This window comes from Loxodonta africana, chromosome 8 (assembly GCF_030014295.1).
Source record: "Loxodonta africana isolate mLoxAfr1 chromosome 8, mLoxAfr1.hap2, whole genome shotgun sequence".
Classification (NCBI taxonomy): domain Eukaryota; kingdom Metazoa; phylum Chordata; class Mammalia; order Proboscidea; family Elephantidae; genus Loxodonta; species Loxodonta africana.
In genome coordinates, this window is record NC_087349.1 from 18,100,073 (window position 1) to 18,388,430 (window position 288,358).

Genomic DNA, 288,358 nt, shown 5'->3' on the forward strand with positions numbered 1-288,358 from the left:
TAGTCACCCCTCCCCTCTGGGTCTGCTCCCCTCAACATCGCTGAGGAGAAAACCCTGCAGGGGGCCCCAGGATCTGCATCCCCCAAACAGCTTTTGCAAAAGGAGTCGGGGGCAGAGGGGAACCGGCTTCTTTGTACCTTCACTGGGGAAACTCAGTTTATGGAATTCTCTAACTCCCACCCCCTCCCGAAGTCTGCAAATGTCTTCTTCATTACAGCTTCTATTCACTGAATCTTCATCTGTCCCCAGCTCCAGGCTAAATGCTCATTTCCTGCATTATTTAAACCTCACAGCAGCCCTGGATGGTAGGTGCTGTCCTCCTTATTTTACAGATGAAAAGAACTGAGCCAGGGAAAGTAACTTGCCCAGGGGTCTTACAGCTAATAGAGGGCACAACTGGGTTGTGAGCCCAAAGCCCTTCATCTTTATTGTTGCTTTCTCTGGCTTTATTATGTTGCAGAGAAAACTTGAGAGCTGCTTCAAGTCAAAACAGAGAGGTTTATTAAGGGTTTAAAACAAGCGCAATTGGGGAACTTCCTAGTCCATTGAAAATGGAACCAGGTGGGCCAATCGGTTTCATTATACAAGTATTCTTAAAAAAAAAAATTATTCTTACGGGGGTAAAAAGAGGAACCAAACGATAGGGAGGATAACTACAGGAAAATTAATGAATATTATGCTAATCATACTCTAATTGGTTACTAATTATTAATAGTTGTAGTTAGTGATTACAGATAGTTTCACAGGATACTTAGGTCATGGTCACAAGATGCTTACATGTATTTTCTTTGTCCATGCTGCAAAAAATACCTTGTTGGCAACAGCATACAGACAATACACTTTCTGAGTATGTGTATTTTGAGAGGTGCAAATGGTCACCTGGTTAAGACCCCTTGGGGCATATGGTTTCACATCTTGATTTTGACCACTGAGAAAAAACATGTTTTTTCTCAAAAACATATCTGTTAGTCTAGAATCCAGATTAAAATTAGATAGCATGGTCAGCATATTATGCCTCTCTCTCACTGACTGCACTGAGAGCTGTCTTTTCCTGAGACAATTCCCTCCTTTTGATCAAAGATTTTACAGAGCATCTTTTGATCACTGATGAATTGAGTAGTCCCTCTCACACGGACATGCTTGCTACTACTGTTTACTCTAGTGGCTGTTTGGATTATCAAGCATTTCAGACCTTGGAGGCCACACTGCAATTGCGACTGGGCACCAATGAGTGTTTTCCTTTTACCTTAACATAGTGGAGTTTTCCTCTTCAGGCCAGGCTGACCTCAAGTCACCCACAAAGGAGTAACTCGTCTTCTGCAACGTTGTCCCCAGCTCCTCCATCCTTTAGAGGGAGACACTCTAGTGGACCTCAAAAGGGGGAGGGAAAGAGGTGACGGTGTCTGGTACAATGGGTCAGAGGCACAAAGGGCTGACTTATTCTCTCAGTCCCTCAGGTGGGATTTCATCAAGGTCATCACTGACGTGGATGGTTTCTAGACACATTATCTTTTTCATGAGCATTACGTTAGTTCTCAAGGTCAAAACACAAGTGGTTAATTTCACGCAACATTTAACAGTGCCAGTTATGATGACAATGACCGTGAAAATCACAATTCCGGCAAACAAAACTGTCTTTAAAAGTGGCGTTTATAAAAAGAGGTATGGGTTCACAAGGGAAAAACCAAAATGTCACAACAGGGGATTATGTGCTAAAATTGCAGTTTGATAACAAAAAGGAAAGCCTAAGAATTTTAATACCTCGTACCCGAAATACTCAGTTTGTCTAGAAATCTTAAGCAATAGGTATAACAGTCATCATGGAATATACGACAAGTAAGGTGGCTGACCTGCTTGATTAACAAGCAAATGCACTAGGCAGCATTAACTCCTATTATTTACACAAGGAAAACATTCTATCAAAACATAGGATAAACTGAAGTTTATTATTATAATAATAATTATACTATAATAATAATATAATTATTATTATTAAGTTTTCAAATATTTGAATGGTAATAAAAACTATATGAGTAAACAAGGTGAAGTCCTTACCCAATTAAAACCAATATAACAAATAAAAAAAAAAAGGAAGGCAAAGAAATTAATATAAGTAAACTTAATCTATGAATTCAATTTAAAAATCATTTTAGTTTACTCAGTTCCATGTAGCTAATTTTGGTTCCATGTTATTCTGGATCAGCAGTAATTGAAAAATTTTGTCAGTTTTTACATAAGAGTTCTAAAAATCTTGATTCAGTCCAATGGCATCTGTGTTAAAAATACTATAGTGGCACAGTGGTTAAGAGCTCAGATGCTAACCAAAAGGTTGGCAGTTCGAATCCACCAGCTGCACCTTGGAAACCTTATGGGGCAGCTCTACTCTGTCCTATATTGGCACTATGAGTTGAAAATTCGATGGCAATGGGTTCTGTTGAGTCTGATGTAGACCATTCTTGTCATGTTTTCATTGAGTCAGCAAGGTAAAATTTATCTGTGAATGACAGACTTAAAAATGGCTATGATTAGATTATAACAATAATTTTCAAAAGTGAAAAGACCTGATAGATAGTAATTACAAAAATAATGTAAAGCTAAACAAAGTCAAATAAAAACTTTAGACAAAAAAAAATATATATTTTTAAGATATAATGATTAACTTCATTTCTAAAGAACTTCTGATATAACTTATAATAGTTTTTGAGACACAGTACTATATAGTCAGAATATGTTAAGAACATATTGATTATTAAGTTTTCAAATATTTGAATGGTAATAAAAACTTTATGAGTTAACAAGGTGAAGTCCTTACCCAAAACCATTGGCTTTGATGATACTAGAGTCAAAAGAAACAAAGTTGCAACTAAGTTAGCAATTGAAATAATAAAATTATGACATGATATTATGTGTTTGTAGTCTAGTATCAGGCATATACTACTAACACACAAATTTTAACTTAAAGAAAATTTGGCACTTTTCTTAATTTGACATGTTTTATATAATTCATAACATCTTAAATAAATCCTTTGGGCTTTTTACAAAGTTTTTAAAATTGTCAGAAGTTTATCACAGATTACTGAGAAACAATACTTAAGTTATTTAAAGTAGAAATTCCAAAGGTAAAAACCTTAGTCCCCTCAAAACTATGAGAATTTATTTCAACTTAGGAACCTTAATTTAATGAAGTTGAACTCTTCTCTCTGAGGCAGGTTGCATAAGGAATAATATGAACTTTTTAACTTAGTAACTAAGGAAAATTCTGTTATCATAATCATGAGAAATGTAATTTTTTGTTTCGTATGCTATTTGATATTCAAAGCTCTAGAAAATTTTATGAATTAACTTATTAAGCCTTTAGTTGCAATAACTAAGAACTTTAGCCATTCTAAATAAATTTATTTAAAAAATTTCTCCTTGCCATTTATTGTTAGAAAAGTAAGTTAAATATTTTATTATTTTTTTAAATTAACAAAACGAATTTATTTTCATCATTTTCTGAAAACACTGAAATCTTTTAATTTTATAAGCACTTATCATCAAAATAACCAGAAACATTATAACTTAAATTTAACAGTATTTAACTAGAGGTACTACAGCTGTTAACCAAAAGGTCAGCAGTTCAAATCCACCAGGCGCTCCTTGGAAACCCTATGGGGCAGCTCTACTCTGTCCTATAGGGTCGCTATGAGTAGGAATTGACTTGATGGCAATGGGTGGGTCACTAGAGGCAGAAAACTATTGCCTTCTCTTTTGCATGTTTTATAGAATCTGGTAAAGAAGGGTTTTGCAAAGAGGTAGTTTTGGGATAACTTAAAGGCCTGGTTGCACTAAGCAAACAAACAATTTATCTTTTTTAGTGTACTTTTAAATAGACTATTCTGTAGCTACTGTGGGCCCAACTCATGGCTTTTAAGACAAGATAAAACTTAGAAAAAAGACCAAAAATATGTAAATTGATACTAATATTTGTTGAGAAACAAGAGGTACATTAAAAATTTCATGAACTTCTTCAAGACAAATCTGGAAAACAAAAAACTTTAGACATTTATTGGTAGGCAGATATTTACCAATAAGTAACTAGGTTGGCTGAGTTTTGGAGGTGGAAAAAAAAAGAACAAAGGTCTGCAAAAAACTTCCTATTCTTAAATTTTACAATTTTTTTTTCTTAATTGTTATTTAACTGGGGCTTTGTTTGCTTATGAGCATTTGGCAGATTTAATAAAATTTCTCTTAAACTGTGGATGGCAATTTAATTTAGATCACTTATTCTCTCCTTTTTTTCATGGTTTTTTTTTTTTCATGGTGGGCCCAAGAACTTGGGCCACCCATGGAACTATTTTGAGACACCATGAGTGTCTGGAGGGTAGAAAGAGTTGTTTCTCATTAAGGACTGTCCTTTTTGTAGTTTGTATGTTATTAAAGGAAAGATCTCCATTAATTTCTCAGAGGCTGGTTATGCTGATGAGTACTGGCCTCCTGTGGGTGGCAGAGAGTTGAATTTGTTTCTGTTTTCTCTTTTTAACTTAAAACATTTTCCTCTAAGGTGACCTGGCTTTTACAATAAAAACAAACAATAGATTTGTGACCTAAAAGATTTTTGGGTTGTATTTGAAGTTGTTGCAGTTGTAAAGCTACAAGCTTATCTGGTTGTATTTGTGAGACTTTTTGTTTAAATTGTTCCTTTTGTTTGTTTTCAATTTATAACAATCCTTTTTCCAATACCCAGTTCCTTGTAATAGTTGTAAGCACTGGGAAGGAAAAAATTAGGTGGCAACTCATTTTCTCAAAGCGATTACTAAAATTTTAAATTATTCCTAAACACACTCAATCGGCAGCATTTACCAACTAAGTATATTCAAAAACAATCTAGAACAATAACCTTAATGATCTTAGCCTTAAAGTTTTGAAAATTTGGGTTTTAGTAATCCAGCTTTGAAGGCTTAGTAGTTTAGAACCAAGTTACAGAGAACTATCTCTGAAGGGGTAAAAAAGAGGAATTATTGCCAGAGGGCAGAAAGAAGGATAACCTCTGAGGAGCAAAAAGAGGACCTGTTACTGCTAAGGAAGACTAGTGTAGTTGCAGAGTCCTAACAAGTTTAAGCAAATATTATCTTAATTTTTTTTTCAAGTTCTAAAGTACTAGTTAAAACTATTGAAGGCTTGAGCTTGTTAAAGTTTAGAATTTTCAGACTCAGCAATACTAGCAGGGACAGCCAATAACCAACCGCTAACTAACTAACCAAACCAACCAACCAATTAACATCTTATTAATCAATTAACAAATCAATTAATCAATAATGAATAGTCTAGTGGCTTATGGGGCCTGAGATTCCACAAACTCAAAAGCTCTCAGGATGAACAATACTTGATTGTTGCTACTAATGAAGATAAGATTTATACAAGTAATATTTAGGGGTGTATCTGCAGACAAAACAAAACGAATACCAATTTTCAAAGAATACAAACGCAAAAATGCAAAATTCGATCTGAGAGGTTACTCACCCATTTGCTGTTTTTGTGGGTGTTCTTGTAGGTTCTCGAAGATGTTAAAGCTTGCTCTTAGAGACTGAAAAGGTGCATGAAAAAAATCTTAGTGTACTTAGAGAAACGAAAATAATCTCTTAGCAAGTGACATTAAAAGGACTAGAAGAACTCAGTGTTACCGAGTTTGGATAGAAGAGATTAGTAAAGATCCGTAATAGCCTTCAGGAATGTTCCTCCACAGTTAGAATAACTCTTGGGAATCTTTCCAGTTTTCCTTTTTTTTCCTAAAAAAGCAGAAGTTAAGGTCTCTGGTAGCTTCTGGCCTGAAAAGAAAAATTGTGTACACTTTAAAAAGCAGACGTTAAAAGAAAATTCAGTCTTTAACTCTGAAGAATTCAGGTGTTAGCTCCAAAAACTCAGATTTTGGTTTTAAATTGTACCTATATATTCAATCCAGTTCAAGTTACTTAAAAGATTCTGAAGCCTAATTTAAGTTGACATATTATAAAATAATAAAAACTTTACAAGAACAAATTAGAATCTTCGTTCAAGCTATTAGAAGCTTAGGCATACTAAGCAGTTTCTTTAAGACTTAATAAGGCTGCCTTATGAGGAAAAAAAAAAAAAAAAGAACAACTCCTAGTCACGACTTTTGAGACAAGACACACAAAAACTTAAACACAAACTAAGACAAACAATAACATAAATTTACTCTTCTGTAAGTTTCATTCAAATAACATACAACATATGGAGTATTCTTTTTGAACTGAATTTATTTTGCCAACTAGAGGCCTGGTCTCTTATTTTCAATATATTAGTCTCTTTAACTGGAAAGTACTCAAAAACAGTCAAAACATTTGAGGAAACAAACGGGAAACAAAAATGGCACACCAGCATTTAAAAGAAATCTTAGGTTTCTCTTAATTTCGTGCCAGTGGATACTAGAGTTGATCTAAAAAATTAAATTACAGCAAGAAACTATTCAAACTGATTTTAATTTAGAGGCTCTTAGATCCTAATTCACTGCACAGAAAACGCTAGATTCCCCTTAAGGAGTGCAGAGCAGTGGCTAATGGTATTCTCTGTGCTCAGTAAGACTGCTCAACTCGTGTGAAAGCCACTTAATTTTTACTCCAGAGTCTTTTCACCAAAAATGTACCTGAAGAAACCTTAGTGGGCGTTTAGAGAAGAACATAGCGAGTTCACAAAGCCCAAACCAAGCTGCAATTAGCCACAAAGTGAAAACACTTAACAAACTTGTCAAAACGCTCAAGAGCAAGCCTAAAGTAAAAAAAAGACTGTTAACTAACCTCAGAGGACTTCAAACATAAACAGGGCAGAGGTCCTTGGTCCAACAGGTTTTACCTCGAGACATCTTCTAAGAGCTGGAAAGTGGATCAAGCATGCAAAGGGCTTGTATGGGCACTGATGTTCCACAGTTCCCTCCTGGAGCCATTTAGCAGGCAAAAATTGCCTTCAGATCCCACTTCTGACACCAAAATGTTGTAGAGAAAAACTTGAACACTGTTTCAAGTTACAACAGAGAGGTTTATTAAGGGTTTAAAACAATCACAATTGGAAAACTACATAACTTATTTAAAATGGAGCCAGGTAGTCTGGGGCAGTTTTGTTATACAAGTATTCTTATGGGGTAAAAAAGGGAGGCTAATTACAGGAAAATCAATGAATATTGCAATAATCACACTCTGATTATTAATCACTGTAGTGAGTGATTACAGATAGTTTCACAGGCTGCTTAGATCATGGCCACAAGATGCTTACATGTATTTTGTCTATCTTGCAAAAATATCTTGTTGGCAACAGTGCCCAGCCAGCAGTCTTCCTGAGTAAGTACATTTCAGGGGGTGCGGAGGATCACTTGGTCAAGACCCCTCAGGGCACATGGTGTCACATCCTGGTTTTGACCACTGAGGAAAAACATGTTTTTCTTAAAAAACACAGCCTTTAGTCTACAATCCAGATTAAAATTAGATAGCATGGTCAGCATATTTTGCCTCTCTCTCACTGACTGCACTGAAAGTTTTCTTTTCCTGGAACAATTATACAAGAATAAGAATAATACCGATTAGGTATCAAGCACTTACTATAAACCAGGCACTGTGCAAAGGATTTCTCCAAACTACTCTCAGATGTAGGTCCTCCAGAGCGTGACTGCCTAGGATCTAATCCTGGTCCCGCCACTTACTAGCTATGCGATCTTCAGCAAGTTTCTTAACTTCTTTGTGATTCCATTTCCCCCGTTACAAAATGAGGCTAAAAACACGGCTTTGGTGAACAGTAAATAAATTAACATATGTAAAGAATTTAGAAGACAAATAATAAGAATCTCTCACATTTTTATTTACCAGCACCTCCAATTCTCAGGTGAGGAACCTAGGCTTGGAGAGGTTCACCTACTAGCTCAGAGTGTCCAGGGCCCCCCGCGTTGCGCAGACCTTCGCGGGACCGGCCGCTGCAGGTTAGTGGCACCTGCAGGTAGGAGCCATCTTTCTCAGGCTTTGCAGCAGGACTCGCTGCGCCCAGGAGGCCTCGAATGGTCATCAGTGAACACCCGAGGCTGGGGGTCCGCCTGGCTCCGGCTTTGCGCGTGCGGTAGCGGAGACCCTGCCGGGCCCCACAGAAGCACTTGGCGACACCTGTGCCGGGTAAGCTGCTGTGGCGGGGGGTGTCCCGCGGTCGGTCCTCCTCTCCCCCTCCAGCCCCTTTCCCAGTTCCGCGCTCCCCGCACCCCCGCCCGCCGCCCCGGGGCGGAGTTTCCTCGGCTCATTGTTCGCGTCCGCCGCCCGCCCCTCCTGGTCCAGCGCCGCCGGCTGCGCGCGCCCGGGGCGGGGCGGGGCGGGAGCGCGGCCGGGCGGGAGTCGTCGCCGGGGCTCAGCCCGCAGACACCGCCCGGGACGCCGCCGTCGCCGCCGCCGCTCCACGCGCCCCGCGCTGCCGCCGGCTTGCCGCAGCCTGCAGGAGGGGTTGGAACTCGACTCTAGCCGGGTCCCCGGTCGCTGCGAGCCCCCGGCTGCGCCGACCCTCCGCTGCCAGCAGCCACCTGCTCCGGTCGCGCCGAGGACATGATGCGCTCGGCGCTGGCGCTCGCGGCGCTGCTACTGCTGCTGCTGCCGCCGGCGGCGTGCTCCGCGGAGAGTAAGTAACCGCCGGGCCAGGGAGCCCGCCCGCTTCGTGGTGGCCGCGCGCCGGGCCCTGCCCTTGCGCCCTGCACGCCCCTGCATACGAGGGAGTCGCGGGATCCCGTGGGATCGAGTCCCTATCGGCTTCGGTGTAGAGTGGGCGCCGGATTCGCCGGGAGAGCCGAGAGGCTGGCGCGGAAGGGGTTTGCAGGGAAAGAGGGGCTGGAGACGCCGCGAGGACCCCAGAGTCTGGGCAGTTTTTTCTCCGTGTCGCAGGAGATGGGCCCCCAGTATTTAAAAGGACGGTGTGTGTAGTCGTTGATTCCAGGCAAAGCCGCAGGCTGAAAGCGTGTGAGGAAGTTCTTCAGCTGCAGCCCACGCGGGCAGCGTGCTTACCCGTTCGCGGAGCGGCTTTCCCGAGCACCATGAGCTGGCGCAGCCCACCCGAGCCCATGCTGGGGCAGGTGGAGTGGGAGTAGTGAACTTTCTAAAGGCCCAGAGTCACCTGGCTGAGTGTGGTCCCTACCGCCACGTTCTCAGAGAAACAGATCCCTTCTGGGTGCATGGCCAGGATGGTGAGACCCTCTTGGATCCCTGTGTACAAACAGGAACTTCTCATGAAGCAGGGACTGACTGCACCTTAGAAACCAGACCCCCATGTTCTTTCTGAAGGTGAAACATTATTCTTTCGCTTTTGGGGGACAGGCAGGGGCTGCAAACCCAACCAGAGCAGGTGTCCCAAAGCCCCTAGAAACAGGGGAGACTTTGCCCCAGAAGAGGTGCATTTCCAATCTCAAGTGCCCATGTGGGCAGCCTCAATGTCTGCAGGGAAAGAGGGGAGGTGGTGCTCCCAACTTGGGGCCAGGAGGACAACACAGCCAGAAAGGGAACCTGCTGCTGGCAGGTGCTGGAGTATTGGACTAGAATCTGGAGGAGGCAGAGGGGATGGCAGACTGCAGGGAGCCTTTGTGGGAGGGCCTGGTGCTCAGGGAGCAAGGAGGTTAGGGCATCCTGGGGTGGGTGCTCTGAGACTCCACTGGGTTGGCCTGAAGGGAATGACCACCCCGTGGGCAAAGGGTAGGTGCCCCTGGAGGAGGGTATGTGAGGAACGATGGGGGCAGCCTTGAGGATGGCAATCTGTCACTGGGGGTTTGGTCACTCTCAGTTCTCAGCCCTGCTCTGAGGAACACTGGACTTTGGTGTGGGCCTTGGGCAGGCACCCTTTTTGGGGGAGCTTATCAACACCACCCAGAAGGGAGCTGAGCTGTGTCAGGAAGGAAGGGCTGCTTCCCAGGGCTTCAAGAGGCTGATCCACCCTTTCTTCAAAGAGAGTGTAGAGACTGTAGGACAGGACCCTGCCGCCCTGCTGGAAGGCAGAGATGCTGCCGAGCCAGCCTGGTGCCCTGCTGGCGTCTAGGGGACTGTCCTCTGTGGACCCTGAGCACTGCGCAGAAACCAGGGCTCTTCCACAAAGCCCTGCCCCAGGCTAGCACAGCCCGGCCAGGGGCACCTTGGTAGGCGTAAACAAATGATGACAAACCCATCCCCAGTCCTAGCCAGCCGGTCCCTTGACCTTTCTGAGCCCCACGTACCCAATCCCCAAAATACTGTTATTAGAATATCAGTAACATGGGGGTGGGGGTGGGACGGGGAGGGGTGGGGAGTGCTTTGAAAAGCGGAAAGCAGCAAGCGGGTGTTGTTATTACTATCATCATCTGCATACACTGAGGCCAGAAAAGGCAGGGGTGAAACTTGGTGTTTAGTTGGCAGGGGTGGATCTTACGCCTCCCCGTAGGGACTCAGTTAAGGTCAGCTCCGTCTCTGCCCTTCTGGAGGTATGGTTGTCATTGGGGATGGCGGGATCCCCAAAACAGCTGGAATCTTGTGATTCAGTTCAAAGCACCATGTTTATTGTGCGAGTCTCTGGAACAAAGGGTTCACCCCCAGACAGGTCCCATGGGAGCGTACCTTTTAGTACAGGCAGCTTCTCCTGGCTGTAACATACAAGGCATTAAACCAAGGGAGCTGACAACACACTGGACCCCTTTCAGTGCTTGTAGCTTGTATCCACTCTCACACCTCTCAGTCTGGGCTTCCTGATCATAGGACAGAGTGAAAGAAGTAGGACTCTGGGGCTGCTGTTGTGAGATGTCGGGTTCTGTGCTTCCTTGGCGCCCCCAGGGAATGGGCTATTTAATATGATTAATCCTATAGAGTCATTTGATGGATGAGTTCTGGGCGGAGAAAGGCAGTGTGCTGTGGTGGAAAACACCCAAACCTGTGTGACAGAGGACAGGATTGCAGGCCACTTCCGTAAATGCTAAAACACCTACCTTGCAGGTTACGTTGGTTATCTCTGAAGATTAGAGACAGCACAGGTAACAGGCTTGGTGTTGTGCCTGCCTCATGATCAGAGCTCATAACTAGTACCATTGGGATGAGTCAAGCTCCTAATCATCTCATGAGTTAAGCCCCCCGCCCCAAGCATCTGCTAATGGTCCTGGGTGTCAACTGCCAGGAGTCACACGGTGTGTAGGGAGGGAGCAGGTGTGAAAGTGGTAAGATTGGGGAAGGGTCCTTGGGAAGTTTCCTCCAGCTTTTGTGGAGGAGGTGGGGTTTGCACAGAGGGATTGGGTCCCTGTGTCATGGGAGACCCTTTCCTAGGACGGCTGAGGCTGAATAGATTGCAAGGTGTTGGGATATACAGATTACGGACTGGGGGCCCATGATGGGGGTTCTTGAGATGGCTTTGGGGCAGGGGTGAACATTCAGAGCCTGGAGAGAAAGTTCTGCAGAATGGCTGGGGGGCAGGGCCTGGGGTGGGGCTCTGAGGGAGAAGTGAGCAAGATATGGGGGGTTGGGTGAAGGAGAGGGGGGCGGGGACAGGCTGGGAAGGGTGAGAAGTCTCTAGAGACAAGGCACTAGGTAGCAGTGTGGCCAGAGCCATGGGTGTGGTCCCCCAGGGGAGCTTAGCATGCCCAGAAGTGTTGGGGGGAAGGCCCAGCCATGGGAGAGGGATACAAAAGGCACGGAGGCTGCCCCTCAGCTCTGCCTCCTAAGGAATCCATGTTGATGAGGGACTCCTGCTGCGTGGGGGTTGGCTACCACTGCCCTTTGTGAGCTGAGAGGCAAAGGGATTACAATGGGGTAGATTCCCCTGGGAAGGGAGGGCTGGGGAGTTGGTGTCTGTCTATCCTTCAGTGTCTTCTCTGCTGAGAAGGCTTCCCCTGTCTCCTAGATGGAACCAAGTTACGTTTCCTGTCGGTGCCTGTCTCCCCTACCCACGGTGGCGCCTCAAGGTCAGGCCCCCATCATGTTCATCATTGTACCTTGGGGTCCAGCCCAGCCCAGCCCAGCCAGCAGTGGGCAGTTGCTCAGGAGTTTTCTTTGAACTGTTAAACCGAAGGGAGCTGGCCCAAGCCCTGACTTCTGACTTGGTAGGGGAGCCCCAGGCCAGCTCACCTCTGGGGTGGTGATGTTTGTCAAGGTGCCTTTCTCCAGCAGCCAGAACAGACAGAAGCAACTGCTGAGGGGCCTGTGGCTGCTGTGCAGATGGCTTAGGGCCTAGCTCAGGCCCTCCACTCTAAGGGAAGTGGGAGGAATCCCACCACAGCTCAGTGGACTTCTGGGAGTGAGGTGTTAGGACTTGCTGGTCCCAAGGTCCTTGGGTGGTGTAAGCAGTTCGTGTGGGCAGTTCAAACCTACCCAGTGACACTGCAGAAGAAAGCCCTGGCCATCTGGTCCCCTAAAGATTACAGACAAGAAAAACCTGTGGAGCACAGTTCTACACTGTAACACATGAGGTTGCCATGAGTCGGGGCTAGCTCAACAGCAAAGGGTTTGGTTTGTTTTTGCTTTGAACCCCAGGAAGGTGCTGCTTCTGTATGTTACAATCTTCATGGAGAAGTCACAGGGCCCCCTTCAGGTCTGCTGAGGGCAAGCTCCCGCTCAAACCGGAATGGAAACTCTTCTTAGTAATTGGAGAGAGTGTGGTGCTGTTCTCTCTCAGCCTTGCCCTGGGCCCTGAGTGCTGCCTGAGGCAAATAGAAGCTGGGCCCTGGCCTCAGCCTAAGCCTGAGCCTGCTTAGAGCAGACCTCAGACCCCAGAGGTGGGCGACTCTTTCCCCACACCCTGGGCTAATTTCCTGTGTGAGCCTACTGGGTGATAGGGGCAGGATGCCAGCTGCTGGGGGCTCCTGTCATGTCCTGTTCCCAGGAAAACTGAAGGTGGGTGGACCTCCCTTTGCTGGGTATTCTCTCCATTCTGTGGAGCTTTAGAAGATAAAATGAGGTACCCGATCTGGTACTGTGACTATTCCGGCCACATGAGCCAGGCAGCGGTGGGTATTCTCTTTAAGGAAAGCCTTCAAGAAAATTCACATAAAAGATGGCTTGCTAGGCACCTCTTCATATTTGCAGTAGTGTTTACCAGATGATTCCTTCAAGCAGGCAGCCCCTGGCTGTTTACACTTTGCCAACTGAATTGTATTTTAATTTTCACGCCACTTTTAAATAACCCAGACAGTCATAGAACACAGAATTCTAGAGCTGCAGAGCCTTCTGGAAACCATTGACTACAACCCCCCGGTTTGCAGACCAGGGAAGCAAGTTTACTTGCCCAGGTTCCTAGTGACCATCTGTGACTGCCTTGTGGAGATGTGTCTGCACGTACGTGGATGCCACCAAAGACACCAGCAAGAAGTCCAGCCCCGTCAGTCTAATGCTTTCCTGGAAACTAGAGAAACCAGACTCATTTTAAAGCAGTTTAAGGTGGTGACAAATTTACTATTCCTAAATTTCTCTCACCACCCCTTCATCTTAAGGGTAAGCTGAGGCATGGAGCCACTTTGGTACTCGGAGGTAGGCCCCTTGAGGCTCCCAGAGTACCACGTCACTGCCCTGGCCACCACGCTCTCTGTATCCGCCTTTGGCCTGTGAGCCCTATAGTGTCCATGGGATATGGCTAGTACTTGAAATAAACAAATGGTTAAGAATCGCTTGTTGGATAACTGGCTGCCCAAATGTAGTAATCAACCGCGATTTGGGGCGGCCCCTCTCCATCTCTCCGCAATCCCCAGCTCTTGTGTTGTCATGGAGTCCTAGGCCCACCTGGGCAGGACCAGTAGAGCAGCATCCTACACAGATCCCCAGCTTAGCTTGGCCTCCCAGGCCTGATCCTCCCTGCATCCCCACCCCTTCCCCAATACACACCACCACCACCTTCTCTTAGTTTGTAGCTTTATCCCCCTTGGGTCAGCACCTCTCACTTCCCTAGGGCCAGGGCACGGGGTGGCACCCTGTCCGCCAATTGTCAGGGCCGGAAGCTGCATGCCTCAGTCCAGGGGAAGAAAATACCAAGGGTGGCTGAGCAAGTCTTGCCGTGCCTCCCAGAATTGGGGTGTGGGGCCTCCCGAGCCAGGCCCCTGGACATGCGGGCTGGCCAGTGCCTATAGCTGTCCGGTCTAAAGCTTCAGTGGCTACCTGAGCCAGGTGGGTGGAGTGGCACTGGGGAGGTGAGGCCTGTAATTCTCAAACCTGTCAGCTACATTCATAAAGCCACAGCCCCGTGTACCTTCAGCTCATGGAATTCTGTGCGAGGGACGTGGCCCTCTGTCCCTATTTGGCCTGTTCCTGTTCACCTGCTCAGAACAGGATAATTGTAACCATAGAACTCTCAGACTGGGGTTGCTGCTATCTCATAGACCATTGTAGAGAGGGGAAACCGAGGTACAGATGCCAGGACTTGCTTTGGAGCCAACAACCAGCTCTTCTCCCAAATATGCACACAGCTCAGTCACTCGCTTCTTTCAGCTCTGCCCAAATACCACCTTCCCTATCTACCTCGTATAAAACACCCTCGTACCCTTAAAAAAAAGCCAGTTGCCGTTGAGTCAGTTCCGACTTGTGATGACCCCATCGTGTTGGAGTAGAACTGAGGTCTGTAGGGTTTTCAATGGCTGTGACCTATTGGAAGTAGATCACCACCGTTTTCTTCAGGGTGCCTCTGAGTGGACTTAAGCTGTCAACCTTTCAGTTAGTGGCTGAGTCCTTAACAATTTGCTCTAACCGAGGGCCACAATATGCCTTGTGCCCTCTTACTCTGCTTTATTTTCTCCATAGCACTTACCACCCGATGTATCTTCATGTCTCTGTTAGCCTGTCTGCGAATTCCGCAAGAGCGGGCATTTTGTTATTCAGTGCTGCGGCCCCAGCACCTCGTAGATGTTCAATAAATATTCACTGATTAAACGAATGAGTAAGAATGTGGCGGAGCTGGTTTAGAACCCCAAATCCTGACTGCAGGCCCTGTGCTCTCCATGCAAGGCTCTTAACCTGAACCCAGAAGAGGAGAGGCAGGTGGCAGGCAGGGTGGCCTGGGTCTTGGAGAAATAAACACATGGATATAAGAAGGAGTAGGAACCCCTAGTAGAAGGAGGATGTGGAAGGAGCTTCAGCTCCCCTTCTGTGCCTCCCTCACCCAAAGGATCCTGTAGCTGAGGGTTGTAACATCTGTTTGTTAACTTGATTTGGCTACCCATAACCACTAAAAAGAGAGAGTGCATTAAATAAGACAGAATTATATGCCTCCAATATAAAGGAAGTTTGATATAAAGGAAGCTGATGAGGTGGTTCTGCCATCATTATCATGCTGACTTGAGGTCCAAGATGGCTGCTTGGGCTCTCACCATCAGGAAAAAAGAAGGAACAAGAGGGATGCAGCTCCTCTTTTCAAGTTACTACCCAGAAATCATGCTGGACCCTTCCATTTACATTCCGTTGAACAGAACATAGTCATGTGGCCATACCTAGCTGCAAGGGAAGCAGGGAAAAGTCATTTTTATTTCAGGCACTCACATGTAACCAAAGATCAGTGGTCCACTTAGAAGGAAGAAGGGGAGGAGAACAGATAATGAAGGAATGGCTGAAATTCTCCTATGGAGCCGGACCCAGAAAACCTTGGGTGTCCCCGTAGCTGTCCTCGGTCATCTTGCCAGCAGCCCAGCTTTGCCTCCATACGCTGTAACAGCAGCTGTCCTCCATGGCTGATGCTGTGACCACCTCTGGCCAGCCCCTCGCCTTTGTTTTTGGGGACCCTGGCCTTTTGGTACTGATGATGCAAAACCCTGAAGGACAGCGACCTGCTCCCTTCACTCGGGCTTTTGGTCTGGAGCTGCCCCAGTGGCTGGGGTCCCCTGGGGACCACCCATGAGCAGGACCTCGCCAAGGCAGGTGTTCTGCTCCTCATGCTGGTCCCTACCTCAGCAGGGCGAGTCCAGGACTTAGGGAGAGACTGTCTTAGGTCCATGGCAGTCATGAGTGCAGCAGCCAGAGGCCAGAGGCTGTCAGACGTGGCCGAGGTGCCCGTGGAGCTGCTGAGGGGCATTGAGTCCGAGGTGCCTGTGGAGCTGCTGAGGGGCATTGAGTGCTGGGGGTGAGCACGTCTGGAGGGGAAAACGAAGGGTAAGCCCATGTGCTACTCACTCAGTTCAGCTCTGCCTGGCCCTGTTCTGTGTGGTAGGTCTCCACATGAGAATTTCTCTGAGAAAAAAGTCTGACAGAGAAGAAAGATTGAAGTCTCTTGGCACGTTGCCCAGACCTAGAAGTCAGAGGCTTGGATTTTAGTCTGAGCTCCAGCACTTGCTAGCCTGGTGACCTCAGTCTTGTTCCTTGGCCTCAGCTTCCCAGCTGTGAAATGGGTAGAGGGCCTTCCTCCACCAAAAGAAAGCTAAACCTGTTGCCATTGAGTCAATTCCGACTCATAGTGACTCTCTAGGACAGAGTAGAACTGCCCCATAGAGTTTCCAAGGAGCATCTGGTGGATTCCAACTGCCGACCTTTCAGTTAGCAGCCGTAGCTCTTAACCACTACACCACCAGGGTTTCCTTCCTCCACCCCAGTTTCCTCCACCAGTGAGGGTTAAATACAGTCATGTAGGTGGTGTGGCGGACACGCGTAGGCATCAGTATGTTTTGGTTTAATTTCTTTTATTGGCTTGGGCCCTAAGCCAATATGAGGTGTGAGGAGACAGGCCCTGTCACTGCCCCCTCCTAAGCTTGTAGCATCCACTGTGACCCTGCAGGGCCAAGCTTTCTCCTCCAGGCCCTTTCCCAGGCACCGGGCCCTGTTCTATGTGATCGTGCACCATAGCCAGGCTCCTCGGGGTGAGGGCACCTATTTTGGGGAGTTCATGGCAGACCATAGTTCATGGATGAGAGTGGCCAGGGCTGGGCTCAGCTAAGGGGCTCGGGGTCAGTTCTCTACCCACCTGGTTCCCACCCTGGTGCCTGTCACCCCAACCCAAGGGAGTGCTGCCTTCCACTTCTGGGTTTCAAGTCAAAACACCGGATCCTGATCCTGACAGCCCTTGAGGCTCTCCTCTGCCCATCACACCTTTAAATGGAGCCTCCCATTCACGGCTTTTTACCTGGGTAGATACTCTTGTGGCTGGCCAACAAACTCCTCTCTGGGCACCCTGCTGCTCTGCCACTATGCAGGCTGGGGATCTGTCTCCCTCTCCATATTCTCTTGCTGTGAATAGCTTCCTTTCTCCTATCGTCCAACTCTACCCCCGAAATTCCTGCTGACACCATCATGGGCCAGGCAGCAAACCATGATGCTGGCCTTCCTACAGCCATGCTTGCATTTTCCTTCTCAGGAAAGGACGAGGGGAGGCGGGGAGGACAGGTGGGGATATAATCCATCAGCTGATATAAACTAGGGAAGAGAATATTTCTTCACAGAGAGAAGTGGGAGGAAGACAGGAAGGGAAGTTAGGAAGTACTCACAGATCCGCGTTTGGCTCTCTGCATAGTAAACCCCAGTGAGGATTGCTCTGTGCCTCAGTTTACCAAAATGGTAAACCAGGGCTAGCACCATATGGGTTTTTATTATTATTCTTACAGTGCCGTAAAGCAAGCTGTGTCCCAAACTGTGTCCCAAGAGAATACTAGTAGTCCTCAGGATATTCATAGTTACGTTCTCAGTGAATGTGATAGATGAATAAAAAGTTGTTCTATGAATAAAGGGGAACCATGACCCCACGCATTTGAGAAATACTGCCTACTGTAATTCCTCTTCTTGGAAAATCAATTTATATTAGGATATTAAATGCTATGAGAGTTCCTGTAAGTAGGTTATTTGTTGTTGTTGGGTCCTGTCGAGTCTGTTCTGGCTAATCACAACCCCATGTGACAGAGTAGAACTGCCCCATAGGTTTTCTAGGTTGTAATCTTTATGGAAAGCAGGTCTTTCTTTCTCGGAGCCTGTGGGTGGGTTCAAACCGTCAACCTTGCTGTTAGCAGCTGAGCACTTAACCATTGTGCCTCCAGGGCTTTTGTTTCCTTATTACCTGTTTAACCTGCTGTTTCCCAAATGTTCTTTACCCATGGAGCCTTTTCTCCTCTGTCTAGTAGGACATCTGTTAACATCCTGTGACACTCTCCTAAGAACATTTTGGGGAAATACTGAGGGAAAGGGAAGGTGGTCAACTGTCCCAATTTTCCTGGGTCCGAGGGGCTCGCTGGACATGGGCCTTTCAGTGCCCAAACCCAGACAGCCCAGTGGAAACCCGGGCCAGGCTGGAAAAGCATCAGACATAAAAATAGCCCTAGGACTTGTCAGGGGTGTTGCCAAGCAAGACCTCCTTGAAATGAAGATGTAAGTGCAGAGGGTCTCCCTCCTCAGGGGATTTATAGGAAACCTATTGGAGGAGCAGGGTCCTTGGGTGGTGTAAACAGTTAAGTGGTTGGCTACGAACTGAAAGGTTGGCAGTTTGAATCCATCCAGAGGTGCCCTGGAAGAAAGGCCTGGCTTTCAAAAAAAATCAGGCAGTGAAAATCCCATGGAGCGCAGTTCTACTCTGACACACATGGGGTCACCAGGAGTTGGTTTGGGGAAAGGTGTGAGAAGGGACTGTTTGTACCGGAGTCTGGAGGAACGAGTCGGTGGTTGAGGCTGGGTACCCCTCACAGGTGCTTAAGGTGGCCTTGCTTCTCAGAAGTTAGAGGCCTTATTGAAAGAGTTGTGGATGTGTGTGGATGTGCCTGTTTTCAAAACAACCTGACATTTGATCTCCCCGCCCCCCCTCCGTGGTGTCTTGTTTCCTGTTTTTGCCTGTGCCCCCTGCTGCTTGAGTGCCTGCCCTCACTGACCGCCATCACGTCTCTGTTGTAACTTCAGCCTGAGTCCCTGAGAGGGAGAAGGGGCGCCTGCCAGCCTTGGTGAAACCAAGCCTGCTACCTAAGTCATCTAGTGCTGCTGTAACAGAAATACCACAAGTGGGTGGCTGTAAAGAAAAGGAACTTATTTCTCACAGCTCAAGAGGCTAGAAGTCCAAATCCAGGGTGTAGCTCCAGGGGGAGGTCCTGCCTTGTCTCTTTCAGCTTCTAGTAGCCAGCAGTTCTTGGTGTTCAGGACTTGTAGATGCATCTGTCGCGGACATCTGACTTCCCCTTCCCTTTGTGTGTGTCTCTGTGTCTGTTCTACTACAGCCATGCATCGCTTAACGTCCGTGATAGGTTCTGTGAAATAGGACGTTATATGATTTTGGGGCGTTGTGTGGACACCGTGTTATAGGCAGTCCCTGGGTTACGAATGTCCGACTTACAGACAACTCGTACTTAAGAACGGATTGCCATAAAGCCTGTTACATTAAAAACTTAAATACAATGGTTTGTAGTAACGAACACATGCACTACTTTGTGACGCTTAGGAAAACATCGTGGTTAATTGTTTTATATGCACAGAAAGGTGAAATATATACTATATACTGAAACAAACATTTGACTGACTGACGGTAAATAAGAACATTATGTACCTGTTCTGACTTACCTACAAATTTGACTTAAAGACAGACTTAGGAACGGATCTTGTTTGTAATCTGGAGACTGCATACACCTGTGGGAAGCTGTTGCGTTCACTGCACCTGGTTACATCTGCTACAGCCTGCCTTCCAGTTGGGATTTCTGAACTCTATTATAACAGTGTGGGACCACAGATGTGTATGCGGTTGGATGTTGCCCAAGCAGACGCTATGCGCTATACGGCTCATGACTGCATTTTATAATTCAGAAGAGATTAGGTTTAAGACCTCTACCGGTATGGCCTCATTAACGTAACAAAAGAGAAGCTTTTGTTTCCAAATTGGATCACATCCATAAAAAAAAACAAAAAACCAAACCCATTGTGCTTGAGTCAATTCCAACTCATAGTGACCCTATAGGACAGAGTAGAACTGCCCCATAGGGTGTCCAAGGAGCACCTGGTGGATTTGAACTGCTGACCTTTTTGGTTAGCAGCTGTAGCTCTTAACCACTATGCCACCAGGGTTTCCTCCACAGGTACCAACCAAAAAAACCAAACCCGTTGCCGTCCAGTCGATTCCAACTCAGAGTGACCCTATAGAACAGAGCAGAACTGCTCCACAGGTTTTCCAAGGAGTGCCTGGTGGATTTGAACTGCCAGCTTTTTGGTTAGCAGCCGTAGCTCTTAACCCCTATGCCACCAGGGTTTCCGTAAAGCCAGGGTACAGAGGCCAGGAATTCAACACACCTTTTTTGGGGGATGGAGCCCTGGTGGCGCAATGGTTAAGATTTGGCCACTAAACAAAAGGTGGGCAGTTCGAATCCGCCAGGCGCTCCTTGGAAACCCTATGGGGAAGTTCTACTCTGTCTTATAGGCTCGCAAGGAGTCAGAATCGACTTGACGGCAGTGGGTTTTTTGGGGGACACAATTCACTCATAACACAGGGGTGCCCGTATCTCATTCACTTTCAGGTGATAATTTTTCCCGGAAATTGGGGTGCCAAATAGTGGAGAAGTTGCCCAGGAGACTCACTTTGAGTTGAGTATGGAGCCAGAGAGCAGTGAGAAAAAGAGAACAGGTTTGCAGAAGAGAGAGAGGCCCTGTGTTCTCAGGGCTGGAGTCCGGAAACGTGGCGCCCAGAGTCTCACCTGTAAGTGAGGGGCTGGCCTGGGAGAGCTGGAGGAACCTTCCTTTGCAGTACTTCCTGATGCCCCAGAAGGCCTGCCGTACCTGTGACTTGGGCCCCAGGATTGCTGATGTAACCTGGCCACTCACATGTACAAGTGCACTTGTGGAGGGTCGCTGGCCATGTGACTGTCTCAGGCCTCTAACCTGTGGGGATAACTGAGGTGGGGAGAAGCTGTTGTTTTGCAGTTGTGACGCCACTTCCAGCTCGGATTCCTGGGTAGTGTGTAAGGGAGGGAGTGTGCACAGGCCCAGTGGTGTCCTGGGATGGGGGTGGGGGGGCACACGGGTCTTGCTGGCCAGTGCCCTCTCTCCTCTTCATCCCCCACAGGCAGGGTGGAGGGGAGGCAGCCAGGAGAGGAAGCAGGCGGCACCAGGCATGGGTGGGCAGTTGTGCCTACAGGATGGGAGAGCCTGTCCTGGGAGATGGACCACAGTGTTCTAGGTACCAAACCAGGTGCCCTGGGGTCTGGCCACCTGTTTGCTGTCCCTCCCTTACTGGGGTGGGATCGTGACGTCCAAACTTCTCCCAGTCCCTGGCATAGGGGGCTGTGAGCTCGCTCAGTCAGTTTGGCTGGCTGCTCAGGGCTCACTGTCTCCCAGGGCCCTGCCCCCAGCCTGAGGGTGGGCATCTGCTCCTCCCTGCAGCATCCTGAGGTGGCCTTCCATTACTGTCGCAGCAAAGACCGGTGTATAAGGGGAGAGCAGAGAGGCAGCTCCTGGGACCAGTATCTCTGAGAGCCGTGGAAGGACCTGGGCTGTGCTGTCCCCCGGTAGCTCCAGAGAGATGGAGTCTCTAACTCCACTGTACCCACTTTGCAGATGGGAAATCCAAGGCTGGAGCACGGTGGTGATTTACCCAGAGTTAGGTACCCGAGGCTACCCCCTTCCGCTTTAGATACACTCAGTGCTCTGGGCATGGTGTTTTTATTAGCTGCTGATGAGTCAGCCCCCGACTCATGGCAGCCCTGTGTGTCTCTGTGCCATCCACAGGGTCAGTTGCGAATCAGACCGTTGAAATCCATAGGGTTTCCATTGCCTGCTTTTTGGAAATAGATCGCCAGACCTTTCTTCCTAGTCCATCTTAGTCTGGAAGCTCTGCTGAAACCTGTTCAGCATCACACCCAAGGCTCCACTGGCAGACAGATGGTGGCTGCAGTAGAGGTGCCTTGGCCGGGAATCAATCCTGGGTCCCCCACGTGGGAGGTGAGAATTCTACCACTGAACCACCAGTGTTTCCACACTTTGGGTGTGGGAGTGGCCAACCAAACTTGGCCTAGACCTTGTCTGGTAACAGTGAAGACAGCAGAGAAAGAAGGTAGGGACAGGAGTGCATGCTGGCCTTGGGGCAAGAGAGGCCGCCTTGCCTGCCTCCAGCCCTTTTGGAGCCCCAAGTCGGCCTTGAATCATCCCTGGTGCTCTAGGCGAACCTGCCCCCATCTGGCGACCTGTGGAACATCAGGGCGAAGCACTCCACTTTGGCCCAGCTTCATCTGAGAAGCGGTGGAGCCACCTCTGTGCTCAGGCCATCTGGGGTCACTCAGGCTCCTTGGGTACTTTTAGGAGATGCCTTGGCTGCTTTTGGACACCTGGCTCCTGCCTCGGGCTGGCTCTGGGATTCCTGATTCACTTCCTGAGGTGTCGCCCATAGGAAACGCGGCTTCCTTGACTCGTTCTAACGTCTCAGATGCTGGGCGGCCACTTGGCCGTGTTTAAAAGGACTGGAGACTTTAACTTTCCCAGAGGCCTTGGCAGGGAATAGGGCACAATCCCTCAATTGTTTAGTTATATTTATTTACTAGGTTTGTTTGTTCTTTTTAAGCAAAACCCCCCATTGACCTTACTCACCCCCAGCAAGCTAAGAGCTCCCCTGTCTTCAAACACCAAAGAAACCCAGATTGGGCCACCGATGGGCAGTAGTCAGGAGGTCCTGAGTGGTGCAAATGGTTAAGTGTTAGACTACTAACCAAAATGTTGCTGGTTCAAACCTACCCGAGGTAGTGCAGAAGAAAGGCCTGGGCAGTCTATTTCCAAAAGGTCATGGCCATTGAAAAAACCCTGTGGAACACAGTTCTCCCCTGCACACATGGGATCGCTATGAGTTGGAATTGACTGGATGGCAACTAACGACAACAACGTGGGCAGTAGTCATGCCTTTTCCTCTACCTCCCCAGGCCAGGGAGCCCCAGTAGTGTAGTGGTTAAGAGCTCAGCAGCTACCTAAAGGTCAGCAGTTCAAATCCACCAGCTGCTCCTTGGAAACCCTATGGGACAGTTCTATTTTGTCCTGAAGGGTTGCTGAGTCGGAATCGACTTGACTGCAATGGGTTTGGTCTTTCGTTTGGTTCTCCAGGCCAAGGGGAGGAGGGTCTTGGGTGACTTTTTTGGCTCTATTTTCCCAGCTTTAGCGAGTGAGTGGGGTCACGGATGGGGAGCTGGACAGACTGAGCACTGGCTCCTCCCCCCTTACTTTGAGCACGGGCATGTATTTAGTCTGAGGGAAATGCGTGCTGCAGAGATGGTCCTGCGGCAAGGACTCAGGTGTTATTCCTGGAAGGGGAGAATTCGCTCCAGGACAGAAAAAAAATGCTTATAAATTTGGAAAGCACCACTTGCTGCCCTAAGCCCCAGCTTCCACCGGGCGGAAGCCGTCCTCCCTGGGAAACTCACAGGCTCCATTTCACAAGGCTTTCTCGCTGTTCCCAGAGGCGCTTTCAGGGCTGGTTGCCCACGCTATCCACGCGGGTCAGCCCTCTGGCTCCGGCCAGTGTTTGTTTTAGGCTGGAAGTGGACACTGGCTGCTGGTGGAGGCTTCCCGGCATAGTAGGAACCTGCACACATCTGGTTATTTTCATGGCTCCAAGGTGAAGGGGAGGGTGGCGGGGGAATGACAATGTGCACCCTCAGGACAACACAAGCCAGCTTGTTATTGCAGACTGCTTAGGGAAGAGCTGGGTGCCAAGTGGGCACAGGCTTTGGCTGCGGAAGAAGGTGTGTGCGCAAGTATTGAAAGTGTGGCAGGTACGCCTGGGGGAGACAGAGGGTAAGTTAGGAGGTTGTGCAAACCCCCAAAATCAAACAACTGCTGATGAGTCTGTCCTGACTCATGGCGACCCCATGCGTGTCCGAGTAGAGTTATGCTTCACAGAGTTTTCAATGGCTGATTTTTTGGAAGTGGATCAGGAGACCTTTCTTCCAAGGCACCTCTGGGTAGACTTGAACCTCTAACCTTTCGGTGAGCAGCCAAGCACGTTAACTGACTGCACAACCCAGGGACTCCAAGAGATGTGCAGGCATATTCAGAACCCGGTGATGATGGCGAGGGTTCGTTGTTGGGGCAGGGGTGGACCACTGGACACCCTGGAGAGAGACAGCCTGGATTAAAGTTCCCCTGTGTGGCCTTCCCAGCCATCACCCATGTCCCCATTCCGAGTCTCCCCTTCTGTACAGTGTACATATCAGTGCCTTCGCGGAGGCTGCTGGGAGGCTCGAGTGAGAACACACATGTCGGGCACTTAGCTCAGCGTCAGGCAAATATCACAAAGCCTCAAGAAATGCTGGCTTGTTTTTTTTTTAAAATCTTTTTATTTTTTTTAAATTGTGCTTTAGGTGAAAGTTTACAGCTCAAGTTAATTTCTCATACAAAAGTTTATACACATATTGCTATATGACACTAGTTGCAGTCCCTATAATATGACAGCACAGTCCCATTTCCGTCCAACTAAATGCTGGTTTTTAAGATTGAGAATACTGATGATAAACTGCCTTCAGAAGATAGATTTTTTTTTTATGTTTTTAAAAAATTGTACTATGGTAAAATATATATAACAGAAATGTTGCCGTTTTCACCATGTTTAAGAGTACAATTCTCTGTGTTATATTATCGTCACCATTATCTATTTCCAAAAGTTTTTCATCCCTCTCCCTCCTTCTCCTCCAGCTGCTGGTAACCACACATACACTTGACTCTATGCATTCGCCTAGCCTAAAAAAAAAAAAAGAATACCAAACCCGTTGCAACTGACTCAGACTCATAGCAACCCTATAGGACAGAGCAGAACTGCCCCATAGCGTTCCTAAGGCTGTAATCTTTAGGGAAGCAGACTGCCACATCTTTCTCCCACGGAGCAGCTAGTGGGTTTGAACCACCAACCTTTTGGTTAGCAGCCAAGTGCTTAGCCACTGTGCCACCAGGGTTCCTATTGTCCTGTTCTAGAGATTTCATGTTAAGTGGGCCCATACAGTATTTGTCCTTCCACATCTGCCTCTTTTCATGCAGCATTGTGTCATCAAGGTTCGTGCATGTGTAGAAGCCCCCGTGTCCTTACGGGTGAAGGAAGGTGTGTTTTGAATGGGTGGATATGTAGACATGTCCACCATGTGGGGAGAGAGCTCATCCCTCTGCCCAGGCCTTGGACATGGCGCAGGTGCATAGAGCACAATACCTGTGCCACTTCTCAGAGACTCTGCCCAGGCAGTGCTGTCTCCAGGCCTCAGGTATGCGGAAGGGTGTTGGCCAGGTGTCCAAGCTGGCTCCCCGCCCTGCCAGCCCTGTCCCTCAGTAAGGACACGCTCCATCTGGAGTATTGTAACATTTTCCCCAAAGCTTTACACTTTTTCAAATGTTCGTTTGGTCCTATGATAGGTATTCCTCCCGCCCTTGACAGAAAAGGACACGAAAGCCCGAAGAGGCCTCGGCTCACACAGGAACCCAGGTCCCCGATTCCCAGGCCTCCTTGTGGGGGCTGCGGATGCCTCCCACATGTGGTCATGGAAACTGACCTGAAAGTGGGTGAAGGTCTGCTATCTGCCCCCACGTGGCCTTTGTTCAGGTGCCTGTGGCCGGCGAGGTGGGCGACGTCAGCCGGGCACCCCCTCTCCTGCTGGCTGGTGGGCGGGCTGCTCCTGGGCATGATGCCCAGCAGTCAGACAGACCAGGGGATTAGGAGGCCCTGGGAAGACATGATTGTAAGGAGGTTAGTCTTTCAGCTCAGGAAGAGACTCAGCCCCTTCCCTGGCAGCCTGGCAGTCCCCAGAATACCTGGCACCCCATACAACCCCAGGGTTGCAGCCTGTGGACCCCTCCTTATCAGGAGCAGCAGAGGCAGTGGCAGGCCGAAAAGGGGGTTGGGGCATCTCCATACTGGGGGTGAGAGGAGCCAGGGCCCCAGAGATGGGGACAGGGCAGGGGTCTTCGGTGGCACAGCTGATTGAATTCCAAGCTCTCCTCTTACCTCCCTGCCCTCAGCAACCCGGCCATAATCATGAGTGATCCTAAGACTGCACGTAGAGACTTCCTGCTCAGGTGCTTAGCCCAGTTCCAGGGGTCGGGGGGATGACGGTGACCCTCTGACCCCCACCTGGAGAGGTTCTGGTGGGGTGGGGTGGGCATATGGAGGGCAGGAATAGGGGTGACCCTCTTACCCCCACCTGGAGAAGTTTCAGTGGGGTTGGGGTGGGGATATGGAGGGGAAGGAATGGGGTGACCCTATGACCCCCACCTGGAGAGGTTCCAGTGGGGTGGGGTGGGGTGGGATAGGGATATGGAGGGCAGGAATAGGGGTGACCCTCTCACCCCCACCTGGAAAGGTCCTGGTAGGGTGGGGTGGGGTGTATTGACAACTCCAGGCCTCTAATTTTCTTTGTCATTAGAAGGGATCGCAGAGGCCACTGGAGCCCACCCCGCTTGGGGCTTTGAGTAAAGGGGCCCCCAAAGCACATGTGCAGGGAGAGCAGGGGGCAGAGCAGGCCCTGGAGTTGGCCTCCTAGCTCCTCCAAGGTAATCTTTCTGCACCTCCACTCCAGCCCTTCCTGGCTCCGGGACCGAAAACCCACATTTGAGGAGCAGCTGAGCTGGCAGGCCAGGGAGTAGATTTGGGGCTAGGAGGAGTTTGGGGCAACAGAGCCGAGTCCACATGGGTACGGCCTGGAGTCTCTCAGCGGGTGGGATGTTGAGGGTGAGGTTAGAGCCCGGGAGATGAGTCTGGAGCTGCACCTCTGCCCGCTTGGCAGCCGCCCTCCCGGTTCACCCCCTCCCATGGGCTCAGCGGCAGCAGCTCCACACGCACAGCCCAGCCTGGGCACAAATGCTCCCCAAAGACACAAACTGCAGTGTCAGGGCAGCCTGTGCATAATAGTCAGCCCCAGACTGGACACCACCCAAGTGCCTGTCAGCTGGAGAACGGAAAAATCAATTGTGGCACACTCACACAGTAGCATAGTATCCTGCATGAGATGAATGGTCTACAGGAAAGCCCAGCGAGGATGGACTGCACAAGGAAAACGCTGGGGGAGAGAAGCAGGTACAGGAGAGTAAATACCGTGCGACGTCACTTGTTAAGTTCAGAAACAGCCAGAGCCAACCCGTGATGCTTTTAAGTCAGAAGAGTGGTTGGAGGAGAGTGACTGGAAGGGAGCAGAGAAAGGGTGTCCAGAATGGTCCAGGTGCTGGTGACATGGGTGCTTGCCACCCATGAAAGTTCATCAGGGTGTACACTTGTCATGTGTGCAGTTTCTGAATGTATGTAATTCTTCAGTAAAACATTTTAAAGAATAAAGTCAGGGGGAGGGCTGTTCTTTGAGGACCTCCTGACCAAATGAGCAGAAGCTGCTATGGCCGGTGGCGGACACTAGGGGTCCAAAACTCCGGGCTCTAGTTAGGCAGCTCAGGTGAGGAGGCCCAGGGAGGAGCTGTGAACCAGAAGCAGTCTGCCCAAGGAGAAGAGAGAGGGAAACCAAGTCAGGTGGATCGACGTGTCCCAGTCGGGACCCTGATGCCGCTGACATTCGTCATTGTCATGACGAACAAGATTCCAGAAGGGATTTTATAACATCAGGGGCTAGCAAACTATGATTTGGCCACGTGTTTTTGTAAATAAAGTTTTATTGGCACAGGGCCACACCCATTCATTTACTTGCTGTCTGTAGCTGTTTTGGGATTACAGCGGCACAGGTGAGCAGTTACAGCAGAGACCAAGTGGCCCTCAAAGCCTAAAATATTTACTGTCTGGCCCTTTACTGGAAAATTTGCTGACCCCTATTTATACATCACTGTGTCACCATGTCATAATTCTACAAGTGGAAGCCAAGGCCCGAGAAACGGAAGTGATTTGCCCAGGGGGCAGCTCTGGGGCAAGAACCAGCTTCCCCGACTCCCAGCTTGGCCCCTTCTCAGAGTGGAAAGGACCAGGCTCTGCCCTCAGCCTGACTGTGCCCCAAATCTCACTTAACTGCTTGCTGTGATGCTGAACAAGTTACCTCAGTGTCTTTACTTTTTTTTTTTTTTAAATTGTGCCTTAGGTGAAAGTTTACAGAGCAAATTCATTTCCCATTCCGTAGTTTGTAGATAGAGTGCCTCATGACCTTGGTTTCATTTCCCACAAGGTGTCAGCACTGTCCCCATTTTGGCCCTGGGTTCCCCATTTTCTTTTGTCCTGATTATCTACCCATTCCTGCCTTCTTATCTTATAATTAATTGTTCTTAGGAGGGCATTCCTCTTGGGTGTTGTTTACCTTCTGTGCAGTTTCTTCACTTTTAACCTGGGGGTAATAGCTCATAGCCCACGTGGTATTTGAGGGTGAAAGGACACACCAAACACAGGCTCCCGGCCAGAGTTGGTGGTGAATACACGCTAAGGCATTTCCGTGCCTTCCCTCCTGTTCCAGCGTCAAACACTTACCAGACTTTTTGTCTGCATTTCTGCCCATTGGACTGGGATGGGGAAGGAGGCGGAAGTGGCTCAGCTTTACCTCACTGAGGAGGAAACCTGGGCTGAAGAGGGACAGAGGACACACTTCAAGGGTCCTCCCCTGCCTTGGTGCCCTGGACACCAGACGCCATCCCTGGAGCCCAGGCTGCTGCCTGGAGGCCTTTAATAGCTCTCAGCAGAGGCCTTTTCCTGCTGAGATGAGGTCTGGGGTTGCTGTCAGTCAGAACGTCAGGCTGCCAGCGGCAGGAAAGCCCCACCCCACTTGTACCCTGCCCACACCGCACCCCTGAACGATTCAGGTTTGCCCCCACTGGTCATCCTTGTCTGGGCCTTCATGGTGTTGTCACCACCCCCAGACTCTGGGGAAGAGCCCCAGTGGGAAGCCTGGGTCCCCCAGTGGGAAGCCTGGCCCCCATGCCACCGCATGAGGGTAGAGGTGGGGAGGCGGAGGCACAGGCGGCATGGAGACTGGAGCAGCCTTGCCCCTCCTCTGGGGCAGCTCAGCAGGATCACACTCATCGCACTTCTATGTGAGCCCTTTTGATACGCACGCGTCATTCTGAGTCACCCACATTACTCTCCTCTCTGTTTTTGGCAGATGAGGAAACTGAAGAACACAGTGGTCACACAGCTAGTTCAGGGTGGAACTGGGATTTGAACCCAGGTGGTTGGGCTCCTAACCTCCACCCTGCACTGCATTAGTGGAGGAGGAGCAGGAGGTCAGAGTGGCCCAGGATGTGGCCAGTTAGGACTAGGTAGTCCCTGGGTGGTGCGAATGGTTAACGTGCTCATCTGCTAACCTAAGGTTGGAGGGTCAAGTCCGTGCAGAGGTGCCTCAGAAGAAAGGCCTGGCAATCTACTTCTGGAAAATCAGCCCTTGAGAACCCTGTGGAGCCCAGTTCTACTCTGACCCATGTGGGGTCACTGTGGGTCAGAGCCAGCTCCAAGGCTGCTGGGCTGGGAAAGACGAAGTGGTGTGAGCGTCCGGCCGCGCTGCTGCCCTGCAGGAAGCAACGTGCCCAGGTGAAGGCTGCCTCCCTGATGTCACTGGGCCTTCCTCCTGCAGATTGGCAGCTGCCCCTGCCCAGGGAAACAGCCAGACTGGGGCCCCACCCGGAGAGCAGTGCCAGCGGGCCAGCTGAAACAAGCTGATAAGCAGAGAACAATTCCAGATTTGAAGAATGCCCGTAATTATCTCCCGAGGGGCAGCGCTGGCCCTTCTGTGGGAGGGGATGCTGAGGGGCTAGGTGATAACCCCCCCAGGGAGGCCTGAGTGGCCACCCTTGTCTTCCTGACTTCAGGGCACTAAGTCTGAGTGGGGGTGATGAGGTCAGGCTGGAGACGCCGCCCCTCCCTAGACAGTTGGGCAGTCATCCCTGCCACTTCTGTTCTTGTGAGGAACCTGAACCTCCAAGCCCTTATGCCAGGGACGGTGGTCAGACCCATCTTTGAACGGAGCAACGCAGAGGTCATCGTTGCCATTTTCCAGATGGGGACCCGAGGCACAGAGGGGTCCCAGCTTCCCCCAGGCTCAGCACAGACCTGGGAGATGGCTGTAGCTGGTCGGCAGAGGTGAGGGAGTTGGCTCCCTGACTCCAGTCCAGGGTCCCAGCAGAGCCCTGACCTCCTTTCCCAAAGGCAGTTGTTTGCCCATGAGCCGCTTGGGGATGCCATGCACCCAGGTCAGGTTGGGGCCTTTGGGGGCTGACTTAAATCCACAGAAAATAACGATTTATAAAAGGGGGGCATAGGCCAACATGAGCAGAACAGCAGAGCAGAGCCTCCAAGGACAGACCCATGCTGAGCAGAAGGCGCCTTGCTGTACCAGAGGAGTGTCAGGGAGAAGCAGGTGTGGGGCCCACCTGGGGTGAGGGGTGTGGCCTTCAGAAAACCTGAGAAGCACAGAGTTGAGGGGAACATCATGTGGGAGGCAGCAGTCGTTCAAAGTGAGAGCAGGTGAAGAAGGGCTGAGTGTGGTGTGGAGAGAGGACCGTTGACCAGCTGGCACCGGGGCAAAGCCTGGCCGGCCAGCAGTGGACCTGGTGCCCTCAGCTACTAGTGCAGCCTCAGGCCTCTTCCTAAGCACGGGGCCTCCATCATTCCAAAGCACCATGTAAACTTCACTGGATCCAGGTCACTACCCGGGAGAGTCTGTGATGGGGAGCGGGATTGGGGCCCAAGAAGGGTGGACCTGGAGGGTTGGGAGAGGGACGCAGGCTCTCCCTGACCTCATCCATCAACTCCAGGCACGGTCCCCTGTAGAGCGCCCCTTCCTGGGAAGGAAGGGCTCGTGTGGTGATTCCACATGCTGCAAAAGTGAGTTTTCAGGCTGCCAGTCCTTGGAAAGGGCCCTGCTTGCACGCCTCTCGGGAGGCCGAGGGCAGGCCCTCTGAAGGGGCTGCAAAAGCAGACTTAGCTGGGTACACAGCTTCATGCTTAGGAACATGCCTAGGCGACCTTTGAAACCATATGCCCATTTCACAGATGTATTCCAGGAGGGCAGATAGTTTGCCCTCAGGGGTCAGAGGCACAGCCTCTCATTTCTCAGTCTGCTCTATCATGCCAATCCAGGAAGACCAGACCCCATTATCCTGCCTGGCTCCTGCTCTTTCTTTGTTCCCCTCCTTGGAGGCTTTTGGTTGGAGATAACCATGACTGGAGGTGGTGAGCTGGGGGTAACAAAGGCAGGAGAGGTGGACACTGGCGTCCAGAGGAGGAGTCCCCAAGCCCACTGCCTTCCCACCCTCCTACCACACACCCTCTTCCTGGGGTATTCTTTTGAATTTCCTTTCCCGCTATTAGTAGTCCAGAGTCAGTCCCAGGCCTGGAGATGGCCAGGAACAGGAGGAAGCAGGTACTCGGGGAAGGCTGAGAGCAGGGCTGAAGGCTAAAGTTGACCTTCTCCACTGTCCACTGCCCCAATGGAGATAAGCCCTTGGGGGCACTGGCTCTGAGCTAACTCCTTTCTGTGCAACCTTCAAAGGCCAGCTGAAGTGGCCTTTCCTCATTGCCACTATCTGCTGACCTCTGGGCCACTCCCCGTCACTCACTGAAGACTTTGACTCCTTCCTCTCCAAATCAGCCTGCACCGTCATTCTCTATGATTGCAGTTCCCACTTGGGTGAACAGTCCAGGACCTGGCCGCCCAGTTCCCTGACCTTATCCAGGCTCTACTTTATTCAGCCATTCCCATTTCACTTGAACTAGACCACCGCCACAAACAGCACCACCTCTGACATCTAAGCATTTCTTTCATTCTTTGATCACTATCTCAGTACCTTCCAGTGTGTTTGGAAGTCCACCCGTACAGTAATGCTTGAACTCAAGCCATCAAGCCTTCATTTCCTCATTGCCCATATGGCTACATTCACTTTGTTTTTGTTGTTGTGTGCCCTTGTGTCCATTCTGACTCATATTGACCCCTTATGACTGAGCAGAACTGCCCCATAGGGTTTCCTAGCCTGTAATCTTCATGGGAGCAGATTGCCGGGTCTTTTCTCCCATGGAGCGGCTGGTGGGTTTGAACTGCCGACCTTTTCGGTAAGCAGCTGAGTGCTTAACCATTGTGCCACCAGGGCTCCTTATTCTCTCTTTAGCTTTTCTGTATTTCACTATCCACCATTATAATCCCTACTTTATAAATATCCTCCAGTCCCTTCACCCTCTTTTGCCATCATGCCCAACTGGCAAACCCATTTCCCGATGAACCCTTACCTCACTTTCTCCATGCCTGTGCCCAAGCAGCTGAACATCACGGGACTGAAATCACACAGTCTAGCTCACTAGATACATTTTGAACTCTTGACCTCACGCCTCCATTTGGCATCAAATACAACTTGGAAATCGCGTTCTATTTTTCTAAGCCTAGTGGTTCTCCTACTGTGGTCCTCTGATCCGCAGCACTGGCAGCACCTGGGTACTTGTTAGAAATGCTCGTTCTTATGCTGCTTCCCAGATTTACTGGATCAGAAACTCTGGGGCTGGGCCCACCAGCCAGTGTTTTAACAAGCCCTCCGGGTGATTCTGATGTTCGCTGGTTTGGGAGACACTTTTCTAGTAGGTTCACGTTCCCATTTCCAAGATAAGCATTTCAGACTTTTTCCTCAAACCTCCCGCATAACCTCACCGCCTCTCTTTTGTCATCTGAGTCAGTATGGCTGCTTTCACTGAGAAAACTGAAGCCATCAGTGTAAGCTCTTTATCTTCCAGCCACCACAATTACAGATGTGCTTACAGCTGCATTGATCTTCTTTCCCATTTCAAAGAAGGAGGCACCTGACATTCAGTGAAGGCCAGGCCCTCTGCGGGGAGCGGGGCGGGAAGAAGAGGTATCTCTGGGTCAGCACATGTGCACCCCATTCCACATCTTTGGGACCTGATGACACTGGAGAGAGAATGGGAGTGTTCTGATCAGCGCTGGCGCCCCCTATCTTGAAAAAGAAAAACAACGCTTTCTTGACTACACCAGCTCCCTCCAGCTGCGGCCATATTTCTCTGCTCCCTTTGCCAACTGACGTAGAGTAAAACCCTGGTGGTGTAGTGGTTAAGTGCTACAGCTGCTAATCAAGAGGTTGGCAGTTCGAATCCACCAGCCACTCTTTGGAAACTTTGGATTTTCACTACACACACTTCCCTACCGCTCATTCCTTCTCCAAAACCAAAAAAATAAACCTGTTGCTGCTGAGCCTATTCCGACTCTTAGTGACCCTACAGGACAGAGTGAACTGGCCCGTGGAGTTTCCAAGGAGCACCTAGTAGATTCAAACTGCCAACCTTTTGGTTAGCAGGCATAACACTTAACCACTACGCCACCAGAGTTTCCACCAGTCAGCCCCAATCAGGCTTCTACTTTTCCCCTCAAACTGCAAGCTGAAGTTCCGGTGGCTTTCAAGTTGCCAATCTCAGCGTTCACTACAGTCAGCCATTTCTTCCTTAAAAAAAAAAAAAAAAGGCATTATCTGAAACTTGTTAGATTCTCTGTAAAATTTTAGTAATATTATATTTCTACTCCTAAAAATATATTGCTTAATTTTTCCAATTTTTGAGTTCCGTGGGTAGGGTCATTACATAAATATTCTTGTTCTCGCTTTTATTTTCAGTATTTTTGAGAGTAATTCATGGTACAGCATGTAGATGTAGCTCATTCATTTTTAAGTGCTGCATAGTATTCTAAGCCCAGAAAAAAAAAATTCTAGTATAGGACTATTCCATGATTTACCATGATCTGTGTAGCCATAGCGACTCTGTGAGTTGGAATCCACTCCATGGCAATGGATTTTTTTTCAGTTTATTTGTCCATACTACTGTTGACAAATATTTGCATGTTTTCTGTATGGGGCTAATATGAACAACACTGTTAGGAATATTCTCGTAAATAGGGAGGCCTCTCCCCAGGGTATGTGCCCACTGGTACAGTTGCCGAATTGGAAGATGTGTGCACGTTTTAACTTGGTAATACCATACTAGTTTCCGAAGTGGTGGTACTGATTGATACTACTCCAGGTGATGCAAACGATTTGTGCTCAACTGCTAACCTGAGGGTTGACGGTTTAAGCTCACGCAGTGGCCTATGGCGCCGTGGACAAAAGGCCTAATAGTCCACTTCCATAAAGATTACGGCCAAGAAAACCCTTCGGGGTTGCCGTGAGTTGAAATTGATGGCAGCGGGTTATATTCTTGCTACCACTTGTTACTGTCTGATTGAAAACTTTTTGCCGAACCGGTGGATATGAAATAATATTTATTTTATTTTGCATTTCTCTAATTACTAACATGTCCAGATGTTCATGGGCTATTTGTGCTCCTTTTTCTGGGAAATACCTTTGTCGTTTAATTCTTTTGCCTTTTTTGGTTTGGATGGTTTGTTGTTTCATTATACATAGAAGTTTTTAAAAAATATATTCAGATATTAATCTTTTGATGGTTACATGTATTGCAACTATCTTCTGATTTGTAGCTTCTTTCCCCCCCTTTTTTTTTTTTACTTTTTATTTTAAAATAATTCTAGATTTATAGGAAAGTTGCAAAGATGGTGCAGAGATTTTCTTACACTGTTCCTTCAGCTTCCCCTAACGTTAATAACATCTTACATAACCATGGTACATTGATCAAAACTAAGGAATTAACATTTTTGGAGTCGAGTTTCAGGCTGAATGGCTTCCTTCTTGTTCCTCCTTCCCTCCTTCTCTTTACCCCAGTTGCCTGACCGTCTCAAAAGAATCCTATTCCAGTTTCTCAAGTTTTTGTGGCCAAAAAAAGACTGCTTTGTTCCAGGAAATTAGAATCCCTGAGTGGTGCAAATTGTTAAGGTACTCAGCTGCTAACCACAGAGTTGGAGGTTCGATTCTACCCAATGGTGCCTCAGAAGAAAGGCCTGGTGATTTACTTCCCAAAAATCAGCCATTGAAAACTCTATGGAGCACAGTTCTGCTCTGACACAGGAGGTCACCCACGAGTCAGAATCGACTTGACTGCAACTGGTACTGGTCCCAGTAGCTTGCTTTTTTTTTTCCCCCTTTACCACCACCGGAGTAAATTAAAAAAAAAAAAAAACAAAAACATTGCTGTTGAGTTGATTCTGACATAGCGACCCCATAGGGCAGGGTAGAACTGCTCCATTGGGTTTCCAAGGCTCTAATCTTTACAGAAGCAGGCTGCCTGCCACATCTTTCTCCCGTGGAGCAGCTGGTGGGTTCGAACTGCTAACCTTTCACTGAGCAGCCAAGCATTTAACCGCTGCACCACCAGGGCTCCTTTAGGGTAAATATAAAAGGCCCTCAGTGCACCAACCTGAAGTGAGGTGGCTGTAAGCTGACCAGTTGCCTATTGTCCACAAGCAAACAGGCTTTTCTTTTTAATACTATTAACTCAGCTACAGGCTTTATTTGGATTCTAGTAGATTTCCCACTAATGGACTTTCTCTGTTCTGGAATGTGACACTGCATTTAATCATCTTGTCTGACTTGTCTCCAATCTGTGACAGTTTCTCATTCTGTCAGCTTTTCATGATCTTGACAGTTTTGAAGAGTACCAGTCGGGTCGTGTTGTAGAAGGCTCCTGACCCTGGGTTTGTCCCATGCTTTCTCACGGTTAGATGGGGTTTCTGCAATTTTGAAAGAAGACCACAGGGGTGAAGTGCCCTTCTCATCACATCATCTCATGGGACGTGATGTGACTTATCACTGCGCTTTGGGTGATGTTACCCCGATCATTTGGCTCAGGTGGCATCTACCAGGTTTCCTCCACTGGAGTAGTTACTGTTTTCCCCTTTCCGACCTGCTAGAAGCCAGTCACCGAGACCAGCCACCATTCAAGTGGGAGGGAGGGGTTATGCATCTCCTTATGGAGAGGGAAGTATCTACAATTTGGGGGGAATTCTTCTGTTAGAAGAACTTGTTCCTTCACCCCCATTTATTTATTTAATCATTTATTTATTTGAGTACGGACTCATGGATACTTCTTTTATTTTGGGGTTACAATCCATTTTGTTGCTCACATTGTTCCCGTTTTGGCCATTGGGGACCTCTTTCAGGTTTGCTCCCATGTCTTTTTGACATGCCCAAATTCTTTTTTTTTTTTTTTAAACACATCCTTATTTTTGGCATTACAAGATGTTCCAAGCTCATCTTGCATTTTTCTTATGCGAGCAATATAGAATCAGCCGTTTCTCCAAGGAGCCCTAGCTTATTTGGTATTAGACACCAAGATTTGGGTGCTGGATGTATTTGATGATACTGGCATGTCACTACGCCTGGGCCCTCTCAGTGGACAGAGCTAGGAAATAGATGTACGTATGCTAATCCTTTTATGCATACGAATCCATATTTATTTCCGTATATGCCTGTGCAAACCAAAATTATAATGAGATACCAGTATACACCCACGAAAGAAAAAGACAGACAATAACAGGTGTTGGCGAGGATGTCAAGAAGTCAGACCTGGTGGGAATGGAAAATGGCACAGCTGCTATGGAAAATAGTATGGTGGTTCCTCAAAAAGTTAAACATATGACCCAGAAATTCCAATCCTAGGTATATACTCTAAAGATATGAAAGCAGGAACACAAACATACCTGTACACCTGTGTTCATGGCATCATTATTCACAATAGCCAAGAGGTGGAAACAGCAGATGAATGAATAATAAAATATGGTATATACGTATCAGCCAAATGAAACCCACCACTGTCTTGTCAATTCCGAACCGTAGTGACCCTATAGGACACAGTAGAACTGCCCAGTAGAGTTTGCAAGGCTGTAAATCTGTATGGAAGCAGACTGCCACATCTTTCTCCTGTGGAGTGGCTGGTAGGTTCGAATTGCTGACCTTTCCATTAGCAGCCAAGCGCTTTAACCGCTACACCACCAAGGCTTGCTTTATATACATACAACGGAATGTTATTGAACAATAAAAAGGTATGAAGTACTGATACATGCTACAACATGGATGAACCTTAAAACATTATCCTAAGTAAAAGGAGCGAGCCACAGAAGACCACATATTGTATGATTTCATTTATATGAAATGTCCAGAATAGGCAAATCAATCTTTGAGAGACAGGAAGTAGGTTATTGTTAGGTGGTGTCGAGTTGGTTCCGACTCATAGCAACTCTGTGAACAACAGAACAAAACACTGCCTGGTCCTGCACCATCCTCATAATCGTTACGCTTGAGCCCACTGTTGCAGCCACTGTGTCAATCCATCTCCTTGAGGGTCTTTGTCTCTTTCCTGATGCTCTACTATACCAAGCATGACTGATCCCTCCTGATAACATGTCCAAAGTATGTGAGATGAAGTCTTGCCATCCTCACTTCTAAGGAGCATTCTGGCTGTACTTCTTCCAAGACAGATTTGTTTGTTTTTCTGGCAGTCCATGGTATATTCAACACTCTTTGCCAGCACCATAATTCAAAGGCGTCAGTTCTTTGGTCTTCCTTATTCATTGCCCAGATTTCACATGCATATGAGGCGACTGAAAATATTATGGCTTGGGTCAGGTGCACCTTAGTCCTCAAAGTAGCATTTTTGCTTTTCAGCACTTCAGTGTATGGCTTTCCTTCTGCTGTGTCTTTAGCGTGGGGATTTGTGTTAATCTAGTCGGAATACTAGAAGGTGCAAATTCCTGTAGTAACACTTTCTGTTTGTCTCCCTGCTTGGCCGTAGGTCTGCCTTTCGCAGCTCCCTGCAGCTCTATTCAACTGTTATTTTTACTTCACGCTTGTTAGTTAGCATGGTGGGGCAGGGGAGAGGTGACATTCTCCGATGTTCTGGTTGAACCTCAGCCTTCCATGGGCACTGGGAACCTGGGGCTTGAAGGTGTGGCCTTCACTGGTGCTCCTGCCCCTTCTCTGGATGGTATGCTGGCCTTAGCATGTATTCTTGTCCTCCCCCAGGGGTAGAGAGCTTTCTTGTTTTTCCTGGTCCCTTCCACAGCTGCAGCGGGTTTCGACCAGTGCCCTCAGCCTACAAGCTTTGCCTTTCTCTTGCAGTTTAAGGAGTCCCAGAGTGGTACAAATGGTTAAGCACCACTAGCTGAGAGATTGGTGGTTTGAATGCACCCAGAGGTGCCTTGTGAGACAGGCCTGGCGATCTACTTCCGAAAGATCACAGCCTTGAAAACCCTCTGGAGCACTTCTACTCTGCACACATGGAGTCACCAAGGATTGGAATCGACTCTCCAACCACCAAACGACCTGAAGTTTAACACTTGTTTCTAACAGCGACAGACGGGGGAGACAGTCTGGGCAGAGTTTGATGGTGGCTGTCATTTCCCCTCCCCGGCAGTAGACATTTTCCACCAGTGAGTGCCCAGGCCATAAGTTTCGTTGACCTCCCTCCCTCTGAAGACTGAGGACGTTGGTGGTTTGGTGGTAGAATTCTCGCCTTCCGTGCAGGATACCTGGGTTCGATTCCCATCACCCAACTGTCAGGGGAGGCTTACATGTTGCTGTGGTGCTGAACAGGTTTCAGCGGAGCTTCCGGACTAAGATGGACTAGGAAGAAAGGCCTGGTGATCTGCTTCTGAAAATCAACCAGTGAAAACCCCATGGATCACAATGACCTGATCCCCAACTGATCACGGAGATGGCACAGAATCTGGCAGCGTTTAGTTACAATGTGCATGGGGCAACTTGATAACAGTTAACAATACCACTTGAAAATTAAGGGTTTTTTTCCCCCCATGAAAGAGACGGGTCTGTCTGGAGTTTCAACAGTGACTGCTGTTTTCTCCCCCTAGCCAGCACCACAGAGGACACTCACTGGAGATTCCTCTCCAGCCAGTTCCTCCTTATGAGTGCCAGGGGGAAAGTCTGCATCAGCGTGAACCTGTCCATGTCTGCAGCTCCCAGGGCTTCCCATCCACTCACATCTGCCCACACTCAGCCTTGAGCAATAATGAAGAATTTCTAGCTTTACCTTATGGGAGTCTGTCCTGTTTCCGCCTTCAGTTGTCTGTCTCATTTTCAGGGTAGTTCTGGTGGGTTCAAGAAAAGTCATCAATTTTCAGATTCTCCAGCTTTTGTGAGGATATCCAACCAAACTCATTGCCGTCGAGTTGATTCTGGCTCATAGTGGCCCTATAGGACAGAGGAGAACTGGCCCATGGGGTTTCCAAGGCTGTCATCTTTACGGAAGCAGATCGCCACGCCCGTCTCCCGCAGAGAGGCTGGTCGATTCGAACCGCTGGCCTTTCGGTTAGCAGCCACTATAATAATGCATTTGTCCCCTCCCAGGGAACATTTGATGATTTTTGGAGACATTTTTGGTTGTCACGACTGGGGAGGGTGTGTGTGTTACTGGCATCTCGTGGGTAGAGGCCAGGTATGTTGCTTAATATCCCACGATGCACAAGACAGCCCCCTCAACACAGAACTGCCGTTGTTGTTAGTTGCAGTCGAGTTGATTTCAACTCATGGCAACCCCAAGTGTGCAGAGTAGAACTGCTCCATAGGGTGTTCAAGGCTGCGGCCTTCTGGAACACAGAATCATCCAGCCCACTGTCAGGAGTGCTGAGACACCCTGATTCCAGCTACTCCCCACTGTAAGTCGCAACCATCTCACTCCACATCCTTAAATTCCTCAGTTCCTCAAGTATGCTGATACTCTCCTCAGCAGCCTTTTATCAAAAAGACCCTATGACTCCATCAATTATGAGGTGCACTGATATTTTATAAACTACAAAGTTCATAAAACATAGAAACCATGGCACAGCACTGATTTCAACACACATCTTGGCATGTGTGTCCTTCATGCTCTTCAACAGAAGCAGCACGCAGCACTCGGCGCCCTCAAAGCCACGTGGTAGGCCCTTCCTAGGTGATGATGTGGCTGCTTCCGTACAAGATGCCATAGGATACCAGAGCCTTATCTCTTAATGCCTGAAGAATTTCAGTTGCCCTTAGCCCCAGTAAGGCCTGATAAGTAATCCTGGAAGTCCTCTTGCCTGCAGCCACTCCTGATACAAATTTTTACTTCTCAGTAGCAAAACGTACGTGTGCGCACGTGCACGCAAAGGATACAGTGGTATTGTCTAGCTTATGGAAGAGCTGGCATCACTGGACACCATGTTTAGGGATACTTATTTTTTTAATTGTGTAAAACATACATAAAATTTACCATTTTAGCCATTTTTGAGTGTATGATTCATTGGTGTTAAAGTACATCCTCAATGTCTTGTGGCCATCAGTACTGTCTATTTCCAGATCTTTTTTGTCATTCCAAACATACACTTCTATGCCCATTAAAAATAACTCGTCATTATTCCCTTCCTCCAGCCTCTGGTCACCTCTATTCTACTTTCTATGAATTTGCTTTATTTATTCTAGGTACTTTATATAAGTGGAATCGTCCAGTATTTGTCCTTTTGTGTACGGCTTCTTTCAGTTAGCATAATGTTTTCGAAGTTCACCCATGCTGTACCATGTGTCAGAACTTAGTTTCTTTTTATGGCTGCATAGTATTCCGTTGTATGCATATACCAACATGGCACCTGTTTGTCTATTAATGGACACTTGAGTTATTTCCGTCTTTTGGCTATTGTGAAGAATGCTGCTCTGAGTATTGTTGTACAAGTGTGTGTTTGAGTCCCTGCTTTCAAGTCTTCGGGGTATATACCTAAGAGTGGAATTGCTGAGTCACAGGTAATTTTATTTTTAATTTTTTGGGGAACTGCCAAACTGTTTTTCACAGCGGCTATGCCGTTTTTACATTCCAGTCAGCAGTGCTAAATTTCTCCAAATTCTTGCCAACACTTTTTATTTTCCATTCTCTGATGATTGTCTTCCTAGTGGATGTTGGAAAACCATGGTGGTGTAGTGGTTCAGTACTATGGTTGCTAACCAAAAAGTTAGCAGCTTGAATCCACCAGGTGCTCCTTAGAAACTCTATGGGGCAGTTCTACTCTGTCCTGTAGGGTTGCTATGACTCGGAATCGACTTGATAGCAATGGGTTTTTTTTTTTTTTTTTTTGGTTTAGTGGATGTGAAGTGGTATCTCATTGTGGTTTTGATTTGCATTTCCCTAATAACTATTGGCATACATGTACTTATTGACCATTTGTATTTCTTCTTTGGAGAACTGTCTATTCAAGTCCTTTTCCAGGGCTACTTTATTTTTTTTAATTTTTTGTTGTGCTTTAGGTGAAAGTTTACAGCTCAGGTTAGTTTGTCATACAGAAGTTTATGCACACATTGTTATGTGGCCCTAGTTCCTCTCCCTATAATGTGACAGCATACTCTTCCTTTCCACCCAGTATTTCCCGAGTCCATTCAACCAGCTCCTGTTCCTTTCTGCCTTCTCGTCTCGCCCCCGGACAGGAGCTGTCCATTTAGTCTCGTGTATCTCCTTGAACTATGAAGCATGCTCTTCACGAGTATCATTTTATGTCTTATAGTCCAGTCAAATCTTTGTCTGAAGAGTTGGCTTTGGGGATGATTTTAGTTCTGGGTTAACAGAGGGTCCAGGGGCCATGTCTTCTGGGGATTCTCCATTCTCAGTCAGACCGTTAAGCATGGTCTTTTTACTAGAACTTTGAGTTCTGTGCCCCACTTTTCTCCTGCTCGGTCAGGGACTTTCTGTTATGTTCCCTGTCAGGTCATTGGTGGTAGCCGGGTACCATCTAGTTCTTCCAGTCTCAGGTTGATGGAGTCTCTGGTTTATGTGGCCTTTTTTGTGTCTTGGGCTAGTATTTTCCATGTGGTTTTGGTGTTCTTCATTCTCCTTTGCTCCAGGTGGGTTGGGATCCAGCCTAAAACCAAACCTGTTGCTGTCGAGTCGATTCCGACTCATAGCAACCAACCCTATAGGACAGAGTAGAACTGCCCCATAGAGTTTCCAAGGAGCGCCTGGTAGATTCAAACTGCCAACCTTTTAGGTTAGCAGACATAGCACTTAACCACTACACCGCTAGGGATCCAGGGCTGCTTCAATATCACCCATGTCAGGCTAGAGAACTAGCTCAAAGAGACCAGTGCTGCCTACCGACGCCAAGCACTAGATGCTGCATCTCCGGCTGTGGACACTACTGTAGCATTGCTTCACTACTGCTTGGCTTTACTGATGCTGCCATCAGCGTTTCTCACATTCACTGCCTCTTGGCTCACTGGCTGGGATGGGAGTGTTTCACTCATGACAGCTTCGTCACATGCTTTTCTCCAGTTGCAAGGGAGGCTTTAAAAGCAAATAGCTGGCATTTTCAGCTTCTGCGCAGGGAGGCAAATTCTGCTGCCACCAAGTCGTACTGGGTGGGGAATTCCCCAAACATAGAAAAACGGTGTAGATTCTGATTGACTACAAAGAATGGCAAAGGTCCACTCCATCCCTCCCTTCTGCTAAAGACAGAAACCCAGGAGTGATTCCTGGATTCTCTCTTTCCCCTCACTTAAGTCCATCAGCAAGTAGTTGATTCTGTCTCCAAAATACAGCCTTGAGTCCCTCCTTAATTCATCTCTAGACAAGAACTTAATACAACCAGCCATTATCTATTATCTGGATTACTATAGTAACCTCCTGTCTTTCCACTTTCCTGTTCTTCCTTCCAGTCCACATCCCGCAAAACAGCAGGAGTGAATTTCTTTGTAAATCACCTTATACAACTTTCTTGTTTTAAAGGCTTTGGTGGCTTCTTTTTGCACTTAGAATATAATCCAAAAGCCTTATTATGGCCTATAAGGAAGGTGATCTACCTAGGATATGATTTTAAAAATTCCTTCCTTTTTCTCTAAAAAGCATCTTTTTCTACAGACTTACTGGGTACACTGAGACCCGAAGAACCCCCCCAATCTATTGCCTGGAAATAACTTTTAAACCTTGAATGGAAACTGTCCCATGAAGTCATCTTTAAACTAAACAACAGTTTAACTCAATAAATAACATTCGCCTTGAGCATTGTGCCTTTTTAAAGAATTACCTAAATCAGATCAACATGACCACAGTAATTCTAAAGCACAGATGAGAACTCTAAGGGACACAAAATCTAAGTCAATGGTGGTGAGACAATTTGGGCAGAGAGGATATGAATGGTGACACACCTGAAGTATGTAACCACTGTCAATGATTGTACATGTAAAATTGTTGAATGGTTGTATGTTTTGTTGTGTATATTTTCACACAATGGCGTACACAAAAAGTCTGGTTTGGACAATAAGTTATTGTCATTTTTCCTAGAAGGTCACCCGTTTTCTGCACCCTGATACCTCCCCCACACTCACTAAGCTCCCTTCGTATGTACCTTCTCTTTGTTCCTTTTCCTACTTTGGAGCCTTCGTTGGTCCCATCCTTTGTGCCTGGTACACTTTATTCCTTGCATCCTTCACACAGCTTTCTCCTTCCCCTCCCTCAAGTCTTAGCTTGTCATCTCCGAAATGCTTTTCTTTGCATCTCTATCTAAATAGTCTCTCTCCTCCTCTTTCCTCTATATCATTTCCTTGATAATACGCACCACAATTTGACATTTAATTGCTCTGTCCACGTGTTTAGTGTCTGTCTGCCTCCTAGAATGTAAGCTCCACAAGAGAATGTAAGCTCCATGAAGGCAGGGATTAGATCTGTCTTGCTTCCCCAGGTCCCGACTGTCACATACCTGTCACATAAAGGCTCCCTTGGTACGTGTTTTGTTGAGTTAATGCATAAAAGGCCTTCCTTCCATGACTCCTGACAAGGTTAAGTTACCATGCTGAACGCACCCAAAGCATGCTGTGCTTTTTCTTCCTTAGCGCTTCTTGCAATTAACTGTACTTAAACAATAATTAATATAATTGCAATGTATTCCCAGCTTCTCCTTCTGGACTGTAACTTCCATGAGAACTGAGACCATGCTTAGAGCAGGGCCCATATAGTTCAGTGCGCACATGTTTGCTGAGAACGGAGCCAAGCTTAGTGCGGCGCCTGTGTAGTTCAGTGCGCATGCGTGTGTTGGCTCTTCTGCCATGCCGTGTAGGAGCTGGGGAGGGGGAGGCAGAGGTGATTTTGGCGGCCTGGTTCTGTGGTAGTATATTCAAAAACGTGAGGAAGCTTCCTTGACCTTCCGTGCTTCACTCTCAGCCTCCCTCCTAGAAGTGCTTTGAGCCTTGAAAAATCTGGCCTTTGGTGAGCCAAATGGCAAGGGGTGGGAGCCAGACGTCTGAGTTCTCGGGAGGAGTGGGACAGGTGTGGAGGAAACGCTTGTAGCTAACACCCTAACCCGATTCTGTGTTGTCTTTGTGAACAGCAGAGGCGGCCAATGAAACCTCCCCTGTGCATCAAACCCCAGCCTCAGCCTCAGCCTCAGCCCCAGCCCCAGCCCCAGCCCCAGCTAATCAACAAGGGACTCTTACAACACCCAGTACTACAATGGGGTCTCCAGCCTTAGACGTGGGAAAACCGGGTGCCATGACTCCAGATCTCCAGGCAACCCCGGGTACCACGACTCCGACTACAAGCCAGGGAACCCCAGGTACCACGATTCCAACTACAGGCCAGGGAATCCCGGGTACCACGATTCCAACTACAGGCCAGGGAACCCCGGGTACCACAACTTCAGCTGCAGGCCAGGGATACCTGGGTACCACAACTCCAGATCCTGGCCAGGGACACCCGAGTACCACGACTCCAGCTCCTGGCCAGGGACACCCGAGTACCACGACTCCAGCTTCAGACCAGAACTCGGGTACCACGACTCCAGCTCCGGGCCAGGGAAACCGAGATACAGGTCCCAGTGACCAGACCACAGTGGTGACTCCACGCCCAGACAGCCCTCCTGCGGTTGACTCAGATGGCTCTACACAGTCAGGACCCATCACCCCACCTGAGAATAAAACCACAGGCAGCCAGAACGTAGCCAAAGATGCAGATCAATCTGGAGGCACAAGTAAGCAGGACGTTACCACAGCCTGTGGGACTCCTGGTGAAACAACTCAGGTGGCCTGTCAATCTCCAAGTCAAGATAGCGCCTCGAAAACCACACCTGCTGTTAATCCCCAGCCATCTGGGAGCTCTGTTACTTCGAAGCCCCGAGGGAGCACAACCGAAAAACAATCCACAAATGCCCCAGTTCCAGGCTCAGGCCCTGTGGATAGTCCCACCGTCACAGCTCCGGTGACAGCTGCCACACCAAGTAAGTCATGCCTTCTTCTTCTTTTTTTTTTCCAAGCAAGAAGGAACTTTTAAAAGCTCATATTTAATGTAATTGCTCCACTGGAAGATAGAGATTTATGCTGAGGGTTAAACAATACGAATACACTTCACCTTCATTCAGACTTTGTTTCCCATTTCAATGATGAGCAGGGGCCCCGCGCTGTGTGCTCTGATGAGGGCTCAACGGTGTTGCCCACTTTAGCACATAAACCAGCCAACAGTCTATTCGTGGTAAGACTCTGGGTGCTTGTGGTACTTGGTTGTTGTTAGGTGCTGTCGAGTCAAGCCTGACTTAGACAACCCCACGCATAACAGAACAAAGCACTGGCCGGTCCTGCACCATCCCCGTGATTGGTTGTGGGTTGGACTGTTGTGATCCACAGGGTTTTCATCAGCTGATTTTTAGAAGTAGATTGCCAGGCCTTTCTTCCTAGTCCATTTTAATCTGGCAGCTCTGCTGAAACCTGTTCAGCATCATAGCAACACACAAGCCTCCACTGACGGCTGGTGGCGGCCCGTGAGGTGCAGTGGCCGGGAACTGAACCTGGGTCTCCTGCATGGCGGGTGAGAATTCTCCCACTGAACCACCACTGCCCCCGATGATAGAACTCTAGAACAATATTTCTCTAAGAAATTTGACAGCCATCCACGATAAGATACATTTTGATTTTATCTCATGATCCAGGACACACACACCCCACACTTGGACCACACTCATAACTGAAAGAAAAGTTTCCCAGAAACAGGACTTAAACCTTCACTCTACGTGATGCACCCTGATATTTTCTATTTTATTCCATCTCCTTTTTTCAAGTGCTGATCGTAAGTCAGTGAATTATTTTTAAAACCTGCTGATGGGCCATGAGCTTCAAGAGCACGTCCCAGCTGAGATCTGTTGAATTAGCATTTTTGGGCATGAGCCTGAGAGCCTGCATTTTTTCAGGCCCTCCAGGTAATTTTGATGCATCTTGAAGTGAACAGAGGGCTGCACTAGAAGGAGTCCCTGGGGGGTCCCTGCCTCCCTGAGTGGCCCATCCGCCCATGTGTCAGATTTGACTCTTGGCCACTTCTTCCTCCACTTAAACAAAATTCCTCTGCTTTCACCTTCATTAGGGCAGCTCCAAGGGCTTGAGGGGGGCAGGTCCAGCAGTCACCCCTCTTCCCGTGTCCAGTCTTCTCTCTTCTCTCCTTTCACCCATCACAAGGCCTTCTGCCCCCAGCCAGCCCCTCCTAGGATAGGACACTTTGGAGACACTGCTATCTTATTCCAGAGGAGCGGGGGAGTGCTTGTTCTCTCCTCTTTCCATACCACCATCATGTTCAGCTGCTAACCAAAAGGTTGGAGGCTTGAGTCCACCCAGAGGCACCTCAGAAGAAAGGCCTGGAGATTTCCTTCCCCCAAAATCAGCCATTGAAAACCCCATGGGGCTCAGTTCTACTCTTACTACGTGGGGTTGCCATGAGTAGGAATGGACTCAGAGGCAACTATTACTGGCACTAGAAGAGGGTGGCAGCATCCTGCCGTACGTACCGTACCAGCTGGGCTCTGAGCTGGATTCCCATCCAAACCTGGACTCAAATCCCTGCTTTGCCACTTGTTGCCATGTGGCCTTGGGCAAATCCTGTAGCCTCTCTGAACCTCAGTCTCCTCGTCTCTAAGAAAGGAGTGTCATTGTGAGGATTAAATGAGAAAGCACATCTGCGGCCTGAGCTCAGCCAAGGGCATCGAGTAAGTGCTCAGTGGTGGTGGTCGATGTCCTCATCGTTGTCATCATCATTGTTACTTCCTTTGCCCGGTTCTCACAGTGGCTGTCCAGGCTGACCTAGCCTGTCCTATATGACAGGAACCCACATCTTCGATTCTGCGTCTCCTTCCTAATAGCCTGCTCATTGCAGCTTGTCTTGGTGGGGATAAGACTGAAGAGCAGAGAGAACAGCTAGAAGGAGAACAGACTGTCCGCTTCTCTCTAGGTGACTACTCGTCTCTTCTCACAGCCTTTTTCTTCCCAGTCTCAGATTTGTCAGCCACCATTGGAGGAGGGAAACCGGCCCCGGAGACCTCTACTTCCATGGCACCGCAGCCAGCAAGCCCCTTGCCAGGCCCCACAGGAATACCCAGCTCCAGCCCGAAGCCAACTACGACTGCCCCCCAAGGGTCCACCACCTATTCACCCACCTCAGCTCTTGGGAGTCACAAGGTAATTCCGGCAAGGGTGGGACGGACTAGTGGGCTCCAGGAAGGGCACATCTGTTCCTCCCTCCATCCAGGCCCCTTGCCAGGACCGTAGGAGCAGGGTTCCCTTCACTGCTCCCCTACCCCAGCCCCGGCTTTGCTGGCTCTGCCTTAGACCACTGGACAGCCAGGGGCCTTCCTGGCTTTGAAACTGGCCCAGCCACGCCTCTGCTGCCCTGAACGTCTTTCTTTCAGTTTCACCCTCCCGGGGGAGGGACGAGTCAAAGACAGGTCTTGCCAGGTTGAGCCCGAACCCTGACTCCAGTGGCTTCTTTCAGGTAAAGTGTGAGGCCCCCGAAAAGCCCAATGAGAAGATGCTCGTCCTGAACCTCACCAAGGCCAGCCCCTGTGTGAGTACCTCCTGAACTGGTGCCGCCTTTGCTCCCCGAAGGCAGCTCCACAGCAGGGCTGAGGAAGGTGTAGGGGAATAAGGTGTCTCTTCTAAAAAGGGGGTGAGAGGTGTGTTCACTGTCCTGCCCTTGTTTCTTCCTGGTGGGGAGGCCCCTTCCCAGCAGCTGGAGTGACAACGTGAGGTTCCGGCTCCTCCAACCAGGGTTACTCATGGGGCCACTGCAGGGCCAGAAAGAGCACCCAGGCAGTCTCCTCGCGTTCACCGTATACCTACTTCGTGGTCTGGGAGACCCTCATCCTAGTTCAGGGTGTGACTTCGGCAAATCTCCTTGCACTTGAGAGGCTTTGACTGAAAATGAGAGGCTAACAGCCTGTGGTTTTAGGTTTCCTGGCCCAGGTGTTAGCCGACAGCCTCCCAGAAGACCAAACCAAAACCAAACCCAGTGCCATCGAGTCGATTCCGACTCATAGCAACCCTATAGGACACAGTAGAACTGCCCCATAGAGTTTCCAAGGAGTACCTGGTGGACTTGAACTGCCGACCCTTTGGCTACCAGCCGTAGCACTTAACCACTACGCCACCTGGGTTTCCTCCCAGAAGACCAGGTGGAGGGAATTTCCCGCTAACCTGAGAAGTCTGGGAGAGAATGGGGCCGGGTAATTCTGAGTGGAGTTTCTGGTGGTGTGGAACAGTTAACATGCTTGGCTGCTGACAGAAAAGGCTGGCTATTGGAGTCCACCCAGAGGCACCCTAGAAAAAAGGCCTGGCAGTCTACTTCCAAAAAACCAGCCATTGACAATCCTATGGAGCACAGTTCTACTCTGACACACATGAGGTCACCATGAATCGGAATCGACTCGAAGCCAACTGTTTTTTTTTTCCCTGGAGCACAAGGGAATCATAGCCAACAGTTGTTCTTCTGCTGTGGATGGTGTGTGTGTGTGCAGGTACATTTGTATGAGAGAGGGGGCAGGGAGCGCACCAGCCTTCATTCTACCCAGGCTCAGGAGAAGAAGGGCTGTACTCTGGGGGTGCACCATGCATGGAAATAGTTGGGAGCCCTGGAGTGCAGGTCATGGATGGCTCACTGCTGCCCTCTCCTGGTCAGTGTTTATTTTTGCAGCTACCACTGGAGCTTAGGCTGCTAACCAAAGGTCCACAATTCAAAACCACCAGCCGCTCCTTGGAAACCCTATGGGGTAGTTGGACTCAACTCCTTGGCAACAGGTTTTTACTGTTGTTATTGTTAGGTGCCATTGAGTTGGTTCTGACTCTTAGCAACCCTGTATACAGCAGAAGGAAACACTGCCCAGTCCTGCACCATCCTCACAATCCCTGTGCTTGAGCCCACGTTGCAGCCACTGTGTCAGTCCATCTTGTTAAGGCCCTTCCTCTTTTTTGCTTTTACCAAGCATGATGTCCTTCTCTAGGGACTGAGAATAGACCAGAACATGGTTTCCATATGAAAGAGAACTTGGATGCTCTAATGCTACCTGGATTTGCACTTTTTTTTTCTTTTGCATGTCCATTTTGCTGGCATTTTCCAAGTAAACTTTACAGAAACATATTTAGACTAGAGTTTTAAAAGGGAGCGGTGTTCTCCTGGGGCTGGGCTTATTGGACGTACAGAAAGCATAGTTGAGATCGCCCCTGGGACCGCGGGGTGCTGCGCAGCCTTCCCTCAGGCACTCTTTTGGCTAAAACTTGGCAGGTTGTGGGCTGGTTGTGAGAAGTGTTTGCTTTCCTTTGCTAGAACAGGGAGGTGGAAAGTGCTGATCCTGGAGGAACTCCGAGGGAGGGAAAGCGTATGAGGGTGAAAGGTGTTATCCCACCACAGACAAGATAAAGAGGGTGAGGGCGGGGAGAGATCAGAGCGCTGCAGAGAAGCACGGGCCCGGGGAAAGCACCTAACTCTGGACTCTTGGCAGGCTGGGTGTGGCGCCAGTTGAGGCCAGAGAGCGGATAGGCTTAAGCAGGGTTGCAGCATACTCCTGACCTCTCGAGGAAGGCGGCCCCGTGAACCTAGGCTGCTGTCTGACCCGAGGAATCATCTGTGGTTTCCCCACAATAGGTACAGGGTCCTCTGGATGAAAAATTGATCACCATTCTGTGCAAAACAGTGAAAAGCTCCTTCAGCGCAGCTCAGGATCAGTGCCACATACGCCTGGCACCTGTTCCAGAAAGCCAGGCCGTGGTGGTCAAGGAGATCTCCATCCAGAGTGAGTTTTGGGCAAGGGGGGTCGAAGCCTGTGTGGGGTGGGAGTGGGGCAGGGTGCTCAGGGGCCACGTCAGAGGATGCCACGGCCTTGGTTGTCTAGGAATTGTCTAGCCCCCCTTTCTCCTGGCCACCTGAGCTGGTCTCTGGCTCTCCACCCCTGAGCACCTCACTTGGCCGCAGCAGTGAGGCGGCACCTCTCTCTGCTTTCCCACAGCAAACCTTCTTCCCAGCGACATTTATGAGTTGCTGAAGGACAAATGGGACGACTTAAAAGATGTAAGTGGGCCCCTACCATGTGGTGGGACAGACTGGGCCAGGAGCCCGCCCTCCCTGGGACAGCCACAGTGCCTTTGCCCCAACCTCTGAGCATACAGGAACCCTCTGCTGGGCAAACATCTAGAAGACAGGAGGGTGAGAGGGCCGCATAAGCAGAAGTGCTGGTAAAGGGTAGGGGTACAGAGGGGTGTCCCAGAACCTGTTTTCTGCCACGTGACTTTCTCCTTCCTGGCCAGGTGGGGGTCAGTGACATGCAGCTTGGGGACCAGGGGCCCCCAGAGGAGGCCGAGGACCGGTTCAGCATGCCTCTCATCATCGCCATAGTCTGCATGGCGTCCTTCCTGCTCCTTGTCGCGGCTCTCTATGGCTGCTGCCACCAGCGTCTGTCTCACAGGAGGGACCAGGTGAGCACGCCCCTTCTCAGCCAGGGGACACCTCAGGTCACCAGATGGTAGAGGAGGACAGTGAGTGGGCCGTGGACCCTTTGTGACAGGCCCACAGGCCCTCAAGGGCCCCACTTGCTAGCTGGGAAGACCATGGGCTTTGGAGTCAGACACGGTTTCCGCTTGACTCTGCCCCTTATCTGAGACTGCGAGCAAGTCATGTGACCTCTTTGAGCTTCAGGTTCCTCATCTGCTTGATGGGGACAGTGTCCACCTTGCAGAACGGTTGAGGATTAATTGATCTAAGTGGGCCCAGGCCGCCTGTCTAATCAAAATTTCCTCACTCGCCTTACAGAATGCCCATCATTACAGTTCCCCCTGATCTGTGGTTCCCAACCCTGGCTGCACATTCTGGGGAGCTTAAAAAATCCCCACACATAGCTTCCCTGCACACCAACCAAGTGGGTGTCTCTGGACCAGTGTATTTGTTAGAAGCTTCCCAGATGATTTTAGTGTGTAACCAAAGTTGTCTCTCAGATAAAAAGAAAGAAAAAGTACTGTTGCCAGGTGGCTGCTATCTGAGCGGAGATGGTCCTGGGCATCACTGTACCTGTCTCGTGCAGGCTTAGAGTGGTTCTCAGTCACCCAACCTGGGGGAGCTGTTTTCTGACAGTCCTTCCCAGTTTATCATGGCGGGCAGAGGTATGTGTTCAGAGAGAGGAAGGTTTTGGGGGAAGGAATGGAGGAAGGAAGGAAGAGCTTGGAGGACTCTGGAGGAGGACAAAGTCCATCCTCACTGACTACCCATTTGCCATCAGGGCAAAGGTGAAGTAAGCTGGGAATTTTAGGATGTGGGGCAAGTCTTTGCCTCAAACTCGCCTGAGGCAGGCCAATCACCAGCATGGCCTCCAGGAACAGCCAGCATCCACATGTGATTTCTTGCTTACAGGCGCCCACATTAGCCAATTGGGGTTCCAGGGTTGAAGGGATACGTGGATTATATTAAGGCTATCTAAGGCCAATGACGCAGGGCCCAGCCGTGTTTCGTTCTGTTATACATAGGGTTGCTATGAGTCAGAACCGACACACCACACCACCTAACAACAAGGCCAGTGTTGTTGTTAGCTGCTGTTGAGTTGGCCCCCAACTCATGGCAACCCCGTGTGTGTCAGAAGAACTGTGCTCCACAGGGCTTTCACTGGCTGATTTTTCGAAGTAGATCATCTAAGGTCAATAGTCCTCCAACATTTACCCTTTCTCCCTGGGTCCTCTTCCTTCCTCTAGCAACGGCTGACAGAGGAGCTGCAGACTGTGGAGAATGGCTACCATGACAATCCAACGTTGGAAGTGATGGAGACTTCGTCAGAGATGCAGGAGAAGAAGGTGGTCAACCTCAATGGGGAGCTGGGGGACAGCTGGATCGTCCCCCTGGACAACCTGAGCAAGGATGACCTAGATGAGGAGGAAGACACACACCTCTAATCAGGTCTGCTGGCCATGCCACAGAGCTCCTGACTGACCACCTTAAGTGCCATTTGGATTGGGGAGGAAAAGTCCTTCCCATTGAAGGAGGAAAAGACTGAGGAGGGAGGGTGGACTCTGAAGGCTCCCTCCTCCCAAACCCCACAGGGCCTTAATTTTTCCCTTTTCAAGCTGAACAAATCACATTCTCTCTAGATTCTTCTTGCAAAATAACCCACTAGTGCCTGAGCTCAGTGCTGCTGGAAGATGAGAAGGGGGATCCAGAAGGAACCATATGAGGGGCTGTAGAGATCATCTAGTAGAGTCCCTTCATTTAGATGAGATTACTGAGGCCCAAAGGGGTGAGTGACTTGCCAAGGTCACATGGCCACTTGGGGACAGCCAGCCAGGATGAAGACACAGATCCCGTCGCTCAGCCCAGTGCTGGTTTCCATCAAGCCACGCTACTGTGGCCACTTGCACCTTCCTGCCAGAGCAGCCCTGGACGGGGGTGAAACCACCAGTAGGGCATGGGGAGAGGGGGAGATAGAAGAGCAGGGCCGGAACCTGCCTCAGTGGGATCTGGTTGCTTGAAAGTAGAAGGCACGGGTCCCCAGCTGTCTAGTTTCTACCCCAACACCCGTGGAAGGCTTGTATCCCCACCAGGGACTGAAACTTGTAACTACTAAAGGCCAGACATCCTGTTGTTCACTGCTCAGCTGCTAGGGTAAAGACCAAGCTCTGGAACCCCCAAAATCCAGTGGAACAGCAGTAGCTGTAGGACATACCTTCCCTGGGGCCCCCAGCCAGCACAGATGTGTCTTAACAGATAGTCAACTCACACAGCCAGGGAGAATAGGCTTTACTTCACAGGAAACTCAGGGACTTGCAAGTTGCTGAGAGTTTTGTTCTGTTTGTTTTTTAATCCAGCCCTCCACTGCCACAGGCCAAAGCTCCAATTGTTGGGAGGCTTTCAGCTAGCTAATCTCATGGATTCCGGTTCTCCTGAGCCACGGGGCAAAGGTCCAGACATGCAGTGTGTTCCTCAGGTGCCACCTCTGCAGCCTGGGGACTGGCCGTCCACTCCCCGGGGCCGTGCACTGTCCTCTCTATTCCTAATAGGGCGGCTGCCCTTTTCCTGCAGCTTCTGGGCCTCTCGGAAACACAAAGCTATGTCTGTTCCCCAGTGAGGGGTTCTGAGGGAGCCCAGTACCTAGCGCCTGAGGCCTGGGCAGGGTGAGACTTGGGTCTCATTTTCTGACGAGGGGGAGTCCCATGTGGAATTTTGAACTCTGCCATGGTCTCTGTTGTTCCTGGGCCCAGGGGTCATCTCTGAGTTTCTGGGCATAAATTTCCTGTAAGAAACTAGGTGAAGGTGCATAACTGCTTGGGGGAATGAAAATGATCATTTCAGGACAAAAAGCCAGAACCCTGGGGTCTTAGAGGCAAATAGGCTGTCTGCTTTGGGATAGCTCATTGTTTAAAAAAGTGGGAGGATCTATGTTCTTTCCCTGGCTGCCTGAGAGATGTGAAGCTAACAAGAGCCAAAGGCATCTGCCCTGATCCCCCAGAGTGTGGAGGTTGGGCAGGACTGGCAACAATGCCACTTTGGACATCTTTTGTAGTATCTTGCTAGAAAGAGGCCTGTTCACTTCTTCCCTGCCTGGCAGGGGGTCTTTCTACCTACTGGTTTGTCATGGCCCCTCTGGGAAAGGCAGACGGGTTTACTCTGCCCTTGCTGATTTGGGGTCACATTTCACCAGCCAGGGCCATCAAGAGATAGCAAATATGCCTCTTCAGGGAGAGAGGTGATGAGGGCGGGGACTAGAAAGGACAAATGTTGCCTGGTCAAGAGGAATGACGGCTCAGGCTCTGTCCACGGGTGACCTGGAGAAGCTTGGGTTGATCCTTTTGTGCACCCACATAGTGCTACTCCAGCCTTTAGGGCATCTTCAGACCCAGTACCTTGCCGTGGCTGGCTGCTGCCGCCTGGACATCACTGTCAAAGGCCATAGTATGGTCCTTATCCCACATCCTCCCTGGGTTCTCAGTGCTGCCTGATACTCTGGATTCGGAGGCTGAGAAGGGCTAAGAGGGACACCAGGAACTCAGCATGATTTTAAACAAGGTGTGCCAAAGAGAGAGTAGAAACTCTTATTTCAGTGGCAAGCTGGTTTCCCTAAGCTGTGTAACAGGCTGGTGATGTGGACAAAACCCAGTAGGGAGCATGCTGTTGGGCGATCAGGCAGGGAAGCACAGTGCTTATGAAGGAGGTACAGAATATTCTTTGCATCATAAAACAGAATACGGGTTTAACCTAGTCTAGATGCACGATTCTCCACCCCCCCGCCCCCGTTGATGAGGAAAGCTAGCAGAAAGTTTATTTAAACCACCTCTTGAGCTTTATCCTTTTTCTCAGTATACTGGAGAGACTCTGAAAATCAAGTTCCAACGGATATATACATACATATGTGTATGTGTACATACGTATGTATATATATACACACACAATTTTTGATAAATGTAAATACAACAGCCCCATGTTACTCCACCATGCACTGCTTACAGTGAATATATTTTGAAAAAAACATTTGTTAGCTATGAGATGGATTAGCTTTTTTTTTTTTTTGGAACATGAATATAAATAAGTAGAAATGGCAAGTGTTTGATTTTTTAAAATGAATTATAACAAGACAGGCGGATGAGGAATCCGTCTTGTCGATCAGGCTTTCGTGTCTTGGATTACGGCCCTTGGCCCTCTCCAGCCAAAGCCCAGCCATGTGCCACCAGGGCTAGGGCCAACATGCGCTGGTTAGAAAGTGATGCTCTGGTCACAGGGAGCAGTCTCTGAGATCTTGACCAGCTGCTTCTACAGATACAAAAACAAGCCCGGACAGATGATGTGGCCAAAAATCACATGGCTAGTTAGTGGCAGAAACAGGATAAAAACCTGAGTCTGCAGACTGCCAGCCCAGTGCTGTGTGCCTCAGAAGAAATCCGTGAGTGAAGGACTGCTACTCATAGGCACAGGAGCCCTGGTGGAGCAATGGCCAAGTGCTTGGCTGCTAACCGAAAGGTCATCAGTTCCAACCCATCAGTGGCTCTGTGGGAGAAAGACCTGGCAGTTTGCTCCCGTAAAGATGACAGCCTTGGAAACCCTATGGGGCAGTTCGACTTTGTCTTACAGGGTCACTGAGTCAGAATCAACTCAACAGCACACAACACCTCCTAGGCACTAGAATAGCACAAAGGATGAAATTTCCTTTCCAGTCTTAACCCTGTAGCAGGGTTAGGGAGGGCATGAAGACAAAAATAGGAGCCGCACTGGTCTTCCACACTTAGTTCCTGAGTCATTTAGGTCTGAGACTTAAGTGAGCAATCCCTTCTGCCAAGGAGCTTTTACACAGGGAACCTCCGCTAGCAGGGCTAGATCAGGGGCGCCAGCAACGAAGCGGCATGGCGGTGTCACTGGCTGATTCCTCGGGTCTTCTGAGAGTCCAACACCAGGTGAAGGGGAGGGGGCTAGTATTTGAGGTGGGCCTTTTGGTTATTAACGAATGTTAAACACAGTTTGCCCGGGAGACTGGGGGAGCATGTGTCTTAGTGGACAGGAGTCTGAAGTACACTGGAATTTACTGAGAAACTTGTTTGTAAAGACTATAGTTAATTATTGCATTTTCGTACAAAAAATATATTTTGGAAAATTGTATACTGTCAATTAAAGTGCTTTTGTGTAAGCTGGTTGAAGCCCTAGTATTTTGCTCTGATTGGCTTAAGTTTCTCCCTCCTTGATGGCCTTGCAGACATCAAGCGCCAGCATCGAGCATGGGCTCAGTGACACCTGTTGAACTGTGCAGGCCCAGAGAGTGGAAGAGGACGGAAGCCGAAAGCAAAGGAAAAAGGGGGAGCCCGGGATGACCCCTAGATTCTCCAGATTACCTCAGGCCTATTGGTCATAACTCAGGACCTCCTTTTCCCCAGGACATTGTTTTATATGCTTTTCTTTCTTCTTCCTGTGTACTTCTGCCTCAAAGACAATTGTCAGTCACCCACAACCAAAGATCCCAAGGGGGCTGCTGAGCCCTGATCAGGTACGAAAACACTAGTTTAGAAACAAAACACACAAAGATACAAAAAAATACATAAGGAGGCTTTGTTCTGGCCCTGTTTCTGCACATAGATCTGTGAACCTGTCACAAGAGGCCCAGGCCTGTCCCTTATCAAGAGACCTGGTGCATTGAGGGTGACACAATACTCTTCTGTCCGCCTGCAGCTTAGTTTCCGAAACATCTTTGCGTATCTTATTTAGGAATTGTCACCACTATGTCAACAGGGAAGTTAGTTACAAAGATGAAATACTCTGAGGTTACATAGCTGTTTAAATGGTGGAGCCCTTGAAGGTGCCCTGGTGGCACAGCGGTAAAAGCACTTGGCTGCTAACTGAATGGTCAGAGGTTCGAACCCACCCAGGGGCTCCACAGGAAAAAGATACGGCAGTCTGCTCCCATAAAGATTCAAGCCTAGAAAACCACTGGGGGAAAAAAAACCCTATGGTGGTCTACTCTGTCTCACAGGGCCACTATGAGTTGGAAGCAACTCAACGGCAATGGGTTTTTGGGTTTACTAGGACTAGAATCCACATCTCTCCCCTCTTCAGTCTTACATTCTTTTCTCAATACCATGCTTAATGCTTGAGTCCCAACAACAGAAAACACCTCTAGAATGCAACTACTGTTACATGGTTTTCCTTTCATATGGGAGTTCTGGAAGGCAGTTCATATCCTGAGGGTGGGACAGAGTTGGGCTAGGAGTATTTTGAGGTTAACTTCAAAAGCGTGCCAAAGATACAGAAAGGAGTAGCAGTAGCAGGAACTCACGCACGACCCCGGCCATGCGTGAGGCACACTGTTCTGAGAAGAGAATGAGCCATAGTTTATCGCTGGCCACGAGTTAGCCCTGAGACTCCATTCTCTTCCTGAATAGGTCATTCACCCTGCTCCCTGCCTGCCAACCAAGAGACACTCGGTTGTTATTTTAAATTCGTTATGCTGCTTTGTCACTGACAACCTTCCCTATCCTCTAAGCTCCCTCCCAAACCACCTATTTCTCCTGTACCCCAAGGGAAAAAAAGGAAACAAAGAATAGGACTGGCTGCTATAATTAATACTAGTGATAAATCCCGAGATAACATTTTTTCAAAGACCTTGGCATTTTATAGATTAAAAAATCAATGGAGCCCTAGCAAAATAGGATCTTCTGCCAATACTTATATAACAGTTGGAGAAAGCGAGGCAGAGAAGTTGAAACCGTGCCCAGTGCTACACAGTGGTCACTGGTGGATCTAAAAAACGATTCCCGACTCCTGCCCCGGGGCTACCCATCCTCCAGCCCAAGTTCAGAAAGCAGCTGTACAACGTGTGTTATGCGTATCTTCACGTAGCCTATCTCCTCTCCTGGGATGTGCCAACCAGCAAAAACTACCACGCCACACTGGAATGGCCACTTAGAGCTTGTCCCTCTTCCCTATAGTAATGATGTCTCTGGAGAGAATATGGCTGGCTGCTTTTCCTGTGTGAAAGCCCAGCGGGGGCAGGGGGCTCCCCTGTGGATATCAGAGTGAAAACAGGAGCTCCAAATATCATCCTTTGCTACCCCAACTCTCCCCTCTTCCTCTTCTCCTTCCAAGACATCCAAAAGAAAAGGAAGATGTGGCAGAACGCGTGCTGTGAAAGGAAAGAAGGAGTGTATGAACCGGTGCTTAAATTTCTGCCAAGACTCACATGTAAGACAGGCTTCGGGACGGTTGTCAGTTGGCCCTTCCAGTCTCGCCTTCAGAATCTGTCTGAAGAGCGAGTGGTAAGAGTGCTGTCTTCATTAGCAGAGTAAATATTTTGTTGGCACTTGCTATGCAATTTCTGTGCGTGCCGTGGTGGTCTTTTATGAGAAGTGTATGTATACCTGGCCGTTTTCCTATGAGACGCTGGATTATATTCCTTGGGCAAATGGAAGCTCCTATGGTAGGACCTTCCAATCCCTGCTGGCCTCCACACTAGTTTGACCTGGGAGCAGCTGACTTCTCAACTGCATTTCACACAAAGCTTTGTTTATTGCTGTCTTCTCACCAGTAGACGGACAAATATATCAGGGGAAGCAGGTGGCGTGCCAGCTTGATCCTTTCGAGTTAATTCGCTAGAGGATTAACCAAGGAAGGGCCAACTCCTTACCTTATCACTGCACGTCATGCTTTCCTGTTCTGAGAACCCAAATGTCATTTATGAGCCGTGCTCAAAGCACACCCTCGAAATGAATGCTATGCGGTACGATATGTTTGATTTGCAAACTGAGAAAACATCCTCCTGATTTTGAATACAATCACGCGACAACTTACTCCAAAATACAGGATCACAAAGCTTACAAGCATAAACCAGATCAGGAGCTGACAAAGGCCAAGAGGAGACCTTGGTATTGAGGGAGGCTGATCAGCTCAGCCCTAGCAATCCAGGGCACTCTGTTTCTTTCCTCCTCACTGGGGACATGGATCCAGAATTTTTCCAACTTTGTAATACCTCCAGGTTCTCTCCTCTTTAGATCTTTTATCTATTTCACATCTATTTTTTTCTTCTCGTTTCTACCTGGTACAAGTATATCCCCTTAAAGAAAACCTGGGAAACAAAAATCCGAATTTACAGAACAGATAAAATAGGGATGTTATTAATCAATGGAAGACAGAAAAAACATTTTATGAACTACTTTACCAGTGTTCATTAAAACGGAAACCTCCCCAAGAAACTCTGAGACTCACCAGTACTTCTTTATTTCAGCATTGTCTCAAAGGAAAACGCTCAAAAGGTCCTTCTACAGTTTATCATTTTCCATCTTTGAAAGCCTGAATAAAACTCACCTTTCTGAGGGGAAAATATAATAACTGTAAAGTATGGAATATTTTAAAAGTTGACTTCAAAAGTAGTTTCAGCAAACAAGAGACATCTTGCAGTGTCCATATATAATTTTTTATTAAGAAAAAATGAACAAAATACATTCTTTCTCCATATGTACATTACATACAACATAATTCTACAATGGCAACTGTTCAGCAGATCACTCGTTTATTTATTCACAAAGTAGTATTAACACGTTACCAAACCTAGATCAGAAAATTACTTGCACTAAAGAAAAACCAAAAACCTAAAAAGTCCATACAGATTGGACGTAAGTAAGGTAAACCAGAGGGGCTGAAAGAGGGTGAGAAGACTATAGCACACACTGGCATCGCCCACTGATGACTCAGAACCACCGTGCTGTCAGGGGAGGCCTGAACATACCCAAATGCATCTCTGTTTAAGGGCGCCGGCTGTACCTCATGCCGGCTTTTCCAGAGTTCCCTAGAGATGTCCACTTCCGATTTGGGTGCTTTAGGGTACAGTCCTAACCCCGTGTTGCCACGGAAGGCTGCAGTTTTCTCCTCCACACACCAAGAAAAGGGATTTCAGCTGAAATACTATTAAGCTGCAAAATTTCTGAATCCTCCCTGGCGAGCAGAGTAATAATTTTGGGGGGCGGGGTGAGGGGGGAGAAATTTGCTTAAGCATGCTAAGGAGATCTTGTCTCAGGGACTCCTTGCCTGTATCTATGTTCATTTTGTCTGTGGCTTTTGTATTGGCCCTTGAAAAGCACTTCATCTTTTTGGGGTGTGAGTTTAATTATGGCTACATAAAGTCCATCTCAAAGGAGAAAGCTTCCCTTGGTATGAACATGCCCACACAGCTACAATAGAGCACAAAGGGCTTAAACATTCAAATGGGCCGCAGGGATGAAATTTCCAATGACACGAACAAGGCAGTTCCCTAGAGCTTAGCAGTGTATGACATCCACGGTTCAGGCTTAAAGACACAGATCAGTAGAATTATTTTCAGGCTATTTAGAAAAATGGACCCCTGGTTAAGAGATTGGCTGCTAACCAAAAGGTCCACGGTTCAAATACACCAGCTGCTCCTTGTAAACCCTATGAGGCAGTTCTACTCTGTCCTATAGGGTCGCTATAAGTCAGAATTGACTCAACGGCAGCAGGTTTATTTAGGAAAGGGCAATGCTTAAAGCAATATAAGTTAGGGTGGGGACAAGTGTTTACACCCTGGTCCTCATACATGTGGTAAAAGACAACGAGAATGGCTGTGTCGAAAAAAAAAAAAAGTGCCCTTTCTGGCTTTTACCATGTTGGGTAACGGAAAGAAGTCAGGAAAAACATAGGGAAAAGGTCTCATCGGTTAACTGATAGTCGTTTTCTGTCTTTACACTTAGTAATTTTCTTTGATAAGCATAATATTTTTATAATCACAAAATCAATAAATGTTATTTTTTAAAGTTTCCATAAAAGATAGTGAACGCTCTCCAGCTTTCCGACGCACTAGCTGCTGTAACACCAGGTTTCCAGTCCAGGAGATATTTGAAGAAAGACAGGAAGCTACCCACAGCATTAATAAGCAGACGGGAAAGACAGGTTCTATTAGCTATAGACTCAATTGTACTCATAGAATTTCCAGCTTGGGTTCTGCAGAGCCATCTCTGTTTGAAGGTTTCTTAACTTCTAGCCACTACCCAGTAAAACCCAGTAGGTAGTTCTAATTTAGAAAATAAATAAAAGAGTTGACTTAAAAAAAAAGTCCAACATCTGTCCCAAGCTGCAATATGAATATGCCATTTAGGAAAGATGGAATACTGTTTGTCACCAAAAACAAAAAGGTAGTCCTCATCTTGGCTTTCCTGTACTCTTCTCGTGAGTCAGAGCCTCAACTGTACATAAGCTTTTGGAGTGGCAGCGAGGGATTCTCTTTGAAAAAGAAAAAAAAATGTATACATCCATAAAGGAATCTGCTCATAGAAAAACGTCACATTATTTTGCAACTTCTAAGTTGAGCTGATGACTCTACATAAACAATAATTAACATTATGCTATCTAATGTATTCCTTTCAAAAGATATTTCACACACGTCAAAAATGTAAGCTGGCTTAAAGAATAACACAATCACAGCATCTCTTGGCCAGGCTAAATGTAATTCTTTGGAAAAGAAGTCCATTTTTATTTCTCTAAATGGATGTTACAATTGTGAAACAAAATAATTAACAACTGGGTAGTCATCAAAAACATTCTGCTAGGGAAAAAAAATCTCAAGAAGTAGATACTTAAAAAAAAACAAACACAAATGTGTGTGTGTGTATATATATATATCTGTATCTGCCCACAGACAACTACTCATATTTACCCTTTTGGACTTTGATATCCTATTATCAAATACGGGGTTAGGTCACTATTGCTTTAATATGTACATGTAAAAATATGGCAAGACTTTACAAAGGTAGAAATACCTTAGGGTTTCTAAAACAGGCAATTTAGAAATGTAAAGCCACGTATCTCTGTCCTGAGTTTTCCCACTGTCATTCTCACGAAGAAAGGTAACCGTAACAACTACAAGGCAATGTGCCCAAACAGTCACCTGCCAGCATCTGATGCGATGGCCCTGATGGTGTAAGATGCTCTCCTTTTTGTTGCAATTAAATCTATATACTCTGCCATCTACAGTGAAACTGGAAAGACTTATTCTAGATACCTTCTTTAATTAATTACTTTGTCGATGTGAAGGAGATCTAAAGAATAAGCCAAAATTATTCTATGCGTCTAACATCAAGCCCAGAACTCAGGTATTTCACGGCAAAGTAGAATAAACAGAGACCCTCAGGATTATGTACAATTAATTTATTTTAAAGCACAGAAACTAATTTGATGTGCATTCAATTCTGTATGGGTTATAGGTTAGACATCAAATTGACCACTTTCTTCCTATTTTAAAGGGCTAGAAAATGAATGCTAACCAAATGACATTAGCTAAACCATAACAAAGACTGTCTTGAGATTTGTTAAGCGAGGAGAGAAATCAAGTTCAAAATTGGCTACTTCAGCAACTCCTTGACCATGCACACAGGCCTGTTCAGCATACCACACACAGAGCGTTTCTCCTTCCTGCCAACTAATTTGGCATTCATTAAGCACTGAATGAAACTGAAGAGTGATGGTCTCCTCAAGCTGGCATTCATGTGGCAGACAGCTCAGATAGCCAGGCTCACTGCTGTGAATCAAGCATCCCAGATGGTAGCGAGCGTGTTGAAGGAAGAGCTTTAACTAGATGAATAAGCAAGTCTCATGGGAGCCCCCAACTGCATGTTAAAATGTTCTATTGCTGTTTTTCCCTCTGGATCTTTACCAAGGAACTGGCTGTACGTTAAGAAACTGCTCACCTAGTTTAGATCTAGAGGCCATTATCCTGGGGTTTCTGTTTTAAGATTTCTAACAGCTATTTGGAGCCCTGGTGGCACAGTTGTTAAGAGCTCAGCCACTAACCAAAAGATCGGCAATTCGAATCCACCAGCTGCTTCTTGGAAACCCTATCAGGCAGTTCTACTCTGTCCTATAGGGTCACTATGAGTCAGAATCAATGGCAACAGGTTTGGTTTTGTTTTTTTTAGCAGCTATTTGGGAGAAGGCGAGAAAGATAACTAACCAAGAAATGCTGTTTTCCAAAGACTATTCAGAGTAGCGGAATATTCTGGAAACATGAGCCCTCATTCCTTTTGAAAGCCTTCTTAACAGCAATGCATTAATAAAAATTGTGAATTTTCTTTTTCACTTAGATTTGTAGACCTTCAAGTCCATGAACAAAAAGCCCGTCTTTCCTTCTCTAACATATCCACATTCTTCTCTCTACCTCTCTTCCTGAAGGTCAATACTTCCAAGTCAAAAGAAAAGTTTAGATGGGCAAAATAGGACACTGTACCCAAATGTTTAAAAATTCATTGAGACTGCTTGGGCAGCACATAAAAAAGAAGCCAAATTATTTCATAACTATATATGATGTCTTAAAACTCCTCTACTTTCCTGCTAAACATGTTCCCCCCTTTTTGGTCAAGACTCCATAGTTGTCAGATAATAAAAAAAAAAAAAAGGCCACATAAAATTCTGTTTTCCATGAAGCTAGGCAACGTCTGAGGAAATGTTGTGTACTAGCAAATCGTATTGCCCGATAACAATTCTAATGTGGAAGATAAACTAGAACCATCCTTTGATTTTTTTGCCTTTTTAAGTTCTGAATTGGGGTCCAGTTCAAGATCTATAGCTCTGCAGTTCTACCCGACAGAAGGCATATAGCAGTATGTTTTCCCACAAAGGCATTTCTCTCTGCACCACCAGAAAATCTGATTGACTTTAACCTCTAATGACTCTTTTGGTTAAGGGGTAAAGAAGCTATTGTCAGAGGATTTTATCACAGGCTATGGTTGGGAATAAGATTTGGAATTTGAGCTAAATTCACATTCTTAAGGGAGACAGACTTTTATATGGCTGCATTTTTTTTTTTTTTTAAGGAAGAAAACAAAAAAGACTATCAACCATTTCATAGAAATCAAAGCCATTCCTAATAGTTAACTATATCAGAAATTGAAAGTCAATTGTTAGGACAAACTCCAAGTCTACTTCAGCAGAAAATCACTGCTACTTAGAGGAAGTGGCGGGGCGGGGGGGGGAGGGAGGGAGTTAAAAAAAAAAAAAGGCTAAAAAATACAATAAAAAGAAAAGACACTAGGCAAATGGAAATTCTGGTGGTATGCTGAATTCCATGACCTCTCCTATGAAACCTGTACCTTGCCAATGGTTCTATGATAGTTCTTCCTACTGCCAGGAAAAGAAAACCCAGGCTCCTTTATTAAGCTGCCACAGCCATTATTTTTACCATCCTTCGACTGGAAATGACTCAAGCATTTTTACAGTGACAATTGAATGCTATCAATTCTTTAATAACATACAACTTCTTATTTCACTATTCTGTCATCAAGAACAAGGATAACAGAGCACGATTGCCTCAGAATGAGCATGACTCTTTCACGCTGTACATTAAACAATGCCACAAGGAAAAAAAAAAGTTAAATCAGCTAAGGAAAATAACGGAAACCCAAGTCACGGTATTTGCTGGGCAAGAGGGGTTAATCGAAGTTAAAAAAAAAATATCACATGTAAATAAAATTCCTATACTCGCATTTTTTGGGGGAAAAATAAGAAGAGCATTTTGTGAGGAAACCAATACATTGCAATAATGAGTCCCCCCAAAATAAAGGATGGCATCATCATTCAGCTGAGCTGGCAGGCACCCAGTAATTATTTCAACAAACTTGGAAACATTCACTTTCAATGGACATACCTCCAGATCAGAAGTTCTGGATTAGCCAAGTCATTTCAGCACTAAGTCAAATCACAGGGAGACATAAGCCACAGGCAAACACCACAGAAGAATGTCATCTGACTTCAGATGCAATACAAAAACCTCTGAGTGAAAGACCTCCAAGTCATTGTCATATACAGACCCTCTCTGATACTCCTCTAACAACTATCAACGTTTTCTGGGGAGCCTGCACTTTCCAGATCAAGGACTATTCCAGGAACTAAAAACTAGGAGAAAATTCAGGTCAGCATTTCTGCAAAAGGTCAAGATTGTGGGTGAACATGGCTTTTTAAGAAAACAAGGGCTAGGAAAGGTATATTTTTATAGCTACATGATTTTGTCTGGAGTACGTTCTTACAGTCCCTCCCACTGAAATCACTTCAAACCTGCCAAACCCAATTCTTGACTCTCAACGCAACATTCAACCAGCTAAGGAGTTAATGCAACTTTCACTCAAGAACTAATTAAATGACCTATAATTTTCCAACAAGTTCCACTTGGTGTTAAGAATAATTATAAGTTCTTCATGTAATTACCATGAATTGAGTCTAATTCTGAGGATAAAGTCTGGAATATACTCCTTTCTAAGTGTTTTCTGATGCTTTTAAAATATCACTCCCAATCTCTGATTAAATGCCTCAAGCTAATTTTTGTTTGTAGGTTACATTTTAAATCCCTGTGTCATTAAATGAAATTTTGTTAAGCCACTGGAATGATAAAACTGTCAATCATTTCTATACAATGTACATACTTCACCCAAGAATACAGTTTTACAAGCTTAAACAAATCACCGAACTCTAAAACTGACAGATCTTTCTATGATAGACCAGTGGTTGAACTTTCTAATGTTTTCTGTAAGTTTTTACTTGCTAATCATAGACCCTTGTGGCATAGTGGTTAAGTGCTATGGCTGCTAACCAAAGGGTTGGCAGTTCAAATCCGCCAGGCGCTCCTTGGAAACTCCGTGGGGCAGATCTACTCTGTCCTATAGGGTCGCTATGAGTCGGAATCGACTCGACGGCACTGGGTTTGGTTTTTTGGTTTGGAATCAAAGACAGCTGAGTTTTAGTATAAAGGGTAACCAGGGTAAGACACTGACCTCAATACAGTTAAACCTGTCTGTCAGCTTTAGCACAAAGGTGGGCACCCAAGCATGAATTCCTCTGCTTGAATAAGAGTGATGTACTTCGAATTAATCAAACTGGCCCCATGAGGTCTCTGTCATTCTATAAAATAAAATGCAAATACATTTGAGAAGTGTCTTGCAAATTAGATTATTTCTCATGAAGTAAAACTGTTGAAAATAATACTAAAGATGTGGTTTATTTCTGGTTGAGAATAACATATGTTCCATCGGCAAAAAGAGAAATGGGAGTAAGGTTGAAGCTAGGGATAATGAAATTGAGTAAACGTATCCCACTAACTCATGCTTCCAAGTATCAGCCAGATGTTTCAATCTGGGAATCACCAGGCTAGAATAAAAGAATTGTTAAGTAGTATGCTTAAATACCAGGCTACCTAAACGATGTACTGAAATACCCCATCAGATTGCTGAAATTATCATATTCTGCTGAAATTCTTGGAGACACACATAGCTCCTCACAGACCGTAAACAAGCTCCAAATCAGAGTTCCGATCTGAAATGCTGTGAGCACTCTCAATCCTGACCATGGACGTAACGAAGCCTTAAATTTTCAACAACCGTTACCAGCAGTGCCCCGTTAACGCTTCAAGGTACAAATTCTGACTTCCCTAGTTAATAACTTCCTCAATAAGTCTATCTCACTTAAGCAACAATACACAGATCACTGTGATTCAAGCCCATTTAAACATGATAATGAAAAAAAAAAAAAAGATTTTTTTCCAGAAATGGATAAAAGTTCCACTGAAACAAATTTTAGGGAAAGATGAAATTGAAACAAGCATGTGTTTTCAAAGAAGCTAGTAGGGAGACAGGTGAAAACAAAACAAAAAGGATTGCTGAGATAAGGGGCAGAATTTCCTCCAAATAATACAGAGCCTAAGATGCTGACGAAAAATGATTAAGAAGGCGCTGTTAAAAAACAAAAAGGGGGGAAAAAAAAAACACCAACAAAAAACAATGGTATAAGGAAGCAGAACTTCATTTGGTTATATTTTTAAAGTGCTAGAATTCAAATAAGCAAATCTAGAGTGTTTACATCTAGAGATCTTACCAAGCTCTTCCCTATGAATCCTGATGTGTCCCTGTCCCCACAAAAGGAGTTGGAACAGGCTACAATATTAGCAGTATTAGCATTCTGTGCTCCTGACTGCCGCTCAGGAGAATCAGTGCACGAAACTGGTAGTGTGTGAACAGACTGTGTTCACCCAGCTGCAATGCCAACTAGCTGCTCTGCAGCGACACAATTTCATACTTAAGGAATTATACACTATACCTCTCACAAGAGTAGGTATAAATCTCATTGTTTAATAAATCACTGCTGACTGCTTTGGGATGCTTAAAAAGCCAGAGTCCAAGATTCAAGCCAAACCCTCCCCCTCCCCCAAATAAAACTCTGCAATGAAGACAGAGTGAAGAGGGATCTCGCTGTCTCATTCCTACTTGAGACTTTTTGAGAGTACAGGCCAATTTCTTCTATCTTCCTTTGGTGAGGCCTAATCTTGCTCTTCAGGAACGTACTCAATTCCATAAAGTCATTCACTCACGAGAGCTACTGAATGGTGAACATTTATCATACTGAGCATGCTTTAAACCTGGTTATCAGCTGTACACAGCACACCTTGTGAGCACATGGCAGCACCAGTCAAACACAGGTTTCCTCCTGCATTCCACAGCACCTCATGGGAAAAACTACACCTCTCCCCCCCAACAAATATAGAACAGTGGAAAAGTCCATCTGTCATACACTTTCCTTTGGTTTAATGGAAAAACATTTGCAACATTTTTTTTTCCCTTTTCTCCATTTAAAAAAAAAGGCTGGTCTGGCAAGACTTTGGACATGTTATCGGGAGGGACATCATGCTTGGTAGAGCGTCAGTGATAAAGAGGAAGACCCTCGATGAGATGGACTGACACAGTGCTGCAACAATACGCTCCAGCATAATAATGTGAGGATGGCACAGTGTTTCGTTCTGTTGTATGTAGGGTCGCTATGAGTTAGAACCAATTCGATGGCACCTAACAACAAATGGGCTGAATGAAATGCCTGTCGGCTGTACTCCATTAAACAACCACAAACTATTACTCTTAAAAACAGCAGCATAGAGAAACAGATGTAGGGAATCAACATGTATGGAAATAAATGAAAGGGCTGTTGTTGGGTGCGTGTGGTTGTTAGGTGCATGTGCCTCTATGACAGCACGAGAAATGGAAGCCCTGGTTCTGCACAACTCTACCAGAAAAAAAGAGCAATTTTCTTTCAAAATTGTTACAAAGGTATCAATGAGCATATTAATCACTACTAGATCCCTTTGGCTGGCCATTTTTAGAGTGGTTCTTAAAGGTTCACCCCTAAACTACACAAGTCTTGGTAGTTTAAGATTTCTGTGAATCAAAGCCAGATGCGAGCTATTGTAACATCTACTATAAAATATATCATCATAGAAATATTGTATCTCAATCTCAATATTTTTTAGTTCTATGACAAGGAATGCAATTTTGAGCCCTCTGTACCTCCTATAAAACAAACAAAAAACCCAAACCCACTGCCACTGAGTTGAATCCGACTCATAGCTACCCTGAAGGACAGAGTAGAACTGCCCCATAGGATTTCCAAGGCTGTAAATCTTTACAAAAGCAGGCGGCTACATCTTCCTCCTGCGGAGCAGCTGGTGGGTTCAAACTGCCAACCTTTCAGTTAGCAGCTGAGTGCCTAACCACTGCACCACCGAGGCTCCTTATACCTCCTATAGTTTAATGTAAAACAAAACTCAAGTCAAGAGAGACACATATATCACCTTAACATACATCAGCTGTCCTACGGAACTATATACCTGTTAAGAATGAGCAGCTGTGCAATGTGAGGTAACGTAAAATGGGAGGAGAGGAGGAAGAATAAAGGCCAAACAACCCAACAACAATGGCAAAATTCAAAATTCTTATAGCTATGAGTCTGTTAATAGTGCCTATTTCTCCCAATAAAAAATACAATAAAATAAATATCAGAAAAAGGAAACACTGCCTGGATATTTTTTCTTTTACACTCATTAATTCTTAAAAGTGAGAAAAAAAAATATATATTTAAATGGAAAGTATACCAATTTTACTTTATTAGCCTAATTTAGGAATGGGATGAGAAGAATGGGGTCGCAGTTAGGTGTGGAGGAGGAGGAGGAGGAGGAGGGGTAAAACTCGTGGTGGTAAAGGTTCCTTCAAAACTCTGGTGCGGTCCTCAACTGCTGCAGCCTCATCGCTGGGCCAGAGAGTTGACATCCAAAATACCGAAAGCAGACTCCTGTTTTCCATTTCTGTGTCCACTGCCTCTTCAATTACAGTGTGATGAGGTCTACCAGGTTGCCTTTGGGAGGGGTCATGCTGTCAGGAAAGAAATTTACTAAGGTGTCAAAGAGCTGAGTTCTCTGAGCATAGGTGTGATCCACATCCGAAAAGCCTAGTGAAGGAGAGACACAAAGAAACTCATCTATTGTGTTGAAAATGCAACATGTCACAGAAAAGCCAGTTGAGAAAAACAGCAATACATAATGGAAAAACCAACACCACAACCAAAGCAGGCTGTAAAATCGGACAGACACGGATTCTGACCCCAGTTCTACTATCTGGCAGTGGTGTGATCTTATGTATAAATTACTCAGCCTTTCTGGAACTGTTTCTTCAGCTGGAAATGCGTGATAATCCTGTTTATTCAAAGGGTTATTTTGCAGATTAAATACAATGACATGAGAAGCACTTAGCAGAATGACTGACACTTCAGTAACTAATAGTGCTTTCCCTTCTATTCCTTACATGCTTTTTTCTCTCTAGTCCACTGAGAAAATGTCACTGTTTTCTAACTTTAATGCTCCTGACTGATTAAAAAAAGTTCTCAAATTAAAAGAATCTTTAGAAAGAGGCCTAAAATGATCAAGACCCTGAGAGTTGGAAAGGGTCTTAAAGAACTGAGTGAAACACAGATGGATGCAGGGAACTAACACATGTCCAGTATGTAGAATGGCACCTGGCACATGGTCAATACCAACTTTTATGGGCTCACATGCTGGGCTCTATGCTAGGCACACGTTATGTGAGAAACAGCAATGAACTTTTATCAAGATGGATATTAGAAATGGATTACATTCTTGAAGATTTTCCTCCCTTTAATCTCTATTAAACATTTAATTTTCAAGTTCACTACAGTCAAAGGAATATTCTATGAGATGTCTCTTTCTTTTGGTCAGCTGGTGCACTGATCCCAGCTGCTTCAATTTTCTTATGCAAGCATGAGGTATGTAAATAAGTAAGATACGTAAACTAGTCTTTTGACTTTCCCTGTCCCAGAGATAGATAACTGAGACACGAGAGCCCTATTATTGTCATTAAAAACAGAAATAGAGCCATAAAAAGTTATATATGCCATGATGTTCAGTGAAGACTCTCAATTGCCACTCAACTTAAAATAGTTTTAAATTCAATATGTTTTTTAATCTTGCAAAGAACAGGAACAGAACAGAAAATTGTCAAGGATACCTGTTTCCTGGAAGGAAAATAAACAATGCTTCAAGAAAACCACATTCCTTTTTTAAAAAAATTTATTATTTTTTCTTTTTTTTGTGATTTAGGTGAAAGTTTACAGAGCAAATTGTTACGTGACATTGGCTGTCAGCCCTGCAATGTGTCAACACCCTCTCCTTCTCCACCCTGGGTTCCCTGTTTCTATTTCTCCAGTTTTCCTCCCTCTTACTGTCTGTCTTCTCGTCTTTCCTTTTGGGGTGGTGTGCACATCAGTCTCATATATATACATAACTGAACTATGAAGCAAGTACCTCATGTGTGTTATTGCTGGCCTTACAGACCTGTTTAATCTTTGGCTGAAGGGTGAACTTCAGGAGTGACTTCAGTTCTAAGTTAAAAGCATATCCAGGAGCCATATTCTCAGGGTTTTTCCAGTCTCTGTCAGACCAGCAAGCCTGTTTTTTTGTGTGTGTGTGTGAATTTGGATTTTGTTCTTCATTTTTCTCCTGCTCTGTCGTGGACCTTCTATTGTGATCCCTGCCAGAGTAGTTGGTAATATTAACTGGGTACCATCTAGATGTTCTGGGCTCAGTCTGGTGGAGGTTGTGGTCCATTAGTCCTTTGGACTAATCTTGCTCCTGTGTCTTTGGTTTTCATCATTCTCCTTTGCTCCTGCCAGGATGGGACCAATAGATATATCTTGGATGGCCGCTCACAGGCTTTTAAGACCAGTTGCTGCTCACCACGGTCAGATGTAGAACATTTTCTTTATAGTCTATGTTACGCCAGTTGAGCTAGATGTCCCCCGAGAACATGGTCCTTAACCCTCAGCCCGGTAGCTTGCTCCCTCAGGGCGTTTGGATGTGTCTGTGAAGCTTCTATGACTCTGCCCTATTATTATTACTATTTTCAGCTTGAGGGCAAATGTGTTTACTCCTTTGAGCTGATTTAGCAAAGCCTACTATCATATCATAGAAATGAATAGAAGAAAATACTCCAAAATATTAATAAAGTTTATCTTTAAATGGTGGGACTATAAGTATTATTTTTTCCTGTTTCATACTTGTCTGGGTTTTCTAAATTGCTGTGTTCTCAACTTTTTATTTTGGAAATTTCAAACCTACAGAAAAACTTCTAAGAATAGTACAATAAACACACCTATATCCTACACCTAGATTCATCGACTGTTAAGAATTTTGCCATAAGCATTCTCATTCCTCCCTCTCTCCTTCCCCACTCCCTTCCCTCTCTCTTGACACTGTCCGTCTGTCCATCTACCCATCTATCTATCTATCTACACACCACTCATGTTTTTGTGGAACCATTTGAGAGTAAATTGTGGACATCTTCACCCCTAAATACTTGAGCTCATTTCACCTAACAAGGATAAGAACACCTACTATTTAATTATTCAGGAAATTTAAACATTTTTTGATGTCCCAATATTCTTCTTTTATCATTTCCCCCACTGATCTAAATCCAATCTAAGATTACACACCGCAATTAGTTTTCAAGTCTCTAGTCTGGAGTCTGGAACAGTTTCTCAGCCTTTGTCTTTTATGATACTATTATGTTCGAAGAGTTCAGAACATTTGTGTAGTTGACTGTGCTCATTTTGGGTTGTCTGTTTCCTCATGATTAGATTCAGGTTATAGAGCTTTGGCAAGAACACTAAGTAAGTGACACTGTGTCCTTCTCAGTGCATCACCTCAGAAGGCATGGGGTATCAGTCTGTCCCAATATTGATGATGTGAACATTCTTTGATCCCTGGTTAAGTTGGTGTATGCCAGGTTTCTTCACTATAAAGGTGCCCTTTTCCACCTTTGTAATTAAAAAGCTATGGTAGAGAAAGGGAAACCCTGGTGGCATAGTGGTTAAGTGCTACCGCTAACCAAAGGGTCAGCAGTTCAAATCCACCAGGCGCTCTTTGGAAACTCTATGGGGCAGTTCTACTCTGTCCTACAGGGTCGCTATGAGTTGGAATCGACTCGACGGCACTGGGTTTGGTTTGGTTTGGTAGAGAAAGAGGGCTTGAGGCTGTAAATATCCTGTGTCCCCAAGAGACCTATACTCAGTGCTTTTTGCACTGACTGATCAGTCCTGCCTGAAACAACTACTGGAAAATGATAGAGACTTTCTAACTCTTCCATTCCTTCTACATGTATTGGCTGGCATTCTATTGTAAAGAGCTTTTTCTTTTCCTCCTACCATTTTATTTACTTGTTTGCGTCAATATGTACCCATGGATTCATTTTTTGTCCAATGTGTTCTTACTCATTACTGTCATTTTTCATTGTGATACTTAGACTGTCCTAGTTTGGCCAGTGAGAGCTCCTTCAGGCTGGCTGCTGTGTCTTCTGAAATGTCCCCATTAGTTTTTAAGCACTTCCTTACTTTCAGGCACAGCTCATCTTTACACAGCTCTGGAATCAGCCATTTGGCTAAGGAGTCCAAATTCCTCTCAGTGGAGAATGGCATTTAGCCCATCAGCTGTGCTCATTTCTGGTTGTGCCTAGGCCATTACACACACACATACTTTCATTGTGAATTCCAATTAAAAAAAAATAACAGAACCACAGAATTCATCCTCTCCTTACTCCATTCCATATTTCTATCTCCTTTTTCCCACTTAAAAGAACTCTGACTCCCAGCAACTTCATTATTTTTACTCATTTGATCAACATAAAACAGACACAAAACAAGTTGTGGAATTACTATACCCATACCATTACCAAGGAAAACCTCAAAATTTGTTTTTAGAACATATCCCACTAACAGTACACACTCAAAGCACTGCACTAAAAAAGGCTCAGCTCTTTTTTTTCCTTTTGTGTGATTATAAAACCAATCTGATAAACAAGTTTCTTTGTTTCTACCATCTTTAGGGTTTTTCCCTCCATTAATTTCATTTTCTAAATCTGTAAAAATTTCATGGTATATTTTAAAAGAGAAGATATTATGTAATAGTGCTACAATGAAGTAACATGATTTTCATGAGATCAAATGATTTGGAAGGGAATGAACCGCTGAGCTGCTACTGTGTGCTAGGTGCTTAATGTATGACCACATTTCATTGTCACAAAAAGTCAATGTAGTTATCATAAACTGCACTTTCAGATGAGACTACTAAGATTAGAGAAATTCAGTAATTTAATAAGCTACAGAGGGAAGAGATGCAATGTGTGCTTCAAACCCATTTATTTTTATTAACAAATATTCATGGAGTGCTTATTAAGTTGCAGGGAACATGCTAAATAAGCTCATTTAACACTCAGATGAACACCTTTTATTTTTATCCTGCATTTTGCCAATGAGGAAACGGAAACTAACACCATCATCAGATAAATGGCTAAGTCATGGTACTCCCATTTTAGGACATATTATGTATCCCTTAATAAGAATGTGATAGATCTAGTGTAATTTCATGGAAATATCTCTAAGCCACATCAAGTAAAAGAACAAACACCACATTATGTTGCAGAGTAAATGGTTTTACATTATGTAAAAAATAAAACCAGCGTACACAAAACTATACATTTTTATGAGTGTGTGTGAAAATGTATTATGCATATATATAAAACAAAAAAAACCCCAAACCCAGTGCCATCGATTCCGACTCATAGTGACCCTACAGGACAGAGCAGAACTGCCCCACAGAGTTTCCAAGGAGCGCCTGGAGGATTCGAACTGCCAACCCCTTGGTTAGTAGCTGTAGCACTTAACCACTACACCACCAAGGTTTCCATATATATATATATATATATATATGCTATGGATATGCTGGGCATGGCTGTGTGTGTGCGTGTGCGTGTGCATGCATGTGTGTCTCTGTGTTGTAAAACTCTGCCAGATATAGCAGATATGGGTGGTTACACCTTAGAAGAGGGGATAGAGACTAAAGAAGTCATTCAATGAGAATCTTAAGCTCTTTCTGTATTTGATTTTTTTTTTTTTAAAACAACACATTTAAAAAGGGGCAGAAGTCTGGGAAACTCATCCAGAGTATCCATAGAAACATGACTATTTAAACAGCAGAGCAAGGACCAAAAGGTTGGACTGATGGTAAACCTCATGCTCCTAATCATGAAGTTATCTATCTATCACTTTATTTCCACCATAAAATGAAGTGACAGATTAAATGCTCAGAGTAGTGGAACCTTGGAAAGTTCGTGGTAGTGTGTTGTCATGCTGTTAGGTGCCATCGAGTCGATTCTGACTCATAGGAACCCTATATACAACAGAACGAAACACTGCCCCGTCCTGAGCCATAAAAAAAAAAAAAAAAAACTTCCCAATTTTTCCTATGTTTGAGCCCACTGTTGCTGCCATTGTGTCAATTCACCTCCTTGAGGTTGTTCCTCTTTTTTGTTGACCCTCTACTTTACCAAGGATGATATCCTTCTCCAGGGACTGATCCCTCCTGAAAACATGTCCAAAGTATGTGAGACGAAGTCTCAGCATTCTTCTTTCTAAGGAGCACTCTTTCTGCACTTCTGCCAAGACAGATCTGTTTGTTCTTCTGGCAGTCCATGGTATATTCAATATTCTTTGCCAACATCATAACTCAAAAGCATCAATTCTTCTACAGCTTTTGCATACATACGAGGTGACTGAAAATATGATGGCCTGGGTCAGATGCACTTTAGTTCCCAAAGTGACATCTTTGCTTTTTTACATCTGAAAGAGGTCTTCTGCAGCAAATTTGCCCAATGTAATAGGTTGTTTGATTTCTTGACTGCAGGTGTTAATTGTGGATCCAAGTAAAATGAAACCCTTGACAACTTCAATCCTTTCTCCATTTATCATGATGTTGCTTATTGGTCCAGTTGTGAGGATTTTTGTTTTACGTTGAGGTGTAACCCAAACTGCAGGCTGGAGTCTCCGATCTTCAACAGTAAGTGCTTCAAGTCCTCTTCCCTTTCAGCAAGCAAGGCTGCGTCATCTGCATGTGCAGGTTGTAAATGAGTCTTCCTCCAATCCTGATGCCCCGTTCTTCTTCATGTAGTCCAGCTTCTCGGATTATTAAGGATACAACCCTGACACACACCTTTCCTGAATTTAAACCGTGCAGCATCCCCTTGTTCTGTTTGAACGATTGCCTCTTGGTCTATGTACAGCTCTGCATGAGCACAATTAAATATTTTGGGATTCCCATTCTTCGCAGTGTTACCCATAATTTGTTATGATACACACAGTTGAATGCCTGTGCATAGTCAATAAAACACAGGTAAACATCTTTCTGGTATTCTCTGCTTTCAGCCAACATCCATCTGATATCAGCAACAATATCCCTTGTTTCACATCTTCTTCTGAATCCAGCTTGAACTTCCGGCAGTTCCTTGTCATTGTACTGCTGCAACCATTTTTGAATTATCTTCAGCAAAATTTTACTTAGATGTGATATTAATGATATTGTTTGATAACTTCCAGACTCTTGGATCTCTTCCAGTCGGTTGGCCAGGTAGCTGTCTTCCAAATTTCTTGGCATAGAAGAGTGAGGTTTCCAGCACTGAATTTGTCTGTTGAAACATCTCAGTTGGTATTCCGTCAATTCCTGGACCCTCATTTTTTTGCCAATGCCTTCAGTGCAGCTGGGCCTTCTTCAATACCATCGATTCTTGATCATATGCTGCCTCCCGAAATGACTGAACATTGACCTATTCCTCTTGGTACAGTGACTCTGTGTATTCTTTTCATCTTCCTTTGATGCTTCCTGTATCATTCAATATCTTGCCCATAGATTCCTTTGATAGTGCAATTTGAGGCTTGAATTTTTTCTTCAGTTCTTTCAGCCTGAGAAATGCCAAGCATGTCCTTCCCTTTTGGTTTTCTAGCTCCAGGTCTTTGCACATTCATTATAATACTTTGTCTTTTCGAGCTGCCCTTTGAAGTCTTCTGTTCATCTCTTTTACTTCATCATTTCTTCTATTAGCTTTAGCTATTCTACATTCAAGAGCAAGTTTCAGTCTCTTCTAACATTCATTTTGATCTTTTCTTTCTTTCCTGCCTTTTTAATGACCTCTTGACTTCTTCATGTATGTTGTCCTTGATGTCATTCCACAACTTGTCTGGTCTTTGGTCATTAGTGTTCAATGTGTCAAATTTATTCTTGAGATGGTCTCTAAATTCAGGTGGGATATAGTCAAGGTCGTACTTTAGTGCTTGTGGATTTGTTTTAATTTTCTTCACTTCAACTTGAACTTGTATACGAGCAATTGCTGGTCTGTTCTGCAGTTCTCCCCTGGCTTTGTTCTAACTGATGACATTGAACTTCTCCACTGTCTCTTTCCATAGATGCAGTCAAAATTTGATTCCTGTGCACTCCATCTGGTGAGGTCCACGTGTATAGCTGCCATTTATGTTGCTGAAAAAAAAGGTATTTCTAATGAATAGGTTGTTGGTCTTAGAAAATTCTATCATGCGATTTCTTGTGCCGTTTCTATCACCAAGGCCGTATTTTCCTACCGATCCTTCTTTGCTTCCAACTTTTGCATTCCAATCACCACTAATTATCAATGCATCTTGATGAATGTTTGATTAATTTCAGACCGCAGAAGTTGGCAAAAATCTTCAATTTCTTCATTAGTGGTTGGTACGTAAATCTGAATAATAGTTGTATTAACTGGTATTCTTTGTAGGCATATGGATACTATCCTATCACTGACAGCATTGTAGTTCAGGATAAATCTTGAAATGTTCTTTTTGACAATGAATGCGATGTTGTTCCTCTTCAATTTGTCATTCTCAGCATAGTAGACCATATGATTGTCTGATTCAAAATGGCCAATACCAGTCCATTTCAGTTCACTAGGTCACTAATGCCTAGGATATTGATCTTCAAGCTTTCCAGTTCATTTCTGATTAACTTCCAATTTTCCTAGATTCAAACCTTGTACATCCACATTCTGATTATTAATGAATGTTTGCACCTGTTTCTTCTCATTGTGAGTCATGCCACGTCAGCAAACAAAGGCCCTGAAAGCTTTACTCTGCCCATGTCATTAAGGTCTACTCTACTTTGAGGAGGCAGCTCTTCCCTGGTCATATTTTGAGTGCCTTCCAACTTGAGGGGCTCATCTTCCCAGCACTATTTATCAGACAATGTCCCGCTGCTATTCATAATGTTTTCACTGGCCAATTTTTTTTAGAAGTAGATTGCCAGATCCTTCTTCATAGTCTGTTTTAGGAAGAAGATGCTGGAAGCTCTGCTGAAACCTGTCCACCATGGGTGACCCTGCTGGTATTTGAAATACCAGTGGCATAGCTTCCAGCATCACAACAATATACAAGACACCACAGTACAACAAACTGCCAGAATAGTGGTATATAATGGTAGTACAGTTCAGTTGTTTAGAGAATGAGCTCTGCAACCACACTGCTGGGGTTTAAATCCTGGTTTTGCCATTCCCTTGCACTGTACCTGGCAAGTTAGTGTAGCCTCTCTGTGCTCAGTTTCCTCATATATAAAAGGGGATGATAATAAAAACAAAGATAATGCCAGCTGTTTGTAAATCACTTTTACACTTTCTGATTCTTTAAAATATTGCATATAATATTAGCAAATACTTTATTATTTAATTCTCACCAAAGGTTAATATAACGAATCCTGGTAGTGCAACAGTTAAGCACTCAGCTGCTAACCAAAAGGTTGGTGGTTTGAACCCACCCAGTGGCTCTGCGAGAGAAAAGAGGTGCCAATCTGCTCTTGTAAAGATTAAAGCCTAGAAAACGCTATGGGGCAGTTCTACTGTCATATTGGGTTGCTATGAGTTGAAAATCGGCTCAATGGCACCTAACGACAACTATAAGAGGTTAATATAGATTGACTAATTAAGACCGGAGTCAGTCAGAGTTTGGTTGAAGACAACTTTTTTTAAAGTTTAAAAAATGAAATGATTCATCTATATAATGAAAAGTATGAGAAATAACCTACCTGATTTCAATTCTAAATGGGGTGATGGTCAAAGAATCTGACAGAAAATGGATGAGAACAATAACCAGGGGTTCTAAACAGCTGTATTAAGCCTTATGAAAAATTTTTGTTTACAAATAATGTATGTAATTTATTATTAAAATTAACACACAACCTAAATTTACTCTTCATTCAGATTCATGAATGTTGTAAAGAAGACTGCATTTCTGAAGGAGGGAGGGTTGCTGTGAGTTGGAATTGATTTGATGATATAGCGTGTTTGTTTGTTTTTTTTTTTTTGGTGAGTAGAGCACTTACTAAGTGTTGTATTTTGCTAAATGTTTACCATAATTATTTCATTTAATTCTCTCAACATTTTCAGTTAAGTACTCTCATTATCTCTATTTCATAAGTGAAGAAAGTGATGATTAGGAAGGTTATAACTTGCTCAAGGTCACTTTTAAAATAAGCAAGTGACAGAGCTGGTAACTGAATCTAGACTCTGACTTTTAACCACTATGCTGAATTCTAACCTTTTAACTACTAAACTATACTGCTTCCCTCTGACAAGGTAGGAAAGCTCCCCTCGTGGTATTTTTTCCTCTTCGTCCTTTTCTCTGTTGTGTTTCTTGAGGTTTAACATTTAGAATCCAAGTAAAACAAATGGTTCTTCAGAAAATATATTAGCTGGCAGTGACTAGAGCTGAGACAGAGGAAAGCAGTTGGCTAAAGGTAACATATTTGCTGACACCACCCTAACATATTTAAACTACTATCAAGAAATTCTTGTTCTAAAGGCTAAAAATAAGTCAGCCAGAGATACTTCAGTACTACCCACCAAAAAAATAATGTCCTTGGGCTGTGGTATCCATATATAACATGCATTCATTGGGACTGAATACCTACGTGCCAGGCTCTCATTGCATGTATCACAAAATCTTTGTTTCAAATGATAGAATTCAGAAGAGCATGAACTTTCTAAACCAGTGCCTACATCTAGATTCTCCGTCATCATAGTATTGAGAGTTTCAGCAGCCTGAAGGCTTTTTTTTTAAAGCCTTGAGCGTACAGAATAATGGTAAGCCATATCAAAATTCTTAGGACCTACTGGAGTCGTTTTTTATAGCAGTCATCTCAGCCTTGCCCTGTGAAATCTTACATATTCGTAAGTTAGAAACTTCAGACTGGAGTCGCCTTGATTGGTAGAGGAGCCCCAATCACTTATTATGGAAAAAGAAGGACTTGAAGGAACACTGCTATTCCTTCCCATCCCATAAAAAGCACCAGAATTATGTGTACTTTATTTTTTTCTCTACGGTACAGTTCAGTTTTAAGAGACAAGAAGGACAAACAATGAAGAAATTAAACTGATATCCCAAAGTGCTATTTTATTCCAAAGATAAACAGTAGTATTTATATTACATATACTGGAAAATTTCAATACCATTGCTCAATTATAAGGCAAATAATAATAGTATTGGTATCAATGGGGTTAATATGAATTCATTGTGTGATATAATGACAAGAGGTTAAGTTGGAAATTCCCTCTCAAAACATTTGTTCCATTGCCTCCCCTGTCGCCATTCTCTTGACACCATACAATTTCCAAAAGGATAAACTAAGAGGAAAAACTGTTCAACCAACAAGTATTACCTCTCAGAAAGTACATCAGTAGTGGAGCTTGCACTCCAAAGCAATGCTATACAAATTATTTTGATCATGCTTGTATTGCCGTCTGTTTACATGTAACATAGCACTTGATATACTTGGAGCTGCAAGGTAGTCTATGAACTGGTGACTGATGCTTAGAAAATAATCATTACGTATGCAACTGTGAAACTTTGTTTGGTAGATGAACATCTGCTCTGATGTTTCATTTAAAAGAAACCAAAATCCAACCTCCCAAATGGCTGGACAGCTGTCTGGGTAAATACACTGGAATACTTACCTAGAGCTGTAAAGTCAGAACCAGATCTGAACAGAGCTGACGCTAGGAGCTGAAACTGTAAAAGAAAAAAACAGAAGCAAATTAGCTTGCTAAGCACCCTGGAGAAAAATAACTTCTGTAACTTTGATCCTTTATTAGCCAGTGTATGTCTCGGCATAGGTCTATTTGCCAAATAGCAAGAAGAACGGCACATTTGGGCTTAAGAAAGTAGTGACCTTTCTATCAGACTGCTATTATCATATTATTATCTTGGAATTAATTTATTAAAAAAATTAATTAAAGCATGTATTTATTAAAAAACAACAGGTCTCCAGTGTCCTGGGCACAGTTACAAATCTTTAGTATATATGCATTCTCACTTCAAAAATAGAAACACGTCACTGTAAAACTCCTGATGTGTCTGCTATGTAAATCAAACTCTGAAAAAAAGCATGGTTATTATGTATACGCCATTCCTAAATTACAACCTTAAGCTTATGATTCCGTATCCTGTATAATTATATTGTGAAAACTCAAAGGTCTTTCTTACGTGGAAATAACGTTATAAATGCTGATTAGATTCCCAGGCTAGCTAAAGTCAGTTTGAAACAGATAATGTAACTCAAAAATGACAAAACAGAGTAAGACGAAACTATTGCAGCACTAGTAATTTAATGAATTGATAAAAAGTAAAAACTTAGGAGAACTATATATCTGTATCTTGACTGCTGGTGCTGGAAAAGACAAATCACAGAAAAGAATAAGAGGACGAGCTCGCACATAGCGTCTCTCAGTGGGGTTACCTGGCACTCTCTAAGGCTTGAGGCTGCTACACTATTTTGCATCTATACTTGCAGCTTTTATTTCAGGGTATTAATCACCCTAACATTTGTAAGCCCTGATTAACGGTCCTTGGAATGTCAGAAAATGAACAAATATTCTTGAACTATCTAAGAAAGAGGGTAAAAAGAGATAAAAGGAAGTGTTAAAAAAAAAAAAAAGGAAGTTCTTTATACATTTTGGGTATTACTCCTTTGTCAGATAAAATCTACTGCAATTATTGCTCAGTGTGTGGCTTGCCTATGTATTTTCTGATAATGTCTTTAGATGAACAGAAATGTTAATTTTGATGAAGTCCAGTTTATCAAGTTTTTTCTGATCAGGGCTTTTTGTGTCCTGTCTAAGCAATATCCCAGTGCTGTGAAGATATTTTCCTATGCTTTCTTCTTGAACTTTTATTGTTCAGAGTTTTATATGTAGATCCATGATCTATCTTAATTTTTGTGTAGAGAGTAAGATAGGGGTGGAGATACTCAGTTATTCCGCTCCACCTGTTAGAAGCTTTCCTTTCTCCATTGGACTTGGCATCCTGGTAAAAACCAACTGACCACACATATGTGGGTCTTCTACTTCTGGTCTCTTCTGTTCTATTGATCTATTTGTCTGTCCTTAAAATAGTATTACAATGTCTAGATTCCTGTGGCTTTACACAGTCTTGAAATCAGGTAGTGTTAAGATGTCCAACTTTGTTCTTATTCAAGACTGCTTTAGTTAGTCTAGATCCTTTGCTTTCCATATAAATTTCAGAATCAGTTTGTCTATTTCCTAAAAAACAAACAAACAAAAAACAACTTGCTGTACTATCGACAGAGACTGCACTAAAGTCCAATTTGGGAAAAAGAGACATCTTAACAATTTTTAGTCTTCCAATTCATAAAACAGTATATCTCTCCATTTATTTAGGTCTTCTTTTAATTTTTTAAATACTTACTATTACCCGGAGCCCTGGTGACACAGTAGTTAAGAACCTGGCTGCTAATCAAAAGGTTAGCAGTCTGAATCCACCGGCTGCTTCTTGGAAACGCTATGGGGCACTTCTACTCTGTCCTATAGGGTCACTATGAGTTGGAATTGACTCGACGGCAATGAGTTTGGTTTTTTACTGGCTTTATTACATATTTAATATTTTTGCTGCTAATATAAATAGTACGTTTTCAATTTTCATTTTACAATTGTTCATTGCTAGAATAAAAAAAATTTTTTTTTCTATTGGCTTTGTATCCTGCAGCCTTGCTAAATTCACTTATTCTAGTAGACTTTTTCTAGAGTACATAGGAATTTCTATGTACATAATCCTGTCTCACCCCTTATACTTCTGATTTCCCTTAACCCTTTTAGCTCTTGATTTTTCCATAGTACTGAATCAAACCCTACCATGCAATAACTTGCTTATTTAATGTTTATCGTGTATTGTCTCTTTCCCTGCTTCCCCCAACTAGGATTTAAGGACCTCCTGGGCAGGGATCTTTTTGGGTTCACTGATATATCCAATGTGCCTTGAAAATGTCTGGCATATTATAGGGACTTGATACATATCTGTTAAATGAATGACATGAGTATTTTCGAAGCTCAGTAGTACAGTTAATACAAAATGTGCTATTCTGGCTGAAAACTGTTTTCCTTGTTGCTTCTCCATTGTAGAATCCTCTCTGAAAATGGAAGAACGCATACAAGCATCTTTTTCTAAAAATAAAAAAAATATCCTTCTGAAGAGATTTATTAGAAGTTTACCATCAACTCAGAACCCACATTCTGGAGAATGGAGAGGGCAAAGAACCACTGTTTGGGATACATTTGGTAGCCGGCCATTATTTTACTGATAACAGGCACAAAGATGATGATCATGATGACAACCGCCAAAAAAAAAACCCAAAAATAAACTAAAACCTACTTCAGTCACTGATAAAATAATTAAAATAATGAAAATTTAGAAATAAACAAGTTAATCTAGGCCATGAATAACATTAAGGCCATTCTGAGTAGCTGGAATGATTTCCTATAGGGAAAATGAAGATCTATACGCCTCCTTGATAATTTTAAGACCGTAAGCGTACCTACTTGAAACTGCCACCAGGGGATTTCTTTCCCCCGAAAGCAGACTGTTGGAATATACTAAAGTTTAAAAAGTTAATTAAGTCTGTCCACATTTTAAAACAAAATAATACTTTTGCAGACCAGTAATTCTCAATGTCTGAAGTGTTTTCGGTTTTTTGTTACATAAGAGCATACGGAGGTGAATCTTAGGGTGAGGATGTTGTTTTGAAAAAGTTTCTAAAGTGATTCTGATACTGACACACACAAAACACCATTTTTATCAACTTGTACTAGGGCTAAACAACTACTGGTAGATTAAGTTTTTAAGAAACAGAATGGAAGTCTGTGGCATACACAACCATAAATTGTTATTACTCAAGAAAGGAGAAAAACAGAAACCCCCTACCAAAATTTTTAAAAATGGTTCTGATTAAATTTGATACCCCTCTGTCCTGAATTTTCCCATTAGCCTAGCTTTAAGAACAAATTGTCTGTTTTCTTTGGCCTACTTGTAGCTCACACAGCTGAAATTATTTACCTTGCAATATTTCGTTTTGTTTTGTTTTTAAAAAATAAGGAGAAAATCATTGTTTCAGGGTTATAGCCATTTTACATAGACTATGAAGAAAACACAAGGAAATCTATTTATAACTCTCAAATGTGTGGTCTAACAAAATAAACATGATTGTATTCTTCACAACTATGTACCATTATAAGCCATAACAGATTAAATCTAACATATTCCGCTACTTGGCCAAAGTATGATTTGCCCTGTTTTAAATAGTAAGTATCATGAATTGAATGAAGACTCAAGGAAAGACAACCAACTGCCCTCATTAAGGGCATTCTAAAGTGTGTTCTGCAGATTCTCCACCTAATGAAAGTCTGTAACCAATACTGAGTGAGAAGAATAAACTTATTTGTTACAGTAGGCAACCATGAAAGAGTATCTCCTTATTTTGGTGCCAAGGACATAGGTCCTATTGCTTGAAAGAACAATGAACCTACTGCCTGGAAGTAGTTCAATCTGAAACCTGTGTCAACACTGAACAGAAAAAAGCACTGTTTGATGTTGCTGTTACAAAGCCAAAGCTATGCAACAACTAACAGGAAAATGGGGGTAAGGGACAGAACTACATGCCATCAACACCAATTCTGTGTGTGGAAGGTACAATGGACTAGCAGTTTGGATTGTGCCAGATGAACCATGAACCAGGATGGCTGGCAAAAAGAAAAAGTGACAAAAGGAATCTCAGAAGTTAGTGGGCAGAGAGGCTATAAAACTTGGAAGCTCGTTGCAGGAATATTCCCACACTTTGGACAGCAAATTTCCTCTTAAGAATATTAAATATTTAGAAATAGTAGCTTCGATCCCATATTATATAACTGAAAAGTAATGGCCTGCTAATGATTTCTCAAGTTTGGAACTAGTGATGGATGAAATTCGTAGTAACTCAGAGTCAAGCTGTACTGCTACAACATGGCTGTAACTAAATGTGAACGGAGTAAAGACTTGACTCCTACCAAACTCTCTCCACATTTCCCCACAAAAATGGGGAGTTTTCTTTTTTTCTCTTGAGCGATTTTGGAGTATCAACAGAAAAGATTTATCGGACCATTTCATAATCCTTAACAAAGTAAAAGAAACATGGGACTAAAGAAGTAAAAATTTTCACTTCCTTCCCATTACACAAAACTAATGCCTAAGTTAAAACTTTATATGAAAAATCCTTTCTGAATGGATCAAGGGTTTTTTGTGTGATTTGAACTTCATATCATCACATGAAAACATGCCTATTCAATTTTTATTTCATCTGCTCTGTGCCATTTTTAAGATTATTACTGTTATTTTATTTTCCTTTAAATGCCCAAGAGCAAAATCAACAAATGCAAAAAAATTAAAAAGCTCAATTTCCAAACTTTCTTCCTGCCTTTACCTCTTTTGTCTCCTCTGGGTCTGAATGGTCCACAGTTATATAAAGGTCATTTTGTAAATACTTCAGAGCACTAAGGGGATCCATTTGAGCCTTTTCTTCAAACCTAGAAAATGTAGAGAAGAAGAATTGTCTAGAGTTATGAATAAACATTAGAAATGTCTTTTAGACCTGGAGTGGAATACACTGTATATGAAGGAGTTATTCTGGACACCAAGGAAACCTATGTTTGGGAAGCCAGAAACAAGAAGGCTGACAAGTAGCTAGTATAGATGAAGAGTCTCTGGAGATACAATAGTAATGCCAGATGGCCGGGGCACAAGGGACTGGGTAAGAGCACTCTCTATTCTGGGAAATAGGGGTCTACCTTTCTCTTAAAAACTAAAAGCTAGGATTGCATCAACTATACAACATACTGAATACACTAAATATTTTACATAACAGAACCGCAAAAGAGTCACATGTGCCTACAATTGAGACTTTCATTAAAAACACAATAAAAATACTTGGTTAGATTTATACAGTACATTTTCCTATGCAGGTGGTTTAACAGATTCTTTAGAAACGGAAATAAGTACAGTCTCATTAGGCCTTTTTAATGAGATTATTTCTGTGTCTCAGCCAGTAATAACAACAATAACAAATACAATTATAGCAACCACTTATCAAGCATTTGCTATATGCTAATACTGTACTAAGTATTTTATATATATTACTTCATTTGTCCTCATAATAACTCTATGACAATAGGTTTTATCACCATTTTTTTTAAACAGTGACAAACTGAGGTCTGGAGATTTAATGTGCCCAAGATAAGAGCTAGTAAGTGGCAGATCCAAATCAAACCCAGGTCTATCAGATCGCAAAACTGAAAAGGAAGAAATGACTTCTTTAAAAAAAAAAAATTGGGCCTATTTATCTATTTAAGTAAGATTAGTGTTCTTTCGCTAGAACGTAATTATATATGGATTTATTTTTAGTAAATTGGTAAGCTTTTCAGGCTCCCTGGGTGGTACAAACGATTAAGTGCTCGACTACTAGCCAAAAGGTTGGTGGTTGGAAGCCACCCAGAAGCGCTGTGGAAGACAGTCCTGGCGGTCTGCTTCTGACAGGCCACGGCTTTGAAAGCCCTGTGGAGCACAGTTCTACACCGCACACACGGGCTGATCGTGAGTTGGAATCAGCTTGAAGGCAACAAACAACATCATCAGTGCTTTTCAACATATTACACAGAGAGAAAGAAAGGGAGCATTATTTAATTTCCTCTGGTATGGAAAATGGTAAAGAGACGTTCGCAAATGGAAGATTGTTTCGCAAATGGAAGATTTCCTGTCTTTGGACTCAATCTCAGTAATTGGGTATGTCAGGTAAAGGCAAAGACTAAGAAAATATTATTGCTCTCTTGCTCCAGGTCGTTCCTTAAGAGGGTAAGCCAGACTCACAGCCCTCAGGCAAATGAGAGTCCATTAGGCAGAAATCATATTACTCTGCATCTTGCCCACAATTGATTAGACCAGGGTTTTAGCACCTGAGTTAAAGACAATCCTCTTCAGCTTGATCCATAGCTTATGAAATGGCCTGGCAGAATTCTGCCCAGTTCTAACACTCTCTCCAGGAAACCAGATACTCTTTTAGAGAATCTGGATGTGAGATACATAAGCACGTATAAAAAACTGAAGGCACACACAGAAGTGGTAAGCAGAAGTCGTGAGATGGTAGACACTGTGTGTGTGTAGAAGCCACGAAGCTGAGGGAAATTAAGAGTCAGGAGTAGTCAGTGTAACAGGAGACGCAGAGAAAGCAGCAGAAAGAGAGAGGGGCTCAGTTACAAAGAAAGCTACTACAACTGCTTCTGGGTTACTAGAATTGTCCCATTATCCTAAACAATTCTTCTTTAGGCCTTACCATTCAAATGCTGAGGCAGCACCTTAATTCTCTGGATATTCTCATAATTCTCCCTCAGCTGAGGTATTTTAAGTAAGTCTTTATCCTTTGCAACCTGAAATAACCAACACACTTTCTACTCCCAAATTATCAACAAGAGTTTGGAGACTTGAATGTAATAGGAGAAAATAATAATGGCAGTCTGTCCTATAGGGTCATTATGAGTCGGAATCAACTCTGTGGCAATAGTTTTTTTTTTTTTTTAAATGACACCACTAAGAAGGAGGAGATACTTCCTTGGCAAAGAATACACTTCTCTTCCTCCTTAACTAGATAAGGTAAATACTTGTTTCTGTAAGAATAATAATAACAAAAGTAAATAAGTCAGCCCAGCAATACAGGGTAAGCTTTCATATAATCAAAGAAGAGGTGTCTGGTATGAAATGTGAACCAAAAGGGCAATTTTAACGTTTTTTCCAATCCATAGAAACACATTTCTATTTATCCTCCTGCAATGTACCAATGGTCTGCAAACTCCTGGAAGAGTTTGGTACAGCAAAAGGTCTACGTTTTTCCAAATGTCTAAAACGGGCCTCTTACTGTAAATTCAAGTTAGTAGTAAACAAGATTCTTTAAAATTAAAAATGGGTTCAACTGCATATCAGTTAATTAATACACAACTGCCTGACAATCTAAAGAATTCCGGAAAATTTACAGAGGACCTGAAACAGAAGGAAATTCCTGGTTCTTATTTTCTACAAAAGAAAGTAGAAACAAAGATAATAACTAATCACAGGAAGCAGGACACAGTATAATTATCACCGCGCCTGCTCAGTCCAATGTTCCAAATATCTCTGTCAGAGCTTCTTATTTTCTCTTCTCTTTTTATTTGAATTTCACGAACATGTGTAGGAATCGGTTTCTTCTATTAGTCCTGTGATAATGGGAGCAACAGACGGTGGCTTACGAGAAAGTACTGGTGGCTCAAAGAGAATTCAGCAGGAAGATAAATGTTTGAAGGTCACTGGTATTTATTAAGAAACACACACTCAAATGTCCCATATTATAGATACACTGTAGTTTACTCAGATAGGATATTAAGCAGAGAAGCCCAGGGACACATACATATAAAAATGACAACCTAAATAATGAACTGAATGTCATTTGAAATACTTATTCATCTCTGTTTTTTAATAATTAGGTTACTAGGCTGTAGTCTAGTACTAGTGGAAACGGTAAGAGGTCTGGACTCGGGAAATGGAGGTAAACTGTCCCATGGCAAGAAAACCAGGTTAGTGACTCTGAACTCTGCACTTACAAAAGTAACCAAGGAACTTAGGATTGTGGTTATAGTCACCATGGGGTTCTCTAGGACATGAAATAAAACAGTTCAAGTACGATGCTTTAATTATATTAATTAAATTAATTCCTATTACTGAAAATAGTCACAATGAAAAAGTCTGAAGAAACAAATTTCTTTTTGTATCACCTGGGTAGCTGTGCATTACCTAAAGATTTAGGTCCCATAATAATGACATATACATAGTATATGGTCAATTTGAGATCTGATTGACAGTAATTTATATCCATATAAAAACGCGTTGCTGTCAAGTTGATTCTGACTCATAGTGACCCTACAGAACACAGCAGAACCGCCCCACAGGGTTTCCAGGGAGTGCTGGTGGATTCAAATAGCTGACCTTTTGGTTAGCAGCTGAGCTTGTAACCACTGCGCCACCAGGGTTCCAATACTCATACAGTAATTAATAATTTACAAAGTGATTTCACATACATTATCTCATACTAAAAGCTTCCAAATTTCTCTCTCTCCTGAACTCAACTACTCAAACCGCCAACCCTTCAGTTAGCAGCCAAGCCCTTAACCATTTGCACCACCCAGGGATGCCATTCAACAGCCTACTAGATAACTCAAACTCAGCATGTTCAAAACTGAACTCCTGATCTTCCCCAAACCTGCTACAACCACAGCCTTCCCCAACTTAACAGATGGCAACGTCATCCTTCCAACTGCTCCCGCCAAAAGCCTAGGAGTCGTTCCTGACTGCTCTCTCTCATACCCATATCACAACAATCCATCAGGAAATTCTGCTGGCACACTCTTCGGTTTATTCAAAATCCTACTGTGCCTTCTCAATTTCTTTTGTGGAGGGTCTCCTCCTCTGCCTGCACCTCAAATGGTGATGGTCCTCAGGTAATGCCCCCAACACCTCTTTATTCTTCTCACCCTCCCTGAACAAGCTCCCTCTCCCTGCTGTGACTCAAAAATCTAGATGCCAGTCCAAGCCTTTCCTGCAAATACTTCCTAATGAGCCCCACTTGTTTGTCTCACAGACTCCTCAAGCCTAGTGTCCCAAACTGAACTCATCTTTCCCAACACATAAACAACAGAAACCTTTTGTTTCTGAAGAATTCCCCCTTTGAGTGAAAGCGGCCTCAACCTTTTACCCAGTTCCTGTGGCCAAAAATCTAGAAGGATCTGAACATGCTGTTCCTCTACTTATAATCTTTCCCTGCCTCCCCTTTCACTCAGGGTAAAAGCCAATGGCCCTTCACAATCTGTTTCCTTTCTTATCAGTCTGACCTTATCTCCTACCAGTCACCTCATTCATTCTACTTCAACCACACTGGCCCCCTCAATATATTCCTCACACAATCCAGGCATATTTTAAACCTCAGAACCTTGCCTATTACCTCTCTTAACTACTTCCTCCTCCTCCCCGCTCCCCCAAATATCTGCGTGGTCCACTTCCACATGTCCCTTAGGTCTCTGCTCAAATGCTACCCACACAATGAGGTCTACCCTAATACACATATATATGTATATATATATATATACTTTTTTAACTTAGTATTTTATTGTGTTTTTGGTGAAAGTTTATACAGGAAATGAGGTTTTCATTTAACAACTGTTCAGAGACATAGGTTACATTCTTCACAATGTATCAGCATTCTCGTTATTTCCATTTTGGTTGTTCTGTTTCCATTAATCTAGCTTCCCTGTCTCCTATCACCTTCTCATCTTTGCTTTAGGTAAACATCTGCCATTTGGTTTCACAGTACTCACGGGTGATATTATTTATTTTATGGGCCAATCTGTCATTTGGCTGAAAGATGACCTCTGGGAGTGGTTTCAGTTCCAAGTTTAAATAGTTTATCTCAGGGCAATAGTCTTAGGGGTTCATCTAGTCCCTATGGGTCCAGTAAGTCTGGCTTTTTTTACCCTAATATTCTTATTTAAAACTGTACCCTCAACTCCCTCACCTGCACAATTATTCTTAACGTGTTTTAGTGGTTTTCCATAGTACTTATCATCTAATGTACAATATAAATTCCTTATTATGTTTATTGTTAGTCTCCCTTCATAAGAATAGAAAATTAAGGGCAGGATATTGTTTGTTTTCTTCATTGGTATACTCCCAGAGCCTAGAACAATGTCTTGCACATTGTGGATGCCCAATAAATAATTCTTTTTTTTTTTTTAAATAATTTTTATTGAGCTTTAAGTGAACGTTTACAAATCAAGTCAGTCTGTCACATATAAGCTTATATACACCTTACTCCATACTCCCACTTACTCTCCCCCTAATGAGTCAGCCCGCTCACTCCTTCCAGTCTCTCCTTTTGTGACAATTTTGCCAGTTTCTAACCCTCTCTATCCTCCTGTCTCCCCTCCAGACAGAAGATACCAACACAGTCTCAAGTGTCCACCTGATACAAGTAGCTCACTCTTCATCAGCATCTCTCTCCAACCCATTGTCCAGTCCCTTCCATGTCTGATGAGTTGTCTTCGGGAATGGTTCCTGTCCTGGGCCAACAGAAGGCTTGGGGATCATGACCGCCGGGATTCTTCTAGTCTCAGTCAGACCATTAAGTCTGGTCTTTTTATGAGAATTTGAGGTCTGCATCCCACCGTTCTCCTGCTCCCTCAGGGGTTTTCTGTTGTGCTCCCTGTCAGGGCAGTCATCGGTTGTGGCCGGGCACCATCTAGTTCTTCTGGTCTCAGGATGATGTAAATCTCTGGTTCATGTGGCCCTTTCTGTCTCTTGGGCTCATAGTTATCATGTGACCTTGGTGTTCTTCATTCTCCTTTGATCCAGGTGGGTTGAGACCAATTGATACATCTTAGATGGCCACTTGTTGGCATCAATAAATAATTCTTAAGTAAAAGAACAGTTTCACTGAGGCTTGTCAAGGCCCTTATTCGTTTGCATTTGCCATTTTACTAATGAGCAAAGTGATCTCCAAAGAGATTAAGTTAGGAGATCTGAATACTAATCCAAGGTCCAGATCTAATACTTTTTCCATTAGCTCTCAGAACTAAGGGCGAACAGCAATCACAATCAGAAAACAGAGTACTATGTTTCATATTTTTATGCTATTATTGCTCTAATTGAAAACAATCCATGTAAATGGATGATGTCTTTATAAATTCTCAATTTCTCCCTTCAAGAGCTTTTCTAGTTTAAATTCTGAGGTGGGCGAGCATAGTTCTTTTCCCACAGTGGCAAATGCCAAAGGCTGCATTACTTGCCAAATTATACAAACTTCCTGCTTTTTAGTTTCAGTCATTTTATTTCATGATTATTTTCATAGTCATAAGATTTGCTAGTCTTTTGTCACATATTCAAAAGTTTAAATGATCCCTTACAGGTTACTCTTTTATTCTTTACCCACTTTCACCCCTCACTTTATACCTTTATTAGCACAAGTCACTAACAATGATATTTGTATTTGAATATGTAATAATATATAATATTTCTGACTCCCATAAGCTCTCATTTCACCTGCCCACTGATATATTCTTAAAAGAGGGAAACAACTCCCAAAGATTAAAAAAGAATAATACTTCTCAGGTTGGCTTGGCAATGGGAAAATGAATAATCCTACATACTTCTGGAAGAAATGAAAATGAACAATTTTCTGGAGGACACTTGGATAATTCAATAATCCTACCATCATATAGAATTTTGGGGCAGTACAATTCACTATAATACTATTTATGATGGCAAATATGCTGGAAATAATCTAAATATTCTGCAAAAGGAGACACCTGGACTGGAATGCTATGCAGCCATTATAATTTGTACTTATAATTATTAATATGGTAATGTTTGTGATATATCATTCAGTGAAAGAAATCAGATTACAAAGCATTGTTTAACTTAAATCCCTATATTTAAGTTAAACAATGAAAGTCTATGTGTGGATATATGTACAGTAAAAAGTTCAAAGGATACATACCAAAATATTGGCACTTATTATCTCTGAGTGGTGGGATGATTGATGAGTGATTTCATGGGGGCGGGGGGGAAGTGGACTTACTTTTTCTTTACTAACCATGTACAATTTTTTCAATTAAAAGCCACAGAAAAATGTTTATAAATGAATTTGACTGCTTTACACGTAACACCAGAAGGAACCAACAACCTCCTTCAATCACTAATGGGCCTATGGTCAGGAATTTTTTTTAAAAAGCTCAAGATTCCAACCACTAGTTGTTTGTTATATATTCAGGAGAAAAAGCACTAACACTATTTTTCCCAAATTTGCCTTAGCCTTTGAAAAGCAAGGTTTAATAATAAAGTACTCAGGAATAAAAACTTAGCAATGTGAACGCATTAGCTGAAGGTATCTAAGCTTAAACCTTGTTTGTAAAACACTTTTTCCCTCGCTGAACAGCCAGTATACAGATTCAGACCTTTTTTCCTATAGATTTTATAGCAAATATACTAATTATTCACAATAATACCCCAAACCGCTTATATATAGCAGGTACAACTTGTGAAAGCAGAGAAAGGAACAATAACTAAACATGTTATGATAAAGGAACACAAATCTAATATCTACAAAGAGATTTTAATGCATGTTATATGTATAAAAATAATATATGATTGTATTATATATAATACACAAATAAAAAATACTGTATTTATATATGTGTGTGGGTGTGTGTATATATACACACACAGTGGTTAAACTGTGTGATGTGGAGGCAGAACACCCAGGATCAAATCGTGGCTCTGTCACTGATGGTTGGGTGACCTCAGGTGAATATATAACGTACTTAAGCCTTCATTTCTTCATTGATAAAATACTGATAATAACAGTACCTACTCCACTGGCTTTCTGTGAGGATAATATGCAGGACCTAACACACAATAATTGCTCAATAAATATAGCTATTACCATCATTAAAGGCTAACCTCCTTCCAAATTATAAATTATTATTACCAACGAACAGTACCAGGAACCCTACATTTTTCAGTAGTTTTTTTTTTTTTTTATCACCTACTAAGGCTACAAAGCAAATGTGACACAGGAGATACATATGAAAATGTTTGGTTCTATGATTTTGCAATTAAATGGCAAAGGTAATGATGTGAAACTACAATCATATTTTGAAGCTGTATTCTAAAACATCAAATGATAAAGATACCACACAGTCAACTATATCACCATGTTACTTTTAAGAGAGTTATGGACAGCTCAGGCATATGTTGATAATCTAGCGCCGGTCTCACTGATAGTGGTTAGGCCTTTAGTTACTCCGAGGTAGGTACACCACCTTCACAGGAACTTTTCCCATTATTTTAACCATTGCAAAACGTTCTACGTCAGATCACTTATTCTGTATGCAGAAATTTAGCATGACTATGTATCTTTGACACTGTGGCGGCCCAGTAGTTAAGAGCTTGGCTGCTAACCAAAAGGTCCGTGGCTCCAATCCATGAGCTGCTCCTTGGAAGCCCTATGGGGCAGTTCTACTCTGTCCTATATGGTCGTTATGAGTCGGAACTGACTCAATGGCAATGGGTTTGGTTTGGTTTTGGTTTGTATCTTATTTTGTATATTCCTTTGAAAGAGGAAAGCAAAAATAAGTAGAACAGTAGAGTATCTAAAAAATTTATGATATTCACAATATTTACAGTTATTAAATTTCCAAAGAGAAAGGCATATCTGCAATGCTTAGGTAACACCAGCATAGCTGATAACGTCAATTAAAACAGTTTTCAGTGAATTATTTTTATACCTGTGTTTTCTTATGAGGTATTTGCAATGCCTCAGTAAGTAATCTTTTGATGGCCTACACAACTTCAGTGACCAGAAGTCATCTAATCTCATCTTTGGAGAACAGGATTTTCCTGGATTCCCACCAAATAAATAATGAACCTATAACAGACAGACAAATCAGATTTAATTTTAAAAAACGTACGCATGCTCAAGAAAGTACAGAAGGCATAGTTAAATTTCTTCATTTTGGTAGTACAGACTAAAAGCTAACTTCCTTAGCCTTATTCATATACAAAATAAAAACATTATTGCATTTTTACCAAAGGCCTCTTGATTTTTCTCAAGTTTCCATTTTACTTTAAACCATTGAGGCCACTTTCTTAATTATATTTTGTACTTGAATGAGTTACATCACCACAATGACAGTGATAGTAGAAGATGTGAAGCAAAAGCATTAGTAGTGAGAAGCTAACCCAACATACGGAGTTTGCTGAGGACAACATGTAATGGGGATTACCAAATTAAACAAGTGTTGACCATAATAACAAATGTTATTTAAAAAACAACTCTGATACACATGTTGAATCATTGAAGGTCAACAGTAAACTAGAAACTACTGTTTAATTAAAACGTCTTAATTTTGCTTTAGCTATAATGCCAAATATTAAATGGCACATATAATTTGTGAAATAACTTAAAATATTACTCTTTTATTCAACTAATACTAAAAACAGGAATGTGATAAATATTTCACTGTTATATTCTAACTGAAAAAAAAAAGGTCTATATAAATCATTAATTACTGTTTTAATGACATTCTGTCACAAACCATTGAAGCAGTTCCTGATATCTGAAAAGATTTAAATTCAAAGTGTTATACAATAGAGGTATTCCTTCCATCCTCTGCGTGAAAATTTATTTACCCTTCAACGTGGGCGCCACTAAGAGAAATGGCTTTTATTTACTTCCATGGTATCTTCTGCCTAGAGGTCTCAAGCCATATAGCATAAAGTTTAAATTATCTATGGCCTAAACAGAAGGAATACAGGCTGTATCAATAACTTACTATGCAATCTGAGTCCAAATTACTACACCACATGTAAAATTTAAGGGAGTAATAGTTAAAAGAAATCACTTTGAACATTTAGTGACTATAAAATTTCAGAACCAGGACTGTTTTCACCAGGCTAACAGAAAAGATAAGGAGTACTGGTGGCACAACGATTAAGTGCTCAGCTGCTAACCGACCTGCTGGCAGTGCGAACCCACCAGTGGCTCCATGGGAGAAGAGACCTGACGATCTGCTCCTGTAAAGGCTACAGCCTAGGAAACCCTGTGGGGCAGTTCTGTTCTGTCATATAGGGCTGTTATGAGTTGGAATCGACTGCACACAACACCAATGGAAAAGATGTATCACTCATACTTAGGAAAAATAAAGATAAAAGGACTTCTTCCAGGAAGTTACATACCTGTTCCTTTTTATGTCATGGGAAAAGCTACTCAAATGCTAAAAACCAATTGCCTTTTACTCAGATATTTGTATTGTAGAAACAACAGGCCATCCTATGTATCTAAGTATGCAGCTAAGAAGCAGCCAGTGACTTTCAGAAAGGGAAAAGTAACAGGACTTACAGACTATGCAAAATGTTTATTCTCCAAAGGGAATTTAGGGAAAAGTGGTATTGAATATCTATCATATATTCTATTGAATGTCTGCTACATGTCATAACTTCTTATTCAATTCCCCTTAAAAAACAATCAGAAACTGTTACATTTTGGGATTGTTTCAGACTGTAGGCAGTGGAAAGTCGGCAGGTAAATATATTTGGGATACCTTGTGTAACTCATCGTACACAAGCTGGTGGGCAAATCTTGGACATGGCTCTTCCTCCTGAAGACTTTTACTTGGATTTTCCTTTGCAGCTTGATCATTCTTATATACACAAGACCTGTAAGACATTCCTTTTAAGGCACTTTACTACAGAAAATTAGTAACAAACATAATGTAAATATAAGTGTAGCAAACACATGAACTGCATGTCTAATTACCAACAGAAAAAATATATATATAAATTTGTTCACATCAAACCATAAAGTTCCAGTCACTCTCATAAAATAATCTGAATTTGTTAGAACTGAGTTCTGAAGTTCATTGACTCAATCAATCCTCAAAATGTTCACTTAATATAGAGACCAAAGTTTATCAGTGGTTACCAGGAGTGGATGAAAATAAAGGGGAAAGAGGTACTCAGTGCTTAGGGGACACGGAGCTTCTGTTAAGGGTGATGGAAAAAACTGGGAACAGATAGTGGTGATGAATGTAATTAATGTCACTGAAATGTACAATGCTGAAATGGCAAATGTTTTGTTACATATATATTTACCACAATAAAAAAAAAAAAGCCCAACTTAAGAACAATCTGTCTCATTATGGAACACAGAAAGCATATATAAAGGCTCAAAATAAAGGTTAAAAGAGATGCTATGCGGTTTATGTATTCACAATAAAAAGACTCACAGTACAGTGTTTTCATTTCAATAGTAAATAAATGTCCTATTTAGAAAACAATAATTCTGTCCTGGCTGAGTGCCACCCTCCAGTACCTAACGGAGGAGGTTCTCTGAGTCGCCTCTGTACGGCAGCACATTGACTTAGGGAGCAATTACAGAATGTTAGAGCTGGATCCTCTAGGCCAAGGTTGCCCAGAGCGAAATGTGCAGCACCAATACTATGAGAAACCCTGTGACAAAGGTCCTGGGTTTGGAAATGCTAAACGATAATACTCTGCCCTTGGAAAGTCACAATAAATATTAGCATATCGAAAGCTCTGAGAAGTTCTACAGTAAAGAAACCTGTTTACCCTAAGGTTTCCCTAGTTTATTTGAGCACAGGAATGCTTTTCCTATTGCTATCCTCTAGGAATGGTGTTCCTTGGAACATACTTTGGGAAGCACTGCTCTAGTCAAACATCTTCATTTGATAAAAACTAAAAACTGAGGAAGTTTTCAAAAAATTGCTCTCAAGTTCACACATCTACTTCGTAAAAAAAAAAACCCAGGACCTAAACTCTAACATAATTCTCTTGATTCCAGGCCAGGAACAATCTACTAATTGAACAGCTCAGAAGTAAAATCGATTCACTGAATGTCATCATATACTATAGTAGGTACTGGTATTGACTGCTTTTTCCCCCAATATTGATTTTCAAATGTATATCACATGTTAACATAAGCGCTTCATTTTTCCCTTCTTTTAATAAACCAACAACCTTAAATAAGTGCTACAGTGAGATTCAGCATAGACAAGAGTTTCTTACCAACTATTCCTCACAATGTCATAAATCCAGAATGAATTTCTGACATTCTCCTCCCTCTTTTCCTTGTCTTTGCTGAGTCCAGATAAGACGTGTATTTCATTCAGTTCTGGATCAATGGTTGCTCTCTGTGTGAATCCTGTCATTGGAACTATAAATTGAAAGAGAAAATAAAATGACAATATTCACATTAGACAATAGGTGAATACTTTTTAAAGGAGTACTGATGTCCCAGTAGTTAAAGAGCTCAGCTGCTAGCCAAAAGGTCAGCAGTTTGAATCCATCAGTTGCTCCTTAGAAATCTTATGGGGCAGTTCTACTCTGTCCTATAGGATTGTTATGAGTCAGAACCGGCTTGATGGCAATGGTTTACTCTTTAAAAGACAAATACATCCTTACCCTGCTCTTCTTTTATACACAGTATTTTTAACATACTACATAACTTTTTTTTATTAAACAGTAATTGTTTACTGCCTTCTCTCTGCTCTAGAATGTAAGCTCCATGACAGAGGTTGTTTTGTTCACGATTTTATTGCCTGTGCCTAGAACAGTACCTGGCACACAAGTTACTCAGCTATTTATTAAAAGAATAAATGAATGCTAACTGCCAGAATGAAGCCAGAGGGAGGAAAGGGGTAGAGAGAGGTATGCGTATAAGACAGGGTACTAATTAACTGATTTATTTTCTGGGCCAGCTCTAATTCAATAGTAGAGACAAAATATTTAAATCTTGACCTGGAAAAACAAAAATAGGATGTAAGTGAACCACAGGTTTGTTTAATAAGGTCAGGGTCATTTAAAATATCTGTTCATGGCATACAATGACAATGACATAACTTCTAAGAAAAAAAAAATAACAAATTTTGGGGTATTGGATGCCACTTTGCTTTCCTAAGTAGGTCCAAATCCCCAGAGTTAATGATTCTTTATTTGTCTAAGAAATCCATTCAACAAGCGATAGCCATCCTGCGTTATCCAATTTGTGCAACACTGACATTAGCAACTGCAAATTATTCTTATTTCAAAATGTTAGTTGAAATATAATTTATATTTAGAAAGCAAATCTTATGGACTCAACTATTTCACAACAAAGGAGTCCTGGTGGCACAATATTTAATAAGCGTGTGGCTGCTAACCAAAAGGTTGGCAGTTCGAACCCAATGGCTGCTCCGTGGGAGAGAAGACCTGGCGAGGTGCTCCTGTAAAGATTACAGCCTAGGAAACCCTATGGGGCAGTTCTACTGTGTCATACAGGATCCTTATGACCCAGAATCGACTCGATGGCACACAACAACAACAACTTCACAACATTTTGTCATGGATCTAAAAATGTCGCTGTTTCAATGCTACTTATCTTTTACACATGAACAAGTACCATATGTTCAAAAACCTAAATAAATATCAGAATGAAGCGAAATAGTTAAATTTACTTTAGCAGGGCCAAATAATCCAGTATTTCTTTTTTCCTAGTTTGCCTTAAATTCATGTGTCCTTTTCATATTCCTATTCAAAAAATCTGTCTGGGACATTTTAGAGACTATCCAAACACATTCCACAGTAAATATATTAAAAAATTATACACACACATTTAAATTACAAATACACACCTATTCATATATGTAATGTAACATATACATAAAAATACACATTTATATTTATTTTCGTATTTACATACACTCACATACATCAACCTAATCCTAATAATAAACTCAACCCTGTGCCAGTCTTTAGTAGTTATGTAAAAATTTTCATCTCCTTAACAAGAGTTTGGTAAACTTCCCAGGGTGATGTGCTGAGGTTCTAACCTTTGTTTTTCAGATAATCTCGAAAGAAAAACAGTGAATCACTTTCATAAGCAGTGGTAATGGGCGTAACTGTGCTTCAAGGTGCAAGAGGGTAAGAGGCAAATTCATTGCTCTTGAATGTTTTCACCTCGTTTTGTCTTAGTACTGAGCCTTTGAATTAAGAATTCTGTAACGAGGGTTGGCAAACTATGGTGCTATCCATTAATTTACATACTGTCTGGCTGTTTTCACCCTACAAAAGCAAGGTCGAACAGCTGCAAAAGCTATGTATGGCTTATAAAACTGAAAATATTTACTATCTGGCCCTTGAAGAAAAAGTCTGCTGACCTCTATTCTATAATCTTCTTTTAAAATACAAGTATCAGAGATATATGATTTACTATGAATCAATACAGCAAACCACTTACATTAAAACATCTAGACGAGAAGTCATTGAGGGAATGGAAATTTTTTGGGTGAAATGGAAATCAATGGAGAGACAAAAAAATTTCAAAGTCTATAAAATGGGGGTGGGGGAGCAGAATGGTGTGTCATTATAGGGAAGGTATAAAAGGACTATTGGGCTAGTGGAGGACAGGAAGATAACAAAGAATGTGGGAGAAACCAAGAGCAAATTTTACCTGCTTCTTACGTATTGTCTCATTTTGCCTACCAAAAAAAAAAAAAAACTGCAAACCCACTGCTGTTGAGTCGATTGTGACTCATACCAGCTTAAAAGCAGGAGAGAGAAATGACAAGGGCGGTCTATCAGTGACAGAAGCACTGGGAGGATTCACAGCACTCGGGGAGGTAAGGGTACCATGTTTATATAATCTGTACTGCAGGGTATTATAAAAATTACTTTTATTACAAGACCATACTAGAAACTATATACTTCTCTTTTCTTTGATCTCCGATATCCTATATGCCTATTACTCTGCATAATGTTAATTTTTGCCTTCCAGCTATCCATTCAAATCTATTACTGATGTTTTTAACAGCTGTATTGAGGAATAATTCATACTGTAAAATTCACCTATTTAAACTGTACAGTTCAGTGGTTTTTGGTATATTCACACTGTTGTGAAACCATCAGCACAACCTAATTTTAGGACATTTTCATCATCCCCCAAAGAAATCCCACATCCATTGGCAGTTACTCCCCATTCCTCCTCTCCACCCCTACTCTGGCAACTAATCTGCCCTATGTCTCTAGAGATTAGCCTATTCTGGACATTTCATATAAATGGAATCATATAATATGTGGTCTTTCATGACTGGCTTCTTTCACCTGGCATAATGTTTTCAAGGTTCATCCATGCATGTATTAGTACATTATTCCTTTTTATTGTTAAGTAATATTCCATTGTAGGGACAGTCCACAATTTTTTTAAATCCAGTCACCAGCTGATGGGCGTATGTATTGTTTCTACTTTTTGGCTACTATGAATACTGCTGCTATGAACACTTGTATACAAGTTTTTGGGTGGAAATATGTTTTCATTGCTCTTGGGTATATGCCTTTGAGGCATTTTGAGGAATTGCAAAATTGTTCTCCAAAGTGGCTGCCCATTTTACATGTTCACCCTCAATGTGTGAGGGTTATAATTTCTCCACATCTCCATCAACAACTGTTACTGTCTTCCTTATTACAGCCATCTTAAGATAAGTGATGTGGTATCTCATAGTGGATTTTATTTGCATTTCCCTAATGAAACCCTGGTGGCATAGAGGGTTAAGAGCTACGTCTGCTAACCAAAAGGTTGGCAGATTGAATCCAACAGATGCTCCTTGGAAACTCTATGGGGTAGTTCTACTCTGTCGTATAGAGTCACTATGAGTCAGAAACAACTTGATGGCAACTTTTTTTTTTGAGCATCTTTTCATGTGTTTATTAGTCATTTGTGTATCTTCTTTGGAGAAATGTCTATTCAAGTCCTTTGCCTATTTTGTGACAGGGTTGTTTGTATTTTTGTTATTGAGTTGCAGGAGATCTGGCTATTAAACCCCTATCAGATACAGGGTTAACAAATATTTTCTCTTGTTCTGTAGGTTGTCTCATTTTCTTGATAAAACTCCTGATGCACAACAGTTTTTAATTCTGATGAAGCCCAACTGATTATCTGCTTTTGTTACTCATGTTTTTGGGGTCATGTATAAGAATCCATTGTCAAAACAAGGTCTTGAAGTTTTACTATGTTTTCTTAAGAGTTTTATGGTTTTGTTTTTATTTATTTCGATGCATTTTGAGATAATTTTCATATATGGTACGACATAGTGGTCCAACTTCATTCTTCTGCACGTGGAGATTCACTTGTCTCAGCATCATTTTTTGAAGAGACCATTCTTCCCCCATTGAATGCACATGGCACCCTTGTCGAAAATCAACTGACCATAGATGTATGGGTTTATTTCTGGATTCTCAATTCTATTCCATTGGTCTGTATGTCTACCCTTATACCAGTGTTTTGATTTACTATAGTTTTGCAATATGTTTTTGAAAAGGGGAGTTTGAGTCCTCCTACACTGTTCTACTTTTTCAAGATTGTTGTGGTTATTTGGAGCCTACTTTAATATTTTTAATTTTACTGTTTTCCTCCACCCAGTATTGCTGTTGAGTTGTATAATATCTGTCTTTTTCTTCCTTTACAGATGATCTGCTTTTTCTCATTGAAATCTTTGAAAACATTTTCCATGTCTTTGATATTCTTAATTTTATTTAAATATGTCTAGGAATGAGTTTTTCCTTACTTTTCCTGCTTGGTTGTTTTATGAGCCCTTTCATTTAATCTATGGTCTGTCTTCTTTTTTAACTTCTTTGCATTATTTCTTCAATTATTTGACTTAATAAATTTTTATTTTTCTTTCCTTTTGGAACATCAGTTAAAAGACACTGGCATTTACACAACTATGCTCTACATCCCTTAGCTTTTCTTTCATATTTTCTCTCTCTTCACCTCCCCACCACCCACCTGTTTCTTCTTGGAAGACTGCTTCATTCTAACCTTTCCACTGATTAATTATTCATATCCATCCTATTTACATCATCTACTATAGCCTTCATTTCTCATTTAATGTATTTTATTTTTTTCATGTGCAATATTTCCATTCAGTTCCTTCCTATGATTTCTAGACCTTGTTTCATATTACTAATGCGTTTCCTTATATCTTTAAGTATACTGATCATGCTTATTTTAAATTCTTGGGTCATCTATTTTAATAACTGTTTTAGATCATATACGTTAAGTTTACTGATTTCTTTCAAATAGTTGTAGTCCTCAATCTGTCTGGTTATACTGGTCTGTGAAGTCATATTTTTGAGGGTATCAGCTATTCTTTCCGGTAATATACACAGGGGAGGACCCAAAGGCCAGGCCCTAACTAGCATCAGTACCAGTGTGTTTAAGGAAAATAGGATGAGTGTAGTGTGACGATGCCTATTATTAATGATCATTAATCATTACTCCCCTCTGCAAGGCTTAACCAAAACCCATTGTTGAGTTGACTCTGACTCATAGCAACCCTACAGGACAGCCTAGAACTGCCCCATAAGTTTCCAAAGAGCAGCTGGTGAATTTGAACTGCTGACCTTTTGGTTAGCAGCCGAACTCTTAACCACTTTGCCAACAGGGCTCCGTGCGAGAGTTACATTATCTTTAAACTTTTTGGGGAAATAGAAGGCTGTGTCCCTGAGCATTAAAGGTATGTATGTGTGTGTAGAAATGATTTACTGAGAGTAAATGGTCAGTCCACATCTGTTTTCAGCAACTCTGAACTCTAGTAGGGTTTCTGCACTGCCATACTGTGGCCCTTGGATTCTGACACTAGAGGTATATCATACTCCTGTTGGTATCTATAGTAAAGTGCCAAGAATGAACTCAAGGTAATTTGAGGGGGAGACAAAAGTAGACCTTAAAAGCTTTCTTTTAATCTAACCTGTCACTAACATCTCAAGTGACACTTTGCCTCGGACTGCAGCCACCAACCTGTTAACAGATAAACATGTTCAAGACAGTCTTCCTTTGAAGAATTTCTGGAATCCAGCTGTCTCTCATTTTTATTTCTCTAGGGTTGACTTTGGGGAAGGCAGTCAGCAGTCTGTGTTAGCTTCCTATTCTGGTAGAACTATTTTTATTTTATAACCTTCTATATTGTTTAAGTTTTGCTTTATTAATTACGTACATTAATTTTATAACAATAAAAATAAAAACTGGTTCAATAAAAATGGCATTATCAAAAACCCGAAAGACCTAAAGTCAAAACCAGGAAAGAAGTCTTTATTTTAACATGCCCTAACTATTCATACAGTCTTCTGCATTAATTTTCTTCCCCGGAAGAAAACAAGGCTATCTTTTCAAAGTAATAGTTTCTGATGGGTGATAGTGGCGGTGTAGGGGAGGCGGGAGAAGAGGGCAAGCAAGGAGGAGGATGGAAGATTTGCAACATATATGATTTAAAAAGCTTTTAGATTCAATTGCCAAAAAGCTTGCTGAATACCAGGAATCTTGACCAGTCTTTATAAACTGACTCACAAAGAAAAATTAACCAAACAGATCTGTAAACAAGATCATATGTTGATAATGAACACATTTTAAAAGGACACTTGTCTGAGGAAATAGAGAATAAGAGCTACACAACAAAGAACTATTAGTGCCAAACTGTTATTTTTGCATTGCTTTTCCAGGGAATAATGGTAAACCTTCAACTCTCCTAATTCCTCTTTAGCATCTTTAAAGCATCAAATAGGACAGCTAATTAGGAAGTCAAGTAAAATATTTTATCTGACAGTTTGAATCACATTTTTTCTCCTTGGTTTATCCAAAAGCCAACTGGGGGAGATTACCAGAACTTTTATCACAAGGACACCCTAACCCTAACCCTAGAGGGGATAAAAAGATACTTTTGAAGTCCTTTCAATTCTCTAAGAAGATACATTACTGAATTAACTCATGAACTAATCTCAACTCTTATTTTTCTTTATGTTATTTATTATTCATTACTTCAGGTATGGAACAGGAGGGGAAATGAGAAATTTAATCAAAACAGCTTTCTACAAATTCTCTGTTAGGATATTTTTCAAGCCAAGTAAAAGAAGACCTAACTAAGAGTGGATTAATAAACTCATTTAACAAAGTTATATTACAGGATTATTTCAGCAGTTCAACCAAATCATGGTGTGAAGTTAACATCTCAACGAGTCTCTTGGCCTTCCCCATGTTTTTGAAATTTGCCAGTACCAGCTCTAGGCAGCACATTCTCATATACTGCATCCCAAACAGGGAGGTAAAGGCCTCTTTCAATATTTAGTTGCATTAGGGAGAAAATTTTTCTCAAGTATCCCCCAGTGGACTTTCCCTATGTCTCACTGACAAGAGCTGTGCTGCATAGAGGCAAGAAAAGTGAAATAATCCAACAAAGGATAATAATGACTAGTTTAAACAGCGATTCATCCCCTGGGGCTGGGCAATTTGCCATTAAACAAAAAAAAAAAAAAAAGAACTCGTTGCTGCTGAGTTGATTCCAACTCATAGCGGCCCTACATGACAGCGTAGACGTGCCCCCACAGGGTTTCCAAGGCTGTAAATCTCACAGAAGCAAACTGCCATACCAGTCTCCTGAGGAGCGGCTGACGGGTTTGAACCCATGACCTTTCAGTTAGCAGCGGGGCGCTTAACCACTGCACCACCAGGGCTCCAAACAAAATTAAGTTTTGGTTAAAAAGAAGAAATCTCCAACGGCTATTGGGTAGGCAACCAACAGTATCTGTGCATTTCTTATGTTCTAAATTTGAGACATTTTAAATGTTGGGAGGGATCTTGTCAAGTTCTAGCAATAACTGCAGTCTACAACTCCTATTACTTTACTTGAACCTGGGTTTCTATCATTCATTATTTACTTTTTATAAAACTGCAACTAGCTTTGGACACTCGACAATGTAGTATTTATTGATTTATCTCAGTTGCATTAAAGCTACAAAAAAGTAATCTCATTGACTGGATCAACCATAATTTATTTAACTGGCTACTTAAAAAAAAAATTACTGGTGGATAATTAAAGTTGTTTCCAGGATTTTCTGTTCTTGCAAATGATACAGCAAAAAATATCTCCGTACAGGTAATCTTTGTGTACGTATGAAAGTATGTGAGTAGGATAAATGCTCAGTTTAAAAGTATATGTATTTTAATAGATAATCGTTAAAATACTCTCAAAAAAAGGTTGCACCAATTTATATTTTATCAGAGTGTAAGAGGCTGTCTACTTCCTCATGACTGAGCCAACACTTAGTGATCTTTTAACTTACGATTTAAAAATTATGAATGAAGCCGAACATCTTTCCTTAAATACATTTGTTGGCTATATGAATTATATTTACCCATGTCATTTGCCATTGTTCTACTGCAGGCGTGTCTCTTCCTTTCTGATTTGTAAGCGCCTTTTGTTTATAGTCAGATATTAACCTTTGTCTGTTGTAGCTGCTAGTTTGTCATTTATCATTTAATTTCGAGTAATTTTTGGTCACACAGAATTTTTCAACTTGCAAGAAAATAAAACCTCATCTTTTTCTTTATGACTTCTGGGTTTGCATTATGTTTGGATTTTTTCCCAATCCTAGATTATCAAAATATTTGACTTATAATTTTATTTTTTAAGTATAAAAGCTTGAGTCTACCTAGAATTTCTTTCATAGATAGCAGTCAAATAAGTACTCAGGTTTTTTGCGGGGGGGCAACTCTTTAGGCAAGTGTTAATGTCATTCACGTATAATCCATTTTCCCTCTCTGACTGAAAATGTCAGCTTTATCATGTAGTAAATTTCCATACATATTCTGGATATTTTTATACCATCTATTCCATTCCATTCATCTGTATCAAACTGCAGCTTTATAAATATCTAGTAGTGCTAGTACTACTTTGTTACCTTTAATTTTAAAAAGTCTCCTTAGTGTTCTTGCATGTTTGTTTATAGAGGTGAACTTTAACTTACATTAACTACCAAATGCATGTTGCTGTGATGCTGGAAGCTATGCCACCGGTATTCAGATACCAGCAGGGTCACCCATGGAGGACGAGTTTCAGCTGAGCTTCCAGACTAAGACAGACTAGGAAGAAGGACCCGGCAGTCTACTTCTGAAAAGAATTAGCCAGTGAAAACCTTATGAATAGCAGTGGAACACTGTTGGATATAGTGCTGGAAGATGAGCCCCCCAGGTTGGAAAGCACTCAAGGGATGACTGGGGAAGAGCTGCCTCCTCAAAGTAGAGTCGACCTTAATGATGAGGATGGAGTAAAGCTTTTGGGACCTTCATCTGCTGTTGTGGCATGACTCAATATGAGAAGTAACAGCTGCAAACATCCATTGATAATCAGAACATGGAATGTATGAAGTATGAATCTAGGAAAATTAGAAATTGTCAAAAATGAAATGGAACACATAAACATCGATATCCTAGGCATTAGTGAGCTGAAAGGGACTGGTATTGGCCATTTTAAATCGGATAATCATATAGTCTACGACGCTGGGAATGACAACTTGAAGAGGAATGCTGTTGCATTTATCATCAAAACGAACATTTCAAGATCTATCCTGAAGTACAACGCTGTCAGTGATAGGATAATATCCATACGCCTACAAGCAAGACCAGTTAATACAACGATTACTCAAATTTGCACACCAGCCACTAAGGCCAAAGATGAAGAAATTTAAGATTTTTATCAGCTTCTGCACTCTGAAATCAATCGAATGTGCGATCAGGACGCATTGGTAATTACTGGTGATTGGAATTTGAGAGTTGGAAACAAAGAAGAATGATCAGTAGTTGGAAAATACGGCCTTGGTGACAGAAACAATGCCGGAGACTGAAAGACAGAATTTTGCAAGACCAACCCCTTCTTCATTGCAAATACCTTTTTTCACCAACATCAATAGCAGCTATACACATGGGCCTCGCCAGATGGAATACACAGGAATCAAATCAACTACATTTGTGGAAAGAGATGATGGAAAAGCTCAATATCATCAGTCGGAACAAGGCCAGGGGCTGCCTATGGAACAGACCATCAATTGCTTATAATCAAGTTCAAGTTGAAATTGAAGAACATCTGAGCAAGTCCACAAGAGCCAAAATACAACCTTGAGTACATCCCACCTGAATTTAGAGACGATTTCAAGAACAGATTTGACATGTTGAACACTAATGACTGAAGATCAGATGAGCTGTGGAATGACACCAAGGACATCATACAAGAAAAAAGCAAGAGGACATTGAAGATAGGAAAGAAAGAAAAGATCAAGACGGATGTCAGAGCAGACTATGAAACTTGCTCTCGAATGCTGAGTGGCTAAAGCAAAAGGAAGAAATGATGAAGTAAAAGAACTGAACAGAAGATTTCAAAGGGCGCTTCGAGAAGACAAAGTATTATAACGACATGTGAAAAGACCAGGAGATAGAAAACCAGAACGGAAGAATATGCTCAGCGTTTCTCAAGCTGAAAAGAACTGAAGAAAAAATTCAAGCCTTGAGTTGCAGTAATGAAGGATTCTACAGTGAAAATATTAAATGATGCAGGAAGCATCAAGAGAAGATGGAAGGAATACACAGAGTCATCATACCAAAAAGAATTAGTCAACACTCAACCATTTCAAGAGGTAGCATATGATCAGGAACTGATGTTACTGAAGAAAGAAGTCCAAGCTTCACTGACGGCATTCGTGAAAAACAAGGCTCCAGGAATTGATGGAATATCAATTGAGATGTTTCAACAAACGGATGCAGCGCTGGAAGTTCTCAGTTGTCTCTGCCAAGAAATTTAGAAGACAGCTACCTGGCTGTCCATATTTACGAATATGAGATTCATAATGAGATCCGTATTTTGCCTATTGCCAAGAAAGGTGATCCAACTGAATGGGGAAATTATCGAAAAATGTCATTAATATCACACGCAAGCAAAAGTTTGCTGAAGATCATTCAAAAGTGGCTGTAGCAGTGTATTGACAAAGAACTGCCAGAAATTCAGGCCGGATTCAGAAGAGGACGTGGAACCAGGGATATCATTGCTGATATCAGATGGTTCTGGGATGAAAGCAGAGAATACCAGAAGAATGTTTACCTGTGTTTCACTGACTATGCAAAGGCATTCATTCAACTGTGTGGATCATAACAAATTACAGATAACATTCTGAGGAATGGGAATTCCAGAACACTTAATTGTGTTCATGAGGGACCTGTACATAGATCAAGAGGCAGTTTTTCGGACAGAACAAGGGGATACTGATTGGTTTCAAGTCAGGAAAGGTGTGCATCAGGGTTGTATCCTTTCACCATACCTATTCAATCCGTATGCTGAGTTAATAATCCGAGAAGCTGGACTATATGAAGAAGAATGGGCATCAGGATTGGAGGAAGACTCATTAACAGCCTGTATTATACAGATGACACAACCCTGCTTGCTGAAAGTGAAGAGGACTTGAAGTACTTACTGATGAAGATTAAAGATCACAGCCTCCAGTATGGATTATACCTCAACATAGAGAAAACAAAAATCCTCACAACTGGACCAATAAGCAACATCATGATAAACGGAGAAAAGACTGAAGTTGTCAAGGATTTCATTTGACTTGGATCCACAATCAACACCCAGGGAAACGGCAGTCAAGAAATCAAAAGACGCATTGCATTGGGCAAATCTGCTGCAAAGGATGTCTTTAAAGTGTTGAAAAGCAAGGATGCCACCTTGAAGACTAAGGTGTGCCTGACCCAAGCCATGGTATTTTCACTCGCATCATATGCATGTGAAAGCTGGACAATGAATAAGGAAGACTGAAGCAGAACTGACGCCTCTGAATTGTGTTGGTGAAGAATATTGAATACACCACGGAGTGCCAGAAGAACGAACAAATCTGTCTTGGAAGAAGTACAACCAGAATGCTCCTTAGAAGCAAGGATGGCGAGACTGCACCTTACATACTTTGGACATGTTGTCAGGAGGGATCAGCCCCTAGAGAAGGATATCATGCTTGGTAAAATAGAGGGTCAGTGAAAAAGAGGATGACCCTCAATGAGGCTACCTGACACAGTGGCTGCAACAATGGGCTCAAGCATAACAACAATTGTGGGGATGGCGCAGGACCAGTAAGTGTTTTGTTCTGTGGTACTCAGGGTTACTGTGAGTCGGAACCAACTCGATGGCACCTAACAACAAAAACAATCAAATGACCTAATTTATATATTTTAAAAATATAAAATACTTTTATAAGCTTGTAACTAGGAAAAAAAAAAACACTGCTAGGAGAGTGGAAAGGGGAAATTATGGAAAGTTATTATCACCAATAATAGAAGAAGTTAAAAAAAAGTGCACAATCCATTTTTTTTGAATAACAGCACACCAAATACAAAAGATGCTAAATGGGAGGCAATGAAGCCTAAATCAGAAAAAAAAGACACTAGCTTGTGGAGTCAATCCCGACCCAGAGCAACCCTATAGTTACACTGAAAATAAGCACCACCATTTCCTAGTAAAGTAACTAATCTTTGTGAATGTCAGCAAATCATTAGCTTCAGCATCTTCTCTGTGTTGCTGAATTGGCCTCACTTAGTTAACCGATAGGAGTGCTGGTGGTGAATGGTTAAGCGCTCAATTGCTAACCGAAAGGTTGGTGATTCGAACCCACCAGCTGTTCCATGAGAGAAAAGACCTGGTAATCTGCTCCTGTAAAGAGTTACTGCCTAGGAGACCTTATGAGACAGTTCTATTCTGTCCTATAGGGTCACTATAAGTTGGAATCAACTCAACAGCACACCATACAAGTTAATCAGTAAAAGTCTAAAAGGGTCAAAAATACAAGGACTAATTATTATGCTGATTAAAAAAAACAATGTCACCTAAGCACATTTCCAGGGCTTAAATGAAAATCAGCAAGGTTTTGCTTTTCAAGTTTTCATGAAAATATGTTAACAGGTAAATGAGATCTTGTAGACGATCTAAGGACACTAATGTAGCTCTCAGCAAGATGGGCAAGACATTTACCTGTCAAAACTCTGAGATCAGGTGAGAACATGAAATCATCTGGTCCAATACCTTAATTTTTAAATGAATGATCAGATCTGGAGAAGTTGTGTCCTTCTGCCAAAGTTGCAGAAGGATGAGTGGCAGGTGCAGATGAAGAGAGACAAGTCTGCTGACTAGATTCACTGATCTTTCAGTTAGACAAATCTGCCACTATGGTTAGGAGAGCAAGGAATAAACAATGGCAGATTTGGGAAAATACAGTCAATAGAACTTAAGGAACGAAACAAGTAAACACAACTACTATAGAACAGGAATCCAGGTTTTAAGAGCTTTGCATCACCAATGCCGGACCTAGCATGTGGAAAACGGGGAAGACGCGACGTATGTTTGCTACTTTGAACAAACACAGACATGCGAAAGCAATCCTCTTAAAATGGACTGAGTGTCGTTAGCACGCCCTAAAGCTCTGGTGGTGTGACAGGCTACTAAAGATATTCTTCAGTTAGTGTTAAATACAGAGCTTACATATGCGGAGTCTGCTAAACCCCTTGTGTTCAGACTTATTGCCAAAAGTTATTCAGAAATAAACTCAAATTTTAGATATGATGAATTTTGATGTATTATGTATGTGTTAGACACAATAATAATAAATTCCTTCTTTCTAAGCTTTTTTTTCTAAGCAGCTGCCAATTTGCTAATTTAAATTATACTTTCCTTCTGAGGGGAAGATAAAGTTGTTATACTCTAGTTAAAAAATTAAAAAAAAAAAGAGTTCAAGTTTCTTCAGATCTTAAAACGTTGAATCTAAGGCCATACATTTAGATAATTATGAACAGCAACTGTTTAAGATTTTATAGTATTTGACACAATTAAATAACAAAAAATTACAACAAGAAGCTGTAATTTTACAATTAGATATATCACCTCTAATTGGGTAGCAACAGTACAAACAAATATCTTCTATGGTCTCAAACGATCGAAATCTCATGACATCTTAAATGCAGTTTTAATAAAATAACCCACATTACTGAATCGTAGACAAACATAGTAATTGTATGTTAAGTCCATCTCAAATTACAGTAATTAACTGTAGTAATAAAGCTTTGGAAGAACAGTTAAACAACCAGAACGACTAAATACTAAATACTACAGAGCAACCACATAATACTATGAAACCAATAAAATAGGCATTTTCCATAAATAATACTGTGAGAATTTAAACATTACCTGCCTTGTCCCCAGGACTATTCATGGCTTAAAAAAAAACTTAATAACCTAGTTGTTGTCATTAGCTGCCATGGAGTCAGCTCCCAATGCATGGTGGCCCGTGCACTATGAAATCAGACCACTGTGAATCACAGGGTTTCATTAGTTGAGTTTCAGAAATAGATGGCCAGGCCTTTCTTCCTAGTCTGTCTTAGTCTGGAAGCTCCACGGAAACGGTTTTGCATCACAGCAACATGCATGTCTCCACTGTACCCACTGTACTTTTTCACATGATTTAAAAGTAATTGTATAGGAGGACAATACGATATATCATACTTCTGACACAAGGCTTGCTGAACACTCTAACTTAATCCAGGGGAGGATGTTTAAGAGATCTAGAGTACTGAAAAGATTGAATGCTCTTGAAGAAATCTTGACTAAATTCTATGTATTTCAGCTGAGCGTTTCAACGGTTTTGAAAAGCAGAGTCAAGATCATACTGCCAGATGAATACCTACACTTCTGTGTTAACAATTAAGGTGAGAGCCATAGGCTTTAATATCCAACCTGAGCTTCAGAATTCAGAGACAGTGATCTATAAGCTAAGATCTGAAAGATGAGCACAGGTTAGCTAGATTTTAGAGGCAGAAGGGAAGAATGATTCAGGTAGGAGGAAAGAGTATGGATAAAAGGCCTGAGGCAAGAAAAAGTATGTCATCTATAAGAGTTAATATTCAGTGGTCACGAAACAAAGAGATGGTGGAGGGGTGAACGCAGAAACCAAGAATTGGGCTGGTGAATAAGCTGGGGGCATGTCAAGGAGTTTGTGAGTTAGGCTGAGTTTGGACTTTATCCTGAGGGCAAAGAAAACTGATTAGAAGTCTAGGCAAGGAAGAAAAACCATCAAGTTTACATAAATTTTTTTTTCTTATCTTAATCAGCATTAATCAATTAATTAGCATTAATCAAGCATGGTAGAAAGAATAACTTTTTCCACTCACTCTTGGATCTAAATGCCAGCTCTATCATTAAGTAGTTGTATAATGCTGAATATATTACTCAACTTCACTGAGTTCAATTTTTCTCATCTGCTAAATGAGAATAATACCACCAATCAGAGATGAAATCTATAAAGCTCTGTGCTTAGTGTCTGGCTTATAGTAGGAACTAAATAAAGAATAGCTATTATTACCCATATTACCCATCACAGTAGCTAGCTATAAGCAGGAGTCCCTGGGTGGTACAAATGGATAAGCAGTCAACTACTAACCGAAGAGTTGGCCGTTCAAACTCACCCAGAGATGCCTTGGAAGTAAGGCCTGGCAATCTGCTTCTGACAGGTCACAACCTTCAAAACACTACAGGGTGCAGTTCTACTCTGCACACATGGAGTTGCCTGAGTTGGAATTGACTGGATGGCAGCTAAGAGCAGTAATAGCCTATAAGCACTTTGAGACCATGATCTTCTTGTTCACCACTGAATCCCTAATTGAGCGCTGAGCCAGCACTTAGTATTTTTCAGCATATATTTGTCAAGTCAATTATTATCTTCACTACCTTTTATCGGTACGGCAACATTAAGATTGTAGGGGACTAGTAATAGGGAATCCAGGGTTGTGAAGGGAGAGTGTTGACACGTCATGGGGTTGTTTACCAATGTCACAGAACAATGTGTGTACTAACTGTTTGATGAGAAACTAGTTTGTTCTGTAAACCTTCATCTAAAGTACAGCAAAAAAAAAAAAAGACCATAGGGGAATTTATACCTGTCTCCTCCTAGTTATTTTAAAGGGAAGTTAGAATAACTCTTTAAAGCTAAAGGAAGTCTAATATTAAACCATGCACTTCCACAGCATTAAATAAATGAGTAAACAAATAAGACAGATGGCTTCAGCCATGGTTAGAAATGTTATTAGCCAATTCTTACAGCATTTAAGTCCATAAACAGTACGCTTACGCTGCTACTTTAGACATCACGGACTGACTTCCCGTTATAGTACGAGACGTTTGAGCTCTCCTACACTATGCCTCCACTCCTCTCACCCTATCCTCCCACTACATTTCATTCCAATTTTTGGTTAAATTGACTGTAGTTTTTACATTATTGTGATTAGGGATATAATATCCACTGTACAACTAAGCAATTTACTGTGAGAATATCTTCGTTCCTGTAAAATTTTTTGCTTTTTCTCTTATGTTTCTATCCTTGATCTTTTACATTAGATCTGTTATTTACCTACCAATTGCTTTTTGTTCCAAATGCGTCCACTTTATCCACAAATCTCACTTCTTATGAGGAAGAGAGGTCTCCCTTCCTATGTTCTCCTGCTCCCGTTACGCAAGTCCATCAGGTCTGCTGGGCAGACGCCACGCTGGGCTCCCCTTCACTGCGTTAGTGTGCTGGGTCCTCTTTTTCCTAGTTCCTCTGTTTTCTTTTTTAAAATACTTGTATTTCCTTTTGTTGGCATATATGGTTCAGTAACTTTCTAAGAAAGGTCTATTACTTTTTCAGTCTTGTGCTGCATGATTCAACAGCCATTTCTAACCTCTTTTTCTCTTGTACAATATAAAGGCTGGAAAAGCTAGAAACTTGCTTTCCCAGCTTCTCTTAAAGGCAGTTCTCAGTTCTCGTCAGTGAAATGTAAGCAGGAGCCTGTTTGGAGCTTTTTGGGCAAAGTTCTGATTTCCCTTGCTTTTTTCTACTTGAAATGGGACATGATGTTTAAGGTGCTTCAGCCATCTTGCCATCCTGAGGCTACAGCCATGTTAAAGAGGCCAAACAGAAAGAACCCGGAATCTTTGATGACACTGTTGAGCCGCTACAGCAGTCCCAGATTGTCTATCTCTGGATATCTGGTTTCGTGAGAGAAAGGATTCCCTATTTGTCTGTCATCGTTAGTTGGGTTTTCTATTACTCGCAGGCAACATTCCATTGACAAACCTTGAGTATCTGAAAGTAACATTTCTTTCCTCTTGTTTCACTGGTGTTTTGGCTAGAAAAATAATTCCAGCTTCATTACAATTTTCCCTCAGAATTTTTAAGACCTTGTTCTTCCACCTTATGGCTTCCACTGTTGCTGAGACTTTATCATTCTAAAGTGCTGTTCCTTTGAATATGAACTGGTCTTGCTCTAGGAACTTTCAGGATCTTCTCTTCGGTTTTAATACATGAAACTGTACAATGCACTATCGTATGACTTCATGGTGAGAGTCTTTTTTTAATTCAAGGTACCGACTTCTGGTTGTTGTTAGCTGCTGTATGTAGAGTCTGCCTTCTGCCTCACGGCAATACCATGTACAATGGGATCAGATTATTGTGACCCACAGGGTTTTCACTGGTTGATTTTTCAGAAGCAAATTGCCAGGCCTTTCTCCTAGTCCTTCTTCGTCTGGATGCTCCACTGAAACCTGCACAATTGTGCCAGGGCAATGTGCATAAACTGGGGCTGACTCAGGCAAATCAGCCACCCTACCACTAGGAGAAAAATTTCTTGGAGGCTGCACTTATAAACTTATAAGGTATTACCAATCATGTGAAGTCCTTCCTTAGAAAACAGACATATCCTACTACGTTAGAGCATAACACATAGGCCACTACAGTGAAAATAGAAGGTGGAAAAGATCAGAAAATATAAAATAATCACTTTAAGATATTAATTCTTGCAAAGGGTCCCCATAAGCACACACAAATAATTCTTTTAAAAATTCACACACTGTTCACACATTCTCAAAGGAGATAATAGTTCACACATTTTAAAACAGGTATAACTAGATAATTTAGCTGGTGGCATTTTCTTCCTCTTACTCTGAATTACTTCAATTATAGAAGTATGGAAAAAGTGAAGAACAGTTTCATAGAAAAGAAACTGGACTACAGTCTTCTACTTAAAGCAGTTAAAACATAAGAGAAGAATCACTAAAATGCCCTTACCCATCCCAGAATCCTTCTTGGTGCCATCTGATATTATGTCTACATGGTCAGAGTCCACATCATAACTGAAGAAATCATTCAAATAGGTCTTTGACCGCTGGCCACCAAATACATATAAGCAACGGTTTTTCTAAGAAAAAAAAAAAGGGCAAAGAAAAAGGTATTCACTTCCATGAAGACTTCAGAAAAAGCCGTTTACAACGTAAACCTCTGCAAACGTAATTTTCTGATAGATCCCACGTGACGGAGCACTATGCTGATTTAAAAAGAAATGAGGAAGTTCTCTTTACACTGCTAAGAGGTGATATCTAGGCTATTCTGTTAAAGTAAAGCATGGTGAAGAGTAATGCATACAGGGTGCTGCCTCTGTGTAAGAAAGAAGAAGTAGGAATATATGCGTATGTTTCTTATTTCACAAAGAAATAAAGGGAGGCTAAACCAGAACCTAATAAAAAGTTATCAATAGGGGAAAAGACAGAGCAGAAAGATCTCTCCAGAGTTACTGATCTTACAGTTTTAATTTTAGAACCATGCATATGTTTTTATTTAATCATAAAACAAAATTCAAAAAACATATATATCCTTAAAGTTTGGGGGGGTGAAATAAATAGACCTATCTATGTATAAAATTAATGGTATAACCACACAGATGAGTAATATTTCTTGTCATTTAAATTCATATTGCTCTGACTGTCCATTCCCAGTGGACTATATCCTAAACAGAAAAATAATCAGAAAGCAATCTGAAACAGCACTCAGTGATTTTGTTGCTGACTTTGTTATTGTGAAAACTATTATACATAAAGTAAGTAAGCAATATAATATTGTCATTAGGAAGTAGGATTCGCACCTTCAAAGACACACAAACAGAAAATCACAAACATTAAAATAAAAACCCTGTAATCTTTTATTTGAATTGTACATATGATAGGTGTGTGTGTATGTATGTATGGATCCTAGCTCTGTCCACTGAAAAATATTTAGAGACAATGTCAACCCATTAACCTAAAACACCCCAACTCCTAGATTTTGGTCTCTAAATAGTATTTCCCACAGGAAAATCAGAGGTCCTCATCAATTCTAGGGTTGGGGCCAGGAAACATACCTAAAAGCAAGGCAATTTTCAAAGACTAGAGTCATGTCAAAAGGACACAGAAGCCAACTTGAAAAGGGCTTCCACTGGCCAAACATAAAGGAAATTTTGAGCATCAAAAAGAATAATGACTGAATTGGATTAAACATACGAAACATATGAATTATATAAAAATCCATGAGTTCCATAAAATTTTTTAAAAACCTCTTTGGTTAACTCCAGAGCATCAACTCATAAATCTGAAAACCAACAAAGGAAAATAATCAAATATTTATATTGTCTATCCTGTATAATTTACCTTTCAGGGTAACCAAATAGTTGATGAGGGAAAGTTTTCTTTTTTTTAAATAGTAGAATCAATACAGAAGGAATGATATAATTAGGGAAATCACTATTTTACAAACTCTAAAGAAACCCTGGTGGCATAATGGTTAAGAGCTACGGCTGCTAACCAAAAGGTCAGTGGTTCAAATCCACCAGGTGCTCCTTGGAAACCATATGGGGCAGTTCTACTCTGTCCTATAGGGTCACTATGAGTTGGAATCAACTCGACAACAACGGGTTTTAAAGAAATCCAGGCAGTGGTTATCAATGGCTGCTAAACCAATATGTAAAAGGCTGACAAGAAACTTTGTAATTGGTTGGTCAGGATGATAACACCTTAACCCACTGAACAATTTTAACATCACCAAAAGTATGACAAGTAGACATTAAACGTCTCTTGATACTTTGAAATCTGAGTATCTATGAAGTATTCTTGTACTCCTCTACCCATACGCCTGCAAAAAAAGGGAATGAGAATCTAACTACTAACTTATAGGAAATACGGAAGACAGAGAAACACGTTCAACGACATTGTTGTTGTTTTTATGTAGATTCCAACGCAAAGGACCCTATATGACAGAACTGTCCCATAGGGTTTCCAAGGCTGTAATTTTTACAGAAGCAGATTGCCAGGTCTTTTCTCCCTCAGAGCAGTTAATGGGTTATAACTGCCAATCTTTCCATTAGCAGCTAGTACTTAACCCTTGTGCCACCATGGCTCCTTAAATGACACTACAAGGATAAAAGGCAGCCAAGTACAGAATGTGGGAAATTCTACATCACAAATGACTGTTTCTTTAAAATTAAGTGGTATGTGAAGGGGAAAAATAAGGAGGGAGTACTGTCATGAATCGAGAGACATGATAACCAAATGCACTAGATATACCTTTTTTTGGAACCAGACTATAAAATGGTATTTTTCAGTAAATCAGATAAAAATGAATGCGGACTGAGTATTAAATGCTATTAAAAAAACTACTTTTGGGAGGCTGGGCATCATAATGGTACTGCAACTTTGTTTTCAAAAAGTCCTTACCTGTTAAGAATTATATATCATTGTATCTACAGGTGTGATGATACAATGTCTGGGAACTGCTTTAAAATACTTCAGCATAATAAAATTTAAGAATACATTTAAAAATCAAAGAAATGAAATGAAGTAAAAGTGAGGTAGATATGTGAAAAATGAACAGCAGAAAACTGAAAACTGCTGAAACACACAAATGGGTACACAGAAATTTATCACTCTCTTCTTCTGTGGTATATGTTTAAAATATCCTGTAGTGCTTTTTTTAAAGCTATTGCTCACAGAAAGAAGCACAAGTTTCTCATTAAAACATCTGAAAAGTTTAAAGAAAAGTCTCTAAGTTGCTTTTGCTGATAAATTTTATTTCTAATTCTATAAAGTCAATTCTTAATTCTTCACACCTAATGCTTCTTCCAATTACTGAGAGAAGTCAATAAGTGGAAAGGCGTAAGAAAGGGAAAGAGCTACCACACCTAGGTAAGCAGTGGAGACGTTAGCAATAAGAGTGTTTTCAGGTGGTAACTATTTAGGGATTACTAGGTCGATGGGAAGAGTCTCATAATTAGCAAAGAGTTCCCTGTTAAAGGAAATTTTCTTTTTCTCTATCACTGCTACATTAATCATTTATGTCTAATGAACAGTTTTGATCTTTTATTGAAGAATTAGATATTACCACTTCTTTTCCTATTGAGATATACTTTACAAAATAATACAATACAATGCACAAAATATTCTTACTGAGTGGAATAGCATGCAGTGTCCTATTCGAGACTGGATGTCCTCAGGCCCAGCATTACAGGAGTCTTCTCGAAGAAGTTTCCAGGTTTGACACTGACAGTTGAAAGCAAACAATCCACTGAACTGGGGTTCACTGGCTCTGCTGTCGTCTACACTGCCATTACATGTCAAAATTCTGCCACCAAATGTGTAGATCATATGTTTTTCTGAATCCATACACATCTATCAGAGCAAAGTAAGAGATTGGATAGTTTTAGTTCATTCCTGTCATATGTACCAAAGTGAAACCAATGTGTCCAGTTTTAAATTCCTGAAAAAACGGAACTTAATGACACTAAGTACCACCCCAATTATTACATGCCCATACTGCAAAACATGGCAGTGATTCACGATGGATTTCTAAATACCTTTTCTGGTCTCCGTTTTTCCCAATGAGAGTAAAACATGTTGACTTAATGACCTTTATATGTTCATGAAACCGTGTAATTTTTTACCAGAATAAACCAATGATACATAAGGTGTTCATTTATATCTACGAGTGAATACTGATCATACTCTGTGGGTGAATACTGAACATATCCCTTCGTACAGAGTTTCTAGGCAAGCGTCCTATTCTTTTTTTTTTTTGGTAATATTTTATTTTCTTTATTGTTGTACTTTAGATGAAGGTTTACAGAACTAGCTTCTCATTAAACAGTACACATATGGTTTTATGACATTGGTTACCAACCCCACAACATGTCAACGCTCTCCCTTCTCGACCCTGGGTTCCCTATTACCACCTTTCCTGCCCCCTCCCCGCCTTCTAGTCCTTGCCCCTGGGCTGGTGTTCCCCTGTAGTCTCATTTTGTTTTATGGGCCTGTCTAATCTTTGGCTGAAGGATGAACCTCAGGGGTGACTTGATTACTTAGCTAAAAGGGTGTCCAGGGGCCACACTCTTGGGGATCAGGCCAGTTAAGTCTGGTCTTTTTTGTGTGAATTAGAATTTTGTTCTACATTTTCTTCTAGCTCTGTCTGGGACCCTCTACTGTGATCCGTTGTCACAGCAGTCAGTGGTAGTAGCTGGGCGCCACCTAGTTGTGCTGGACTCAGTCTGGTGGAAGCTGTGGTCCATTAGTCTTTTGAACCAATCTTTCCCTTGTGTCTTTAGTTTTCTTCATTCTCCCTTGCTCCCGATGGGGTGAGACCAGTTGAGTATCTTAGATGGCCGCCCACAGGCTTTTAAAACCTCAGACACTACTTACCAAAGTAGAATATAGAACATTTTCTTTATGAAATGTTAGGCCAATTGAGCTGGATGATCCCCGAGACCATGGGCCCCACAGCCCTCAGCCCAGTAATTTGGTCCTTCAGGGAGTTTGGATGTATCTGTGGAGGTTCCATGACCTTGCCTTGTACAAGCTGTGCTGGTTTCTAACTAAAGTTACCACCTATCTATTGTCTATTTAGTGTTTTCCCATCCCCACCCCTCCCCTCCCTCATAACCATCAAGGATTGTTTCTTTTTGTATATAAACTTTTTCATGAGTTTTTATAATAGTGGTCTCACGTATTATTTGTCCTTTTGTGATTGACTTATTTCACTCAGCAAATTGCCTTCCAGATTCATTCATCTGCTGACGGGCATCTAGGTTGTTGCCATCTTTTTGTTATTGTGAACAATGCTGCAATGAACATGGGTGTGCATATGCCTATTTATGATGGCTCTTATTTCTCTATGACATATTCCTAGGAGTGGGATTGCTGAATCATATGGTATTTCTATTTCTAGCTTCCTAAGGAAGCACCATATCATTTTCTAAAATGGTTGTACCATTTTGCAATCCTACCAGCAGTGCATAAGAGTTCCAATCTCTCCACAGCCTCTCCAACATTTGTTATTTTCTTTTTTTTTTGACTCATGCCATTAATGCTGGGGTGAGATGGTATCTCATTGTGGTTTTGATTTGCATTTCTCTAATGGCTAGTGATCATGAACATTTCCTCATATGTCTGTTAGCTGCTTGAATGTCTTCCTTGGTGAAGTATCTGTCCATTTCCATTGCCCATTTTTTAATTGGATTATTTGTATTTTTGTTGTAGAAGTGCTGGATTTTCCTGTAGATTTTAGAGATTAGGCCTTTGTCAGATTTGTCATAGCCAAATTTTTTTTCCCATAGCCTGTAGGTTCTCTTTCCACTCTTTCGGTGAAGTCTTTTGATGAGCATTAAGTGTTTAATTTCTAGAAGATCCCAGTTATCTAGCTTATCTTCTGGAGTTTGTGTGCTGTTAGATAATGCTGTGTATTAGGGCCATCTAGCATTGATCCTATTTTTTCTTCTAAGATCTTTATAGTTTTTGGTTTTATATTTAGGTCTGTCGTCTATCTTGAATTAGTTTTTGTGAATTAGTTTTGTTTTTGCTATAAGGTATGGGCATCCAACTATTCTTGTTACCACTTAATAAGAAAGCAGATATGTGCAGAAGAGTGATGCACCTAAATTTCTCTCTGCATTTATTTTACAAAACTCTACAAATTATGTTGTTACAAAATAGTAACACAAACAAACAAAGGCGGCAATCCTAAGACTGACTTCTATGGTGGGATAAACTTTGCCTCCTTTTAACACAGTACTCTTGCCTATCCCTCAATATGCCTTATGCCAGTCTGATTCTTGCTTACCTACAACAGTAACCAGTTTTCTCTCTGGCAAGTTCTAGGAATGTCTCTCAGTCCTTGGTTTCTGAAATTTCATTAACCAAAGTGTTTAGGTAAGGTTTTATATTTTTTTAATTTATCCTTATCTGTACTTGGTAATTCCTTTCAATGTGAAAACTTGTATCTTTCCTAAGTTCTAAGAATTTTCTTTGTTTTTTCCTTAAGTATTTTCTTGCCTCTACTCTCTAGAACTCTATTAGCTAGAACTCTTATTAGCTAGATGTTGGAACTTCAGAGCCTTTTCTTTCATGTTTCTTAAATTTTCTCTCATAATTTTCAGTTCACTAATTTATTAACTAATTTACAGGTGAGTGTGTCCATTCTGCTTTTAAATCAATTTACTGAGATTTTTATTTCACTAGCAAATTAATATATTTTTTCTAGATATCTCTTCAGCCAAGTTTTCTTAATAAATATTTGTTCTGTTCCATTGCTTTGGTTTTCTTCTTCAAGGACTCCAATTATGTATATGTTTAATCATCTTGCCTGTCTTCCATATCTATAACGTTCTGGCTAATCATTTTTTACCCCTGTATTTATTTGTTCTTATGTCCATGGTATATGACTTTACCTATTCTTCTTTATGCTCCTTGTAGATTAGTCTTCATTTCTGAAAATGGCGATGTGTATTTTCTCAGTCACTTTTCTGAGTTTTACCAGATCCAGTTTCAGATGCTCCTATTACTGGCATACCTCATTTGCATCCTTGAATTTATGTTTTGCAGTCTTCCTTCAGAGTTTCAAGCTTCATCAGGTCTTTTAATTCATGTTATAATACTGGGATGGAATTTTCGACTGCTGTTGCCTGAAAGGAAGTTTTGCTGCCTTTTTTTTTTTAAAGAGTACTTCTCTTAAGTTTTGGTGCTCACTGCATTTTTGTTTTTCATATTTAAGTAAGTTAATTTCCCTGGACTAGCTAACTTATTAGAAGGTTTCTACAGAACGGAGATGTTACTCGGTCAAGGATTCCCTTCTGTGTTGCCACTGAACTGGGTTTTTTTTCCCCCAAATATGGCGCTATTGTTATACCACGCCTTCTCCAACTGTATCAATTTTATCTGGTTTAGGAGGGCTTCTATCTCAAGGCTTGAGATCTCCCAGTTCCTTCACTGGGCATTTCAAAAGGTGCCATTGTCCCTACTTGTTGTGGTGCTTCCCTCACTTTTAGAAGATGGTGCTTTCTGACGTCTACTCCCTTTGGGCTTTCTGAGCATTTTCCACACATTATTTCACTGAGTGTTCTGGGTTCAGTCTCTGCTTTGCTCGTCACATTTCATACTGTGATGTACCACTGCTCAGCTCCCTCTTCATTCCCAGTTATCACTCAGCACACTGTTCTAGGTTTCTTCACAGGTTCTGGGAATTTCAGTTGTTTTTGACTAAACTTACAAGGAATTGGGAGTTCTGGGTTTTATTTGGCTCTTGGTTTTGCTGAATAGGTGGCTTGTGTTTTCCTTTTTGTTTGGTTCTCACTATTGCTGGAAACCACACAAAGCAACAAAGTAGGCTACTTCAAAACTAAGCTGCCACTATGTTTTTAAGAGATTCAGAAGTCTTTGAATTTTATTTTTTTTTTAAATGTTAAATTCTAAATGGCAGAGTAACATAAATACGTCTTCACGCCTCCAGTTTTCTCATGTGCTTCCCAAATTTGAACACTAAGTGTTGAATCCTCTAGTGTCATGAACAGCACCAGTGATTTTGGAGTAAGCACTAATACACCTTAGTTTGCAGGAAACGATAGAAAATGGAGGCTTATGCCGATCACATTACCAGCTCAAGGTCACAGAGCTAGCTGTGGACTGAATTAGGACTGAAATTTTGGTTTCTTGACCCCCAGACTAGAATTCTGCTATACCATCTAATCGGTTCAAAATTATTTAACAGAATCTAACTTCCAAGGAACATGCTATTTAATCAAAGTCAAGAAAAACAAAGGCCACACACAGGAATCCTTTATGTGCTTCAGACGACCCCGAAGCTATTCGTTCTTTCAACTAGTAAAAATACAGACATTAACATCCTTTATAAAAGAAATTTGTAACCTTTTAGGAGCAAAAAAGAAATTGTTCCCCTAATGATGTTGTTCTTTTCTGTTATCTGCTGATGCTCTGTTTTTAAAAGATCAGAAGCCAGACTAACTTTTGTTGGAGTTCTTATTTTCCACATGAACAACAATGAGGATGTCAGCAGGGATGTGCAGAGCTTTGCAAAGCCCGGTTACACAGAGCCAGAAGAAGTTCCAGATTAAATATGAGGATTACTTTGGACTAATGCTTTTGATTTCTTATCTACCACTTATGAGATAGGTATATAACCAACTTCTCCTTTTCCTTACTATTCTCCGATAACAATTACGTATTAATAAAAATTCTGTCAGTAAGATAGTTCTAAAGCAAACAATTAAAGAAAATCTGTAAAGACACAGTAAATACTTAGATTTTAAGTGTTACGTAAGATTTTAGGGCTAAGCCAGATTCTGTCATAATTCTAGTACCACCTCCTGTTTCCCAAATGCTAGCTGTTATGTTCATCAATACAGTGTTACAGATATTTTTAAACCTTCCCTCCCATCAATCCAAGAAAACTTTAGACATGGGTTGAATTACACATACAAAATTGCCTGTAGAATTTAAAGTGGTTGCTATTTTGGTTCAGATACTGAGCTATACTGAATTGATCTGGAGTAAGGTAAGCAAAGACTGATGACAATGATAATGACACAGATGGGGATAATGATGACAGCTATATGAATATTAATATTAAAATGGTTCACAATATTGTATGTGTAGTCTTCTTGTCTATAACTCACTATATGACTTCTATTTGTGCTGAGTTTATGTTTATTTTAGTATATGTCAAATATCCACCTACATTCATAATGAGTTTGTGGTTATACCAAACCAAACCAAACCTGTTGCCATCAAGTCGACTCCGATTCATAGCGACTCTACAGGACAGAGTAGAACTGCCCTATAGGGTTTCCAAGGAGAGGGTGGTAGATTCGAACTGCAGACCTTCTGGTTAGCAGCTGTAGGACTTAACCACTGCGCCGCCAGGGCTCCTTTGCTCAAGGGGTTATAAACAAAAGTAAATACGTTTCACTCTAAAATCTGTCATAAGTATTTACAGTGGACACCACTAAAATACAACACAGCATACCATCTGAAATAAACCCTGAGAGCAAGAGTTACTGAGCACTAATAATTTCCACCATATATTTATCTATGCACCAAACCTGATGATCAAACACCAATTTCGGTCCTCCGTCAGCAGCAGTGTCCTCACTCAGTAACATCCACGTGTTTGTGTCAATGTCATAACGATAGAAGTCACTTTTCAGAGATTTGCTGTTCCTCACAGAGGAGTCCAAATAACGTCCTAATGTGTAGATCTGCCTTCGCTGAATGTCAATGCACATTTTATGACATGACCTGGCACTAGGACCATTCTGTGGAGAGCAAGAAAAATAAAAAGGAAAAAAAAAAAAAAATAGAGAATAACAGAAAATAAGATTAAATGCCCTTTTTGTTGACTTCCATTAAAAGGATTTACTCAGAAACTCATATCAAGAAAAGTAGAGAGTCCAACACTGTCTAAATCTCTAAAGTAAAGCAAAAGCAATAGAAAACACAAATCTTACCTTAGAAATGCCTAAAATACAGCAGGAAAGAGAAACCACTCTGTAGCCCACAGGTCCCTGTTTATACGGTTTCTATTATACATCGCACTGCATTTTAGTCATTTACACACATAGCTTAATTCCCTAGTACATGCTGAACTACTTAAAGACAGGCTTATATTTTTATATTTTTCTGAAACGGGCACTCCAAGAACATCTGAATTTCATCACTGGAAGGAACCTTAGTAAAATCTCTAGTTTAATTCCCTCCTTTGAGAAAATGAGGAAAATTAAACCCAGAAAAGAAAGGTATCATACTAAGGCTAGTTAGCTGGTGAAAGAAGCAGGATGAGAATCCAAGCCTTTGATTTCTTCATCCAGTGGCCTTATATAACACTGACTCTCCTGATTGACTGACTGAATAAATATCGCATCTACATTAAACAACTAGGGAACAATACGAAGAATATATGTTATCAACAAAAATTATTTAGTTGTGATCACTTTATCACAAGATTGCAGAGAAGGTAAAAAAAAATATTGCTGTATAGCCAAAAAAAAAAGGAGTTCATGAAAAAAAATTAAAGAACTTCAATTGGGCAGGATGGATTAGTTGTAAGGGGCAAAGGAAAGGAAACTGATACTAAGTTCTGTCTATATTATTAATATGTGACTGTATGTGTGTATGTTTTTCATTTAACCCTTACAACAATCCTGTAAGGAAATATTTATCCCCATCTCACAAAGTCTAAGTAGTTTGCCCATAGTCACAAAACTACAAAGAGTAGAGGATCTAAACCCCAGTGTAACCTGTGCCCAAAACTGTGTTCTTTCCACTAGTCCAGGTTGTCTTTCCAGAATATAAGAGAAACAAACCCAAAAATTCACTTGTTGTGTGTGGTCATGACTAAGACGAAGAGTTCTTGCTGTGAAATTATAGAGTGCAACTAGAAGGTGGACATAGGAAGCTTGGTGAATGACAGAGGAGCTTGGCCACAATATTACAACTAATAAAGAACTATTACAGGTTCCTAAAGCAGAATCTCAGCAGCCTGGTGAAACAGTGGTTAAGTGCCCAGCTGCTAACCAGAGGTTGGCTGTTTGAACCCATCAGCCACTCTGCAGGAGAACAACTTGGCAATCTGCTTCATAAAGATTACAGCCTTGGAAACCCTATGGGGCAGTGCTACTCCGTCTTATAGGGCTGCTATGCTGACTCAATGGCAATGGAAAGCAGAGAAAAAAAATATGTCAAAAACAGTAATAAAACAAGAGAGTAATCTAGCAGTATTATTTAGATTAAATGAAGGAACAAAGATCTTAGGCAGGAAAAAAAGTAGATGATTAGTGCTATTAATCCAAATGTTAAGTTGATCTGAACATGCATTTTAGTATTCACATTAATTACCATTTTAAAACTTGCTTTTAAAGATTTTTGTCAAAGACAATCTTCAGGAGGTAAGGTAGACGTTTTATTTAAGAAATAATTTTCTCCATAATTAAATAATTTCAAAAACAAAGAGGGAGTAACATATAATGAATCTATGTCATATCTTGTAGAGTGTGAAATTTGAAATTTTAACAGAATTAACAGAACTTCTTGCTTTACCTTAACTAGCACAAGTACTATTAAAATGGTGAGCAAATTTATACACTAACAAGAGAAAATAAAAATTAGAAATTGATGGAATAAAAAAGAAAAAATGAATGAAGTTGGTTCTTTGGAAGATTAATAAAATTATAAACCACCAGCAAGACTAATTTTAAAAAATGGAAAACCACAAATCGCCAATATTAGAAATGCAGCAGGAATATCATTACAGACATTCTAGAAATTAAAATGAAAATAAGGGACTATAATGAAAAACCTAGATAAAAATTTGAAAATGTAGATAAAATGGACATATTACTGGGGTGGGGGAAGAACTTACCAAAATTGACACAGGATGAAAGAGATAATGTGAAGTCATTATATCTACTGAAAAATTGGATTCACAATTTAAAACCTTTCCACAAAGAAAATTTCAGTCCAAGATATCTACATCAGTAAATTTTATTAAATATTTAAGGCAGAAATGATATCAATTTTATACAAAATCATTCATAAAATGAGAGAGGAAGGAAAACTTCCTAACATTTTATGATGACAATGTAACTCTGAAACCAAATAGCAAGAATATTACAAAGAAAGAGGAGGAGGGGAAATAATTCGCAGGCTAATATCCTTCATGAATACAGACACAAAACTAATCTTTAACTGAATACTATCAAATAGAATGCAGCGATATTTAACAAGAATATTTCCTGACCAAAGGAGCTTATCTCAGGAATGCAAAGTGAAATTTACATTTGAAATTCAATCAAGGTAATTTGGCATATTACCAGAATAAAGGAAAAAAAACATGATGTCAATATATACAGAAAAACATTCAACACATATTCATAATAAAAACTCACAGCACACTAAGAATATACAGACACTTCCTCAATCTGATAAACAATGTACAAAAATCTTAAATCTAATTTTCCACTTGACAGGAATGCTTTCCTCATAAATTCTGAAACATGACAAGTATACCTACGTTTACCACTATTATTTTACATTGTACTTGGGAGTCCCCACCAGTGCAACAAGGCAATAAAAAATAAAATTACAAAAAATTATAAAGGAAAAAAGAGTTTGCAAAGAAAGAAGTAAGCTTGTCTCTATTCACAGGTGACATGACTGTTTAAGGCATTCTAAGAAATGAACAAAGAAATTATTAGAAATAATTAGATTTGGCCTAGTCACAAAGACAACTAAAAAAATCAGCTGTACTTCTCTATACTGGCAACAAACAACTGGAAAATAAAAAACCTTTAATCCTATTTACAATATCATGAAAAAACAAAATACACTGGGATCAGCTTAATAAAATTATCCAAGACCTCTAACCTGAAAACTCTGAGTGCTGAGAGCTAATGAAGATGACTAAAATAAATAGCAATTAAACCATGTCCATGGAGTAAAAAAAAAAAAAAAGACTCAATATTACTAAGACATCAATTCTCTCCACATTGACTTACAGATTTATCACATTCCTAATCATAATCCCAGCAATTTTAGAAACTGACAATATGATTCTAAAATTTATATGAAAATGCAAAAGACCCTGAGGAGCTTTTGAGATTGAATAATTTAAATATTTTGAAAAAGAAGAGCAGAGTGGTACTACCTGACCTCATAACTTACTATAAAGCTACAGTAATCAAAGAAATGTGATACTGGTATAAGACTAGATCACAAGATGATCAATTGACTTTTTACAAAGATGCCAAAGCAATTCTACAGGGGAAAGAAGGTCTTCTGTAATTGGTGCTGGGACAACTGGATATCCACACGGAAAGAAATGAACCTTAACTCCTACTGTACACCATACACAAAAATTAACTCGAGATAGATCACAGATCTAAACATGAAAGCTAAAACTATAGAGAAACTGGGAAAATATCTTTGCAAGGTGAAGCAGGCAAAGATTTCGTACATATAAATAACTATAAAAGAAAAAAATTGATAAATTGGACTACATCAAAATTGAAAACTTCTGCTCATCAAAAAACATTAAGAAAATAAATAAGCAAGTCATAAACTGGGAGAATATATTTATTTATAAGATACATATGTGATAAAGGACTTGTATCCAGAATATGTAAAAAAAAAAAAAAAAAAAAACCTCTACAATTCAAAATTAAAAAGACAATAAACCTTTTACTCTTTTTTTTAAACACGCAAAAGGCTTGAAACAGAAACTTCACAAAAGGAGATATATGAATGGCCAGTTAAGCACATGGGATGAATGCACAACGAAACCACAATTAAGATACCACTCCACATTCACCAAAAATACTAATATTAAAAAGACTGCCAATGCCAAACATTGGAGAAAAGGTGTTGCAACCAGAACTCTTGTACGTTGCTGGCAGAAGCATAAAATGGTACAACCAGTGTGGAAAAGTTTTAACAGTTTCATCAGTGATGATAAAACTAGTGGATGAAAGTTTGATGAGTGACAGGATAATTCTGTCATCTCAAAGCCTCATGCCACAAATTATTTATTAATTATAAGGTAAAGAAACCTTAACCAAGTGATCAAAGTTAACACCAGACAAACTGACATAATGTGTCTCCCGCAATGATACACTGCAGAGGACTCAATGTCATCCATATGATATTCCTGTCAAAAATATATAACCTAATTCCACTCATGAGGAAACGACAGGCAAACCCAATTGAGGGACATTCTACAGAACAACTGTCCTGTATCCTTCAAAAATGTCAAGGTCAAAAAAGGCAGGAAAGCTGAGGAACTGTTCCAGACTAAAGGAAACTAAAGAAACATGACAACTAAACGCAATGTATGATCATGGACTAAATTCTGGGTCAGGGATGGAGGTGTGTGTGACAGTGGGACATGCATAAAAATGTTACTGGGACATCACAGGGATAACTGTCTATTTAGACTAGAACAGCAGTTCTCAATGTACTCTGGAGTCTTCAAGATCCTTTCGGGAGTTTGTAAGGTCAAAGCTATTTTCATAACAATACTAAAGTAAAAAGTTGTCTTTTTCACTCTCATTCTCTCATGTGTATACGGTGGAGTTTTCCAGAAGCAACATGACTTTTGATACAGTAACAGACTGAATTCAGAAGCAATTATAAACTCAGCTGTCCTCTATTAAGCCAAACATTAGAAAGATTTAGAAAACTATAAAACAATGCCACTTGAAGTATGATGAAGTATGAGGAAACACCTATGTGATTGAGCTGTGAGCTGACCTAGTCGCTTTTTTCATGGAACACTATATTTCACTGAAAGAGCAACTGACAACCAAATTATGGTTATTCAGACTTGGATACTGGCAGATATTTTCTCAAAAATGAATAAAGTAAGTGTGCCACTTTCAGGGGAAACAACTGACAGAATTTGTTGCCAAGAATAAAATAAAAATTTTTAAGCAAAAATTAGTCGCGCTCTCCCCCTGCGAGGTATTTTCACAAGCACCGCTACGCCAATTTTTTTGTACATGTTGCTGTAAAAAAATTAGCAGAGTGTGCTTAGGAAAATACCTTGTGGGGGGAGGGCACAGATGGCAAACAAAAGTAGAAGGGGTGCGTTATCTGTGTAAGATACAGTAATCTCTATGGATTTGAAAATAACAAACACTAGAAAAAGGGTGAAAGGGCAAATGTTATGTTATATATAATTTTACAGCAACAGCAACCAAAAAAAGGGCTGCAGTTGCTGGTATTACTTAGGTACCACCAAACACCTCATGGGATTAGTTCTGTTGGTTTGAAGGTTTAGGATCACGGCCTCATGGGATCGTCCAGTCAACGGGCTTGATATTGCTTATAGAGTTCTACTCCATCCTTTGGTGAGTAGTGCTTGGAATCTTAAAAGCTTGCGAGTGGCCATTCAAGATACAATGGTTGGTTTCTATTTGCCTAGTGAAGCAGAGGAAGGAGACCCAGCGATAGGCGAAGGATCTGAGTAGTAGGTCTAACTGCCTCCATGAACTGCTGCCTCCTTTGCCATGAGACCAGAAGAACTGGATGATGACTGGCTGCCTGCGGTGCAGTGAAGTGCTTTACTATGGTCCTTCAAGCCACGGTCTTGTAACTCCTACAAAATTATTAGATGAGACTATTCAAGTAAGGTGCTTGTGACCCACCAAGGAGACTGGTCAGTTTTGCTAATGCAAATAAGGTGCATGGAACCCTTGCAGGGGTGGAACTATGTGAATAAAGTTCATGGAAAGTGTAGGCAAGTTTTGCCATCCTGCTAGGCTTAAAGAGATTATGCAAATATAGTAATGGAACCCTTGTAGGGGATTGGTCAGTTTTGGCATCCTGCTAGGCTTAAAGGGAGCCAATCCCAGAGGTTGGAGGGAGGACCTGTCTACTATCAAGAAGAGCTGAGAGCAGACAACATCTTTTGGACCTGGGATCCCTAAGCTAAGAATCTCCTAGACACACGAAACAGAAAGCTGTAGCACTGAAGAAGGGATAAGATGGCAATGCCATGAGAAGGTGGTGCATGGGACCAACAGGCTAGGCTTACTGACCCACAGTGTGAGGGAGCTGAGCGCCTTCAGGAAGGAGGCTTCCTGGAAGAGTGGGGTGCCTCTGGGCATGTATCAGTGGAGCTAAAGAACTTTGAGTTTCTGTCCTACTCCCTACTTTGGTGAGTAGTGCTTGAAATCTTAGGCCAAAGATGAAGAAATTGAAGATTTTTACCAAGTCCTGCAGTCTGAAATTGATCAAACGTGCAATCAGGATGCACTGATAATAATGACTGAAATGCAAAAGCTGGAAACAAAGAAGGATCAGTAGTTGGAAAATATGGCCTTAGTGATAGAAACGATGCTGGAGATTGCATGACAGAGTTTTGCAAGACCAATGGCTTCTTCACCACAAATACCTTTTTTCAACAACATAAATAGTGACTATACACGCGGACTTTGCCAGAAATCAAATCAACTACATCTGTGGAAAGAGATGATGGAGAAGCTCAACATCATCAGTCAGAACAAGGCCAGGGGCCAACTGCAGAACAGACCATCAATTGCTCATAAGCAAGTTCAAGTTGAAGCTGAAGAAAATTAGGAACAGTTCGGGATAGTCAAAGTACGACCCTGAGTATACCCCACCCGAATTTAGAGACTATTTCAAGAATATATCAGATGCACTGAACACTAATGACCAAAGAAGACCCTCAACAAAATGTACTGATACAGTGGCTGCAACAATGCGCTCAAGCTTAACAACAACTGGGAGGATGGTGCAGGACCAGGCCAGTGTTTTGTTCTATTGTACACAGGGTTGCTATGAGTCGAAACCGACTCAATGGCACCTAACAATTAGAACGAAAAGAGCTTTTTAACACTTGCCTTAACAGGGCAGAGGCCAGGCTGAGAAGAATCTGTCCCGATTGAAGAACTGTGTCCTAAGTCATTCCTGTTACTTCCAAGTTGATCCTGACCCTGAACTGTATCCTGTTATTGCCCCAATAAGCTCCATAATCCTGAGTACGTTCTGTGAGTTCTGTGTGACCATTGCAATGAACTGTCGAACCCAGCAGATAAGTAGAGAGCGTCATGGGGGAGATGACTGGTTTCAGAATTGGTAAAAAGATTGGAGAGTTGGGGTATGTCGGACCGCTACCTCATAAGAATCAACTTTGTACTAATGGTGATCTTGATTCTCCTCCACTCTCACGAAGTTACAGGACCTCTGCCACCATGTCATTTTTGCACTATCATTACTGAATGTTTTGATCAAGGACTCAATAGGTGAACCCTGATCAAAAGGAGTAAAATTGGAACAGAATTTAAATTCTTAGGAAATCTAGACTTACTGGACCTATTGAGACTGAAGGAACCTCTGAATCTACTGCCCTGAGAAAATCTTTAAACCTTGGTCTGAAACTATCCCCTGAAGTCATCTTTAAACTAAACAACAGTTTAGTTAATCAAGAATGTTCACCTTGAGCATTGTGTTCTTTTAAAGAATTATGTATTTATCTATATGAGATCAAACTGACAACAGTAACACTAAAGCACAGATGACAAGTTTAGGGGGCACTGAGTCTACTGAGTCTACTAGGTCAAAATGATGGTGAAACAATATGGGTAGACAGAGCAAGAATGGTGACACAACATGAAGAGCGTAACCAACGTCACTGAACTGTATATGTAGAAATTGTTGAATGGGTGTACATTCTGCTGTGTATATTTCCACAAAAATAAAATATTAAAAAAAATAACAAAGTATCCTCATCAAGATAATCTCTGTACTTTTCATCACTAGTTTTAAAATAATTATTAATTGCATTCTAAATATTACTTATAACTTATGGATATGGTATAAAAATTAAATAAAATGAATGGTTATCTACCGACACCCAGCTTCAGGAGGACATTAATACTACCTTTGAAGCCTCCTGTAAGCCCTGCTTCAAAACAACAACTCTCCTGAATTGGGTATTTCTCATTCCTTGGCTTTTCTCCAGCATTAACTTTTCATTTAACTTACCTCACATATTTACTCACTACAAGAGTAAGCACAGGTGTCACATCTTTAAAAATGCATAAATTCTACAGACTATGATTCATACTTTTAATGAATTAAGAATTTAGGTAGGGCAACAGAAATATAAACCAATCACTATCATTACCCATTCAAGGAATACAAAAGGTTAAGTGGGCAAACCAAGGGAAGCTTCTACTTATGCTTGAGAAGGTCAAGAAAGGCTTCAGAGAAGAAGCAAAGCTTGCAGTGAGTTTTAAAGACTAAGTAGCCATTGCTAGATAAATGCTGGTAAAGGGTTTAAGAAGGAGGAGGGGGGTGTTAATTCCAAACAGGGGAAACAACATTACCAAAGCACACAGGTAAGAAACCTGAATAATCCCAGCAACTGGGAGTATGGCTGGCACATAAAGTTAGGAGGTAAGGTGGATAAGAGGTTGGGCACCAAATCATGAGAAGCTTGGAGTTTACACTCTTAGCTCAAGAGACTGAGGTATATAAATTGCTCTATGATGATGATGATTTTCACATCCCTGTATCCAGGCCCTTTGATAGTGCCCCCAACCATATATTAACTCAGGACTTGGGTCATGTGACTTCTTTTGGACAATGAAACAATGACAAAGTTGTGGCTTGTCTACTTCGTTGTCCTTGTATCCCTGATTCTGCCATGAGAAGAAACCCTTGCTAGTCTAATAGAAGTTAAGCAACTATGTATAACCGGCCAAGCTGTCCCAGCTGAAGCTATCCTAGACAAGCTGACAGCCAGCTGACCCCAGACACATGAGTGACCCGGTCAAAACCAAAAGACTGACCCATCCAACTTGTAGAACTGTGAGCAAAATAATGTAGTGCCACTATATGGTACTACAGTTTTGTGGGTATTTGTGACACAGCATTAAAACTGAAATAGGGGCTGAAGCTAACAGTAGTGTTTTAAGCAGAGATGTCACGTGACTAGGTACGTTTTTTTAAGGACTGTGCTGGTGAATGGAGAATAGATATGGGGATCCATATGGAAACAAGAAAGTTTAAGAAACCATGAAATTGGAATTTCTGCCATGAGGAATAGAGGGGGAAGGACATCCGAGATGCAGTACTGGGTGCTAGAGGTGTTAGAATCCCTATGGTGTTAGAATATAGGCACTAGTTAGGTACACTCAATGAAGGAAAGACAGAATGTGAGGGTGAATCCGAGCTTCCTGCAAGAATAATTACAGATGCAATCAACCTATATTTAAAACGCTTTAGGAGGAATAAGTTAGGTATTTTAAAAAATCTGTTATTATTTTTGCTAAGGGTAGAAATAATCACATGAGAAAATGTACCAGTACTGCATTTCAGATGTCCTTTCCTCACTATTCCTCATGGCAGAAACTGTGAAAAGGGAAGGCCATTGTTACATACTTCTACCTGGGAAAATAAATAGAAATCAGAATTTTAAGGCCTCTTTAAAAAGATAAAAATTACATAAAGGATTAATTCCTGGAGCATACTAATTAAGCAAGAACGCAGTTTCCTAGCATTAAAGACACAGCAGCAGCGACTTGTGCAATGGCCTTCCTAGATGAAAACCAATGGGCTTGAATTATGTCTTTTTTCCTCCTCTCGTCTGTTGCTGTTACTGTTCTGGTTTACTCCTTGGGATCTGAAACAGCTTTAGAACTCTGAAAAGTTCTAAAAGACTGAAAAGATATTAATGTTAATTAATTAATATTTGCTTTATGCCAGTCTATCATCATGCACTTATTTAATTCAAAGCCATAAACCAAGCCATAGCTATCTCCCTGTTCACTATGGAAATGCATTATGTGTGTATGTCCAGACACATAAACATACATACGTGCATAATTTTACAGATATAATTTTAATCAAAAAGACAATACAAATCATTTATGGAAAGTGATATACAAGGAGGTAGTGAGGGATCGGAACATCAATAGCATTCTTTTTCAGAGGAAAATAAAAGAAGGTGAATGCTCAAAATAAGAGTAGGGGTGATAGGGACATGAGACTGAAAGATGGGTACATAGTTACATTTCCAGGTTAAAGTCATTAAAAAACAAAATATTATTAGAATGCTCATTTCTATTTGTCTATAAAACAGATTTGTTTGTGAAACAGCAGTTGAAGAACCAGGTCTATAAGCTGGAATACAGAGTACTTAAAGCAAACCCGTTCACCACGAATTCTGCTACCACTGTTGATAGACATTAAAAGAATACAAATTACCCAGAAAAAGAAGTACACACCCTTTTTTTGTCATACAGACATAGGAAAAGTCTGAGCACTTGCCTCTTTCTCAGTGTCTCTAGAGATACATGTCCACTGGTTCTCCTTCACACTGTACGCCCAGAAGTCCGCAAGATCTTGTGTTCCATCCCAGCCACCAAACAAATAAACGGTCTCTATGAAAATTAGAAAAATATGTGTAAAAAAATAAACTTAGGCACACAAAAAGGACAGACACCCAGACCTAGCCTGTTGTGCCTAAGATTATTTAAAAAGATACATCTAAATAACCTTAAAAATGAGATTTTTAAATTGGCAACTTTTCAAAATATATACTAAACTAATATTTCCTAAACTTCAATACATGCAAAGGTTACTGCGGAACCATTATCTTGAGAGATTTGTAAAAATACAGATGACCAGGAGGTATTCCTCAAGATTCTGATTCCATAGGTAGATAAAAAGAATCTGTATTTTTATAAGTATCCTAGATGAATCTGATGGACAGCCAGTTTAGGTGTTTCTGTATTATTAGGCCACAAAATGTTTACAGTACTACTACTTCCTTAATAACGTACTTTACATTATAATAAATAAAAACAAACAAACAAAAAACTAAACCCACTGCCACTGAGTCAGTTCTGACTCATGATGATCCCATGTGTTACAGAACGGCTCCATGGGATTTTCTTGGCTGTAATCTTTACGGAAGCAGGTCAGTAGGCCTTTCTCCATGATGCTGCCAGGCGGGTTTGAGTCGCCAACCTTTAGGGTGGTAGCCGAATGCAAACCACTTGCACCACCCAGGAACCTCAAAGCCCCACAGAAACATACAGCGTAAAAGTATAACATAAAGACATTTTGCCACTTCTGAAAAAACTTCACATTAAAACTGGTTTCTCACTATTGCAATGTCAAAAACAATGGTTAAAGCTAGCTGTAAGTTAAAGATAGATAGGTATCTTAAGAATAAAGGATTGCATGGCCCTGGTGCTCTCACAGAAATTGAGAGAAATTTTTCCAAATATATTGTGGTAGCTTTAACTCCTCAGAAATCAACCTTCAAGTCATTCTGAAGTTTTGGTCTTGAGAATTTGGTCTTTGCTGACCCTGAAATATCTATTAAATTCATAGACTTTATCACAGTGACAAAACTGATTTATTACTCAGTGACTACACCAAACCAAAAACCACTGCTGTTGAGCTGATTCTGACTCATAGCGACCCTACAGGACAGAGAACTACCGCATAGGGTTTGCAATGACAGGCTAGTGGATTTGAACTGCCAACCTTTTGGTTAGCTGCCAAGTTCTTAACCACTGTATCATCAGGGCTCCACGCAGTGAAGAGTGAGTCTTTATATATAGAAATATGCATCACCGATCCTTCGTCGTTGTACAGTAATAGAGACTTCCCTTTCTTCAATGATTGTCTTTGCACATTTCTTATGTTTACTGGCTACACAGGCCTACCAATTTTTTTTTTTTAATTACATAAGACATTTCAGGAAAACTATAAAGCCATCTACTCTCTAATTGGCATGACCTAGACATACATATTTGGCGACTGTCATCTGAATTATGTTTCACCATAAAGGGTTACACTTGAAAGTACTGTAAGATACTTAAGAAGAAATCTTTCACCACTCAAAGAATTGGGTTATATTCCAAGAGATTTTTGCCACATTTTCATATAAATTTCAAACTCAAAGTGAATTTTCTGAGAGAAACTTCCAGTCTTTTCCTCAATAATTTGAGGAAATCAAAACAATACTTCACTGTTCTCTGAATTAGGACAGACCACCGGGGCAGAACTGAGTCTAGTTAGCACTAACTGGGTAATCAAGCACAGGCCATTTTTAGTCTTTTCATTTACAAAACCCTCACTATTGTAAAGTTCCTCGAAAATAAGTTATATGAAAATATCCTGGAAGCTGTCAAGTATGGAAGGGTATTTCTACTTTTAAAACACAAAATATAAAAAATATTTTGTAGTTACTGAGTACCACAGATGCGATAGAAACCGTATCGTTATATCTGACTCTGTGCCTAACACACTACCTTGTTGGCATGGTTTAAGTATGAAATAATGGCAATTACTATAAACTATAAAAAATCTGTTATATCTCAGAATTATAAAATAATCCTTTATCATTAGCTAAGTGACATTCTGTTTCCTAAACGCCACACAGATATACCCAGGCCCTTATAATTCTACAGGAAAAAAAGTAAAGAATTTTCATCTGGCTTGAAAATTACTTGCCAAGGCCTCATCATAAAGGCAATTAACCCTGTTAAATTCTGAACCCCAGAGAGGGAGGGGTATATAACTAAAATAGCAATAGCAATTGACCTTTTGTTTTGTACTGTTTCTGGGCACCCTCTGGATAGGTTACTCTGGTTCATTAACTTTAATAACCCTTCTTCTTGGGCTCTGGGTTCTCAATGTTCTTTCTGAAAAGCAGGTCTCTTTGTGCGCATAAATTCTCACAGCAAAGAAAACTCGCATTTTCACAACAGCCTCATTGATAGCTGAGCAAAATAAAATCTGGCACCGAGCGGGCTCCCAATGGAATTAAGCCAAGATGTCATTTCTGCTCAGGAAAGCTCTGTGATCCCACTTGAAGTTTAATAGTAAAGCTGAATGAACTGGATGGAAACAGGGCCTTCTGATGTACCTGAACGAAAATGCCTAACAAATGTTTAAAATTAAATCATCTAATCACTTAAGGCATTCACAGGTGAATTATTATCTAGGAACAAATAGCAGCAAGTGTATTATTTTACTTATAAAGAATATTAAAGACCTTTAAAAAATATGGGAATAATTGAAGAAGAGAACTACAGAGAGAAGGAAGGAAGAGGAAAAGAGAAAGGAGAAAACGTTAATGTTTTCAACAAGGTTAGCTTCTTAGCTGTCCAGTCTCATCTTTTTAGGTTGTACAACAATTTTGTACATACCTGGGGCAGTATGATCCTTCTCAAGCAGCAGCCTTTTCGCTGAGCTTTTTCTTAAAGGAGCACAGACTAGCAGGGGCTATGGGCTTTGTGTTTCTCCCAGCACTCAGAGGAATGTTCCTTCAGTATTTTACACACTTACCTGAGTTGGCAGGGTTCTTTAGAGAACAAAAATAAGACATGGTCCCTACCCTCAAGAATATAAAACAAGGACATAAATCACCTTAATGCAAGATTGACTAAGTGTTATAAAGAGGTAAAAAGCATCAAAGGGGCTCAAAAGAGGGAGAGGACAACAGCTGGTTGGCAGGACTGGGGAAAGGTTTTGTGGTGACAATGGAATTTGTCCTATGCATCTGAATATGGCTTTGTGTTCTGGTAGGCAGAATAGGGGACAGAAGAGAACGTTTGAGCAGAGTGAAAAGTAGGAACAAATGTATACAGACAGAAAAACACACACCAAAAGTGTTTTAAAAGACACAAACTCTAAAGTCAGGCAGATCTTGGCCAGAATCTGGCTCTACCACTACAGCTGTGTGAGCACCATGACCACTGACTGGTTCCCTAATCTCTAAAATGGGGCTCATAACCTACTCACACCTACTGCAAGAATTAAACTATGTATGTAAAGTGATTAAAACTGTGAGATGAATAAATGAATTGTTAATTTAAAAGAACACATAAGACAGTAGGTAGAGGGATTAGGCTAGAGAGACAGATCATAAAAAAAAAAAAAAAAAGGACTTCGAACTTAACTCCACAGACAGTGGAGTAGCTATTGACAATTTTAAGTAGAGGTGCTACGATCTGAACTTTCAGAATGCAGGACTAAATGAAAAGAAGGAGCCAGAGAAAAGAGGGATTGGAAGTAAAGTGACCAGTAATAGCCTATGTTCAAAAGACAAAATCTAAAATTCAACCATATTCTTTGGTGCAGGTATTTTTGGAACCAGTACCAAAGAAAACTCTACAGCTACTTACCCCTAAGAGTATCAATCTACATAAAAATAAGGTAGAAATGTTAGCACATTAGTGTCTTCACACTATTTTGCACAAAGAAACAGTCTTTTTATTTTATGCACCAAACTGCAATATCCATCCACCTATTCTGATTCTTGAAGGTAAACCGGACTGTGCTCATTATATAATCTTTAAACCAGTTTCTCCACTTTGAAACAGTATAGAATACATATACACTATGCATTGACATGCCTGGGCCCAAAACTCAGGCAAAATTCATACGTCAAAAAGAAAAGGTAGGAGAAGGGGTAACAGGCTACTGAAGGAAGTTAGCTTAATTCTCAGTTTAACACAGGCAATGAAAGAAAAAAAGTATTTTTAAGAAACACAAATTTATCTTCAAGATAAAAATGAAATCCTGTGAAGACATTTAGTTTAAGAGTTTGAAATCTTCAGGAAGTACAGTTTATTAAGACTTAATAATGACATGAGAATTTTGGAAGAGAGAAATAAATTAGAGGGGGAAAGATATAAACTTTTTACTCTTACCTTCTTTAGTCACTTCCTTGAACTCTCATGACAAGCGGGAAAGAATACCTGAATCCCAGTCGGGCCTAGCAGACTATCACCTAGATTCACCCGCCTCCGTTTTTAAGCAGAACTATAGTCTTACATAAAGCTACGATGACAAAGCTACCAAGAGGCTGATCTCTTGAATGAATTCAACATGTCCTTATGTTCCTAGCCAAAAGGATGTGGTTTATGCTATGATGATACAGTTTGTATCCTTAACTTAATCTCTGTATTCTTAATTCCGAATTCCTTTCTGATGTATACTATATGTAGCTACATATAGATATATGAACGGGTTTGTAATTAACAACCCAAACCCATGTTTACTGACTTCCTTCAAAAGTTTCTTTAAGGATTATCAAGGAAACCACATATGGCACCACACGCGAGAAAACGAAAGCACCTTCATCTAGGTGCCACAGAAGAGTCAAAGGTTCAGACTCCCATAGAAGAGCTCTTCCAAGTGGCGAGCAATTCTCAACGCCTTTTGTAGATATCAAATACTGTGGCTTTTCCTGGGTCTTTCTATCTATTATGAATGAGAGGGAAAAAGGGCTTGTACTGTAGGTTCTCAAAATTCAATTAGAGTTACACAAAGAATTGCCTAGTACAATGAATATTTAAATTTTCAAATGAACAGACTTCCATGGTCAAACTAAAAAGACATTCCTTTCTCTCTTTCTATTCACCTTATTTTACCCAGAGTTGAAACCCAACTAAGAGTTAAAGAATCTAAGTGAAGAGGTGCCAGGAACAGGGATTATAATCAATAAAACTGACATCCATATTCAGTAGGACAAAATACTACATTCATTCTCTACCATGTTATGAATGACAGGATTCACTTAGAGAAGAAAGCTTTGAAAAATAAATAGCAAACTTATGCCACCATGTACTTTTTATTATGTTCACTCTATCATAGAGCTGTAACAATAAGAAAATACTACAGACTGAAAAAAGGAAAATAAAATTTAGATACTACTAAATTTTTCTTAATATTTAAAGAAGGGTATTAAAAAAAAAAAAAAAAACCTGTTGCCGATGAGTCGATTCCCACTCATGGTGACCCCGTGTATTACAGAGCAGAACTGCTCCACTGGGTTTTCTTTGCTGTACTATTTACAGAAGTAGCTTACCAGGCCTTTCTTCCATGGTGCCACTGGGTGGGTCCAAACCACCAACTGCCAACTTTTTAGGTGAGTAGCCAATGGCAAACCACTTGCACCTTTCAGGGACCTTAAAACACTAGGAAGCAGCAAATGCTCTGAAATACAACCATGCTACTAAACCAAGGCAGCGGCCATCAAGTCCATTCTGACTCACGGCAGCCCCAAGCGTTTCAGAGCAGAACTGTGCTCCACAGGGTTGTCAATGGCTGTGGCCTTTCAGAAGTGCATCACCAGGCCTTTCTCTTGAGGTGTCTCTGGGTAGATTCAAACCGCCAACCTTTCAGTTAGTAGCCAAGTGCTTAGCCGTTTGTACCACCCCAAGGACTCCACGACCCACATTAAATAAGATGAAATAAACTTTATGAAGTTTTACTCTAGTGAAGGCGCTCTTAATTTCTGAGTCAAGAATCTCTTTGATAATCAGAAGTCATGAATTCCTCCCAGAAAAGTCGTACACGTACACAAAATTTTATATATAATATCAAAGGATTAAGAGCTCCTGCTCTAAAAACCTTTAAAATGCATACCTAAAATGACTGGGTTTCTTTAAACTATACTTCACTACTTATGCACCAACTTTATAAAGATGAAAACTCCAGGTTCTTCAAATAAACTTCATGAAAGTCATTCTTTACTACTAAGCCTATCAGATCATCATCAACAAAATTCTTAAATAAGTCAATAAATTTTTCTTAAAATATTACAAGTATATTTATGGTTTCCCATAAATTAAAACATCAATTAGGATAGTGTATATAAGGGATGACACAAATACACCAAAATGATAACGAATGTGGAATTATGGGTGAGCTTTTTATCCCTCAACACTGCTTTTCAAATTGTTTTAAACTGTTTTTCAAAATATTTAAAATATTTCCATGACTTTTTGTCAATTATACACTCACCAAAAAAAAAGTTCTCCATGTATATATAAAAGTCTCTCAGCATAATTAATCAGTACATGTTGTATATTATATTTGCATCTTAAAATGAATGTTATATAAATAATATCTACTTTACATACAAAATACATTATTTCATTTAACTCACAAAATGGGAACAAAAACATTCCCATTTTTATTGATACAACTCATTCAAGATCACCCAAAGTCAGTGGTAGAACCAGGACTCAAATCCACCTGCCCTCCTCAAACTCAAGCCCCTAACCACTACATTCGATGGCTACATCAGTAAGATTGAACGAGAAAAGGTTCTTTCAAAGATTTACGATAATTACAGTCTCTTGAAGATGACTGAGATCAACCTGGTGGTGGCAGTGCAGCAAGGCTCCCAGTGAAATAAACCCTTAAAGGACATGAAAGCACCTCAGTAAACCGTGTATTAGTAGTTTCCTAATAGCAGTAGAGGGACTTTTAGAAAATTCCAAGGATACCTCACGTTCTCTTCTTGTGCCCAAACTAAATTCAGAAAGCACCAAATGGTTACCCTAAAAGAATGCAAACATCTATATGACATTTAGTTTTTCCTACCTAGACCCCAGGGTAATGATAACTACAGCTTTCAGAAGCACAGGCTACGTACTATAAGAGAACATGCAGAATCATGCGACAATTCGCATATGTTAAACTATAACTAATAAAACAGATTCATCTCAGAAAAAAATCAACACATGATAAATAGCATCATGAGAGAAACTACTTATCAAGGTTTACGGCAATATCGGAGTACAGTTTCCAAGTAAATATTCTTCTTTCCACTTGGAGGAAAATGACTTTAGAATTTCAATTCAATTTAACAACTATGTAGTGCTTGTCTACTCCATACGAGGTTCTGTGGTCATTAAATAAGGCAAGATCCTTGTCACTGCCCCCTCAATAACTTCACAAGGGCAGGGACAGGGGCTGAGCTGACAGGAATGGGATACACGACACCTATACAAGCAACTCTAAAACAATGTGGATATTATTCCAGTAGAAATAATGGTATGAACAATGTGCTTTGTAAATACAGAGAGGGAATGATTATTCCACCTAGACCTGTCTCCTAAACTCCAAACTAATATATCCAGTTGCTTACTTAATGTCTAATTGACATCTCAAGCTTAACCTGTCTAAAATCAACTTGTTGAAAACCCCCCATGTCTGATCCTCCTAATGTTTTACACACCTTAGGACATGGCTATACCATCTTTCCAACTGCTCAGGCCAGAAACCATAGTCATCCTTAGCTCCTTTCTCTCACACCTCACCTTCAATCTATCAGCAAATCCTGTCAGCTCTATCTTCAAAAATACATCCAAAATCTGACCAATTCTCAACACCCTTACTTACCACTCAAGTATAAACCAAGGCCATCATCACTTCTCACATGGATTATGGCAATAGCTTCCAAAAAGTTCTCTTTTTCTGCCCTTGACCCAATTTGGTTCGTTAATATGCAAAATCAGTTCATAGTTCTTCTCAAAAACCCAGCAATGGCTTCCCATCTCACTCTGAATAAAGACTAAAGTTCTTACAATGGCCTGAAGGGCCCAACACAATCTGGCCCTGCTACTGCTTCTATGGGAACCGCCGGATGGTACAAATGGTTAAGTGCTTGACAGTGGCCTAAAGGTTGGTGGTTTGAATCCATTCAGAGGTACCTTGAAAGACAGGCCTGGCGATTTGCTCCCAAAAGGTCACAGCCTTGAAAACCCCATGAAGTAGTTCTACTTTGCAAACATGGGGTTGCCATGAGTCCGAAATGACTCAATGGCAACTAGCAACAACAACTACTGCTCCTCCGACTTCATCTCATACTACTCGCTTCCTTACATTCCTCTGTAGCTACAGATAATCTGGGTAAAAAGCAATGAGTAGGAGAAAGGTAGGCAACAGTTTCCTTTGTAATAATATCATTTCAATCATGCACATCAGCTTTACAGAATAAGGAATTTTATTTGAAAAAATTTAGATTAATACCTGGTTCAGTAGTATTTACCATGGAACATGAAAAATTAATGTAGGTACTAAGTCTTTAAAAAAAAAAAAAAAAATCAGGTAATGAATCATCCCAGAAAACTACACAAAGGCAAACAGACAAAAAACTTTGTACACAATTTCTGGAATCTCATGGACCCCCTTAAAGTCCATTCATGAAGCTGTACCTAAGAAAACACAGAAATACCAGAAGGAAAGAGAATGGTGACAGCGGTGAATACATACAGCAATGTTTAGCTGAAACAAAAGATGGGGACTACCAAGGCAGGAGCTATAGAAAATTATTAGACTTTTGAATAGTGTTTTTTGGTTTCTTTTGTTTTCTTTTGAACATATAGCAGATTCACTGATGACCGACCCCCACAACAAGATACCTGTTTAAACTCAACCTGAACCATTATTCTAGAGCCTCGTAAAATGCCCAAGCTTTTCCCATGACTTGTCTGAGTCCTTTCCTTACATTTCTCTCTGCTTCTACACATGTGAATCTTCAGAAGTGGCCTGACTTCTGCCCTACCTCAATCTGGACCCCAAAGATAGTCAAATCACCAGTTCTTAACAAACCAAAAAAAATTCAACTCTCAACTGAATTTTAATAGAGAAAAATAACTTTACTAAAGATTTTGGTGAGGGAAGAGGGAGCCAGGTCACAAAACGTGGCATTCTGCCACCCTGCTAGCTCCATTCCATTTATTTCTTTCTTCTACAATCAGAACTTCTCAGCATTTCAACTTGTACCCCAAGCACCTTGCCAAATATAATTCCCTTCCTAAAAGGAATGCTAGTGAATAAAATTTTCTGCAACTTAATACATACATTAATCACAGAAAATTTTAATAATACATTTTAAAGAAGAAAATATAAAACCACTAATAATTCCACACCCAGAGTTAACAAACATAAAAATTTTGGTACTTATCCATACAGTTTTCTCTCCTTTTTAGGGTCAACAATAAATTTTAAAACAATCATCACTTCTATCCCAATTCCCATTTAAAGATATGAAAATATAGATGAGAGGTCTCAGTATGTTCTGTAAAACCTATTTGTAAAAAATGTTTAAATAGCAAAAGAAGGAAGAAAATGGACGAATTTCTAGAAACATACTACCTACTTAAACTAACACAAACCGAGGTAGAAAAATTAAATAAACCCATAACAAAAGGAGAGACTGAAGAGGTGATTAAAAAAAAAAAAAACAAACATAAACTCCCAACAACAACAATAAAAAAAGCCCTGGCCCTGACGGCGTCACTGGAGAATTCTACCAAGCTTTCAGAAAAAAGCTAACGCCAGTACTAATACAGGTATTTGACAGCATAGAAAAGGAAGGAATACTCCCAAACTCATTCCATGAAGCCAGCATAACCCTGATAACGAAGCCAGGCAAAGACATCACACAAAAAAGAAAATCACAGACCAATATTCCTCATGAACACAGACACAAAATCCTCAACAAAACTTTAGTCAACAGAATTCAACAGCATATCAAAAAAACAGTATGTCGTGACCAAGTGGGATTCATACCTGGTATGCAGGAATGGTTCAATTATTAGAAAATCAACCAGTGTAATCCATCACACGAGTAAAACAAAAGAACCACATGATCTTATCAATTGATACAGAAAAGGCATCTGACAAAGTCCAACACCCATTCATGATAAAAACTCTCAGCTAAATTGGAATAGAAGGGAAATGCCTCAACATAATAAAGGGCATTTATACAAACCCAATAGCCAACATCATCCTAAATGAAGAAAGTCTGAAAGCATTGCCCTTGAGAACGGGAGCCAGACATGGATGCCCTTTATCATCACTCTTATTCAACACTGTGTTGGAGGTCTTAGCCAGAGCAATTAGGCTAGAAAAAGAAATAAAGGGCATCCAAACTGGTAAGGAAGAAGTAAAAGTATCCCTATTCACAGATGATATGATTTTATACACAGAAAACCCCAAAGAATCCACAAGAGAACTACTGGAACTAACAGAAGACATCAGCAAAGTAGCAGGACTCAAGATAAACGTACAAAAATCAGTTGGATTCCTACACAACAACGAGAACTTTGAAGAGGAAATCACCGAATCAGTATCATTTACAATAGCCTCCAAGAAGGTAAGATACTTAGGAATAAATCTAACCAGAGATGTAAAACACCTATACAAAGAAAACTACAAAACACTACTGCAAGAAAACAAAAGACCTACATAAATAGAAAAACATACCATGCTCACTGGATAGTAAGACTATTATGAAAATGTCAATTCTACCCAAAACGATCTACAGATAAAATTGCCATTTCTATCCAAATTTCAATGGCATCTTTTTATGAGACGGAGAAAGAAATTACCAACCTTATATGGAAAGGGAAGAGGCCCTGGATAAATACAGCATTACTGAAGAAGAAGAACAAAGTGGGAGGCCTCACACTACCTGATTTTAGAACCTATTATACTGCCAAGGTTGTCAAAACAGCCTCGTACTGGTACGACAACAGATACATAGACCAATGGAACAGAATTGAGGACCCAGGCGTAAATCCATTCACGTATGAGCAGCTGGTATTTCACAAAGGCCCAAAGTCTGTTAAATGCAGAAAAGACAGTCTCTTTAACAAATGGTGCCAGCATAACTGGATATTCATCTGTAAAAAAAATGACACTGGACCCATACTTTACACCATACACAAACAGTATTTCAAAACGGATCAAAGACTAAACATAAAATCTAAAATGATAAAGATTACGGAAGAAAAAATAGGGACAACACTAGGGGCCCTAATAATGGCATGAATGGTATACAAACCATAACTAACCTTGCACAGACACCAGAGGAGCAACTAGATAACTGGGAGCACCTAAAAATCAAACACTTATGCTCATCCAAAGACTTCACCAAAAGAGCAAAAAGAGAACCTTCGAGCTGGGAAAAAATTTTTGGCTATGACATACCTGATAAGGGTCTAATCTCTAAAACCTATAAAATACTGTAACACCTCAACAACAAAAAAGAAACAAACCAATTAACAAAGGATATGAACAAACACTTAATCAAAGGTTCAGGCAGCTAACAAAATGAGGAAATGCTCACAGTCATCAGCCATTAGAGAAATACAAACCAAGACTACAATGAGATACCATCTCACCCCAACAAGGTTGGCATTAATCCAAAAAACACAAAATAACAAATATTAGAGAGGTTGTGGGGAGACTGGAACTCTTATGCACTGCTGGTGGGAATGTAAAATGGTACAACCATTTTGGAAAACAATATGACACTTTCTTAAAAAGCTAGAAATAGAAATACCATATAATCCAATAATCCCACTTCTAGGACTATGTCCTAGAGAAATAAGAGCCATCACGTGAATAGACATATGCACACCCATGCTCACTGCAGCACTATTTACAATAGCAAAAAGATGGGAACAATCTAAGTGTTTATCAACAGATGAATGGATAAGCAAATTATATACATACACACAATGGAGTACTATGCAACAATAAAGAACAATGATGAATCCACGAAACATCTCAAGACATGGATAAATTTGGAGCGCATTATGCTGAATGAAGTCAGTCACAAGAGGACAAATATTGTATGAGACCACTATTTTAAGAACTCAAGAAAAGATTTAAAAGCAGAAAAAAGCATTCTTTGATGTTCACGAGGGTGGGGAGAGAGCAGGAGGGGAAATCACTAACTAGACAAGGGTCAACTTCGATGAAGGGAAGGACAACATACCATACAAGGGAAGTTAGCACAACTAGACCAAAGCAAAAGCCAAAAAGTTTTCTAGACACATCTAAACACTCTGAGGGACAGAGTAGCTGGTGCTGGGGTCTAGGAACCACAGTTTCAGGGAACATCTAGGTCAACTGGCATAATATAGTTGATAAAGAAAATGTTTTACATCCCATTTTGGTGAGTAGCATCTGGGGTCTTAAAAGCTTGCGAGTGGCCACCTAAGACACATCTATTGGTCCCAGCCAACCTGGCGCAAAGGAGAATGAAGAAAACCAAAACCACAAGAAAAATACTAGCCCAAAGGACTAAAGGACCAAATGAGCCAGACTCCACCAGACTGAGACCCAAAGAACAGACGGCACCCAGCTACCACCAATGACCACCTTGACAGGGAACACAACAGAGTCTTGGACAGAGCGTGAGAAAAATGTAGGACAGAACTCAAATTCATGTAAAAAGACCATACTTAATGGTCTGACAGAGACTGGAGGACACCTGAAACTGTGGCCCCTGGATGCTCTGTTAACCCGGAACTGAAACCATTCCTGAAACTCACTCTTCAAAGATTAGACAGGACTATAAAACAAAAGATAATACACGTCAGGACGTGCTTCTTAGCTCAATCAGATAATATGAAACCAAATGAGCAGTTCCTTTCCAAAAGCAGGATGAGAAGGCAGGAAGGGACAGGAACTGGTCGAATGGACACAGGGAACCTGGAGTGGAGAAGGGAGTATGCTGTCACATTGAGTGGACTGTAACTAACGTCACAGGACAATATGTGTAGCAATTTTTTAATGAGAAATTAACTTGAACTGTAAACTTTCACCTAAAACACAATAAAAAACAAAGGAAGAATTTCACACCAAAATGTTTTACACGCCATCTCTATTAGTCACTAGGACATGGTTCAGTCGTTTCAGTCTCAGCATTCGCCTGTAGTTTAGTAAGGGCTCCTCACTGTCAGACGTAAGGGCAACATACTGAAAATCAAGCCCATTTACATTGTTTGTTCAGTTTGTTTTTAGCTCCTTTTTAAGGCTAAATATCTAGTTTTATCACTGCCTATGAGACCAAATAAAAATGACTCAGCATCCAGAAAGTTCAAAAACAACAGAGCACTGAAACAGATAAAATGGCTCTTAAAAAAGCCCTCCACTAATAGAATAGTCCCTAAATTTTGTATGATAGAAATATGTGCTTAAAAATGTATTTCCAAAGTAAGCCTATTCTCACACCTCACTATCAACGTTGTTAGGTAACAAAGACCAGATCATTAAGGGAAAATCAGTGTTGTGCAAGAGTTGGGGCCATGTCCCTTCTTCGGTGCTGGTTCCACCCCGCCCGCCATCCTTCTCCCCTGTCACTCACTGACCATCGGATGCCCCCAGCACATCTCGGGATGTGTGCGGTGTGGTAAGCCCACTTTCCCCACCACCATGGAGCCAGTGGGGTTTGGGGCGGGGCAGGGGCGGGGGGCGGTGGTGGTGGTGATTGGAGATGCCTGCAACCTCCGGAACCTACTATTACCTGGCCCGCCCCAGGACTCCGCATAGACTACTGCACCTAGCCTCTCCGCCTTTCCACTCCACTGACTCCGGAGAAAGGCCATGCCACTGGGTCTCTCCAGGGCCTGCCAGCAGGTGAGGCCCAACCACCTGGGCCTGGTGGAGGCTGCGGAGGTGGCAGAGAGGCCCCCTTTGGAAGCAGACTTCGAACCCCCTCCCCCCGACTCGCGCCCGACTCCTGTGGCCCTGGCTTCCACTACCTCCTTGCGGCCTGCCTTATCCACTCACCACAGCTGGCCTAGCCAGCTCCACCTGACTCGGCTAATGCTAACCACCAGCCTGGGCACCGTCGCTGCATTTCACAAACCTTGCCTTCCTCCTCCTCCTCTTGCTTCAGCTTATTAATGCAAAAAACAGTCGTAAATGCAAAATGCAGGATAACAAGATAGTTGGTAAGTGAGGAGTACGAGTATTACATTCTATAAAATAGTGTCAATACAAAAAGTGCTGATACAAGCCAATTTCTCTTTGTAGATGCAGTATTAACCAATAACATATCCTCAGAAGCTACCAAAAAGACTACTCCTTTAAAGATCCCATCTGGAGTAATATCCCATGACTATAATTAGTCTTACTATGCTTTCTTATAATTATTGCTTTGAAAGTAAATCACATAAATATTTCACTCAAACTCCTCTCCTTGAAATATTTTTTAAAGGGCATGGGGGAAAGGGCCTTGACCACCAAGAGTATACTGAAATCCTGCCTCTAATGCATAAAACAAAATATGTGGACCTTTATCATTCTAAGTATTTTATTTGAAGGCTCTCTGATCTGAAAAATTAGCTTTTAATCTTCAATAGCTTTGCTCACACTAATCTCTGTGGTAACATATGTCTATCATTTGAATCCTTTAATTTTCCATTTTCAAATTTCATGGATTATAAAAAAGGAGAAAGCAATTTTTTTCTCTTTTCTTACACACGTACTTTACCTATTACATATGGCCTATATCCCATAATAATTTAAACAGTTGTTATTAGCTGCCATCGGGTCAGCCCCAAGCTCAGGGTGACCCTGTGCACAACAGGGTCAGACCATTGTGATCCTAGGGTTTTCACTGGCAAATTTTCAGAAACAGATCACCAGGCCTTTCTTCCTAGTCTGTCTTTGTCAGCTCCACTGAAACCTGCTCAGCATTAGAGCAACATGCAGTAAGTTCTATAACAACTCCTTCTGCCCGCAGACAAAGTAAGCCTTAAATGTTAAACTGCCTTACAGAGGCTTCACATTTTTGGAAAGTACAACTTGATGACACACAACAACAGTATTTTGCTCAGAAAATTAAAGGAGCTGTTCAAGTACTCTATTATATTATTAGCAAAAAAAAACTGTTAAGGGTTTAATATTTTCACTACTGGACTGAGGGAAAAAAAGGAAAGCATTAAAAATTTCACTGTTCAAAAGAGGGAAAAGGCTTCTATCATCTAAACACAAATTTTCATCTCTAGTTCCAGTTTTTAACTTTTACAGATTTTTAATACTATAAATACTAATAACCTGTTGCCATCGAGTTGATTCTGACTTATAGTGACCCTAGAGGACAGAGTAGAACTACCCCATAGAGTTTCCAAGGAGTACCTGGTGGATTTGAACTGCTGACCTTTTGGTTAGCAGCCATAGCTCTTAACCACTATGCCACAGGGTTTCCATAAATACTAATAACACACCCACGTCAGCTCAGAGGTAACTATACAAATTTAGTGGTTAATTTTTAATAGAATATTATGATTTCTTTTCCCACTACTTATAAAAAATTTATGAAAATACATTAATGCTAAGAAGATTTGGTATCCACAATGTAATGATTTTTATTCTTATTTTATAATGAGAATCTACAAAAACAACTTTTTTATTCCCAAAGCACTATGAGTCAGCATAACACAGTAACAGAATTGAGTAAAATTGGAACTGAGAATTCAAAAAAGTAAAATATTACTTGGGTGGATATATAGGCCCTCTGTGCAGTAAAATTTTCTAAAATCAAGTAATAAAATTACCTTAACTTCTTGGTATTATCTGCTTTTCAAGATAGTAATTTGAAGCCTATTATAATATTTCTACTGACCTATAAATATAATGGTATTTAGGTTTCCCTAACTAAAATAGGCTATAGAAATCTAAGAAAAATTTTTAGTACCAAGTTTTACAGTAATATTTAAATGACATCAGAAAAGTACAAGCTGAGACAAATTATTTGGAGGCTTGTGAACACTGTTTAGCAATTAATGGACCCAACACTTAGCTACCTAATTTGATATTCTTTCCTCTAAAATTTATCTTATATCGCAATAATTGCCATATTACTGCACTGAAATATAAAGTCACTTAAGATCCAGAATGACACCAGAGTTTTCAATGAAAATCCAACACATATAAACTTAACACACATCCATGCAGTTACAGGCTACACACTGCATTTCTTTTCTGTGATCTGATTTCATCTGTACAGTAGCCGTCCCTCTCTCATCTGCCACTGTTTAGTTTAGGTTATGCCTGTGGTCAATGCTTATTTCCTTTGCTGCTTGGTTATAGCCAAGAACATCTGACTTTTATAATGAATGGAAAACCCACTGCTGTCAAGTTGATTCCAACTCAAAGTGACCCTATTTACAGGACAGAGTAGAACTGCCCGTTGGGTTTCCAAGGAGTGCCTGGTGGATTTGAACTGCCGGCCTTTTAGTTAGCAGTCATAGCTCTTAACCACTACGCCACCAGGGTTTCCTATAATGAATGGAAGGAGGCGATTTATGTTTACCTGATGTTAAAGAAAAAAAAAAGGTTTTTTAAGGGTTTGGCTTTCCATTGCAAGCGTTACCTGTTTGAACATCAATGACCATTTGATGGCCTCCTCGCATTCCCGGTCGGTTATCTTCTCCATCACCTAAAGTAGAAAAAACACTCTCTTTTAAAGGAACAACAAAGAGCTACAAATCCAGAAAAATTTCATTCCTAAGCCTATAACGAACAGCAAAAATAACCTACACTTATTCTTTAAAAATATTAAGAATAAGTAAAATGACTAATAAAAGAAGCAATGCAACTTAAAGCTATGTTTTAATATTTATCTTTGCCTTTTTTTCTAATTGCTTTCAGGTTATTAATGTAATCAGAAACTACTTTCAATTTATTTATGATCAATGCCATAAATGAGCAAAGATATAACATATTCCATAAAAACCTAAGACAAGCTGAAGATGGAAAAAATTACAGAATTAAATCTCTAGTCTATATTTCAGGCATAGTATATTAGAATAATGAGCAGCTTTAAAGTTCATAAAACCAGCTCCTGAAAACTAAGATGTTATCAAGTTTTATAATAACGATTATTCCCTTACTGTATTAATTTTGTGCCAATATTTTAGAAGTCAGTTCCCACATAATTTACCAACTGTTTTATCTGAGCAATAAGAGAGAAAAATGTAAGATTTGTTTCACTTTGGTTATTATTTCTATCACAGAGCTTAATGGGCAGGTTTAAATATGGGCAGTGAAACCTTCAAACTTCTCAGAGAGAAAACTATTATTTAATTTATGTCTGATCTTACATAGCTTCATTTCAATGATTCAAAATGATATAGGATTCTAATGTATTACTTGATATAAGCCAGAAAGCTGAAAGTTTTATTTCTAACTCCCCCATTCATTAAAACATATTAAGTCTAATACATAATATAATGAAGTGTCAGGTTTCCCTTATCTGATTTTTCCTATGTAAAATAGGGAACACGCAATTTCTAATTTCACACAGGCACTATGAAAAGCACTGAAATGTCAGTTCTGTTAGAACATAAGATGCAAAGCTGCAGCTTTTTATTACTACTTTATTCAAGGGCTAATCATTCAGAAATTTATTGCCAATACTTCCTCCTTTCTAATAGTTAAGTAGCATTTTAGATTTTCCAGTTCATTATCATTGAAGCTTTGCCCTCTCTTTCTCTCTCCCTCCAGTCAGTCCTGCCACTCTCAGAAATCAATTAAGAAAACACTAAAATAAATTTATTTTTAGTAGGTTTGCATTTCATATATCTAATACACTAGTTTGCTGATACAAAATTACAGTATGTTCTGATACAACACGGTTTCTTTGAAGAAAATTACCTCATGCATGACTGATAAACAGAATGGTGTTGGTTTAGTACAGAAATTATGGAGGTCCATAAAGGTTTTTTCCAGTCTATTAATGCTTTACAGCTATCGGGAAAAGCTTTCTCACAATTAGAAGATCTTAGCAGTATATAAACAGCATGAGGAAGAAAGCTAAACATCCACTACCTCCCTTTAATGCAAACAGTTACATTAAAAAATTGCTACTTTCCACCCTGATAACTATTTGGCAAAGCAGCTAGTACCAATGCAGAGTGACAAAAAGTCCCTCCATATGAAAGCAACGGGTTAATGAAGAAGCTTACACGCCCTGGATCCCATGTTAAGTTTTGATGAAAATAAGCTTTATAAGAAGCAAATGCCCTGTAGGATCTACATCTCAACAAAGGAAGTGTTAGCCCCCGGGCATAAGGCTCTAGTCTCACTGTGATGCTCAATGCAAATACCTATAAAGATTCAACTGCTAGGATTATTACAGTAGTTTTTATTAGCATCTGGTTATGGTCTGCCCGATTTCTATCTTTCTCATAACGTCTGTTAGGTTTAGTGAGCAATTCTGCAGAACTGTAAGTTTTTCAAGAATGCACATATTTTATTATTACACAATTGCCTATAGTTAGTTCTACATAATTTTCTCTATGAAAGCAGTTTATGATGTATTCTGTGTAAAATTGCCCAACTTTCTGTTATGGCAGTAAAACAATACAGTTTAAAAGAAAATTTTTATAAACTAACTCTGCCACCTAGCTAAGGAAACTATGCCTTCTTTTAAACATCTGCTTTTCATTAAAGAGAGTTTTATGAGACATGAGGTATCTTAGGAAAACTGAAGACATTAAAGCAAAGGTACCCACAACCTGGAAGGGTTGCCTTACCTTTGCAACCTGAAAGGGTTGGCTCACCTTTGGTGCTTTTTGGAATGATTTGACTCCACCGCGGCTTATATTCCTGTTGACTGATATACTGATTAAACAAGCCATCTGCAAATATCAAAGAATGAGAGAAAATCATACCCTAAGCAGCTTATGCTTTTTATTATAGCAAAAAAAGATTAAAAAAAATTTAGAAACCTACATTAAGAGAAATCACTAATATGTCAACTAATACAATCAGGTTCATAAAATATGCTTCACTTCAGTTTTCACGCTACTACCCCAAATAAAGTTATTACGAGTTAACACAGCCTGTACACAATTTGGTTTAGTAGCGGCTCACATTAAACTTGTCATGCTTCCCATCATCACTGCGCCTATCGCTGCACTCAACTGTCAGGTATGTGACAGTAACAAACAGTGTCAACAAAGACCTCAAAAGGAGGAAAGGAGAGTGATTTGAGAGAAAAGAAAGATAGGACAGTTTGAGACTGCAAAGCAAAAGCAACAGAAAACAAAATAAGATAAAACTATAATCCACTTCACTGAAACAAAGGCTTGCATATCTTTTTAAAACCATTTCTGGCAGAGACACAAACAGAAAAAAAAAAAAAAAAAGGATAATTACAGATTGGGAGAATCATATTTCATTCCCTTCTGTGATCTCCTATCATTTGTCTTTATTTCAACTACCAACTTTCAATCTTTACATCCTGTAGTGAAATGGATACACTGCACTCCAATCCCTTCTCACCAAGAGTGTTTTGTGCCAGTACATTTGTCACTCGTATACAAGAGAACTCAAGAAGGAAATAAAGGCTCCCAAGACTATGGTCTAGGCTCTTATAGCGTATCTTCAGGGGGAAATATAAATAAACAAAACCAACACTTTAAAGTGCAAAATTCTACTATTACAAAGAGATAAAAGAGCCATTAGTACTAACAGCGCTAATAATAGCTATCATTTAATATTTTCTAAATGCCAGACTCCATGCTAAGTGTCCTATCTCACTTAAATCTAAAAACAACCCTATGAACTACACATTATCATCTTCATTTACAAGAGGGGAAAAGTATATTCAGAGAAATTACAGAACTTAAACAGTTCTTAAGTAGTGGGCTGGGATTCAAATTCCACTTGCTTTATTTCTTCCTGAGTCTGTTTGATCAATAAATTCCTACTCTACTTTTAAAAGGTGTTGTTATTCTAGTTACTATAATGGTCATGGAGACTGAACTACAAGCATATATTCATTTTTCCTCAAATGATTATTAAGCCCTAACCCCATGTCTCTCAACGTAGTTTAAGAATGATATGGAACCCAATTCTGGCTGATGAAACACAAGGAGTCCTCTAGGAAATATTTCTAAATATACATAGGGAGAAGAAAAGCCTAATTTTATTCCTATAAGCATTTTCTTATCTGTATGCTATAGCCAATTTACAAAGGTATGAGAATGAAGTCAAGTTTACAGTGATGACAAGAGGAACAAGTGGATTCACAGCTTATTTTAGTGAATAGTGTTTCTACCATATAATCCACAGCCCACCGACTTCTCTGACGGTTCTTGCCCCACTCACCCTACTCTGGCCAATACTCTTCTCCTATTACAAGAACTGGAAATCCTTTTTCAGATAAAATGTTCTGGAGCCCTTATTCATAGCAATGATATGATAGTAAAAATAATAATAGTAAATTTAGAATTACATAGAAATAAAACAGCAAACTTTATTCAGCTTTGAAAAAGGCACATAAAAGTTAAAGAATATGTAAAAAAAAATTAAACAGAGAATATAAAATTATTCAATAAGGACAATGATTTTGGAAATATACATTAATTTCATATACTGGCTAACTGAAGAGGGAGAGAAAAAGATGGGAATATATAGAAATGAACAGAAAACTGAGGGAGAAAAGAGAGCTGCAGACAGAAAAATAAAAAGCAAAAACAGAGTAAGTCAGGAAAGTAATAAATATCACATTTTTTAATAGTAACCAAAATCTTTTCATATTAGTTAGTTACCTGACTTTTGATCAGTCAAGTTTCCTATCTGTAAAATTGGGGTTTATGAACTGGGTGGGGTCTGTGGTTCCTTCTAAAGTTGTGGATACTGGGATTCCACCACTGTTAGAACCAGTATATTTACTTAACTATGTGTGTGTCTGGCCGATTCCACCTCACACTCATCTTAGAAAAATCCCCATCTCTTTTCCCTTAAGTATTCTTTAACTATTTTGGAAAAAAAAACACCACCACACAAAACCACTGGGGGAAATTCTTCCAAGCGCTCCTAAGTCAGTGGTCATAGCAACAGTTCCAATCAAATGAAAGACCCAAACCTTTCAGTCATTCTGAACATTGCAAGTAAAATTAAATTCTCTAATTGCTTCTTCAACCAACTCTTTTATCCCCACTCTTCACAAGCTACAAAGCTTCCAAATACCCTACCCGTTAAGATCTTCATACCATTTCTCTTCTATGAAACAAAACCATCCTATAAAAAATATTACTGACTTCAGAAAATACTGTCAACAGTTTTTCCAAGTCAAAAAAGCAAATTCTTAAATATAATGTATAAATTTGTAAAATAGTTTTGTAAAAACATACATACACACACAAAGATGGAACAAATTACAACACTGACATACATCAAAAAAGTTACGTGATTTTTTTTGGTTGTGGCAGAATTAGGATGATTTTTGTTTGGCTTTCTTTTTTTCTTTGTACTTTCTTGTTTACCAATTCTTTGCATTGTTATTGTTGTTATGTGCCGTCAAGTCGGTTCCAACTCATAGTGACCCCATTCACAACAGAACGAAACACTGCCTGGTCCTGAGCCATCCTCACAATTATTGCTATGCTTGAACTCATTGTTGTAGCCACTGTGTCAATCTACCTCGTTGACGGTCTTTCTTTTTTCCGCTGACCCTGTACTTCGCCAAGCATGATATCCTTCTCCAGGGACTGATCCCTCCTGACAACATGTCCAAAGTATGTAAGATGCAGTCTCGCCATTCTTGCTTCTAAGGAGCATTCTGGTCGTACTTCCTCTAAGATAGATTTGTTCGTTCTTTTGGCAGTGCCACGGTATATTCGATATTCTTCGTGAACACCACAATTCAAAGGAGTCAACTCTTCTTCGGTCTTCCTTATTCATTGTCCAGCTTTCACATGCATATGATGTGATTGAAAATACCAGGGCTTCAGTCAGGCGCACCTTAGTCTTCAAGGTGACATCTTTGCTTTTCAACACTTTAAAGAGGTCCTCTGCAGGAGATTTACCCAATGCAGTGCGTCTTTTGATTTCTTGACTGCTCCTTCCATGGCTGTTGATTGTGGATCCAAGTAAAATGAAATCCTTGACAACTTCAATCTTATCTCCATTTATCATGATGTTGCTCACTGGTCCAGCTGTGAGGATTTTTGTTTTCTTTACGTTGAGGTGCAAGCCATACTGAACGCCGTGGTCTTTGACCTTCATTAGTAAGTGCTTCAAGTCCTTTTCACTTTCAGCAAGCGAGGTTTTTTGCATGTAACACTATAATTACCAGAAGAAAAACCACAAAACAACTAAATATGTAGAGTTATTTTCTAAACTTTGGGAGAACTTTGTAACATATCTTTATTACCAACATAAGCCACTTTCATACCCTTTCTTTACCACTGAAATGTCTCCTCAGCTCACTAGACATATCCACGTTTCTACAAGCGGTGCTTTGTACACTAAGGTTAGCTTGTTTTAACAAGGATAAAGACAGCCAAATATGCCAAAAGGTATTTACAATCAGGTTGCAGAGGCTATTCTTCCAAATTTTAAAAGATTAAATATTCCAAACTTAAAATATTAGACATTATGATGAAAGTTAAGTGATCTTTAGGTAAAATAATCCTAACCTCCTCCTGAGTAATGATAATTAACACAGCATCAGAGATAATGTGTGCTCACCGTGCAATAAATGCTCACACAGAAAAAAATGGCGGCCTCTCCCAGCAATACAGTTGACATTTCCTTTGAGTTGTCTTAATGTTACTAAGTTTCTTACAACACTAAAATCAACTACCAATAAAACCCCATTTCCAATAAAGCATATTTGTAGGACATAATGGAGCTTTGACAAGTCACACCATTTTGCACAGAGTATTTTTAGTCAAGTAAACAAAGAAAAAAATATTGCTTTGGTAACTCTTTAATTTGCTTCTCTATCTCCCTAACAAATTATTTTTGTCTTTACCAGTCTGAAAGTCACAATTCTCCTTGATACCTCTTACTTTTCAGTAGAAATCACTTGAAAACCTGAAAAAAATTATTTATATGTAGCATTAACAAATCTGGAAATTTTTTTTTTTTTAAGACCCTATCAAAGAAGAAAGGATTCACTGGTATAGAGTACCTACTGTGCTGCAAGACACTACGCAGGTTAACTCACGTACTCCTTAAAGCAAACCCATGCAATGGTCATTATTAACAATTGCACAGATTAGAAAACCAAAGTTCAGAGAAGTTAAATAACATGCCAAGGACTCAAAACAAAAAGGCACGAAGCCCAATTCAAAAGGCTATATATTCTTTTCGCCTCTCCACAGACTCCATATAAATATAGGTACACAAATATCACAGAGTAGTTTCTTAAATTACAACCTATTATAAAACACTACACTAAGAGACATGGCAAAATTTACCAATTCAATAACACATGAAAAAGAACTAGACTTTGCGAAATAAAACTCACCGTACCTGGCCATTCCTCTACAATGTTAAATAATTCCAATATAATAAAACAGAAACAAAAGTAAAAAGTAGCAATATAGTATTTATGATTTGAAGAAATGTAATCTGTGTCTTAATAAAGACTTCCTGGCTACTGTGGGTGAAGTTTCTACTTTGTTTCCTTTCTTTTCTGGAACACTGGTTTGCCACTACTCCAGATCGGTTACGAGAAGTAATTCTGTCAGCTGGAAGTTGTTCCACACAGGCAATGGCTAGTTTAAGAAACTGACTGCTCTATCAAAAACCAACAACAAGAACAAAAACTAAAACAAAAAGCTTCTTCTTTGGGAGAAACCATTGCTCAACACAGGACGTTAAGAAAAAAAAAAAAACAAACTGTCACTGTCAAGTCGATTCCAACTGATAGCAACCTATAGGACAGAGTAGAGCTGTCCCATAGGGTTTCCAAGGAACGGCTGGTGGATCTGAACTGCCGACCTTTTGGTTAGCAGCGGAGCTCTTAATCACTGTGCCACCAGGGCTCCAACATAAGACATAAGAACTAGAAATTTATAAATTTCAGCCCTCTTTCCCTGCCACCAACACACACCCCTCCTCCCAGCTGTCTAACTCTGTTACTAACCTCTTGACACTCATTTTATAATACCATAGAACCACTTCCCATGAAAAAGTATTACAAAGACATAAAAAATACTATGTTGCACTTTGCAGAGAAAATACGCTAAATTAAAGGTTACCCCATTTACTCTATTCTAGTACATATTACTGCTGCAAACTTTAAAGTGAGGTAAAGATTTTTTTTAATACACTGCTTTCAAAACCTCATTTTAATGTAAAAAAAAAAAAAACAAAACTCTATGACTTTCAAGATCTAAAAACAAAAGAAAAATTGACACTTCTGCATCCCCCAAAAAATCTCACAATCTTTTCTGTATTCCTAATTCTGAAAAGTCTTCCTAAAGCCTTTGGTTTTGGCAGGCCTATCTGTGGATATTTTATACAATTTGAGGAAGGAACTTAGGCTTTCAGTTTTTAGTTGTTAGGTGCTACTGAGTCAGTTCCAACTCACAGCGACCTTGTGCACAACAGAACGAAACACTGCCTGATCCTGTGCCATCCTCACAACTGTTCTTATGCCTGAGCCCTGTGGTGGTTAAGACTGTGTGTCAATTTGGCTGGGCCATGATTCTCAGTGTTTTGGCAGTCATATATTGTGATCACTTCCCTGATGTGATTTGATACGTGATCACCCCCATGATGGGATCTGCTGTGAGTAGCCAACCAGTTGAAAGGGAGTTTCCTCGGGCTTGTGGCCTGTATCTGAATATAAGCAGACATTCTGGCTTTTGCCTGCGCTGGATCCTGCAGCTGGTTTCTGTTAATCTGACCTTCGGTTCTTGGGACTACAGCTAGCAGCTAACCTGCGGTCTTACCTGCCAATCTTGGGATTTGTTGATCTTCACAGCTTGTGAGAAAAAGCTCTGCTCTCCAACCTGCTGATCTTGGGTTCACCAGCCCCTGCAGCTATGAGAATCGGGAGAAGCTTTGCAGTCTTGCCTGCAGATCTAGGGATGCATCAGTCTTCACAGCCTGTGAGCAACAGCCCTGCTCTCCAACCTTCCGACCTTGGGTCCACCAGCCCCTGTGGCTATGTGAATCAGGAGAAGCCTCTATCCTGATCCATGGACTTGGGATGTTCCAACTTCTACAACCACATGAGCCATTTCCTTGATATACATCTCTCTCTATATATATTTATACACTTTACTGATTTTGCTTCTCTAGAGAATCGAGCCTAAGACAAGCCCACTGTTGCAGCCACGGTGTCAATCCACCTCACTGAGGGTCTTCCGCCTTTTTGCTGACCCTCAATTGAAACATTAATGACATAATCATTTACAAAATATGACAATACCCATTATATTGTTTTGAAAAGTCTCAGAAACGAATTTAAAAAAGAAGCATTTCAACATGCCTGTGAACCACCCAAGTTAAAAAAATAACTTCCACGTTCTAAGTGGAAGTGAGACAATTGCTAATATTTCCAAATGTCTATTTTTGAGAAAAAGTCTAATAAAGCAAGAAATCAAAAGAGTCTAATAAAGGTGACACTATACAAAAGAACTTCAAATACGACTTAGGAGAAGGCACATTAAGCCCAAGTGGTTAATAATTTTCAAGCTATTTAACAAAAAAACTCCAGATCTAGTATCACCTCATTTTTTCCCTACAATTATGATTGCAAAAAAAAAAAAACATTTCAGACAGTCCTAACTCCGTATAAGCTGTTCTTGTCTCCAACAGTGAATACTCTTCTACAAAGCCCATGATTAAAAATGAAACTTAGGTATTACATAAAGCTTTTACAAAAGAGTATGTGTAACGCTCATTGAGCATCCCTGATTATAGCACTATTGTCTATTCACCCAAGCTTTCAGCACACTGATTACAGTACTGTTGTCTATACCCTGACTTCTAGCATACTGTTGTCTACACCCTGACTTCTACCACACAGATTATAGTACAGTTGTCCACACCCAAATTTCTAGCACACTGATTTCTCACCCAAACATAGATTATATTCAAAGAAAACTATTAAAAATGCACTTAGAGGTAAATACCTTGTAGAGTATAAGAACCTTTTTGATAATTCCGAAATGATAATGGCTGGATGAAAACAGACTTTTAAAAAAACATGAATTATAGCAGTTCATACTAAAATACCATTAAAATACCATTAGCAGACTACAATATGCAGATGACACAACCTTACTCTGCTGAAAGTGAGGAAGACTTGAAGCACTTACTGATGAAGATCAAAGACTAAAGCCTTCAGTATGGACTGTACCTCAACGTAAAGAAAACAAAAATCCTCACAACTGGACCAATAAGCAACATTATGATAAATGGAGAAAAGACTGAAATTGTCAAGGATTTCATTTTACCTGGATCCACAATCAAAGCTGTTGGATGTAGCAGTCAAGCAATCAAGCCACACATTGCATTGGGCTAATCTGCTGCAAAAGACCTCTCTAAAGTGTTAAAACACAAAGATATCACTTTGAGGACTAAGGTGCACCTGACCCAAGCAAGCTATGGTATTTTCAATTGCCTCTTACGCATGCGAAAACTGGACAATGAGGAAGATCGAAGAAGAATTGATGCCTTTGAACAATGGTGTTGACAAAGAATACCATGGACTGTCAAAAGAACAAACAAATCTGTCTTGGAAAAAGTACAGCCAGAATGCTCACTAGAAATGAGGACAGTGAGACCTCCTCTCAGTTATTTCGGACATGTTACCAGGAAGGATTAATCTTTGGAGAAGGACATCATGTTTGGTAAAGTGGAGTGTCAGTGAAAAATAGGAAGACCCTCAACAAGATGGACTGACACAGTGGCTGCAACAATGGGCTCAAGCATAACAACAATCATGAGGATGGTGCAGGGCCAGGGAGTGTTTCGTTCTGCTGTGCACAGGTTCACTATGAGTCGGAGCCAACTCCATGGCGCCTAACAATGACATACTGAACTAGTTAGGTATTTACTAGAACAGTAAAGTATAATGGTAAAGAGTATGGATACTAAAACTAGACTATCTAAGTTCATATCTTAGCTCTGTCACTCACTAGCTATGCTGACTTAGGCAAATTACTTAACCATTTGTATTTATTAAACGGGGATGATGATAATACACTAGAAGGTATGTATGAGAATGAAATAAGTTAATTCATATAAAAGGCTTAGAAGAGTAGATGGCACCTTGTAAAGCGCTCAGATACATGTTAGTTATGATGATGATAATGATGTAGTATTTCGAACTGCACTTGACCGGAAGCTAACAATCTTTAATGCACCTAGAGAGAAAAATAACTCAACAAAACTGACCCAGACAAACAACAACCCTGAACAGTCATACCATGTTTAAAGAAATTGAATCAACAGGCAAAAATATTTCATGGGGCAAGGATTCATTCTGTCATACATAAGTTCGCCATGCATTGAAGCCAACTCAAGGGCACCTAAAAACAACAGCAAAGCAAATTCCAAACACAGCTTCACTGGTAACTTCTCCCAAACACACAAGAAAAAAGTAATTCAAATCCTAACATATTCAGAGAATAGGATGGAAAGGGTAACTCTTCAACCCATTATTAACCACTGAGATTAGCATAACACTGGTATTAAACATGATGAAAAAAATAATAAAAAATTACAAGAATAATCCTACGAACAAAAGTAGGGGGAAGAATCCTAACAAAATATTAATATTAGTCAATCTAAATCCAAGATATACAAAAAATATCATGACAAAGTATATCTGAGAAATGCAAAGTTGATTTACCATTAGAAAATCAATTACTGTGATTCCACACATTACCAGTTAAAGTAGGGGGGAAAATCATATCTCAAAATGCACAGCAAAAATGATAAAATTCAGTATCAATTTATGACATCTTTAGTGATCTCAGAACAAGCATCTCCAAAAACACTAGGTCAAAAATCGCATTTAACAATGAAATGTTGTAAACATTCCTTTTGAGATCCTGATCTAAACAAGGCATTTTATAAATTTCAATATCAACTCCTCACAATAGCTAAGACAAAGGGCATTCTCAATCAAAATCTCAAAAAGATGTGAAAACTACTAAAAAAAAAACTCTGAGAGAACCTACGTATGATTGACAACTACTGCATAAACCACAAGGTGAAAGGGGGGAGACAAAAGAAGGGAAAAGATAGAAAAAAAAGAAAGAAGAAGGGGAGGGAGGAGAGAAAGGGAGAGAGCCTAGAAGCAAGAGGAGAGTTCTCAAATTGAAATGGTTGGACCTTCCTTATATCATAAAAGCACATTTTCTTTTTTATAGCAAATAAGTTAAACTCTGTAATATGAGGTTTACAGTACAAACTTTTACTTCTTAGGTGATTATTTTCACCCATCATTACGGGATTCTGTCTTTTTACCCTGGCAGGTTAAGAAGGAATAGCAATTATTGGTTCAGGAATCACCTCTACTGAAAGTAAGGATAAATGGAGGGATGTATGTAGACAAACAGAAAGCCTATTACAAAATAAATACAATCTGACACCTTCTTAAAATAAAGACCATACTAATATACTAAACGTTGTTTTTATTTCCTCCTTTCTAAGAAGCTTGATAGAATATGCTTTTGATTCCCTAACTTTCCTACTTTGCAGGCCCGAACTACTTGCCCTTCTCTGCTATGTTTTTAGTGGAGCAGAAGCCAAAAGACTGCACTGTTTACTTCCTTATTTGTCCAACAAATCATCATCAGTGAAGTCAGCAGCAAACTGAACAACCCTGGAAGGAATGTTTATTAACTAAGCAGTGTTCCAAACCAGCTGTGGAGAGCCCAGAGCAGTACAAAAAATATGACTTGGCTCTACATCTCAGGAATAGATTTACTACCAATTTTCCTTAAACTTGGTTCCCTTCTAGAGCCAGAGGATAAGTTAGTTGACTGTAGTAATTAGAGTTGTACATGATTTTAAAAGCTTTTCCTAACCAAGTATACTACTAAAGAGACAATTTTAAAACACAACTGTTTTTAGCCTAATAATTAAAGCTGGCTTTTGTTTTTGTTTAACTTTCCCTTAACAAAATGATTTCAAATACCTCAAAGATAAAGATGTGCAACAAGTAAACAAACAAAAAAAACCCATAAAATTATCTGTGCTTCCTTTATCCTATGATGTTAAAAAATATATAGAATTCACTCTCAGAAATGGCATGCATACACACATATATACTTTCATTGGTGGCATTATATTTTTTGGTAAGAGGTTAATTACCGTATTTGTTTTATTTTTTCATGCTCCAAAGTATACTCTATTTCAAACATACCAGTCATTTGTTTATAAGCATCGTCATAAATTACATAAGCAGGAATGATGTACAAGGCTAAGAGTAGATTTGTCATTATATTTAATACAGTAGAGCTGGAAGCAATTCATTTAAGTTAGTATTAAATTCATAAACTCCAAGAAGGCAGTACTGTTTCTGTTTTCTTTAGCTGTAAAATACCCAGCCCAATATCTGAAAAATATGAGTACTTAATAACAGTGGATGATAATAACAGTGATAATATTAATATATGGAAGCAGAGCACTGAGTCTATTATTCTATTAATAACACTACTACTAATATAATAATAGTCTATATTCCCTTCCTATAAAACTCGTTGTCACTGAGTCAATCCCGACTCATATCAACCCTATGGGACAGAGTAGAACTGTCCCAGAGAGTTCCCAAGGAGCGGCTGGTGAATTCAAACTGCTGACCTTCTGGTTAGCACTGTGCCACCAGGGTTCTTCTTTATAAAAAGATAGACCAAAGTCATTTTCACAAATTTTATATTTTGCATCTATTCTGTTGTCACCATGAAAGTTACCGTGGGAGCCTCAACAAAAAAACTAGGATGTCGTTCTGTAAGCAACAAGGGTGTTCTTTTTTAAAAAAGAAATAACAAAACATACCAGACCTTAAATATCCAAAAGGGTGTCACCCTCCAAAGCGGTTGCCTTGGAAGTTTATGTATATGTATAAATACTTACATTTCTTTCAAGCCAGATTACAGGCTACTCAAGAAAATCAGCAATTATGCAGCATTCATACTACACAGAGCTGTGTCCAATCACAAATCTCTTAATTGATTGTAACTGCCTACTAATAACATTTCTTGGCTATTCAATCCCCCAAAAAGTAGACCATTAGAAAATACACGTCTCCTATCGACAAAAGTACTTAAAAGAATAGGCCTAGGCCACTGATCATAAAAAAAAAAAAAGGTGATATCAAAAGACTGTTTTTAACTCTGTTTAGGACTAGTTAATGTTAGCATTAGTAGGTGCAGCAGGCCTTTCCAAGATGACAACTTTATCTTAGATATGTAAGTTCAACTGTATTTCATGTTTTTTAAGTCCCGTTACATTATGGACCATCTTACATGTAAGAAGTCCCTGATACAAGTAGCTAACAATCTTTACAAAGTAAAAAGAAACAACACAAATATAAACATTAATAATTGGCATAAACCTAGATTCGTTCTGAAAAACCATCTCCTGTATGTACCTGAAATCACTCTAATAATCAACATAAGTTTACATGTTGATAACATACCATTTACAGCTTTTTCAATCAATTCTTCACAAGCATCAAAATCACCCTTCAAAACCAGTTTGTCGTGCAGATCTGTTAACATGGGATGTTCCAGGGCAATCTTGGTTTTCTTCTGCAGTGATTCAAAGGCCTCTGTATAATTGTGCTGTCGGAAGTGTTTTAGGCAAAGGCGAATGGCTTCCTGTTCACGGTACTACTAGAACACAGGAGAAAGAATGAAGAGAAGAGATTTGCTTAGTTGTTAACGTGTGAAATAGTAACAAAAGCAGTAACTAATCTAATCTGAGCATGTACTATGTGCCAAACACACACTATTTGTCAGATATCATTATTATTTCTAAATTATTTCTAATAACGGAAGCTTAGCCAATTGTAATAACATGCACAAGGTCACAAAGTATGTAGCAGAAAGACAGGAAACCACATCTAATTCCAGAGCCTGAACTTTGGAAAGCAAAGTAGCTCTTTGTAAAGCCTGCTTAAGACTGTAAAAATTATAGCTCCCATGGCATCTACTAACCAGATTACAAAGCTAGCACTGAAAGCATAGAAACTGTCAAACAAAATAGATTATACTTTTTGTTCTTGGTTCTGAGAAATAAGATATTATTTAAATGACAAATATTTCAAATATTTTTGTATTTCAAATTCACGAACAGGTTTTATGACCTAAAAGTCTTCAGAAAGAGACTACTGAAAATTCATAATTTTTTTCTAAGCCTGGGCTACCACATCTAAGAAATAGCTATAAAATGAACATCTCAACTAACTAGAATCCAAAAAGTGGGAAGCTCAATTAACTAATTTCTCCACTAAAGGAATGAATGCCAAAACTATAAGCTCATATAAAGATTTAAAAAACATTAACAACAACAACAAAAATGTCTGGGAATCAAATGAAATAAAAAGGATCATAACAGAGTACTATGAAAAACTGTACTTCAACAAATTTGGAAACCTAGAGAAAATGGACAAATTTCTAGAAACACACTACCAACGTAAACTAACACAAACTGAGATAGAAAATCTGAACAGAACTGTAACAAAAGAGATTGCAGAGGTAAAAAAAAAACTCCTAACCAAAAAAAAAAAAAAAAAAAAACCCTGGCCTAGACAGCTTCAAGGGAGAATTCTACCAAACACTCAGAGAAAAGCTCACATCACTACTACTCAAATTATTTCAGAGCATAGAAGAGGAAGCAGTACTCCTAAATTCTTTCTATGAAGCCAGTGCAATACTGAAACCAAAACCAGGCAAAGACTACACAAAAAAAGAAAATTACAAGCCAATATCCCTCATGAACACAGACACAAAAATTCTCAACAAAATTCTAGCCAATAGAATTCAACAGCATATCAAAAAAATAATACATCATGACCAAGTGGGACGGTTTAACATTAGAAAACCAATCAATGTAATCTACCACATAAAAAATAAGAATCACATGATCATCTCAATTGATGCAAGAAAGGTATTTAATAAAGTCCAGCACTCATTCATGATAAACACTCTCAGCAAAATAGAAGGAAAATTCCTCAGCATAATAAAGCGCATTTATATGAAACCAACAGCCAACATTATTCGCAATGGAGAGAGACTGCAAGAATTCTCCTTGAGAATGGGAACCAGACAAGGATGCCCTTTATCACTACTCTTATTTAACATTGTACCAGAAGTCCTAACTAGAGCGATAAGGCAAGAAAAGGAAATAAAGAAAATACAAGTTGGTAAGGAAGAAGTAAAACTATCTCTATTTGCAGATGGTATGATTCTATACATAGAAAATCCCAAGGATTCCACAAGAAAGCTACTGTAACTAATAGAAGGACTCAGCAAAGTAGACATACAAAAATCAGTTGGATTCCTATACAACAACAAAGAGTACTTAAAAAAGGAAATCATGAAAATAACATATACAATAGGCCCGCGTAAGACAAAATACTTAGGAATAAATTTAGCCAGGGACATAAAAGACCTATACAAAGAAAACTACAAAGCACTACTGCAAGAAACCAAAAGAGGCCTACATGAATGAAAAACATACCATGCTTATGGATAGGAAGACTCGATATTCTGAAAATCGCAACACTACCCAAAGCGATCTACAGATATAATGCAATCCCAATCCAAATTTCAGCAACATTCTTTACTGAGGTGGAAAAACTAATCATCAAGTTTATATGCAAAGGAAGAACGCCCCAGATGATAAAGCATTATTGCAGAAGAACAAAGTAGGAGGCCTCACGTTGCCTGATCTAAGAACATACTATACAGCCATGGTAGTCACAACAGCCCAGTATAGCAACAGACACATAGACCAATGAAACAGAATCGAGAACCCAGATATAAATCCGTCCACCAACAGGCTTGCAAAGAGTCAGAATCGACTCTGTGGCAATGGGTATATGGGGATGGTCAGCTGATCTTTGACAAAGGACCAAAGTTCATAAAATGAGGAAAAGATAGTCTTTTTAACAAATGGTGCTAGCAAAACTTGCTGTTCATCCATTAAAAATGAAACAACCCATATTTCACAGCATATACAAGAACTAACTCAAAATGGATCAAAGACCTAAACATAAAACCTAAAATGATGAAGATCGTGGAAGAATAAAATAGGGACAACGCTAGGGCTCCTAATCCAAAACCTGCTGCCATTGATCCCGACTCATAGCAACCCTTATAGGACAGAGCAGAATTGCCCCACGGGGTTTCCGAGGAGTGGCTGGTGGATTTGAACTGCTGACCTTTTGGTTAGGAGTCTGAGCTCTTAACCACTGTGTCACCAGGGCTCCAGAGGCCCTAATACACAGCATAAATTCAATACAAACCATAATTAACAATGCACAAACACCAGAAGTTTACATTAGATAACTGAGAATTCCTGAACACTTTTGTTCGTCAAAAGACTTCATCAAAAGAGTAAAAAGAAACTGGGAAAAAATTTGTAGCTACAACATATCTCATAAGGGACTAATCTCTAAAATTTATAGAAAACTTCAACATCTCAATAATAAAATGGCAAACGATCCAATTAAAAAATGGGCAAAGGATATGAACACACACCTCATCAAAGAAGACATTCAAGTGGCTAACATACATATGAAGAAGTGCTCATAATCATTAGCTATTACAGAGTTGTAAATCAAAACCACAGAGATACCATCTCACCCATGCATTACCGGCACTAATCAAAATAACAGAAAATAACAAATGTTGGTGAGGTTGTGGGGAGATTGAAACTCTTATACACTGCTAGTGGGAATGTAAAATGGTATACAACCACTTTGGAAAATGGTATGGTGCTTCTTCAAAAAGCTAGAAATAGAAATACCATATGATCTAGCAATCCCACTCCTAGGTATATACCCTAAAGAATTAAGAGCCATGACATGAATAAAAATATGCACACCCATGTTCACTGCAGCATTATTCACAATAGCTAGAAGATGGAAACAACGTTAAGTGTCCATCAATGGATGACTGGATTAACAAACTGTGGTACATACACACAATGGAAATTATGCAACAATAAAGAAGGATCACGAATCTGCAAAACATCTCACAACATGGATGAATTTGGAGGACATTATGCTGAGTGAAATAAGCCAATCACAAAACGACAAATATTGTATGAGACCACTACTATAAAGTAACAACAAAAGGATTACACACAGAAAAAAAAAGAAAAAAAAAACATTTTTTGATGGTTACCAGGGATAAGAGGGAGAGGGAGGAAAAATCACCAATTAGATAGGAGACATAAGTTAATAGTGGTGAAGGGAAAGGCAACACATTATATGGGGGAAGTCAGTACAACATACGAAGACAAGAGAGGACTCAGAGTGGAACATAAGAATAAACAGCAACTAAGCTTAGACAATCCTGCAGCAATAGTAACAACGAACAATAATTTACAAACGGACAAACAGGTAGACAGAATCATCAAGAAGTGTAGGATGTAAGGGAACACACCCACCAGCAGCTATAGGTTTAGTGGCAGATATCTCTACACATACGATTGTAGGTTCGGCTCATAGAGAAAACACAAAGGGGTAAAGTCAGGGAAACCTCTTAGACATAATCAAAGACCTCGCAGGATGAAGCTCCTAGGCTAGAAGACAAAGGACCATACGCTCAAGGGACATCTACGTCAACTGGCACAACATAGTATATAAAGTCAATGCTCTGCACCCTACTTTGGTGAGTAGTATCTGGGGTGTTAAAAGCTTGCAAGCAGCCAAGATACAACTACGGGTCTCTTCCCATCCACAGAGAGGGAACGTGAAGGAGACCAAAGACTCAAGGGAGCAGGTCCAAAGGACTAATGAATCATAGCCTACACTACCCCAGGACCAGAAGAACTAGTTGGTGCCTGGTTACCACTATTAACTGCTCTGACTGAGATTACAACAAAGGGTCCTGGACAGAGCAGAAAAAATTGTTTAAAAAAAAAATCAAACTCACAAAGAAAAGACTGGGCTTGCTGGTCTGACAGTGACCGGAGGAATCCCAGAGACTACGGCCCTAAGACACCTTTCTGACCAGGAAATGAAGCCATTCCCAAAGATCACCTCCCAGACAAACAATACACAAGTGCATAAGATAAACAACAACACCTGAGAGGAACATAACTCCTTAGAACAATCAATTATAAGATGAGAAGGTAGGAAGGGGTCGATAATCAGGGTGAAAGAAAATGGGGAAAGAAGGCACAAATGGGGAGGGTGCAGACACAGTGTGGGGAATGAAACCAAGGTCATGAAATACTTTATGTACGAACTGTTGAATGGGAAACTAATTTTCCCTGCAAACTTTCACCTAAAGTATATATACCAAGAGAATATGCCTGGGATTAACTCAAATTTTCTAAGAATACCACTGTAAAATAAGAATTAACAAAACAGATGAGCACAGAAGCACTACATGGTAATCAAACAACAAATAATGATTTACTTATAAGCATCACCCTTTAATAAAACAAGAAAATAAAGTAATATCTTTTAGGAAGATTTATAAGACTTAAAACACAAACTGAGTTAACATTAGCTGTATTTTTGACCAATAAAATGCTACCAAAGCACTTATTCCTTAAGCATTATAGTTACCCAAGATTTTACCTCATAAAGTAATCAAAGAATGATTCTCTACCCAACCTAACTTTATAGTTTCTTGCCCTAGCCTCTAAATAAAGATTTGGCATAGCTATGGATACATAGTAGGAAAGGAGTTATGCAATAATTGAATTTTAATGTTTCAAAAAAAGAACGACAGTCAAAGAGGACAAAGACTTCATCTAATTCTAGAGGTCCATAATAAATACAGAGAGCCCTGGTGCTGCAGCAGTTAAGAGCTTGGCTGCTAACCAAAAGGTTGGCAGTTTGAATCTACCAGCCGCTCCTTGGAAACCCTATGGGGCAGTTCTACTCTGTCCTACAGGGTTGCTATGAGTCAGAATCTACTCAATGGCAATGGGTTTGGTTGGCTTTTAATAAATACAGGGAAGCTGAAAGGTGAAAGGGATGAACAAATTCCCAAAGATAATCTCTCCACAATGTTGGGGAACAGAGGTGAGACTTGCAACTTCCCACAATATCAAGAAATTACTGTGAGTATATTAACGAAAGCATACACATACACAGATCTCATAAACTAGAGGGGATATTTTATTAAAGTACTAACAACAACAAAAAAAAAGACTAAATCATTAATTTGTTTAAAGGACCAGTAGAAGTTAGATTTTAAGCACATATTAAGCATCTAATATGTGTGTAACACTATAAAGGTGATCTTCAAAGTTTGAAGGTATCATCTCTACCTTGAAAGAACTTAGAGTATTACATGAAAAACAAGAAATAAATGAAACCGAAAACATTAAGTCACATCTAATTACTGTAAATTAAATATAGTCAAATGCCAAAATTAAATGAATCAAACATACAGTTCCTTCATTAAGCTGATCAGAAGAGAGCTTCAGAAAAGAACCTCAGAAAAGTTACATTGGTTCCCAGTCTCCTATGAGTATATCAGTTCACCCTATTTGCAAATAAATCAGGATGTAGTGACTGAACTAAAAGCTTTATTACCTCCTTGACAAGGAAGGGCTTCCCAAAACAAAAACATAAATAAAATCAAAAGCAAGAATCAAACAAATATATATCATAAACAAAAAAGAGGCACACCAAGAAAGTTTTCAAAACCACCCCAAAAACTACTTCTCAACAATTTAAACTCACATTTTTCAGGCTGTATCTACTGTATAAAATGACGTATAAATAAAATTGTTAAATATCATTTTATACTTCCTATAAACATAAGATCATGATATTTATAGAAAATGTCTATTTCAAAGCCTACATCTTTACAGGGAAAAATAAATATTCCTACACACACACCAAGTGGAGGAATGTATTATAAAAGCAATTTAGAACCAAAACTACCCCACTAAAAACTATGTTCAACGTATTTATATCAATATAGGTTAAAAATAAAATTTATGATGAGACAGTCACAATAATACAACGGAAGACTCTGGAGCCAGACTGCCTCAGTTCTTAATAGCTTCAGCATTTTATAACTGTGTGACCTTGGGCAAAATAAACTCTCTGTGCTCCATTTCCTCAACTGTAAAATAGGGATAATAATTATACCCATCTCATAATGTGGTAACAATTAAACGAGTTATAAAGATTGCTTAGAAGCTGGCAGACTCTAAATGCTTAATAAATATTAGTTGCCTTATGGTTAAAATATTATTACTATTTTCAATATCTTTAATTATTCTCAGTGAAGACAAGACATTGATATAATTCTCCCTTTATAGGCATTAGAAACGTAAAATCCAGATTTTAAAATGCAGTCCTACCTTGCTATACCAGTTGAGACAGGGTTGTACTACATCAGGATCATCTATGCCACTAAGTTCAACATACCAGATGCTAAAGTTAAAGCTGGGTCCCCAGGACAAGAGCGGAACTTTGAGGAGAGAGGGGAAAAAAGGAAGAAGAAAAGAAATTAACATACACAGTCCAAATAAAACTTTAGCAAAATAAAATCACTATTCAAGCCTATTACAATCCACTCAACACGTTTTCCGAGCACTTTCTATATGCCTCACACTGTGTTAGGTGCTGAAGCTTCAGCAGCAAAAAGAAACATGTGACCCATGCCACCATAATGTTTCCACAGCTACAACAACACTGTAAGATAAGTTCGAAGAGATCACATATCCTCCCCCCGCGAAAAAAACAAATAGCCAGGACTTTACCAAACCTTTGTGAAAGACATAATTGCTATAAAATTTAAACTCTATCAGAGCACAGAAAGAGAACTGAAAGTTCAGTTACTTATCAAAGTGGATAACCCTGAAAACTAGAACAAAAAAGATTTAAGGTCAATCTAGCTATGTATACATACTCAGAATTCTGAAAAAAGTGTTGTCCAAAAAAAAAAAAAAACTATCAGGTTTTCACTGTGACCAGAGTTCATCCCAGGAAGGGAAGGACAGTTTGATAATAGGAAATATATTAACGTAATTTACCACCTTAACTAAATTAAAAAGAAAACCCATCTGCATTTGATTATCTCAATAGATGATAAAAATAAATCAATAAAATTTACCTTCTATTCACTGAAGAAGCAGAAGACAGGGGTCTCTGTCCCTAAGATTTCACAAACTAGCTGAGGAAACAATACTTACGCATGTCACACAGTAAAAGAACTCAACTTCTGGAAGTAGACAGACTTCTGTTTGCATCCTGTCTCTAAGTTTTCCTGCCTGCATGATATTGGGCAAATTATTTCACCTCTAATGTGCAGCGTCCTAATCTGTAACGTGAGTGTAATAATGCCTATCTCACAGAATGTTACAGGCATTTAACAAGATAATATATATTTTTAAATGCCTAGCTTAGTGCCAGACAGCAGGTGCTTTATAAACAGTGCTTGTTATTATTACTCTAAAACAATACAAGTACATATCCAAATGTGTCATGCATATATCAACTGCTATGTCCCTGATTCATCCCTTACTAGTTATGCAGCCTGGAAGAAGTCACTAGACTCCTACCCTCAGTTTCCGCAACTAAAAAAAAAGGTTTTATCTGCCACTATGATGCACAAATGAGATACCACGCGAGAAAGCACTCACAAAACTATCAAAAACTATAAAAAGATAACGGAACTACTAAGCTGGCCTGAATGTAAGTTCTAAGTAATGATTGGTAAAATAATATGATTTAAATTTTATCTTTGCATACTTTTTCTACAGTACCTAAAAATCTACGCATAAGAAGGTATGTAAACAAGGGCTTTATGAATAAAATAGTAAGTACAAAAATACTTATTTTAAAACCTAACCCCTAAATAATTTTCCAACAACGGCAACAACCAAAATATATATATATATACACACACACACATATGTGGTTACGTATGTATGTACACATGTATATGTACAGGTATGTATATGTGTGCATATATGTGTGCATATATACATGTAGCTATATGTATATACCTATGTGTATCTGCATGTATGTTCATATATATAATAAAGCGCATGGGGGCACAGTTACAGATGCTTCTTAGATATAACCAAACACTTCACGGGATTGTTTTTCTGGGTTTGAAGCCTGAGGACCATAGTCTTGGGGAATAACTCAGTCAATTGGCATAATACAGTTCACAAAGTTTATGCTCTACATCCTAGTTTGGTGAGTAATATCTGGGGTCTTAAAAGCTTGTGAGTGGCCATCTAAGATACGACTACCAGTCTCCCCTAGTCTGGACCAAAAAAGGAAGAAAGAAACCAAAGATTCAGTAAAGAAACTAGTCTGCATGAGCCAAGGCCTCCTCTACCCTGAGACCAGAAGTAGATGGTGCCCAGCTATCACTAACAGCCATTCTGATCAGGGCCACAATAGATAGAACCTGCTAGAAGGGGAGAAAAATGTAGAACAGAACCCAAATTCTTAAAAAATCCAGACTTACTAGACCAGCTGGGACTAGAGGACTCCCCAAGACTATCATCTTGAGATACTCCAAAAACCTTGAACCAAAACTACCCCGAGTCACCTTTTAGCTAAGTAATAGACAGCCTCATAGAGTAAAGAATATTACCAGTGAGTCTGGAGCCCTGGTGGTGCAGTGGTTAAAAGCTATGACTGCTAACCAAAAGGTTGGCAGTTCAAGTCCATCAGCTGCTCCTTGGAAACCCTATGGGGCAGTTCTACTCTGTCCTAGAAAGTTGCTATGAGTCGAAATCGACTTGACAGCAATGGGCTTCTTTCTTTTTTTGGTTTTCAGTGAATACTGTACACCTTTAAAAAAAAACCATCTATATGAGACCACATGGTCAACAATTACTCTAAAGCAAAGATGAAAGGGTAAGGAGATAGGGAAACCAGACAACTGGAACTGAAACATCCAGAGGGAATTAATAAGAATGTTAATACACTGTGAAAAGTGAAACCAATGTCTCTGAACAACTTGTTAAAATGGCAATCTAATTTGCTGTATAAACTTTCAATGAAAACACAATAAAATACTATTTAAAAAAAAAACTCTAATCCCTGCCACACAAGTGAAAATGTGGGCTTATTCTCCCTGTTAACCATTTGTGGTAAAATTTACTTTAATTTGATTTAAGCAAAATTTAACAAATAAGCTATATGTACAAAAATGACTATGCTTAGATGGCAGTGCAGGATTGGGAATTATCTGCCATGCTCCTGCTCCCCTCTATTACTGTGGATAACTGACAGATGACTAGATTTTAAAAACTATGTGGAGGATAATATTTTCAACACAGCATCTTTCAAACACAGCACTGCAGAACGTAAACGTGAAGTAGTCAAACCCATTTTTCCTTTTAAGAATTCTACAATTGTATTCTAACCAGGGAAACAAATATCTACGTTAAACTATCACCAAAAAGAGCTAGACATCACAGAAACTAAGACCAAAGTCCTTTTATCAGAACGATTCCTTTTAGAAAATTATGGTGCTAAACCAAAAATACTAACCTAAAAACAAAGCAGTATTAGCAATATACAGAATTTAGTTTCACATTTTCTTTACATTATTTCAAAGAAAACTTCTCATGCGAATGTTGAAAAAGGGTCGGAAAGCAAATACATTGCAGACCCGTGTTAACATCTGTTAACAGAAAAGTGAGAAATGTGAAGTTCCCTAAAAATGAAGTATCCTTAACATCAAATGGATTAATAATTGTCTACAATTATTTGGAAAGCTCAAATTAATATTTTGCCTAAATACCATAAAATTTAGGGACAAGTAAAGGACATCGATATGCCCTATAATTAAAAGGCTGAGAGAAATAAACCATGAGAAGGGCTGGAGAGAGGTCTAATTTCCTGTCTTCAGGCAGCTGAATGTCTAACTGGTCCATAAAAGATCACTGTTCTTGTCTCATAAATTTTCAAAGAAACTATGCAACTTCCCCAAATAGAGTTTCATTCATATTTCTTCCAATTACTAGAAGAATAAGAACTATAGAATCACTAAGACGTTTACCTTTTCCTTCCTTTAGGAAACAAAATTTGAATAAATCCTTACGGACACCGTACAATCTAAATTTATTACACGAAAATGTAAGGTGTTTTCATTGTTTACATATTTGAAATATAACATCATGGAATTGTTAAAGTTATGCAGAGGCCTTTAGAAACTAAAGGTAGTCTAAATATTGAGGAAAGATTTACTCACTACTACAACGGTATAACCAACAGTAAAACTGATCAAAGCACCTGCTTATTTATAAAATCTCACAAGGAACCAGGACACAGATTTTTATTCACAATTATTCATTATAACAACAGGCATTACAGTTACAAAAGAAAACACTGGACTGCCTAACTACTCAAGAAAATAGTTTTTCCTCTATAAGTAGTCTTCACTAACACTTTAGATACTCCTTTGGCCCAACAGAACTATTTGGCTCAATGAAATGAACAGGCTAGTTCACAGTAGGTGTGCAAACAATGACTATAGAGAATACTGCTTGTTCCAAAGGAGAAACTGTTCTTCCAAATAAAAATATATGATTATGGCCTTTATTATTCTTTGAGGGATCTAATTCACTTTAATCCTGATTTTAACATAATATTTTCAAAGGTATGCAATATAAATGAAAATTAAAAGACTCAATTCCTCAACTTTCCTACCTTCTAAATAATAAATACTACAGTAAAACAAAATAACCCCCAAAAAACTAGTTTTGAGGCGACATCACAAATACTTCTTAAGCTAAAATATTTGCTAAATTAATACGTGCCTGCAGATAGTATTTTTCAAACAGTGATTTGCAACATATTAGTGGGGCTTGACCAGCATTTAACTAAGAAATGAAGCAGAAAAAACAGAATAAAAGATAACAATGAACACCCCATGTAGGCAGGGGAGGTACTGTTTCATAAAATTTTGTTACAGGTAGGTTTGTGTGTGTGTGTGTGTGTGCATGGTGTGTGTACACACTGTTGTGATGTAAAATGTTTGTTATTTTACTGTGTGTCACAATAAAAAAAAGCTTGAAATACACTGCCTTAAGGAATTTATCAGTATTTGTTTTTGAATGTTACAGCTTTAGAACTGATAAACTTTCCATAAAACAACAATGGCAATCAAATCACTATAACTCATAAAATCTTCTAAGAGCTTTCAAATGAGAAATATTTGGAAAAGGTTGAAGTAGTTGTCATTTAGTAATAGTTTTATAAAGCAGAGTACTCAACAAACTTTTCTGTAACAGGCCAAAGAGTAAGTATATCGGGCTTTGTGGGTCATGCAGTCTCTGTTGTAACTACATACTCGACTTTACTAAAACAGATATAGACAGTATGTAAATAAGTGGGTGTGGCTATGTTCCTATAAAATTTTATTTCTAAAAACAGGCAGCCACATAGAACTACCATTATGACCCAGCAGTTACACTTCTAGATAACTACCCAAAAAGACCTGAAAGCAGTGATGAGAACAGATATAGATACACCAATGATCATTGCAGCACTATTCACAATAGCTAAGAGGTGGAAATAACCCAAATGCCTATCAACTGAGGAATGAATAAGCAAAACACCATACACACATACAATGGATTATTACTTAGCCATCAAGAAAAATGTGGTCCTGATGCACATCACAACATGGATGAACCTAGAGGACATTATGCTGAGCAAACTAAGTCAGTCACAGAAGGACAAAAGCTGTATGATATCACTTATATGAAATAAGCAAATACATAGAAACAAAAGTAATTAGCGGTTGTTCAGGGACAGGAGGGAGGGGGGAAGAATGGGCTTATTCTTAGAGCCCACTGAATGTATGTTAACGGTGGTGGGATGATTTGGAAACAGAGGGAAAACGGTTGCACAACTTAAATAATGTCATCAATGTCACGGAAGTGTACATGCAGGATCTGATGAAATATTTTGTGTATTCCTGTGTGTATTTCACTACCAAAAAAAACAAAAAACAGAATAGGCAGCCTGCAGGATCTGGTCTACGAGCAAGTTTACTGACTGCTGCTATAAAGAATTTGTTTCTATTCCAGCATGCTATACCCCTTACCTATTTTAATGAATCGACAAGGGAACATCTGTTCATCAATTTTATGCTTCAAGGTGAACGTTTCTTTGTTATAATCATTCTTTAAGCCACTGTGAGGAAAAAATAATAATAATAAGGTTAGCAAATCTGACTCCATAATACAGTAAATACACTGAAACATACATTAATGTCGTACTCAGATTTTAAGTTTAGACCAATGTTCAAAATAAATGACTAAAACAATATATAAATGAGTATTTAAAACATAGGAATATAGGTCAGAAGTTGTACATTCAAATCAACTGTATTATAGCTGAATTCTCTTATTTATATTAGGGATGATAGTAAATGTTCAGTATAAAATGTTCAATATACACTACACAGTACGGAAATGTACGATAGAACCTATTGCCCTTAAATGTATAACTGAATATGATACAAAATTTCAAGCACGAAATTGAAAAACAATACACACTTATATCTGATACTTACTGAGTTAAATATTACAATTTTTCAAAGAATTATTCAATTCTGATTGAGATGCCAATGTTCCTTTTATAGCTCAACAAACTTTCATTGACAACTTTACTTCGTTGCTTTAAATAACTCTTAAATATAAAAAATAAATCACCTCTCTACCTAAACGACTAGGATGGAAGCAAGTCTTCATAGAGATGTCGTAACTTCAGGTTACCTTATGTCCTGAAATATTTTCATGACTTAAATGTAGTTCAGAAGTAATATTTACTTATAGGAAGTAATGTATAAGTGGCACACACCATATCAAAAATATACTCTAAACATCCACAGTTTCATTTGTCCATTGCACTGGCTAGTCATTATCAGGTGGAGAGAGGTGTGCAATTTAACACCTTCATTCTTGGTGGTTTAAGTTTTTAAAACTCACATTTACTGAGTTCCTTCCAAGTGGCAAGCACTGTGTTTGCTAGGTGCAGTCACGTATTTTTCATTTATAGAACCCTCCTCTTTTTTGCCACCAAGTTAAAGTAAATGCCAGAATATTACTTCTGATTTCAGGCAATCAATTTTCATTTTTTTGATGGAGCATATTTATTTTCTTTAAGGCTGAAAGTACTTCTGAAGTCATTCACAGTTCAAAATAAGGCTAAAAAATAAGTAGGAAAAAACTGATTCTTTCTTACTTAACAATATATTAACCAGAAGGTGAAATACATTTTCAGAAATTTAAAGGCTGAAAGAATTTATCACCAGAAGACCCACACTATAAGAAATGTTAAAGGAATACCTTGAGGCAGAGGAAACCAATGTAGAGCTAGGTTCAAAGAGATTAAGACTACAGCTGGTTTATAATCATAACTCACCTAGACAACAGTTCTGTCATATTTTCTTCATTCATTCCACCAAAGACTTTAAATTTCTTCAAATTGCAGACATGAGTTTTCTCATATTTTCCAAATGTGATATTCTGGACTATAGCAGGCCTTTCAAGCTTCAGAATCAAATACTAAAAAACAAAAACAAAACAAAACAACAAATTATATTATCCTCTTTAAAAAAAATTTACTTAAAATACCTTAAGAATTGAAACTTCTAATACTTAACAGAAGAATGTATAAGATCCAGTCTGCCCATCCTGTGCTGGTAGGTTTTTTTGTTTTTGTTTTACGCTAAAGAATAGTAAGCAACAGTCTTAGGCTACCATTTTTTACTCCAATAGATTCTGGGAAAATACACCATCCTAAACATTGTAAATAAGGGAAAAAGCTAGTGAGATCATTTCCAATCAAGAAACAATACTCAGTAAAAGATATAACCAGATTATGAATAACCAAATATAACAAGATTTGAATGCAAAAGTAACAATTACACATTCCCCATGGACTACATTTCAATAGTGAAATCAATGTTTGACATCAGTGATAACATTTGAGAGCTAGAAACAACTTAGAGATTTCCTAATCACCTTTGACAACTTTATAAGTTAGAAAATGCAGACCTACCACAGATCCTTCTACTGTAGCTTAAGTTTTCCTATCATACACTAGATATAATAGGATTAGTTAATTAGGGAATATACTTCACATTATACAGACTGTTTTCAATTATAAAAATTAAGGAGGAAACTGGTTGAATAAATGGAAAGAAAACCTATTCAGAAAAATGTTTTGTCTGAGTGCCTTCATGTGTTACAATAACAGGTGATTAGAATGAAGCTGGCAGTCCTACCTCACACCATATACAAAAATTAAGTCAAAACAGGTCAAAGACCTAAATGCAAGAGCTAAAACTATAAAACTTTTATAAGAAAACATAGGTATAAACCTTCATCAACTTGGACTTGGCAATGGGTTCTTTGATACGACACTAAAAGCACAAGCAACAAAAGAAATAGTTAAATTGGACTTTGTCAAAACTAAAAACTTTTGAGCTTCAAAGAACATAATTAAGAAACTGTTAGACAACATATAGTGTAGGAGAAAATATCTGCAAATAATATATCTGATAATAGCCTAGTAGAAAGAACTCGCACAATACAACAACAAAACGACAAAGAACCCAATTAAAAAATGGGAAAAGGATCTGAATAGACATCTCTCAAAAAGATATACAAGTGGCCAACAAGAACATGAAAAGATGCTCAGTATCATCAGTCATTAAGGAAATGCAAAGCAAACCACAATGACATACCATTTTACATCCAGTAGAATGGCTAAAATTAAAAAAACAAAAAGAAAGTAACAAATGTAGACAAGGATATGGAGAAATTGGAACCCTCATACATCACCGTGGTGGAAAAGTTTGACAGCTCCTCATAAAGTTAAACACAGAATTACCACATAATCCAGAATGCTATTCCTCAATATAGATGCCACCTCTGCCCCCGTCTCTTTCCTATATGAAAAGTTATAGCTGCAACAATGAAGAAAAAGTCAAGAGAATCTCAGAGATAACAGCCATCTATAAGCCACTACATTTTCACCAGCAGCTGCCCACCTCCAATTTTCTTTTTGGGGAACATAGGGAGGAGGGACAGAGAGGTTGGACAATAACAACAAAAAAAATTCACCTATTTGTTTAAGCCACTGTAGTAGGATTTTCCGTTATTTTGGAGCTAAAAGCATTCCTACTGAGTCACTAACCCAAAGCGAAAGCTTTAACCACTACACAGCGCCTGTTTTAGGTTTATACACTGTTTATACACTATTTAAATTTCTTCATTATAAAAATTGACACAGGAAAACTGAGATTGATATTCTCTAGTCATTAGTCCTGAGCTCTGGTGGCACAGTAGTTAAGCGCTCAGCTGCGAACCAAAAGGCTGGTTGTTTGAATCTACCAGCTGCTCCCTGGAAACCCTATGGGGCAGTTCTACCCTGTCCTGAAGGGTCGCTATGAATTGGAATCAACTCCTCGGCAGCAGGTTTGGTTTGGTTGGTTAGTCATGAGTCCCTTTTACTACCAACAAACTAATAGGTGTTGTAATGTGATTTTTTGTCATTCAAAGTTTCTTAAGAATACGGCTGTATAATAGAAAAGAACAGATTATATAGGTAGATGAGGGAATAGTCCATTTCATTAACTCATAGTTCCTCATATCCTCTTTGTCCTCTTTCCTCTCACTCTTTGTTACTGTTGTTGTTAGCTGCCCTCAGGTGATTCTGACTCATGGTAACCCGATGTGTGCAGAGTAGAACTGCTCCTAGGTTTCTGAGGCTATGACCTTTTGGAAGCAGATTGCCAGGCCTGTCTTCCTAGGTGCCTCTAGATGGGTTCAAACCGCCAACCTGCCAGTCAAGCAAGCACTTAACCATTTGTAACACCCAGGGACTCCTTCTTGCTCTTAAGTTATCCTTTAATATTTAGGTTTAGATGTCAGCTTTTCCTGACAACTGGTTAAGTACAGTGTTGTAACTAGTTAAAATGGGCCCTTATGCAATCTGCTATACACCATCTATCACACTACATCCTATAGCCCTAAATCTAATAAAAGAGCATTCATTCATATATGTGTAATTTTATTAATAACCAAGCAGGGTTTTTGTTATTAAAAAGTTATATCTGTTGTTTTCCATTTTGTTTTTGTTTTTTATGATCACTGTTCTAGTGGGGGTAAGGTGTTTTCTCACTGTGGTTCTGATTTGCATCTCCCTAATGATTACTGACATCTTTTCATGCTCTTATTAGTCATTTGTATATCCTCTTTGGGAAAATGTCTATTCAAGTCCTTTGACCATTTTCTGATTGGGTTGTTTTTTTTGTTGTTGTTGTTAAGTTGTAGGAATTCTTTGTATAGTCTGGATGTGAAACCCTTATCAGATCCATGGTTTCACAAAATTTTCTCCCTATCTGTAGGATGTCTCTTCATTTTGTTGATAAAGCTCTTTGATGAACAAAAGTTTAAAATTTTTGAGATCCCATTTATCTATTTTGTCTTTTGCCACTCATTTGTTTCATGTCAGACATATCTAAGAAACCATTATTAAAAACTAGGTTCCAAGGCATTATCCTATGTTTTCCTCTAAGAGTTTTATGGTTTTTGTTCTCATATGTAGGTCCCTGGTCCATTCTGAATTTGTTTTTGTATGTGGTATGAGGTATGGATCCAGTTCCATTCTTTCGCAGGTGGAAATCCAGTTTTTCCGGTACCATTTATTAAAGAAACTCTTCTTTCCCAATTGGATGGACTCAGCACCCTTGTTGAAAATCAACTGACTATAGATGCATGGGTTTATTTCTGGACTCTCAATTCTATTCCATTGGCCTACACATCCACCATTATACCACTACCAGGCTGTTTTGATTATTGTAGCTTTATGTTTTGAAATCAGGAAGTTTGAGTCCTCTTACTTTATTCTTCTTTTTCAAGATTCCTTTGGCTAGTCAGGGCCCCTTGCTGTTCCATGCAAATTCAAGGACTGGCTTTTCCACTTCTGCAAAGAAGGCTGTTGAAATTTTGATGGGGATTGAACTGAACTTTCAGACTGTTTTGGGTAGTATCAACATCTTACCAATATTAAGCCTTCTAATCCATGAACACGAAATGTCTTTCCATTTATTTAGGTCCTCTTCAATTTTTTAGTAATGTTTTATAGTTTTCAAATGGTTCTTTTTATGGTTTTCAGGTAGTTCTTTTTAATAGTTTTCAGCTCTCTGACAAAATTTTCAATATAAATTTTCATCTCTCATTTTCCGTTAACATAGAAGAACACATTTTAAAACCTATAGCTAAAACTCAATTACACCCCTGGACACTCTTTTTAACTCAATATTGAAGTTCACCCTTTAGCCAAAGATTAGACAGGCCTATAAAACAAATAATAACACACATAGTTTAACCATGTATATGAGACTAGCCCAAAAGCAAAGACAAGAAGACAGGAAGGGACAGGAAAACTGGATGAATGCTGGAACTGAGGTCGAGAAGGGGAGAGTGCTGACACATCCTGGGACTGGCAACCAATGTCACAAAACAACTCATGTATTAATTGTTTAACGAGAAACTAATTTGTTCTGCAGACTTTCACCTAAACTACAATAAAAATAATAAATAAAACTCCATTATCTGGAAAACCTGCTATTTTAGGTATACACCAAATACAAAAAACTAAAAATAACTAGATGTCTAGGATGTTAACTTCCTCCAGAGAAGTGTATCTGCTTCAGGCAGACTGCTAGGGACACTAACAATTCTGGATTATTTTCATTCAATTTCAAGGACTAAGATAACATCAAACTGGGCTGCAGCTTCTGGGGGGACCAGGCTATTTCTGGTTCACCCTCACCCCTCAGACACAGACCTTCAGGGTCCTAACCTTAAGTTGGGGAGTCATCAGCCCCACCACACCCCAGACTCTGGCTTCCGATCTTTATCACCCTGGCCCCAAGAGTTTGTCAGAGGAGCTGCTCAGCTTCTTAATCTCTTAGCCCCTCTTTAGGAATCAACAGATATCCAGTAGAAAAGTGGTCCCAAAGTTGCTCCCCTCTGAGTTTCCATATTCTCCAGAATCTTGGCTCCATCTTCCTTTACTACCTTCAAAAATAGTCTTTTGTTTCCATTTCATCTAGCTTTTCTATCTGTCCTGTAGGGTCGATATAGGATTGCTATGAGTTGGAACTGACTCAACAGCAATGGGTTTGGTTTTGGTTTAGTGGGAGGTATGGTCAAATTAATTTTGGTTATTAATATTTCATTTCTAGAAGTTCTATTTGGTTCTTTAAAAAACCTGCTAGGTCATTTTTTATAGTTTGCTATTCATCACAGATACCTTTTATTTCTTTAAACATGATACGCAGTTGTTTTAACACCACTATCTTTTAGTTCTTTTAATTCCATTAGCTGAAATTTCTGCAGGTTTTTATTATCTACTTTTTTCTGCTAATTCTTACTTATGGTTCTTGTTTCCTGGTGTGCTTGGTTAGCTTTGATTGGGTACTGCTCATTTTCCTTGAATAATTACATGTAGAGATTTCCTGAGGCCCACAGATTAAAGTAATCAATCATCTCCAGATAGGACTTGCATTCGCTTCTGAAGGGAACCTTTAGGGTACTACTAGATCATGGTCCTGAAACCATCTAGTATACTATTTCAGTAGAATAACAATACTTTTATTGTTTATTTTCCCCTAAAAAACAGTCACTGAGTGACTGAGCAAAAGTTCAGTCTACTCACATTTCCTTAAACGTTTACAGAATGACTTACATGTAAGTGCTGTAGAGGTCTCTGCTCAGACAAGAATAGTAACAGTATCCTAACCAGTTCTTAGTTAACATTTCCTCAAAGGATATTAAGAAATTTACTTCTGTATTATTAGTAATTCATAAAAAATACAAATCATATTTTAAATGTTCCTCTATGCTAAAGTAAAAAACCTGTGGTTCATCAAATCCCATAATGCACTAGCCTATGAAATAAAAATTCTTTCAAATTTAAATTAAGGAAATAAAAATGTGCCTCATAATCTCAAAGACTGAATAAACTTTTAATAGATTTCAGATAAATGATATCCAGAAATGACAGACACTCATATTGATTAAGCAGCTCTTTGAATTTTGACTTCTAAATGGTATCTAAGGGCTACACGTAATCTTACCTGGGGAGGATAGTTGCTCTCTGAAGACCACCTTGAAGATTGGTCATTTGGTTTATCCACTAAAATGTTTCTAAAATAAAGAAAATTGTAGCAATGAACTTTAAAGTAAGCACAAATAGGCAAAAAGAATAATCCATCATATATTTAAATTATCATTATGTTACATCATGTTTAGAACTTGAACAAGAATAGAAAATGAAACAAAACAAGCAGCACAGAAAGCCTCTAGTATACGTAAGACTTTAAAATACCATAAAGGTGGCATTTCAAACAGTGGAGAAAAATCAAGAGTTTTCTTAAGGCAACTTAAAAAAAAAAAAAAGAATAGAGTTCTACTTCACACTGCCAAACAAACTATAGACGTATTTATGGGGAAGGAACAACTCAGAAAAAGAGGGTGAGGATGTTTTCACAACTCGAAGAACATAATCAATGTCAGTGCACTGTACATGTAAAAATCAGTTCAACTGGTGTATGTTTTTGCTGTACATACTCTCAACAACAACAAAATAAAATTAAAAAAAGAAAAAAAAAGATACTGAGATCCTAGAAAATATGGACGGGGTGCTGACCACATAAGCCACAGTGTTTGTTACAGTTACTCTACTTTTGCAAAAACAAACAAACCCTGTGTAATAATAGGAAAAAAAAAAAAAAGAATATAACCATGTCACTTAACAACATGTGTAGAAATGGTTAAATGGGAATATGTTTTGCTGTGTACACTTTTCACCAAAAAAAAAAAAAAAATACTATTTAAAAAAAGTTTAAGGTAAAAATAAATGAATAAAGTACGTGAAATAAATAAAATACTACATATATATTATACACTATACATTACTTATTAATATAATTACATTTATGTTATATGAGTACATGTTATGCATGTTTATGGTTGTTATACATGTTTACATACACTATATTACATATGTGCATAATTATATGTATATAGTCAATCTTCAGATCGAGAAGAACCTTTAAGCATAGCATCAAAAGTAGAACTATGGAGAGAAATAAGCTAATATAAGTACCTTTGGAAGATGGCACTTTAAACTATAAGGTTAAACAGACAAACAGAACTGTGCTTAAAGACTATTCCGTAAAGTTATCTTTCATAGGGATATGAGTTAATTCTGAAACACTTTACATGTACGCTGAGGTTGAACAACTAAGTAAATGGATGGTAGATGATGGTAGCCAAGCTTCTCACTTTGGGAATGAGGAGTTACATACAAGCAAGGGAGGAAGGATAGAATGAACACTGTGGTAGTGAACTGAGTCAGAGATATCAGAATGAACTTATAATAAGCTTAATACAGATACAGAAATAATTATAGGTATAATAAAAGCCAGTGGCCTCATGGGTTTCAGAGTGGAACTGTGTTCCACAGGGTTTTCCATTATTAAATTAGATATCTGCCATCCTAAAACATATTTAAAATGCAAGTAATAACTGAGAACTGTTAAGCACTGAGAAGGGAGACAGGCTGAGGACCAAAATGGTTTCCCATTTTCACGCAAGTTAATTTAATTTTTAAAAGTACATTTTCATTCCAACCAATGCTAATGAAAAACCGAAGGTAGTAAAAATGAATAACATTTTAAGTCTCTTATATATAGACTGGAGCCCTGGTGGCTCAGTGGTTAAAAGCTCAGGTGCTAACCAAAAGGTCAGCCATTCGAAGCTACTAGCTGCTCCTTGGAGACCCTATGGGGCAGTTCTACTCTGTCCTATGGGGTTGCTACAAGTCAGAATAGCCTCTAGAGCAAAGGTTTTTGTTTGGTTTATATGTAGATACGGTGCACTTAAAAACATGCAAAAAAAGAGGCTTGGGGCTTGGAAAAAACACTGTGTCCCATTTTCCAGTTGCCCATGTGTTTAACTATAAATCTTTATAATCCTAATAAAAGAATTTAATTACTAATAGTCTTTCCTTTGTAGTCTATATACAAAAACTAAACCAAACCCATTGTCGTTAAATCAATTCCAACTTATAGCAACCCTACAGGATAGAGAACTGCCCCAACTACCGACCTTTTGGTTAGCAGCTGTAGGTCTCAACCACTGTGCCACCAGGGCTCCCTGTATATACTACCGATCAAATGTCTGGGGCAAAGCATAAAAATTTATCATGGAAAGATAATTTATTGGTCATTTAAGTCAGCATTCTCAAGTAAATATGCTCAAACCCTAAACCCGCTTAGCAATATTTTTCAAATCACTGTTCTTAGTAATATAAAATTTATATAAAAATATAAATACCAGCACCTAGCCAAAACAGACAGCATTTCACATTTTTTCTGTTAATGGCTGCTCAGGACATTCATCATATCAATAAGTCCTCTCGATTTTAAATTGAGAGTTTTGCATACTCAGAGGCAACCTCTTTAATTCTGATGTAAAGAAAAGTGAGTGGAACAGAGTATTTAAAAGGTTAGCAAGATTTAACTCTGGAATGTTTTTCTTAATCTTCCTAAAACCCCTGCCCTTTTACTGAGTGATGTGGTAAGATGGATCTAGAAGACGTCACCTTCAACTAGGAATCATAAAACCTTAGAGTTTGGCCACTAACTGGCTAGGTAATCTTAAACGCAACACATATTCTCTCAGGTCCTTAATTCTTTTATCTGTATTATAAAGAAATGTGCAAAGACCTGGAGATAGAAAACCAAAAGAGAAGAACACGCTTAGCATTTCTCAAGCTGAAAAAACTGATGAAAAAATTTAAGCCTCCAGTTGCAATATTGAAGGATTCTACGGGGAAAATACTAAACGATGTGGAATGCATCAAAAGCAAGTGGAAAGGACACACAGAGTCACTGCACCAAAAAGAACTGGTCGACCTTCAACCATTTCAGGAGGTAGCATATGATCAAGAATCAATGGTACCAAAGGCAGAAGTCCAAGCTGCACTGAAGGCACTGGCAAAAAACAAGGCTCCAGGAATTGACAGAATACCAATAGAGATGTTTCAACAAGCAGATGCAGTGCTGGAGGTGCTCACTCATCTATGCCAAGAAATCTGGAAGATACCTACCTGGCCAACTGACTGGAAAAGCCCATATTTGTACCCATTCCAAAGAAAGGAGATCCAACAGAATGTGGAAACTATCAAACAATACCATTAATATCACACACAAGTAAAATTTTGCTGAAGATCATTCAAAAGCAGTTGCAGCAGCACACCAACAGGGAACCTCCAGAAATTCAAGCCCGATTGAGAAAAGGACTTGGAACTGGGGATATCATGGCTGATGTCAGATGAATCCTGTTTGAAACCAGAGAATACCAGAAAGATGGTTACCTGTGTTTTATTTACTACAGAAAGCCATTTGACTGTGTGTATCCTAACAATTATGGATAACACTGTGAAGAATGGGAATTCCAGAACACTTAATCGTACTCATGAGGAACCTGTATACAGAGCAAGAGGTAGTCGTTCAAATAGAACAAGGGGATGCTGAATGGTTTAAAGTCAGGAAAGGTGTGTGTCAGGGTTGTATTCTTTCACCATACTTATTCAAATCTCTATGCTGAGCAAATAATCTGAGAAGCTGGACTATATGAAGAAGAATGCAGCATCAGGATTGAAGGAAGATTCATTAATGACCTGCAATATGCAGATGACACAACCTTGCTTGCTGAAAGTGAAGAGGACTTGAAGCACCTACTGATGAAGATCAAAGACATAGCCTTCTGTATGGAATACACCTCAACATAAAGAAAACAAAAATCCTGACAACTGGACCAATAATCAACATTATGATAAACGGAGAAAAGATTGAAGTTGTCAAGGATTTCATTTCACTTGGATCCACAACCAATGCCCATGGAAGCAGCAGTCAAGAAATCAAAACAAGCATTCCACTGGGCAAATCTGCTGCAAAAGATCTCTTTAAAGTGTTAAAAAAAAAAGCAAAGATAAAGAGTCAATTATAAGAGCAGCGAGGGATAAACGAAAAGTCACCTACAAAGGAGAGCCAATAAGAATAAGCTCGGACTACTCAGCAGAAACCATGCAGGCAAGAAGGCAAAGGGATGACATATTTAAAAAATGGAAGGAAAAAAACTGGCTGCCAAGAATCATATACCCATCAAAACTGTCTCTTAAATATGAAGGTGAAATTAAGACATTTCCAGATAAGCAAATGTTGAGGGAATTCGTAAAAACCAAACCTACCAGAAATGCTAAAGGGAGTTTTTTTGTTAGAAAATCAATAATATCAGGTATCAACCCAAGACTAGAACACTGGGAAGAGCAACCAGAAGTCAACCCAGACAGGGAAATCCAAAAAAAAAAAAAAACAAAGCAAGATTATAAAAAAAAGCCCAAAACAGGGTAACAGCAATGTTATTATATAAAAGAACACAACATTAAAATAATAAAGAGGGACTAAGAAATGTAATCATACACCTTCCATATGGAGAGGATGATATGGCAATACAAAGAAATAAAAGTTAGGTTTAAATTTAGAAAAATAGGGGTAAATAATAAGGTAAACACAAAGGAGACAAACTCTCCTACTCATCAAAATAAAATACAAGACTCAGGAGAAACAAAATCAACGACAACAAATATGAGGAAAGGACAATATATAAGGATAATCTACTCAGCACATAAAATCAAGTGGGAAAAAGAAACTGCCAACAACACACACAAAAAAAGACATTAAAATGACAGCACTAAATTCATACCTATCCATAATTACCCTGAATGTAAATAGACTAAATGCACCAATAAAGAGACAGTGGCAGAATGGATTAAAAAACAAGATCCGTCTATATGCTGCCTGCAAGAGACACACCTTAGACTTAGACACACAAACAAACTAAAACTCAAAGGATGGAAAAAAATATATCAAGCAAACAACAATCAAAAAAGAGCAGGAGTGGCAATATTAATTTCTGACAAAATAGACTTTAAAGTTAAATCCATCAGAAAGGATAAGGAAGGACACTATATAATGATTAAAGGGACAATATACCAAAAAGATATAACCATATTAAATATTTATGCACCCAATGACAGGGCTGCAAGAGACATAAAACAAACTCTATCAGCATTGAAAAGTGAGATAGACAGCTCCACAATAATAGTAGGAGACTTCAACACTTTTGGTGAAGGACAGGGCATCCAGAAAGAAGCTCAATAAAGACACGGAAGACCTAAACGCCACAATCAACCAACTTGACCTCGTAGACATATACAGAACACTCCACCCAACAGCAACCAAGTATACTTTCTTTTCTAGTGCACATGGAACATTCTCTAGAATAGACCACATATTAGGTCATGAAGCAAGCCTTAGCAGAATCCAAAACACTGAAATATTGCAAAGCATCTTCTCTGACCATAAGGCCATAAAAGTAGAAATCAATAACAGGAAAAGCAGGGAAAAGAAATCAAACACTTGGAAACTGAATAATACCCTGCTCAAAAAAGACTGGATTATAGAAGACATTAAGGATGGCATAAAGAAATTCAGAGAATCCAATGAGAATGAAAACACTTCCTATCAGAACCTTTAGGACTTAGCAAAAGCAGTGCTCAGAGGCCAATTTATATCAATAAATGCACACATCCAAAAAGAAGAAAGGGCCAAAGTCAAAGAATTATCCCTACAACTTGAACAAATAGAAAGAGAGCAACAAAAGAAACCCACAGGCACCAGATGAAAACAAACAAAAATTAGAGCTGAACTAAATCAAATAGAAAACAAAAACAACTGAAAAAATTAACAAGGCCAAAAGCTGGTTTTTTGAAAAAAATCAACAAAATTGATAAACCACTGGCCAAACGGACAAAAGAAAAACAGGAGAGGAAGAAAATAGCCCGAATAAGAAATGAGATGGGCGATATTACAACAGACCCAACTGAAATTAAAAGAATCATATCAGATTACTATGAAAACCTATACTCAAATTTGAAAACCTAGAAGAAATGGGTGAATTCCTAGAAATACACTACCTAAACCTACCTAAACTAACACAAACAGAGGTAGAACAACTAAATAAACCCATAACAAAAGAAGAGATTGAAAAGGTAATCAAAAAACTCCCAACAAAAAAAAAACCCTGGTCCAGATGGCTTCACTGCAGAGCTCTACCAAACCTTCAGAGAAGAAGAGCATAGAAAATGATGGAATACTACCAAACTCATTCTATGAAACCACCATATCCCTGATACCAAAACCAGGTAAAGACTCCACAAGAAAAGACAACTATAGACCTATATCCCTCATGAATGTAGATGCAAAAATCCTCAACAAAATTCTAGCCAATAGAATTCAACAACATATCAAAACAATAATTCACCATGACCAAGTGGGATTCATATCAGGGATGCAGGGATGGTTCAACATTAGAAAAACAATTAATGTAATCCATCATATAAATAAAACAAAAGACAAGAATCACATGATTTTATCAATTGATGCAGAAAAGGCATTTGACAAAGTTCAACACCCATTCATGATAAAAACTCTCAGCAAAATAGGAATAGAAGGGAAATTCCTCAACATCATAAAGGGCATTTATACAAAGCCAACAGCCAACATCACCCTAAATGGAGAGAGCCTGAAAGCATTCCCACTGAGATCGGGAACCAGACAAGGATGCCCTTTATCACCACTCTTATTCAACATTGTGCTGGAAGCCCTAGCCAGAGCAATTAGGCTGGATAAAGAAATAAAGGGCATCCAGATTGGCAAGGAAGAAGTAAAAGTATCTCTATTTGCAGATGACATGATCTTATACACAGAAAACCCTAAGGAATCCTCCAGAAAACTACTGAAACTAATAGAAGAGTTCAGCAGAGTATCGGGATACAGGATACACATACAAAAATCCGTTGGATTCCTCTACACCAACAAAAAGAATATCGAAGAGGAAATCACCAAATCAATGCCATTTACAGTAGCCCCCAAGATGATAAAATACTTAGGAATAAATCTTACCAGAGATGTAAAAGACTTATACAAAGAAAACTACAGAACACTTCTGCAAGAAACCAAAAAAAACTTACATAAGTGGAAGAACATACCTTGCTCGTGGATAGGAAGACTTAACATTAGAAAAATGTCTATTCTACCAAAAGTGATCTATACACTTAATACAATTCCGATCCAAATCCCAACGACATTCTTTAATGAGATGGAGAAACAAATCACCAATTTCATATGGAAGGGAAAGAGGCCTCAGATAAATAAGGCATTACTTAAAAAGAAGAACAAAGTGGTAGGCCTTACTTTACCTGATTTTAGAACCTATTATATCGCCACAATAGTCAAAACAGCCTCGTACTGGTACAACAACAGATACATGGACCAACGGAACAGAATTGAGAATCCAGACAAAAATCCATCCACATATGAGCAGTTGATATTTGACAAAGGCCCCAAAACAGTTAAATGGGGGAAAAGACAGTCTTTTTAATAAATGGTGCTGGCATAACTGGATATCCATCTGCAAAAAAATGAAACAAGACCCATACCTCACTCCATGCACAAAAACTAACTCAAAATGGATCAAAGACCTAAATATAGAATCTAAAACGATAAAGATCATGGAAGAAAAAATAGGGACAATGTTAGGAACCCTAACACATGGCATAAACAGTATACAAAACATTACAGAGAGTGTAGAAGAAAAACTAGATAACTGGGAGCTCCTAAAAATCAAACACCTATGCTCATCCAAAGACTTCACCAAAAGAGTAAAAAGACTACCTACAAACTGGGAAAAAGTTTTTAGCTCTGACATTTCCGATCAGCGCCTGATCTCTAAAATCTACATGATACTGCAAAAACTCAACTGCAAAAAGACAAATAACCCAATTAAAAAATGGGCAAAAGATATGAATAGACACTTCACTACAGAAGACATTCAGGTAGCTAACAGATATATGAGGAAATATTCACGATCACTAGCCATTAGAGAAATGCAGATCAAAACTACAATGAGATTTCATCACTCCAAGGCTGGCATTAATCCAAAAAACACAAAATAATAAATGTTGGAGAGGCTGTGGAGAGACTGGAACACTTATACACTGCTGGTGGGAATGTCAAATGGTACGACCGCTTTGGAAATCGATTTGGCGGTTTTTTTTTTAAAAAGCTAGAAATAGAACCACCATACCATCCAGCAATCCCACTCCTTGGAATATATCCTAGAGAAATAAGAGCCTTTACATGAACAGATATATGCACACCCATGTTTATTGCAGCTCTGTTTACAATAGCAAAAACATGGAAGCAACCAAGGTGCCCATCGAAGGATGAATGGATAAATAAATTACGGTATAGTCACACAATGGAATACTACGCATCAATAAAGAATAGTGAGGAATCTGTGAAACATTTCATAACACGGAGGAACCTGGAAGGCATTATGCTGAGTGAAATTAGTCAATTGCAAAAGGACAAGCATTGTATAAGACCACTATTACAAGAACTTGAGAAACAGTTTAAACTGAGAAGAAAACATTCTTTTGTGGTTACAAGAGGCGGGAGGGAGGGAGGGTAGGAGAGGTGCATTCACTAATTAAATAGCAGATAAGAACTACTTTAGGTGAAGGGAAAGACAGCACACAATACAGAGGAGGTCAGCACAACTGAACTAAACCAAAAGCAAAGAAGTTTCCTGAATAAACTGAATGCTTCGAAGGCCAGTGTAGCAGGGGCAGGGGTCTGGGGACCACGGTTTCGGGGGACATAAGTCAACTGGCATAATAAAATCTATTAAGAAAACATTCTGCATCCCACTTCAAAGAGTGGCGTCTGGGGTCTTAAACACTAGCAAGCAGCCACCTAAGATGCATCAATTGGTCTCAACCCACCTGGATCAAAGGAGAATGAAGAAGACCAAGGACACAATGCGATTACAAGCCCAAGAGACAGAAAGGTCCACATGAACCAGAGACTACACCATCCTGAGACCAGAAGAACTAGATGGTGCCCGGCTATAACTGATGACTGTTCTGACAGGGAACACAACAGAGAATCTGTGAGGGAGCAAGAGAGCAGTGGGATGCAGACCCCAAATTCTCATAAGACCAGACTTAATGGTCTGACTGAGACTAGAAGGACCCCGGTGGTCATGGCCCCCAGACCTTCTGTTGGCCCAGGACAGGAACCATTCCTGAAGCCAACTCTTCAGACATGGACTGGACTGGACAATGGGTTGGAGAGGGATGCTGGTGAGCAGTGAGCTTCTTGGATCAGGTGGACACTTGAGACTATGTTGGCATCTCCTGCCTGGAGGGGAGATGAGAGGGTGGAGGGGGTTAGAAGCTGACAAAATGGACACGAAAAGAGAGAGTGGAGGGAGAGAGCGGGCTCTCTCATTAGGGGGAGAGTAATTGGGAGTTTTTATATGTAGCAAGGTGTATATGGGTTTTTGTATGAGAGACTGACTTGATTTGTAAACTTTCACTTAAGGCACAACAAAATTAAAAAAAAAAACAAAAACAGAAAGCAGGGGGACTTCTGAATTCAGCTCCAACATGTGGAGACTGGAAGTCTTCACTCTCACTCATCCTCACAAGAAAAAAGCTGAGCGAAGTGAAAATCAACCACTTTTCTTAGATTCATCAGAGAGCTGAGGTGACAACGGAAACTGCCACCTCAAAATCTGGAGAAACAGGCAAATACAGAGACTAATAGCTGAGATCAGTTTACCTGAAGCAGAAATGACTGAAGCCAGTGAACAACTACGTGGTAATTTTGATAAACTGCTGAAAGCTGAACGTAGGCTAGCTTGACAGTTAAAAACTTCTGGGGCCTCATCTTGTCTGAGTTTTACCATTAGGAGCCTCACCAGGTTCTCACAGTGAAGATCAGAGAAAAATCACCTGCTGTTTCAGGCAGGAGGAGAGAAAAAGTAATCATCTTTAAATATCTCCAGAGTATTCTCTGCCCTTTAAAGGAAACTACTTTACCAGAGTCTTATCTTACTGGAAGGTCCCTAGGTGGCACAAAAGGTTTGTGCCTGACTACTAACTTGAAGGTTGGCAGTTCAAACCTACCCATTAGCTCCATGGAAGAAAGGCCTGACAACCCACTTCCGTCAAGATTACAGCCAAGAAAACCCTATGGAGCAGTTCAGCTCTGTAATATATGAGGTCACCATAAGTCAGAATTGACTCAACGGCAGAGGGTTTGGTTTTGGTTTTATCTTACTGAGGAAGGGCAATTAGCCAACTCTAGTCCTTTATTGGGGGGCAGGGGAGGCAGAATGAGAAAAATGGGTGGAAAAAAACCACTTCTGAAGATCACAATTCAGAGACTCAGGACCACTACAAACTAAAATTTAGCCATAAGGTGAGAGAACACTTCCCCACCCTCATACCTTACCACTATAACAGGGCTCTACTAAAAGAATAGTCAGTGACAACTGAGAGAACTACAATACACATTCTGTTTAAGAAGGAGTTCTAAGGAAATCCAAAGGCAACAAGGGAGAGAAAAACAAGGACATTAGAGGAAATCGAAGCCTTTGACATCTACAGCTACGGCAAACATTAAATGCAGCTCATCTCCTAGCCAGGTTAACATAAAGCCTCACACTAAAGGCCTATTTATTACTTGATACATCACGTCTGGCTTTCAACAAAAAATCACAAGGCATGCTAAAAGGCAAGGGGAAAAAACAGTCTGAAGAGACAAAGCATCACAGCCAGATTCAGATATGATACAGATTTTAGAATTATCACATACCTGTTGCCATCAAGTCAATTCCAACTCATAGCAACCTAGAGGACGGAGCAGAACTGCCCGATAGGGTTCCCAAGACTGTAATCTTTACAAAAACAGACTGCCGCATCTTCTCCTCACAAAGCGACTTGAACCACCAACCTTTCAGTTAGCAGCTGAGCACTTACCCACCATGCCACTAGGGCTCTTTGAATCATCACATAGGGAATTTAAAATAACTATATGATTAACATGCTAAGGGCTCTAATGGAAAAAAGAGGCAACAGTGAGAACAGATCAGTAATGTAAGCAGAGAGATAACTCAAAGAATCAAAACAAAAGCTACAAATCAAAAACACTGAATTGAAGAATGCCTATAGGCTCATCTGTAGACTGAGCATGGTCATGAAAAGAACCAGTCAGACCGAAGATATGTCAATAGAAACTTCCTAAACTGAAATGCAGAGAGGAAAAAAAAAAAGAAAAAAATACCCAAGAACTATGAAACAAGTATAAAACGTATTTAAGAAAAAAGAAAAAAAAACAACCCATTGCTGTTAAGTTGATTCTGACTCATAACAACCCTACAGGACAGAGTAGAACTGCCCCAGAGTTTCCAAGAAGTGGCTGGTGGATTCGAACTGCTGACCTTTTGGTTAGCAGCTGAGCTCCTAACCATTGTGCCACCAGGGTTCCATAAAAGGTACAACATATACATAATGAGAATACCAAAATGAGAAAAGAACAGAGGAAATACATGAATTAATAATGGCTAAGAATTTTCTAAAATTAATGACAAACGCCAAACCACAGAACCAGGAAGCTCAAATAACATCAAGCAGAATAAACACCATCTACCCAGAACCCACTGCCGTTGAGTCGATTCCGACATCTAGGCACATTAAATTCAAACTGCAGAAAATCACAGACAGGGAAAAATTTGAAAGAAGCCAGAGACGGAAAAAACCTAACCTATAGAGGAACAAGGATATGAATTACATTGAACTTCTTGTCAGACCCACAGAAGGGTGGAGTGAAATATTTAAAGTACTGAAAGGAAAAAAACAAACAAAAAAACGCCTAAAATTCTGAATCCAGTGAAAGTATCCTTCAAAAGTGAAGGAGAAATGCTTTCTCAAACAAAAACTGATGGAATTTCTCACTAGTGAAACTTGCAAGAAATGTTAAAAGTTCTTCAAAGAGAAAGAAAATTTTATAGGTCAGAAATCTGAATCTATGTAAGGAGTGTCAGAAATATAAATACAGCTTTTGAGAGTTTAGCTGTGCAAGGAAGCAGATAAATGAGAGATGTGAAGTTAAGGCAAAATTTTTTAAAAATGAGTGAAAGTTGGTTGAAAAGCATTAATAGGGTCAAGGGGAAGAACCTAGTGTTGATAGTGTAGTAGAGAAGGGATAACTAAAGGAACAAAATCGGACTAGGATCTAAATTATATATGGAAAAACTGATCTACAATGATTTCTTCCACTTGAATAGACAAAAAAATGAAGAAATTAAACACAGGTAAATTTTATAATGCTTAAGTGCATCTTAGACGTACAATATCGTTTTCAGTGACAAAAAATAATATTAAATCAAAATGATATGTAAAATTGTTTCACACTGTTAATATACTCTAATCACACAGGAAGCATGACTGGTTTTATAAAGATGTAGATTCTAAACTCAGCTCTAATGTTTCCTTCAGAAATAACCTTGATGAGGATATTATCTTATTATAGGACTCAATTTCTGCATCTGTAAATTAATACCCACGCCTTGAAGATTTGTTATTGAGAACTATATGAAACAATCTAATGGATGTCAATGGCCCAATGCAGAGCCTAGAACACAGTTGTATTGTTGTTAGGTGCCACTGAGTCAATTTTCAACAACTAGTGGCCCCATAGGAAACCCTGGTGGTATAGGCGTTAAGAGCTACGTCAGCTAACCAAAAGACTGGCAGTTCAAACCCACCAAGTGCTCCCTGGAAACTCTATAGGGCAGTTCTACTCTAATCTATAGGGTCCCTATGAATCAGAATCGACTTGATGGTAGTGGGTTTTTTTTTTTTTTTTTTTTGGTTTAGTGACTCCATGTAACAGAGTAGAATTGCTCTATAGGGTTTTCTACATTGTCACCAATATAAGAGCAGACTGCCAGGTCTTTCTCATGAGGAGTCACTGCAGCACATAGTGTTGTAGTCATCCTTAGGTGCCCTTGAGTCAGTTCCGACTCATAGTAACCCTACGTACAACAGAACGAAATACCGCGTGGTCCTGCGCCATCCTCTCAATGATTGCTGTGTTTGAGTCCACTGTTGCACCCACTGTGTCAAGCTATTTCACTGAAGGTCTTTCTCTTTTTCGCTGACCCTCTACCAAAAATGATGTCCTTCTCCAGGGACTTGTCTCTCCTGATAACATGGCCAAAGTATGTGAGACGTAGTCTCGCCATCCTTGCTTCTAAGAAGCATTCTGGCTGTACTTCTTCCAAGACAGATTTGTTTGTTCTTCTGGCAGTTCGTGGTATATTCAACATTCTTTGCTTAACACCACAATTCAAAGGCATCAATTCTTCGGTCTTCCTTATTCCTTGTCCAACTTCACATACATATGAGGTGACTGAAAATAGCATGGGGTACGTTAAGAGAACCTTAGTTTTTGAAGTGACTTTAAAGAGGTCTTTTGCAGATTTGCCTGATGCAACATGTCATTTGATTACTTGACTGCTGCTTCCATGGATGTTGACTGTGGATCCAAGTAAAATGAAATTATTCACTTCAATCTTTTCTCCATTTATGATGATGTCATTTATTGCCCCAATCGTGAGGATTTTTGTTTTCTTTAATGCTGAGGTGTAATCGATACAAAGGCTGTGGTTTTTGATCTTCATTAGTAAGTGCTGCAAGTCCTCTTCACCTTTAGAAAGCGACTGTGTCATCTGCATATCGCAGATTGTTAATGAGTCTTCCTCCAATCTTGAAGTCCTGCTCGTCTTCATATAGTCCAGCTTCTTAGATTATTTACTCAGCATACAGATTGAATAAGCATGGTGAAAAGATACAACCCTGACGCACACGTTTCCTGACTTTAAACCACACACCCTGGTTCTGCTCGAATGACTGCCTCTTAGTCCACATACAGATTCCCCATGAGCACAATTAAGTATTCTGGAATTCCCATTCTTTGCAATGTTATCCATAATTTGTTATGATCCACACAGTCGAATGCCTTCACAAAGTCAACAAAACACAGGTAAACATCTTTCTGGTATTCTCTGCTTTCAGCCAAGATCTGTCTGACACCAGCAATGATGTCCCTCCTTTCATGTCCTCTTCTGAATCCAGCTTGAATTTCTGGCAATTTCCTGTCAATGTACTGCTGCAACCATTTTTGAATTATCATCAGCAAAATTTAACTTGTGATATTAATGATAATGTCCAATAACTTTCACACTCCACCTTTCTTTGGAATGGGCACAAATATGGATCTCTTCCAGTTGGTTGGCCAAGTAGCTGTCTTCCAAATTTCTTGGCATAAACAACTGAGTACCTTCAGCGATGCATCTGTTTGCTGAAACATCTCAGTTGGCATTCCGTCAATTCCTGCAGCCTTATTTTTCGCCAACACTAGCAGGGCACCTTGAACTTCTTACTTCAATATCACTTAGTAGTAGCACATAGCAGGCTATTCTAATTGTACCTGCTTGCCATTATCCAGAGGAAAACTCAAGCTTATTATTACCAAGCACTTAAAAATGTTTGAGCCAGAAGCAGTTATCTCTAAGGACTCAAGGCACTTTGGGAACACATCCAGGTAAACACTCCAAACAAATGAAAATCAGCAACTACTAACCAAAAATCAAATTAGAAAGCCAGCAAATGTGGCTTGGTGTCTTTAGAGTTCAAAAAAAAAAAGAAAAGAAAAATCTGCTGAAATATTCATATGAAGATATTCTCATTTGCTGAATACCTCAGAAGGCTTGACTCAACAATCTTTTCAGAAATTAAACTACTGGTCCTTCGGAGTATATTTCAAAACTAAGGATTACCCCTTTCTATCTAAGAGTAAAAATTTGGACATGGTCTGGGGAAGAATTACTGCTGTTTAATCTACACATTCTCCAAACTCCAGACAAAATAACAATATATCCACAGAGAGAGTGAAAAGATTTAAGAGACCAAACTGTTTCCAAGTACCCTCGAAGGCTTCATTTATATGTAAATAGTTTTACTGAAATAATCTCTATCATCTTCTCATTAAATTAAGCTCTCAAAATACCTTTACTAGGTAACATTATGAGTTACTATATTGAGGGAAAGGTACATTTCTTTTTAAAAGTATTCTGTAATACTTTGCTATTACAGCACCAAAAATACCTTAGGCATTAATCCCTTCATTTTGTATGAGAAAATAAAAGGCTAGAGAAACTAAATGAACGATCCAAAATCACCAATTAACTGCGGACAGAACTGGAATTAGAGCCTAAGCCTCCTGTCTTGCTCAGTGTTCTCTCTACACTACACTCTCTCAATTCTTTCACGCTTTCCTTTGCATTGAATCTATTTTTTCTTTTCAGTTTAATGTAGTGATTTAAATTATACCAATGGTGAGAGGTCAAACCAATACTAATTTATCCAAATCTGTTTATTTCTGAGAACTCTCTCCACATCCCCATTACAGGTATCTTTGACCAAGGCCTTGCGTCCTATGGAACAGGATTTTTTCATATTCTGTTTTTCAGAGCTACTACAGAGGATCTACAAACATTAAAAAAACATATATTCAACTACTCTTGAAACTATTAAAAATCCAGAAGTACTACAGACGAAATATGTTATCACAGTGGATACCCATCTCCGTAAAAACGTAACTTGTTTTTGTACTAGCTTTGGAGTAAAATATGTCCTGCCATCTCTGTATCTGTGTGAACCTTTCCTAAATGTGTCACTAATTATTGTAATTAGTATTGTAATTGCATGCTGAGCTGTTAAAAATTCAATTCTACATACATCTATTCACAAAAAATTTACAAGAAGTTAACAATTATAACATTCAATTAAGAGCTGGGCAAGGCTCAGGAAGGTTTGCTTTCAATGCTTTCCTCACAGATTAATAAGAAATATGTTATATGACAGAAACCATGGTGGTGTAATGGTTAAGTGCTACAGCTGCTAACCCAAGGGTCGGCAGTTCAAATTCTCCAGGCACTCCTTGGAAACTCTACGGGGCAGTTCTATATGACAAGTCACACTACAGATCATTTTAGCACTGAATATTAATTTGGAGTGTTTTCCTGACTTTTTAAATTATTGTATGGAATATGATCCATTTAGTAACAACTTTGAAATCACTTATTACAGGTGATAGCCAACTTTCTTCATTCAACTTTTACACAATTCACACTTATACTCAGAGAGCTCCAATCTTTCTTTTGTCAAATTCAGAATGTTCACAGCTGATAAACAGATAATTCAAGCTATTAAACTGTGGTGGCCCCACACGCCAGCCAATATTTCAGTTTCAAAAGCAGTGCCATCTTTATAGTTCAGTGTCCATTTTTGCAATTTTTTAAATATTTTAAATATTTTATTGCTTCTTTCCTCTTATTTTTACAAGAATGAATAGAAAAAAAAAAAAAGCCTACCAATAATATTAATTCAACTGGGGAAAAAAAAGGGATTATCAGTAGGTGATCCAAAAGAAGAAAACTTCAATCAGATACTAAGCACATTTAACCGGTTTAAATATAAATGAAATGCTGAGAAAATAAAGATCACATCAAACGCTAAAGTACAGGCATGCCCACTATCGATGTATTGACTGTCAGCTCTAAATTCGCCCTTTTTGCCTACTCTGTGAAATGGGTTTGGGCCCTTTAAGTATTTTTCCTTTGACAGCTGGCACAATGTTAAGCTTTGTCAGTAGAAGGGGCAAGACAACCATTCCAGAAAGGGTTCTGCTTCCTGGTTAAAGTATGCCTGACCCGCATATGCAGCTTCCCTGGCACCAGGCTCCTACAACCTAACAGCTTCTCCTGCGCCCTGTGCACAACAGTCAGCAGTACCCAGAGGTCAGCAACTTCCCCCAGCACTCTCTTCAGGTGGTTTTTATAGCAGGGTGCCTCCAGGTGAGACACCTCTCTATGAACAGCTTGCCTAGCGCCCTAAAAAGTGGATTTCCAGCAAGTCCCACAGGGCAGACTTCCAACAAATTCCACCAGCGTGGCACCACAGTGATGGAAGACACCACAGGCTCTCCTCCAACAAGGACTGGATCTCAGCCAGGGGGCTGGGGTGAGGCATTTCCTTCGGCATTCCATCTCAGCCCTAGGGTAGTGAGGTAGTTGCTGCTCCTTAGATCAGCTAGTCCGGTAGTCTTTAGAGTTACCGTTACGTCTTATTAGCCAATCCTTCATCGTCCCAATCTCCCGTCCCGTTATAATTACTAACCTTCAAACGTTCCCCATTCAAATTGCTGTGTGGTTTCCCTCTCACGGTTGGACCCAGACTGAAACATCCTCACACTTGATTTACATTTTGGCTGGGTGAGTATCAGCCTATATAGAAGTCTGTAGCCAATTTGATTCTCTTCCATTTTTAAGTAGCCCATCTGCTTTTTCTTGAGAAATTTTTAAGGTTTGATAATTAGTCTAAGATTTCTAAAATTTGATCAGAATACATACGAGTTATGATTTTTTTTTAATTCATTCTCTTGACATTTATAGGTCTTTTCAAACTAATGACCTGAACTTTTCTTCAGCTCAGAAATTTTCCTCTACTTTTTAAAATTTATTCTTTCTCTCTGTTTTCTAGCCCTGCTATTAGGTAGAAAGTGCAGGACTGCTCTATGCAGTTGTGCGGGCTGGACTTTGCACAAGATGTTCCACAAGGAGTGAGTAAAAGCTGAAAGCCAGCCTGTGTCCCCCTCACCAAGCCCTGCATCCCGATCAATGGTATCATCTGCTCACTAAACCATGTGCCTGTGTAGACGAGAAGGTGGACTTTCTGAGTCTGAGCTAACCTCCACACTTGAACATTCCACTAACATTTTCTAGCTCTTTTACTCTCTGTTTTAGATTCCAGATCTTTTTCTATGTGTATGTATGTAACTATAGAAAAACATCATTTGGTGGGAGTTTAATCATAGTCTAGTATTTTGGGCCTAGGCTCAAAAGAATAGATCATTTTATAGCCTGGGTATCGAAATTCTCGAAAACACTGCAAGTAATCCAAATGTGCAAACGAGATTGAGATCTCATGCTGCCAGTTAATGGTGCTCAAGCTTTTTTGTGCTCAAACACTCCCTAAAGTGATTCTGAAAACCTATGTACACCCTCACCATTTTTAAATTTGCAAGCAAAATTTTTCATAACTTACAATGCTTGCAAAGGTTGTAATTTCCAGTGTGATTTAAATATTGCCATTTTTAATAAAGCTGTTGTATTTGCTCTTTTAAAAGGTTTCAATAGAATAAAAATACCATCACCAATTAAAAAACTACAATCTATTTCTATGACGTCAGAAATTTATTTTAACCTAATACAACATATTTTTATGCTGCAGGGTCTTTTATTGATCAGTCTTATCTGACTCCTCTGGGGGGAAAAAAGGATAAAAATATTTAATTTTTGTTGTTTTTTAATTTTCCGTGATCACGAGATCTTAAGTACTTAAAAAAATTTTCTTCTGGATACTATTATCAATATTAAAACTATACTACTGGTCACTAGGAAACCCTGGTGGCGTAGTGGTTAAGTGCTACAGCTGCTAATCAGGAGGTCGGCAGTTCCAATCTGCCAGGTGCTCCTTGGAAACTCTATGGGGCAGTTCTGCTCTGTCCTATAGGGTCACTATGAGCTGGAATCTACTCGACAGCAGTGGGTTCGGGTTTTTTTGGGTGTTTATTGGTCACTATTTTTTATGAGTCAGAATCAACCCAGCGGCAACAGGTTTGGTTTTTTTGGTTTTATTGACCAAAACAATATACATACATTAAAACCTTTCACAGATAACAATTAAATATAGAATTAAATGATATTAGAAATTATTCTCAAAAGACATGGGTAGAGCATTTTGTAAACAACTATTTCATGTATATATGGATGAATATCATTTACTGATAGAATAAAATGGAATTCAGCATCAGGTCTATATTTTCAAAATGTAAGCACTGAATATCTTGTTCACAAAAATAAATAAATGGAAACAGAACGAATTTCTATTAATACTGTCACTTAATTTTTTTATCTCCTTCTGAATTACATGCCCAAAAATCACATAATGAGCTATCGTTATTTTTATGATCTTTTATCAACTAACAGATGGATTACATGCACCTTTTAAAGCTGCCCCATAGGTTTCCTAGGCTGAAGTTTTTTTACAGAAGCAGATCTCTCTTGGAGCAGCTGGTGGATTCAAACCACCAACCTTTCGGTTAGCAGGCAAGTGCTTAACCATTGCTCCACCAGCACTGATAAACAAAAAAAACAAACCTGTTGCCATGGAGTCAATTCTGACTCATAGCGATCCTATAGGACAAATTAAAACTGCCACATACGGTTTCCAAGGAGCACCTGGTGGATTCAAACTGCCAACCTTTTGTTTCGCAGCCACAACTCTTAACTACTACGCCACAAGGGTTTCCGCCAGGGCTGACAGGTATCCTAAAATTAATCAAAGTATTAGTAATATACTCTAAGCTATGAAAACCACATTCTGTAAGAAACTGAGCTTTTAAATTCCCAAGGTCTCATCTGAACCACTGTCTATAAGAATTATAAATAATCTGTTAATAAAAGTTTTTTAAACTTTTTAAAAGAAACTTTCCATTGTTCCAAGTCCTTCTAAATAAAACACCCCCTTAAAAAAAAAAAAAAAAAAACCTGCTGGCATCAAGTCAATGCCAACTCATAGTGACCCTACAGGACAGAGCAGTAATGCCCCACAGAGTTTCCAAGGAGCAGCTGGTAGATTTGAACTGTCAACCTTTTGGTTAGCAGCCAAACTCTTAACCATTATGCCACCAGAGTTTCCAGAACACCCCCTAGAGATAACAAATCTCATTTAAAATATCCTCAGAAATCGCTAAAAGAAAACAAACAAACAAAAGCCATGAAAATTTGCAGTACAGATTTAAAATTTATTCATTATGTGATATTTTGTACATAGCCAGGATACGACTTTCTCTAGACCCATACCAAAGCTGCATTAAAAATAAAAATGTAGTCAAAATGTCTAGCTAATTCACTCATTGATTCATTTACTAAACATAATACTGAAACTACCCGGGGAAAATTTAAACTCTACTGTCTCTGAGCCGGAGCCCTGGTAGTGCAGTGGTTAAGAGCTACAACAGCTAATCAAAAGGTTGGCAGTTCGAATCCACCAGCTGCTCCTTGGAAACCCTGTGGGGCAGTTCTACGCTGTCCTATAGGATCACTATGAGTCAGAATCGACTCGATGGCAATGGGTTTGGTTTTGGCTCCTGACCCTATGGAGCCTGTGGCCTAGTTGGAGAGACAGTATTAATCAAAAATCATACAAATAAATGCTTAATTACAAACCGTAATGCAATATATCAGAAAGGTACATGTTGCTATGAAAGCATCTGACTGAAGGGTAGGAGTAGGGACACTAGCCTCATGGTGGGGGAGGACTGAGAGGGTTTCCTGAGATAATGACATTTTAGTTGACAACTGAGTTGGGTAATTCCGTCTTAAGGCTCTTCTGTTGGAATTACTTAAATCCTGAGGGGAAAGGGAAGAAAGAGAACTATAAGAGGAAGGGGAGAAGGGCTATATCCAAGGGTGCTTAAAATAATTTAGCATTTCTTCAAACTCTGGTGGTGTAGTGGTTAAGTGCTATGGCTGCTAACCAAGAGTTCAGCAGTTCGAATCCACCAGACGCTCCTTGGAAACTCTATGGGGCAGTTCTACTCTGTTCTACAGGGTCGCTATGAGTCAGAATCGACTCGACGGCAGTGGGTTGGTGGGTTTAAAACAACATGCCTTGATAACCAGGTGTCATTGACATAATAAGTATCAGCCATGTTAAAGTATACAATAAAGTATTAAATAATAACAATATTTACAAACAAAAAAATTAACACTAGACCCAAGTAGCTTTCTTCTAACCATACAAAGTCTTCACATAAACATAACAGTCCCATGAAAAGTTCTAATAAAAGGCAGGTAATATAAAAATCACATTGTAGGAAGGGAAAATAACATTTACGACAAAGGCTAAACTCTTAAGTTTTAGGCTTAATAAACAAGTCTCAAAACAGATTAGCAAATGATCAACAAAGCCAAAAATAAAATCTTATTTTAACTGCAAAGACCTGTGATTAAGAGCTCGGCTGCTGACCAAAAGGTCAGCATTCGAGCACAGCAGCCACCACTTGGAACATCTGTGGGGCAGCTCTGCTCTGTCCTTCAGGGTGGCTGTGAGTCAGAATCGACTCGATGGCAACGGGTTTTCTTTTTAACTGCAGTCAATAAGTATTTAAAATAATTTGCTAACAGACGTTAATTATATTCCACAATTTTTCCCATCAGAGATTAGGAACAGACAGTGAAGGTATCGAAAGGCAAAATGAAGGAAAACACTGAGCAAGGGACAAAAAAAAAAAATCTGGGGCTTAAATCATAGGCAATAAAAAAGTCAAACATATGCCTGAGGAACTCAAATGCCTGCAAGATACAACGGTCTATTCCTTAACTAAGCGGAGAGAGATTTCTGGTTCTGAGACAAACACTCCCTCTTGTTGTTAGGTGCCGCCGAGTCGGTTCTGACTCACAGCAACCCTATGTACCACGGAAGGAAACACTGCCTGGTCCTGTATCATCGTCATAATTGTTTTTACACTTGAGCCCATTGTTGCAGCCACTGTGTCAATCCATCTTACTGAGGGTCTTCCTCTTTTCCACTGACCCTGTACTTCACCAAGCATGATGTCCTTCTCCAGGGACTGGTCCCTCCTGACAACATGTCCAAAGTATGTAAGAGGAGGTCTCACCATTCTCGCTTCTAAGGAGCATTCTGGTTGTACCTCTTCTAAGACAGATTTGTTCGTTCTTTTGGCAGTCCACGGTATATTCCATATTCTTTGCCAACACCACAATTCAAAGGTGTCAATTCTTCTTCGGTCTTCCTTATTCACATGCATATGATGCGACTGAAAATACCATGGCTTGGGTCAGGCACGCCTTAGTCTTTAACGTGACATCTTTGCTTTTCAACACTTTAAAGAGGTCTTTTGCAGTAGATTTGCCCAATGCAATGAGTCTTTTGATTTCTTGGCTGCTGCTTTCATGGGTATTGATTGTGGATGCAAGTCAAATGGAATCCTTGACGACCTCAATCTTTTCTCCGTTTATCATGATGTTGCTTATCGGTCCAGTTGTGAGGATTTCTGTGTTCTTTATGTTGAGGTATAATCCATACTGAAGGCTGTGGTCTTTGATCTTCATCAGTAAGTACTTCAAGTCCTTTTCACTTTCAACAAGCAAGGTTGTGTCACCTGCATAACACAAGTTGTTAATGAGTCTTCCTTCAATCCTGATGTCCTGTTCTTCTTCACATAGTCCAGCTTCTCAGATTATTTGCTCAGCATACAGATTGAATAGGTATGGTGAAAGGATACAACCCTGATGCACACCTCTCCTGACTTTAAACCATGCAGTATCCCCTTGTTCTCTCTGAACAACTTGCCTCTTGATCTATGTACACGGTCCTCATGGGCACAAATAAGTGTTTTGGAATTCCCATTCTTCACAATGTTATCCATAATTTGTTAAGATCCACACAGTCAAATGCCTTTGCATAGTCAATAAAACACAGGTAAATGTCCTTCTGGTATTCTCTGCTTTCAGCCAGGATCCATCTGACATCAGCAATGATATCCCTGGTTCCATGTTCTCTTCTGAATCGGGGTTGAATTTCTGGAGGTTCCCTGTCGATACACTGCTGCAGCCGCTCTTGAATGATCTTCAGCAAAATTTTGTTCGCATGTGACATTAATGATATTTTTTGATAATTTCTGCATTCTGTTGGATCACCTTTCTTGGGAATAGGCATAAACATGGATCTTTTTCAGTCAGTTTGCGAGGTGGCTGTCTTCCAAATCTCTTGCCATAGGTGAGTGAGCACTTCCACCGCTGCATCCATTTGTTGAAACATCTCAATTGATATTCCATCAATTCCTGGAGCCTTGTTTTTCACGAATGCCATCAGTGCAGCTTGGACTTCTTTCTTCAGTAACATCAGTTCCTTAACATATGCTACTTCTGGAAATGGTTGAATGTTGACCAATTCTTTTTGGTATAATGACTGTGTACTCCTTCCATCTTCTTTTGATGCTTCCTGCATTGTTTAATATTTTCCCCATAGAATCCTTCACTATTGCAACTCAAGGCTTGAAATTTTTCTTCAGTTCTTTCAGCTTGAGAAATGCCGGGCATGATCCTTCCTTTTGGTTTTCTATCTCCAGCTCTTTGCATATGTCATTATAATACTTTACTTTGTCTTCTCGAGTTGCCCTTTGAAATATTCTGTTCAGTTCTTTTACTTCATCATTTCTTCCTTTTGCTTTAGCTGCTCTACATTCAAGAGGAAGTTTCAGAGTCTCTTCTGACATACATTTTGGTCTTTTCTTTCTCTCCTGCCTTTTTAATGACTTCTTGCTTTCTTCATGTACGATGTCCTTGATGTCATTCCACAAATTGTCTGGTCTTCGGTCATTAGTGTTCAGCGTGCCAAATCTATTCTTGAGATGGTCTCTGAGTTCAGGTGGGATATACTCAAAGTCGGACTTTAGCTCTCCTGGACTTGTTCCAGTTTCCTTCAGTTTCAACTTGAGCTTGCATATGAGCAATAGATAGTGTGTTCCATAGTCGGCCCCTGGCCTTGTTCTGAGCGATGATATTGAGCTTTTCCATCATCTCTTTCCACAGATGTAGTCAATTTGATTCTATACTCCCTCTTGGAACTAAAAAAGTTGAATAAAATTTTAAGAAATTTTTGTTTGTTTTTTTAAGGCATCAGAGATCTTCTGAGGCAGCTAAGACTTGACTTATCAAGATCTCAGAAATAAGGGACCTCATTCAAGGGTGCCCCACATTTGTGAAACTTTCCCTCTCAGGACATTCATCTATTTCTTCACCAGCACAGGGAAAGAGGCTGAGAAGCCAGGAAAGGACAGCCACTAAGAGGCAGAGAAGCCAACAGAGCTTCTGGCAAGTTCATGGGGCTAGGGAAACATTGAAGCCCTGGTGGTTAAGAGCGCGGCTGCTAACCAAAAGTTTGGCAGTTTGAATCTACCAGCTGCTCCTTAAAAACCCTATGGGGCAGTTCTACTTTGTCCTATAGATTCGCTAGGGGTCAGAATCGACTTGACAGCAACAGGTACAAGTACAGGTAGGAAGACATAGGTCTTACCATGATACCCAAGACTGGAGGAATCAAAAAACTCATGGTGAAGGGAGGCACAGGAAAAAAAAAAAAAAAAACCTGGCACTCTGTACTAATTTCCTCTTAGGGTATTTGTTGATTTTTAAACTGTACAGGGCAAGAGGCTAAAACACCAATCAGAAAGCAACTAAAAAGCAAGGAGAAGCTTTTAAGAATCTCATGCTGCAGGGGAGACAAAGGCAGGGGAGGCCTTAGAAACACCCAGGCTTCTCAGTTGAGATCCCCGAAAGGCTAATAGATCAGGGCAAGCCAGAAACAGATCAAGCTTAATAAAGCCTCAAACAGCCTCAAGTCACCTCATTTCTTGACCATTGGGGTGATATGTCTCTACCCTACCTGCCGCCAGAAGACAGGATGAATACTCTGGGAAGAAACATAGCACAGAAACATAATTTGTAATTGTATCTAAGATTCTACTTACAATGTCTGACATTCAATCAAAAGTCACCTTAAAAATTTTTTTCATTCCAGGCATAACAAAATACAGAACCAAAAGGAAAAAAGACAATGGAAAAAGAACCAAAGGTGATCTGGATATCAAGAGTTTTCAGACACAGACGTTAAAATAGCTTAATATGTTCAATAAAATAGATGCCAATATGGATTTTTCAACACAGAATTAAAATCTATTAAAAAGAGAGAATCAAATAAAAATTCTAGAAATAAGAAACACTGTAAAGTTAAGAAAACAACAGATGAGGTTAAAATCAGATTGGACATAGCTGAATAGAGAATTAGTTAAGTGGAACACAGGCAAGTAAAACCTATCCAGAATGAAGGAGTAAAAAATAATGCTAGAAAATACAGAAAAAATCATGAGATATATAGGACATGACAAAGGTATAAGATTGATTTCACTGGAGTCACTGACGGAAGGACAAAAAGATTGGGGCAGAGGCAATATTTGAAGAAATGTCAAAATATTTCCAGAACTGATAAAAGACTCATGTCACAGATTCATAAGATACCAGGAACCCAAACAGGGTAAATACAAAGAAAATCATAAAAGCTGTTGAAAAACAAAGATAAAATCTTAAAAGCAGCTGAACAAGAAAATCACATTACTCAAATAAATAACAATAAGCCTGACAACCGATTCCTCAATAAAAACTGCAGCAGCCAGAAGACAACGGACTAGTATCTTTAAGTGCTTCAAGAAAATAACTGACATTAACATAAAATTCTATAGCCAGTTAAAATATCCTTCTAATGTGAAGAAACAATATTTCAGATGAACAAAAACTGAGAGAATTCAGCACCAGCAAATGCACACTAAGGGAAATACTAAAGAGAGTTCTTCATTAGAGGAAAAATCATCTCAGATGGAAACATGGAAGGGTAAAAAGAAATGAAGAGCAAATGGAAAGGGTAAACCTAAATAAATATTAACTGTGCAGAATAATAAAGGCTGTGCGGTTTAAAATGTAGAATTAAAATGCATGGCAATGACAACACAAAACAGGAGGGTACTTAAGTGTTAGTAAAGTGTTCTGGGCTCTATCACTGTCTGTGATATCATTAAAAAAAAATACGAAGGTATATTAAACTTTCCCCACACGTCTGTCAGTTTGTCGTACTGTGGTAGCTTGCATGTGACTGTGATGCTGGAAGGTTTATCACCAGTATTTCAAATATCATAGGGTCACCCATGGTGGACAAGTCTCAGCAGAACTTCCAGGCTAAGACAGACTAGGAAGAAGGACCTGACAATCGAGTTGTAAAAAAAAATTGACCAGTGAAAACCTTATGAATAGCAGCAGAACACTGTCTGGTATGCTGCTAGAAGATGAGCCCCTCAAGTTGGAAAGGACTCAAAATGACTGGGGAAGAGCTGCCTCCTCAAAGCAGAGTGGACCTTAATGACATGGATGGAGTCAAGCCTTTGGAACATTCCCTTGCTGAGGTGGCACAACTCAAAGAGAAGAAGCAGCGACAAATATCCATTAATAATTGAAACTTGGTAGGTATAAAGTATGAATTGAGGAAAATTGGAAGTCATGAAAAATTAAATGGACCCCATAAAGATTGATATCCTAGGCATTAAAAAACCAAACCCATTGCCATCGAATCGATTACGACTCATAGCGACCCTACAGGACAGAACAGAACTGCCTCATAGAGTTTCCAAGGAGTGTCCGGTGGATTCAAACTGCTGACCTTTTGGTTAGCAGCTGTAGCTCTTAACCACTATGCCACCAGGGTTTTCATCCTAGGCATTAGTGAGCTGAAAACTGACTGGTATTGGCCATTCTGAATTGGATAATCATGGGGTCTACTATGCTGGAAATGGCAAATTGAAGAGGAATGGCATTGCATTCACGGTCTAAAAGAACATTTCAAGATCTATCTTGAGGTACAATGATGTCAGTAACAGGATAAAATTCATATGCCAAATCCAGGGAAGGCCACTTAATATGACTATTATTCAAATATACATACCAACCATTAAGGCCAAACATGAGTAAACTGAAGATTTTTACCAACTTATGCAGTCTGAAATCGATCAAACACACAATCAAGATGCATTGATAATTACTGGTGATTGGAATACGAAAATTGAAAAGAAGTGTCAGTAGTTGGAAAATATGGTCTTAGTGACAGAAATGACACTGGAGATCACCATGATAGAATTTTCCAAAACCAAAGATTTATTCATTGCAAATACCTTTTTCAGCAACACAAATGGCGACTATACACACAGACCTTGCCAGATGAAATACACAACAATCAAATCGGCTATATCTGTGGAAAGAGACAATGAAGAAGCTCAATATCATCAGTCAGAACAAGGCCAGGGGCTGAATATGGTACAGACCATCAACTGCTCATATACAAATTCAAGTTGAAGCTGAAGAAAATTAGAGCAAGTCCATGAGAGCCAAAATACAATCTTGAGTATATCCCACCTGAATTCAGAGATCATCTCAAGAACAGATATGATGCACTGAACACTAATGACCAAAGATCAGATGAGTTGTAGAATGACATCAGAGACATAATACATGTAGAAAGCAAAAGGTCATTAAAAAGACAGGAAAGAAAGAAAAGACCAAAATGGATATCAGACGAGACTCTGAAACTTGCTCTTGAACATCAAGTAGCTAAAGCGAGTGGAAGAAATGATGAAGTAAAAGAGCCAAACAGAAGATTTCAAAGGGCAGCTCGAGAAGACAAAGTAAAGTATTATAATGACATGTGTAAAGAGCCGGAGATAGAAAATCAAAACGGAAGAACACTCTCAGCATTTCTCAAGCTGAAAGAACTGAAGAAAAAATTCAAGCCCCGAGTTGCAACGTTGAAGGATTCTACAGGGAAAGTATTGAACAACGCAGGAAGCATCAAAAGCTAATGGAAGGAATACAGTTACCGTACCAAAAAGAATTGGTCGATGTTCAGCCATTTCAGGAGGTAGTATATCATCAAGAACTGACGGTAGTGAAGGAAGAAGTCCAAGCTGCACAGAAGGGAATGGTGAAAAACAAGGCTCCAGAAAATGATGGAATACCAATTGAGAAGTTTCAACAGATACAGTGCTGGTGGTGCTCACTCTTCTATACCAAGAAATTTGGAAGACAACTACCTCACCAACTGACTGGAAGAGATCCATATTTGTGTCCATTCCAAAGAAAGATGATCCAAAAGAATGTGGAAATTATCAAACAGTATCATTTATATCACACACAAGTAAAATTTTGCTGAAGATCATTCAAAAGCAGTTGTAGGAGTACATCAACAGGGAACTGCCAGAAATTCAAGCTGGATACAGAAGAGCATGTGGAATGAGAAATATCATTGCTGGTGTCAGAAGAATCTTGGCTGATAGCAGAAAATACCAGAAAGATGTTTACCTGTGTTTTGTTGACTATACACAGGAATTCATTCAACTGTGTGGATCACAACAAATTATGGATAACATTGTGAAGAATGGGAATTCCGGAACACTTAATTCTGCTCATAAAGAACCTGTATAAAGACCAAGAGGCAATTGTTCAAACAGAACAAGGGGACACTGAGTGGTTTAAAATCAGGAAAGGTGTGCATTAGGATTGTATCCTTTCACTGTACTTATTCAATCTGTATGCTGGGCAAATAATTCGAGAAGCTGGGCTATATGAAGAAGAATGCAGCATCAGGACTGGAGGAAGACTTATTAACAACTATGCAGATGACACAACCTTACTTACTGAAGGCAAAGAGGACTTGAAGCACTTACTGATAATCAAAGACTAGACCCTTCAGGATGGATTACACCTCAACACAAAGAAAACAAAAATCCTCAGCTGGATCAGTAATCAACATCATGATAAATGGAGAAAAGGCTGAAATTGTTAAGAATTTCATTTTACTTGGATCCACAATCAATGCCCATGGCAGCAGCAAGCAGTCGAAAATCAAACAATGCATTGCATTGGGCAAATCTGCTGCAAAAGACCTCTTTAAAGTGTTGAAAAGCAAAGATGTTACTTGGTGGACTAACGTATGCCTGACCCAAGCCATGGTGTTTTCAAGAGCCTCATACACATGCAAAAGCTGGACAATGAATAGGGAAGACCGAAGAAGAATTGATTCCTTTGAATTATGGTGTTGACAAAGAATACTGAATATGCCATGGACTGCCAGAAGAACGAAAAAATCTGTCCTGGAAGAAGCACAGCCAGAATGCTCTTTAGAAGTAAGGATGGCAAGACTTCCTCTCACATAATTTGTACATGCTATCCGAAGCTACCAGTTCCTGGAGAAGGACATCATGCTTGGTAAAGTAGAGGGTCACTGAAAAAGAGGAAGATCCTCAGTGAGAGGGATTGATGCAGTGGCTGCAACAATGAGCTCAAGCATAACAAGGATTGTGTGAATGGTGCAGGACCAGGCAGTGTTTCGTTCTGTTGTATATTGTTATGAGTCTGAACGGACTGATGGCGCCTAACAACAACACAACATATTAGACTCTAATTACCACAAAGGTACTTGATCTAGGGTAACTACCAAAAGCACAGTAAAAGAATGTATGACTAACAAACTAACAGAAAGTTAGTTATTAAAAACATTTGATTAAAAGCAGCCAAGAACAGAGAGAAAATAAACAGAGGATGGGTAGGAAACACAGAATAAAATGGTAGACATAAATCTAAATTTATCAATAATTATTACGAAATGTTAATGAACTAAACACTCCAAATAAAAAACGAAGATCGTCAGCCTGTGTTAAAACTGAACAAAAATTTGTATATTCTTTATAAGCGATGGACCAGAAATACAAAGATACAGGAACATTAAAAGTAAAAGGAGGAAAAAGCGAAACCATGTAAACAGTGGGCAAAACAAAGCTGGTATAGCTGTGCCAAGTAAATTATAAGGCAAGAAACAAGCATTACTAGAGATGAAAAGGGACATGTCCCTTTTCATCTCTAGGGCCAATTTGCTAGCAAGATGTAGCAATTTTAAATGTGTATGCACCTAGACCATGACTTTAAAATATATAAAGCAAAGCTTGACAGACTAAAAGGAGAAAATGTACAAATCCACAGTCGTAATGGGAGACTTTTAATACTTAACCTAAACACACCTCTCTCTGTAATGGATATAGAAAAAATTAAGTAAGGATATAGAAGATTTGCACGACACAATCACAAACATAACCTCATTAACATGGAATATGGAACATTCACTAAAATGGTAAGCCATAAACCAAGTTTCAACAATCGTTTTAAAACAGAGTGTGTTCTCTAATCATAGTGGAATTAAGAAATCAATAGCAAAAAGATTAACTAGAAAATCTCCCAAATGTTCAGAAATTAAGCAACAGACTTCTAAATAACCCGGAAGTCAATGAATAAATCACAATGAAATTTAGAAGATATTTTTAATTGAATGATAATGAACATATGACATACCAAAACTTGTGGGGTACAGTTAAAATTGTGCTCAGAGGGAAATTTATGGTCTTATAGGAGCCCTGGTGGTATGGTGGTTAAAGTGCTTGGCTGCTCACCAAAAGGTGGGTGGTTAGAATCCACCAGCAGCTCCGCAGGAGAAAGATATGGCAGTCTGCTTCCGTAAAGATTTACAGCCTTGAAAATCCTGCGGGGTTGCTGTGAGTCAAAATCAACTTGATGGCAGCAGGTTTGGCTTGGGGTTTTATATGCATATGTTAAAACTAAGCACAGACTAATCTTCCATTTCCCATTATTACCTGCCAATTCAGGATATAAGTAGGGTATTTCACTCTACTTAGGTGCCATTCAACAACACTTTTAAGGACAGATTTATATTAGACTACTTAAATTACTGGAAGCCCTGGTGGCATAGTGGTTAAGTGCTATAGCTTCCAACCAAAGGGCTGGCAGTTCGAATTCACCAGGCGCTCCTTGGAAACTCTTTGGGGCAGTTCTACCCTGTCCTATAGGGTGCCTAAGAGTCAGAATTGACTCAACAGCAACAGACACTTAAATTATTACTATACGAAAACTATGGATGATTATAGGTTCTTTCTCATTCCACACATTTTTTAAATGTGGTTGAACCTTAATGGATAGCATTTATTTCAGTATAAGCAAAACCCCACTAAACAGTCTCCTTATATATATGTTAGCCTAGAGAATGATACTTGGACTTCACGCAATTTTATAAATACCATAAATATTTACAAATATTCAAACAAACCATCAAATTCATATTAAAAAACAAACAAAAAACCTTTCTGGGAGAGCAAGATCTTCCCAAAGTGCAAAATGTTAAAAGATATTACTTTAAATTAAAAAAAAAAAAGCCCCTAAATAAACAGCTTCTTCCACTGCGGGACTTCTCAGGGTCTTAGCTTACCACAGAACCCTAATGAGCAACACCTGCAGGAACTAGTCTTTCACAGACTATGCCTTGAGAACCCTGTGGTTAAAAACATCTGTATCAACTAGCCTAAGATTTAACCTACAAAGACCTAGCAATTTAATAAATTCTCTGCTCATAGGCTATAATTGATTTTGACAACTGATATTATAAATAATCAGAGAAAAAAATCACTCTTTAAAACATTTAATGGAAATTAAAAAGTCCATATAACATATATCTCTAAAATTAAAATCGAATAATCTCTTGTATTTCCAAATATGATTTTTGAATGACATACACAGCAAAGCTGATTGCCACAAACAGGTGAAATGTATCTGATCTACATGTAAAACATCACAAAGTTCCTGCATCCTGCCCCAAAATCATTTATTAAAAACCTGGTATATTCATAAATCAAATTTTAACAGAACTGAAAAGTGAGATAGACACCTCCACAATTATAGTAGGAGACTTCAACACACCACTTTCGGAGAAGGACAGGACATCCAGTAAGAAGCTCAATAGAGACACGGAAGACCTAATTACAACAATCAACCAACTTGACCTCATTGACTTATACAGAACCCTCCACCCAACTGCTGCAAAGTATAATTTTTTTTCTACCGTACATGGAACATTCTCTAGAATAGACCACATATTAGGTCATAAAACAAACCTTTGCAGAATCCAAAACATCGAAATATTACAAAGCATCTTCTCAGACCACAAGGCAATAAAAGTAGAAATCAATTACCGAAGAACTAGGAAAAAGAAATCAAATACTTGGAAACTGAACAACACCCTCCTGAAAAAACACTGGGTTATAGACGACATTAAGGAGGGAATAAGGAAATTCATAGACTGCAACGAGAATTAAAATACTTCCTATCAATACCTCTGGGACACAGCAAAAGCAGTGCTCAGAGGCCAATTTATATCGATAAATGCACACATACAAAAAGAAGAAAGAGCCAAAATCAGAGAACTGTCCCAACAACTTGAACAAATAGAAAGTGAGCAACAAAAGAATCCATCAGGCACCAGAAGAAAACAAATAATAAAAATTAGAGCTGAACTAAATGAATTAGAGAACAGAAAAACAATTGAAAGAATTAACAAAGCCAAAAGCTGGTTCTTTGAAAAAATTGATAAACCATTGGCTAGACTGACTAAAGAAATACAGGAAAGGAAACAAATAACCCGAATAAGAAACGAGAAGGGCCACATCACAACAGACCCAACTGAAATTAAAAGAATCATATCAGATTATTATGAAAAATTGTACTCTAACAAATTTGCAAACCTAGAAGAAATGGATGAATTCCTGGAAAAACACTACCTACACTGGAAAAACACTACAATCAGAAGTAGAACAACTAAATAGACCCACAACAAAAAAAGAGATTGACACGGTACTCAAAAGACTCCCAACAAAAAAAGCCCTGGCCCGGATGGCTATACTGCAGAGTTCTACCAAACCTTCAGAGAAGAGCTAACACTACTACTACTAAAGGTATTTCAAAGCATAGAAAATGACGGAATACTACCCAACTCATTCTGTGAAGCCACCATCTCCCTGATACCAAAACCAGGTAAAGACATCACAAAAAAAGAAAATTACAGACCTATATCCCTCATGAACATAGATGCAAAAATCCTTAACAAAATTCTAGCCAATAGAATTCAACAACATATCAAAAAAATAATTCACCACGACCAAGTGGGATTTATACCAGGTATGCAAGGCTGGTTTAATATTAGAAAAACCATTAATGTAATCCACCACATAAATAAAACAAAAGACAAAAACCACATGATTTTATCAATTGATGCAGAAAAGGCATTTGACGAAGCCCAACACCCATTTATGATAAAAACTCTCACCAAAATAGGAATTGAAGGAAAATTCCTCAACATAATAAAGGGCATCTATGCAAAGCTAACAGCCAACATCACTCTAAATGCAGAGAACCTGAAAGCATTTCCCTTGAGAACCAGAACCAGACAAGGATGCCCTTTATCACCGCTCTTATTCAACATTGTGCTAGAAGTCCTAGCCAGAGCAATTAGGCTAGATAAAGAAATAAAGGGCATCCAGATTGGCAAAGAGGAAGTAAAATTATCACTATTTGCAGATGACAGGATCGTATACACAGAAAACCCCAACGAATCCTCCAGAAAACTACTGAAACTAATAGAAGAGTTTGGCAGAGTCTCAGGTTATAAGATAAACATACAAAAATCACTTGGATTCCTTTACATCAACAAAAAGAACATCGAAGAGGAAATAATCAAATCAATACCATTCACAGTAGCCCCCAAGAAGATAAAATACTTAGGAATAAATCCTACCAAGGATGTAAAAGACCTATACAAAGAAACCTACAAAGCTCTACTACAAGAAATTAAAAAGGACATACTTAAGTGGAAAAACATACCTTGCTCATGGATAGGAAGACTTAACATAGTAAAAATGTCTATTCTACCAAAAGCTATCTATACATACAACGCACTTCCGATCCAAATTCCAATGTCATTTTTTAAGGTGATAGAGAAACAAATCACCAACTTCATATGGAAGGGAAAGAAGCCTCAGATAAGCAAAGCATTACTGAAAAAGAAGAAGAAAGTGGGAGGCCTCACTCTACCTGATTTCAGAACCTATTATACAGCCACAGTAGTCAGAACAGCCTGGTACTGGTACAACAACAGACACATAGACCAGTGGAACAGAATTGAGAGCCCAGATATAAATCCATCCACGTATGAGCAGCTGATATTTGAAAAAGGCCCCGTGTCAGTTAATTGGGGAAAAGATAGTCTTTCTAACAAATGGTGCTGGCATAACTGGATATCCATTTGCAAAAAAATGAAACAGGACCCATACCTCACACCATGCACAAAAACTAACTCCGAGTGGAGCAAAGACCTAAACATAAAGACTAAAACGATAAAGATCATGGAAGAAAAAATAGGGACAACCTTAGGAGCCCTAATACAAGGCATAAACAGAATACAAAACATTACCAAAAATGATGAAGAGAAACCAGATAACTGGGAGCTCCTAAAAGTCAAACACCTATGCTCATCTAAGACTTCACCAAAAGGTAAAAAGACCACCTACAGACTGGGAAAGAATTTTCAGCTATGACATCTCCAACCAGCGCCTGATCTCTAAAATCTACATGATTCTCTCAAAACTCAACCACAAAAAGACAAACAACCCAATCAAGAAGTAGGCAAAGGATATGAACACACACTTCACTAAAGAAGATATTCAGGCAGCTAACAGATACATGAGAAAATGCTCTCGATCATTAGCCATTAGATAAATGCAAATTAAAACCACGATGAGATTCCATCTCACTCCAACAAGGCTGGCATTAATCCAAAAAACACAAAATAATAAATGTTGCAGAGGCTGCGGAGAGATTGGAACTCTTATACACTGCTGGTGGGAATGTAAAATGGTACAACCACTTTGGAAATCTATCTGGCGTTATCTTAAACAGTTAGAAATAGAACTACCATACAACCCAGAAATACCACTCCTCAGAATATACCCTAGAGAAACAAGAGCCTTCACACAAACAGATACATGCACACCCATGTTTATTGCAGCTCTGTTTACAATAGCAAAAAGCTGGAAATAACCAAGGTGTCCATCAACGGATGAATGGGTAAATAAATTGTGGTATATTCACACAATGGAACACTACGCATCGATAAAGAACAGTGACGAATCTGTGAAACATTTCATAACATGGAGGAACCTGGAAGGCATTATGCTGAGCGAAATTAGTCAGAGGCAAAAGGTCAAATATTGTATAAGACCACTACTATAAGATCTTGAGAAATAGTATAAACTGAGAAGAACACATACTTTTGTGGTTACAAGGCGGGGAGGGAGGGAGGGTAGGAGAGGTTTTTTTTACTGATGAATTAGTAGATAAGAACTGCTTTAGGTGAAGGGAAGGACAATACTCAATACATGGAAGGTCAGCCCAACTGGACTGGACCAAAAGCAAAGAAGTTTCCAGGATAAAATGAATGCTTCAAAGGTCAGCGGAGCAAGGGCGGGGGTTTGGGGACCATGGTTTAAGGGGACTTCTAAGTCAATGGGCAAAATAATTCTATTATGAAAACATTCTGCATCCCACTTTGAAATGTGGCGTCTGGGGTCTCAAATGCTAACAAGCGGCCATCTAAGATGCATCAATTGGTCTCAACTCACCTGGATCAAAGGAGAATGAAGAACACCAAGGTCACACGATAACTAAGAGCCCAAGAGACAGAAAGGGCCACATGAACCAGAGACCTACATCATCCTGACACCAGAAGAACTAGTTGGTGCCCGGCCACAATAGATGACTGCCCTGACAGGGAGCACAACAGAGAACCCCTGAGGGAGCAGGAGATCAGTGGGATGCAGACCCCAAATTCTCACAAAAAGACCATACTTAATGGTCTGACTGAGACTAGAGGAATTCCGGTGGTCATGGTCCCCAAACCTTCTGTTGGCCCAGGACAGGAACCGTTCCCGAAGACAACTCATCAGACATGAAAGGGACTGGACAGTGGGTAGGAGAGAGATGCTGATGAAGAGTGAGCTAATTATATCAGGTGGACACTTGAGACTGTGTTGGCCTCTCCTGTCTGGAGGGGGGATGGGAGGAGAGACAGAGTTGGAAGCTGGCAAAATTGTCACAAAAGGCGAGACTGGAAGGGCTGACTCATCAGGGGGAGAGCAAGTGGGAGTACGGAGTAAGGTGTATATAAACTTATATGTGACAGTCTGACTTGATTTGTAAAGGTCATAGAAGCTCCATAGATACATCCAAACTCCCTGAGGGACTGAATTGCTGGGCTGAGGGCTGTGAGGACCACGGTTTCAGGGAACATCTAGCTCAAACGGCATAACACAGTTTATAAAGAATATGTTCTACATTCTACTATGGTGAGTAGCGTCTGGGGTCTTAAAAGCCTGTGAGCGGCCATCTAGGATACTCCACTAGTCTCACCCCTTTAGGAGCAAGGAAGAATAAAGAAAACTAAAGACACAAGGGAAAGATTAGTCCAAAGGACTAATGGACCACATCTGCTATGGCCTCCACCAGACCGAGTCCAGTACAACTAGATGGTGCCCAGCTGTCATCACTGACTGCTCTGAGAGGGATCGCAATAGGGAGTCCTGGACAGGGCTGGGGAAAAAATGCAGAACAAAATTCCAACTCAAAAAGAAAGACCAGACTTGCCGGCCTGACAAAGACTGGACAAACCCTGAGAGCATGGCCCCCGGACAACCTTTCGGCTCAGTAACAAGGCCCCTCCTGAGGTTCACCCTTCAGCCAAAGATTGAACAGGCCCATGGAACAAAACGAGACTAAAGAGGCACACCAGCCCTGGGGTGGGGACCGAAAGGTAGGAGGGAACAGGAAAGCTGGTAACAGGGAACCCAGGGCTGAGAAAAGAGACTGTTGACATGTCGTGGGGTTGTTAATCAATGTCATACAACAATGTGTGTACTAAATGTTTGATGAGAAACTAGTTTGTTCTGTAAACCTTCATCTAAAGTTCAATAAAAAAAATAAAAAAGTAGGTAAAAAATTACAAAAAAAAAACCCTGGTATAGTTAACGAAAAGTTAACACAAATAATAGGGCCTTCTGCCCACCTGCCTCCCCAAATTTACATAATATAAAACCTCCCAGCATTTGATCAAGATAAAAAGTATTTATACATAAGAGGAAGTTGATGATGCTCAGGGAAGAATCTTAACCTGCCAAAAGTCACAAAACTAGTAAGTAACAGATTCCATGCCAGAAGCCAGTTCTGCAGGCTCAAACTCTAGTCTTTGGTCCATCTCATGACACTTTTCCTCCATCTGGGGTACCTTTATTTTTTTAAAGTTCTAGGTACCCCAGATCGAAAACACCAGGAATTTCAGTGGCCAATAAAGTCCCCAACAATATCAAATTCTAACCTCAGTTTTAGGGAAAGGAGTGCATGATAGTCCAGTCTGCAGGGAGCTGCATGCCTCAAACTAGTGATTCACAACCTGTGGGTTCCAGGAGTCCATGGAATTCTTACAGTGAGTTCTCAAATCCATATGCACAATCGCTGACTGTAAACCAAATACATAATTTTCCCAAATGTGTTCTATTTTTCATATGCATAAAAAATTTTTTTTTAATTATTAATAAAATAAAAATTCATTTAAAAGCCAAAATAAATGGAAGGGGTAGGAAGGAAGAGAAATTATTGGGTACAATGTCATTTTTGATATATATAAACATTCTCTAGACATCTTTAAAGGCCTATCTCTGAGCAAGACCACACTCTTAATCTTAAGTGATGAAAGAAAATACCAAAACAAACCAGGGTATATGAAAACAGAAACTCTCCTATACAGACATAGGAAAATAAACTGATACCTTTAATTCTGCAATTCAACATCGATGAATTCATCATGAATGAGTTCAAAAATTTTTCTGTAAGGCGAACTCTGTTGTTACTCCTAATGGCCTAAAACAGCACAAACAAAACAAAACCAAAAAACCCACCGCCGTCGAGTCGATTCCAACTCATAGCGACCCTATACGACAGAGCAGAACTGCCGCATAGAGTTTCCAAGGAGCACCTGGCGAATTTGAACTGCGGGACTCTTGGTTAGCAGCTGTAGCACTTAACCACTACGCCACCAGGGTTTCCACTAAAACAAAACCCTGAAGTCTAAATGTCCAATAACAGGGACCAGTTAAAGTGCCATAACATCATTACAGGATTATAAGATGTCCATATCAACAATATAGAAGAATATCTAATAACATGGGGAAGTGTTTACTATATACTAAGGAAAAAGAAGAGAATACAGAACAGTAGAGGGCAATACCATTTGAAAAATACAGACACAGAAAAAGATCTGGGGTGACATACGCCAAAAGCGTAGTTATTTTTGGGTGGTGGGATTAAATGTAATTTTTATCTTGTTTCTGGGGACCTGTATTTTGAAAATATTCCATAATAAACTGAGGGTTTATATTTTTGCAATTAGAAACAACTGTATATGAATATATATGTATATATTCCTTTCTAAATGTTCAGTTTTAAAATAGGTTCCTGGGTTCCTAGGCAGCACGGTTTGCTCTTGGCTACTAACATAAAGGTTGACTGTTAGAACTCCCCCTGCAGCACCTAGGAAGAAAGACCTAGTGATCTACTTCGTAAATTTAGATTACAGTCAAGAAAATCCTGTGGAGCAGCTCTATTCTCCAACACATGGAGTTGCTATGAGTTGGAATCAACTCCACAGCAACTGGTTTTGTTTTGCTTTTGAACAGAGATTCACCCACCCCTGGTTGTCAAACTGTACCACTCTTGCTGTGAACATGAATCATATGTTCACACGAAGTATGATTCTGTTTGATTATAAGTAATAAAGGCTTAACAGGTCATTGTTCTAAACTTCAATACTTTTTATCAATGCTCCCAATTAGGCATATATTACAGACATATAAAACTCTGAAGTAACTTTTGCAACAGAAGACAGAGGCCCAATATTAGAATCCTATCTCCTACACTTCAACCCTCAGACATTCGGCACGTTATTTTAACTCTCTGAACCTCAGTTTCCTCAGCTGTAAAATAGAATAATACTTATTCCATAGACTGCATGTGAAGATTAAATGTGCTGAACACTTAGCATGTGTTCAGCACAGTGGCTAAAGAATAGAAGATACTCAATAAGCTGTAGTATTTACTGGAGTGCAATAGTTTTTAAGTTAGAGACCCTGCCAAGCCTCTTGAAAACAAAAGACCTTGAGCAAGTTACTGAACCTGTATGGACCTCAGTTTCCTCATCTGCCAAATAGGTATTACACCTATCTTACAGGCTTGTGCTGAGGATTAAACAAGATTTTCTAGAGAAGTCATCTTGTATATACTAGGAACTCCAAATTATAACTATTATTATCATTGGCTACAACAATAAACACCTGAGTATAGGGATTTTCAGTTTACAAAATATCTCTACATATAACAGTGCATGTAATTCTATGAATTCGTCATCATTTAAATCATTTCTCTTAATTCCCAAATTAGGTGAAATTTCAGAAAAAAGTAAAATACAAACTTTTTAAGTACACTGAAAATTAAAAGGCCACTTCGTAAGTTTCAAAGTGAAAATGTGTTATCTACAACTAGATCCGCTTTAACAAATTTAAGGTCCAAATAAACCTAAAAGGGTTAGGGAAAAAAGGTCTGTTCTGCCTTTGAGGAAAAAAATTTCTAAGTCCTTGGGAAGAAAACAGAGATGTGAATTTTTCTTTCTTTCTTTCTTTTTTTAATATACATGACTTGCCATATCTTGATACAACTGAATACAAGAACTCTTTTCAAATCTCTAAATTCCTCTAATACACTTCTGTGTTTTTGCTATACACAGAGGTATGAGCAGTAAAACACTATAGTTGAGACGATGGACTGTGGGCCAGACTGCCTGGGTTCAAATCCTGGCTCCATCTACCCGTGACCTTACCCAAAAAAAAAAAAAACCCAAACCCACTGCCGTCAAGTCGATTCCGACTCATAGTGACCATATAGGACACAGCAGAACTGCCCCGTAGGGTTTCCAAGGCTGTAAATCTTTACAGAAGCAGACTGCCAAATCTTTGTCAGCAGAGCAGTTGGTGAGTCTGAACCATTAACCTTTCAGTTAGCAGCTGAGTGCTTTAACCTCTGTGCCACCAGGGTCCTTAGCTTCCTCAAACTTAACCCCTCTGTGCCTCCTTCCACATCTGGACCACAGATATTCCTCACAGGGTGGCTGTGAGGATTAACTGACTTAAGACACTTAGGGACTTAGCATGGAGCCCAAAAAAACCTGCTGCCACATCAAGTCGATTCTGACTCATAGCGACCGTCTAGGGCAGAGGAGGACCGGCCCATAGAGTTTCCAAGGAGAGCCTGGCGGATTCGAACTGCTGACCTTTTGGTTAGCAGCTGTAGCACCTAACCACTAGGCCACCAGGGTTTCCAAACATATGGAAGGCACATTATAAGTGTTACCACTGTTGCTGCTTTTTTACTACTACCCCTTTGAAACAGCTAGATTGATGCCTTGTAATCAATAAACACTTGATACTTTATAGGAAATTTCAACAAATGGCTTTACTTAAAATTAGGCCTGTTAAGGAAATACCTTAACATGACTGCGCTGACAGTAAAGATACTACAATTGCTGAAAGAGAGGATTTTCTATAATAAGGAACGCCAGCTCCTTCTTACATGTCCTGCGTAGGCTTAGAGCATCCTTACTTGCTGAAAGAGGTTCGGGACCAAAAGAGTTTAACAAATTAGGCATGGGACACGCCAACTCAGCAGACTCAAAACTCAAATTCAAGCTCCAGAATATTCAACTATATTCCTTTAAATAAACAAATTCAGACCGCTCTTCTATTATAATTGTTTAGTGCTTAAAAAAAAAAAAAGCTCTAGTACATGTCACCAGAATCTCATGAGGATTAAATAAGATACTGTAAGTGAAAAGTGTCTGAAAGCTAAATGTGTGTTAAATACTATTCTATGAAAGTATTTCAGAAAATTTTAACAATGGAGCCCTGAGAGGTTAAATGATTTCCCCAATTTCAACCAGTTATCAGGTAACAAGATACAAGTTAAAGTTACTATCCCACTAAATCATTTCCTCCTTGAAAGATACTCTTCTTTTTACACTTATAACTCAGCTGGAACTTGTAATATCCAAGTCTCTTCCCTACCCTAGAAATTTAAGGAGTGCAATTCTGGAAATAGCTTAACTCCAGACCAGGAAAATGTCTCTACAGCTATCAGATCAAACAATGCCACCCCGATTCCCAACTATCTGTGATCTTAACCTGGGAATAGAAAAGCCGAATATTTTCAGATTCAAGAATATGCTAGCCCAGAAAATCAGGCATCAAGTACCTAGGGCTACATTCCAACTCCAGCTGAGGGCTAGAATGTTCACCTGGCTCTCCTTCAAATTAAAAGTTCCAGCATCAGTCAGGGACATGGCCAGAGAGCAGCCAGTCAATAGGACAGATAGACCAGGCCAGACCACAGGTCACTTGGCACCCTTCACTGAACCAGATCTTACCAAAAGCCTGACTGCCAAACCTTGACCTAGTGAATAGGACAATGGGCTGGCAGTCAAGAGTCAGATTCTTCTAGTCACAGCTCCATTTTGACACTCTTGACTGACTTGCCTAGAGGAATCAAATTTGGGGAAATGTGAAGGCTTTTTGAAATATAGGTGGAAAACTTCTCGGAGGATCCTTCACGATTTAATCACTTTATGTGTCAGTAACACAAAAATATATATAACTTGTTTTGTTTGTAACTTATAAAATCACTTTGAAGGAGAGTGTTGACATGTAGCAGTGTTGGCAACCAATGTCACAAAACCATATGTGTTCTTGTTGTTTAATGAGAAATTAATTTACTCTCTAAACTTTCACCTGAAGCACAATTTAAAAAAAAAAATCACTTTAAGCTTCATGAGGTGATGGTTCAGGGGGAAAACTAAGCAATTTTTCTTCAGGGTCTGCACAGACTTTTAAAACTTTAGTAGGCCACTTTCTCCATCTCTATGGCAAGTTGGAGTTACATCTGCTCCTTTCATCAAAGATGCTGTGTGCCCTTGAGTAGATTCCAACTCACAGCGACCCTATAGGACAGAGCAGAACTGCCCCAAAGGGTTTCCAAGGAGCAGCTGGTGGATTCGAACTGCAGACCTTTTGGTTAGCAGTCTGAGCTTTTAATCACTTCGCCACCAGGGCTCCTCCCTCAAAGATAAGCGAAATAAATTGCACTATGTGAACATACGTTCAGCATTTCAGAAAGAAGTCGCTACAGATAACATGGAACTCTTTCTAGCACCTAATCACGGATGCGCACCACGTTGGTGTTGGAAGTCAAATTCATTAAAGTCATACTTTTCTGTCCACCAGTCTGCTTCCCTAGAGATTCATAGCCTTGGCAACCCTATGGGGTCGCTATGAGTCGGAATCGACTGGATGGCAGTGGGTTTTTGGTTCTGTTTATACCTGAGTTTCTGGAACAGGAAAATGGTCTGTGTCTATTAAATCTCAGGCCGATGAGCCGTCATATAATCCAAAAAACCAAACCCAGTGCCATCGAGTCGATTCCGACTCATAGCGACCGTACAGGACGGAGTAGAACTGCAGAGTTTCCAAGGAGCGCCTGGCGGATTCGAACTGCCGACCCTTTGATTAGCAGCCGTAGCACGTAACCACTACGCCATATAATGGAGCTCTGTAATATCCCTCCTTCCCACTTTTCTCCTTCCCTATCTTTTTCAAATCTCCAGCCAGAAAACATACCCTGCGCAAATCCTACAACTTCCCTCCACTTGCCAGGCTTCAGATGGCTTCCACAACTTCACAGCCTCGCGTGACTTCTGCCGCTCGGCTAGAGTCCATCACTTCCCGTGACCCCCCTGAGGAAGAGGCACCCCTCTCTGCTGCACACCTGGTCCCGGCGACGCTCGAGGCGCCGTGCCCCGAGGCCGGCCACCTCGAACGACCTCAGACATCTTGGCCAGCTTGCCGCGGTCCGGACCCCGAAAGCTCCGACTCCAGCCCCACCTCCCCGAGCCTCCCGCCCCCAAGTCCTCCTCAGCCCCCAAATCCCAGGCGCAGCATCGCCGGGCTTCCAGTCCTCCTGTGCGCGCTCCGGGCCCGCCACCCACCTCGCCCCCCGACCCTGACCGCGCTCTCGGGACCCTAAGCCCTCCCTGAGGCGGGAGCGGCCAACGCTCTCGGCGACTGGACTGAGACTCCGGAGGCCGCGCGTCCCGCTCACCAGGCCCCGCCTGGGCCTCTCGGCTCGGTGGCCCTCCACTGCACCCCTGCTCCAGCCACGCTCAAGCCGAAGAGCAGGGCAGCGCGAGCCCCGGGCCCGGCACTCACTCGGGAAGGTAGGTGGAGGAGAAAGAGCTCCACTTGTGCAGCGCGTAGGGCAGAAGCCGGCACTCGGGCGCCGCAGCGACAGCCCCGCCAGCCGCCATCTTGTCAGCACCGTAGCGGCCGCCGCCGACCGCCGGCCGCGCCGGGAGGAGGGAAGGGGCGTGGCCTGCCCTTAAAGGGGCCGCGGCCCACCCGGCCGGCCCCGCTCTCTTCCTCGCAGTGTTGCCCCGGGACCCGCGGCGGCGGGGCGCTGAGGTGCGCGGGGCGGGCCACGGCTGTAGCCTCAGGTTCCCTCTGCTGAACGCTTTCTGTTCACTACGTGACGACTGACCGAAACTGGGACCGAGGTGGGAACCCTTCTGGGGTTTTCAGGTAGGGCTTGGAGGGGGAGTGGCGCAAAGGACTTTTCTTACAAGCAGAGGTAAGGAAAAAGCCACGAATATTAAGAAAAGAAGTGAATCGTAGTTATGGGGCTGCAAGGGAAAATGAGAAGACGAACTTGGAAAGGGGACGCCTTCGCGACTTTGGAAACCACTGCCCTATCGGTTTAAAATCCTTTGAGAAAACGGCACTGAGGGGGATGAGAGTGGAACGGCCTTTCCTGCAGCACTTACCCTGGCTTTAATGACTTGTCCCTTTTACAGGAAAAGGAAATGCCTGTGTGTCTTCGTACTCTGTCCTGGTGGCAGCTGTGGTGTCCTTCGTTGCAAACATTTGTTGTGAGCCTTTTGGTACACATCTAATGGGGTTGGTTTGCCCAGTATTGCATTCACCCACAGACCAGAAACAGCCTTGCAGAGTTTGGAGGCTGCATGTCATCAGTTTTCCAATTGGTAAATCAGCCCACCTTTAACTGTGACAGAAATTTAGCCCAAAAGTTCAGGGAGAGAAAGAGAGATGTTCCAAAAAAAAAAAAAAAAGACCATTCTTTCTTCACAGAGGGAATACCAGTCATATGGGTATCACTCCAGCTTCTGATCTGAAAAGGGGCACTTGGACCAAATATCTGGCAGCTTTAGATTATGCTCCCATCAGGTTCCTGCTGGTCAGGGTTATGCGTATTTATTCCTTGGCTTAGCCACTGCAATTACTAAAGGTCATGTCACTCATTCTCTAAGAAATTTGACTCTTAAAAGCCCCGACGACTTGTGTCACCATTGTCACCTGACAGATGGGAAAACACAAGCAAACAGTTTCTCAGCGCGCATGACCAAGTGAATCAAAACACCTCAATAATTGTATTCTCTTCCCGTTATTTTTTTTTTTTCCCGTTATAATCCTTAACCTCCCCTACTCCCTCAAATCCTTTCTCCACGTGCTGGTCCCATGGTGGGAAAACTTAGTAGTAGCCTTCACTAGGATATCAGCTCAAGAATGCCAAATAGAAAGGACATTCTATTTAAAATTGCACGTGCTTTGTGAGCTGCAGCATGTTGTCTGATCTAGGGGAGTTTCCATGTTGGAAAAGTATGTATTCCTTGAGGGATTACTATAACCTAGGTGACTTGAGTTGGGGGAACTGCCAAAGACAAAGCTTAAAAGGTGGAAATTGGAGGGAGGCAGTGGGAGAGGGCCAGACTTGAGTTGGGGGAACTGTCAAAGACAAAGCTTAAAAGGTGGAAATTGGAGGGAGGCAGTGGGAGAGGGCCAGAGAGGATTAGTAACGGAGATGATAGCGGTTATCTTTGAGGAGAAAGGGGTACTTTAAAGGGAAGAAGATTAAGATGGTGACTCAGTTCAATTAGTTTGGGGTCCAAAATTTGTTAATTATATCTCTTACCTTAGAGTAAGTAAAGTACTCATTCTTTTCCAGACATAGAGCTTTGGTTCCTCAGAGAGCTTTTTAAAAAACACATAGGAACAGGTTCATCCTAAGCTGAAAACCCTTCAGTGACTTCCTATTGTTCTCTGGTAGTGTCTAAACTCCTAAACAGAGCCCTTCATCATCTGACTGTGATTACCGCTCCAGCCTTACCTCTCTCTTCTTTCTTCTTTGCTCTCTTTACTCCAGCTACGCTGAACTAGCATAATGAATTAGCTCATCGTAGGTACTGTTTGGACTACTAACCTAAAGGTTGGCAGTTTGAACCTACCTGGGGGGCCATGGAAGAAAGGCCTGGTGATCTGCTTACTTAAAGATAACAACCAAGAAAATCCTATGGAACACAGTTCTACTTTGTAACACATGGTGTCACCATGAGTCAGAATTGACTCGATGGCAATGAGTTGGGTTTGGTTTTGGTTTAAGTATTGTGCTCTCTCTGGCCTCCAGGGCTTTGCCTGTACTAAACCTGGAATACTCTTCCCCCATACTTCACCTGGCTAACTTCTGCTCATTCTTCAGATTATTTTATTCTGAAAAATTGTTCCCCATCACCTATTTTGGGATTAGGTGCTGTTTTCTACAGTTCCCTTAGCACCCAAAGGCCCCTCCTTATCTTAACAAACATTGTAATATATTTTAGCTGCCTTTTTATTTTCCTTTCTCTCTTCCCCAAACTGTAAGTGCCATGAGGGCAGGAATCATCTTGTTCACAGTGGTATCCTCAGTGCTGTTGTAGTGTCTAGCACATAGTCAATGATCCATAAATATTTATTGACGAATGAATGAATGAATTGTGCTAAAAAAAAAAAAAAGGGAACTTAAATTAGAAATTTAGGGTTTGCAAAGGAAAAGGAATCCTAGAATTGCTCATACTGCAAATATGTATCCCTGAGGTGTGACTGCCTTGAGAACATAAAGACCCAGACTATCATGGCTTTCCTACAGCACAAACTTTGAAATGGTAAAATAACTTCAGGATGTTTGTTTGTTAACTAATACAAATCGATAGATCGTGATGCTATACCCAGAAGACTACAGAAATTTCAAGTTTGCAGGAGGCTGCTAGTGACTAGACCCTCAGACACTTTTACTCTCCCCTGCTTTAGAGCATTGCCCTGGGTGATGGGGGTTTATTGTAAGGATATACAGGGAAGGCCTAGAAACTGTCAGCAGCCATATAGTCCCTCTAGTTCCCCATACATGAAAGATTGGGACATGTTCACAGCCTCATGGAAAACTAGACAATGGCTCATCATTCTTCAGGGATCTACAGCAGCTAGGGTGACACAAGAGCTCTAGTAACCCAGTCATTTTGTCATCCCTAGTGGTAATCACCTTTTACCCCCCTCTGCCTTCTCAGTATGCTTCTTATAGTAAATACTTCCCAGAGAGAGTAACTGATCGTGTTTGGTTTCACTGTTGACTATCCTTTCATTCACGAAAGATTTATTGAGAGGCTGTGATGTACCTAGGCCCTGTTCTAGATGCTGTGGAAACAGCAGTAAACAGATAAGCGAGACTAGTGCCCTGCTTTCATGGAGCTTACATTCTGGTGGGACAACATACAATAAACAAATAAGTCAACTAGGTAATTTTAGACTGTGATAAGTGCTAAGAAGAGACTAAACTAGGGTAATATTTAGATTGGATGGTAAAGAAAAGTATCCCTAAGAAGGTAATATTTGAGCTAATACCTGGATAATGAGAAAAAGCCAGCATGCAAAGGCTAGAAAAAAGATTCCAGGCATAGAGAATAAGTAAGTGCAATGGGCCTGAGGCAGAAAAGAGGTTGGTGTATTCAAAGAAGAGAAAATGTGACTGGGAGCATCATAATGGGGGTGGGGGGGCGGGGAGGAACAGACTCAGAACAAGTAGGGCCTTATCAGTCATGGTAAGAAAGTATGACGGGGAGTAACATGATCTAGTTTTCATTGCTGAAAGGTCACTCTGACTGCAGTATGGAAAATGGGTTGGAGAGACGTTAAGAGTCAAAATGAGGAGACCTAGCAGGAGGTTATTATAGTAATAATCAGGCTAGATAGGGACTAGGATGGTAGCAGAGGAGTTGAAGAGAAGTGGTTGAATTGAGACATATTTTATAAATAAAGCCAACTAGACCTACTGATAAGGGAGAGGAGGAGGAAAAGGAAAGAATCAAGGTTGACTCCTGGGTTTTGCATTTGTACCACTGGGTGAACAGTGATACTTTTATTAAGAGGGGAAATATATGGGGCTGGAACAAGTTTGAGGCAGAAAGAATCAAGTACATAATATGAGGAGCCTATATTGTTCAGTCTTATACCAAGCCACCTCCCAGGCTTTTGGCCTGCTTCATATCAACCCAGTCAACCAGATCAGTTGCTGTCAAGTCAGTTCTGATTCATGGCAACCCTAGGTGCATCAGAGTAGACCTGTGTTCTATAGGGTTTTCGATGGCTGATTTTTCAGAAGTAGATGGGTGCCATCAGGTAGACTTGACCGTCCAACACACCAGAGAGTGTTAATTGTTGTACCACCCAGGGACTCCAACTGCCCAATCAGTGGTTGCTTTTTTGCCTTTAGCATTGATTCCTGGGTAAATCAACCTTCTTTGAGAAGTAGAATCACTATGGTTCAAGGTCTAGCAGCTCTAGATAGAAAAAAAATCTGTGGCAGCCTTCTTCAGACAGGAACATAGAGGTACAAGAAGAGGGAAAGAATCCTAGGGAGATCTTAGTTTCAGTCCCACTCTGCTATTTCTGTAGCTGTGTGACCTTGGGAAAGTCACTTCTCTGAGCCTCATTTCCCACATCTACAAATGAATATAGTAATGTCTACCCCATCTACTCCTCAAGGTAGTTTTGAAGATCAAATGAAGGAGAACAGTTTATGAGTGTCTAACATGTCTGCTGCAGTCCCTAGGTGTTGCAAATGGTTAATGCATTCGGCTGCTAACTCAAAGGTTGGAGGCTCGAGTCTACTCAGAGGCACCTCAGAAGAAAGGTGTGGTGAGCTACTTCCAAAAAACCAGCCATTGAAAACCCTGTGGAGCACAGTTCTGCTCTCACGTACATGGAGTCGCCGTGAGTTGGAATCAGCTCAGTGGCAACTGGCTTGGTTTTTGGTTTAGCACGTCTGCTATGAGACAATAATTTCTCATTTACATCCACAGCAACTCTGAGCAGTAAATATTATTCCTTTTTTTTAAGACAAGAAAAATAAATGTAAGAAAGGTTAAATAATTTTTTGTTATCTTCTGTTTGCCCCTCCAGATGTGCAGGAGGAATGAGAGTGAGATGGGGTATTCATTCCCCTGATTCCGTTCCTGTGTGGTCATTATGGGCTGACTGGCCCTTTCCACCAAAGGTCACAGCTCCTTTCAAGTGGCCTCTCACAGCCTTCTCTGGTTCTCATTCTAGTAACCACTCCCTTCACTCACTTCTCTCTCCCTGTGGTTTCCTTACACTCTTCTCACACCTTTATAAATACCCTCTTTATTAAACAACTCAAATTTCCCAATCTGAGAGTGCCATCTGTTTCCAGCTGGGACCCTGCCTGGTATAATAACTTTCTCCAAGGAGACACAGTTAGTGAGTAACAGAGCCAGAATCTCTTTGGCTCAGAAGCCCATGCTTCTTTGAACACATCTCCCATTTATTAAGGTAGACAAGCTTGCTTTTCTCAGATGAGTCAATTTGTGGGAAGAGAACTTTAAAGTACTGTTCAAATATAAGATATTGTCTAAGAATAATAATAACAAAAACAAGAATAATGAAAAGTCCACTAGGACTGAAAAAACAAAACAAACAAAGCTGAGTTTATTTACTTCCAGGAAAAGGAACACACCAGTTGGCTAAGGGGAAAAAGCTAGGTGTTTTTAAGTGTTTCCAGGGGTTTCATGCTTGGAATTCCAGTCGAGATGTTTCAACAAACAGATGCAATGCTGGAAGCACTCACTCTTCTATGCCAAGAAATTTGGAAGACAGCTACCTGGGCAACAGACTAGAAAAGATCCATATTTGTACCCATTCCAAAGAAAGGTGATCCAGCAGAATGTGGAAATTATCGAACAATATCATTAATATCACCACAAGTAAACTTTTCCTAAAGATCATTCAAAACTGATTGCAGCAGTACATTGACAGGGAACAGCCAGAAGTTCAAGCCAGGTTCAGAAGAGCACATGGAATGAGGAATATCATTGCTAATGTCAGATGAATCATGGCTGAAAACAGAGAATACCCGAAATATCTATGTTTTGTTGACTATACAAAGCCATTCGACTATATGGATCACAAACAAATTATGGATAATTGTGAAGAATGGAATTCCAGAACACTTAATTGTGCTCATGAGGAACTTGTATATAGACCAAGAGGCAGTCATTCAAACAGAACCAGGGGATACTGAGTGGTTTAAAATTAAGAAAGGTGTGTATCAGGGTTGTATCCCTTCACCGTATTTATTCAATCTGTATGCTGAGGAAATAATCTGAGAAGCTGGATGATATGAAGAAGAATGCATCATCAGGATTGGAGGAAGACTTATTAACAACCTGCAATATGCAGATGACAAAACCTTGCTTGCTGAAAATGAAGAGGATTTGAAGCATTTACTGATGAAGCTCAAAGACTACAGCCATCAGTATGGATTGCACCTCAACATACAGAAAACAAAATGCTCACAACTGAACCAATAAGGAACATCATGATAAGTGGAGAAAAGACTGAAGTTGTCAAGGATTTCATTTTACTTGGATCCACAATCAACAGCCATGGAAGCAGCAGCCAAGAAATCAAACAACACATTGCATTGGGCATATCTGGTGCAAAGACCTCTTTAAAGTGTTAAAAAGCAAGCCTGACCCCAAGCCATGGTATTTTTAATTGCCTTATATGCAGCAAAAGCTGGGCAATGAATAAGGAAGACCAGATCAAGGAAGAATTGATGCCTTTGAATTATGTTAGTGAAGAATAGTGAACGTACCATGGACTGCCAGAAGAATGAACAAATCTGTCTTGGAAGAAGGACAGCCAGAATGCTCCTTAGAAGCAAGGATGTCACACACTTTGGACATGTTATCAGGAGGGAACAGTCCCTGAAGAAGGATATCATGCTTGGTAAAGTAGAGGGTCAGCAAAACAGAGGAAGACCCTCAATGAGATGGACTGACCCAGTGGCTCCAACAGTGGGCCACAATTGTGAGGATGGCGCAGGACCAGGCAGTGTTTCATTCTGTTGGTATGTAGGGTTGCTGTGAGTCAGAACTGACTTGATGGCACCTAACAACAACAACATGCTAATTAAGGATTAAAACGAACACTCTAAATATACCAGAATAAGTCTGTAGCTCTGTACAAGATTCGTTAAAACAAGCCCCATAGCTCGTTGGTCAGGGTCTTGCCTTGGCTTACCAGGGTCACTCAAACTTCATGGTTTCTTTACAGATTTTGTTGGTTAGGATAGTTGTAGCATAGAACAGTAATCAGTTTGGTATCTCCTAGGCAAGAACTGCTATAAATAGAAAATTTTCCTTTACCATATTATTATTTAACAGATGAAGAAACATGTGTCATATCAAGATACGTTTGCTGTCATGCCTAAGGTGATGTACCCCCCTGGGATCTTCACAAATCTGAATCCAGAAGCCAAGACCCTAATTCTCAGTCAGTTTTTCCCCTAATGTACTTAATGGAAACTTTTCAAAGTCTACATCTAAATTATTTTTTAAATCCTCTATGACTAGCACTTAATGTTTTTGTTGGTAATTGCCATTGAGTCATTTCTGACTCCTGGCAAACTCATTCACGTGTGCAGAGTACAGCTGCCCCATAGGATTTTCAGGGCTGTGATCTTTCGGAAGCAGAGCGCCAACCTTTTGGCTAGTAATCGAGCCCTTAACGGTTAGCATCACCCAGGGACTTAAAATATATTTCCTGAATTGAATCCCTTAGTTCCTCCTGAATTTCTTCTCACTCATTTATGATTATGCCTTAAAAAAAAAAAAAAAAAAAGGAGTTTGCTTAGGGATCATCAATAGGTCAGAAGACTGCAAAGGATTAAAAGCATGGGGGCTGTCAATCCATTTTTTAGTTGGTAAATGAAGAAAATCATGGGGGTCAGCAGCGTGAACATGCCCTAAAATAATTCCCATGGAATATCTCCTGAATACCGGGAACTTACTTGCGTTATCTCAGCTAATCCTCACAACAGCCCTGCAAGTAAACTGAGATTCTTGGGGTTTAGGATTTGCCAAACTCGTATGTGTCCTCTCCATTGTACAACTCTGCCTCCCTAGCACGGCTTGGTTGTTTGCATCTCAGCATCACCCCAGGATTCAGGATCCATAAGGCCGAGAGAAAAAAATCTCTGATGTATTCCTAGGTCTTAATGGTTCTGCCTCAGTCTTTATTTCCGTTCTCTCGTGGGTCCTGTATTAACTCATTCCAACTTTGTTATTGTTGTTTGAAATCATTTCTCTGAGCACCACACTACTAAAAGGAGCAGATGTAAAACACAGAATGTCAATGTTTTGTTTGCTAAGTGAGGGGACACCCCTTTAATTTTCTAGGACAGAAGAACTTCAGCCCTGTTCCAGTGGGGCCTTTACCCACATTACAGGTGAACACTGAGACTAGCTTCAGGTATGAAGCTAAGGGTCTGTATTCTCCCAGGAGGTGGCAGCAGCAGCAGCAGCCACAGCCTGCTGAAGAACGGATAAAATTCATCCTTTTTCCTGTTGGCATCCAAACCTAGAAATTCCTAGTCCCAGAGTCCAGTTTATCCATCCCTTGGTTTGCCGAGCTTGGTTGGAGCCGGGACACAGAGAGCACAGGAACTGGCAATGATTCCTTTTATAAGTGCTGAGTATTTTTGTAAACACTTGGCTCTGAGCAGTGACTTTGAAGCATGTGTGAAGGACGATCACTCCGGCCAGGGTAAAGACCTTCCAAAAGAAACAAGCTGTAACTTAAACACTTACATCCACACAAGGAGACATCCAGAGGACCCCCGCTTACAGCTTGATGCCACACAAAGAACATACTAGACCTGGTGGCCCTGCTACCAGCTAGGTGACCTTGTCATCGACCCTCTCAGAGTTGCAGTGCTCTTATCTACCCAGTGTGGACGAGGTGATCTCTAAGTCCCTGCTAATTCTTAAATTATGAGTTACTGCTATTTTATTTTCTGGATTAAGTAGAGCTGGGCCTCTGAGAATTTTTAAAATCTCAGACAAAACAAATTACTGCTGGTTCCATGTTAATCCCAGGTGAGCACATATCCTGGTTTGGCAAGCACTGCCAGCTGCATAGGAGGTGGGCAGGAATCCCAGGAAACGTCCGAACACCACACAGCTATAGATGAACTGTCAGCCACTGGGGGTTGCTTTGCAAATTACCACATCTAAAAGATGTGGGCGAAATATTTCAAAAAGCAATGAACACTGATTCCTAGTGTATTTGGAACCAAAAGGGCCATTTGGAAAGAGTGAAATTGGCTTAGAAAAAAAGTATCTCAGCTCTCTGGGTAGAAATGTTTGTAGTTGAGGAGATTCTTAAGTCAGGTTGGTTCAGTGCTTTTTTTCCCCATCTTCTTAGTCCTTTTTTTTTTTAGTCCAGTTCGGAAACTCTGGGGGCATACTGGTTAAATGCTATCACTGCAAACCAAAAGGTCGGCAGTTCAAATCCACCACGCGCTCCTTGGAAACTCTACGGGGCAGTTCTTCTGTGTCCTTTAGGGTCACTATAAGTTGGAATAGACTCGACAACAATGGGTTTGTTTTTTTGGTAGTTCAGTTCAACCTGTACTAGCTCCCGCATCCCCCCATGTTTTATCCTGCTTGCTCTATCTCATATGGCAGAGATTGCTTAAACTTTAACCCATTCATTTAATAAACGCTTACTGGGCACCTACTAAGGAGCCCTGGTGGTGCAATGGTTAAGTGCTTGGCTGCTAACTGAAAGGTCATCAGTTCGAACCCACCAGCCCCTCCATGGGAGAAAGACGTGGCGTTTACCTTCCCTAAGGATTACAGCCTTGGAAACCCTATGGGGGAGTTCTACTGCATGAGTCTGTGAGTCAGAGCCAACTCAGTGGCAATGAGTTTGGGCACCTACACTATGCCAGGTGCTGGGATACACCTGGCTATGAAGGAGCTCACAGTAAAGCAGTCAGATATTCAATGAGTTAACACACACAAAGCGTTCAGAAAGAGCTGGCATATCAAATATAAAATGACAGCAGTGGTGGTGGCAGTAGTATCATCTCGATAAGGTTGTAGGCCAAAGATCCTATTTCCTAATTAAAGCTATCCTTAGAATATCGTAGAGTCACCTAGAGATAAAACCATAGTCCTATAGCTATTAGCCCCTGTGGATCTGCCAAGGTAAGTCTTTCTTATTTCACATAAAAGTCTTCGCATTAGAATCCCTCCTGGATTAGGGAGCTTTGACTCCAGAAGGCCACTATAAGTGGAAATTTGTACATGTTACCTGGCAGGAGGATTTCCTGTGTGGTGCAGTTAAGCATTTGACTACTACCTGAAAGGTTTGGACCCACCCAGAGCTCCTAGAAGACAAGCCTGGTGATCTGCTTACAAAAGGTCACAGTCTTGAAAACCTTATGGAGCAGTTCTATTCGCACACATGGGGTTGTCATGAGTCAGAATTGACTTAACAGCAACTAACAACAATAGCAACCTGGCAGGAAAGGACAGGGTTGATTGGGGACAGTTTCCTTCTCTACCTTTTCCCCTTGAGAATATTAGCCCAGATGATGGGCAGGTTAAATAGGTTTCTGCGTTGGGACAGAGGGAACTGGGAGATGACAGGGATGGGAGAGCATGGGGAGAGCAAATTCTAGATGGCTTCACACTGGGAAAGAGAACCAGATCCAGCTTGAAAAGCAGGTCAGAGTAAAGCAGCTCAGGGATGTCCAATGGGACAGGGAGTGGCCTGAGTATACCAAAAAACAAACGCGTTGCTGTTGAGTCAATTCCGACTCATAGTGACCCTACAGGACAGAGTAGAACTGCCCCATATGGTTTCCAAGGAGTACCTGGTGGGTTTGAACTGCCGACCTTTTGGTTAGCAGGCAAGCTCTTCACCACTGCACCACCAGGGCCTGAGCTATATGGTACAGCAAAAAGCAGAAAAGAAGCAAACTATTTCTCCTGGTTCCGCACATCTCAGATCAGACTGAGGAGGTCAACTGAAGTTTGCCTTCAAAGAGATACCAGATGCTGTCCCTCATCTGTTGGATTCAGGTCAAATCACAATGCAAATTTTGTGGAGACCTTTCTTATCACAGCAATAATTTTTATGTTTTTTCTTCTTACATATTTCCAAATAACCTCAAAATAATCTACTTCTCCCCCCGCCTTCACAACCAGCTTATAGCAATGCCGGTTACTAAATACACAGCACAAAGGTTTAGAACCTCTGATCTTTAGCTTGATTTTATCCAACTTAATGTTCAATCACCGTGTCCATGTTGTTGTGTGCCATCAAGTTGATTTCACTCATAACAACACTGTAGGACAGAGCAGAACTGGTCCCATACAGTTTCCTAGGCTGAAGTCTCTACAGGAGGAGATCACCAGGTCGGTTCTACGGGGACCACTAACCCAGACCCAGTGCCGTCGAGTTGATTCCAACTCATAGCGACCCTACGCGGACCACCAACAAATTTGAATTGCTGACCTTTCAGTTAGCAGCTGAACCATTGTGCTACTACGGCTCCTTACTGTTTGAATAGCCCCCTAAAATAATCCACATGACTATGGGCTTCTGTAGTGAGCACATTCACAGCAAAGCCTCTAAGCAGTGGTCCTCACCCTTGGCTGGATATTAGAGTCACAAGAGAAGTTTTAAAACCCCCTTGCCCAAGTCATACCCTAAAACCAATTACATATGGGGGGTGGGACTTAGGCATCAAAAAAAATTTTTTTTTTTTTAAGTTCCTCGAGAGATTTCTGCGTGCAGCCAAGGTTGGCAACTTTTCCCCCTTAAGTCTTAGGATAGTGGGAGGCAGAAGCCACTGAAAACTGAGCTCTCCCCCTCCCTCTGGAATTCCTCCGGAGCAGTCAGCAACAAGGAGCCAGATAATGCAATGACAGCTGGCTGGGATGTCCACTTTGTAAGGTTTCCATTTCCACTTTCCCACCTCATCCACCAGGCCTGCACTTCAGATGATTTGTGTACTTAAAGAGTTGTGAACAGTAGTTAATTAGTATTTCAAAGAGAATTGGTGACAGGTCATGGTGGTTTAAGGAGTCCTGGTGGCAAAATGGTTAGGCGCTGAGCTGCTAACTGAAAGTTGGCTGTTTGAACCCACACAGCAGTTCCACAGGAGAAAGACCTGGCGATCTGCTCCTATAAAAATTACAGCCTAGACAAACCCTATGGGGCAGCTCTACTCTGTCACATGGGGCCGCCATGAGTTGGAATCAACTCAGTGACACACAACAACAACAACAATGGTGGTATAAACACCACAGCTGCAGAGATCCCACAGTCATCTTAAAAACATACATAGACTTGTACAAGGCAAGGTCATAGAAGCTCCATAGACACATCCAGACTCCCTGAGGGACTGCATTGCTGAGCTGAGGGCTTTGGGGGGGCCTTTGTCTCTGGGAACATCTAGCTCAATTGGCATAACATAGATTATAAAGAAAATGTTATATATCCTACTTTGGTGAGTGGCGTCTGGGGTCTTAAAAGCCTATGAGTGGCCATCTAAGATACTCCGCTGGTTTCACCCCTTTGAGAGCAAGCAATAATCAAGAAAACTAAACATACAAGGGAAATATCAGTCCAAAAGACTAATGGACCACATCTACTGTGGCTTCCACCAGACTGAGCCCAGCACAACTAGATGGTGCCTGGCTACCACCACTGACTTCTCTAACAGGGATCACAATAGAGTGTCCCAGACAGAGCTGGAGAAAAATGTAGAACAAAATTCTAACTCACAAAAAAAGACCAGACCTTCTGACCTGACAGAGAGTGGAAAAACCTGAGAGTATGTCCCCCGACACCCTTTTAGTTCAGCAATGAAGTCACTGCCGAGGTTCACCCTTCAGCCAAAGATTAGACAGGCCCACAAAACAAAATAAGACTAAAGGGGCATACCACCCCAGGGACAAGGACTAGAAGCCAAGAGGGAATAGGAAAGCTGGTAATAGAGAATCCAAGGTCGAGAAGGGAGAGTATCGACATGTTGTGGGGTTGCTAACCAATGTCATAAAACAATATGTGTACTGTTTAATGCGAACTAGTTCTGTAAACATTCATCTAAAGTACAATAAAAAATAGACAAACATAAAAGGTTTTTTTAAACCTCACAAACCACTCAGTTTTCTCCTGTTTTTCTTTACCCATTTTTCCCTTCCCCTGCTCCCTCTTCCTACCTAAACCAAAAATCAAACCTACTGCCAACTCATAGTGACCCTATAGGACTGAGTAGAACTGCCCCATTGGGTTTCCAAGGCTGTAATCTCTACAGAAGCAGACTGCCACATCTTTCTTCCTCAGAGCAGCTGGTGGTTTCAAACCCAAACCTTTCAGTTAGCAGCCAAGCGTTTTAACCACTGTGGCACCAGGGCTCCTTCCTACCTTCCTCCTCTACCAGCTCTCCCACCCTATCACTGTCTTTCTGTCTTATTCCTCCAGTGTCTTGTTTTCCTTTACCCTCTGTTCTCTCCCCCTTACCCACAGCACACACCCCTCTCCTCCATTTAATCATCTTTCCCATTTGCACTTCCTTAATTGGCTGCAATATGGGGGGGGGCATTGTCAGATATGTGTAACTATTAAGTAAGATATTTTGTTGTTTTAAAAGCAGGTAAATTCTGAAAATATTGTATTTTCTCTCTCCTTGGGAGAAAAACTTGCTCATAGTTGTTATTAGTTGCTGTCCAGTCAACACCAACTCCTGCTGACCGTATGTATCACAGAACAAAACATTGCCTGGTCCTGTGCCATCTTCATGATCGTCGGTATGTTTTAGTCCATAATTGCAGCTATTGTGTAGTGCCTGTCAACCTAGGGGGCTCATCTTCCAGCACTCTATCAAGCAGTAGTCTGTTGTGATTCATACAGTTGTCATTGGCTAATTTTCAGAAGTAGATCACCAGGCACATCATCCTAGTCTGTCTTAGTCTGGAAGCTCTGCTGAAACCTGTCCACCATGGGTGACTCTGCTGATATTTGAAATACTGGTGGCATAGCTTCTAGCATCATGGCAATAGGCAAGACACCACAGTATGACAAACTGACAAACAAGTGGTGGTACTCATAGTTAAAAAAAAAAAACAAACCCATTTCCGTTGAGTTGATTCCACCTCATAGCAACCCTACAGGACCAAGTAGAACTGCCCCGTACGGTTTCCAAGGAGCAGCTGGTGGGCTAAAACTGGTGACCTTTCCGTTAGCAGCCAAGTCCTCGACCGCTGCACTGCCAGGGCTCCTAAATACTAGTTAACTAGCACTCCATAAATACTAACTGTAATAATTATTAATCTTACTACTTCTTGTATGGGTCCTAGATTACTTTTTCCATGTAGTTCAGTGACCCTCAATAGAAAAATGGTTCTCTGTTCTTCAATAATCCCAACAGCTGACATCAACGTAAGAAGAGAAGCAAGCTAAAAACAGTAGTTGAGCGTATGCACCCTGAATTGCATATTCAGTTGCAAAATCATCTTCATCATCATTATTGTAATTGCAGAGGGGAGGCATTTAAATAATTGTTCAAAGTGTCTTCTTCGGGAAATAACTAAATCAGGGCCAGCTGTCACAAACCAACCTACAATAATAACCCCGTATGTGAAGCTTCCGTGTTCGTAGCAACCCTACAATAACAAATTTGCACTCTTCATCTATGTCCTTAAACAACCTAAAAAATAACAAACAAATCTGTGATCAGACCCAGTGTCTCAGTTGGTAGTTGACCTCTGTTTTTAAGCTGTGTCCCTAAATAACCTTAGCATCTTAAACCAACAAACAAAAATTGTACCATGGATTCAATAACAAAGTAATTGGTGGCCCAGCATCCCCCTGCTATGTTATTGCAACGAGTGTAGGTACATGAGAAGAGCAGGAGCCAGGTAGATATCTCAGTGGACAACAGAAACATTAAGAAGAAACATCCATGTAGACAGACGTGTTCATTGACTTGAAAATTGTAAACAAAAGGGAGCTGTGAGAAAAGAGGGAAGGTCTTGTTTTATGTTTACTTGTGAAATCAGCCAAAAGTATTTGCAATTTCCTCTTCCCAAGATACAGTTGTGAAATGACTAATAGGAATTAAGGTAGCCCACACCAGGAACTCAATGTACCACTTCACTGGGAACAAAGAATATTCCCCTAATAGATGCTGTGCTCTCAGATTGGCACCTTGTGTGTTTTAAAGAGGATCAGCCCGACACAAATATATATTTATATACTTATAAAACATTTATAAGAAAACCTGGTGACGTAGTGGTTAAGTGCCACAGCTGCTAACCAAGAGGTCAGCAGTTCAAATCCACCAGGCGCTCCTTGGAAACTCTATGGGGCAGTTCTACTCTGCCCTATAGGGTTGCTATGAGTCGGAATCGACTCTGTGGCAGTGGGTTTGGTTTTGAGTTAAAACATATATAAAGAGCAAGAGTCATCCAAACTCTCTTGCAAATTTTCCCCATATCTCATTACCTTTGAATCATGGTTATATCTTAACTTTCATATTCCTAAAGAAACTACGGAGAGAGGGTCAGGGAGAAAGAAATTTTTTGATCGTATTGCTTTTCCATTGTTGGGCTGCTTCCAATGGAAGTCTCTCTGAAGGCTCGACCTAAGCAACTTATTGTTGTGTTGTTAGGTGCTGTTGAGTCGATTCCAACTCACAGTGACCCTATGCACAACAGAACAAAACACTGCCCGGTCCTGAGCGATCCTTACAATAGTTGTTATGCTTGAGCCCATTGTTGCAGCCACTGTGTCAATCCACCTCGTTGAGGGTCTTCCTCTTTTTCACTGACCCTCTACTTTACCAAGCATGATGTCTTTCTCCAGGGACTCATCCCTCCTGATAACATGTGCAAAGTATGTAAGACCCAGTCTCGCCATCCTTGCTTCTAAGGAGCATTCTGATTGTACTTCTTCTAAGACAGATTTGTTTGTTCTTTTGGCAGTCCATGGTATATTCCGTATTCTTCGCGACACCACAATTCAAAGGCGTCAATTCATTGATCTTCCTTATTCATCGTCCAGCTTTCACATGCATATGATGCAATTGAAAATACCATGGCTTGGGTCAGGCGCACCTTAGTCTTCAAGGTGACATCCTTGCTTTTCCACACTTTAAAGAGGTCCTTTGCAGCAGATTCGCCCGATGCAATGTATCTTTTGATTTCTTGACTGCTGCTTCCATGGCTGTTGATTGTGGATTGAAGTAAAATGAAATACTTTACAACTTCCACCTTTTCTCCATTTATCATGATAAGCAACTTAAGAAGGGCAAATGACCCGAGACTGCTTAAGGAACTTACTAACCGCTCTGATCCAGCCTTCCTATACGTATACATACCTGTTACCGATTCCGACTCCTGGTGAGCCTATAGGACAGAGTAGAACTGCATCACAGGGTTTCCAAGGAGTGGCTGGTGGATTCAAATTGCCAACCTTTTGGTTAGCAGCTGTAGCTCTTAAGCATTGCACTACTAGGGCTCCAAAAATGACTCACCAAGTTGTAGCAGTTCAGGTTCATTTGGATACCTGCATTCCTAGAGGAAGACCCTCAGTGAGATGGATTGACACAACGGTTGCAACAAGGGACTCAAGCATAACAACGATTGTGAGCGTGGCGCAGGACTGGGCAGTGTTTCATTCTGTTGTTGTACATAAGGTTACTATGAGTCAGAACTGACTCAGTGGCACCTAACAACAACATCCCCAGCTAAAAACAATTTTCTCGCATACAGCCTTTTTCTGTTTTTGTAATTAAAATATGTTCTACAAAAACATCACAGGGGGCATTGACTGGCATTTTCAAAGTTGTTTCAAGGCACAATGTGCACGTTGTTTTTTAAATATAAAAGGAAGACACAACCATAATAAAAATGAATTAAAATTTTGTAAGAGTTAAAAACGGAAAGAAAAAAATCTTCTTTCCAATCTTTCCTCAAAATTGTTGTGTGCCATCGAGTCAATTCTGACTCATGGCGACCCTATGGGACAGAGTAGAACTGCCCCATAGGGTTTCCTAGGCTATAATCTTTATGGGAACAGATCGCCAGGTCATTTTTTTCCATAGAGTCGCTGGTGTGTTCGAACCACCAACCTTTCAGTTAGCAGCTACGCGCTTAACCGTTGTACCACCAGGACTCCTTTGTCTAAGATAAGCACTGCTAACTATTTCTTGTGTATTCTTTCTTCATAAGCATATAAAACATATACATCATTTTTACACAAAACAGATGATGTAATTTACAGTCCTACCCCTTGCTTTTTTCATTTAATAATATATCAGAAGTATTCTCATGTCAGCACGTGTAGATCTTCCCGGATCTTTTAATTGATCATTGGATGAACCATAATTTATTTAACCATTGATGGATGTTTAAATAATTATCACTTACATTGTCATTATAAACAATGTTTCGATGAGTATCCTTATATATATGTCATGGGGAACTTGTATTACTATATCTGTAGGATAAATTAAATGAAATTGCTGGATCAAAATATGTGTATTTAAAATTAGGTTAGATGTTCCCAAATTGTAACCCCCAAAAAGTTGTTCCAATTCACATTTCCTTCAACAGTGTAAATTCTACTAATAACCTTGCCAAAACTGAGTTTTATTAGACTTTGAACTTTTCGCCAGTCTGATAGGTAAAAATGGTATCATGTTGTCGTGATTTGTATTTTTCTAAGCACTAATGAAGTTGAGCCTTTTTTTTCAAGTGAGGTTTGCCATTCTTTTTTTATGAACTATTTATTCATATTCTTTGCCAATTTTTTCCCATAAATCTATAAGAGCTGTATGTATAATAAACAAATAAGCACTTTTTCTAAGCAAAAATGTCACCTTGAGGACTAAGTTGTGTCTGACCCAAGCCATGGTGTTTTCAGTCACCTCATATGCATGTGAAAATCGGTCAATGAGTAAGGAAGATTAAAGAAGAATTGATGCCTGTGAATTACGGTGTTGGCAAAGAATACTGAATATACCACAGACTGTCAAAAGAATGAACACTTCTGTCTTGAAAGAAGTACAACCAGAATGCTCCTTAGAAGCAAGGATGGCGAAACTATGCCTCATATACTTTGGGCATGTTATCAGGAGGTATCAGTCCCTGGAGAAGGATATCATGCTTGGTAAAGTAGAGGGTCGTGAAAAAGAGGAAGACCCTCAACAAGATGGATTGACATGGTGGCTGCAACAATGGGCTCGAGCATAACAATGATTGTCAGGATGGGGCAGGACCATGCAGTGTTTCGTTCTGTTGTACATGGGGTTGCTATGAGTCAGAACCAACTCAACAGCACCTAACAACAATAATTTTCTTTTGGGTTATGAATAATTTTTTCTACTATATCATTTGTCTTCTGAGTCTATTTATAGTGTTTTCCTATTGTGATTTTTGTTTTAGCATACAAAAGTTTTAAATCTTTTACATAAAGAAATTTATCAGTGTTTCCCTTTTTGATTTCTGAGTTTTGTCTATGTTTATAATGTTTGCTGTCTTGCAACGTGGGTCTCTTCACAGTTGCCACTTCTGACGCACCAGGATTCGTGTTGAACTCCACCGTGTGACATGACACAGGTTAAGAAATGGGTTTTACTATGGAAAGAGGACATTTACAAAGTCAAGGTCATTAAGAGAGGGAAGGCAGGGAGACTCCATCCTCCCATTGTCCTTGGGTGGCCTGCTGGCCCCACAGAATGGTTTGTGTTCCAGGGAAGGGAACTCTGCCACTTCTTTGGTCTCCTTCATTTTTTTATAGAACAAGTGTGAGAGCAGGCTTATAAGTGAAAGAAATAATCGGACTGTCTTGGTGCCAGCTGTTTACCAGAGTTGTCTGGGAAACACACACAGGCTACCCAGCACTTAGACTTTTGGTCCCATGGGATGTTACACAAGGGAAGGGAAACCGTGGTCCCATGGGAAGCTGAGCTTGTGTATAGTTTTTCAGGCTAGAAGAAGCCCCTTCCTCCACCCCAACCCTTATAACTGGTTTGAGCCAGCTCATTGTCCAGACAACACAGAATGGGCACCCAGATTCATCTGGGACAAGCCAGCTCCTTGCATCACATTAGATTAGTAAGGAGCCAGGTAGTGGAAATGTGACTCTTTTTAATCCCCAACTTTTCATTTGGAAGATTTTCCAACCTACAGAGGTTGAAATGTTACAATGAATGCCCTTATACCCTTCACCTAGATTCACAAATTGTTAATATTTTGTCACCTTTGCTTTATCTCTTTATCTAAATTTATATTTTTGTCTATTGAAGCATTTGAAAGTAAGTTGAATACTTCATGACAGCTCACTCAAAATAGTTTAGCATGCATCTCCTAAGAATAAGGTTGTTCCCCTATATAACTATAATACCATTTTCAGACCCAAGAAAATTAACAGTAGTTTAATAATACCTTTAATATTCTGTCCATATTCACATTTCTTCAGTTGTCTCAAATGTCTTTTACAGTCATCTTTTTCCCTTTGATCCAAGATCTTAACAGGGTCTGTACATTGCATTTGATTCTGTCTCTCTTGTCCAGTCACCAAGGGGGCCATTTAGCACTATCTGGAGACATATTTGATTGTCTCAATTGGTGGTACTACTGGCATCTAGTGGGTGGAGACCAGGGATACTGCTAAATATACAGCCCTGCACAACAAAGAGTTATCTGGTCCAAAATGTCAATAATGGTAGGTTGAGAATCACTGCTGTAGTCTACTTATCTAGAACAGTCTCCCCACTTTTTTTTTCATTTGATTTTCATGTCACTGACTCTTGTAGCGTCAAGGATGGTTTTCTCATAGAATGTTCCACTTCTAGATTTTTCCAGTTGTTTCTTCATGATTGTTGTTGTTGGTAGGTGCCATTGCCATTTAAACATATTTAGCAAAAATACTCAGAGATTATTGTAACAGTTAGCTATTATGGCATAACCAAACCAAACCAAACCAAACCCAGTGCCACCCTAAAAGTCAGTGGCATATATCAGTAGCCAAGGTAGCTCTGATCTGGGCTGGGCTCAGCTGATTTTCTTTGGACTCTTCATGTATCTGCAGTCATTTGGCAGGTAGCCTGGGGTTACCACTCTAGATGACCTCAGCTGGGATGACTGGGCTTAGCCCCATTGGTCTATCACACTTGGCAGGCTATTCCTGGCTTGTCATGGAAGAGGCATGGGTCGGAGAGATAGTGGAAACATGCAAGATCCACTAAGGCCTAGACGTAGAACTGGCCTCCATCAATTCACGTGCATTATGTTGGTGAAAGCAAGTAACAAAGGCAGCCCAGATTCTCAGTATTAGAGAAACTCTACCTCTCGATGGCAGTTGATATATAGTCACATTGCAAGGGGTGTAGATAAGGAAGGGAAAAGATTGGGGCCTATTGCAATCAATGTATCAAAGTAATATTGTTTACCTCTTATTGTATCATATCAAAAGGCATATAATGTCAGGTTGTACCACTAATAGTGATGCTAACTAAGTTTTATACTTGGTTAAGTGGTAACGAACAGATCTCCCTTTTGGAAAGCTTTATGTTTCATATATGTGGGGTGATATTTTGGTACACTGTGCCTATCCTGTTCCCCATCCACCTTTCTCCCAATGGCTTTATTATCCACTGATGGTCCATGTTTAACTCAGTTATTACATTGGGGATTGTTTTTCTTAAGTTCTGTCATTTCTTCAGAATTTACTAGCTGGTATTCTTCTGTAAAGAAGGATTTTGTTTTCCTCTTTCTTTCCTTTCTCTCTTCCTTCCTCCCACTTTTTAAACCGCTTTGGATGCATGGTGGTTTTTTCTTTTTGTACAACCATCATTATCCTCTTTGATGATCAAATTTTTTCAAATTTGGCTAGTGAGAGCCCATAAGGTCAACTCTTAATGAAGGAAAGGTCAAACAAGTTCTTAACTTTTTTTTTTTAATTTAAAATTCTTTCTATAGTCATCTTTTTCCCTTTGATCCTAACATCATCTTAACAAGGTCTATACACTGCATTTGATTCTGTCTCTCTAGTCCAGTCTCCAAGAGGGACATTTAGCACTATCTGGAGACATATTTGATTGTCACAGTTGAGGGTACTACTGGCATCTAGTAGGTACTGACTAGTCCACCTAACCTACCTCTATAGGACCTATTTCTGCTGTTAGTTAAGTAAGGGCTCAAGTTTTACTTCCTGTGGTGGCTAGGTGACTGTTCCCCGTAGGAAAAGTCTCATCATCCCTAAAGTACAGCCATAATAGAGTTATCATTCATTGAGTATTCTCTTTACATATATTATTTTTAATTCTCACAACAGCCCTACCTATAAGTAATATTATACAAGAAATCTGAGGCTTAAAGTGAGATACTGAAAACATCATGGATTTTGGAAACTGATGATTGAATCCTGGCTCTATCACCTATGAGGTATGTGATTCGAGGCAAGTTATTTAACTGCTGTAGGCCTTGTTTGTTTATGTATACTATGGTGATAATGCTGTTTGCCTCACAGATTTGAGCCCAGAACCTTAGCTGACCTAGTGTAGGTATTCATTAGTTTCTTTCTTTCTATATCCTGATGACAGGCTATGACTTCTAGGTCATGTTGGATAAACAGCAGTGCCACAAAATCCACCAGCAATTAATCAGGAGTTGATCAGTCTCATCAATACAGATAGGCTCATTTGGTATTAAAGATAGTTCGACCTAAGTTCCAGCACAAGTTTACCCTTTAGACCATCTTGGCAGCAAAAATGTTTTTCTAATAATACATTAGAAAATATATATATATTATGAGAGAGGAATCCTATCTACTCATGTTAAGAGGACATCTTTTGGGAAGATCTTTAGCATTTTACATAGCCATTAAGACACTCATTTATAAATCAGTCTTCAAAATAAACTCAACTTTGTTAATCTGAATATAGTGTATTCATTCATTTCTCAGATAATACTGAGCACCTACTATGTCCCATGCACTTGGGATATATCAGAGAATAAAACAAATATTCCTGCTCTTGTGGTGTTTGGAAACCCTGGTGGCATAGCGGTTAAGAGCTATGGCTGCTAACCGAAAGGTCAGCAATTCAAATCCATCAGGCACTCCTTGGAAACCCTATGGGGCAGTTTTACTCTGTCCTGTAGGGTCGCTATGAGTTGGAATCAACTCGATGGCAATGGGTTTGGTTTTTTTGGTTGTGGTGTTTACCTCCTAGACAGAGGTGACAGGTGAAACACAAAATAAATTTGCAAATTATATATAGAGTATTAGAAGTAGATCAGAGTATTAGAAGTAGATGTTGTTGTTAATTGCCATCAAGTCAATTCTGACTCATGGCAGCCTCATGTGTTATAGAATAGAATTGTTCCGTAGCGTTTTCTTGGCTGTTAACAGGAACAGGTCACCAGGCCTTTTCTTCTTTGGTATCACTGGGTGGGCTTGAACTGCCAACCTTTAGGTTAGCAGTCAAGCACAAACCATTTGTGCCACCTAGAAAGCTTAGAAAAGTGCTAATGGGAGAAATAAACCAATGGGTCATTGCAATTTTAAATATAGGGCTGTCATCATTTAAAAGGTGATATTTGAGCAAAGGCTTGAAGGAGATGAAGAAATTGGTCATGTGGTCATCTGGGAGAACAACAAATACAAAGGCCCATGGGCAAGAGTGTGCTTGGCCTGTGGGAGGCACATCAAGGAAGCTAGCCTGACTGAAACGCAGTGGGTGAGGGAAAGTGTTTTATTATCTAACCAGTATTTACATAGCCCTTACTAGCAGCAATATGCCAAGCACTTAAAAATATTACCTAATCCTCCCTTTTAAATGATGACACAGTGGCTACAACAATGGGCGCAAGCATAACAACAATTGTGAAGATGGCGCAGGACCAGGAAGGGTTTTGTTCTGTTGTACATAGGTTTGCAATCAGTTGGAACTAACTCGAAAGCACCTAACAACAACAACAATCCTCCCAACAACTATGTAAAGTAGATACTGCCATTATCTTTTTCAGATGAGGAAACTGAGGCACAAAAAAGTTAATTTACTGCCCAAAGTCTTATAAACACAAAATGGTAGGGCTGGAATTGGAACTCAGGTAGTCTGTCCTAGAGATCCATGATTTTAAGCACCAAAGTATGCTATGCTGCCTCCTAGCAGCAGGAGATGAGGTCTGGTAACTGGGTACCAGATCCTATAGGGCCTCAAAGGCCACTGGTAAGAATTTGGGTTTTTACTCCGTGTGACATGGGAAGCCATTCAAAGGGTCTTGAAGCAGAAGAGTGATATGGGTATTGTGTTTTCAGAAATTTCCAAAGCATTTATATACTTTAGGTATGTATGTTATTGGCAGTTAATATGCTAATGCTAGATTCAAAAGGATTTCAATTTATGGGAACCAAGAAAAATTGATGTGTATAATTTAGAAATGATATCCTATCCAATAATATTTGTGTAATGTAAGAGTAATCTCTTCCATTTTTAAGGTCTTACAAGACCCTCTCTATTATGTGACTCTAGCAACACTTGTATACTTAGCTGTGCTTTCTTGGGGGCTCCAAGGCAAAGTTTTAACCACAAAACTTTGTTTCCCTACTTTGAAGGGGAAAAAATTTATAGGAGCAAATGGACGATTTAAGATATGTCCTATCTGCACACCAAAGATGATGTTGATGGTGCTGCCTTCTTGGGGTTTGATGTGTCAGTACCCTGGAGGGAGCCACCAGCCTTCTCTGGGGCTCCATGACCTCAAGTGTAAAGTGAGCCCTTGAGAGTAACTTGAGGACTCAGGCTTGAGCAATTGACCCTGCGCAAGGAACATTTAGGAGTAGCCCAGGCAGAATCTGTCTGGAGAAGAGAAGGTATTGAGAAGATTGCACAGTCATCTAAGAATGATCTTAATGAGCATAATAGCCATAATTTATTTAGAATTTGCTGTATGCCTGGCATTGTGCTAAATGTTTCACAAGCCTGCGCCATTTAGTATCATCATCCCCCAAAACTAAGGCTTAGAGAGATTAAGTAAATTCCCCAAGGTCATATGCAGCTGTGACTTAAGCCCAGCTCTGCCTGTCTCCAAAGCCCACATTCCTACTCATTATTCTACGCTGTCGAGGAATATAACCCAATATGATGTTATAACCCTCAGACCCCTGTCTTCCAGAAGGTGGCTGTAGTTCTGAATTTCCAATTGCCTGTTGTGTATAACTGAAACTTTCAAATATCCCAAATGAGATTCATCATTTCAGACTCAGCTCTTCTACTGTTCAATGTATCAGACACATCTTCTGTGCCTCATTGAAGGCTTCTGTCATCATCTCTCAGACCCCCGGTTGCTCTGTCTCAGTTACTACTGCTGTTGACTTGCTTTGTTTGGACCCACATAGATCTGCCACCTTGGGCTGGGGCTTACCTGCCACTTTCCCAGCCTGACCCTCCCCCTTCGCCACTGAGCAACCAGGCTCACCAGCTTCAAGCTCTGAATTTCTGGCTTTTCTCTCAAATCCCCAACCAGGTGAAACACCACACCATGAAGCACTGGATGTGGCCTACTGAGAGACTGACAATGGGAATTGGTGACACAACCCAGAAGCGTGGGAAAGTTAACTCCAGGAATGGTGAACTTTGATCAGTGGGAAATAAGAGATGGGAAAAAACAAAGCAGATTCCCTTTCCTTTCTCTCTCCCAAAAACTTAACATGTTTTCACCATTTATCCTGTGTGGAGATATTCTCTGTGGCTAAGCAGGTAGACCTACTGCTTCTCAGCAAATTGTTAAAGCATCACTGTGTATTGCTTCCCACCTTTCTTTGTCTCTCTTTCCTTTCACTGTCTCTCTTCCCTTTATCCATATTCTTACTGCCCTGGAATTGCACCTCCATTAATTATTTCTTCAAGTTCTATTTTTCTAGAAAATATGGTCAGGCTGAATTTATCTCAAGGGAACCACCACTCCCCAAATTCTCTTGGCTCAAAACCAAGCTTCCTAGAGTATGTCCCAAAAGATAATAATAACTGACAATAATAGTCTCAGTGTGATCAGTATGCCTTATTGAATTATCCCTTTAAAGTTCTAAAAATCAAAGATGTCACTTTGGTAATAAAGGTGTGCCTGACACAAGCCATGGTCTTTTCAATCGCCTCAACGAGTAAGGACAACTGAAGAATTGATGACTTTAAATTATGGTGTTGGCAAAGAATATTGAATATACAATGGACTGCCAAAAGAACAAACAAATCTGTCTTGGAGGAAGTACAGCCAGAATGCTCTTTAAAAGCAAGGATGACGAGACTTCGTCTCATATACTTCGGACATGTTATCAGGAGGGATCAGTCCCTGGAGAAGGACATCATGCTTAGTAAAGTAGAGGGTCAGCAAAAAAGAGGAGACCCTCAATGAGGTGGATTGACACAGTGGCTGCAACAATGGACTCAAGCATAACAAGGATTGTGAGGATGATGCAGACTGGGTAGTGTTCCGTTCTGTGGTACATAGGATCACTGTGAGTCGGAAGCGACTTGAGGGCACCTAACAACAGCAACAACAGTGTGTGTATACTAAAGCTGGACAATGAAAAAAGAAGATAGAAAAAGAATTGATGCATTTGAATTGTGCTGTTGTGCTACTGGTGAAGAATATACCGTGGACTGCTGGAAAAGATATAACCGGAATGCTCCTTAGAAGCAAGGATGGGAAAATTTTCTCTTGTATGTTTTAGACATGTCATCACAAAAGACTAATCTCTAGAAAAAGACTTCATGTTTGGTAAAGTGAAGGGTCAGAAAAAACAAGGGAGGCCCTCAGTGAAATGGACTGACACAGTAGCTGCCACAATGGGCTGAAACATGCCAAGGATAGTGAAGATGGCACAGGATTGGGCAATGTTGTGTTCTGTTCTACAAAAGGTCGCCATGATGCGGAGAGATTGGAACTCTTATACACTGCTGGTGGGAATGTAAAATGGTACAACCACTTTGGAAAACTATCTGGCGTTATCTTAAACAGTTAGAAATAGAACTACCATACAACCCAGAAATCCCACTCCTCGGAATCTACCCTAGAGAAACAAGAGCCTTCACACAAACAGATATATGCACACCCATGTTTATTGCAGCTCTGTTTACAATAGCAAAAAGCTGGAAACAACCAAGGTGTCCATCAACGGATGAATGGGTAAATAAATTGTGGTATATTCACACAATGGAATACTACGCATTGATAAAGAACAGTGACGAAAATCTGTGAAACATTTCATAACATGGAAGAACCTGGAAGGCATTATGCTGAGCGAAATTAGTCAGAGGCAAAAGGACAAATATTGTATAAGACCACTATTATAAGATCTTGAGAAATAGTATAAACTGAGAAGAACACATACTTTTGTGGTTACGAGGCGGGGAGGGAGGGAGGGAGGGGGGGAGGGGGTTTTTTACTGATGAATTAGTAGATAAGAACTGCTTTAGGTGAAGGGAAGGACAACACTCAATACATGGAAGGTAAGCTCAATTGGACTGGACCAAAAGCAAAGAAGTTTCTGGGATAAAATGAATGCTTCAAAGGTCAGCGGAGCAAGGGCGGGGGTTTGGGGACCATGGCTTAAGGGGACTTCTAAGTCAATGGGCAAAATAATTCTATTATGAAAACATTCTGCATCCCACTTTGAAATGTGGCGTCTGGGGTCTTAAATGCTAACAAGCGGCCATCTAAGATGCATCAATTGGTCTCAACCCACCTGGAGCAAAGGAGAATGAAGAACACCAAGGTCACACGACAACTAAGAGCCCAAGAGACAGAAAGGGCCACATGAACCAGAGACCTACATCATCCTGAGACCAGAAGAACTAGTTGGTGCCTGGCCACAATTGATGACTGCCCTGACAGGGAGCACAACAGAGAACCCCTGAGAGAGCAGGAGATCAGTGGGATGCAGACCCCAAATTCTCATAAAAAGACCATACTTAATGGTCTGACTGAGACTAGAGGAATCCCGGTGGTCATGGTCCCCAAACCTTCTGTTGGCACAGGACAGGAACCATCCCCGAAGATAACTCATCAGACATGAAAGGGACTGGACAGTGGGTAGGAGAGAGATGCTGATGAAGAGTGAGCTAATTATATCAGGTGGACACTTCTGGAGGGGGGATGGGAGGATAGAGAGAGTTGGAAGCTGGCAAAATTGTCACGAAAGGAGAGACTGGAAGGGCTGACTCATTAGGGGGAGAGCAAGTGGGAGTATGGAGTAAGATGTATATAAACTTATATGTGACAATCTGACTTGATTTGTAAACGTTCACTTGAAGCTCAATAAAAGTTAACTAAAAAAAAGAGAGAGATTGACTCAAGATACAACCTAATCCTGTAAAAAAAAAAAAAAAAAAAAAGGTTGCCATGATTTGGAGCCGACTTGAGAGAAGCTAACGACAACTGATGGAATCCATGTATTATCCCCCAAAAGATGCAGCTTATTTAGAAAAAAAAAAAAATTTAAGGATCTGTGATTGTTAAGGTTGTGTGTCCCAACTTGGCTGGGCCATGATTCTCAGCAGTTTGGCGGTTATGATGTAGTTTGGCAGTCATATGATGATGTGATCACCTCCCTGATGAGATCTGATATCATATGATCACCTCCATGATGGGATCTGCTGTGAGCAGCCAATCAGTTGAAAGTAAGTTTCCTTGAGGGTGTGGCCTGCATCCAATATAGGTGGACTCTCTGGCAAGGCTCACAGGCTTTTCTTGCTCTGGATCCTGCACCTGGCTCCTGTTCATCTGACCTCCAGTTCTTGAGACTTGAGCTAGCAGCTTACCTGCTGTCTTGCCTGCTGATTTTGGGATTTGTTGGTCTTCACAGCCTATGAGCAAGAGCCCTGCTGTCTGACCTGCGAATCTTGGGTTCACCAGTTCCTGTGGCTATGTGAATCAGAAGCGTCCAGCCTGACCCATGGACTTGGAACATTCCAGTCTCTACAACCACATGATCTATTCCCTTGATATAAATCTCTCTATATAGTTATTTATATGTGCTTTACTGGTTTTGCTTCTCTAGAGAACCCAGCCTAAGACAGGGTCATTGGCGGCAAAACAAGATTTTGAACCAGTAGTCCAAAACTAGTCTCACGCCTCAAATCCACTCATGTCCTGAGTATCTCACCATTAGCCTTTCCCTTCCTTCACAGTCCTGCCCTGGTTTGGGTCCCTATTACTCTAACTTGAACTATTATAATAGCTCCCTAATTTGTCTTTCTGTTTCCACATTCTCCTACTTCTGGTTCAGCCTGAATACCATTGCCACCAGGTGAAGAGTCCTAAAAACTAATTTTATCTTGCGCCCCTTATTCAAAATCCTTCACTAACTTCTCACTGTTGTTGTTTTGTGTCTTCAAGTTGATTCTGACTCGTAGCAACCCTATAAGACAGAGTAGAACTCTCTCACATGGAGTTTCCTAGGCTGTAATCTTTACGGGAGCAGATCGCCAGGTCTTTTCTCCAGTGAAGCTGCTTGGTGGGTTCAAACCCACGACCTTTTTGTGTGCAGCCAAGTGCTTAACCGTTGTACCGCCAGGACTCCTAACTTCTCACTACCCATAGAATAATGTCCAAGGTTATTCTAAAGCTAATCTCCGGTGGCTGTATGATAAAGGTAAAAAGCCTAGTACTCGAGGCCCTCCACAAGCTGCCTCAACCTACATTTCCAGCTTTAATACCTATTTGATTTATACTCACCAGCTAAACTGGATTGCTTGTTTTTCCCCAAAAATGTGTTGTGCTTTTCTGAAACTGCCATGACTTTGCTATTGAACTGGACAGCAGAAGTACGAGTGAGTTTGATAATCCCACTGGGAAGTGTCAGAATGCCTACCACACCCATAATCCCCTTCTAAGGGTTTCTAATAGACAGAACACCAAATGATATATCAACTTATTCTGCCATCCCAAACAAAGCCATTTAGGCCAGGAGCAGGCATCTAACCTAGGGCAACAAATCTGTGCTGATGAGATGGCTTGTCAAGAAAGTTCTGCATAATACCCCGTACTTGCTGGTGAACAGCAAAACCAGGCAGATAGATCCTTTTGGGGAGCTGAATATGAAATACAGAGAGGGAGTCAGCAGTTAGCAGTGGGCAGAAGCTAAAAGATATGCAGGGGGAAGGAAGAAAGCTGAAGTCCTGTGGCAGCAGAGATCACGAGACAATAGAAGCTGTGAGATAGAGAAAAGAATACAAAGTACATAGTAGCAAGGGCAGCAGAAGCCGAGAAAGAGGGTAGTTGAATCACGGTAATAGCAGATATTTAGAGGATAACAAAACAGATAACTACTGCTGACGAGCTCACAGCATAACCCAGTTGCTACAGTTGTGTGCTGAATCACCTTCCAATTCCCACTGGTCATAATTTCAACTTAGGCTGAGGTAACTTGAGTGTATCTCTGTTCTGGAAATTAAATTTTGCCTCTTGGAACCTGTATTAGCCGAGATCATGGCAGGAAACTCAAGGCACACTCAGCTGGGATTTTGAAAATAATGTGATAAAGGTACTATTTACAGAGTACAGGTAGGGCTAAGGGAACTTATGAGGGATATTGAGGCACCCAGGGACTAACAAAAGTGGAAGCCCAGGGCTGAGGAGCAATGGGAAGGAAATAATATTATCAGAGTCTGAAGAAAGCTGGAGCTGTGGAGGGACATAGCTACTGCCAGATTCATGGAGCTAACGCAGGGAGGAAAGGAGAACTACCTCAACCTCTTTGTTCCTCCTGCCCTCTGATATCTGCTTTGGCCAAACCCAGCTAGAAGCCAGAGGGCAATGGAACCCATGTGCTGCGGTCTGTGAGGTAGCAGCCTCATGCACGCAGAACAGGGCAGAAAAGGATATGAACGTTTGTGGGCTGAATGGTACCCTCCTCCAAAAATTCACATGCTTATCTCTCGGACCTGAGAATATTATTACAATATAAGGCAAAAGATATAATTAAGTTAAGGATCTTGAGAGTAGGACCTTATCCTAGATTATGTTAGAGAGAAGTAGGGGGAGTCCTGAGAGAGAAGAAGAGGAGGCAATGTGACCACAGAGGCAGACATTGGATTGATGTGGCCACACACCATGGAATGCCTGGAGCTACCAGAAGCTGGAAGAGGCAAGGAACAGATTCTCTCCTAGAGTCTTCAGAGGCAGCGCGGCCCTGCTGACAGCTTGCTATCAGATTTCTGGCCTCCAGAACTGTGAGACAATAAAATCCTGTTGTTTTAAGCCACCACGTTAGTGGTAAGCTGTTACGGAAGTCAGAGAAAACTAATACAAGGGCCAAATGGGGAATAACCAAGACAGTCTATTCATCTCCAGTGCCATGTTGACCATGACGATAGCTCTGATCACGGTGGTAGGAAATACTTTGCCTTCCTCCTGTATTCCTTTTGGTACTTCTTTTTGGATCACTCATCTGATTCAAATGGCATACTCCTAAATTCTAGTATTTTGGGTTACGGATATCCTTTCATCCCAAGATTACAACTCTTTTCTTTAGAATGAGAACCTGCCTTGTACGTCTTTTATCCCATAAAAATCCTAGCACAGTACTTTGAACAGAGTGGACTTTCTGTAATTGGTAAATGAAAAAGAAAGCTTCCATTTGTCCATCTGTAAATGGAAAATAACAATTTCCACTGACTTGCCTTTCAGAGATAATAATGGCATGTTTCCCGGAAACAATTTCTGGACCTGTAACAGAATGATATATCTGGACCAACCATCCCTGCTGGAGCAATTCCTCAGGGGGAAAAAAAATTACATTTACTTTCAGTATGTCCTCCCCTCCATGTGAAGCTGAGACTGTTTGCAGACCACCCCAAGGAGGAAAAGGCAGGGGAAAATTAAGACAATATAATAGCTGAGCATTGGTGTTTCCTCAGGAACTTTGATTCATTCAGTAAATATTTATCAAAGGACTACTATGTATAAAGTACAGTCCATAGATGCTAGGAAAACACACATACACACACACACACACACCCCACATACATAAACTGAATGTGCACACACACATACACACGCACAGAATTAGGCACAATCCCAAATAATTCTCATATAATATGGTGAATGCTTTTTTTTTTTTATAAAAGCAATATGCTATGGGACCAGAAAAAACGGAAATGATTAACTCTGTTGATGGAAGCTTCACCAAAAAAGTCACAATGCAAGCTGGGCTTTTAGGAGTTCATCAGGCAGAGGCGGAGTAAAGAATATTCCGGGACCAAGAGAAGTAACTTTGCCTGAGCTGCTGCCAAGCAAACCACACCCTCAGCTCAGTCCTATTGTATCCACGGGTGTTCCCATTTGCACAAAGACCTATTTTTATTCATTATTCTCATAGCTACTTTTTCAGAGAGGGAGAAAACGCTGACTCCTTCCCTGTTTTGCGTCTAGGTATTGTGTATGTCAAAGAAAGACGATTATCAGGAGAGAAAGTAGAGGTTCATTTCTGTCCAATAATGATAAGCCCAAATATCCATCCAACAATGAGTTAAAATAGAAACTCATACCTTCCCTGAGCTCCTTCCTCATTTTGGAAAATTGAGTTAGGCTATCCTGTGAGAATATGGGGGTACGATGCATTTATAGCCCAGGGAAAAGTAAGCAAGGAATGAGGACACCGCTTTGTCTCACTGCCCTTAACTACTAACTACCCAAAACCCACCCACTGACTAACTAACTAAAAAAGCTAGGAGGCCTTTATTTGTGGCCCTTCCAGGAAGGAGACAGTTCAGAAGTGAGGAGGCTTTTTAAGGGGTGCCCATAGGCCACTGGTTGGCTGAAACACCCCTGCTTGGCATGGAGCAGCCTCAGTAAAGCCTCCTTGAGTGGAATTGTGGCGGAGGCCTTTTTTCTTCCCCTAGGCTGACCTTCAGATCACTCCTTGGGGAGCAGCTCTGTCTGGGGCACCGCCCAACTTCTCTCCCAGGCCAGCCTTGCTAGGCCTCAGAGACCAGAGCCGTCTGCTTAAGAATGGGAAGAGAAAACTCTTGGGAAAGCAGCCAGGACACAGGAAAAGACCAGCCTAAGCCCACCAAGGGGCAGAGGGCGCCCCAGCCTCACCCCGCTGCTTCCACTGGAACAGGGGAAGCTGGGAAGCCAGTTCTAGCCCCAGAGTACACATCACTCCTCCGTGTTTTCTCAAGAAGCCTCTACCTCCCAGACCCTGCCAGGAAGCCGGTGGCATTTCATGAGGCAGTAATAACAAGGACAGAGCGTTCTAGCCTGCTGGAGCCTGCTGGCTGGTCACTCTTTCCATTGCCTTTTGTTTTCATGCATCATTCCCCTCACTTGCTTCTCAGATTCCTCAGGGCTTTGAAAAAGCCACAAATACTCCACACAGTGACACCACCCAGCGGGCTGGCAGGCATCGCCACACGCACCCTGCCCTAAGCAATGGCACATATGCAAGCCCTGACAACTGACACCCAGCCACACACCTAAGAAGAGGCAACAGACGGCTTCCAGAAAACTCCCCACCCACTGACAAAGGTAGGACTTTAGTGTAAGTACTACCCAGTGGACTGGTAAATCACACCCGTTTTATTGAAAATGCATCTGTAAGGTATGTTGGGCAGTGGTGCTTCTTTACCCTTCTCTCAAGGTTCTAAATGCAGCCAACATAGAAGTTACCAACAAAGAGAGGCCTCACTGTGCTAACTCATCCATTAATATATTAGATTGCATATACATACATGGAACTGAGGCTCTCAACTTTACTTGTTGATCACCTGTGATCCGTGTCAAACCGGATTCCAGAACTACTCTATGAGAACAACCAGTTGCCATCAAGTCAATTCCAAGTCATGCCGACTCCGTGTGTGTCAGACTAGAACGGTGCTCCATAGGGTTTTCAATGGTTGGCTGGTTTTTTGGAAGTAGATCAGCAGGCCTTTCTTCTGATCTATCAGAATAGGGCCCAGATATGTGTATTTAAAAAAAAAACTTGACAGTGTAGGTTAGACTGTGGAACAAGAAGAATTCTCATATATCATTGGTGAGAGTGAAAATTGGATCAACTACTGTCTACTGATTGAAAGATTGGTGATTTGAACCCACCCAGGGGCTCTGCCGGAGGAAGACCTGGCAATCTGCTTCCATGAAAATCACAGCCAAGAAAACCCTATGAAGCAGTTCTACTCTGTCACACGAGGTTGCTATGAGTCAAAATCAACTCAGCGGCACCTAGCAACAATAATAACCTTGGAGAGTAGAAAATCTAGTGACGTTAAGAAGGTGCATATCATATTCCCGAAGGGAACTCTCACCCATGTGCCCAAGGAGACATATGCAAGGACATTAATTATATCATTATTTGGAAAAGCAAAAATCTAGCAATAACAAATATCTACCCACAGGAGAACAGATAGATTCTAGAATACTTATACTATGGGGTACTATATTGCAGTTACAAAGAACAGACTAATTCTATAAGTATCACATGGAAAAATATCAAAAACATGATGTTGGAGAAAAAAGTTGCAGGAAAATATGTTCACTATTTATGTACATACTTAAACACTCAAAACATGTATAGTGTAGTAAAAAGAAAGTATAAAAACATGTGTGGGATGAATGCCTACCATCTTCAAGAGATTGGTTACCTTTGGGGAAAGATGGGATGGAAAGGCCTTTTCTTATAAGTAAAATGTTTTACTTATTTTAAATTATTTACTTATTTAAATATTAATCAAACATAGAAAACTGTTACTATTTATTAAATATGGATAGTGGATACATGACCCATAGGTAACTCTGAGGGTCATCCAGAGCAGAGAATTCTTTTCAGATTCTTAGGATTCTCAAAAATTGAAAATAAAAGGCTGTTCTACGTAGTGAGCTATCCCCATAAACAAAGATGACACTACTGAGTCCTGTCAGTGATGTATGCACTGTGAGTTTTTTTTTTTTTTTTATTAATAAAGGAGTTGTGCAGATCCACCCACCTTCTCTTATCCAGGCATGCCTGTGACCTCCTGCATTTGCAAGCTACCTAAATCGAGTCAGGGTGCAGTGGAATGGATGTAGAGGTTGGCCCACATGTGGCTATCATTATTATGATCATATCCAAAGGTTTTCAAACTTTAATGAAAATCAGAATCATCTGATAAAATTTTTAATAGAGCTGTCCATGCCCCATCCCCTGAGAATATGATACAGTAGTTCTGAGGTGGACTCAGGAATACTTTAAAAGGCTGCTCAAGAGATTTTGATGATCAGTCAGGTGTGAGAACTGAAGGTGACTAACCAATGTTACATTATACTGATGTTTTCAAAGACATTGAGCAGGGCGAGAAATGGGAGAAAAAGAGGCAAGAAAATTAAAGGAGAAAAGAGAAGAAGAAGGAAGGGACAAGGAAGCCTTCAAATCTATTTGAAATCCTTCCTATTTTTCCTAGATCTCTCCAACCTTGAATTGTCCCTCCATCATCTAAATTGTGCTAGAACTCTAAGCATATATAATGTTCACTTGGCAGTTATGTACTTCCCTGTATATTGCTGTAATAGACTATTATTTACTCAGTAGGTTTATGTCTTGTTTCTTGACTTAGGCTATAAGCTTCTTAAGGACAGGGACCATATCTTGTTCATCTCTGTATTTTCTATAATCCCTAGCACAATGCCTTGTACAGAGTTCAGCAGTGTGGCAGAATACAAGATCAATACGCAAAAATCAATTGTATTTCAATATACTAGCAATGAATATCTGAAAATGAAATTTAAAAACAATCCCATTTATAATAGAAACAAAAAAAAATTAAGTACCTAGAAATAAAGTTAACAAAAAAGTGCCAGACTTAAACAGTGAAAACTACAAAACATTGTTGAAAGAAAGGAGACTTAAATAAATGGAATGATATCCCATGTTCAGGGATCAGAAGACTTAACATTGTTAGAATAGTAATATCCCCCAAACTGATCTATAGATTCAATGCAATCCCTATCAAAATCCCAGCTGTATTTTTTTTAATGTAGAAATTGATAAGCTCATTCTAAAATTCATATAGAAATGTAACCCAGAATAGCCAAAATAATCTTGAAAAGGAAGAACAGTGTTGGCGGACTCACAGTTCCCTATTTCAAAACCTACAACAAAGCTACAGCAATCAAGACAGTGTGGTACTGGCTAAGGATAGACATATAGATCAATGGGATAGAATCGAGAATCCAGAAATAAACCTTCACATTTATGGTCAATTGATTTTTGACAATGGTGCCAAGATAATTCAATGAGGGAAAGAATAATCTTCAACAAATGGTGCTGGGACAACTGGTTCCTTACCTCACACCATATACAAAAGTTAAAAGGGATCAAAGACCTAAATACAAGATCTAAAACTGTAGAACTCCAAGAAGAAAACATAGGACTGAATCTTTGTGACCTTGGGATAGGCAATGGTTTCTTAGATATGTCACCAAAAGCGGAAGCAATAAGAGAAAGAAAAAATAGATTTGAATTTAATTAAAATTAAAACTTTTGTATTTCAAAGGACACTATCAAGAAATTGAAAAGACAAGAAACAGAATGGGGTAATATATTTATAGGTCATATATTTACAAGGGACTTAAATGCAGAGTATCTGTAGGGAGAGGCTAACATGTTGCTATGATGCTGAACAGGTTTCAGCAAAGCTTCCAGACTACGAAGGACTAGGAAGAAAGGCCTGGAATCTGCTTCCAGTAATCAGCCAATGAAAACCCTATCAATCACAACAGTCCAATGTGTAGGACCGAGCAGCACCACCCAGTGTTTCTTTCTGTTGTGCATGGAGTCGCCATGAGTTGGGGGCCTACTCAATGACAGCTAGCAACAACAACAACATTGTAACTCAATAATGGAAAGACAAATAACCCAATTAAAAAATGGACAAGGAATTTAAATAAACATTTCTCCAAAGAAGATACACAAATGGCCAATAAGCACATAAAAAAGATGCTTAACATCTCTAATTAATCAGGAACTACAAAAAAAAGTCACTTAAGATACCTCTTCACACCTACTAGGATGGCTATAATATAAACGACACACAATAACAAGTTTTGGCAAGTGTGTAGAGAGATTAGAACCCTCATACATTGCTAGTGGGAATGCAAAATGGTGCAGCAACTTTGTAGGACAGTTTGGCAGTTCCTCAAAATGCTAAATATAGAGTTAGCATATGATCCAGCAATCCACTCCTAGATATATACCCAAAAGTTATGAAAACATAAATCCATCCATCAATTTGCACTTGAATGTTCTTAGCAGCATTATTCATAATAACCCAAAAGTGGAAACAACCCAAACATCCATCAAGTGATGAGTAGAAAATAAAAATGGTATATCCATACAATGGAATATTATTTAGCAATAAAAAAATGAGTACTGATACATGCTACAACATAGATGAACTTTGAAAATATTATGCTAAGTTAAAGAAACCAGTTACAAAAGACCACATTATATAATTCTATTTATGCAAAACGTTCAGAATAGACAAATCCATAGAGAAAGGAAGTAGATTAGTGGTTGCCTGGGACTTGGGTGGGTATAGGGATAGGGAGCAGGAATGGGGAATGGCTGCTAACGGGTATGGGCTTTCTTTTGTGGGTATTCAAAGTGTTCTAAACTTAGATGATGGTGATGGTTGCACAACTCTGTGAATATGCTAAAAACCATTGAATTGTATACTTTAAATGGGTTAATTTTATGGTGTGTGAAATATATCGCAATAAAATTATTGAGATTGAGAATATAACCCAGTTTTGAATTCTAGCTCTGTCACTTAAACTATTTCTGAACAAACCAAGCTTATTTCCCCCTCAGGACCTTTGCATTTGCTATTGCCTCAAGTTCTTGTACAATTGTCTTCTTCATCATTTAGGTCTTCTAACCTCCTTGTCTAAATGTGCAATCTCCTCCCACTCCTGTCAATCACTATCAATTATCCTATTTTGTTTTTATCATAGGATTACTCACTATCTGAAATCATTTTATTTCTTAATTTACTAGTTTCTTTTATGTCTCCCCTACTAGAAGAAACCCTGGTGGTGTAGTGGTTAAGTGCTGTGACTGCTAACCAAAGGGTTGGCAGTTTGAATCAGCCAGGTGCCTCCTTGGAAATTCTATGGGGCAGTTCTACTCTGTCCTATAGGGTCGCTATGAGCTGGAATTGACTCGATGCCAGTGGGTATGTATGTATGAAAAAAAAAAAGTATGTACTAGAGTATAAAAGAAGCTCCATCAAAATAGTAACCTTGTCTGTCCGAATCACTATATATGCTTACATCTAAAACAGTGTCTGGCACACTAATCAATCAATAATACTTATTGGATGTTGGATGACTGGAAGGTGGTTAACCTCCAAGTTTCACCTAATCTTTCTAAATCTTCATTTTTTTTAGCTACAAAATGGGATAACAATAATAATATCACCCTATAGGGTTGCTGTGAGGATTGAATAACACGGTAAATGCAAAACATAGCTCGTAGTAGAGATTTAATAAATTTTAACAGGAATTATTGTTACTACTTCTACCACTATTGGAAACCCTGGTGGCATAGTAGTTAAGAGCTATGGCTGCTAACCAAAAGGTTGACAGTTCGAATCCACCAGGCACTTCTTGGAAACCATATGGAGCTGCTCTACTCTGTCCTATAGGTTGCTATGAGTTGAACTCTATTCGACAGCAACAAGTTTTCTACCACTATTACTACTCTATTATTACTACTCTATGGAAACTCTATGGTTTTATTACTACTCTATAAATAAAATGGTCCAGATAAGGATGATCACATGAACTAAGGCATCGCCAATGTAAAAAGAGTTTCCGGGTCCCACTTTCAAGGCTAGACAAACTTGCATTCAAGGCCTTTAGAATCTGGCCCTTCCTTAAACTAACTCACTGAATAATAGCTCTTGTTATTATTGTTGGGATCACCTGGATTATCACGAAGAAAAAAAAAAAAAAAAGGAAAAGGAGGGAGAGAGAAAAGCTAAAGAAAAATTGCCCCAAAAGAACAGGCGAGAATGGGAAGATCTTATATTTATTGATCGTAGTCTATTCATTTTTACCCATTTATTAAATACTGCAAGGAGCCCTAGTGGCACAGTGGTAAAGTGCTTGGCTGCTTATGTAAAAGTCAGCTATTTGAACCCATCAGCCGCTCCATGGGAGAAAGATGTGGCAGTCTGTTTCCATAAAGATTACAGCCTTGGAAACCCTATGGGGCAGTTCTATTCTGTCCTATAGGGTCACTGTGGGTCAGAATCGACTTGATGGCAACAGGTTATTAAATATGCCACAAGAATTTATCAAGCATCCACGGAGTATAAATATAGTAGCCACTTGGCATTTGACTCTTCCTTGGAGTCTGAAAAAGATCCATGTTATATAAGAGTTGAAGCATAAATTTGAACCATGTGTGGAGTGAGGCTGGTGTGTGGAAGCACAGAGCTCGTGAGTGACTTTTGCTTACTGATCAGCATCCACATCTAGGCCTGTTGCATGTATAGGAGCCCTCTTTTAAAGTCAGATGGAGGATCTGGCAGTTATCCTTTAGCTTGTGAGTGAAATGATATGGTAGAGTGGTGTATCAATATGGAAAGTTTTGGTTAAGCTGCAAGATTTGTTCTTGAGTGGCTCCAAAATGTCAATGGTTTACAACAGATGTTTATATCTCATTCATGCTACTTGTTCATCATAAGTTTGCCGTAGCTCAGCTCTAATTTATCTTCACTCTGAGACCCAGACTGATGGAGCAGCTATGATCTGAAACATGACTAGTTGTTGTGGAGAGGGAAAAGAAAGATGGCGAACCACACACTGCCCCAGAGTGTCACACATTACTCCCACCCACATTCCACTGACCACAGCAACAGGGTAAAAAAGAAACATGACTAGTTGTTGTGGAGAGGGAAAAGAAAGATGGCGAACCACACACTGCCCCAGAGTGTCACACATTACTCCCACCCACATTCCACTGACCACAGCAACAGGGTGAGGAGGTATAATTATCCAACAGGAAGAGGTGTTGCAGGGAGGAAAACTGGACTGTTTGGAGAAGAATAACACGATTTACCACAAGTTGTCTTCACAAATTTAGAAATTTGAAAATGCCCGAGGAGGCCTCCTTTCTAAACGTCAACAATCTCTCATACTTTTTTTGGTAGGGAGAAAAAAATAAGCACATATGAGATGGGATAATAAGTACAATAGAATAAATTACCATGTACAAGAAAATATACAATACATTCTAGAGTCTAGACCTAAGAAAAATGCAAGTAGAAGAATAAGAAGCCCTTTGAGAAGTCCAGCTTTCAAGAGAATGTCATTTAGATGATGTTTCTCTCTCGGACCTGCAGATTCTTCCTGGCCCTAATGGCCAGTCCAGTAACAGGACAATTCCACCAATTTCTCTGGGGACTGAAGCATCCTATTTTTTCGAAAATTTGTGAGTTACACAGTTGATGACTTGTCGAAATGCTGGGAAGACACTGGGTAACTGTGACTATAATAGTGATGTCACTGTATTTTTAGGAGACGAAATATTTGTTTATTAGTATGTCTTATGGCTACTCTATCACCAAATCTAGAGCCCCCAACCACTCAGAGCTTCTTTAAAGAAGTCTGGCTCTTCTGTGTGTGCAGCAACAATGTGGTATATAAGTAAGGCATATGCTTCAAATTGTGGCTTTTTGCAGCACCGGTGACGGGAGGCGTCTTCTGATCACCCATGTCATCAATTGTTACAAATGTGAGAAATTTCCAGAAGATGAAGTACTGTGCTGAGGTTCCCACGCACAGGCCCCTGTAGAGCCCTGGCCATTGGGGATGCTCATCAACCTTTATTCATCAACCTGAAAAGAGGTAAATACTTAGAAGATCTCACCAGATGCTTGGGCTTTTCATAAATTTGTAGAAATTGACCCAGATGTGCTTCAAACCAGGGAAGATGTCATTTTAAATGATGTTTAATTGCTTAGAACTTTTAATGACATGGAGAAATGATTATATTATTTCATCTATTTCATTATGTCCTTGCAATATTTAATATGTAAAAAAAAAAAAAACCAGCATGCAAAATTAAAATGTATAGATAGAATCATTCTAACTGGGAAAAAATACACATAGAAGATTGGATAGAAATATATTCAAAGTTCACATTAGTTCTTTGCGATGAGATTATGGGTTATTTTTATTTCTTCTTTATACCTCTCTGTGTTTCTGAATTGTCCATAGTGAGCAGGTATTATACTCATAATCACAAAGATATGTGTATTCTTTTAAAGATTAAAAAGCTAGAGCAGAGGGCATAAGACTCAAAGCAAGGTTCACGAGTCACCTCTAGAAGACACAGCTCTGGGGCTCACCAGTCAGGTCAGAATGCTGTTGGTGCCCTGCTGCCCACCTGTCCTCATGGTTGGGCCCTGCTGTTAGAACCTAGTTCTGTGGTCAGATCTGTAACTCCTCTTAGGCCTTTCTTTCTGCATTTGGGGTGCCCACCATCTCTTCTCTACCAGTCACTCAACCCAGCCTCTCCCTCCCTCCCCAACACCTTTCCCATAACCTTTCCTACTCTAAGGCTGCCCACAGCTGCCCATTGACCCCCGTGGCCTCTGTGAGCAAGGTGGCTGGAAAGAAATAGGCACAGAGTGAATGGAAGGGGGACAAGAAAGAGAAACATTGGGGGTAAGGCTTCTGAGGCCTCCTTTACTGTGTAGGTCTGACACTCCTGGCCTTTCTCTACTCTTCTCTTCTTTCTCCTTAGAGGAGTAGCTTCATCGATTGAGATGTGAAATAAAGTAACACAGAGTCTACTCAGCCTAGCTCCTCCTTTATTCCTTCTGTGGCATCTGCTTTCCCACAATGAGGATATCAGGTTGCTCAGCTCCTCCAGTGCAGGGCCCCTGTCCCAGCCTAACCCCGCCCCCACTATGGGAGGCCCTATCCTGGTGAAATGTTACTTGTGACTGGGTGAACAAGCCTGCCTAACTCTTTTAGCAGTTCCATTAGCTCTTACAATAAACATGCTGTATCAGTAATCAGGACAATATTTTGGTCATGAGACCATCTTTGGTCTGCTCACTCCTTTTTGTCATCCCTCATCTAGACCAGAAGCCAGCATGGGAATTGGGGAAAGGAATGCTATTAAGGGGAATTTCTCAGAGACCCGAAAAGGAAATAAAACTTATTAAGAGCCAACTATGGGCCTAGCTGGCATATGATCAGGAACCGATGGTAGTGAACGAAGAAATCCAAGCTGCTCTGAAGGCACTGGTGAAAAACAAGGCCCCAGGAATTGATGGAAGGAATATCAATTGAGATGTTTCAACAAACATGCAGTGCTGGAGGTGCTCACTCGTCTATGCCAAGAAATATGGAAGAGAGCTTCCTGGCCAACTGACTGGAAGAGATCCATATTTATGCCTATTCCCAAGAAAGCTGATCCAACTGAATGTGGAAATTATAGAACAATATCATTAATATCACATGTAAGGAAAATTTTGCTGAAGATCATTCAAAAACGGCTGCAGCAGTGTATTGACAGGGAACTACCAGAAATTCAGGCTGGATTCAGAAGAGGACATGGAACCAGGGATATCATTGCTGATGTCAGATGGATCCTGGCTGAAAGCAGAGAATACCAGAAGGATGTTTACCTGTGTTTTATTGGCTATGCAAAGGCATTCGACTGTGTGGATCATAACCAACTATGGATAACACTGCAAAGAATGGGAATTCCAGAACACTTAATTGTGCTCATGAGGAACTTTTACATAGATCAAGAGGCAGTTGTTCGGACAGAACAAGGGGATACTGATTGGTTTCAAGTCAGGAAAGGTGTGCGTCAGGGTTCTATTCTTTCACCATACCTATTGAATCTGTATGCTGAGCAAATAATCGGAGAAGCTGGACTATATGAAGAAGAACAGGGCATCAGGGTTGGAGGAAGACTCATTAACAACCTACGTTATGCAGATGACACAACCTTGCTTGCTGAAAGTGAAGAGGATCTGAAGCACTTACTGATGAAGGTCAAAGACCACAGCCTTCGGTATGGATTACACCTCAACATAAAGAAAACAAAAATCCTCACAACTGGACCAATGAGCAACATCACGATAAACGGAGAAAAGATTGAAGTTGTCAAGGATTTCATTTGACTTGGATCCACAATCAACACCCATGGAAGCAGCAGTCAAGAAATCAAAAGACGCATTGCATTGGGTAAATCTGCTGCAAAGGACCTCTTCAAAGTGTTGAAGAGCAAAGATGTCACCCTGAAGACTAAGGTGCTCCTGACCCAAGTCATGGTATTTTCAATCACATTATATGCATGTGAAAGCTGGACAATGAATAAGGAAGACCGAAGAAGAGTTGACGCCTTTGAATTGTGGTGTTGGCGAAGAATATTGAATATACCATGGACTGCCAAAAGAACGAACAAATCTGTCTTGGAAGAATTGCGGCCGGAGTGCTCCTTAGAGGCAAGGATGGCGAGACTACGTCTTACATACTTTGGACATGTCGTCAGGAGGCATCAGTCTCTGGAGAAGGACATCATGCTTGGCAGAGTACAGGGTCAGCGGAAAAGAGGAAGACCCTCAACAAGGTGGACTGACACAGTGGCAGCAGCAATGAGCTCAAGCATAAGAACGATTGTAAGGATGGTGCAGGACCGGGCAGTGTTTCGTTCTGTTGTCCGTAGGGTCGCTATGAGTTGGAACCGACTCGACGGCACCTAACGATAACAACAACAACATGGGCCTAGCACATGCGTTAGCTTATTCAATCATCACAACTACCCCCTAGTAGTTTACATTGTTTTCCCATTTCACCTACAGTGAAACCTACAAAAGCCGGAACCTGAGTAAGGCAGAAACTTGTCAGAGAAGGAAAACAATGCATTAGTATTTTAGAATATTAGTAGTAGATATCAGTATTTTCCATTAAAGAGAGCAATAGAAAAGTGGTAAGACTACCCTGTCAAAGGTGGAAAGCTTGCGAGACCCGGGAAAACAAGGCAGTAGTCCTGTCAAGCTCCAGCTCTCACAGGTATCATTCTATAAGAAAACGAGGCCCAGAGAGGTGAAAAAACTTGCCAAGGTCTCCCAGGTAGTAAAAGACAGAGGGCTTTCTGACATCAAAGCCTAGCACTTTCCACTGCCTAAGAGCTTCTCTTTGGGTGCCACCAAGATACTCCTCTGGGATTGAGACAACACCTTTTCTTCATTAGTACATGATCCTAACCAACTGAGCTATCAGTCAAGCAACATGCAAACGAGGCAAAGGTGATACAGTTAAAGGACAAGGAACAAGGCGATTCTAAACTTCTAGACCAGAAAACATCAAGAAATCTATATTCCACCCCCCTCCCCACCCCAGGTTTCTTGGAGACTTTTGGACAAGTGACCTTTCCTGCCCCCAACATGTGCTTGGCTTCCCAGTTGTAAAACAATCCAGTATTACCCAGCCCTACTTAAGGCAGGCTACATGTCCTTTTACTCTAAGGCTGGCCTCAAATAATTGTCCCTTTACCCCCACTTGCTGTTTTAAAAATGTATGTCATAATGCCTTGGGCAGCACGTGGAATAAAAATAATTATAATGAATAATGGATCAGTTTAACAACATCTGAAACCAGAAGTAGTGAACTGATGAGCAGAAAATGATATTAAAATGCCAGCCATAAATGGCTGACCGTTTAGAACAGACAAGCTGAAAAAGATGTTTTGATCTGACCCCCCTGAAGGACAGTCAGCTGGCAGCTAAACCACAGTCACCGGGAGGGCTAGCCAACTCCCCAGATGCCAGGGGACAGGCAGCGTTTCCAGGAGCTCAAATCACTGCTACTTTCTTCTCATTTTCCCAACAAAAGCTCAGAAAATGCAAGGGCACCCCATAGGCCATGAAGCACATTCCTGATTGTCCTCCAGGGAAATCTGATACTGAAGAGTGGACCTTTTCCAAAATAGTGGTTTGAGCCAGATGAGGAATTAGACAAGAGTCTTCTGTGGAAAATACCCTGTCTCCAAGTCCCTGATGTCTTCATTAGGGAACTGATGCACAGCACACCAGCTGGTCTCAACTGCTTTGAAGCACTGAGGTACGGTAGAAAGAGCAATGCTCTGGAGCTGGCAACAAGAGACTCGCCTTCCGGTCCCCAGCTTGGCCAAGGTTACCTGGGTGACCTTGGCAAAGGTACTTAACTACTCTGGGCCTCACTTTCCTCATGTCTTAAATGAGGTTTGACTAAACTATGATGTCTTCTGGTTCTGAAATACTACATCTTCTTCTCTTTGGATTAGCATCTTCCATTTGAAGAGAATGAAAGAAGACCCTTGGGCATGGTTATTCTGAGACCGTGTTATTCCAACGATCATGCCTCTCCTATTTTCAACATTCTACATTGGCTTCTCTTCTGCCACAGGATTAAAACTAAAAATTTCAGCATGGCATTCAAGGCTGTTTGTGACCACCCCATGCCTATCTACCCAACCGCCCACCCTTCACTCTCACCAATCACGTATTTTATATTCTGGTAGTCCTGGACTACTTGTAGTTTCCCATAACAATAGTAAATATTTATTGAACACTCATACACTATTCCCTTTTCTTGGAAGGCTTCGTATTAGTTAGGATAGAGCTTGCTGATGTAAAAAAAACAAGCTTCAAAATGTCACTAGACTGACACAATAGAAGGTTATTTCCTAGCCATGTAACCATTCAGCATGGCACGCAGGCTTCCACCCAGGATCCTTCTATTTTGCAGCTCTGCCACCCTGTAAGCCTCAGAGTCCTTCATTTCTGGAGCTGGCAGCTGGGGAGACAGAAGGTAGAAAAGACACACCCACTTCTTAACCTGGCCCAGAAATGATGCACATAACTTCTGCTCACATTGCACTGATGAGAACTAGACAGCTCCAACTAGATACAATGGAAGGAGCCCTGGTGGCGCAGTGGTTAAGGGCTCAGCTACTAAGCAAAAGGTCGGTGATTCGAACCCACCAGCTGCTCTGCGGGAGAAAGATGTGGCGATCTGTTTCCATAAAGATTACAGCCTTGGAAACCCTATGGGGCAGTTCTACTCTGACCTATAGGGTTGCTATGAGTAGGAATTGGCACACAACAACAACATCAACAGATATAAGTGGACTGGGAGTTGGCTGGGACACTTCCCAGAAGACTTTCGTGCTGTGTGGGAGAGCACAGGCCTTTGATAGTCAACCAGCCATCTCTGATGCATGCCTTTCCCAACTTGTCTTCTTGGCAAAGACACTGTCATCCTTCAAAAGTCAGTGCTACCTCTTATGTGAAGTCTTCTTTGGTTTACCTAGGCAGATTTAGGCCCCCTATTCCTATGCTTCACTGCACTCTGAATGTTTCTTGCTTTTGAAAGTGATTACACTGTACAGTACTTTGCATGCCCGTCTACTTACTTGAACCATGAGCCCTTCAGGGAAGGAATCTTGTCTTTTCATTTTTGCATTCCCAAAGCTTAGCATAGTGCCCGATACATAGTAGTTTTACCATAATACTTGCTGAATGAATGAACATTATGAGTGAATGGAAGAATAAATGAATGAATAAGGAAAAGAAGCTGATTTTTACAGAGGAACAAAGACACCAGTTTAAAAAAAAAAAATACTATCGGTGAGTTAAGGTTATCCAAGATGCTAAAAAGAGAATAAGCAAGAAGATGAACAAACATTATCCAAGGAAGCTAAACTCAATGGGAATGCTAGCCTGTGAGTAAATAAGGACAAATGGATGTCTCTAAAATGGTTGAACTGCGAAATCACCTTTGTAAATTGGTTAACGAGAGAAGCAAGAAGAAAGAGTGCAGACAATGATGGAGTCATGACAACTATGAAAATACAAAAAGGCAAAACTTTTATTTTTTGAGGAGGTATGATTACAGTTCTTTAAATATTTGTAACACAGTTATTCTCTTCATAGGTCACATGTGACAAAGTTTGGTTTAGATATCATACATGGCTTCTAGTGGATTACTTGCCAGACTTTGTCTTGGGAACCATTTGATGAAGAGGGAAATGTGCAGTGCACGGGCAACCTCCAATGAGACCTTCCTGGCTTGGTCCGGGCATCTTGAAGCTCTGTAAAGTCCTAAGCCTGAACGAGTCGATGCTCAGTGTGGAATAATTTGTGTTGATGATGAGGTTGATGCTGATGTTGATAGGTAGACACTTTCCAGAAAGTGACTGAGACATTAATAATAAGTCTAGGCACTACAACCTGAAAACAGGACAGCACATTTATTTTGCACATCGTTGTCGATAAACAAGAATTATCTGCCTAGGCTGAGGAGGTATCTATTCCCTTTTGTGGCAGAAACTGCTTTGTGCTGGGCACTCAGCTGGACTACACTACACTTCCTAGCCTCTCTTGTATTGTGACTGAGTTCTGGCCAATAGATTGTGGACTGAAGTGAAAAGTGCCACGTCCAGGACTGGCCATAAAAAGCCTCCCATGCAGTCCTCTGCAGACTTGCTTTCCCCATGCACTGGCTGAATGGAGAGGGCTCAGAACCTAAAAAAAGATAGAGCCACCAGCTGAGAATAGTCTAGGTGCCTGAAGTATTGTATAGAATAAGCCACCAGACTCTACACACTTCCACGCCTGCCAATCCATACTGGGCTGTGAAAAAAACAATACATTTTTATTGGGTTGAATCACTGAAATCTTGGGATCATTTGTTGTAGCAATTAGCCTATCCTGACTAATACAATCATACTTCCCAACTTTCCTCCTGGTTGCAGATAAGAAGAGAGGCTAGGTAAAGTTCTGGAGTCTTAGTGCCCCATTTTCAAGGGGGTATAAAGTAAGCTGTGATGGTCTTCTAACTTACCTTATTCCTTCCGTTACCCTATTTCTTAAACAAACTTCATCTTCTCTCCCTTTTCCCAAGACTCTCCATTCATTCCTTGTTCTTCCCACCTCACACCCAATGTCTCCATAAACAGGTAGCCAGGAGCAGACCTGGTACTTCTTGAATCTCATCACCAGAGCTACGTCAAAATGACATAGCAACCAAGCAGAGAAACAGGTTGGCTTAAGGAAATGCTGCCAAGGTGTGTTCAGGGAATTGAGTATCTCCCTCAAGATGGGCGACCCTCTGCATAAAAGAAAGAGATGTTACATAGGGTTCCATGAGTCAGGGCCAATCTATGACAACTAACAACTCAAGATAGGATCGTTTCATCAAAACAAAGGATGTGGGATTTCCTTGTATATCCCCTAGTCAAAGCCCTAAGAGCTTGGCAGGAGTTCCCAAGGTGGACTGAGTGTTGCTGCGTACAGCTATGTTATGGAAGTACTTACCAATCTCATCTCTCAATGGCCAGATACATTATTTTCCTGAAGGGTTGTATGTTTTAAAAAGATTTTTGTCTACCAAATAAATTACTTTTATATATATATAAAAAAAAAAAAGCATTGATTATGTACCAGGCATTGTATTAATGAGTACTTTACATACATTATATAAAGCCCTCACAGTAGCCTGAAAATAGAAACCATTAGCCCCATTTTACTGATGAGTAAACTGAGGTTTAGTGATTTTAAGTAACATACCCAAGTCTTATTGCTAGAAACTAAATTCTGGTGGGCCTCACCTCAATACCCATATTCTTTCCAGTACACTCTACCCTACAGACAGACATTACACACAGCTGCCAATCATAATTTCTTTTCAGCAAGAGATACAGTTCTCACAATGACTTGGCATAAGATTCCCCCACTAACCATTCCTCCTCAACCCGAAAAGAAAATAAACTTTCCATTATTTAAGGTAGCCTACTTAAGGCTCTATTGTGGGTAAACTTACAATAGGTTCTAGGCTTTTTTGAAGTACTGAAATAGTTCAAGTAATCCCATTACTATCCTTCTAGAACTCTAAGGGTCTAGAGTACTCAAACTGGGAACCGGAGGTGATAGTTCACAATAAGTGAGAGTTGAGGAGAGGGGAGTTTAGAGCATGGTCCTACTAAATGGGGTCTTGGAGACGCAGGCACAGCCCATTCTCCTCTGGAATTCTTCTACTGCTTGGATTCTGTTGAGTGGTCAGTGATGAACCATGGACTGATATGAAGCAGGAGAATTCTTCTGGAACAAAACTTAGTAGTGTGAGTCATTGAAGCATACCAGCCTAGGATAATGAGTTGCAAAAGAAAGGGAGAAAACAGAATGGGTAGGGAGGGAGAGAGACAAGAAGAAAGGCAGAAGAAGAAGGAAGTAAGAGAGAAGAGGAAAATAAAGGATGTGTATATAAACGGGAGGAAGAAGGAAAGAGAAAGGGGAAAGGATGGATGACCCATTACACGCTGGGCCTTGTAAACAACTGCTAAGGTCTTTGTCAGCAAATATGTAACCCCCCGTGGAGTTTGTAGGCATCTGTAACTAGGTCACCTGGGAATGGTGTTGTTGAAGAACTATTTCTTCAAAGGGACCTTTGTCACCGCTCTACCCAACTTGTAACGTTGAAGCTAGACCCTAAAAATTACAGAATAAACAGAGAAAGGAACATTACCAATTCCAGTTGTAAAATAAAAATTGTTAGTCCGGTATCCTAAGGTTAAGTGTGTCCCACATGAAGGAAATTCACAACAGCTTCCCCATCTGTGTACTAGCTAAAAAACAAAAACACACAAACAAACATATAAAAAACAATAAAGACTCCCTGAGAATCCAGAAAGACGGCAATCTTCATAGTTTCACTGACATGAGTATTTAATTGCTATAAAACAAAAGCATTTATTTGGAGATTAAAAATAACTCATTTTCCTTAGAAACCCAAAGTTTTACTTTTAACAATAAAGTCCTTTAGCTTAGTTGCTTGTATTCTCAATGGATCAGTTATTTGTTTTATACTAGTGAAAGCCAAGAGGTAAGCATTAAGGAGAAGAGATGCTTCCATTTTCCTTACTCCAGAATTTAGAGTACTCAAGAAACCTCTGAAGATCTGTTCATTCCGCATCCAAAAAAAATGCCCTTCCTTAATTTTTTATTCTAGAACCTCAAGTGGTTTCTGCATCTGTGTGTGTTTTTCAGGGGGAGGGAGGGTGTTTGAGGGTGGAACTGGGGAAGTTATTTTAAAATGCCATAAAAGATTCTTCTGAATTTGAATTCCCAAAGTGTCTTTAATAAATGTTAGCAAAAGGATCTATTTATCCACGGTTAGATTCTGGCTAAGTTTTCAATTTCAGAGAACCTTTTCCCTAGACCCAGAGAAAAAGTAGTCTCTGCTAGATCTCATATTCCAGAAACTTCTGCCCTGATTACCTACCCTCAGAGGTAAACCTAAACTCCCCGTCTACTCCATGAAAAGGATAATACCTCAGTCTTTATCCTTTGTACAGGATAAAGGATGTCTTCTAGGTGCCAAGCAATTCCTTTATCTGAACATTTAAAGTGGGGATAATCATTTTAAAAAGTGCAAATAGTCAAGTCCTCATTAAAAACAAAACAAAAACCTTTTTTACAGGTGATCAATCTTACCCTTGCCAATAATGGGACAACTAGACATTATGTACAGTTTTTTAATATGATGCAATGGGAAGTACACAGCGTTACCCATGAAAAATTCTTACCAAAATGTTTAACCTCATTCTTACAAAACCTTTAGATATAACTTCCAGTATACAGGAAATATAGAGGGTAGAGGAACATGTTTAACAACACAATAAAAGACATTTGGGGGACAAATAGGAAAATCTGAATGAGAATGGGTATTAAATGCTGTTGAGAAATTATGTGAATTTTGTTAGGTGTGATAATGGAATTGTGTTTACATATCAAAAATGAGTTTATTGGAGGCGGGGCCAAGACGGCGGAATAGTCAGACGCTTCCTGTGGTCCCTCTTATAACAAAGATCCAAAAAAAATAAGTGAATCAATTATATATGACAGTCTAGAAGCCCTGAACATCAAAGACAAAGCTGAGGAGTCAGACTGAGTAGTAGAGGGAGGGAGAGACAGTTCAGAAGCAGTGAGGATTTGCCAGACCTGACCTGGCCAGCACCCTGCAGGCTGGCTTGGCCGGCATGCGCGTGCAGGCTGAGGCAAGCAGTAGCACTCGGGATGTATTTTCCACATCAGGAGAAACCGAACGGTGGAGCCAAGGGAAGTGGTGCTGGATCTGCAAAAGTTAACTGCAAGTGTCTGATCTGCCACGCAAGATCAAAATAACATTTCATCCTCTGGGAAGTGCCTCTCTCCCCTTTACCTGCCCCCTCCCCACTGTGCTCCGGTCCTGGCCCAGCATCAGTGATTTTGACATGCCCCCTGGGCTGGAAGTGGGACCCATCCTGCGCCCCATGCCAATCTCCTGGCTTTGGAGTGGGAACAAATAAACAAACAACAAACAGGAAAAAAATCTGCCAGCTCCCCTAAGCTGGGACCTCAGGGGAGGCACAAGCAGAAGGGGTCCATGGACCTCGAACGCCTTTCACCCCTGCCTAGACCTGTGAGGGCTCATTTTGACAGTGTAGGCCCTTGCTAGCATAATAAAACAGGGCATATACCCGAAGCCTATTTTCAACTGCAACATCTAAGGGGGGAGTGGCAGATTTGTGACATTTGACAATGCTCGCCCATTAAGCAGAGTCCTCACCTACCCACATCAAGGGCCTGAAGGCTGGTGGCCCAACCCACTTCACCTAGCCACCCATGACAGGGTCCAAGGATAAGTGGTATTTCCCAGTCCTTAGAGAAAACAGTACTGGGTGCTCAAAGTCCAGCTGCAAAACCCACCCACCTGTGCACTCTAGGGAACAAGGACATGCCTTCCATCTAGGTACTCGGAAACAGCTGTCAGCTCCCTACCTTGCTCAGCACATAACCCCCTCCTGCAGCCAGATACCTGTGCCCCCTCCAATCACCCCTACTTAGCCCTGCCCATCTAGAACTGTAGGTGAGAGGCTGCACCATACACTTGGTGACCAACAACCTGGACACCTGAGCTGAATCCATACAAGAAAAGTAAACAGAGCCCTGAGCTCACATACTTACCTACTATGCAGCTCTAACCACCTGGTGACAGGCCATGAGAGCTTCAAAGATGCCAATAATCAAAGTAGCTCACAAAACCAGCCTATTTGGGCACATCAGAACAAAACAATAATCTAGGATACAGTAACCAAACATAAAAAAATATATAACTTATCAATGGCTTGGAGACAACAGTCAATATCAAATCCACAAAGACGCAGACAGAGATGGCTTCACCAAGAGACCTAAAACAAAGAATCAGGAAACCTTCTGGAAGAAGGCAAGGTCTTGGAATTACCACAGGTAGAATTCAAAAGATAAATATACAGAACTCTTCAAGAGATCAGGAGGGAGATCAGGCAAAATGCAGACCAAGCCAAGGAACACACAGACAAACCAATAGAGGAATTTAAGAAGGTTATAGAAAAGCAAAATGACAAATTTAACTGGCTGCAAGGATCCATAGAGAGACAGCAAATAGAAATCCAAAAGATTAACAATAAATTTCAGAATTAGACAACTCAATAATAGAAAGTCCTAGGAGCAGAACTGAGGAAGTAGAAGTCAGAATTAGTGAGACTGAAGATAAAGCACTTGACACCAATTTATTTGAGGAAAAATCAGACAAAAGAATTTTTTAAAAAAGGAAAAAAACCTAAGAATTATTTGGGACTCTATCAAGAGCGATAACCTAAGAGTGATTGGAATACCACAAGAGGGGGGGATGACAGAAAAACACAGAGAGACTTGTTGAAGATTTGTTGGCAGAAAACTTCCTTGATATTGTGAAAGTCGAGAAGATATCTATTCAAGAAACTCATTGAACCCCATACAGGGTAGATCCCAAAAGAAAGTCACCAAAACATATTATAATCAAACTTGCCAAAATCAAAGATAAAAAGAGAATTTTGAGAGTGGCTAGGGATAAATGAAAAGTCATCTACAAAGGAGAGTCAATAAGACTAACCTCTGAGTACTCAGCAGAAACTGTGCAGGCAAGAAGGAAATGGGATGACAGAGTCGTGAAGGAAAAAAATTGCCAACCAAGAATTATATATTCAGCAAAACCATCTCTCAAATATGTGGCGAAATTAGGGCATTTCCAGATAAACAGAAGTTAAGAGAATTTGTAGAAACCATATCAAAATTACCACAAATACTAAAGGGAGTCTTCTGGTTACAGAATCAATAATATCAGATAAGAACCTAAGATAGGAACACAGGACAGAACAACCAGATATCAACCCAGATAGGGAAGTCACAAAAATAAGTCAAAGTTAAAACACTGAAAATAGGGAAACAGAGATGTCAATATTAAAAGATGACAACATTAAAACAACAAGGAGGGACTAAATAATGTAGTCATAGGATTTTCATATGGAGAGGAAGTTAAGGTGATATAAAGAAATAAAAGATTGATTTTAAACTTAGAAAAGTACAGGTAAATTTTAAGGTAACCGCAAAGGAAACTAACAGTCCTGCACATCAACATAAAAATCAAGAAAAACATTAAGACTCAGCAAATACAAAATCAACAACAATGAAAAAGATGAAAAGAAAATACATAAAGAAAACCCACTCAGCACAGAAAATTAAGTGGAACAAAGAAACTGTCAACAACACACACACACACGACATACATCAAAATGACAGTACTAAACTCATCGTATAAAAAAAAAAATTTTTTTTTTTTATTACACTGAATGCAAATGGACTAAATGCACCAGTAAAGAGACAGTGACAGAAAAACCAATCCATCTATATGCTGCCAACAGGAGACACACCTTAGACTCAAAGACACAAACAAACTAAAACTCAAAGGATGAAAAAAAAATCAAGCAAACAACAATCAAAAAGCAGCAGGAGTGGCAATATTAATCTCTGACAAAATCGATTTCAAAGCAAAATATACCACAAAGGATAAGGAAGGACACTAGATAATGATTAAAGGGTCAATACGCCAGAGGACATAACCATAATAAATATTTACACACCCAACGACAGCGTTCCAAAATACATAAAACAAACTCTAACAGCATTGAAAAGAGAAATAGCTCAACAATAGTAGCAGGGGACTTCTACACATGACTTTTGGTGAAAGACTGAACATCAAGAAAAAAGCTCAATAAAAACATGGAAGATGTAAATGCCACAGTCAACCAACTCGATCTTATAAACATGTATAGAATACTCCACTCAACAGCAGCCAAGTATACTTTCTTTTCCAATGCACATGAAACATTCTCTAGAATAGACCACATATTATACCACAAAGAAATCCTTAACAAAGTCCAAAACATTGAAATACTACAAAGCATGTTTTCTGACCATAAAGCCATGAAAGTAGATATCACTAACAGAAAAAGCAAGGAAAAAAAAAATCAAATACACGGAAACTGAACAACATCTTGCCCCAAAACTATTAGGTTATAGAAGAAATCAAGGACAGACTAAAGAAATTCATAGAATCAAACGAGAATAAAAACATCCTACCAGAACCTTTGGGACACAGCAAAAGCAGTGCTCAGAGATCAATTTATAGCAATAAATGCACATATTCAAAAAGAAGAAAGAGCCAAAATGAAAACATTAACCCTACAATTCAAACAAATACAGAGCAGCAAAAGAAGCTCTGGGGCACCAGAAGAAAGGAAATAATAAAAATTAGAGCAGAAATAAATGAAATAGAGAATAGAAAAACAATTGGAAGAGTTAACAAGAACAAAAGCTGGTTCTTTGAAAAGATCAACAAAATCGATAAACCACTAGCCAAATTGACAAAAGAAAAACAGGAGAGTAAGCAAATAACTTGAATAAGAAATGAGATGGGCGATATCACAACAGACCCAAGTGGAATTAAAAGAATCATAGCAGAATTCTATAAAAGATTGTACTCCAACAAATTTGAAAGCCTAGAGGAAATGGACAAATTTCTAGAAACACACTACCTACCTAACACAAACTGAGGTAGAAAAACTAAATAAACCTATAAAAAAAGAAGAGATTGAAGGGATTAAAAAAAAAAAAAAAAAAAGCTCTGGCCCTGACGGCTTCACTGGAGAATTCTACACTTTCAGAGAAAAGTTAACACCAGTACTACTAAAGGTATTTCAGAGCATAGAAAAGGATGGAATACTCCCGAACTCATTCTATGAAGCCAGCATAACCCTGATACCAAAACCAGGCAAAGACACCACAGAAAAGAAAGTTACAGACCAATATCTCTCATGAACATAGATGCAAAAATCCTCAATAAAATTCTAGCCAATAGAATTAAAAAACAATAATTCACCACGACCAAGTGGGATTCATACCAGGTATGCAGGGATGGTTCAATGTTAGAAAAACAATCAATGTAATCCATCACATAAATAAAACAAAAGACAATAGCCACATGATCTTATCAATTGATGCAGAAAAGGCATTTGACAAAGCCCAACACCCATTCATGATAAAAACTCTCAGCAAAATAGGAATAGAAGGGAAATGCCTCAACATAATAAAGAGCATTTATACAAAGCCAATAGCCAATATCATCCTAAATGGAGAGAGTCTGAAAGCATTCCCTTTGAGAACAGGAACTAGACAAGAATGCCCATTATCACCACTCTTATTCAACATTGTGCTGGAAGTCCTAGCCAGAGCAATAAGGAAAGAAAAAGAAGTAAAGGGCATCCAAATTTGTAAGTAAGAAGTAAAAGTATCCCTATTTGCAGATGACATGATCTTATACACCTGAAAGAATCCACAAAAAAATTACTGGAACTAATAGAAGATTTCAGCAAAGCATCAGGATACAAGATAAACATACAAAAATCAGTATGTTTTTTTGAGAGAACTTCAAAGAGGAAATCACCAAATCAATACCATTTATAATAGCTGCCAAGAAGATAAAATACTTAGGAATAAATCTAACCAGATACATGAAAGACCTATAAAAAGAAAACTACAGAATACTACCTCAAGAAACCAAAAGAGACCTACATAAGAGGAAAAACATACCTTGCTCATGGATAGGAAGAATCAACGTTGTGAAAATGTCAATTCTACCCAAGGCAATCTACAGATAAAATGCAATCCTGATCCAAATTCCAAAGACATTTTTTAACAAGATGAAGAAACAAATTACCAAATTCATATGGAAAGGGAAGAGGCCCCAGACAAGTAAAGCATTACTAAAGACAAAGAACAAAGTGGGAGGCCTCACACTACCCCATTTTAGAACGCATTATACTGCTACAGTAGTCAAAACAGCCTGGTACTGATAAAACAACAGATACATAGATCAATGGAACACAATTGAGAATCCAGACATAAATTACTCCACCTATGAGCAGCTGATATTTGACAAAGACCCAAAGTCCACTAAGTGGGGAAAAGACAGTCTCTTGAATAAATGGTGCTAGCATAACTGGCTATCCATCTGCAAAAAAATGAAGCAAGATTTGTACCTCACACCGTGTACAAAAACTAACTCAAAATGGATCAAAGACCTAAATAAAATCTAAAACGATAAAGATCATGGAAGAAAAAATAGGGACAATGCTAAGAGCCCTAATACATGGCATAAACAGAATACAAACCATAACTAACAATGCACAAACACCAGAAGAGAAACTAGATAATTGGGAGCTCCTAAAAATTAAACACTTACTTTCAGTAAAAGACTTCAGCAAAAGAGTAAAAAGACAACCTACAGACTGAGAAAAAGTTTTTGGCTACAACATATCAGATCAGGGTCTAAAATCTCTAAAATCTACAAGATACTGAAAAACCTCAACAACAAAGAGAAAAATAACCCAATTAAAAAATGGGCAAAGGATATGAACAGACACTTCACGAGAGAAGACATTCAGGCGGCTAACAGATACATGAGGAAATGGCTCACGATCATTAGCCCTTAAAGAAATGAAAATCAAAACTACAATGAGATTCCATCTCACTCCAACAAGGCTAGCACTAATCCAAAAAACACAAGATAATAAATGCTGGGGAAGTTCTGGAGAGACTGGAACATTTATACACTGTTTTTTTGATGGGAATGTAAAATGGTACAACCACTTTGGAAATCGATTTGGCACTTCCTTAAAAAGCTAGCAATAGAAGTACCATATGACCCAGCAATCCCACTCCTTGGAATATATCCTGGAGAAATAAAAGCTGTCACACGAATAGATATATGCACACCCATGTTCACTGTAGCACTATTCACAATAGCAAAACGATGGAAACAACCTAGATGCCCATCAACGGACAAATGGATAAACAAATTATGGTATATTCACACAAGGAAATACTATGCAATGATAAAGAACAACAGTGAATCTGCGAAACATCTCATAACATGGATGAATCTGGAAGGCATTATGCTGAGTGAAATTGTTGCAAAAGGACAAATATGGTATGGGACCACTATTATAAGAACTCAAGAAAAGGTTTAAACACAGAAGAAAACATTCTCTAATGTTTACAAGGGTGGTGAGGGAGGGAGAGAGGAATTCACCAACTAGATAGTAGACAAGAATTATCTTAGGTGAAGGAAGGACAACACACAACACAATACAGCACAACTGGACTAAACCAAAAGCTAAGAAGTTTCCTGAACACAACCAAACACTTTTAGGGACAGAGTAGCAGGGGTGAGGATCTGGGGACCATGGTTTCAGGGAGCATCTAGGTCAATTGGCATGACAAAGTTTATTAAGAAAATGTCCTACATTCCACTTTGAGGTCTTAAAAGCTTGTCAGCAGCCATCTAAGATGCATCAATTGGTCCCAACCCACCTGGAGCAAAGGAGAATGAAGAACACCAAAGACACAAGGAAAATATTAGCTCAAGAGACAAAAGGTCCACATAAACCAGAGATTCCATCAGCCTGAGACAAGAAGAACTAGATGGTGCCCAGCTACCACCAATGACCGCCCTAATGGAACACAACCGATAGACCCTGACGGAGCAAGAGAGAAGTGCAGTGAGACTGAAGGAACCCTTGAAGCCATGGCCCCCAGACACTCTGTTAAACCCAGAACTAAAACCATTCCCGAAGCCCATTCTTCAGACAAGGTTAGACTGTATTATAAAACATAAAATAATACTCGTGAAGACTGTGCTTCTTAGTTCAAGCAGATACACGAAACTAAATGGGTGGCTCCTGTCTGGAGGCAGGATGAGAAGGCAGAAAGGGATAAGAGCTGGTTGAATGGACATAGGAAATCCAGGGAGAAAAGGGGGAGTGTGCTGTCACTTTAAAGGAAATGCAACTAGGGTCATATAACAATATGTGTATAAATTTTTGTATGAGAAACTTGAGCTATAAACTTTCTCCTAAAGCACAATAAAAAGTGTTTATTTTTTAAACATGAATGTTGAAACATTTAGGGATGAAACAGCATGATATCTATAACTTACATTAAATTACTTCAGCAAAAAAAAGAAAAGAAGAATATATGGCAAATTTTAGCAATCATTTGATCTAGGTGATAGATACTAGGTGTCCATTATACTTACTGGCCTGTCTCCTTTCTGTATGTACCAGAATTTTGCAAGGGAGAAGAGAACCACAGATAAATCACCTCTCCACACAACGAAGCAAACTGTAATTGGAGTTCTGAACTGGAAACTTGAGTTACGCTGAGACAATGCTCTCTGGAAGGCGAGCCTTTCTGAAGGTGAGAAGGTGGGTTGCACAGGATGAGTGTTGGTGATCACAGTCATGAGTGTTTAACAGGTGCTACATGCAAAAAGAAAGTTCACAGGAGTAGACAAAAAAATCTCAACCCAAAAACTGTCTGCAGGAAGTCTGTATAGAAAATCACTGCTCCCAGCTATACGTGTTTCCCCAGCTACCCCGACACTCTCCCTGAGGGTTTGGGCTACCTAATCACACTTAAAGACCGGACTGTTGCCTTTCTGGAAGCCTAAACAGAGGAAACAGTGGCTGCAACAATAGGCTCAAACATAGCAATGATTGTGGGGATGGCGCAAGACTGGGCAGTGTTTTATTCTGTTGTATGTGGGGCCACCATGAGTTGGAATCAACTCGATAGCATCTAACAGCAACAACAGAACAGAGGAAACGGGCCTGTTTTCATCAAAGGCACCTGGTAGATCATTTCCCTTTCATGAGTCAATGCACCGGACAGCAAGTCATTAGGTTGTGTCCCTTTTAGAGTGTCATGAAGTTCATTTCCATCCCTGTTCTTCTCCATGAATAGAAATGTAGTGTATCTTGGCTCAGAGAAGGGAGAAGAGGAAAGAGTGAGCACACAGGGTGCTAACAAAGTAAAGCCCTGGCATTGTCTTCCCCTGCCCAAAATATTTGGTAACATCTGCAGAGTACTTCATTCATACCAACAATAAGTAACCTTGCCATCAAACACAAATCACTTTAATAGTTCTATAATTTCCTTTGAGATTAAAATCTTATTTAGAAATCTTGAAATAGGCAGCTTCCTCTGGTGGGTCTTAGATTTGCAACGAACTGTAAAGAATTCTTATTCACAGAAGCTTTATGCTCAACTTGGGTTTGACTCTGTCTTCTGCATTACCTGCAACTCTATCTCTATGGCAGGAATCTTCCTCCTGACCAAAGAGCCTCTCAGGAGAGGAACCTCTGCCCTTCTTTCTATTCCTTCCTTATGCAAGAGGAGACAATATATCTGATAGTTGGCATTGGGCCCCATTCATAGGGACTAGGGTCATTGGCCCCCACATGTCTGTCAGTTTGTCATACTGTGGGGGCTTCCATGTTGCTGTGATGCTGGAAGCTATGCCACCAGTATTCAGATACCAGCAGGGTCACCCATGGAGGACAGGTTTCAGCTGAGCTTCCAGACTAAGACAGACTAGGAAGAAGGACCCGGCAGTCTACTTCTGAAAAGCATTAGCCAGAGAAAACCTTATGAATAGCAGTGGAACATTGTCTGATATAGTGCTGGAAGATGAGCCCCCCAGGTTGGAAGGCGCTCAAAAGATGACTGGCGAAGAGCTGCCTCCTCAAAATAGAGTCAACCTTAATGACGTGGACGGAGTAAAGCTTTTGGGACCTTCATTCACTGATGTGGCGCGACTCCAAATGAGGAGAAACAGGTACAAACATCCATTAATAATCAGAACCTGGAATGTAAGAAGTATGAATCTAGGAAAATTGGAAATCGTCAAAAATGAAATGGAACGCATAAACATCAATATCCTAGGCATTAGTGAGCTGAAATGGACTGGTATTGGCCATTTTGAATCAGACAATCTTATACTCTACTACACTGGGAATGACAACTTGGAGAGGAATGGCATTGCATTCATAGTCAAAAAGAACATTTCAAGATCTATCCTGAAGTACAACGCTGTCAGTGATAGGATAATATCCATACACCTACAAGGAAGACCAGTTAATATGACTATTATTCAAATTTATGCACCAACCACTAGGGCCAAAGATGAAGAAATAGAAGATTTTTATCAGCTGCTACAGTCTGAAATTGATCGAACATGCAATCAAGATGCATCGATAATTACTGGCAATTGGAATGCGAAAGTTGGAAACAAAGGAGAAGGATCAGAAGTTGGAAAATATGGCCTTGGAGATAGAAACAATGAGGGAGATCGAATGATAGAATTTTGCAAGACCAACGACTTCTTCATTACAAATACCTTCTTTCACCAACATAAATGGCAACTATACACACAGACCTCGCCAGATGGAACACACAGAAATCAAATTGACTATATCTGTGGAAAGAGACGATGGAAAAGCTCAATATCATCAGTCAGAACAAGGCCAGGGGCCGACTGTGGAACAGACCATCAATTGCTCATATGCAAGTTCAAGCTGAAACTGAAGAAAATCAGAGAAAGTCCACAAGAGTCAAAATATGACCTTGAGTATATCCCACCTGAATTTAGAGACCATCTCAAGAATAGATTTGACGCATTGAACACTAGTGACCGCAGACCAGACGAGTTGTGGAATGACATCAAGGACATCATCCCTGAAGAAAGCAAGAGGTCATTGAAAAGACAGGAAAGAAAGAAAAGACCAAGATGGATGTCAGAGGAGACTCTGAAACTTGCCCTTGAGCGTCGAGCAGCTAAAGCAAAAGGAAGAATTGATGAAGTAAAAGAACTGAACAGAAGATTTCAAAGGGTGGCTGGAGAAGACAAAGTAAAGTATTATAATGACTTGTGCAAAGAGCTGGAGATGGAAAACCAAAAGGGAAGAACACGCTCGGCGTTTCTCAAGCTGAAAGAACTAGAGAAAAAAATTCAAGCCTCGAGTTGCAATAGTGAAGGATTCTGTGGGGAAAATATTAAACGATGTAGGAAGCGTCAAAAGAAGATGGAAGGAATACACAGAGTCATTATACCAAAAAGAATTAGTCAATGTTCAACCATTTCAAGAGGTGGCATATGATCAGGAACTGATGGTACTGAAGGAAGAAGTCCAAGCTGCTCTGAAGGCACTGGTGAAAAACAAGGCCCCAGGAATTGATGGAATATCAACTGAGATGTTTCAACAAACAGGTGTAGTGCTAGAGGTGCTCACTCATCTATGCCAAGAAATATGGAAGAGAGCTTCCTGGCCAAGTGACTG

General features: G+C 40.5%; 3 protein-coding genes across 8 annotated transcripts in view; 2 read left to right on the top strand and 1 right to left on the bottom strand.

The window, feature by feature from the left end:
* Nucleotides 1-43,787: 43,787 nt before the first annotated feature.
* PODXL (podocalyxin like) lies at nucleotides 43,788-55,591 on the top strand. The gene is made up of 7 exons (XM_010600451.3): nucleotides 43,788-44,911; nucleotides 46,942-47,129; nucleotides 47,443-47,514; nucleotides 49,588-49,735; nucleotides 49,949-50,010; nucleotides 50,247-50,414; nucleotides 51,678-55,591. Exons 1-7 carry the CDS (start codon nucleotides 44,149-44,151, stop codon nucleotides 51,873-51,875), a joined length of 1,599 nt encoding a protein of 532 aa, XP_010598753.1. The 5' UTR covers nucleotides 43,788-44,148; the 3' UTR covers nucleotides 51,876-55,591.
* A 12,747-nt stretch (nucleotides 55,592-68,338) lies between these two features.
* On the bottom strand, nucleotides 68,339-227,869 carry MKLN1 (muskelin 1). Of its 6 annotated transcripts, none has more exons than XM_064289723.1 (18): nucleotides 227,738-227,869; nucleotides 184,778-184,847; nucleotides 179,047-179,189; nucleotides 177,725-177,813; nucleotides 172,005-172,114; nucleotides 165,139-165,331; nucleotides 153,296-153,373; nucleotides 151,105-151,170; nucleotides 134,439-134,551; nucleotides 123,692-123,904; nucleotides 117,756-117,977; nucleotides 114,574-114,703; nucleotides 96,649-96,796; nucleotides 95,166-95,280; nucleotides 93,351-93,490; nucleotides 84,419-84,521; nucleotides 79,629-79,683; nucleotides 68,339-68,709 (listed from the first exon to the last, which is right to left on the bottom strand). In XM_064289723.1, the coding sequence occupies exons 1-18, from the start codon at nucleotides 227,833-227,835 to the stop codon at nucleotides 68,588-68,590; spliced, it is 2,208 nt and encodes a 735-aa protein (XP_064145793.1). In that variant the 5' UTR covers nucleotides 227,836-227,869; the 3' UTR covers nucleotides 68,339-68,587. The 6 variants fall into 6 exon arrangements, with proteins under 6 accessions (XP_064145793.1, XP_064145794.1, XP_023395761.2 ...); XM_064289724.1 differs by having other exon boundaries at nucleotides 68,339-68,633; nucleotides 153,269-153,373; XM_023539993.2 differs by having other exon boundaries at nucleotides 153,269-153,373.
* Nucleotides 227,870-265,735: 37,866 nt separating this feature from the next.
* The window catches only part of LOC104846984 (craniofacial development protein 2-like), a 25,652-nt gene continuing 3,029 nt past the window's right edge, over nucleotides 265,736-288,358 (top strand). The window contains exons 1-2 of the mRNA XM_064289729.1: nucleotides 265,736-267,627; nucleotides 285,305-288,358. The exon at nucleotides 285,305-288,358 is cut by the window's right edge and continues 3,029 nt beyond it. Of these exons, the coding sequence (XP_064145799.1) occupies nucleotides 286,670-288,178 (1,509 nt within the window). The 5' untranslated portion in view covers nucleotides 265,736-267,627; nucleotides 285,305-286,669 and the 3' untranslated portion in view covers nucleotides 288,179-288,358. The remainder of the gene's footprint in view (nucleotides 267,628-285,304) is intronic.

What these genes read in the sequence shown, in the direction of transcription:
- PODXL (XM_010600451.3), top strand. Translation starts at nt 44,149, where the DNA reads ATGGGGTCTCCAGCCTTAGACGTGGGAAAACCGGGTGCCATGACTCCA. An exon ending in GGTGACAGCTGCCACACCAA is followed by an intron (nt 44,912 to 46,941) that starts GTAAGTCATGCC and finishes TTTTCTTCCCAG; the next exon opens with TCTCAGATTTGTCAGCCACC. An exon ending in CAAGGAGATCTCCATCCAGA is followed by an intron (nt 49,736 to 49,948) that starts GTGAGTTTTGGG and finishes GCTTTCCCACAG; the next exon opens with CAAACCTTCTTCCCAGCGAC.
- MKLN1 (XM_023539993.2), bottom strand. Translation starts at nt 227,835, where the DNA reads ATGGCGGCTGGCGGGGCTGTCGCTGCGGCGCCCGAGTGCCGGCTTCTG. An exon ending in GATTGAAAAAGCTGTAAATG is followed by an intron (nt 153,374 to 165,138) that starts GTATGTTATCAA and finishes TGATATTTGCAG; the next exon opens with ATGGCTTGTTTAATCAGTAT. An exon ending in GACATTGTGAGGAATAGTTG is followed by an intron (nt 95,281 to 96,648) that starts GTAAGAAACTCT and finishes AATGTCTTACAG; the next exon opens with GTCTTGTGTATATAAGAATG.